This window comes from Bombina bombina, chromosome 5, assembly GCF_027579735.1.
Source record: "Bombina bombina isolate aBomBom1 chromosome 5, aBomBom1.pri, whole genome shotgun sequence".
NCBI classification, from domain to species: Eukaryota; Metazoa; Chordata; class Amphibia; order Anura; family Bombinatoridae; genus Bombina; species Bombina bombina.
The window spans coordinates 126,956,668-127,245,025 of record NC_069503.1 but is presented as its reverse complement, the minus strand read 5'-3'; the positions used below and the strand labels follow the sequence as shown (position 1 = coordinate 127,245,025).

At 39.6% G+C, this 288,358-nt stretch overlaps 1 protein-coding gene and 1 pseudogene across 1 annotated transcript; one reads left to right on the top strand and one right to left on the bottom strand.

Moving 5' to 3' along the window:
- Nucleotides 1–118,767: 118,767 nt before the first annotated feature.
- DHX30 (DExH-box helicase 30) lies at nt 118,768–259,336 on the bottom strand. The gene is made up of 19 exons (XM_053713686.1): nt 259,160–259,336; nt 245,024–245,154; nt 229,874–229,984; nt 217,491–217,735; nt 208,507–208,624; nt 208,211–208,360; nt 181,857–182,009; nt 180,746–181,582; nt 159,476–159,551; nt 149,698–149,802; nt 138,630–138,805; nt 137,393–137,599; nt 135,884–135,965; nt 133,663–133,856; nt 132,592–132,751; nt 130,935–131,092; nt 129,598–129,698; nt 119,742–119,881; nt 118,768–119,090 (listed from the first exon to the last, which is right to left on the bottom strand). Exons 1-19 carry the CDS (start codon nt 259,323–259,325, stop codon nt 118,831–118,833), a joined length of 3,570 nt encoding a protein of 1,189 aa, XP_053569661.1. The 5' UTR covers nt 259,326–259,336; the 3' UTR covers nt 118,768–118,830.
- A 10,326-nt stretch (nt 259,337–269,662) lies between these two features.
- On the top strand, nt 269,663–282,743 carry LOC128661386 (tetratricopeptide repeat protein 8-like; annotated as a pseudogene).
- Nucleotides 282,744–288,358: the final 5,615 nt, after the last annotated feature.

The following is a 288,358-nucleotide window of genomic DNA, read 5'->3' as shown; positions in this document are numbered from 1 at the left end:
CAATGTCACAATCGTGGCGTATGTCAATCATCAAGGTGGGACTCACAGTCCTCAGGCTATGAAAGAAGTATCTCGGATACTTGTATGGGCGGAATCCAGCTCCTGTCTAATCTCTGCGGTTCACATCCCAGGTGTAGACAATTGGGAAGCGGATTATCTCATTAGCCAGACGTTACATAAGGGCGAATGGTCTCTTCACCCAGAGGTATTTCTTCAGATTGTTCAAATCTGGGGACTTCCAGAAATAGATCTGATGGCCTCTCATCTAAACAAGAAACTTCCCAGGTATCTGTCCAGATCCAGGGATCCTCAGGCGGAAGCAGTGGACGCGTTGTCGCTTCCTTGGAGTTATCAACCTGCTTATATCTTTCCGCCTCTAGTTCTTCTTCCAAAAGTGATTTCCAAAATTATAATGGAACGTTCGTTTGTATTGCTGCTGGCTCCAGCATGGCCTCACAGGTTTTGGTATGCGGATCTCGTTCGGATGGCAAGTTGCCAACTTTGGACACTTCCGTTAAGGCCAGACCTTCTATCTCAAGGCCCATTTTTCCATCAGGATCTCAAATCATTACATTTGAAGGTATGGAGATTGAACGCTTGATTCTTAGTCATAGAGGTTTGTCTGACTCAGTGATTAATACTATGATACAGGCTTGTAAGTCTGTGTCTAGAAAGATTTATTACCGAGTCTGGAAGACTTACATTTCTTGGTGTTCTTCTCATAAATTCTCTTGGCATTCTTTTATAATTCCTAGGATTTTACAGTTTCTTCAGGATGGTTTGGATAAGGGTTTGTCTGCAAGCTCTTTGAAAGGTCAAATCTCTGCTCTTTCTGTTCTTTTTCACAGAAAGATTGCTAATCATCCTGATACTCATTGTTTTGTACAGGCTTTGGTTCGTATCAAGTTCGTATCAAGCCTGTCATTAAATTTTTACCTAAGGTTGTGAATTCTAACAACATTAGTAGAGAAATTGTTGTCCCTTCATTGTGTCCTAATCCTAAGAATCCTATGGAGAGATCTTTACATTCTTTGGATGTAGTAAGAGCTTTGAAATATTATGTTGAAGCTACTAAAGATTTCAGAAAGACTTCTAGTCTATTTGTTATCTTTTCTGGTTCCAGGAAAGGACAGAAGGCTTCTGCCATTTCCTTGGCATCTTGGTTAAAGTCTTTGATTCATCATGCTTATGTAGAGTCGGGTAAGTCCCCGCCTCAAAGGATAACGGCTCATTCTACTAGGTCAGTTTCTACTTCCTAGGCTTTTAGGAATGAAGCTTCTGTTGATCAGATTTGCAAAGCAGCAATTTGGTCTTCTTTGCATACTTTTACTAAATTCTACAATTTTGATGTTTTTTCTTCTTCTGAAGCAGTTTTTGGTAGAAAAGTACTTCAGGCAGCTGTTTCAGTTTGATTCTTCTGCTTATAATTTCAGTTTTTTTCATTATAAGATTAAAACTTTTTGATTTGGGTTGTGGATTATTTTTTCAGCGGAATTGGCTGTCTTTATTTTATCCCTCCCTCTCTAGTGACTCTTGCGTGGAAGTTCCACATCTTGGGTATCTGCTATCCCATACGTCACTAGCTCATGGACTCTTGCTAATTACATGAAAGAAAACATAATTTATGTAAGAACTTACCTGATAAATTCATTTCTTTCATATTAGCAAGAGTCCATGAGGCCCACCCTTTTTTTGGTGGTTATGATTTTTTTGCATAAAGCACAATTATTCCAATTCCTTATTTTTGATGCTTTCGCTCCTTTCTTATCACCCCACTTCTTGGCTATTCGTTAAACTGAATTGTGGGTGTGGTGAGGGGTATATTTATAGGCATTTTGAGGTTTGGGAAACTTTGCCCCTCCTGGTAGGAATGTATATCCCATACGTCACTAGTTCATGGACTCTTACTAATATGAAATAAATGAATTTATCAGGTAAGTTCTTACATAAATTATGTTTTTTTTTTCAAATTGACTTTTTTTTTTATTTTGTGGGCAAAATTAGGCTTGCAAGGGCGCAAAGTGCTGTTATTTATTGCGTCATTCTTGGCGCGAAGGTACGTTTTTGATGATGCAAGTTTGTAATTTCCCGCATCTTAGTTGACGCCAGGGTTCCTAGCACAAGGTTGCGTCTGTGATGATGCAAGTTGCGATGTTTCCGGATGTTGTTGGCGCAAAAAAAAAATTAAACTTCCTTTTGCGTCGTTCGTCATACTTGGCGCCAAAAAATTTAGTTTATTTTTCACCCCACTTCCTATATGCCTCTTGCCTTCTATATGCTCAGAGGGCTATGCTGTTTGCATTTTTTTCCCATTCCTGAAACTGTCATATAAGGAAATTGTAAATTTTGCTTTAATGTTGTTTTTTCTTTTACATTTTGCAAGATGTCTCAATCTGATCCTGTCTCAGAAGCAACTGTTGGAACCCTGCTGCCTGATCACAGTTCTACCAAAGCTAAGTGTATCTGTTGTAAATTAGCTGAGATTATATTGTCAGCTGTAGTATGTATCAGTTGTCATGATAAGCTTTTACACACAGAAAACATTTCCATCAGTACTAGTACAGTTTCTGTTGTTCCTTCAACATCTAATGATATCCCTGTTGATATGAAAAACTATATTGCTGATGCGATACAGAAGGCTTTGTCTGCTATCCTGCCTTCTAATAAACGTAAAAAGGTCTTTTAAAACTTCTCATAAAATTGATGACATTTCTAATGACCGACAACATACTGAATTATCGTCCTCTGATGAGGATCTCTCTGATTCAGAAGATCCTACCTCAGACTTTGACACTGACAAATCTACTTATCCTTTTAAGATTGAGTATATTTGTTCCTTGTTAAAAGAAGTGTTGGTTACTTTGGATATTGAGGAGTCTAGTCCTCTTGATATCAAAACTAGTAAACGTCTAAATTCTGTTTATAAACCTCCTGTGGTTACTCCTGAGGTTTTTCCAGTTCCTGTTGCTATTTCTGATGTGATTGCTAAGGAATGGGTTAAGCCTGGTACTTCTTTCATTCATTCTTCTAGGTTTAAAAGGTTGTACCCTTTGCCAGCGGCTAGATTAGAGTTTTGGGAAAAAAATCCCCACAGTTGATGGGGCTGTTTCTACTTTTGCCAAATGTACTACTATTCCTATGGAAGACCATACTTCTTTTAAACATCCTTTAGATAGGTAACTTTAATCTTATCTAAGGAAAGCTTATTTATATTCTGGCTATCTTCTCAGGCCTGCCATTGCTATGGCTGATGTTGCGGCTGCCTCAACCTTTTGGTTGGATAGCTTAGCGCAACAGGAAACAGATCCTGATTTGTCTAGCATTGTTCGTTTGCTTCAACATGCTAATCATTTTATCTGTGATGCTATTTTTGATATCATCAAAATTGATGTTAAATCTATGTATTTAGTTATTTTAGCTAGAAAAGCTTTATGGCTCAAATCTTGGAATTCTGACATGGTATCTAAGTCTAGATTACTAGCTCGTTCTTTCCAAGGTAATAATTTATTTAATTCTCAGTTGGATTTAATTATTTCAACTATCACTGGGGGGGAAGGGAGTTTTTTTTGCCTCAGGATAAAAGATCTAAGGGTAAATCTAAAGCTTCTAATCATTTTCGTTCTTTTCGACAGAATAAGGAACAGAAAACCAATCCTTCCCCTAAAGACTCTGGTTCCAATTGGAAACCTTCAAGTTGGAATAAATCCAAGCCTTTTAATAAACCAAAGCCAGCCCCCAAGTCTGCATGAAGGTGCGGCCCTCAATCCAGTTCATCTGGTGGGGGGCAGATTGAAATTATTCCAAGTCATTTGGGCAGATTCTGTTCAAAATCAGTGGATTCAGAGTATTGTCTCTCAAGGATATCAAATAGGATTCAGAGTAAGACCTCCTGTGAGAAGATTCTTTCTCTCTAACGTTCCAGCAAATCCGGTGAAGGCTCAGGCTTTTCTGAGGTGTGTTTGAGATCTAGAGCTTTCAGGGGTAATAATGCCAGTTCCATTTCAGGAACAGGGTCTGGGGTTTTATTCAAATCTATTCATTGTCCCAAAGAAAGAAAATTAATTCAGGCCAGTTCTGGATCTGAATTATTTGAATCGTTTTGCAAGAGACCCAACTTTCAAGATGGTGACTATAAGGACTATTTTGCCTTTTGTTCAGCAAGGTCATTATATAGTTCCTACCAGTAGAATAGTCTGGGCATAGAGTGCTAATACAGCATTTCTTTTTGTGGAACTTTGTTCTAATAGTTTTTTGAATGTTGAAATAATGCTAGCACCACTCATCCCCACATAAGATTTAACAGAGGGTAAAACCAATACCCATAATTATCCAAAAGATAGGAGGAGCATTCCTATATAGTGCCCTTGTCTTATTTGTGTGTAGAGATTAGTAAGCAATACCTGTGTCAAACAGGCTTCCAGACGTAGGAGCACACAGGCTATTTCAATAGCAACCATGAGTCATTCATGGGATCAAGATAGAAAAAAAAAAAAACAGACTAATAAAGTCTACTGCAGACCTTCAAAGGGACAGTACTCTGTAAAACTGTTTTTCCATAAATGTATTTTAAATGACTTGTTATACCAACTGCAGAGTATAAAATATTTGAGAAATTGCATTTTCAGGTTTATTTGTGTATCTAAAGTAGCTGGTTTTGTGATTTGAAACCACAGCCTATTACAATGGGTTGAGCTTCAGGTAATATCAGATCTCATTATGTTATCACTTTTATGTACACAGACTTGCTTCCTTACCTTATATTTGTCTGGAACATCAAATCTCAATACATAGAGAGAACAATGGAAAATTATCATTTTATTACTTAACTATCATGCCCCCCACTGAGGGTGTAATCTCTTCTGCTGGCTGTGTTTACTTAGGCTTGGCAATAGCGTATACGCCAGTATCAAAACTTTCAGTATAGGTTGGGAAACCACAAGCTAAATCAGCTATTTCAAATGCTGAAATATGAGTAAAGGAGCTACTTGCAACCAATTTAATACACTCTAGCAGGTAAAAAGGATCATTGGGAATAATTTAAAGGGGAGAACGTTTTTGGGTGAACTGTGTCTTTGAAGGAAATAATACCACCACTAGTGGCAACACTGGAGGAGGTATACTAGAGGGAACATTAAAAGAAGTACACAAGTCCATCTACAAACAGGACAAGGCATGGTGGAACAAACACTTTTTTGAAAAATATATTGAAATTCCATGGGGGCTTCGAATTCAATTGTTACCAGCATTCCAATTTAAAGATAGTGCATTAACATCAGAGTGGGAAGAAGCACTTAGTGAGTGTTCAAAAAAATTGATGAGGATCTTAATGAAACATGGCTAAGCGGAATACAATAGATTGGAGAATATAATGAATGAATATGACACCCTATAAAGGTTTGAAAGACATTCAGAATTTGAGAGGCTGTATAAAACCTACCAAAATGAACTAGATAAGTATGAAGAAGAATTGAAGAACACCAAAATAGGGAAATTACATAGACATATTCAAGACTTCTCCAATCAACGAGTATATAAATGTAGAAAAAGAGGATTCTACAGTAACCCCAACCAACAGGTTAAAGTGAATATAGTCCAAAGTGACATCTCGGATACAGATGGGGAAGAAGGAGAATCGATTAATGAAGAAACTCCTAGCACTTGCGCTTCCACATCAACAAACAGCACAAGAATGAACACCAGAAACAAGAGAAAGCAGCATTTTTTTAGAACAAGGAGAGGGGGGAGGACAACCAGACGAGGTGGGTGGCACAAGCAAAAAAAGGTCACAAATCACAAACCAACAGGTCATCAGAACTGGAGAGAAACCAGGAGACCCCCGAGCCCCTTCTCCAATCTGAGGATGAAACAATGAGGGTTTTTAACTTATCTACAATATTTTTTACTGAAGAGCATATCTCTGTTATCCAAAGGTCTGTCCTTTTGTCCATCCCAAGATACAAATAAATTTGAATTAATAAAAGACATACAACTATAATTGAGAAAAATTGCATTGAAGAAGCACTTTCATAATGAACCTCCAGTATTAGGATGGAGTGAAGAAGAAATCAACAATTTAAAAGACTTAGAAAAACTATTAAGTGAAAATGAGGAGTCTGGTCAAAACAAATGGATACATAAGATCACAAATAACTCCACCTTTGTACCAAAGAGTGTGTATACATCTTGAATAGATGTTTCTTTCATGTAATTAGCAAGAGTCCATGAGCTAGTGACGTATGGGATATACAGTCCTACCAGGAGGGGCAAAGTTTCCCAAACCTCAAAATGCCTACAAATACACCCCTCACCACACCCACAATTCAGTTTTTACAAACTTTGCCTCCTATGGAGGTGGTGAAGTAAGTTTGTGCTAGATTCTACGTTGATATGCGCTCCGCAGCAAGTTGGAGCCCGGTTTTCCTCTCAGCGTGCAGTGAATGTCAGAGGGATGTGAGGAGAGTATTGCCTATTTGAATGCAGTGATCTCCTTCTACGGGGTCTATTTCATAGGTTCTCTGTTATCGGTCGTAGAGATTCATCTCTTACCTCCCTTTTCAGATCGACGATATACTCTTATTTATATACCATTCCCTCTGCTGATTTTCGTTTCAGTACTGGTTTGGCTTTCTACAAACATGTAGATGAGTGTCCTGGGGTAAGTAAATCTTATTTTCTGTGACACTCTAAGCTATGGTTGGGCACTTTATTTATAAAGTTCTAAATATATGTACTCAAACATTTATTTGCCTTGACTCAGAATGTTCAACATTCCTTATTTTCAGACAGTCAGTTTCATATTTGGGATAATGCATTTGAATCAATCATTTTTTCTTACCTTAAAAATTTGACTTTTTTCCCTGTGGGCTGTTAGGCTCGCGGGGGCTGAAAATGCTTCATTTTATTGCGTCATTCTTGGCGCAGACTTTTTTGGCGCAAAAAATCTTTTCTGTTTCCGGCGTCATACGTGTCGCCGGAAGTTGCGTCATTTTTTGACGTCCTTTTGCGCCAAAAATGTCGGCGTTCCGGATGTGGCGTCATTTTTGGCGCCAAAAAGCATTTAGGCACCAAACAATGTGGGCGTATTATTTGGCGCCAAAAAATATGGGCGTCGCTTTTGTCTCCCCATTATTTCAGTCTCATTTTTTCTTTGCTTCTGGTTACTAGAGGCTTGTTTATTGGCATTTTTTCCCATTCCTTAAACTGTCATTTAAGGAATTTGATCAATTTTGCTTTATATGTTGTTTTTTCTCTTACATATTGCAAGATGTCTCACGTTGCATCTGAGCCAGAAGATACTTCAGGAAAATCGGTGTCTAGTGCTGGAACTACCAAAGCTAAGTGTATCTGCTGTAAACTTTTGGTAGCTATTCCTCCGGCTGTTGTTTGTATTAATTGTCATGACAAACTTGTTAAGGCAGATAATATTTCCTTTAGTAATGTACCATTGCCTGTTGCAGTTCCCTCAACATCTAAGGTGCAGAATGTTCCTGATAACATAAGAGATTTTGTTTCTGAATCCATCAAGAAGGCTATGTCTGTTATTTCTCCTTCTAGTAAACATAAAAAATCTTTTAAAACTTCTCTCTCTACAGATGAATTTTTAAATGAACATCATCATTCTGATTCTGATGACTCTTCTGGTTCAGAGGATTCTGTCTCAGAGATTGATGCTGATAAATCTTCATATTTATTTAAAATGGAATTTATTCGTTCTTTACTTAAAGAAGTACTAATTGCTTTAGAAATAGAGGATTCTGGTCCTCTTGATACTAATTCTAAACGTTTAGATAAGGTATTTAAATCTCCTGTGGTTATTCCAGAAGTTTTTCCTGTTCCTAATGCTATTTCTGAAGTAATTTCCAGAGAATGGGATAAATTGGGTAATTCATTTACTCCTTCTAAACGTTTTAAGCAATTATATCCTGTGCCGTTTGACAGATTAGAATTTTGGGACAAAATCCCTAAAGTCGATGGGGCTATTTCTACCCTTGCTAAACGTACTACTATTCCTACGTCAGATGGTACTTCGTTTAAAGATCCTTTAGATAGGAAAATTGAATCCTTTCTAAGAAAAGCTTATCTGTGTTCAGGTAATCTTCTTAGACCTGCTATATCTTTGGCTGATGTTGCTGCAGCTTCAACTTTTTGGTTGGAGACTTTAGCACAACAAGTAACAGATCATGATTCTCATAATATTATTATTCTTCTTCAGCATGCTAATAATTTTATCTGTGATGCCATTTTTGATATTATCAGAGTTGATGTCAGGTTTATGTCTCTAGCTATTTTAGCTAGAAGAGCTTTATGGCTTAAAACTTGGAATGCTGATATGGCTTCTAAATCAACTCTACTTTCCATTTCTTTCCAGGGTAACAAATTATTTGGTTCTCAGTTGGATTCCATTATCTCAACTGTTACTGGTGGGAAAGGAACTTTTTTACCACAGGATAAAAAATCTAAGGGTAAAAACAGGGCTAATAATCGTTTTCGTTCCTTTCGTTTCAACAAAGAACAAAAGCCTGATCCTTCATCCTCAGGAGCAGTTTCAGTTTGGAAACCATCTCCAGTCTGGAATAAATCCAAGCCTTCTAGAAAGGCAAAGCCTGCTTCTAAGTCCACATGAAGGTGCGGCCCTCATTCCAGCTCAGCTGGTAGGGGGCAGGTTACATTTTTTCAAAGAAATTTGGATCAATTCTGTTCACAATCTTTGGATTCAGAACATTGTTTCAGAAGGGTACAGAATTGGTTTCAAGATGAGACCTCCTGCAAAGAGATTTTTTCTTTCCCGTGTCCCAGTAAATCCAGTGAAAGCTCAAGCATTTCTGAATTGTGTTTCAGATCTAGAGGTGGCTGGAGTAATTATGCCAGTTCCAGTTCTGGAACAGGGGATGGGGTTTTATTCAAATCTCTTCATTGTACCAAAGAAGGAGAATTCCTTCAGACCAGTTCTGGATCTAAAAATATTGAATCGTTATGTAAGGATACCAACGTTCAAAATGGTAACTGTAAGGACTATCTTGCCTTTTGTTCAGCAAGGGCATTTTATGTCCACAATAGATTTACAGGATGCATATCTGCATATTCCGATTCATCCAGATCATTATCAGTTCCTGAGATTCTCTTTTCTGGACAAGCATTACCAGTTTGTGGCTCTGCCTTTTGGCCTAGCTACAGCTCCAAGAATTTTTACAAAGGTTCTCGGTGCCCTTCTGTCTGTAATCAGAGAACAGGGTATTGTGGTATTTCCTTATTTGGACGATATCTTGGTACTTGCTCAGCCTTTACATTTAGCAGAATCTCATACGAATCGACTTGTGTTGTTTCTTCAAGATCATGGTTGGAGGATCAATTCACCAAAAAGTTCATTGATTCCTCAGACAAGGGTAACCTTTCTGGGTTTCCAGATAGATTCAGTGTCCATGACTCTGTCTTTAACAGACAAGAGACGTCTAAAATTGATTTCAGCTTGTCGAAACCTTCAGTCACAATCATTCCCTTCGGTAGCCTTATGCATGGAAATTCTAGGTCTTATGACTGCTGCATCGGACGCGATCCCCTTTGCTCGTTTTCACATGCGACCTCTTCAGCTCTGTATGCTGAATCAGTGGTGCAAGGATTACACAAAGATATCTCAATTAATATCTTTAAAACCGATTGTACGACACTCTCTAACGTGGTGGACAGATCACCATCGTTTAATTCAGGGGGCTTCTTTTGTGCTTCCGACCTGGACTGTAATTTCAACAGATGCAAGTCTCACAGGTTGGGGAGCTGTGTGGGGATCTCTGACAGCACAAGGAGTTTGGGAATCTCAGGAGGTGAGATTACCGATCAATATTTTGGAACTCCGTGCAATTTTCAGAGCTCTTCAGTCTTGGCCTCTTCTGAAGAGAGAATCGTTCATTTGTTTTCAGACAGACAATGTCACTACTGTGGCATACATCAATCATCAAGGAGGGACTCACAGTCCTCTGGCTATGAAAGAAGTATCTTGAATTCTGGTTTGGGCGGAATCCAGCTCCTGTCTAATCTCTGCGGTTCATATCCCAGGTATAGACAATTGGGAAGCGGATTATCTCAGTCGCCAAACGTTGCATCCGGGCGAATGGTCTCTTCACCCAGAGGTATTTCTTCAGATTGTTCAAATGTGGGAGCTTCCAGAAATAGATCTGATGGCGTCTCATCTAAACAAGAAACTTCCCAGGTATCTGTCCAGATCCCGGGATCCTCAGGCGGAAGCAGTGGATGCATTATCACTTCCTTGGAAGTATCATCCTGCTTATATCTTTCCGCCTCTAGTTCTTCTTCCAAGAGTAATCTCCAAGATTCTGAAGGAATGCTCGTTTGTTCTGCTGGTAGCTCCGGCATGGCCTCACAGGTTTTGGTATGCGGATCTTGTCCGGATGGCCTCTTGCCATCCGTGGACTCTTCCGCTACGACCAGACCTTCTGTCGCAAGGTCCTTTTTTCCATCAGGATCTCAAATCCTTAAATTTAAAGGTATGGAGATTGAACGCTTGATTCTTGGTCAAAGAGGTTTCTCTGACTCTGTGATTAATACTATGTTACAGGCTCGTAAATCTGTATCCAGAGAGATATATTATAGAGTCTGGAAGACTTATATTTCTTGGTGTCTTTCTCATCATTTTTCTTGGCATTCTTTTAGAATTCCGAGAATTTTACAGTTTCTTCAGGATGGTTTAGATAAAGGTTTATCCGCAAGTTCTTTGAAAGGACAAATCTCTGCTCTTTCTGTTCTTTTTCACAGAAAGATTGCTAATCTTCCTGATATTCTTTGTTTTGTACAAGCTTTGGTTCGTATAAAACCTGTCATTAAGTCAATTTCTCCTCCTTGGAGTTTGAATTTGGTTCTGGGGGCTCTTCAAGCTCCTCCGTTTGAACCTATGCATTCATTGGACATTAAATTACTTTCTTGGAAAGTTTTGTTCCTTTTGGCAATCTCTTCTGCCAGAAGAGTTTCTGAATTATCTGCTCTTTCTTGTGAGTCTCCTTTTCTGATTTTTCATCAGGATAAGGCAGTGTTGCGAACTTCTTTTGAATTTTTACCTAAAGTTGTGAATTCTAACAACATTAGTAGGGAAATTGTGGTTCCTTCATTATGTCCTAATCCTAAGAATTCTAAGGAGAAATCATTGCATTCTTTGGATGTTGTTAGAGCTTTGAAATATTATGTTGAAGCTACTAAGTCTTTCCGAAAGACTTCTAGTTTATTTGTTATCTTTTCTGGTTCTAGAAAAGGCCAGAAAGCTTCTGCCATTTCTTTGGCATCTTGGTTGAAATCTTTAATTCATCTTGCCTATGTTGAGTCGGGTAAATCTCCGCCTCAAAGGATTACAGCTCATTCTACTAGGTCAGTTTCTACTTCCTGGGCGTTTAGGAATGAAGCTTCGATTGATCAGCTTTGCAAAGCAGCAACTTGGTCCTCTTTGCATACTTTTACTAAATTCTACCATTTTGATGTATTTTCTTCTTCTGAAGCAGTTTTTGGTAGAAAAGTACTTCAGGCAGCGGTTTCAGTTTGAATCTTCTGCTTATGTTTTTCATTAAACTTTATTTTGGGTGTGGATTATTTTCAGCAGGAATTGGCTGTCTTTATTTTATCCCTCCCTCTCTAGTGACTCTTGCGTGGAAAGATCCACATCTTGGGTAATCATTATCCCATACGTCACTAGCTCATGGACTCTTGCTAATTACATGAAAGAAAACATAATTTATGTAAGAACTTACCTGATAAATTCATTTCTTTCATATTAGCAAGAGTCCATGAGGCCCGCCCTTTTTTTGGGGTGGTTATGATTTTTGTATAAAGCACAATTATTCCAATTCCTTATTTTATATGCTTTCGCACTTTTTTATCACCCCACTTCTTGGCTATTCGTTAACCTGAATTGTGGGTGTGGTGAGGGGTGTATTTGTAGGCATTTTGAGGTTTGGGAAACTTTGCCCCTCCTGGTAGGAATGTATATCCCATACGTCACTAGCTCATGGACTCTTGCTAATATGAAAGAAATGAATTTATCAGGTAAGTTCTTACATAAATTATGTTTTTTAACAACTTAGTATGTAAAGAAATTACAGATCTGAAACTTCAACCAAAAATAAAGAACCTAACGTACATAGAACAAAAGGTTTTGAAAGAAATACAAACTTGGGAGGAAATATTGTAGTCTGGCCCTTAGAAATGTGTCTATGGGAAATAAACTGAATGATAAAAATTGCTATACAAGATTTCTCTTTAACCCAGTAAATGGATATCAACCGATATATAACCAAATGATTGACAAAGCACAGAGAAATTAAATCATTACAGCAAAAGAAAAAACATTTCCAACAGTATCTAACCCGAAAGTGGAAACCCTCTACCTCATCCCCAAAATTCATAAAAATCAGCTGAACCCCCAAGAAGACCAATACTATCAGGAATGGGATGTTTTACAGAAAGAGCTAGCCAATATGTTGATTTCCAACTAAGATCTTTTGTACATGAATTACAATCTTACATACAAGATACTATGGAACTGTTACAAAACTTAGATAATATCTACATTGATAATACATGGTTGGTCAACACAGATGTGGAGGCCCTATACACTTCAATTGAACATGACAAAGGAATTAAAGCAGTACAATACTTTCTAGATCAACATTCTGAGGAAAGTGAATTACATAATGAATTTATCAACCTATTAAAATTCATATTGCAATATAACTTTTTTACTTTCAATAATCAATTCTTCATGCAAACACGAGGAACGGCGATGGGGACAGCATGCGCCCCCACATACGCGAACCTATTTTTAGGGTGGTGGGTATGTATTCACGGAAACAAATACAAAATATACAGACAAAATACCCCTTTGGCTGAGGTTCATAGACAACATCTTTATCTGGGAAGGAAGCCAGGAAAAATTACTTGAATTTCTAAGTAAACTAAATCACAATAATTTAAATATTCGTCTAACATCAGAACACAGCCAAAAAGAAATAGCCTTCCTAGACTTAAAAATATGCAAAGAACTAGATGGAAGAATTTCAACAGATTTACATCGTAAAAAACAGCAACGAACAGTTTATTACACCACTCGAGTGCACATGTACCTAGTACCCTAAAAAGTCTCCCTACAGGAGAATTTCTGAGATTATGACGCAACTATACGGATGTGAAAACCTTCAATAAAAGAGCTGGTGAATTAAAAGAAAGATTACTGAAAAGAGGTTATAGCAAAACTAGTATTAAAAAGGCTAAATCAAGAGCACTCAGAACTAACAGAATTGAATTACTAACCAAAAAACCTAAAAAAAAGTGATAATAAAACTAGGTTGATCTTAACATATAATTCACAGTTTCATGATTTAGTTAAGTTTGCAGCACAAGATCTACCCCAGAGTTTAGGTATGCAGCCAGTATAGCAGAAAATATTGGTTGAAAGAGCACACAGATTAGGACCACCTAGGAAAAATACAGATGGCACAGTTAAAGCAAGACCGATAATGGTCAAATACTTAAAGGGACAGTAAACACCAGAATTGTTGTTGTTTAAAAAGGTAGATAATCCCTGTATTACCCATTCCTCAATTTTGCATAACCAACACAGTTATAATAATATACTTTTTACCTCTGTGATTACCTTGTATCTAAGCCTCTGCAAACTGCCACTTTATTTCAGTTCTTTTGACAGACTTGCAATTTTAGCCAATCATTGCTGACTCCTAGGAGCTTCACGTGCCTGAGCTCAATGTTATCTATATGAAACACATGAACTAATGCCCTCTAGTGGTGAAAAACTGTCAAAATGCTTTCCGATTAGAGGCAGTCTTCAAGGTCTAAGAAATTAGCACATGAACCTCCTAGATTTAGCTTTCAACTAAGAATACCAAGAGAACGAAGAAAAATTGGCTTATCTACCCAGCAAAAATCCGGTTTATGTATAAGGATGTGTTGGTCTTATTAACTAATGTACAGGAAGCCAAAACATGTTTTGCAGAGAACCAACTTGATTCGTCACAATGCTTTTGTAGTATAATGTGTTACACCAGCGGTTTATTATGGTTATGTCCAAGATAGGTTATGTATGGATGATTTTTAACTTGTGTTTTTATTACTCTCCCTTTCCCCCCACCCCTACGCCCTCCATAGATGGGATACAGGTAAAAACTTGTATTCTATGGTGTTATGGCTGAAAAGTTGAATATAATTTCCTGGAATGTTGGGAGAATAACCTCCCCAGCCAAAAGGAACCTTATACTGCGACAACTTAAGAAACATAGTCCAGATGTGGTACTCCTTCAAGAGACCCATCTGAATAATATTGTACATGCAAAGCTCAAATGCAAATGTGTGGGAGTTATTGCTACCCCAAGTATCCAGCGCAAGAGGGGCTTGGCTTTTCCCCGAAGCATTGGCTTATATAATAGTATCAAAAATTTTCGATCCCAAAGGAAGGTTTATAATTATTGAGCTACAATATAATGGGAGTTTATATGTTATTTGTAACGTGTATGGTCCTAATGAGCTGGATCTACGATTTTGGGATAGATTATATATTAAACTTTTACCTTTCATAGACAAGAATTTGATTGTTGCAGGCGACTTTAACATGACCCTTTGTTCTCAGATCGACAGGATTAGAAATGGTAATAAACGTATCAAGAAAACTCGAGAGGAAAGGGTATTTAGGGCCTTCTGCAATAGACTAAATCTTCGGGATATCTGGCGAGTTTACGTGCTAGTCCAAATCCCACAAAACAGTCACATATAGATTTATTTCTTGTCTCTGACTACATGTTGCACCTAGAACTGTTCCCCAGAATTAATGATATAGTAATCTCTGACCACACAGTTATTGGATTAAAAATAGTGACAGATAAAATTCAAGTACCTACAATGAATACCGTATTCTTCCCTAAATTTCTCCTAAACGATAGTAATTTTAATAGGTTTTTAGTAAGGAAATGGAGAGAATACTATGTTAATAATGTAGCATACTTTCCAAAAATTTTGATTTTCTGGGAAGTGGTGAAGGCGGTACTGCACGGCGAAATAAAAGCATATCTAGTTAAGGAAGAAAAAAGTAAGATCTAGGGATCTGCAGCTAACGAACCAAGTAAAGAATAGCTATGTTGCTTATATTGATAACCCTAATTCGAAGACATGGGGGAAATATAAAGATGTGAAGGCAGAAAGGTACACATTTTTGAAGCAGAAAGGGTTCAGGGAGGCTACAAGGACACATTTTTGAAGCAGAAAGGGTTCAGGGAGGATACAAGGACACATTTTTGAAGCAGAAAGGGTTCAGGGAGGATACAAGGAATAAAGCTTTTTTTTTTTTCGGGTCACCAGGCCAGATCTGCTAAATACCTTGCTAAGGTAATTAAGTCAGGTTAAGGAGGGAGGAATATAGCGAGCATTAAGACAAGTGCAGGAAATCTCCAGTTGAGATTAGGAATGCTTTTTACAAATACCATCAGGGTATATATTCAGTGGATAAATTTGATGGCTCAGTGAAGGACTTATTCTGGAATAAGATTTCACTTCCTAAATTGACATCAGCAGATCTTACATAGTTAAATCAGCCAATTTATAGGGATGACATCTTAACTGCTATTGGTAAGGCAAAATTAAGTAAAGCTCCTGGGCCTGACCAGTTACCAGCTGAATTTTAGAGAATGCTCAAAGATGAGGTCATATATACACTTTTTAAGCAGTATTATTTAGAGAATAAGATGGAATCTAATTTGTTTACAGCCTAAGTAATTACACTGATTCCTAAGAAAGATAAAGATCCGGAACAGCTCAGCTCCTATCGCCCCATCTCCTTACTTAATAATGACTACAAATTACTTCTATTCTTGTAGAGAGACTGAAAAAATGTATCGGCAGCTTAATTCATTTTGATCAGGCAGGTTTCATGCCAGGTAGAAATTCTTCTAAGAACCTACGTAAGGTATTATTACTTTTATAATATTATTGGAACAGAATTATTAATACTAACAAACCCACTAAAATAGATATGGCGTTAGTGACCCTGGATGCGGAAAAAGCATTTGACTATAATATTGGATCACCTATATACAACACTTAAACAGTTCGGATTGACGGGTCAATTTCTTAATTTTACAAAACTGTTATACAATAATCCCTGTTCGCAGGTATTAATCAATGGGGGGCTGTCGCCCAAGATAATTATGGCTAAAGGTACTAGACAGGGATGCCTGCTTTCGCCGCTTCTATTCAATCTGTCGCTAGAACCTCTTGCTGTTCGGTTAAGACAAGATCTAGAGGGAATAAGGTTGGGGGATATCAATTGTGTGTTGTCACTTTATGCTGACTATTGGTATTCCTTTCTAATACAAATGTGAGTATTCTGTGTCTTGTAGATATTATCAAAGAATTTAGCCAATTTTCAGGATATAAAATCAATCAAAAGAAATCAGAATTGTTGTGGATTAACTATACCAAAAATAGTTGTTCAGATCCTCCATTCCAAATTGTTGATCAAATCAAATATTTAGGGATCTGGATAAGTAATAATCCCAATTTATGGTATAAGGCTACCTAAAAAAAATTCAGGAAAGTAGGCCTCTGGTCGAACACTGGTCAGCACTCCCTATTTCTCTCTCTGCTAAAACGACCTTCTTGAAATCCTTTTTGTTTCCACAAATTTTATATATAATGCAAAATTTACCAATAACCCTTAAGAATTATGATATTAGACAATTCAATAAATTGTGTTCACGATGCTTGGGGGGGAAGCCACGCATTTCTTTACGTATTCTGTCTCTTGAAAAGGAATTTGAGGGGTTCGGTCTTCCGAATATGAATTATTATAGTTGGGTAACTATGATTACAATTGCAACAGATTGGCTTACAGGGAAGAATTATTACACTTTAGTGGGTACAGAAGAAAGCCGATTAGACCTTATTCATCGAAAGCTATCCTCCATCTCCCTAGAAATAAACTACCTTTTGTTGTTTATGAATTAACTCTTATTTGAAACATAGTTATTGCCTGGCAGAAATTTTCTAGTGAATTACAAATTAATTGTAGTGTATCTCCCTATTGTTAGTAACCCTGAATTTCTGCCAGGACTAAATTATAGGGTGTTTCAGATCTGGAAAGGGAAGGGACTTGAATTCTTAATTCAATTGACAGAAATAGGCCTGCAGTTTTATGAATTGATTGGTCAAATTTAAAGTGAGTTTGATATTCCCAAACAACATTTTTTTGGATTCTTACAACTAAGACAATTTTTTACTCAAACTATAAGATTTTGGACCATCCTGGGATTTGGGCATAATTTAGAAAAATATTCAGGCTTATGAAGCAGGCGCCCACTCTATCTCCTCATGGTACAAAATGCTCATAAGAAAGCAAGGCCTTGCATATTTAGAAGAAATTACTGCTAAATGACAAATGTCCTTCCCACAATTGGAAATGTAGGACATCAAAAGTAGTTTCGTGAGGGTTGGATTTAGGACATCAAAAATTAACACACAAAAATTAACATTTCTCCCCCAAAATATGTTTTTCCTTCTCCCTACAAATCAGATTATTTTAGAACAACGCCAACTCATCGATACTACTATACTTATAGCAAGGCATTTAATATTGCAGCACTGGAAGTTGCGTAAGTGCCCTAATATAGAAGTATTTGTTCAGTCTATACACAGTTAATTATAGAGTAACTCGAGGTTGATGTTGCCAATTCCTTAAAATTTACCAGTTATTTTAAGAAATGGTTACAAGTAATTCTGTTACTCCCTTACCCAGTACAAATTCAAAGTATACACCCATTACGAAAGGCTGAAGTATTCCACACAGCAATACAGAGTGGTTTTCTCCCTGCCTATTGGCTGATGGAGTAGTGGAGCAGGGGTCTTCCCTTTCCTTTTTTTTTTCTTTTCTTCTTGTGTATTCTGTCTCTTGAAAAGGAATTTGGGGGGTTCGGTCTTCTGAATATTAAGTATTATAGCTGGGTAACTATGATAACAATTGCAGCAGATTGGCTTGCAGGGAAGAATTATTACTCTTTAGTGGGTACAGAAGAATAGCTGATTAGACTTTATTCATCTAAAGCTATCCTCCATCTCCCTAGAAATAAGCTACTTTTAGTTGTTTATGAATTAACTCTTATTAGAAACATAGTTATTGCCTGGCAGAAATTTTCTGGTGAATTACAAATTAATTGTAGAGTATTGCGCTACCTCCCTATTGTTAGTAACCCTGAATTTCTGCCAGGACTAGATTCTGGGGTATTTCAGATCTGGAAAGGGAAGGGACTTGAATTCTTAATTTAATTGGCAGAAACAGTCCTGCAGTCTTATAAATTGATTGGTCAAATTTAAAGTGAGTTTGATATTCCCAAACAACATTTTTTTTGGATTCTTACAGCGAAGACAATTTTTTACTCAAACTATAAGATTTTGGACCATCCTGGGATTTGGGCATAATTTAGAAAAATATTCAGGCTTATGAAGCAGGAGCCCACTCTATCTCCTCATGGTACAAAATGCTCATAAGAAAGCAAGGCCTTGCATATTTAGAAGAAATTACTGCTAAATGGCAAATGTCCTTCCCACAATTGGAAATGTAGGACATCAAAAGTAGTTTTGCGAGGGTTGGATTTAGGACATCGACTTGGAGAGAATCACACAGTAAACTCATTAATGTTTCATATATCACACCTCAAAGACTAACTAAGTGTAAAAAAGATGAGGGGGCGATGTTTTCACTGTTGTGCTGGCAGAGCAGATTTACTGCATTGTTTTTGGACATGGCCTAAGATTTGTCAATTTTGGAATAAAGTCAATTATTGGCTTAACAAATTGATATCACAAAAATTAACGTTTCTCCCCCAAAATATCTTTTTCCTTCTTCTCCCTACAAATCAGATTATTTTAGAACAACGCCAACTCATCTATACTACTATACTTATAGCAAGGAATTTAAAAATTCAGCACTGGAAGTCACGTAAGTGCCCTAGTATAGAAGTATTAGTTCAGACAGTCTATACACAATTAATTATAGAGCAACTTGAGGTTAATGTTGCCAATTCCTTAAAATTCTGTTACTCCCTTACCCAGTACAAATTCAAAGTATACGCCCATTACGAAAGGCTGAAGTATTCCACACAGCAATACAGAGTGGTTTTCTCCCTGCCTATTGGATGATGGGGTAGTGGAGTTGCGGGGCAGGGGTCTTCCCTTTTTTTTTTTCTTCTTTTTCTTTTCTCTTTTGTGTGTATGTATGGTTCTCTTAATATAGTTTGAAAAGGTCAATATACGAAGACAGAGGTAAGATCTGTCGGCCTTCTATTAATAACTGCAAATATAATAGAATTCTTGGTATTATAGACAGGCAGTAAGAATGTATACTTGTTTAAGTTAGCTGACACACGTCTCATAAAGTATTCTTAATTATATGACAAATTAGTCTTGTATTACTGTTATACTGTCTAATGTCTCTCTTTGGTTTTTGTGGTTTTTGTTCTTTAACCTTTTAACGCTGTTATGCCGTTCTATTCCGTCATAATTACACTGGGCTTTAGAGCCGTTATGATGGAATAGAACGTCATAGCCAACGGCTGTCCTGAAGCCTTCTGTGCTTCCTGGATTTGATCACGGGCTGAAGGGCATTCCAAGGGTTATTGGGATGCCCCGCAGACCCGATCCAATAATTGAAATCTCGCGATTGTGTGATTTCAATTTGTCTATAAATCGGAACAGTTGTTTCAATGTAGACACTTTAACCCCGGCAGGAAAGGGATAATACCAACCAGAGGTTATTTTTCTTTTCTGTGGTATGTATATTGCCGAATAGATATATAAAAATAAAAACATATTCACATACTCCTCAGATAAGAGAGATAATAAACATGTACTTGCATGTTCTAGTATCAGACTTGATCTTGAAAAATCAATTGTGGGATAAACCAGAAATTGGCTACAGACGCTCCAAAAACATCAAGGACATGATAACAAGAAGCCACTACAGTTGAAAGAAAACAAGTACATCCTTGTCACCAGGAACATTCAAATGTGGAACGTGTTCCACCTGCCAGTACATAAAAAAAAAAAACAAGAACAATAATAGACAGATTTGGTCGAACTCATTCCATTAACAAATACATAAGTTGTAATACAAAGGGAGTAATATATGTATTACAATGTTCATGACAGAAATACTATGTTGGCATGACAACCCGCCAACTCCGAGTTAGACTAATGGAACATCTGTGAAATATAAAAAATGTGAGAAAAGATACAGCAGATGGTAAAACCATAACTAGTGTGGCATTTCACTTTCTAAAAAATAAAAATTAGGGGAAAATGCAGCTAGGCATCAGTCCCATAAGGGGCACTTCCTAAATATATACCACTATATGTAAATATAAATAATAATTGCTATATAGTAAACAATGAATTAGTCAGAAAATAATAAAAAAAACAACCATATATCACAAAACAAATATTGACAACAACAAAAAATGTATATATATTGCAATAATAAAGTCTTAGAGTTCCAATGTTGTGGCCGCTCTCTGATACAGGATGGTCAATCCCTGGGATGCGAAATTCTGAAGAAGAAAAAAAAAAGAAAGACAGGCCCCAACATGGCCTAGTAACGTCAGGCAGAAGGATGTTACAATATATGAGATAGGGTACTCACAAACACAGCGCACCCAATAGTGCTAGTGGGGCAGACTGGAACTTTGTAGTGGTCCAGCTCACTGAGGAAGGTATACAGGGCACATAGACTGGGGCTTGATCAGCAATACGGCAACAGTGTCTGTAGGAGTCACAAAAAAAGAGCTACCATAGCCTAGTACAGTCCAATCAGGTGTAAAGATAATATAAAGTCACACTTACAAAAAGTACTGCACCTCCAGGTGCAGTAACAGCAAGCTGGGACTTCTCAGTCACCCAGTGGACCACTCTCTTGGCAAATAGAATCCTTGCCAAAAAAAAAAAACTCCAAAAACCAGCGTGAAAATATTCCAAACAGCAGCAAGTGTATCATAAAAACATATATCTTTATTTAAAAACAAAGCAACATGTTTCTCAGCCTCACAGGGGCTGTTTCCTCAGGCTATTCAGTGTGAAAATGACTGATACACTTGCTATTTAACAAAGCTGTCTTAATCAATGATAGGTTAATTAGTGACTATCAACAGCTGGGAATGAGGTGCCATTGCAAGGGCTGCCATGGTGACTAAAGTAAACTCCTATCTATGTGAACAGCAAACAATTGTTAAAAACAAAAGCCATCATGTCAACCCTGCACCAACAATAATGATAACAAAGCATATGCATATATATATATACAATAGAAAACACATACATTTATATTAAAACTTACACAATAAAAAAGTATACAAATCCTAAATCACAATTGATATGTTATCTGTGCCCGCATACAAACATAACTGCAAAATAGCAACAAATATATGAAAACAATAAATTATGCTAATACAAACAATACACACAATATATACAAGAGAAAAAAAAAACCTAGCCCCAAAAAAATAATCAAATCATGATAAAAATGTGTATTATTTGTTCTAATACCTATTGAGTCAAACACACACTAAAATCCCAATTATTAATCCAAAGATGGATACTGTGTGCTAGCTGAACTGACTACTGTGTGCTAGCTGAACTGAAATAAGCACAAATGTAAAGTGAGATAGATGATTAAAAAAATAGTGAAAAAACGTTTTGATCTAATGTGTATGGAGTGACTAATAGTGGTGAAAAAAGACAAATTTCCTAGCTTAATGTGTATAGTGTCATAATGTAATATAATTTTATAGAATTAAAAGTGACAAAATATAATGTGTATTGTCCCTTGGAAATGTGAAATGTGCTTCACCTCACTAATCATAAAATAAATCAAATACAGACTAAAGCCTTAAGCGTATATAAAGATAGTGGATGATAATAATAATGTGTGTGCAGTGAATAAGGTGTAAGTGTATATAAAAATGGAAATAGTGATATTAAAGTGTCTCTCTGGATATATATTAATCCCTAAACTAATATTATCACATCTAAAGTTATAATATATATGATATATAATAGAGATGGGGACTCAATAAGAATTCCTTGGATGAGCATCATCCTTTCAACTACTTGCTATTATTAGGTATAAGAAGAACAACCAAATATTTCTGTAGTTAATAGAGATCTATTTGTGATTTAAGAATTTTGATATTTTAGTATATATAATATAAAATATAGTAGATCTCCTGACAAATGCTGAGCCTTAAACTATTCGTAATATTTATATTAGTGGAGAAAAAATATATAACACATGTGAATATGAACGTATATCCAAGACGAATGCACTTGTGTACATATGCTCATAATATGAAGGTGTATACATTCACGCACATATAAAAAGTATCCATCTTTGGATTAATAATTGGAATTTTAGGGCGCGATCCGATATACTGCATAGTTTTCGGCGCAAGTGAGGGAACCCGCGCCGCCCGTAGTTTCACCTCGCACATCGGGGTATTACATATACCCCGCCGGCAGTTGCTAAAGTGCCGTAAGTCTGATAAACTAGCGATGTCCAGAAATAAGCGTAGTTGCAAATTTCTGCAGTTGCCAGTGACTTACGGCACTTTAGAAACTGCCTACGCCTAAAAAAACTAACTAAAATATTAAATCTCCTGTAACTGTCTAACACGCCTCCCAAAAATAAGCCCGACACGTATACCCCTATATCCACAATCCCCCCTCTCACTCCTAATAATAAATGTATTAACCCCTAAACCGACAACCCCCCACAACGCAATAAGCCTAATTATTAACCCCTAAACCGCCATAGCCCACACAGCAATAAACCTATCCTAGTATTAACCCCTAAACTGCCGCTTCCGGAGCCCACCGCCACCTACATTATATGTATTAACCCCTAAACCGCCGCTCCCGGACACCGCCGCACCTAAATAAAGTGTTTAACCCCAGAACCGCCGCTCCCGGACCCCGCCGCCACCTACATTAAATTTATTAACCCCTAATCTGACCCCCCTACACCACCGCCACCTACATTAAATATATTAACCTCTAATCTGACCTCCTACACCGCCGCCACCTACATTAAATATATTAACATCTAATCTGACCCCCCTACACCGCCGCCACCTACATTAAATGTATTACGCCCTAAAACTAAGTCTAACCCTAGCACCCCCCTAACTTAATTATTATTTAAATAAATCTAAATAATATTAATATTATTAACTAAATTATTCCTATTTAAAACTAAATACTTACCTATAAAATAAACCCTAAGATAGCTACAATATAATTAATAATTACATTGTAGCTATTTTAGGATTTATTTTTATTTTACAGGCAACTTTGTATTTATTTTAACTAGGTACAATAGATATTAAATAGTTAATAACTATTTAATAGCTACCTAGTTAAAATAATTAGAAAATTACCTGTAAAATAAATCCTAACCTAAGTTACAAATACACCTAACACTACACTATCAATAAATTAATTAAATAAATTAACTACAATTATCTAAAATAAAATACAATTAAATAAACTAAACTATAGTACAAAAAAAACACTGAATTACAAAAAATAAAAAAATATTAAGAGAAGTTTAAACTAATTACACCTAATCTAAGCCCCCTAATAAAATAAAAAAGCCCCCCAAAATAATAAAATTCCCTATCCTAAACTAAATTACAAATAGCCCTTAAAAGGGCCTTTTGCGGGTATTGCCCCAAAGTAATCAGCTCTTTTACCTGTAAAAAAAAGAACAATCCCCCCCAACATTACAACCCACCACCCACATACCCCTACTCTAAAATCCACCCGATCCACCCTTAAAAAAAACTAACACTACCTTATTGAAGATCACCCTACCTTGAGCCGTCTTCACCCAGCAGGGCCGAAGTCTTCATCCGATGGGCTAGAAGAGGACATCCAGACCGGCAGAAGTCTTCATCCTATCCGGCAGAAGAGGACATCCGGACCGGCAGATGTCTTCATCCAAGTGGCATCTTCTATCTTCATCCATCCGACGAGGAACGGCTCCATCTTGAAGACCTCCGGCACAGAACATCCTTCTAGGCCGACGGACTAATGCCGAATGAATATTCCTTTAAATGACATCATCCAAGATGGCTTCCCTCGAATTCCGATTGGCTGATAGGATTCTATCAGCCAATCGGAATAAGGTAGGAAAAATCTGATTGGTTGATTTAATCAGCCAATCGGATTGAAGTTCAATCCGATTGGCTGATTGGATCAGCCAATAGAATTGACCTTGCATTCTATTGGCTGATCCAATCAGCCAATCGGATTGAACTTCAATCCAATTGGCTGATTAAATCAACCAATCAGATTTTTCCTACCTTAATTCCAATTGGCTGATAGAATCCTATCAGCCAATCGGAATTCGAGGGACGCCATCTTGGATGACGTAATTTAAAGGAATATTCATTCATCATTAGTCCGTCGGCCTAGAACGATGTTCCGCGCCGGAGGTCTTCAAGATGGAGCCGTTCCTCGTCGGATGGATGAAGATAGAAGATGCCGCTTGAATTAAGACATCTGCCGGTCCGGATATCCTCTTCTGCCCAGATAGGATGAAGACTTCTGCCAGTCTGGATGTCCTCTTCTGGCCCATCGGATGAAGACTTTGGCCTGGCTGGGTGAAGATGGATCAAGGTAGGGTGATCTTCAATGGGGTAGTGTTAGTTTTTTTTAAGGGGGGATCGGGTGGGTTTTAGAGTAGGGGTGTGTGGGTGGTGGGTTGTAATGTGTGGGTGGTGGGTTGTAATGTTGGGGGGGATTGCTCTTTTTTTACAGGTAAAAGAGGTGATTAATTTGGGGCATTGCCCCGCAAAAGGCCCTTTTAAGGGCTATTTGTAATTTAGTTTAGGATAGGGAATTTTATTATTTTGGGGGGCTTTTTATTTTATTAGGGGGCTTAGATTAGGTGTAATTAGTTTAAACTTCTCGTAATTTTTTTTATTTTTTGTAATTTAGTGGGGGTTTTTTGTACTATAGTTCAGTTTATTTAATTGTATTTTATTTTAGATAATTGTAGTTAATTTATTTAATTAATTTATTGATAGTGTAGTGTTAGGTGTATTTGTAACTTAGGTTAGGATTTATTTTACAGGTAATTTTGTAATTATTTTAACTAGGTAGCTATTAAATAGTTATTAACTATTTAATAGCTATTGTACCTAGTTAAAATAAATACAAAGTTGCCTGTAAAATAAATATAAACCCTGAAATAGCTACAATGTAATTATTAATTATATTGTAGCTATCTTATGGTTTATTTTATAGGTAAGTATTTAGTTTTAAATAGGAATAATTTAGTTAATAATATTAATATTATTTAGATTGATTTAAATAATAATTAAGTTAGGGGGGTGTTAGGGTTAGACTTAGGTTTAGGGGGTAATACATTTAATGTAGGTGTAATGCAGCTGAACTGAAGTAATTAGATTCCTTTAACTGAAGAGTAAAAATGTTTTGGATCACAACTGCAGTTTCCCTATTGAATGTATTCTAAATAGTAAATTGTGTTAAATGTCCCTTTAAGGGGGATCTTGTTTGTTGGTTACAGAAGAGAATAAGATGTCCTGTAATTCTTTAGAATGTGTTTTCAGTAGCTTTAGATAGAGGAGATTAACTGTAGTTAATTAGGTACTTTGGCTATATGTACATAGGCTGAAATGAGATATCAGAACTGTCCCTTTAAATCTGGTTTACATGGTGACCGATTGTAATATAATAAAGTCAGGCAATAACCAGAAGAGAAGATAAGGATTTATCCGTTACTCACGATTGAGAGGTGTGCCCGCTTGTTCCAATTAGATGGCTAGTGAAACTCAGCGTGTTTGGTGAAGTTGCAGCGTCTCAGAGGCCTCTTTCAGTTCAGCCGTGATGTCACGCTGGGGGTGTGAGACCGATGCCCAATCAGGAGCTTGGAAAAACGGCAGCTTCAATAGTAATGAAAATCGAGGCTTATTATGTTTGTTTGTTGGCGGTTATAACCGCAATCAGCAGGGAATGTCTTTGAAAATTAAATCCGAGTTGGATGGTCTGATTCCAGGACTCAGTTGCAACTGAAGGCTTGTAAGGTATGGTGAACCGCTTGATAAGCTATGAGATTACTGTCTCTGAAGTAGAGCAAAGAGTGAGTCTTTTAGATAACTGCAGCAAGCAGTTTAAGTATGAAAGTCCTCTATTTGAATATATCCCAGTTGAAATGGAATGGAGTTAATGAGAGGTAGTTATAATTCATGTAGTCAAGCTTCTTAGTCTCTGCACAAACACAGAATAATTGACAGAGTGCTCTATGAATTGTGGGAATTTATAGAGCAAGTCTTAAAGGGACATACCACACTAGAGTAGATCTTAAAGGGACATACCACACTAGAATATGTGTTACAGGACCCCCCGTCAAAGGGGCTGCACCGCAGCACCAGGACCTGGTCTATCCAGGTTAGCACGATGAAAAGCAGAAACCAATCTTGAAGCGAAGATGTTATCAGCAGGTTCCCAAGAATCATCATCGGAATGATACCCTTTCCATCGGATTAGATATTGGAGTTTTCCTTTAAGTAATCTGGAGTCTTGAATCGAGCTAATCTCATAGACTTCTTCTTCAATGACTGTCGGTGGAAGTAATGAATTAGTTGATTGAAGTCTGGTTTCAATATATGGTTTTAATAGAGAGACATGGAATGTCGGATGAAACTTATATTCAGGAGGAAGATCCAAAGTAACAGCATTTTCATTCACCACCTTGAAGATAGGAAATGGACCAATGAATAGTTGAGTGAATTTTCTACAGGGCGTATTCAATTTTAGATTTTTAGTAGAAAGCCATACCTTATCTCCTACAGAATAAGCTGGGGGTCTTCTTCTTCTAGTGTCGTAATACCTTTTCTGTCTCATCTGTGCTTCTTTAATGTTGTCCTTGAGGAACTCAAACGATTCAACTAGGCTGTTACTTGTTTCATCAACCTTTGGAGAAGTGGTGTTCATATGAGGGAACAGATGGAAAGTTGGATGATATCCATAGTTGGAATAGAACAGAGTCATTTTCGTAGATACGTTCAAAGTATTGTTGTATGCGTATTCTACTGTGGAGATCTTGTCATACCATTGGTCTTGGTGAAAAGAACAGTAGCATCTGATGTACTGTTCCAACCATTGGTTTACCCTTTCTGTTTGCCCATTTGTTTGTGGATGGAATGCTGTACTGTATCTCTGATCGATTTGAAGGACATTACATATTGCCTTCCAGAACTTGGAGGTGAACTGAGATCCTCTGTCAGTTATGATGATGGAAGGTAGTCCATGTAACCTTACTACATTATGTAAAAATAACTGAGCAGTCTCTGATGAGGTTGGTAATTTTCGGTAGGGAATGAAGTGTGCCATCTTGGTTAACAGATCTACTACCACTAAAATGGTGTTACAATTGTTGGATAGTGGGAGATCGACAATATAATCCATTCCGATGGTCTGTCAGATATATGAAGTGATTTTAGAAATCCATAAGGCTGGGCCTTTTCTGGTTTAAGAGTGGCACAAACCTCACAGGTTTTAACATAGTCCTCCACGGATTTGTCAATGTTTGGCCACCAGTAGTTCCTCTTCAATAATTCTAAAGTCTTACTGATCCCTGGATGACCTACAAGAGGAGAATCGTGATGAGTGTTAAGGATCTCTGTTCGAAGAGGAGGTGGTATAAAAATTTTGTCCTGATGATAGTAGAGATGATCATCTTTTTGTTGTAATTTCTCCCTAGGGCAGTGTTTTTCAACCAGTGTGCCGTGGCACACTAGTGTGCCGTGAGAGATCCTCAGGTGTGCCGCGGCAGACTGACAACAGTGTGACATATTTTTTAAACTTTGCTTGCTTTTTACTCCCAGTGCAGGGGTAGTTTTTAGGAGGCATGGCATAACAGCACCATACATACAATATGTGTGTGTATGTGTGTAATATATATATATATATATATATATATATATATATATATATATATATATATATATATATATATATATTTATTAGGCTACAATGTGTGATTTTTTTTCAAATTTTGGGATGGTGGTGTGCCACAGGATTGTTTAATGTAAAAAAGTGTGCCACGGCAAAAAAAGGTTAAAAATCACTGCCCTAGGGTATGTAATATCTTCCCTTTGAGTTTTATGTAAGAATTCGTAGGGTGTTACTAAGGCACAAAAATGTTCGGGTGTAAGTATAGAATGTGGTGGAGATTGAGATAAAGAATGGCTGTCTTTTCTGGATAAGGCGTCAGCTTTCCCATTCTTTGAACCTGGACGATATGTGATATGGAAATTGAAACGGGTGAAAAAGAGACTCTATCAAAGTTGGCGAGCAGGGAGAGTTTTACTGGATTGTAAATATTCCAAATTCTTATGGTCTGTATAAATAAGTATTGGTATCTTGGTACCTTCAAGTAAATGACGCCAGTGTTCAAAGGCTTTTCTAATAACCAGAAGCTCTTTGTCACCAATAGAATAATTTAATTCTGGAGATGTCATCAATTTTGAAAAGAAAGCAACAGGATGTATAGGATCCAAAGCGGTCTTCCTTTGCGAGAGGATGGCTCCCATAGCATAGTTGGAGGCATCAACCTCTAAAATATACTGTAAATCGGGATTTGGGAATTGTAGAATTGGTGTGGTGGTAAAGGATTTTTTAAATGTATTAAATGCTTCCTCTGCCTGGGAATTCCATTTGAAAGGTGTATGAGAACCAGTAAGTATAGTAAGAGGTTTTACTATGGTGGCGAATCCCTTAATAAATTTCTGGTAGAAGTTGGCAAAGCCCAGGAAACGTTGAACTTCCTTAGTATTAGTTGGAACGGGCCATGTTTGTATTGCCTCTACTTTACCGTCATCCATCTTCAGACCAGCAGAAGATATATGATACCCAAGAAAAGATATCTGTTTTACATGGAAAAGATATTTCTCGGGCTTTGCGTATAATTGGTGTGTCCTTAACCGTCCTAAAACCCAGCGAACATGCTTTATATGATCTTCTTCGTTGTCTGAGTAGATAAGAATATCGTCTAAATACACGACCATGCACACGTCCAACAAATCTCTAAAGATGTCGTTTATGAAGTGTTGGAACGTGGCTGGGGCATTGCAAAGCCCAAATAGCCATTCATCTCCGTCGCGAATCCTTACCAAATTATAAGCTCCTCTCAAACCCAACTTTGAATAAATCTTTGCATCGCAGAGCCTTTCCACCAGTTTAGGTATTAGAGGGAGAGGATAATGGTTCTTCACCGTGCGTTTATTAAGTTCCCGGTAATCAGTAATTGGGCTCAGGGAAAGATCTTTGTTCCTGACAAAAAAAATACCGGCACCAGCAGGAGAAGTAGATGGCCTGATGAATCCTTTCTTCAGGTTCTCCTGCAGATATGTTTTGAGATGTTGTAGTTCTGGTTCGGATAATGGGTAAATGTGCCCATATGGTATGGTGGCTCCTGGAAGTAGTTCAATAGGGCAGTCATAGATTTGGTGAGCGGGTAAACTTTCTGCCTCCTTTTTACTAAAAACATCAGAGAAATCCTCATATTGATCTGGTAGATGGAATTCAGAAACCTGTAATATATGCTGGTGGGGGAAACATGTTTTTTGACAATATGATGAATCAAAATTTATCTGTAAGGTTCCCCAGTTAATGTTTGGTTTATGTAGTTGTAGCCAAGAGAGACCTAACACTACAGGAAATAAAGGAGAGGGTATGATGTCAACGGTGATATATTCTGTGTGTCCTGTTTCAGTAAGTGTTTTTAGAGGAATGGTATGATGTGTGATTGGCCCGGTGTTTACATATGACCCATCAATGACTCTTATAGACACAGGTTTTGTTTTTGCACACAAAGGTATTTTATTCTTCATTGCTAAATCATAATCCAAGAAATTAGAGTAGGCTCCTGAATCCACGATGGCCTCAGTACGAATTGTTAATAGATCCCACTGCAATGACAGAGGTAAGGTACAGTAAGCTGAATTTAAAACTTTGGTAGTAAAACAATGATATATGATATAGAAACTTACTGCTCTTCTGTCTTTGAAGAATGGGACATTCTTTTACGGTATGTACTGGAGAAGCGCAGTACATACAAAGGTTCGTCCTTTTTCTTCTAAGCCTTTCTTCTGGCTGTAGGGGTCCCTTCATGATACCTAGATCCATGGGAACTGGGGTGTCCTTTTGGTTAGAAGGTTTATTTATTGAAGGGTAGTATTTCTGTGGACTATCAGAGTGTGTTTTTTCTGCACGTCTTTCTCTTAAGTGTCTATCCAATTGTATAGTGAGATCTATTAACCCTTCTAGTGTCCTGGGTAACTCAGTACGTGCTAATTCATCCTTAACAGAATCATTTAATCCCAATCTATATTGATTCCGAAGAGATACATCACTCCATTCAGAGTCCTTAGCATACAACTTAAATTCTGTTAAATACTCTTCTACAGGACGGCGGCCCTGTTTAAGTGATCGCATATTTGTTTCAGCAGAAAATTGTTTATGATCATCTTCGTATATAGTTCCCATTTGTAAAAAAAAAATCTGATAGTGATCCCAGAATGGGATCATCATTCTCAAAAAAAACATCTGCCCATTTGCGGGGTTCCCCCCATAGGAATGATATAACTGTCATTACTTTAATCCTCTCTGAGAAATATGTCTTAGGTCTCATTTGAAAAAGTAACAAACAAGCATTGCGGAACTGTCTAAAGGTTGCCCTGTCTCCAGTAAAGAGATCTGGGAGGGATACTTGTGGTTCAGGTGTATTATCCCTAACCATTACCTTGAGAGTATCGTTTTGAACTTTTAATTCACGTAGACCTTGAGTTAGCTGATCCACACGCTGGGACAAACTGTATACAACATTAGGTAGATCTGCTGGATCCATTGTACTTATGGTCAATTATTATGTAAAGCAGCTGAACTGAAGTAATTAGATTCCTTTAACTGAAGAGTAAAAATGTTTTGGATCACAACTGCAGTTTCCCTATTGAATGTATTTTGAATAGTAAATTGTGTTAAATGTCCCTTTAAGGGGGATCTTGTTTGTTGGTTACAGGAGAGAATAAGATGTCCTGTAATTCTTTAGAATGTGTTTTCAGTAGCTTTAGATAGAGGAGATTAACTGTAGTTAATTAGGTACTTTGGCTATATGTACATAGGCTGAAATGAGATATCAGAACTGTCCCTTTAAATCTTGTTTACACAGTGACCGATTGTAATATAATAAAGTCAGGCAATAACTAGAAGAGAAGATAAGGATTTATCCGTTACTCACGATTGAGAGGTGTGCCCGCTTGTTCCAATTAGATGGCTAGTGAAACTCAGCGTGTTTGGTGAAGCTGCAGCGTCTCAGAGGCCTCTTTCGGTTCAGCCGTGACGTCACACTGGGGGTGTGAGACCGATGCCCAATCAGGAGCTTGGAAAAATGGCAGCTTCGATAGTAATGAAAATCGAGGCTTGTTATGTTTGTTTGTTGGCGGTTATAACCGCAATCAGCAGGGAATGTCTTTGAAAATTAAATCCGAGTTGGATGGCCTGATTCCAGGACTCAGTTGCAACTGAAGGCTTGTAAGGTATGGTGAACCGCTTGATAAGCTATGAGATTACTGTCTCTGAAGTAGAGCAAAGAAGTGAGTCTTTTGGATAACTGCAGCAAGCAGTTTAAGTATGAAAGTCCTCTATTTGAATATATCCCAGTTGAAATGGAATGGAGTTAATGAGAGGTAGTTATAATTCATGTAGCCAAGCTTCTTAGTCTCTGCACAAACACAGAATAATTGACAGAGTGCTCTATGAGTTGTGAGAATTTATAGAGCAAGTCTTAAAGGGACATACCACACTAGAGCAGATCTTAAAGGGACATACCACACTAGAATATGTGTTACAGTAGGTGGCGGCGGTGTAGGGGGGTCAGATTAGAGGTTAATATATTTAATGTAGGTGGCGGCGGTGTAGGGGGGTCAGATTAGGGGTTAATAAATTTAATGTAGGTGGCGGTGGGGTCCGGCAGCGGCGATTTAGGGGTTAAACACTTTATTTAGGTGCGGTGGGGTCCGGGAGCGGCGGTTTAGGGGTTAATACATATAATGTAGGTGGCGGTGGGCTCCGGGAGCAGCGGTTTATGGGTTAATACATTTTATTAGGTATTGCGGTGGGGGATTGCAGTTGACAGGTAGATAGACATTGCGCATGCGTTAGGGGTTTGTTTGCAGGCATTTTAGGGAGTTACGGTGCTCCCATACTAAGCGCAAGGCCTGCTACAGCTGCATTTTATAGCGAGGTGAAAATGGAGTAAGATTTCTCCATTTTTGCCACGTAAGGCCTTGTGCTGGATATTGGATACCAAATTACGCGGGTTTTATATGTTAGTCTATGGGTAAAAAAACTACGTCCGACGGGTGAAATATATGTGCCGCATTTATATGCGGTGCTGTATATAGGATACAAAACCCGCGCAAAAACCGGCATCGCCGGCTTTTTGCGGGCGACGCTGCATATCGGATGGGGCCCCAAGTGTTCGTTTGACTCAATAGGTATTAGAACAAATAATACACATTTTTATCATGATTTGATGATTTTTTGGGGTTAGGTTTTTTTTTTGTTTTTTTTCTCTTGTATATATTGTGTGTATTGTTTGTATTAGCATAATTTATTGTTTTCATATATTTGCTGCTATTTTGCAGTTATGTTTGTATGCTGGCACAGAGAACATATCAATTGTTATTTAGGATTTGTATACTTTTTATTGTGTAAATTTTAATATAAATGTATGTGTTTTCTATTGTATATATATATATGCATATGCTTTGTTATCATTATTGTTGATGCAGGGTTGACATGATGGCTTTTGTTTTTAACAATAGTTTGCTGTATACATAGATAGGAGTTAACTTTAGTCACCATGGCAACCCTTGCAATGGCACCTCATTCCCAGCTGTTGATAGTCACTAATTAACCTATCATTAAGACAGCTTTGTTAAATAGCAAGTGTATCAGTCATTTTCACACTGAATAGCCTGAGGAAACAGCCCCTGTGAGGCTGAGAAACATGTTGCTTTGTTTTTAAATAAAGATATATGTTTTTATGATACATTTTCTGCTGTTTGGAATATTTTCACGCTGGTTTTTGGAGTTTTTTATTTTTTTTTGGCGAGGATTCTGTTTGCCAAGAGATTGGTCCACTGGGTGACTGAGAAGTCCCAGCTTGCTGTTACTGCACCTGGAGGTGCAGTGCTTTTCGTAAGTGTGACTTTATATTATATTTACACCTGATTGGACTGTACTAGGCTATGGTAGCTCTTTTTTGTGACTCCCTACAGACACTGTTGCCGTATTGCTGATCAAGCCCCCATCTATGTGCCCTGTATACCATCCTCAGTGAGCTGGACCACTACAAAGTTCCAGTCTGCCCCACTAGCATTATTGGGTGTGCTGTGTTTGTGAGTACCCTATCTCATATATTTTAATATCCTTATGCCTGAAGGTACTAGGCCATGTTGGCGCCTCTGTCTCTCTTTTTTTCTACAACATTTCACTTTCTGTCAAAACACAACTCTAACACAAAAGGCTTTCAATGTTGGGGGATTGAACAGATATCATTGGGTATTAGAGGAGGAGATCTGGAGAAAGTCCTCCTCCAATTAGAAAGTAAATGGATATATCTACTTAATTCTGTACATCCAAATGGTATCAATGAGAATAACAACTATTATGTATTTTTATAAAATAAAAGACTATTATAAGCTTCTGTATATAAGAAATAGCTCATTTGCCAAATATGCAATATAAGAGAACATGACTATAAATGTTACAAAATTTAAAACATTAGACAATTTATAAAAATGTCTATAATCATCAGTTGAATATTAAGTATAAAATACATGTTTTTACTTAATTAAAGAAGTAGACAAAACAAAATATAAGATCAAAGTAATACAGGATATAATATCAACTAAATTACAAATACCAAAAGAAGCACTATATATATGGGAAAGAAAAGTTCAAAAGGTCACGATTAAATACAGTCAAGCCATCAGGATTTAATGTAACCAAACTAGGTTATAATCCAAACTGTGGTGTCACTAACCACATTAGTCATAAACTCAAAAACATACCCCATAAACCTCAATGTAAGTAATTCTAAATTAAATGTAATAGCCCATAATACACAGTATAAATTAACCACTTGGATATCATTAAACACAGTAGATAGAATACGTAACATTCACTTCATAATATGGAATCACTAATGTCACCTCTGCAATGAACTAATAGTAGCTCAAATACAGTAATCACACAATTGTTTTTTCAATAAATGTTTCACTAAGATCACTATCAATATGCACAGTTCCATAAATCAGAAGAATGAATTTATCACACACACAAACAGCACTATGTCTAACTCCCTAAATATTAGAGTAAGATTAACTTATTTATATTAACCTAATAATATTCACATCACTTAAGAGCCAGCACAACCCAATTATTATCACGATTCACAATTTTCACATTGTTTATATTTATTTACAATTTTTGACACCATCACGTTTTGCAAGTCACTATCATTCAAACCCCCCTCCCTCTCTGGTTCACATTTTTCCCTTTGTCACCCGAAGCAGAGGTAAATACTTAATAAACTATGAATCCAGTATTAATATAAATAATACAAATTAATCACATATACATAACCAATGTATAAAGGCATAACCTAAATTACACATACATAATTAATGTATAAAGACACAACCTGAATATTAAAAATAATAGAAATAATGTGTTCATTATAATACATGTTACACAATTTTGCAATAAATGTTCAAGATCCTAATAATAAGAAAAACCACATCTGACCAATGTGGATGAGACGGCATAGATAAAGATAAAAAAAAACAATACCCCATGGAAAGAGATCCCAAACCAATACCAATATTTTAACATCTTATTGGACAATAATATGCTTGCACATGTAGAATCAACAGTGAAAAATCCCCACCAAGGAAAATAGAATCAACTTACCTTAATTAATGTTCCGAACAACAGGATAGAAAGAAAGGTAATGAACAAGTCTAACCAGAGTATGAAATGTACGGAGCACATAAAGATGATGCTCAATGTGAGCGTATGGTAAGCGTCAATTCCTACTTAAAACACAGATTTACTACCACCTTTAATGGAATTGAGACAAAATAACGCATCCCAATTGGCTGTCTAAGCATAAACAGACAGCCACCAAGAACCAATGATAACCTCAAGAGAGGAGGGACTTAATTAAACAGAAGGAAATAAATATCCTGCACCACATCAGGGGGGTGTTGTGGGACGATGGGGTCCCAATTTCTGTAATTTTAAAAGTATCTGAAATTCTAAAGCTTGTTTAATGAGAATCGCCTCTATCAGCTAGTAACTACACCGACAGTTATAAGTGGCATCACACAAAACGCCAATATATGGGTTAAATTGGTAATCGATTATTTGTATTCACTCAGCAACATAGGTTGCAAAAAAACTTTATAGATTAAGCTGCGAAATAGAAATAAAGCGCAGTTACTAAAAGATGATTATTAATATTATAATCGCAACATATGTTGCCAAATACTTTAGAGCTTAAACCGGAAGTTATGAGATGACAAATATTACCAAATACCTTAAAGCGTCAACTGCAAGTTGTGATACAAACGCAAAGCGTCAGCTAGCAAGCCAACAATCCAGGCATTGATATCTAACCAAAAATACTTAACTAAAGATATTTAATTAAAAACATTTCGATGCATTAAATATTTTATAAAAAAAAACTATATTTATCAACCCACGATCTACAATAAACTATTTAAGGTAAATGAAAGACATATAGAGTGTGGTGAACTAATACATGAGGAAGCAGTAGAAACGGCAAAACTGCAAAATAAACAATATTTATATTTGAACTATAAGTCAAAATCCACAACACATGTTATAATTTCTCAATATTTAGCCAATGAGTTTATATAACACAGTAAAGACACAAAATTAAGCTATATACTGAATTGAGTGAATACACAAGTGTGGATATGTTTACGACAAAAATCAACTAGAAAGTATACTTGATTATTGTTTGTTTGGAAAAGCCAGTGTGAATATACACATTGAACATTATAATCAATATAACGATATAAAGCCCATATAAGAATAAGGACTCAATATTTGAAATTAACTAACCCGCTAGAACTATCAAGCATAACGATGATTGAAATCTGCTAATGCAACCATATAATAAATGACAGAATTTTACAAACATAATTTGAAGTATACCTCAACACTATAACTCAAATCTACTCAATCTGTCAGATCCATATTTATATAATAACTAGCAGAGTGGTGACCATTGCACACTTGTATATAAACAAGTAGTAGTCATAAGTAGAAACAGTGGCTGATACGCAATTATTACTACAAATACCAGAGGATTAACACCTTTTTATCGGAGCATACTTATAGGAGGCGATAGTAATATTGCAAGTATTCACACAAGAGGAAGGAATACAAATGAGCTATATATTTTCCAATATTGAGTCAATAATCCAACCCACTCAGGAAACCCATGTTGTGAACAAATTTTAAGGGGGCACCCATATAAAAGCCATTGGATTAGCTAATCACAACTCATATAGACAATCGAGAAATAGCCACCCAAACATCAACATACACAAATCAAGAAATAAGTAAGGTGGAGAGTAATCAGGAAGGCACTTAGTAAATATTCTATTTTTTTTTAAATATACACAATCAATATATCAATACTAGGATTATAGAAGTACCTCAAAATAATTGTACCTCTCAGCACTACATATATGCAAGTGAACATAATACACGTTTTACCTCTGTAATTATCTTGTATCTAAGCCTCTGCTGACTGCCCCCTTATTTCAGTTCTTTTGACAGACATGCAGTTTAGCCAATCAGTGCTCACTCCTAGGTCACTTTACGTGCATGAGCTCAATGTTATCTATATGAAACATATGAACTAATGCCCTCTAGTGGTCAAAATGTATTCAGATTAGAGGCAGTCTTCAAGGTCTAAGAAATTAGCATATGAACCTCCTAGGTTTAGCTTTCAACTAAGAATACCAAGAGAACAAAGCAAAATTGGTGATAAAAGTAAATTGGGACGTTGTTTAAAATTGCATGCCCTATTTAAATCATGAAAGTTTTTTTTGGACTTGACTGTCCCTTTAAATCAATAAGGCTGTTTTGCGGACTTCGTTTAAAGTTCTTCCTAAGGTTGTGAATTCTAACAACATTAGTAGGGAAATTGTTGTTCCATGTGTCCTAATCCCAAGAATTCTCTTGAAAGATCTTTGCATTCTTTGGATGTTGTAAGAGCTTTGAAATATTATGTTAAAACTACTAAAAATTTCAGGAAGACTTCTAGTCTATTTGTTGTCTTATCTGGTTCTAGGAAAGGGCAGAAAACTTCTGCCATTTCTTTGGCATCTTGGTTGAAGCTTTTGATTAATAAAGCTTATTTGGAGGCAGGACAGTCCCCACATCAGAGGATCACAGTTCATTCTACTAGATCAGTCTCCACTTCTTGGGCTTTTAAGAATGAAGCTTCAGTTGATCAGATTTGCAAAGCAGCAACTTGGTCTTCTTTGCATACTTTTACTAAATTTTACCATTTTGATGTATTTGCTTCTTCTGAAGCAGTCTTTGGTTGAAATGTTCTTCAGGTAGCTATTTCAGTTTAATTCTTCTGCTAATGTTTTAAGTATTTTTTCTTTCAATTTATGAGAAAAACATAATTTATGTAAGAACTTACCTGATAAATTCATTTATTTCATATTGGCAAGAGTCCATGAGCTAGTGACATATAGGATATACAATCCTACCAGGAGAGGGAAAGTTTCCCAAACCTCAAAATGCCTATAAATACAACCCTCACCACACCCACAATTTGGTTTAACGAATAGCCAAGTAGTGGGGTGATAGAAAAAGGAGTAGAAAACATCAAAAAAGGAACTGGAAATATAATTGTGCTTTATAAACAGGGTGGGTCTCTTGGACTCTTGCCAATATGAAAGAAATGAATTTATCTGGTAAGTTCTTACATAAATTATGTTTTCTTTCATGTAATTGGCAAGAGTCCATGAGCTAGTGACGTATGGGATATTAATACCCAAGATGTGGTACTCCACAGAAGAGGACACACACCTCACCTGCAGTGGTGATAAGCGGGACAAGCCTGTTTGGTGTGTGTCCCTCATGGCCCAAGCTGGTATCGGGTGTGCATCTGTCCTGTGCGGCAGTGGGAACACCTGGATCGCCAGCCCCTTGGATGGAGCCTGTTCTGTCTACCGGTGAGTGGATCCTGGAATTATTGCCCACAGCTTTGCTGTGCGAGCGTAGTCTCCCCGTGTGCATTTGGCCCTGGAACATGGCGGATACAAGCGGGCAGCTGCTTGCGCTCAGAAACCTATTGAGCACACTAAAGGCTCCACATGGCCCAGTTAGCCCTTGGCGATTGCTTGAGAGAGATTTCCCAGCTCTGCAGCCATTGAGGTGTGCCACCCTTTTGAGACTTAAGTTCTTTAAGGCAGGAGTGGGTTGACTCTATCCCATCAATTACCCCATCTCACGGTCACTTGGACTAAGAAACTGGGGCTAGACTAAAAGCACTGTTTTGTTTTATGTCTAGTCATCTGCATTTCTCAGTTTGAGATTGTACTTCACTATCTTTACTGCATTTAATATGGGGCAGGTATCTCCAACTCATTATACTATAGCTGAGAACTGATATATGTTTATTTTGTTTATTAACTACCTCTAAAGATAATATGTTCATCACTAACCTGAGAGGCCAGTAGTATGACAACTGTATGTTTGAGATTTTATTTGGCACCCTCTACTCACATATGTTTAGATGAAAATGTGTTTTGACAATCAGTTCTGTTGCTACTCAATCCACCTTTGCTATCTCCATGTTAAGTTCTCGCAGAGGTACTCTCTTTACAATTGCTTAATTTATATGTTAACTGTTTACTTTGTTACTAAAAGTTTATATCCAGTAGTTGAGGAGAGAACTTTGGGATATGCTCACAGTTTTGTCTTCTACTTTACATTATTATTAGTCCTTCCTATATGAGTACCCTAATGAGGTCTGTATAAGGTAATATTGGGTCCCTCACTATAGCTCTTCATTTACTTTACACGGACAACCATCCCACTTTAACGCTTCTTATATGCAAATCTGATTTTTGTTCTTAGTCATGTTTTACAAGTTAAACTAACCTTTATAATCAAAATGTCCATATAAGATTCCATAGATGTCTAATAGCAAAACATCTTAGTTTGCCTCATTTACAGTTATATATTTTGTGTTAAGGTCTTATCTTATTACAAGACTACAAGTGTGTGTTTCATAGTTTCCTTACAACACTACTTACACTGTACATATAGGGAAACTCCCCTATAGAATTTATTCTTTATACTTATGCCCCCTAGACCAGATTCTACACAGAGGGTAAATGATTAGTCTTAGGTCTTTGCGTCTTTTGTAGTTTAGACCTCCAGGTAAACTCCATTGTATTTTATATACAAAACACCTAATGCACAATTACGCTTTAAAATCACACTACGACTTACCCCACCTTTGGTTAGCTTAAGGGAAAAATATCAATCTTAATAGCCTAGGTATATGTTTATCGATCCAGTAAAAATGAACCATCTTAAGGTCTAATGCCGGGAACCTCATACACACTAATATAGTATACAAATTAATAATGTAATATGCTATTGCTATATGTATTTAATATGCAACTATATCTCTCAATGTTCTCTGTTTAGGACTAAAATTATAATTCCGTTATTATCCCTTACTCTTTAATGTTTACTCGCCTTCTCTGGGTCACTCATATACTGAACACTTCATGAACACCTTTTTATTTAGATACCCTACTAACCTACACTGGGCTTCTCTTTCACCAGATGAATGATTATGCTCCCAAAAGGTGTCCATTTGTATCTTTTCAAAGCCTCTATTATGCACAACCCACCTTAAGCTTGAAGTACTGTACTTATATCAGTTATTTATTTATAATGTATTTTAAGAGAGATACAAAACTTTGATGTCCCAGCTGTTTTGTAGCAATAGAAGCGTAACCATAAACTATGCTCTTAACTACTATGGTTCAGTGCTGTCTAAAGTATAGTCCCATGGAGGCTATTTCCTGACTAACATCTCCCCTATTATACCAGGTCTTATTTGATACGGTGGATACTAGCTTAAGTCCCATATAACCTCAATAATGTTTTGCCACGCTTCCCTATTTATATAAACATTATTTGTCCTACACCTGTCTGAGCATCCATACTATATATCAGTTTATCCCCCTATACCCAATTTCTTCAGGAAATTCTTCCCCACACTTTATACTTAATATTTCTAGAGATCCAAAAGCTCTTCCAGACTCTCACCCTAACAGACTCCACCTCCCCCCTCCTCCCCTCCCTCATTTAGAGCGGCTCCCTGCCCGCTGAATTTCCCTTCCCCCAAATAAAACCTACATACTAACCCCCATATTACTCCAATTCATTTTGAATAGATAAACTACTGTGTGATTTATACAGTGATATGAGGACCATCTTTATACTCATTAAGTCTAAGGTTATAAAAAGAGGTTTCTTTATTATATGTCCCAGTTACCCATCTCTTCCACACACAAACCCTTCCTATTACTCTCTACTCTATATACTTTGCATCTTATGATCTACACTCCAGACATACTCCTATAACCCTTGCTAGAAACTACACCCTTACTGGTGATCTTGTTATTCCCTTTGGTTAAAGCCTCTATTTATATATAGCTAGTAGACAGAGCACTTATTATTGTAATATCACAATCTTAATGCTTTAGACCAAACCTACTTTCTATAAGAGAATGGTAAAGATGTATTCTATAAGCTTGATATGTATCTAGACATGTATTCTGTTATGCTGTAATTTTCATTACCTCAATAAAAAATGTTATTAAAAAAATTAAAAAATTCCAAGCCTTCGTTAGTACCAAAGAGTTCATCAAAAAACTAACGTTAAAAAGGTATTATGCAAGATTTCCAATGGAAATAAATTTTATACCTTCCAGACCATAAAGGAAGTTCATTTGAAACGAATGTATGTCATGACATAAGAAACATTAGCAAGAGCAAATTGAGGAATGTCAAATATAATCTATCTAAATCCCAATTTGACACCATTAAGAAACTAGAAAACAACCGCAACTTAATTATAAAACCGGCTGACAAAGGAGGTATAGTGGTAATGAATAGAGAAGATTATGAAGGAGAATGCAATAGGATTTTAGACGATACTAAAACTTACCAGAGATTACTCAGCAATCCGGTGGAGAAATTCAAGACAGAATTGGAAGCTTTGGTCACAAAAGCAAGAAAACGGGGGATACTAAATGAAAGAGAATACAACTGTCTAATGGTGAAACATCCTATCACCCCAGTTTTCTACCAACCCCCAAAGATCCACAAGTCTCTGGTGAACCCGCCTGGAAGACCCATAATATCGGGTATACGATCCATTTCCTGTAATCTCTCGGAGTATGTAGATAAAAACCTTCAAAAACTCATCACAAGTCTACCATCTTACCTCAGAGATTCCACGCAAGTCCTGACAACCCTAGAGAATCTTGTATGGGAAGAAAATTTCATTATGGTTACATGCGATGTAGTTGTCGCTTTATACTAGTATCCTCCACCAAGAAGGTGTCGAAGCAGTGGACAACGCACTTTTATTCTTGATAGCATCAATTATATTTTAACTCACAATTATTTTAGCAACAACGAGAAGTATTACCAACAATTATGTGGGACGGCAATGGGGACCAGGTTCGCGCCAAGCTACGCAAATTTATATATGGGCAAGTGGGAGAATATTTTCTGGGACTCCTGCCCAGCTAATGCGGACCTGGTCCTATATGTAAGGTATATTGATGACATCTTTTTAATTTGGAGAGGCACGCTCGAGGATCTACAACATACAATTGATGTGATGAATTCGAACAGGATGAATTTAAAATTCACTTACGAATACAACAAAAAATCCATCCATTTCTTAGATCTCAAAATAGAGATTGTTGATGGGCATGTAGAGACATCGACCTTCTTTAAGGAGGTTGATTGTAACAATTATATTCACAGCCTAAGCTGTCATCATACTACGTGGAAAGATAATATTCCTAAGGGCCCATTACTAAGAGTAAAAAAGAATTGCTCAAACCCAAGAAAATGGGAGGAACAGGCTGATGTCTTAAAACAAAGATTTCTAGAAAGAGGAGGGTACAGAGAGGAACTATTGAATGAGAAGATTAAGAAAGTCAGAACTACTGACCGCAAAGATCTCCTAAAATACAAGAATAAGAAGACAAAACATCTTGAAACTGATATTATCAACGTCCCATTGATCACAGAATACTGTGCCAATAGACACATAATGGAGAAAATTTTCAGAAAACATTGGACACTATTAAAGGATGACGATTTAATTGGGGGAAAAACTGACCCCCCAGCCTACATATATATAGAAAAACAAATAATTTAAAGAATATGTTAGCTCCAAGTATCGTTAAAAAAAAAGGTCAAAGTACGCAGAATTGTCTGAATACAACCATTAAAGGATTTTACCCTTGTCCAAAATGCAAGGCATGCAAAAATGGGTGGAAAACCAACAACTTCTCTTCACATCAACAAAAAGAAAAACACATGATCAAAGATTTGATCAGATGTTGTGATAGAGGTGTGATATACCTAATTCAATGCTCTTGCAATCTGCAGTACATAGGACAGACTACTAGACTACTTAGGGACAGAATAAGAGAGCACATTCTTTGCATTGAAAAAAAGAACACTGATACTCCATTATATAGGCATTTTTCCACCACCCATAATGGAAATCTGAATGATTCCAAATATTGTGGGATACAAAAAAATAAGAAAAAACTGGAGAGGTGGTAATTATGGACATAAAATGCTTCTCAGTGAGTCTAAATGGATTTTCACATTAGATTGCCTATATCCAAAAGGCTTAAACAATAAAGAAGATTTAGCACACCTCTTCCCGTTGAACAGACGATAACATTTTCTTGTAATACTTAGCTAAGTAACACATCATCTTACCCGTTAGATCCCCTTATTTATTCTTAAGTGTTATTAGCTCTCCTGAAGTCTTATATGTATCTATTGGTGATAACTCTCTGAAGTAAACTTTTTTATTCTCCCCACATACGATCTTCACAACAGTATGTATATTTTTATTTAGTTTTTTAGTTAATTTCAGTATAATGACGTATCCTCATTTTTTTTTTTTTTTATTGAGGTTCAGAATGAGGCATACATATAATGTAATAAACAAAACGTCACAGTAAAAAAATAACAGGTAGATTATGACATCAGTTTGAAAAGAAACACAGTGCATACCTGAGACTATAATTTAAAATAATATTGAGAATGTACAATGCCTAGTAAGCTGTAGGCTCCCTAGATGGTAACAGAGGCCGCTCTTGGACCTCAGCCAGCAGTGTATGGTCATATATAGGGGGCTATTTCAAGTATAAAAGACCACTTTTGGATCTTCAAATGAGAACCTCTTTTTTTTTTTTTTTTGTAGGAATATAGTAGAATGCGATAACTGTTAACTAAAAAAAGGACACAATAAAGATGCTTGTTATGGACAGGGGGTATAATTATGGTCCTGGAGATCCCAAATTTGACACTGGAGAATAAGGAGCATCTAAATTCCAAGCATATGGGCTTCACATGTTAGATGGGATTTTGAAATTACTTAAAATTTCTGAGGGACTGAGTAACTACTAGTCCGTATAGTATGTTAGCGAATGTACAGGCTATTCCTGTGAAACTAACCCGCTGACCCTGGTCTCTATAAAAAAGATACAAGTACCTTAGTGTACTCCCCTAATTATATCTGACAACATATCGTAGACTGAACCTCCTACATTAACAGTAATAGTCATAACCCTAAAAGGTAAGATATACATATTACTCAAACCTGTTATAGGTAGTACAAAACCTCATATAGCTCAAAGGAGTGTAATAGTTGAAGGACCAGCCTTCACTGAAATGTTAAATTATTATGAGGTAACAGTTATAGTAGACCATATAAAAATCTAGAACTTCAGAGTACAAATCTCAGTATATGCAATGTCAGAACATAGAGAATTCAAAACTGCAATAGATTCATATGCAATGGTGATTAACAGATCAGTCCACCAGATACACAAACAGCTATATAAAGATGCAACCGGTTAATGGAATATAAATACCCAGGAGAGATACAGCATGTGCGATACTAAGTATAAACATAGTGTTCATAGGAAAAGTTTCAGAGGCTCTTATATGCGTGTGACAGGAGCGGTAAGTATAATTTGGAGTAGCGATATATTTGAAAGTCACCTTATCGCTGAGAGAAAAGCAATGTCTTCATTACGCCAAGTCGTCAGCAACTACCTTCCATAGCCAAGAGGTCTTAAAATCGCCCCTCCAGTATACCTGCAGAACGGAGGTCCCGGGTCCCAGGAGAGGCGAGATTGCGAGTATGGCCACAATATTACAGGTCTATGCGAAGCTGCATCACGGGGGAGCTCACCCTGACCCATTACCTCTTGGATAGAATGTACTGAATGCCGGGCAGGGGTCACATTGGCGCAGTTTAACTTGTGCCCTGAGAGTGATTGGCGAGAGTCCTCAGCTATCTTCAGCTCCTGCGGCACTTCAGACCGGAACTTTTGCAGCTTGCTAGCGTGGGGTAGACTAATAGGGGTCTGTAAAGTAAGCGTTGCTCCTAAGCCCGTCTCTACATCAGGGCATTCTGCTGCTCTCACAGTCCCCGGCTCCCCATCTGTCACTGAAGTACAAAGGGTAGGGTGTAAGCGCTGGGGCCCCAAAGCGCCCACATCCCCCCCTTCTGCTGTGTGGGTCACGGGTCGGGAGTCCTTGTGGACCAATTTATTGTTATTACAGTCGAATGCCATAGCGAGCTCAGCTTCTAAAGTAGCATGATGATTCCTAATTAAGTTGCACAGCTCCTCCATAAAACTCGGCGGGATCTCCATAGTGAATGGGTTGTAGTTTACAACAAATAAAGATACAACAAGCGATGCAGTTCTAGGTATATATTGTGTCTTGCGAGAGAAGAGATATGCAGTGTCTTGCGGTGGGTTAGCATGATGGTAGGCCGCAACCTCTAATACACTCCGGTTCGGTAAATACTATTACTGTCCCAAAGATATTTACATATCCTGAGAAAGCTTGCTTTACTGTATGTCCTCAACTCAAAATATATGTAGGATGGTATATTGGGAAGGAGATTTCACATAGATTCCTTTGTAGAGATGAAGGAGCTGATGATTAAGCGACCTGTCATGGCCGCCACCCGGAAGTTCCCCCCCGACGTATCCTCATTTTTAACTATCTTAACCACTGCTAATTCTGATTTTATCATCTGTTTTTTTATCATCTGGATCATAGGATCTAGCTTTGATTAGCCCAGATGTTATTTATTTACGATTTACCCCTATGACATTTTTATGATATGTTGTTTCTTATGTCTTTTAGATATGTTAAGCGGTATATTTTAGAACTTGATATTCTATAAGTAGATTTCTTAGATGCACTTTCACCGCAGTAGTTATAATGTTTTTACAATTTGTTCACATATTATCACGATGCTGATACGATTGATCCTTATGACACCTCTCTGTATTGTCTATTTTTTTATGGATAGCCAACTTGCATTATATTTTTTATATATTTGATATATTTTGTATATATTTTATATGTCTGCTAGTATTGATATCTTAGACTGCTATCTTATTTGTGTATAGACATTTGACTGATTTTTTTATTCGTTCATGTTGTTCCATTGCTCGCATTTTTGTCTGGTTATGAAATATGTAGAGCACCACTACCTTTGCCTGTTAAGCCTTGACATCTGTCTAAAACGAAACCGGAAACATTTAATCCGAATACGACGTTACTTACCTGAAACCGGAAGTAACCTCCCGGAAGTGACGTCACTGACAGTAATATCCGGAACTATTATACCTAAAGTTATCCAAACATAGATTTTATATAATCAACGTAATTGAACCTACACACTTAAAACAATACAGTACCTTAAAATTGATATAGAAATAAATGCCCCTCTCACTCTTTTATTTATTACCTCTGAATACCATAACATCCATCTAAAACCGAAACCGGAAATACATATTCCGGAAGTGACGTCATTTATTTATCCAAAACCAGAAGTCATATTCCGGAGGTAACGCCACTTACTTTTATAACACACTTAATACTTAATAACATGATGACACCTATAAGATCAATTCCAAGTATACTTTATATAAGTTATCTAAGTTACCAAATAAGATTAAGTTATAATATCAGCACTTGTGGACGATTTAAAGGAAGGGCTATTAGCAAGTATGCCCATACCCATAAGACACCTCACAGGATGTGGGCGGACCCAATTAACGGCGCCAAAATTGACACACATTGATTGGATAGAACACCATTAATATTTCACACACTTACTTTGGTTATTTAGTCTTGATAAAGGCCTATACAGAGGCCGAAACGCGTCGACTTAACCAAAGTTTTTATATTTATATTTTCGAACACATTTTTGGAGCCCCCCCACGGATTTTTATGGATTAAGAAGTCTATCACTACATTTATTTACAAGAGTCACAGCTTTTTTTACATTGGTTTTATTACTTCGTTATCACTTTATGGATGTTTTTTATTGATATTTTCATTTTCACATTTTTTTTATATCCCTTACTTGAAATTTTAGTAAAGTTTTCAAAGTTGTTTTTCTTACAGTTTTTTTTCTCACAGTATTTTTTAAATTGTGGATTCATCAATTGCATTTCATTTTTTGTCTCAAACTACCACAGATATTTAGGATATGACTTTACAGGACTGTATATTTGGACTTGCTCTTGAACGTTTTTGCTGTTATTACAACAGGACAGCAACTACTCCAAGACATTTGTACTATTTGTGTTTTTATTTGTTTTTATCTGATTTTATATATTTATTGTTACATGGATCCATAATTTACATTGTATTTTTCCTTGATATGTATTAAACCTTATATTTATATATACTACACACTAGTTTAATCATTTATATTTGTTTTAATCTATCACTCCGTCACCTCAGCCTTTGTGGCGATCGCCTCTCCACTATATTCACTATAAAAGCAGTTTCAATAGAAGTGTTAATTTATGTGCTGCTGTCTCAAAACCACATTGTAATTCAGCAGGTACATAGACAAGGAACTCTCTTTTACCAAGTTACTCAAAACTATATTATATCTGCTCTATATTCTGCTAGGTGTTTCCCTATATACATATACATCAAGCACTTGCATCAAAACTATTATATGCTCTCACTGCAGAATAGTTACTTAAAATCAATCAGCAACATTTTTTTTTTTTAATAATATCTTTTTATTGAGGTTCTAGAAAAGGCATACATGAGATAGACAGTAAAACAAAACACAATGTCACGATATACAAGAACAATATTGAGCAACACTGGACTTTTCTGAGAGTACAATGCAAAAGCTTAATATTCCAAGGTGATGCCTAACAGTCTACTAGCCTCCCAGATGACACAAGAGGCCACTCATGGGCCTCATCAATAAACATAAAACCCTAGACAGGAGGCTATATCTAGGAAAGAGTCAAAAGTTCCAGGAAGCGCTCAGACACTGCACTCGATGCGGCAAAAGGTTACCAGGAACCCTGCAGTGGCCTTCACGTAGAGAGTCACACCCCCTCCAATGCGTCGTAATGACGTCACAGCTTCACCCGACTGGTGCGAAGACAGGAACGTTCCACCTGCGCTCCAAATTCAATCAGTAATGTTAGTAGTCAGTGCACCCAGGTAGGTAAAGAAATACGTAGAGAAATGATATTTGATCCAACTCTTTTATTTGTAACAAGTCACATTACAAATGTTAAGGCATCAAAAATAATACGGCTGGCAGCTCAGGTCAGGTTAGGAAAAAACAAAAAGGTCAGACGCGTTTCTTAGTGCATTAAGCACATAATAAGCATTAGCTCCTTAGCTCCTCAGTGACCTCATTCTGACCTTTTTGTTTTTTCCTAACCTGACCTGAGCTGCCAGCCGTATTATTTTTGATGCCTTAACATTTGTAATGTGACTTGTTACAAATAAAAGAGTTGGATCAAATATCATTTCTCTACGTATTTCTTTACCTACCTGGGTGCGCTGACTACTAACATTACATATCTAGGAAAGAGACCACTTTTGGATCTCAACAAGAGAACCTCTCTTATATATGTTTAATAAAGACTCATATAGAAATACAGGGTGGCGTGTTATAAAACCAAAAAAGAAAGAAAGGTGGATTTTAAATACTGGTAAAACAGGGTGGTATAGAACATGGTTATATAATATAGCTAGAGTTCTGCCATTTGTGTTACACTAACAGGAGATTTACAGCAGATATAGTTTTAGAATGTAGAGCTGCGTTCAGGCCTTAAAACTATGATTATGAGAGATCACTATGAAACTGTGAGGCTTTATAGTTATCTCGTATAATATAACGCAGGGGGAGCCCTTACTATTGTAAGAAGGAGTATATTTGGCTTCTACTTGGGAACTTTTAAATAGAGTGTGGGAGGCTATTAACAGTAGATTAAATAGATATTTTAAGCTGTAACATAACCATTCATGAGGATAGATAGATAATAATATACATCTTTGAATAAAGTTTAGTCTAGATAAGAATTTCAACATTAGCAGTTGTGGGTGCTAAAATGATGAGGTGCAGTAGGCACAGGGATCTAAATTAAGAGGGAGTTGCTCTGCCATCTCGGCCGCCGACAGCAGAACACCATCCCACCTTGAGGAGCTAAAATAAATAAATAGGAATAGCCTAATAGTTTCGCTATATTTTAGGTTATGGTTGGGGGGATTATTATTTATATCTAAGGCCACGGAAGTGGGTAGGAAAGAGACATATATATGAGGAGCTATATGAAGCAATGGATTGATTGAATGTATGGCTGTGATCAGCAACATGGCCCCCTCACTTACATAGGTCAATGCAATTGAAAACCAACCATGTGTCCCATAAACTTTAGTTCTAGATTCCCGCAGGGCTCCACACTGGTCATGTAAAGAATATTGTTGAACCATATGCTAGTTTAAAAGAACAGAGTAGATATTTCACTACTAAAGATACGTTAAGCAACAAAAAACATCAGAGTTAAAATAACACACAAACATTCTCGGCACGAAGAGCATGCAATTGCTAGAGATAGTGACAAGAATAAAAAGGAACACAACAAATAACTAGTGATTAGGCCGTGTCCTATGCATTGTTCGACTGGGTGGGCACTGATACAGGACTGTCGCATTAGGACCTCATTGAAAGAAAAGAGTGATATATACATATATTGTTACAGTCCAAACATGAAAGTCCCACGTGAGATATTGAACGAACCAGTCATTAAACATATAATCCATAGATAAGGGATGTTGTGCCTCCCATACGTGGCTACATTCTTCAACAATTTCCATCAGTGAGAGGAAAAGAAAAAGAAAAATGTCAGTGTCCCGGCTTAGTGTTAACAAGCTTATGCAGTTGCCGGTTCTATAGCACCTTTACTCCGGCACATCAATCCCAAGTAGCAATCCGGTGCAGTCCGCCTGGGTCCCAGCTCCAGACCAGCTGAGTTGTTAGGGACCCCCTGGGGATACACTCTGTGAATAAGAGCGGCGAGAGAAAGGCTGGCCAGAATGCACTTGCCTCTGCTTCTGTCAACGGGTATACCTTTTGTGCCTGCATGGGTACAGCGCTTTGTCGAACTCCTCTAGATGATATCACCTGTGGGTCTCGTTGCAGGATATTCCTTGGCTGTGCCAGAGTTGGGGTAAGTCCCATGAGTGCAACCTCCGGAACCGGAGACAAAGCAGCGGAGGTCCCCATGCCACTCCCCAAGTGCTCTGCCACTTCTGTAGTCCCTGCATTCACGTTTCTCTGGAAAGTACCGGAGGCAAGTGGCGTGCGCTGGGGCCCCAAAGCGCCACTACCACCCCCCTCCACAAAGACAGGCTCAGGTTTAGGCAACTGTAGGTCCGGTCTGCTGTTGCAGCTGATTAACGAGCTATTCAGTGCATCTGCTAGAGCAGCGTGGTGATCCTCAAGCAATTTGCGCAGCTCCACCATAAAATGAAAGGGTATCTCCATAATAGATGTATAGTAGTGATCCTTTGGCAGGCAGATAAAACACGGTAGGTTTTAGACTTCCTTACAGTCAGCACTTTGTGCTACCTAACGACAAGGCCCTATGTGCCTCGCCGGGGGGCATTGAAAAAAGGCCTCAACCTTCTATTATGCTCCGGGCACTCAAAACTGCATATATCATGTTGATCTTAGGCTCATCAGATGCAGGTTCTCAGGCGAGTTGAAGATCTGTTTGGAGAGCTAATATATGAGCTATTTGGTGAATTTTTTCAGTCAAAAATAGACAAGATGCAGGAGCAGTGTAGAAATATGCAGCCTATCATGGCTGCCACCCGGAAGTTCCCCAATCAGCAACATTTAACTCAAATTGTTGCAGAGCACAATCCATATTTTCTCAATCAAATTTCACTAAAGGGATTCTGGGCTAATTCCTTATATTAGTTCAACTTCTAAAGTGATACATCCACTTAAAACGTTGCTCTAGGTTTGCAGTTGAGATCCTAGCATAATCCGTATCCTGACAGAATAACTAAGCCTTCAGAATGGATCCAGCAGACCTGCCTCAAATAGTTTATTCTCTTTCGCAACGAGTGGATCAACTAAGTCAAGGATTTAGGGAACTACAGGTCGAGAATGAGACCCTTAGAAAACTGATTAAAGACACAGTGACCGCAAAGACACCTACTTCCGATCATTCCCCTGAACCACTAATTTCTCCACCGGATTTGTTCTACGGAGATAGGAGTCAATACAGGCAGTTCAAAAATGCCTGCCTCCTAATGTTTCACTTGAAGCCCAGGACCTATCCTACTGATAACATTAAGGTCCTAACTATAATATCGTTCCTTAGAGCTGAACCCAGGGTATGGGCAGACACTGTCTATGAGACACACAATCCTGTCCTAGCTTTGCTTAATTCATTCCTCACTACTATGGACGAATTCTACTCAGACACTAACCTTCAACTCACCACTGAAGGGAAAATTAGAAGGCTAAAGCAAGGAAGCAGACCAGCAGAGATGTATATATCCAAATTCAAGCAGTATGCCACTGATTCGCTATGGAATGAAGTAGCTTTAAAGAACCAGTTCAGGCTTGGTCTCTCCGAAGCTATAAAGGATGAATTCGCCAGAACAGACCTACCTGACTCTTTAGAAGCTTTGATGAAATTAAGCATGCAGATAGATAGAAGACTGCGTGAGAAGAAAACCCGAACGCCATAGCATTGAAGTAGCCTATAAAAAACCTAGTCCACCCACTCAACATACATCTCAACTTAGTCCGTCCTCCACTGTTACTGATGCCATGGAAATAGGATTTATTTGAGGTCCCTTAACTACAGAAGAACGTCAGAGACGAAAAAATAAAGGGTTGTGCATGTACTGCGGCAAACCATCTCACACAGTCAGAGATTGCCCTGTCCTTGAAAAGAACAAAACTAGTAAATCCCCTTCTCACTTGACTTCTCTTATTGTTTATGATAAACCTATTCACTGCACCATATCTCTCTCATTACAGTGGGAACGAAATCGCCTGACGAAAGAAGCCATCGTTGATACAGGGGCACAAGGGAATCATATAGACAAGTCATTTGTATCCATTAACAAAATCCCACTGATTAAAAAAATTACTCCTGTTTGTATTCGTGTTGTAGATGGGTCTGAGATATCTTCAGGCCCTATCACTCACCTCACTATACCATTGCTAGTGACAACTCAAACTTCTCACCAAGAATACATTTCTTTTGACATGATTCTTTCCCCAGTTTTCCTGATTTTCCTGGGGTTACATTGGCTCCAATTACATAAGCCTACAGCAGATTGGAAAACCATACAATTCAAATTGGATTCCCCCTACTGTCATCAGACTTGTTACAGACATACTGCTTTGCTGCAGTTCTCCGATCTACAGCAGGAGCACCCTTCTATTCCACATGTGTACTCCAAATTCTCCGAAGTATTTAGCAAGAAAGAAGCAGAGAGTTTGCCTCCTCATCGTTCTTACGATTGTCCAATAGACCTCAAACCGGGTACATGACTATATCACCACCTTGTGGACACCTTTACCCTCTCTGCCAACTGGAATTGGACCATTTAAAAGAATATCTGGAAGAAAATCTGAGGAAAGGATTTATTCGTCCGTCTGTATCTTCGGCTGGAGCTGGAATATTTTTTGTCAAGAATAAGGACCAATCCCTTCAACCGATCATAGATTATAGGGAACTGAATAAAATAACTAAGAAGAACAGGTACCCACTCCCGCTGATCCCTAAATTGATCAAACAACTTCATCTTTCTAAGATATTTACTGAATTGGTTTTAAGGGGTGCCTACAAACCTGATTCGCATCAGAGAGGGAGATGAATGGCTCACCGCTTTTAGGACAAGGTATGGATTATACGAGTACCTAGTTATGCCTTTTGGATTAACCAATTCTCCCGCCACCTTTCAGTTTTTCATCAACAACATTTTCCGAGATTTGCTTGACACATGTGTAGTCGTTTATCTCGACGACATCTTAATTTACTTGACCAATTTAGAAGAACATATAAAGCATGTAAGTTGGGTTTTGTCCAGATTACAAGACCACCGCCTTTATGCAAAACCTGAAAAATTTAATTTTCATACAGAAGAGATCTCTTTCCTTGGATATTCCATCAGTCCTAGAGGGATACAGATGAAGAAAAATAAGGTAGAAGCTGTCACACTATGGCCTCAACCCACTACAAGAAAGCAGTTACAACGCTTCTTAGGATTCAGCAACTGCTATAGGAAATTTATAAAGAACTATTCTGCAATAGTTAAACCTCTCAAAAAACTCATCAGTTCTAGCATCCCATATCGGTGGAATAGTCAGGCCAGCAATGCTTTCCAATTCCTAAAGACAGCTTTCACGTCTGCACCCATCTTATGCTTTCCAGATCCCACACTCCAATATATCCTTGAAGTGGACTCTTCTGACTATGCTTTAGGAGCAGTGCTTTCCCAAAGAAAAAGTTTGAATAAACCTCTCCACCCGGTTGCGTTCTATTAAAAAACCATGTCCCCTTCTGAATTGAATTATCCCATTGGGTAGAAAGAACTCCTAGCCATCAAAAGGGCTTTCGAACATTGGAGGCATCTCTTAGAAGGGACCGAGCTATCCATTATCATTTATACTGACCACCGTAATCTAGAATTCCTACAAAAAAATAAAACCTTATCTGGCAGACAAGTCAGATGGAACCTCTACTTCAGTCGCTTCAATTACCAGATCATCTACCGCCCGGGTTCACGCAAACGAAAAGGCAGATGCCCTATCCCGAATAAAGGAAACACCTCCAAATGACCCCTCACCGACCTCAATCATACCTCCCCCGAAAGGTTCCTTGGGTTATTACCTGTCTCGACTGAAAATTTGCAAACAGCTTTAAGCACTGACAAAAACATTCCACAAAACCTTCTCAACTTAAAACAACAACTTATATTAATATGGAAATAAATTATACATTCCAGAAGCACTCAGACTCGACTTGATCAAAGAACACCATGACCCTCCTCTTTCAGGCCATCCAGGTATTCATAGAACACCCAAACTACTCAAAAGAGACTTCTGGTAGCTGAGGATGGAATATAGTATTAAGGAATACATCAGATCTTGCACTATATGCACAACTTCAAAGGCAGAAAAGAAACCACCATATGGTCTGCTAATGCCTATGCCGATTCCAGAGAAACCATGGACCCATTAAGGAATGGAATTCATAGTAGAACTACCAGTAAGCTCAGGGAAAAACACCATCTTAGTGGTAACTGATCTCCTAACTAAGATGGCACACTTCATCCCATTCCACAAATTACCCACCTCTGCTGAGACTGCTCAACTCTTCCTGGATTCTATAGTAAGAATCCACGGTCTTCCTTTTATCCTAACAACAGATAGGGGTAGCCAATTCACTTCCCGTTTCTGGAGACATCTCGCTGAAGTTCTACAAATCGACTATCGTTTAACCACCTCCTATCACCCCCAAACCAATGGTCAATCAAAAAGATTGAACCAGTGGCTTGAGCAATATTTAAGGTGTTATTGTGCATACCATCAGCATGACTGGATGAACCTTCTGTTTATGGCAGAATGCTCCTACAATAACTCACTGAATACATCCTCCAATATGACACATTTTTATGCTAACTACGCCTATTACCCAAGATTTACGTTCAGCTACACTGATCCCATAAACACTCCCTCTGTTGATGAACTTGCTCAAAAACTCGAAGAAAATTTCCAAGTGTTACGGAAGAATATACAACAGGCTCAAGCTACTCAAAAACTGTACTATGACCTCAGAAGAAGACCAGCACCTCAGTATTCAATTGGTGATAAGATCTGGCTATACACCAAATATCTGCGTTTGCAAGTACCTAGCAAAAAATTAGCTGGTCTCTTCATTGGCCCGTTTGCCATTATCCACATCATAAACGACAACGCAGTTGTACTTAATCTTCCACCATCGCTTAAAGTCCACCCTTCATTTCATGTTTCTCTACTGAAACCCGCTACTACTTCTGATCCTCAAGGAGTCATACTTCCCCCTACACCTGTACTTCTGGATGATGAGACATATGAAGTTCAAGACCTTATGGATTCCAGATTCCTAAAAGGAGAACTCCAATACCTGGTTCGCTGGAAGGGTTTCTCCCCTGAGGATGATGCCTGGGAACCTTACACTAACGATAATGCTCCGAGACTTGTTTCACGTTTCCACAGACGCTACCCTCATAGGCCTAAACACCAAGCCGAGGGTCAGCTTGCTTGAGGGGGGGGGTCTGTGAGGATTCCAGTCCACCTTTTACTTTTCAACTGGAAATTCTTGTTCAGCCCTGTCACTCCCCTATTTAAGTAATCAAAGCACCTTAAACAGGTGCTTAGTTATTGTGCATTCATGCTTGGAGCTTCGCCTGTTCTGTGTCTGTCTAGACGCAGTATGTGTCTTGGAAGATATTTTACTAAAAAACCTAGAAGATCTCCCTTACATCTTTTGTCTTTGCTACACCGGAGAACGACTGCTACAACCAGCTGTTTGCAAACCCTGTCTGCTTGAACTATCGAGTGTCAGTTTCCGCTGAACCCTCCGGTCTCCTCAGTGACAAGGGACTATCTAACGACTACCTACCTCATTGCAGCAAGATTGTTTGTACTAGGGGAAATCGAGAACATGGAAGACATGCAAGAAATATTGGAGGCAATGGTGTCAGTTTAGCGGTAGTACAGCAAAAAATTAACGTGCCCGGTTCTTAGAATGGTTGCTGTCTTTAAAGGAAAATGGGATGAAAAAAAGGGCAATTAGGCATGGTATTGGCTGGAGTATCATATTTTGCCAAATGAATGAACATGGAAGATTTAACAAAATCATTCGTAGTACGAAAAATAAGTAAGTCATGGCAAGTGGGTGAGGAAAGAAAAAAAGAATATAGGGACCCAATAACAGAAGAGAGATTAGAAAAAATTATAGAATGTTTGAGAGAGGTGTGTAAAGAGGAAGTAGATTTTTTTTTGTTTAAAATGGCGTTTACTATGGCTTACGGTGGAGCATTGAGCATAGGGGAATTGGTAGCAAGGAGTAAACAGGATACGACAAATCGTGTGGAGGCAAATGATGTAAGAATATACAATGACAATGTGATGGTATTAATAAGCAAATCAAAACCGGACAGGGAAGGTAAGGGAGCATTGGTGTCCACGAAAAGAACAGGGGGGGGTAGCATGTCCAGTGGCTTGTGCAAAGAAGTTGTAAGGAGTAAGGAGAAAAAGGGGTAGATTGTTTTTACGGCATAAAAATGGATCGAATTTGACAAAATACCAGTTTAGGAGAGTAATGCAAATGACAATAAGCAAATTAGGGTGGAAGCAGCATAGGTTTGCTCCTCATTCTTTTAGAATAGGGGCATCAACTAGTGCAGCAGAAAAAGGATATTCAGAGGAACAAATAAAGAATCTGGGGAGATGGAAATCCCCAGCATACAAGTTGTATATCAAACTAAAATATGATTAAAAGAAATGTAAAAAAACAGTGAGGAGTATGTGTGGCGATTTTCAAGAATTGTTTTTTTTGTACGTTTAATAGTTTGACATGCGTGATAACTGACAACTGTGTATTATTACTTTCTTTCCAGATGGAGCATTGAGAGTGTGGGTGGTGGGGCATGTGTACTGGGCTAGAGCAAGGGCAGCTGCGTCGCGAGAGGGAGTACATTTAGGTTTTACAAAATGGGACGAGTTGGTAGGAACAGTACAGCAGGTCAGAATGAGATGGGGGCGCCCGGACATATTGAACATCCATTTGGGGGGTAACGATATAGGGGCATGAACTAGAAGAAAAGATAAGGGAAGTGATAAGTTGGTTTAAGGTTGCATGGCCGCAAGTCAAGATCATATGGTCTAAAATAATATCCAGGTTATATTGGAGAAACACAGATACTCAGAGGGCGGGCTATAGGTTGCGTAGAAAGATTAACCAAGTGGCAGCGAAGGGGATAAGAGAAATAGGGGGTAGGGTGTTGGAACACCCTTTGATTGCGGCCATGAATGAGGAACTATTTCATGCAGATGGGGTCCACTTGAACGAGGTTGGGAACAATCTTTTTTTAGAGGACATAAGATTGATGGTGGCACAGTTAATTAAGGTAAGGAAAGGTCACGATAAGTAGGGTTGGCTGAAAGAGAGTTTTTTTGTGGCTGTGAAAATGGGGCTGGCACGCGGGCGGGGCATAGAGGGATCAGGAGGATCCGATCCCGCTGCATATTCGGCCTGGGGCTGTGATCCAGTGGTCTAGCTGCTGGACAGGCTATGCAGTGGGTTCTTTTGTATTTCCTTATGCCTCTCCACAGGGGTTTGTGGTCCCCCCTGATGCGTGGCCCCATGTTCTTGTAAATGCTGTTGCATTGTGGAATTTGGAAAATTGTTGTGGTTGAAATTGAATTATTGAAATTTGCTCTTATAAAGTATTTTGCTATGACTGCAAAATATAATTTCAAATTAAAAGTGACCTTTCCATTTTTATTGGCAAATAACTGTGTTGCGTGTTTATTTCAGGTGGGGAATAAAAGTGTAAATGGGGATAACAAACTGGTAATACGGTAAAAGGCTTTGCAATAAAAGTAAATTAGTTTAAGGTTTGAAGTATTGGAAAGGAAGAATGGAGCCTCTAAGCCTTAACATCAGATTGATATATCTCCTGATGTCGACCAAACTGACCATTGCGCGACTTTGGAGAGGATTGACATCCTTTCTCTTTCTCAGGTTATGACTACTATGAATTACATTAATCTGGACGCCTTAGAACTGTTCCCATGAATGTTCATATGGGTAGAGTGTACTGGGTCGTAATTGGGAAAATTATGGGGAGAAAATTACTTTTTTTCCCCCTTCTCTCCTATCTTTATACCTCGCTTCTTTCCCCCATTAGAACCCATTAAGACTGTGGCAAGATGATAATTTACGGTTGTTTTGACTCATAATATTTAGTGTTGGCTTTATATGTTTATATGCTATTTCTCCTTATAGATATTTTTTAGCTTAAAATGGAATATTATCCTTGGACATATCTTATGATATACTTAGTTGTTTAATGTTTAAACTAGTACGATAGTTAATTCTCTAATATTTGATACTTGAGACCTCTCATGACTCTTCTCCTTACATTGACTTATTTTTTCATTATGGCTAACGTTATTCGTGATCAAATAAGGAGCTTCATTTATAAAATTGAGGTCTCATTCCTCTGTGGATTATACGGACATGACATCCAAAGATATTTTTGTCCTCTACATCGATCATACTATCAGGCCCATTTATCAAAGGTCTTGCGGACCTGATCCGACACTGCGGATCAGGTCCGCAAGACCTCGCTAAATGCGGAGAGCAATACGCTCTCCGCATTTAACATTGCACCAGCAGCTCACAAGATGTCAGGGTATTCACTATTACAATCCTGTCCCTTTAATTCTGAATCCTCTTTTCCTATTTAAGGCCCCTCCTCTCTATGCTCCTCGCTTGGTAATTTGAATCAGTTACTTTATGTGACTCCTCTCTGAAGACACCTAGCCCTTTCCTCAATCTGTGGGGATTTCTTACTTGTTGCTTTGAAACTTTGCAGCCTACATTAATCCTTCATTGCTGTGTGCCGGTGTGCCTATTCTATTACTTGCAGTTTCTTAGGAACCAAAGGAGCTGCTTTCAATTCCCTAACTGTTACACCGGGTGGCTGTGACGTCACACCCGGCATCTCAGCGTGTCTGCAGCGCGTGTACCGCGCTGTGTCCTTTCTACAAACAAGCATTCAGGATACCGTAAGGTTTTCATCTGGCTCTGACTTAGCCTTCCAAATAACCATCAGGAATTGGTCTGTATATTTTATTACTCTATGTGGATATCATTATGTCTCTCAAGTAAGCAAACTACTTAAGCACTGTATTCAATGACTGTTACTATCACTAAAATGCAGGATTAACTTCAACTGCCTGTTACATTGCCTACTCTGTTTGAACTGCTGCTTGATTAACATCTTTTGCTGTGACCACCTTGAACCTAACTAAGTGACTTATCGTTTGTTACTATCCTATCATTGCATAATCTATATCTGATAACATAATCCAAAATATCATTCTAACTACATATGATATTCCCTGAAGTGCTGAATTCCTAACAAATACATTTTGGCCTAATTACAATATCTCTTTGAACTACATCTGTTTGTATTACATTCCATTTCACTTCCTGTCTTCTTTGTATATGTGTCAGCTATATCATTTAATCACTAAATAATTAGTTGATTAACTACCTACTCTATCTATAGATTCTCCTCCTATATGTTGAAATACAGGCATCCTGTAACCTGGTTGCGTGACAGCTCCGTTTTCACTCTGTACCCTGCAGTAGTGACCCTCAGTTCAATGAGCAAAACCGGATTCCTGTAAGTTAAATCTGTGTGAATCCAAGGTTTGGTGTGAGGCTGAGTGGTCCTACTATAGCGGATACTAGGTACCTAAACTTATTTACCACCTGTTCTACCACATATCTTTACAGAACATAACATATTACCAAGCCTAAAAAATAAAAGTACCTCTATCCACTATCATGGAGTTGAATGAGCTTTCCAATAGAGTGGGTTCTCTAGCACAAAGTATGGATAGTATGTTACAGGGTTTAAGAGAGATACAAATTGAGAACCAGAATATTAGAAAATTTATTAATGAGCATATGACAACTAAACCTTCTACTTCTGAGTTTACACCGGAGCCTGTTGTAAGTCCGCCAGAGAAATTCTCTGGGGACAGGTCCATGTTCAGAGACTTTAGAAATTCTTGCACTCTTATGTTCACTTTAAAACCTAGGTCTTATCCTACTGACAGAATTAAAGTTTTGACTGTGATTTCTTTTTTGCGTGGAGAAGCTAAATCTTGGGCCAACACTTTCTATGAGACTGATGATCCCATATTAAATTCTCTTGATTCTTTCTTTTCTGCGATGTCCCTTTTATATGAGGATCATAACAAGCAGAATACTGCTGAAACAGCTTTGAGATCCTTACGCCAAGGGAAAAGGATGGTAGAGGAATACATAACAGACTTTAAAAGATGGGCTCCTGACACTTTATGGAACAACCCAGCTCTGAAAAATCAATTTCGCATGGGCCTCAGTGACTCATTAAAAGATGAACTTGCTAGAGGTATCATTCCAGATGTTCTTGAGGATCTCATGACTTTATGTATTGGTATTGACCGGAGACTCAGGGAAAGGAAATATGAAAAATCCATAACTGACATCACTCCTAAGAAATACACTCCCTATCATATAAATCTTCCTACCCATGCTACCAAGAATGTTGATGAACCCATGGATGTTGCTGTGATTAGAGGCCCTCTAAAGCCTGAAGAGAAAGCCGGACGCAAACTGCTTAATTTGTGCCTCTATTGTGCCGAAAAGGATCATGGCGTAAGGGATTGCCCATCTCTCCTTCGTCAAAAGAAGGGTAAGAGAGTGAGATTTAAGCACAATGTTAACATGGTTAATAATAATTTGCTTCATTTATCAATCCCTCTCTCGTTGCAGTGGGATCAGCAGAAGATAGACGTACAGGCCGTAATTGACTCTGGAGCATCTGGGAATTTCATAGATTTAGTTTTTGTTGATAAGCACAAAATACCACTAATAAAAAAGAGTGTTGCACTAGCCATCCGTTTGGTTGATGGATCATTTTTTAGTTCTGGTCCTATTTCACACCATACAGTTCCACTTAAGGTTACTTCAGACTCAGGGCATACTGAGTTAATATCTTTTGATGTTTTACCAAGTTCTGTCTACCCTATGATACTCGGTATTCAGTGGTTGTCTATGCATAACCCCACTATTTCTTGGACAGACTCTACTGTAGTTTTTGATTCTCAGTACTGCAAGCAATTCTGCACTGATTCTCATACACTTTGTCATATTAATGTAGAGACATTACCAGATTGCTACAAAGAATATGCTGATGTTTTTGATAAGGTTGAGGCAGCTACACTTCCACCACATAGGAAGTATGACTGCCCTATTGATCTCATTCCTAACTGCACCATTCCATATGGTCATATATATCCTTTGTCCCAACCTGAACTAGCACACCTTAAGGAATATCTAGACGAAAACTTGAAAAAAGGGTTTATACGTCCATCCACTTCCTCTGCAGGTGCTGCTATGTTTTTTGTGAAAAATAAAGATGGCAGTTTACGCCCCATTATAGATTACAGACAACTGAATAAATGTACTAAGAAAAACAGATATCCCCTGCCTCTCATTCCTGAACTAATTGAGCGCCTTCAGGGTGCCACCATCTACACCAAGCTCGATCTTAGGGGTGCATACAATTTAATCAGGATGAGAGCAGGGGATGAGTGGTTAACGGCTTTCCGTACACGATACGGACTTTACGAATACACAGTAATGCCGTTTGGGCTTTGCAACGCCCCAGCCACTTTCCAGTGCTTCATAAATGATGTTTTTCACGACCTTCTGGATGTATGTATTGTTATCTATCTAGATGACATTCTTGTCTATTCAGACACTTTTGAAAATCATTTAAAACATGTAAAATTAGTTCTATCTCGTTTAAGACAACATCATCTCTACGCTAAACTAGAGAAATGTATATTTAATACTAACTCTATTTCATTTCTGGGTTACTGTATCTCTCCTACTGGGATTACTATGGAGACCAGTAAAGTAGAAGCTATACTCAATTGGCCATTACCCTCATGTAAAAAAGATGTCCAGAGGTTTCTTGGTTTTGCGAATTTTTATAGAAAATTCATTAAAGATTTTTCACATATTGTTAAACCATTAACAACTTTAACTAAGAAACATATCAGGTTTTCATGGGATAGTAAAGCTCAGGACTCTTTCACTACCCTCAAGAATAAATTTACTTCAGCCCCTATTTTGCAATTCCCAGATCCCAGTTGTCATTTTACGCTTGAGGTTGATGCTTCTGAATTTGCAATAGGGGCTGTTCTATCCCAGAGGGCCTCTCAAGAAAAGCCATTACATCCTGTTGCATTCTACTCTCGTGTCATGAGCTCAGCTGAGATAAACTATGGTATTGGTGATAAGGAATTGCTTGCCATCAAATCCGCATTGGAATTCTGGAGGCATATCTTGGAAGGTACAAAATTTCCAATTACTATTTACACAGACCATCGTAATTTAGAGTATTTAAAGTCAAACAAGACCCTGACTTCTCGTCAAGTCCGCTGGAGCCTTTTCTTTTCACGTTTTGATTATGTGATCACCTATCGTCCAGGTTCTAAGAATCTTAAGGCAGATACCCTCTCTCGTATACCTCCTAAGCCACAAGATCATTTGACACCTGCCTCAGTGATACCTGCGGACAGAATCATTTGTTTAACAAACGATTTCTTGGAGACCCTACAGCTGCAACAGAAGGAGGATTCATTAATAACACACCTCAATTTAAATAAACATTCTGATGAACTGTTCTATCATCATGATCAGCTATATGTACCCAAGGATCTCAGGAATCAACTTTTAGCAGCAGCTCATGATTCCTCTTTAGCAGGTCATCCTGGCGTACATAGGACTCTTCATATCCTCTCAAGGAATTATTGGTGGCCCAAAATGTCTGATACAATCAAGCAATACATCAAAACATGTTTTCTTTGCACTACTAAAAAACATCAACATGCACGTCCCTACGGATACCTTCTATCTCTTCCAGTACCTGAAAGACCTTGGGCAGATATTGCCATGGACTTTATTGTCGATCTGCCACCTTCTGCTAACTTCAACACTATCATGGTCATTGTTGATCTTTTTTCTAAAATGGCCCATTTCCTGCCACATAGAGGTCTACCCACAGCTCAAGAAACAGCTACTCTTTTCATAGATCATATTGTCAAATTACATGGTCTACCAAATTCCATTACTAGTGACAGAGGTTCTCAGTTTACCTCTAGATTTTGGGAACATCTTTGTAAATCCCTCAACATCTCTAGGAGGTTAAGTACAGCTTTTCATCCACAAACCAATGGGCAGACTGAGAGAACAAATCAAGCCCTGGAACAGTATCTCCGTTGTTACTGTTCTCTAGAACAAGATAACTGGCATTCTCTCCTTTCCACTGCTGAATTTGCTCATAATAACATGCTCAACTCCTCCACTAAAATGTCTCCATTTTTTCTTAACTACGGTTTTCATCCTTCTTATGACATTCAGACTCCAAAAAATTCTCCTATACCCGTTGTTAATGATAAAATCAATACCTTAGTGAAAGGTTTCGCCACTGTTAAACAACTACTACTCGATGCTCAAAAAGCTCAAAAACATTACTACGATCTACGACGTTCTAAACCTCCTGAATATAAGGTGGGAGATAAAGTTTGGTTAAGCACGAAGAATATAAGATTACAAGTTCCTTCCAAAAAGCTCGCTTCACTTTATTTGGGTCCCTTTGAAATTAAGAATGTTGTTAATGTGAATGCAGTCACTCTTCAATTACCTTCTTCCATGAGAATTCATCCAACATTTCATGTCTCACTCCTTAAACCCTATGCTTCTATCAGGGCTACATCTTCGATGGATACTTCTTTAACTCATGTGACAGATGAGAAGGAGTACGAGATTGATTCTATTCAAGATTCTCGATACTTTCGAAACCACCTTCAGTATTTGGTCAGTTGGAAGGGTTATGGACCTGAAGAAGACTCTTGGGAGCCTGCTACTAATGTTATGGCTCCACGCTTGGTTTCCTTGTTCCATAGGAGGAATCCTCACCGTCCAGGTCCTTGATCCGCTGAGCGGCTCCTTGAGGGGGGTGTCCTGTCAGGGTATTCACTATTACAATCCTGTCCCTTTAATTCTGAATCCTCTTTTCCTATTTAAGGCCCCTCCTCTCTATGCTCCTCGCTTGGTAATTTGAATCAGTTACTTTATGTGACTCCTCTCTGAAGACACCTAGCCCTTTCCTCAATCTGTGGGGATTTCTTACTTGTTGCTTTGAAACTTTGCAGCCTACATTAATCCTTCATTGCTGTGTGCCGGTGTGCCTATTCTATTACTTGCAGTTTCTTAGGAACCAAAGGAGCTGCTTTCAATTCCCTAACTGTTACACCGGGTGGCTGTGACGTCACACCCGGCATCTCAGCGTGTCTGCAGCGCGTGTACCGCGCTGTGTCCTTTCTACAAACAAGCATTCAGGATACCGTAAGGTTTTCATCTGGCTCTGACTTAGCCTTCCAAATAACCATCAGGAATTGGTCTGTATATTTTATTACTCTATGTGGATATCATTATGTCTCTCAAGTAAGCAAACTACTTAAGCACTGTATTCAATGACTGTTACTATCACTAAAATGCAGGATTAACTTCAACTGCCTGTTACATTGCCTACTCTGTTTGAACTGCTGCTTGATTAACATCTTTTGCTGTGACCACCTTGAACCTAACTAAGTGACTTATCGTTTGTTACTATCCTATCATTGCATAATCTATATCTGATAACATAATCCAAAATATCATTCTAACTACATATGATATTCCCTGAAGTGCTGAATTCCTAACAAATACATTTTGGCCTAATTACAATATCTCTTTGAACTACATCTGTTTGTATTACATTCCATTTCACTTCCTGTCTTCTTTGTATATGTGTCAGCTATATCATTTAATCACTAAGTAATTAGTTGATTAACTACCTACTCTATCTATAGATTCTCCTCCTATATGTTGAAATACAGGCATCCTGTAACCTGGTTGCGTGACAGCTCCGTTTTCACTCTGTACCCTGCAGTAGTGACCCTCAGTTCAATGAGCAAAACCGGATTCCTGTAAGTTAAATCTGTGTGAATCCAAGGTTTGGTGTGAGGCTGAGTGGTCCTACTATAGCGGATACTAGGTACCTAAACTTATTTACCACCTGTTCTACCACATATCTTTACAGAACATAACACAAGAGCTGCTGGTGCAACGCCGCCCCCTGCTGACTCGCGGCCACCAGCAGGGAGCTGTCAATCAACCCGATCGTATTCGATCGGGTTGATGTCTGGCGATTCCTGTCCGCCTGTTCAGAGCAGGCGGACAGGGTTATGGAGCAGCGGTCTTTTGACCACTGCTTCATAAGTTGTGTTTCTGGCGAGTCTGAAGACTCGCCAGAAACACGGCCAGAAACACTCGCCAGAAACACGGCCCTTCAAGCTCCATACGGAGCTTGATAAATGGGCCTGTATGTCTCTTCCAGATGTGCTCTTTCTGATTTTTTCTGTATATCTTGTTTTTACAAGCACCTTTTTCTGTATTGTATATTATTATGTCGCTAAAACCTCATTAAAGAAAAAAGAATGAAACACAAAAAAACAATAACAGAATCTCTGACAAATAAATTCTGGGACCATATGTGACTCCAGAACTGTCTGAGTGAGGTGCCTCTAGTACAGCAGGCAGCAAAATAACTGTCATTTGGAAGAATTGCCTTCAGCATTTTATTCATCTAAGCATCTAAAATCTGCAATATGGGACAGCTGTGTATATAACAAGGGATCTGTCCCCCTTTGCTGACTGCTGTATTGCCAGAAGCTATGACACTGCTACATCATCTATCACAGAGAATTAATAGGATGGAAATCATGTTAAAAATATAACAAGTATTGTCAGGAAAAGTCACTTAAGCAAAGGTAAAGTGTGTCAGTGGAATAGAGCTACTCTGTATATGCTGTAAGTTACACATATTGCTGATTCTATATGTGTAATATAAGTGCAGCATTAGATCAGTGCTACAGTGTATACAAACATACATCTCTTATACTACTATGTATATGTATTACACATATAAGTTACACTTGGCAGGGCTACCAATCATTCTTCCTCTATGCTGAGGCATTAGATGAGCAGCATACCGCTGACAATATAGTATCCTCTTAGGAGGACGGTGGTACAGTGGGTTGGAGAGCGTGCAGGGACCACGGTGGAAATGGGACTTGTTGTCCTCCCAATGGAGCACCCAATATGTCAAAGGCTCTTTGTGAGGGTGACACTATCGGTTTGCGTTGTTTGGCTCACATCCTCCAACTGGTGGTAAAGGCTGTTATCCCTGAAGGCAAAACTAGATTAGCAACTTCACTTGAGCAGAGCAGAAGGATTGCAGGCTACTTCCACCAGTGCTAAAGCCAGTCAGCTCCTTAGGCAGAAACAGCAGAAGGAACAGATTCCCCAGCACCCTCTTAAGCAAGACATAACTACTGGGTGGACATGACTTTGGATATGCTGGAATGTATCTTGGAGCTCCTCTATTGTCCCCCAATCACCATGTATAGTGAGCAAGTGTTTTCATTAACTGGCAATATACTGAACCCTCAAAAATGTCAGCACAACTCATGGAACAAATGGCATTTCTCAAATGTAACATTCCAGTACTAGATTACCCTGCCCTTAGCATTGACACAAATTGATTGTGAAATGTTTTCTACTCCTGCTCCTTCACTTCCTGCTTGTAGTGGCTGGTCATCATCTGTCAGTGCCAAATCCTCTGGAACTGCTAGTCGCTGTAGGCACATGTTGGCCTCCTCTTCCCCTGGAGGTGTATTTTTGAGGTTTATGTACTGTGTACCTAGATCAGTAACTGCCCTTCCTTCTCCATGGTAGTCATCATAAGTTAATTGCAAATCCTCATGGAACTGCAGGCACCTGTGTCCAAGGGGCTCTGGGCACCTGTTTGCTTTCTTCCTCCACTGGAGGTGTATTTTTGAGGTTTATGTACTGTATGGCCTAACTAGTTCAGTAATTCTGCTTCCTGTTGCTGCTGACACTCTTGCCTTTCCTGCTCTGTGGTGGTCATCATCCATCACTGCCAAATCCTATGGGAACTGCTGTCCACTGTGTCCCAGGGGCACGTGTTTGTCCTCCTCCTCCCTTAGAGGTGTATTTTTGAGGTTTATTTACTGATGCTTACTTAATCTAGTAACTCTGTTTTTTTCTGCTGCCACTCCTGCCCTTCTTGCTTGTTGGTGGTCATCATCATCAGTTAAAGTAAAAGAATTGTAGTGAACTGTTCCCCATTGTGCCCAAGGGGCTCTAGGCATACGTTTGTCCTCCTCCTCCCCTGGAGTGGTATTTTTGAGGTTTATGTATATGAGGCCTACCTAGTCCAGTAAGTCTGCTGCTGATGCCACTCCGGCTCTGTGGTAGTCATCATCCTTCAATCCCAAATCCTCAGGGAACTGCTATTCATTGTTCTACTTCCTGTATGTTCTCGTGTCAAAGTTTGCACTGAAGCTTTCACTTGTTGGCATTCATTAGAAGTGTAATTTTTTGCTAAATGGAATGTTTTGTTGGCTTCCCATAGGAACTAAAGCGATTAAACAAATTTAGTTTTAAACTAAATTCTTATTCTAATATTCGGCAGAACGGGGCAGCGAATTAAATTCTAACGACCAAAGTCGGTCAAAAATGTTTTACCCATGCACATGCCTAATGAAAACATGTTTGTTTTTTGTGTTTTTTAAATTACAGGTGGCCCTCGGTTTAAGCCGGTTCATTTTGCGCCTTTTCAGAATAACAACCTTTTTTCAGTCATGTGACTGCTATTGAAAAGCATTGAGAAGCATTGCATTGATTAAAATTGGTTGTTTTGTTGATTAAAATAGCCAGTAGGTGGAGCTATCTGCTTGTGTTACAGCAAAGATTTTCAAAGCCAAGCACACAAACAGGCTGTAATTAATTAGTCTAGCTAGACATGAGCTATCGAGCAGCTTTCATAGGAACAAGATCTTCCTGTCTATAAATCAGTCCAGATTGGAATGCATAGAAAGAACTGTTTGCAGAAAAATGCAAGTAAAGTCTGTGTTGTGTGATTATTTTATAAGGTTTAAAATGCTGTTTAGCAAATGTTTTTGTTCATTTAACTTAGTTTAATTATATATTCTGTGTTGTGTGATTATATGATACTATTTATAATGCTGTTTAGCAGTTAAAGTCTTCATTTCAAAGCTTTAAAACTAATGTATTAGGTGTTACTTATGACAATTTTGAGAGGGGCCTGGAACCTAACTCCCTCACTTACCATTAACTTACATTATAAACTGGGTTTCAATTTACAGCGGTTTCGATTTACAACCATTCCTTCTGGAACCCAACCCCGGGCTACCTGTATTTATTTAGCGCCAACAGTGGGAACAACATATCAGTCATACATTTAACGTCTCACAGAACGTCAAAATGGCAGAATAAACATAAATATATATGCTTTCAAATAAAAAATAGTAGCATCTCATGCACATAACTGACTGTATTAAGTTTCTTGTAACCCAGCTGTTGGAATTTTCTTTGGTAACTACACATTACCCTATATAATATTTCCTAATAAGGCACAAAAATCAACAAATCATATATATAAAAGACAACATACAGTACGAAAAAAAAAAAAGGAGGGGATGGGGGAAAGGGGGGGGGGAAGTGGACCGGGGTAGGGAGTATTAAATTAGTAAAATAGAGGTGTCAGAGTAGGGACATTAACAGGGAAGACTAGCTGAATACCAACCTACTGAATCAGACAGCATAATCAACCTGACAAATATTTAGACAAACAGTATATTTTCAAGAAGCAGGGTTTGCACAAGCACCCAAGAGCATACATTTCCTAATGTTTGTACAGTTGTCATTTGTGCGGTCATCATATTGGATATTATTTCCCCAGCAAAGCACAAGCAGCACAGAGTTGATTATTTGCTCCTATTCAATGAGAGAATCGTATAAACTGTCCTTGTCAGCAACTGGTATTCCATTCTAACCGAGCCGAAACTCGTAGATCTGACTCCTGCAAACTTGAAAAAAAACATTGGATTACAAACACCTTTACTATCTGGTAAAGCCTGAAAAGGAAATTACGATAAGCGGTTTTCGGGTTCCAGTAACCGGCTTTTAAATTTCAGTGCTCTCAGGAAGCTTGTAATCTGATAGGTTACCTTGGAGACCGAGGGTGAACGTGAAAGAACGTAAGGCATGTGAGGTCTGTATACAGCTAACGGACAATATCGTGCAGCTCCCTGAAGGTCGGTAACCCAGCATTCAGAAAGTAAGACCATTGCAATCTTAAGACATTATCATTTTGTGTGCACACTAATCAACAAGAAATCCAACACTGTGTTCAATATATTTGGGAACATTATATTGCAAACACCAACTTTTGAATATCAAGATTCTCACTATACAAACAAAAGAGGACATTGAACTGATACACTACTCTATGAACAGATACATTGTTCTATGTATCCTACACATTGCTCCTATTTGTTAACATCACTCATTTGAGTTGATATCATTTTAGGTTCCGAAAAATAGATATTTTTTGTGGTTTAGTTTTATAAAATTGTGATCTCAATTAATTTTATTAGTTTTGTTATATTTTATCATATGTATTAAATGTACTTGTAAATCAGTTGATAGCGTTTTTTACTGGATTTTTCTTTCTTAACCCCTGCTTACACCTTTAAGCGCCGCTCTCATCACCTTTAAGGCTACCACCCTTTAGGTAACATTTATATTTTTGTTAATTAACCGTTTTTGGAAGAATAACGAGATACCAGAGAGGAGGCTATTTTTTTGGTAATATTTAGCTCTAGGGTCGAGAGTCTTTTTAACCTTTTCTGAGTCATACATTTAACGTCTCACAAAACGTCAAAATGGCAGAATAAACATAAATATATATGCTTTCAAATAAAAAATAGTAGCATCTCATGCACATAACTGACTGTATTAAGTTTCTTGTAACCCAACTGTTGGAATTTTCTATGGTAACTACACATTACCCTATATAATATTTCCTAATAAGGCACAAAAATCAACAAATCATATATATAAAAGACAACATACAGTATGAAAAAAAAAAGGAGGGGATGGGGGAAAGGGGGGGGGGGAGTGGACCGGGGTAGGGAGTATTAAATTAGTAAGATAGAGGTGTCAGAGTAGGTACCCTAGGTAGGGGAGTCTAATCCTGTGAGCCTAGCCAACTGTTGGGTAGGTGTCCCGCATAAATATTCATTTGATGAAAACATGTTAATAGTAAAAGAAATGACGCTCGCTGCAGACCAAACCTAAAGTATAAACCAATCTGAAGCTCTCTGTCACACTAGCTTTATGCTCCCGCAGTGATCTGTGTCCTGTACACTATAAACTGCCCTTTGTGCTTCTATCCCAAACCAATAGCCATAGCTACATCTGCATGCACCTACCTGGTGGTCATTATAGCTAGACCTGCTTGTACCTACCTGGTGGTCATTATAGCTAGACCTGTATGTACCTAACTAATGGTCATTATAGCTAGACCTGTATGTACCTACCTAATGGTCATTATAGCTACACCTGCATGCACCTGCCTGATGGTCATTATAGCTAGACCTGTATGTACCTACCTGATGGTCATTATAGCTAGACCTGCATGTATCTGCCTGGTGGTCATTATAGCTACACCTGTATGTACCTACCTAATGGTCATTATAGCTACACCTGTATGTACCTACCTAATGGTCATTATAGCTACACCTGTATGTACCTACCTAATGGTCATTATAGCTACACCTGCATGCACCTGCCTGATGGTCATTATAGCTAGACCTGTATGTACCTACCTTATGGTCATTATAGCTACACCTGTATGTACCTACCTGGTGGTACTTATAGCTAGACCTGTATGTACCTACCTGTTGGTCCTTATAGCTAGACCTGCTTGCACCTGCCTGGTGGTCCTTATAGCTAGACCTGCATGCACCTGCCTGGTGGTCCTTATAGCTAGACCTGCATCTACCTACCTGATGGTCCTTATAGGTAGATCTGCATCTACCTACCTGGTGGTCATTATAGCTAGACCTGAATGTACCTACCTGATGGTCATTATAGCTAGACCTGCATGTACCTACCTGATGGTCATTATAGCTAGACCTGCACCTACCTGATGGTCACTATAGCTAGACCTGCATGTACCTACCTGATGGTCATTATGTGCTATAATTCACCTAGAATTGAGACTTGTGTGTACCTACCTGATGGTCATTATAGCTAGACCTGCATCTACCTACCTGATGGTCATTATAGCTAGACCTGCATGTACCTACCTGATGGTCATTATGTGCTATATATCACATAAAGCTAGACTTGAGACTTGTGTGTACCTACCTGGTGGTCATTATAGCTAGACTTGCACCTACCTGATGGTCACTATAGCTAGGCCTGCATGTACCTACCTAATTGTCTTTATAGCTAGACCTGCATGTACCTACCTGGTGGTCATTATAGCTAGACCTGCATCTATCTACCTGATCGTTACTATTGCTAGACCTGCATCTACCTACCTGATGGTCATTATAGCTAGACCTGCATCTACCTACCTGATAGTCATTATAGCTAGACCTGCATGTACCTACCTGTGGTCATTATAGCTAGACCTGTATCTATCTATCTACCTGATCTTTACTATAGCTAGACCTGCATGTACCTACCTGGTGGTCATTATGTGCTATATTTCCCCTAAAGCTAGACTTGAGACTTGTGTGTACTTACCTGGTGATCATTATAGCTAGACCTGCATCTACCTACCTGATCGTTACTATAGCTAGACCTGCATATACCTACCTGGTGGGCATTATGTGTTATATTTCACCTAAAGCTAGACTTGAGACTTGTGTGTACCTACCTGATGGTCATTATAGCTAGACCTGCATGTTCCTACATGATGGTCATTATAGCTAGACCTGCATCTACCTACTTGATGGTTATTAATAGTTAGACCTGCATGTACCTACCTGATCATATTATAGCGGACCTGCATGTACCTACCTGATAGTATTACAGCTAGAGCTGCATGTACCTACCTGATAGTCAATATGCAATATATTTCACTAATAGCTAGACTTGTGTGTACCTACCTGATGGTCATTATAACTAGACCTGCATGTATCTACCTGGTGGTCATTCTAGCTAGACCTGCATGTACCTACCTAATGGTCATTATAGCTAGACCTGCATGTATCTATCTGATGGTCATTATAGCTAGACCTGCATGTACCTACCTGATGGTCATTATAGCTAGACCTGCACCTACCTGATGGTCACTATAGCTAGACCTGCATGTACCTACCTGATGGTCATTATGTGCTATAATTCACCTAGAATTGAGACTTGTGTGTACCTACCTGATGGTCATTATAGCTAGACCTGCATCTACCTACCTGATGGTCATTATAGCTAGACCTGCATGTACCTACCTGATGGTCATTATGTGCTATATATCACTTAAAGCTAGACTTGAGACTTGTGTGTACCTACCTGGTGGTCACCTGGTGGTCATTATAGCTAGACCTGCACCTACCTGATGGTCACTATAGCTAGGCCTGCATGTACCTACCTAATTGTCTTTATAGCTAGACCTGCATGTACCTACCTGATGATCATTATAGCTAGACCTGCATGTATCTACCTGGTGGTCATTCTAGCTAGACCTGCATGTACCTACCTAATGGTCATTATAGCTAGACCTGCATGTATCTACCTGATGGTCATTATAGCTAGACCTGCATGTACCTACCTGATGGTCAATATAGCTAGACCTGCATGTACCTACCTGATGGTCATTATGTGCTATAATTCACCTAGAATTGAGACTTGTGTGTACCGACCTGATGGTCATTATAGCTAGACCTGCATCTACCTACCTGATGGTCATTATAGCTAGACCTGCATGTACCTACCTGATGGTCATTATGTGCTATATATCACTTAAAGCTAGACTTGAGACTTGTGTGTACCTACCTGGTGGTCATTATAGCTAGACCTGCACCTACCTGATGGTCACTATAGCTAGGCCTGCATGTACCTACCTAATTGTCTTTATAGCTAGACCTGCATGTACCTACCTGGTGGTCATTATAGCTAGACCTGCATCTATCTACCTGATCGTTACTATTGCTAGACCTGCATCTACCTACCTGATGGTCATTATAGCTAGACCTGCATCTACCTACCTGATGGTCATTATAGCTAGACCTGCACCTACCTGATGGGTCACTATAGCTAGGCCTGCATGTACCTACCTAATTGTCTTTATAGCTAGACCTGCATGTACCTACCTGGTGGTCATTATAGCTAGACCTGCATCTATCTACCTGATCGTTACTATTGCTAGACCTGCATCTACCTACCTGATGGTCATTATAGCTAGACCTGCATCTACATACCTGATGGTCATTATAGCTAGACCTGCATGTACCTATCTGGTGGTCATTATAGCTAGACCTGCACCTACCTGATGGTCACTATAGCTAGGCCTGCATGTACCTACCTAATTGTCTTTATAACTAGACCTGCATGTACCTACCTTATGGTCATTATAGCTAGACCTGCATGTATCTAACTGGTGGTCATTCTAGCTAGACCTTTATGTACCTACCTAATGGTCATTATAGCTAGACCTGCATGTATCTACCTGATGGTCATTATAGCTAGACCTGCATGTACCTACCTGATGGTCATTATAGCTAGACCTGCATGTACCTACCTGATGGTCATTATGTGCTATAATTCACCTAGAATTGAGACTTGTGTGTACCTACCTGATGGTCATTATAGCTAGACCTGCATCTACCTACCTGATGGTCTTTATAGCTAGACCTGCATGTACCTACCTGATGGTCATTATGTGCTATATATCACTTAAAGCTAGACTTGAGACTTGTGTGTACCTACCTGGTGGTCATTATAGCTAGACCTGCACCTACCTGATGGTCACTATAGCTAGGCCTGCATGTACCTACCTAATTGTCTTTATAGCTAGACCTGCATGTACCTACCTGGTGGTCATTATAGCTAGACCTGCATCTATCTACCTGATCGTTACTATTGCTAGACCTGCATCTACCTACCTGATGGTCATTATAGCTAGACCTGCATCTACCTACCTGATGGTCATTATAGCTAGACCTGCATGTACCTACCTGTGGTCATTATAGCTAGACCTCTATCTATCTACCTGATCGTTACTATAGCTAGACCTGCATGTACCTACCTGGTGGTCTTTATGTGCTATATTTCACCTAAAGCTAGACTTGAGACTTGTGTGTATCTACCTGGTGGTCATTATAGCTAGACCTGCACCTACCTGATGGTCACTATAGCTAGGCCTGCATGTACCTACCTTATTGTCTTTATAGCTAGACCTGCATGTACCTACCTGATCGTTACTATTGCTAGACCTGCATCTACCTACCTGATGGTCATTATAGCTAGACCTGCATCTACCTACCTGATCGTCATTATAGCTAGACCTGCATCTACCTACCTGATGGTCATTATAGCTAGACCTGCATCTACCTACCTAATGGTCATTATAGCTAGACCTGCATGTACCTACCTGGTGGTCATTATAGCTAGACCTCTATCTATCTACCTGATCGTTACTATAGCTAGACCTGCATGTACCTACCTGGTGGTCATTATGTGCTATATTTCACCTAAAGCTAGACTTGAGACTTGTGTGTACCTACCTGATGGTCATTATAGCTAGACCTGCATGTTCCTACATGATGGTCATTATAGCTAGACCTGCATCTACCTACTTGATGGTTATTAATAGTTAGACCTGCATGTACCTACCTGATGGTCATTATAGCTAGACCTGCATCTACCTACCTGATGGTCATTATAGCTAGACCTGCATGTACCTACCTGGTGGTCATTATAGCTAGACCTGCACCTACCTGATGGTCACTATAGCTAGGCCTGCATGTACCTACCTAATTGTCTTTATAACTAGACCTGCATGTACCTACCTTATGGTCATTATAGCTAGACCTGCATGTATCTAACTGGTGGTCATTCTAGCTAGATCTGCATGTACCTACCTAATGGTCATTATAGCTAGACCTGCATGTATCTACCTGATGGTCATTATAGCTAGACCTGCATGTACCTACCTGATGGTCATTATAGCTAGACCTGCATGTACCTACCTGATGGTCATTATGTGCTATAATTCACCTAGAATTGAGACTTGTGTGTACCTACCTGATGGTCATTATAGCTAGACCTGCATCTACCTACCTGATGGTCATTATAGCTAGACCTGCATGTACCTACCTGATGGTCATTATGTGCTATATATCACTTAAAGCTAGACTTGAGACTTGAGTGTACCTACCTGGTGGTCATTATAGCTAGACCTGCACCTACCTGATGGTCACTATAGCTAGGCCTGCATGTACCTACCTAATTGTCTTTATAGCTAGACCTGCATGTACCTACCTGGTGGTCATTATAGCTAGACCTGCATCTATCTACCTGATCGTTACTATTGCTAGACCTGCATCTACCTACCTGATGGTCATTATAGCTAGACCTGCATCTACCTACCTGATGGTCATTATAGCTAGACCTGCATGTACCTACCTGTGGTCATTATAGCTAGACCTCTATCTATCTACCTGATCGTTACTATAGCTAGACCTGCATGTACCTACCTGGTGGTCTTTATGTGCTATATTTCACCTAAAGCTAGACTTGAGACTTGTGTGTATCTACCTGGTGGTCATTATAGCTAGACCTGCACCTACCTGATGGTCACTATAGCTAGGCCTGCATGTACCTACCTAATTGTCTTTATAGCTAGACCTGCATGTACCTACCTGATCGTTACTATTGCTAGACCTGCATCTACCTACCTGATGGTCATTATAGCTAGTCCTGCATCTACCTACCTGATCGTCATTATAGCTAGACCTGCATCTACCTACCTGATGGTCATTATAGCTAGACCTGCATCTACCTACCTAATGGTCATTATAGCTAGACCTGCATGTACCTACCTGGTGGTCATTATAGCTAGACCTCTATCTATCTACCTGATCGTTACTATAGCTAGACCTGCATGTACCTACCTGGTGGTCATTATGTGCTATATTTCACCTAAAGCTAGACTTGAGACTTGTGTGTACCTACCTGATGGTCATTATAGCTAGACCTGCATGTTCCTACATGATGGTCATTATAGCTAGACCTGCATCTACCTACTTGATGGTTATTAATAGTTAGACCTGCATGTACCTACCTGATCATATTATAGCGGACCTGCATGTACCTACCTGATAGTATTACAGCTAGAGCTGCATGTACCTACCTGATAGTCAATATGCAATATATTTCACTAATAGCTAGACTTGTGTGTACCTACCTGATGGTCATTATACCTAGACCTGCATGTACCTACCTGATGATCATTATAGCTAGACCTGCATGTACTTACCTGATGGTCATTATAGCTAGACCTGCATGTATCAACCTGATGGTCACTATAGCTAGACCTGCATGTACCTACCTGATGGTCATTATGTGCCATATTTCACATAGAGCTAGACTTGAGACTTGTGTGTACCTACCTGGTCATTATAGCTAGACCTGCATGCACCTACCTGTTGGTTATTATAGCTAGACCTGCATGTATCTACCTGATAGTCATTATAGCTAGACCTGCATGTACCTACCTGGTGGTCATACTAGCTAGACCTGCATCTACCAACCCGATGGCCATTATGTGCCATATTTCCCCTAAAGCTAGAATTGAGACTTGTGTGTACCTACCTAATGGTCATTCTAGCTAGACCTGCATGTATCTACCTGATGGCCATTATGTGCCATATTTCCCCTAAAGCTAGAATTGAGACTTGTGTGTACCTACCTAATGGTCATTCTAGCTAGACCTGCATGTATCTACCTGATGGTCATTATAGCTAGACCTGCATGTATCTACCTGATGGTCATTATAGCTAGACCTGCATGTACCTACCTGATGGTCATTATAGCTAGATCTGCATCTACCTACCTGGTGGTCATTATAGCTAGACCTGCATCTACCTACCTGATAGTATTATAGCAAGACCTGCATGTACCTACCTGATGGTCAATATGAAATATATTTCACTAATAGCTAGACTTGTGTGTACCTACCTGATGGTCATTATAGCTAGACCTGCATCTACCTACCTGATGGTCAGTATAGCTAGACCTGCATGTACCTACCTGATGGTATTATAGCTAGATCTGCATGTACATAACTGATGGTCATTAAAGCTAAACCTGAATGTACCTACCTGATAGTATTATAGCTAGACCTGCATGTACCTACCCGATTGTCATTATAGCTAGACCTGCATTTACCTACCTGATGGTCATTTCAGCTAGACCTGCACGTACCTACCTGATGGTCATTCTAGATAGACCTGCATGTACCTACCTGATGGTCATTCTAGCTAGACCTGCATGTACCTACCTGGTGGTCACTCTAGCTAGATCTGCATGTACCTACCTGGTGGTCATTCTAGCTAGACCTGCATGTACATACCTGATGGTCATTATAGCTAGACCTGCATGTACCTACCTGATGGTCATTATAGCTAGACCTGCATGTACCTACCTGATGGTCATTATGTGCTATAATTCACCTAGAATTTAGACTTGTGTGTACCTACCTGATGGTCATTATAGCTAGACCTGCATCTACCTACCTGATGGTCATTATAGCTAGACCTGCATGTACCTACCTGATGGTCATTATGTGCTATAATTCACCTAGAATTGAGACTTGTGTGTACCTACCTGATGGTCATTATAGCTAGACCTGCATCTACCTACCTGATGGTCATTTCAGCTAGACCTGCACATACCTACCTGATGGTCATTCTAGATAGACCTGCATGTACCTACCTGATGGTCATTCTAGCTAGACCTGCATGTACCTACCTGGTGGTCACTCTAGCTAGATCTGCATGTACCTACCTGGTGGTCATTCTAGCTAGACCTGCATGTACATACCTGATGGTCATTATAGCTAGACCTGCATGTACCTACCTGATGGTCATTTCAGCTAGACCTGCACGTACCTACCTGATGGTCATTCTAGATAGACCTGCATGTACCTCCCTGGTGGTCACTCTAGCTAGATCTGCATGTACCTACCTGGTGGTCATTCTAGGTAGACCTGCATGTACATACCTGATGGTCATTATAGCTAGACCTGCATGTACCTACCTGGTGGTCATTCTAGCTAGACCTGCATGTACCTACTTGATGGTCATTATAGCTAGACCTGCATGTACCTACTTGGTGGTCATTCTAGCTAGACCTGCATGTACCTACCTGATTGTCATTATAGCTAGACCTGCATGTACCTACCTGATGGTCATTTCAGCTAGACCTGCACGTACCTACCTGATGGTCATTCTAGATAGACCTGCATGTACCTACCTGATGGTCATTCTAGCTAGACCTGCATGTACCTACCTGGTGGTCTGTCTAGCTAGATCTGCATGTACCTACCTGGTGGTCATTCTAGCTAGACCTGCATGTACATACCTGATGGTCATTATAGCTAGACCTGCATGTACCTACCTGGTGGTCATTCTAGCTGGACCTGCATGCACATACCTGATGGTCATTCTAGCTAGACCTGCATGTACCTACCTGGTGGTCATTCTAGCTAGACCTGCATGTACATACCTGATGGTCATTATAGCTAGACCTGCATGTACCTACCTGATGGTCATTATGTGCTATATTTCACCTAAAGCTAGACTTGAGACTTGTGTGTACCTACCTGATGGTCATTATAGCTAGACCTGCATCTACCTACCTGATGGTCATTATAGCTAGGCCTGCATGTACCTACCTAATGGTCATTATGTGCTATATTTCACCTAAAGCTAGACCTGTGTGTACCTACTTGGTGGTCATTATAGCTAGACCTGCACCTACATGATGATCATTATAGCTAGACCTGCATCTACCTACTTGGTGGTCATTATAGCTAGAGAGGCATCTACCTACCTGATGGTCAGTATAGCTAGACCAGCATGCACCTACCTGATTGTCAATATAGCTAGACCTGCATGTACCTAACTGATGGTCATTATAGCTAGACATACATCTATCTACCTGATGGTCATTATGTGCTATATTTCACCTAAAGCTAGACTTGTGTGTACCTACCTGATGGTCATTATAGCTAGACCTGCATCTACCTACCTGATGGTCAGTATAGCTAGACCTGCATGCACCTACCTGATGGTATTATAGCTAGATCTGCATGTACCTAACTGATGGTCATTATAGCTAGACATGCATCTACCTACCTGATGGTCATTATGTGCTATATTTCACCTAACGCTAGACTTGTGTGTACCTACCTGATGGTCATTATAGCTAGACCTGCATCTACCTACCTGATGGTCAGTATAGCTAGACCTGCATCTACCTACCTGATGGTCATTATAGCTAGACCTGCATCTACCTAATTGATGGTCATTATAGCTAGACCTGCATGAACCTACCTGATGGTCACTATAGCTAGACCTGCATGTACCTACCTGATGGTCATTATGTGCCATATTTCACATAGAGCTAGACTTGAGACTTGTGTGTACCTACCTGGTCATTATAGCTAGACCTGCATGCACCTACCTGTTGGTTATTATAGCTAGACCTGCATGTATCTACCTGATAGTCATTATAGCTAGACCTGCATGTACCTACCTGGTCCAACCGAATGGAAAGATGATATATAGGATACCAAGATTCCAAAAGTATGCACTTATAGCACTCTGGGCCCTAAACTAAAGGGCGGGTGGTCCCACCAGGATTTTATAAAAAATAACTTTTATTATAACCATTAAAAAACCAAATTGTTGGTTAAAGTACAAACACTATTAAAATACACTCCAGTACCAGATACTAGTAGTATCAACATTTATTGGATCACCAATTATTGGGATTAGGCCTGTATGTATTCACAGTCATGAGTGATCCAAAAAGTAACAAAGTAACGTCCGCTAAACACTGTTGCAATATAACTAAATCAAATAGTGATTACAAGTGTGAGTTGGGTACATATAATCAGAGATTGGGTGAAGCGTGCCCCCTCTATTTGATATTCCTTTATCGCTGGATTACTGAATTGTATTATTGAATTATGGTTTTTCCATGTCAAATATAGAGACAAGGAAAATGGTCCTCAGTGTCAGAGTGATTATCATTATATCGAGTAATCGTCTGCTACTCCCTCTGCTCAAGTATTTTAATCACGGTATCACTGGATCAGACACACCATGCTGCTATTCTGTCCATATTATAACTTCAGTACACTGCGGTAATAGCCTGCAGCTACTACCAGGTCATATGAATAATTATTCAGCCTAGCTATGTCTGTAAGGTGTCAGAGTTGGTAATCCTGTCAGGATAATCACGATGAGTTTAAGTGCTATTATTCCGGCATCCACTATGTGTGAAAGGCTATATATATCTGATATAACTAAGTCTGGCACAACCCAGACTGGGTAAGTTAGGTATTTGTAAATTAAAGAGCCTTTTTAGTGGATCGATCTGGATAATAATAACCTAGTTGGCAGATATTAGTTTACCATTATTCATTAATCATAGTATTTCTTCAGGCACACACCACTGCACATCATCTCACACAGTTCAGTATATAAATATGGCTAAGTCTGGCACAACCCAGGCTGAGAGTTTTTACTGTTATAATTATTGGAGCTGCAGTTGCTCCCCACGGTTACTGTTCATTCCAATCAGCTGTGCAACACTCATACAGCTAAGATTAAATTAATCACAGTCTGAGCAGGATATCATCTGTGAGTTTATATTATCTACTGTCCACTCTATTGATAGGCTATATATAAAGTTAAAATTTTTTATCTGGCACAACCCAGTTTCTATATTGTATGTTTATATTACAGAGCCTTGTAGTGGATAAGCCCGGTGCTTGCTGCCCGGTGCACTAATACAAACTTGTAAACTTAACTGATCATTCGGACATTCATTCAGTTCATGTCCCTTGATTAATTATCGAGGGCAAATAGTATTATTGTAATGCTGGGGTACTAGTCCGTACCATATCCCCAAATGCACCCAAGTCACTCACGAAGAAATATATTGTAAAAGTACAATTTTAGCGGTACATAGATAAATGGTACTGGGCAGTTAAAAAGACACAAAAAATCGAGTGTGAAGGAATCAACACTCTCCCCTGGCGCGTTTCGCCCGATAGGGCTTTATCAAAGGCAGCGAGCCGCCGAGTTTTTGGGGATTTAAACCCTGCAAAACCGGAAGTCCCGCCTTCGCTCCACTCTAATTGGATGAAAATCGTCTATAGGTTTGTTGATCGGCATTGCTGTAGACCAATCATCTATTCCAAATTACGTACTTGAAGTTTCTATTGAGTTTATGTTACCTATATGATTGACATTGCTGTAGACCAATCATCAATTCCAGATTGCGTACTTGAAGTTTATATTGAGTTTATAGGTTACACATCTTATTAAGACCTAATAATGGTCTTAGAATAATGGTTACATGAAATTCTGTCTATGAGAATTCTTTGTATGTTATTAATGTTCAACACTACGAGTCAGGTTTCCTCGGTTATTCTTTCTTATACTGTGTATTAATACCTTTGTATTCTTTATCAGTCTTTAGAGTCTGTCGTTATCAACCAAATTATTATATATTGCCAATAATTCCTGATAAATATCGTATTCATCTTATTCATGATAATTCTATACACCACTTATAAAGTCTAATATAATATAGGTATAACCACTCTGTCAGTCTTCGGGTTTAAATAATTATTATAATATTCTGTATGGTTGGATCCTCTCTGGTGGTCATACTAGCTAGACCTGCATCTACCAACCCGATGGCCATTATGTGCCATATTTCCCCTAAAGCTAGAATTGAGACTTGTGTGTACCTACCTAATGGTCATTCTAGCTAGACCTGCATGTATCTACCTGATGGTCATTATAGCTAGACCTGCATGTATCTACCTGATGGTCATTATAGCTAGACCTGCATGTACCTACCTGATGGTCATTATGTGCTATATTTCACCTAAAGCTAGACTTGAGACTTGTGTGTACCTACCTGATGGTAATTATAGCTAGACCTGCATCTACCTACCTGATGGTCATTCTAGCTAGACCTGCATGTACCTACCTGGTGGTCTCTCTAGCTAGATCTGCATGTACCTACCTGGTGGTCATTCTAGCTAGACATGGATGTACCTACCTTGTGGTCATTCTAGCTAGACCTGCATATACCTACCTGATGGTCATTATGTGCTATATTTCACCTAAAGCTAGACTTGAGACTTGTGTGTACCTACCTGATGGTCATTATAGCTAGACCTGCATCTACCTACCTGATGGTCATTATAGCTAGTCCTGCATGTACCTACCTAATGGTCATTATGTGCTATATTTCACCTAAAGCTAGACTTGTGTGTACCTACTTGGTGGTCATTATAGCTAGACCTGCACCTACCTGATGATCATTATAGCTAGACCTGCATCTACCTACTTGGTGGTCATTATAGCTAGAGCTGCATCTACCTACCTGATGGTCAGTATAGCTAGACCTGCATGCACCTACCTGATGGTATTATAGCTAGATCTGCATGTACCTAACTGATGGTCATTATAGCTAGACATGCATCTACCTACCTGATGGTCATTATGTGCTATATTTCACCTAATGCTAGACTTGTGTGTACCTACCTGATGGTCATTATAGCTAGACCTGCATCTACCTACCTGATGGTCAGTATAGCTAGACCTGCATCTACCTACCTGATGGTCATTATAGCTAGACCTGCATCTACCTAACTGATGGTCATTATAGCTAGACCTGCATGAACCTACCTGATGGTCACTTTAGCTAGACCTGCATGTATCAACCTGATGGTCACTATAGCTAGACCTGCATGTACCTACCTGATGGTCATTATGTGCCCTATTTCACATAGAGCTAGACTTGAGACTTGTGTGTACCTACCTGGTCATTATAGCTAGACCTGCATGCACCTACCTGTTGGTTATTATAGCTAGACCTGCATGTATCTACCTGATAGTCATTATAGCTAGACCTGCATGTACCTACCTGGTGGTCATACTAGCTAGACCTGCATCTACCAACCCGATGGCCATTATGTGCCATATTTCCCCTAAAGCTAGAATTGAGACTTGTGTGTACCTACCTAATGGTCATTCTAGCTAGACCTGCATGTATCTACCTGATGGTCATTATAGCTAGACCTGCATGTATCTACCTTGTGGTCATTCTAGCTAGACCTTCATGTACCTACCTGATGGTCATTATAGCTAGACCTGCATCTACCTACCTGATGGTCATTATGTGCTATATTTCACCTAATGCTAGACTTGAGACTTGTGTGTACCTACCTGATGGTCATTATAGCTAGACCTGCATCTACCTACCTGATGGTCATTATAGCTAGTCCTGCATGTACCTACCTAATGGTCATTATGTGCTATATTTCACCTAAAGCTAGACTTGTGTGTACCTACTTGGTGGTCATTATAGCTAGACCTGCACCTACCTGATGATCATTATAGCTAGACCTGCATCTACCTACTTGGTGGTCATTATAGCTAGAGCTGCATCTACCTACCTGATGGTCAGTATAGCTAGACCTGCATGCACCTACCTGATGGTATTATAGCTAGATCTGCATGTACCTAACTGATGGTCATTATAGCTAGACATGCATCTACCTACCTGATGGTCATTATGTGCTATATTTCACCTAATGCTAGACTTGTGTGTACCTACCTGATGGTCATTATAGCTAGACCTGCATCTACCTACCTGATGGTCAGTATAGCTAGACCTGCATCTACCTACCTGATGGTCATTATAGCTAGACCTGCATCTACCTAACTGATGGTCATTATAGCTAGACCTGCATGAACCTACCTGATGGTCACTTTAGCTAGACCTGCATGTATCAACCTGATGGTCACTATAGCTAGACCTGCATGTACCTACCTGATGGTCATTATGTGCCCTATTTCACATAGAGCTAGACTTGAGACTTGTGTGTACCTACCTGGTCATTATAGCTAGACCTGCATGCACCTACCTGTTGGTTATTATAGCTAGACCTGCATGTATCTACCTGATAGTCATTATAGCTAGACCTGCATGTACCTACCTGGTGGTCATGCTAGCTAGACCTGCATCTACCAACCCGATGGCCATTATGTGCCATATTTCCCCTAAAGCTAGAATTGAGACTTGTGTGTACCTACCTGATGGTCATTCTAGCTAGACCTGCATGTATCTACCTGATGGTCATTATAGCTAGACCTGCATGTATCTACCTTGTGGTCATTCTAGCTAGACCTTCATGTACCTACCTGATGGTCATTATAGCTAGACCTGCATCTACCTACCTGATGGTCATTATAGCTAGTCCTGCATGTACCTACCTAATGGTCATTATGTGCTATATTTCACCTAAAGCTAGACTTGTGTGTACCTACTTGGTGGTCATTATAGCTAGACCTGCACCTACCTGATGATCATTATAGCTAGACCTGCATCTACCTACTTGGTGGTCATTATAGCTAGAGCTGCATCTACCTACCTGATGGTCAGTATAGCTAGACCTGCATGCACCTACCTGATGGTATTATAGCTAGATCTGCATGTACCTAACTGATGGTCATTATAGCTAGACATGCATCTACCTACCTGATGGTCATTATGTGCTATATTTCACCTAATGCTAGACTTGTGTGTACCTACCTGATGGTCATTATAGCTAGACCTGCATCTACCTACCTGATGGTCAGTATAGCTAGACCTGCATCTACCTACCTGATGGTCATTATAGCTAGACCTGCATCTACCTAACTGATGGTCATTATAGCTAGACCTGCATGAACCTACCTGATGGTCACTTTAGCTAGACCTGCATGTATCAACCTGATGGTCACTATAGCTAGACCTGCATGTACCTACCTGATGGTCATTATGTGCCCTATTTCACATAGAGCTAGACTTGAGACTTGTGTGTACCTACCTGGTCATTATAGCTAGACCTGCATGCACCTACCTGTTGGTTATTGTAGCTAGACCTGCATGTATCTACCTGATAGTCATTATAGCTAGACCTGCATGTACCTACCTGGTGGTCATACTAGCTAGACCTGCATCTACCAACCCGATGGCCATTATGTGCCATATTTCCCCTAAAGCTAGAATTGAGACTTGTGTGTACCTACCTAATGGTCATTCTAGCTAGACCTGCATGTATCTACCTGATGGTCATTATAGCTAGACCTGCATGTATCTACCTTGTGGTCATTCTAGCTAGACCTTCATGTACCTACCTGATGGTCATTATAGCTAGACCTGCATCTACCTACCTGATGGTCATTATGTGCTATATTTCACCTAAAGCTAGACTTGAGACTTGTGTGTACCTACCTGATGGTCATTATAGCTAGACCTGCATCTACCTACCTGATGGTCATTCTAGCTAGACCTGCATGTACCTACCTGGTGGTCTCTCTAGCTAGATCTGCATGTACCTACCTGGTGGTCATTCTAGCTAGACATGGATGTACCTACCTTGTGGTCATTCTAGCTAGACCTGCATATACCTACCTGATGGGCATTATGTGCTATATTTCACCTAAAGCTAGACTTGAGACTTGTGTGTACCTACCTGATGGTCATTATAGCTAGACCTGCATCTACCTACCTGATGGTCATTATAGCTAGACCTGCATGTACCTACCTAATGGTCATTATGTGCTATATTTCACCTAAAGCTAGACTTGTGTGTACCTACTTGGTGGTCATTATAGCTAGACCTGCACCTACCTGATGATCATTATAGCTAGACCTGCATCTACCTACTTGGTGGTCATTATAGCTAGAGCTGCATCTACCTACCTGATGGTCAGTATAGCTACACCTGCATGCACCTACCTGATGGTATTATAGCTAGATCTGCATATACCTAACTGACGGTCATTATAGCTAGACATGCATCTACCTACCCGATGGTCATTATGTGCTATATTTCACCTAACGCTAGACTTGTGTGTACCTACCTGATGGTCATTATAGCTAGACCTGCATCTACCTTCCTGATGGTCAGTATAGCTAGACCTGCATCTACCTACCTGATGGTCAGTATAGCTAGACCTGCATGTACCTACCTGATGGTCATTATGTGCTATATTCCACCTAAAGCTAAACTTGAGACTTGTGTGTACCTACCTGATGGTCATTATAGCTAGAGCTGCATGTACCTACCTGATGGTCATTATAGCTAGACCTGCATCTACCTACCTGGTGGTCATTATAGCTAGACCTGCATCTACCTACCTGATGGTCATTATAGCTAGACCTGCATGTACATACCTGATAGTATTATAGCAAGACCTGCATGTACCTACCTGATGGTCAATATGAAATACATTTCACTAATAGCTAGACTTGTGTGTATCTACCTGATGGTCATTATAGCTAGACCTGCATCTACCTACCTGATGGTCAGTATAGCTAGACCTGCATGTACCTACATGATGGTATTATAGCTAGATCTGCATGTACGTAACTAATGGTCATTATAGCTAAACCTGCATGTACCTACCTGATAGTATTATAGCTAGACCTGCATGTACCTACCTGATTGTCATTATAGCTAGACCTGCACCTACCTGATGGTCACTATAGCTAGACTTGCATGTACCTACCTGATGGTCATTATAGCTAGACCTGCATGTACCTACCTAATGGTCATTATAGCTAGACCTGCATGTACCTACCTGATGGTTATTATAGCTAGACCTGCATGTATCTACCTGGTGGTCATTCTAGCTAGACCTGTATATACCTACCTGATGGTCATTATAGCTAGACCTGCATGTACCTACCTGATGGTCATTATGTGCTATATTTCACCTAAAGCTAGACTTGAGACTTGTGTGTACCTACCTGGTGGTCATTCTAGCTAGACCTGCATGTACCTACCTAATGTTCATTATAGCTAGACCTGCACCTACCTGTTGGTCACTATAGCTAGACCTGCATGTACCTACCTGATGGTCATTATGTGCTATATTTCACCTAAAGCTAGACTTGAGACTTGTGTGTACCTACCTGATGGTCATTATAGCTAGACCTGCATGTACCTACCTGATGGTCATTATAGCTAGACCTGCATGTACCTACCTGATGGTCATTATGTGCTATATTTCACCTAAAGCTAGACTTGAGACTTGTGTGTACCTACCTGGTGGTCATTATAGCTAGACCTGCACCTACCTGATGGTCACTATAGCTAGGCCTGCATGTACCTACCTAATTGTCTTTATAGCTAGACCTGCATGTACCTACCTGGTGGTCATTATAGCTAGACCTGCATCTATCTACCTGATGGTCATTATGTGCTATATTTCACTTAAAGCTAGACTTGAGACTTGTGTTACCTACCTGATGGTCATTATAGCTAGACCTGCATCTATCTACCTGATGGTCATTATGTGCTATATTTCACTTAAAGCTAGACTTGAGACTTGTGTTACCTACCTGATGGTCATTATGTGCTATATTTCACCTAAACCTAGACTTGAGACTTGTGTGTACGTACCTGGTGTTCATTATAGCTAGACCTGCACCTACCTGATGGTCACTATAGCTAGGCCTGCATGTACCTACCTAATTGTCTTTATAGCTAGACCTGCATGTACCTACCTGGTGGTCATTATAGCTAGACCTGCATCTATAAACCTGATCGTTACTATAGCTAGACCTGCATCTACCTACCTGATGGTCATTATAGCTAGACCTGCATGTACCTACCTGATGGTCATTACGTGCTATTTTTCACCTAAAGCTAGACTTGAGACTTGTGTTACTTACCTGATGGTCTTTATAGCTAGACCTGCATGTACCTACCTGATGGTCATTATGTGCTATATTTCACCTAAAGCTAGACTTGAGACTTGTGTGTACCTACCTGATGGTCATTATAGCTAGACCTGCATGTACCTACCTGATGGTCATTATAGCTAGACCTGCATCTACCTACCTGATCCTTACTATAGCTAGACTTGCATATACCTACCTGATGGTCATTATGTGCTATATTTCACCTAAAGCTAGACTTGAGACTTGTGTGTACCTACCTGATGGTCATTCTAGCTAGACCTGCATGTACCTACTTGATGGTTATTAATAGTTAGACCTGCATGTACCTACCTGATCATATTATAGCGGACCTGCATGTACCTACCTGATCGAATTATAGCTAGACCTGCATGTACCTACCTTATAGTATTATAGCTAGAGCTGCATGTACCTACCTGATGGTCATTATGTGCCATATTTCACATAAAGCTTTTCTTGAGACTTGTGTGTACCTACCTGGTCATTATAGCTAGACCTGCATGTATCTACCTGATAGTCATTATAGCTAGACCTGCATGTACCTACCTGGTGGTCATTCTAGCTAGACCTGCATGTACCTACCTGATGGTCATTCTAGCTAGACCTGCATGTACCTACCTGATGGTCATTCTAGCTAGACCTGCATGTACCTACCTGATGGTCATTCCAGCTAGACCTGCATGTACCTACCTGGTGGTCATTCTAGCTGGATCTGCATGTACCTACCTGATGGTCATCATAGCTAGACCTGCATGTACATACCTGATGGTCATTATAGCTAGACCTGCACCTACCTACCTGATGGTCATTATAGCTAGACCTGCATCTACCTACCTGATGGTCATTATGTGCTATATTTCACCTAAAGCTAGACTTGAGACTTGTGTGTATGTACCTGGTGGTCATTATAGCTAGGCCTGCATGTACCTACCTGATGGTCATTATATCTAGACCTGCATGTACCTACCTGATGGTCATTATAGCTAGACCTGCACCTACCTACCTGATGGTCATTATAGCTAGACCTGCATCTACCTACCTGATGGTCATTATGTGCTATATTTCACCTAAAGCTAGACTTGAGACTTGTGTGTACGTACCTGGTGGTCATTATAGCTAGGCCTGCATGTACCTACCTAATTGTCTTTATAGCTAGACCTGCATGTACCTACCTGGTGGTCATTATAGCTAGACCTGCATGTACCTACCTGATGGTCATTACGTGCTATTTTTCACCTAAAGCTAGACTTGAGACTTGTGTGTACGTACCTGGTGGTCATTATAGCTAGGCCTGCATGTACCTACCTAATTGTCTTTATAGCTAGACCTGCATGTACCTACCTGATGGTCATTATAGCTAGACCTGCATGTACCTACCTGATGGTCATTATAGCTAGACCTGCATGTACCTACCTGATGGTCATTCTAGCTAGACCTGCATCTACCAGCCCAATGGCCATTATGTGCCATATTTCACCTAAAGCTAGAATTGAGACTTGTGTGTACCTACCTGATGGTCATTCGAGCTAGACCTGCATCTACGTACCTGATGGTCATTATAGCTAGACCTGCATGTACCTACCTGATGGTCACTATAGCTAGACCTGCATGTACCTATCTGATCATATTATAGCGGACCTGCATGTACCTACCTGATCGTATTATAGCTAGACCTGCATGTACCTACCTTATAGTATTATAGCTAGAGCTGCATGTACCTACCTGATGGTCATTATGTGCCATATTTCACATAAAGCTAGACTTGAGACTTGTGTGTACCTACCTGATGGTCATTCTAGCTAGACCTGCATGTATCTACCTGATAGTCATTCTAGCTAGACCTGCATGTACCTACCTGATGGTCATTCTAGCTAGACCTGCATGTACCTACCTGATGGTCATTCTAGCTAGACCTGCATGTACCTACCTGATGGTCATTCCAGCTAAACCTGCATGTACCTACCTGATGGTCATTCTAGATAGAACTGCATGTACTTACCTGATGGTCATTCTAGCTAGACCTGCATGTACCTACCTGATGGTCATTCTAGCTAGACCTGCATGTACCTACCTGATGGTCATTCTAGCTAGACCTGCATGTACCTACCTGATGGTCATTCCAGCTAAACCTGCATGTACCTACCTGATGGTCATTCTAGATAGACCTGCATGTACCTACCTGGTGGTCACTCTAGCTAGACCTGCATGTACCTACCTGGTGGTCATTCTAGCTGGACCTGCATGTACCTACCTGATGGTCATCATAGCTAGACCTGCATCTACCTACCTGATAGTCATTATAGCTAGACCTGCACCTACCTACCTGATGGTCATTATAGCTAGACCTGCATCTACCTACCTGATGGTCATTATGTGCTATATTTCACCTAAAGCTAGACTTGAGACTTGTGTGTACGTACCTGGTGGTCATCTTGAGACTTGTGTGTACCTACCTGGTCATTATAGCTAGACCTGCATGCACCTACCTGTTGGTTATTATAGCTAGACCTGCATGTATCTACCTGATAGTCATTATAGCTAGACCTGCATGTACCTACCTGGTGGTCATTCTAGCTAGACCTGCATCTACCAACCCAATGGCCATTATGTGCCATATTTCACCTAAAGCTAGAATTGAGACTTGTGTGTACCTACCTGATGGTCATTATAGCTAGACCTGCATGTACCTACCTAATGGTCACTATAGCTAGACCTGCATGTATCTACCTGATAGTCATTCTAGCTAGACTTGCATGTACCTACCTGATGGTCATTCTAGCTAGACCTGCATGTACCTACCTGATGGTCATTCTAGCTAGATCTGCATGTACCTACCTGATGGTCATTCCAGCTAGACCTGCATGTACCTACCTGGTGGTCATTCTAGCTGGATCTGCATGTACCTACCTGATGGTCATCATAGCTAGACCTGCATGTACATACCTGATGGTCATTATAGCTAGACCTGCACCTACCTACCTGATGGTCATTATAGCTAGACCTTCATCTACCTACCTGATGGTCATTATGTGCTATATTTCAACTAAAGCTAGACTTGAGACTTGTGTGTATGTACCTGGTGGTCATTATAGCTAGGCCTGCATGTACCTACCTGATGGTCATTATATCTAGACCTGCATGTACCTACCTGATGGTCATTATAGCTAGACCTGCACCTACCTACCTGATGGTCATTATAGCTAGACCTGCATCTACCTACCTGATGGTCATTATGTGCTATATTTCACCTAAAGCTAGACTTGAGACTTGTGTGTACGTACCTGGTGGTCATTATAGCTAGGCCTGCATGTACCTACCTAATTGTCTTTATAGCTAGACCTGCATGTACCTACCTGGTGGTCATTATAGCTAGACCTGCATGTACCTACCTGATGGTCATTACGTGCTATTTTTAACCTAAAGCTAGACTTGAGACTTGTGTGTACGTACCTGGTGGTCATTATAGCTAGGCCTGCATGTACCTACCTAATTGTCTTTATAGCTAGACCTGCATGTACCTACCTGATGGTCATTATAGCTAGACCTGCATGTACCTACCTGATGGTCATTATAGCTAGACCTGCATGTACCTACCTGATGGTCATTCTAGCTAGACCTGCATCTACCAGCCCAATGGCCATTATGTGCCATATTTCACCTAAAGCTAGAATTGAGACTTGTGTGTACCTACCTGATGGTCATTCGAGCTAGACCTGCATCTACGTACCTGATGGTCATTATAGCTAGACCTGCATGTACCTACCTGATGGTCACTATAGCTAGACCTGCATGTACCTATCTGATCATATTATAGCGGACCTGAATGTACCTACCTGATCGTATTATAGCTAGACCTGCATGTACCTACCTGATGGTCATTATGTGCCATATTTCACATAAAGCTAGACTTGAGACTTGTGTGTACCTACCTGATGGTCATTCTAGCTAGACCTGCATGTATCTACCTGATAGTCATTCTAGCTAGACCTGCATGTACCTACCTGATGGTCATTCTAGCTAGACCTGCATGTACCTACCTGATGGTCATTCTAGCTAGACCTGCATGTACCTACCTGATGGTCATTCCAGCTAAACCTGCATGTACCTACCTGATGGTCATTCTAGATAGAACTGCATGTACTTACCTGATGGTCATTCTAGCTAGACCTGCATGTACCTACCTGATGGTCATTCCAGCTAAACCTGCATGTACCTACCTGATGGTCATTCTAGATAGACCTGCATGTACCTACCTGGTGGTCACTCTAGCTAGACCTGCATGTACCTACCTGGTGGTCATTCTAGCTGGACCTGCATGTACCTACCTGATGGTCATCATAGCTAGACCTGCATCTACCTACCTGATAGTCATTATAGCTAGACCTGCACCTACCTACCTGATGGTCATTATAGCTAGACCTGCATCTACCTACCTGATGGTCATTATGTGCTATATTTCACCTAAAGCTAGACTTGAGACTTGTGTGTACGTACCTGGTGGTCATCTTGAGACTTGTGTGTACCTACCTGGTCATTATAGCTAGACCTGCATGCACCTACCTGTTGGTTATTATAGCTAGACCTGCATGTATCTACCTGATAGTCATTATAGCTAGACCTGCATGTACCTACCTGGTGGTCATTCTAGCTAGACCTGCATCTACCAACCCAATGGCCATTATGTGCCATATTTCACCTAAAGCTAGAATTGAGACTTGTGTGTACCTACCTGATGGTCATTATAGCTAGAACTGCATGTACCTACCTAATGGTCACTATAGCTAGACCTGCATGTATCTACCTGATAGTCATTCTAGCTAGACCTGCATGTACCTACCTGATGGTCATTCTAGCTAGACCTGCATGTACCTACCTGATGGTCATTCTAGCTAGACCTGCATGTACCTACCTGATGGTCATTCCAGCTAGACCTGCATGTACCTACCTGGTGGTCATTCTAGCTGGATCTGCATGTACCTACCTGATGGTCATCATAGCTAGACCTGCATGTACATACCTGATGGTCATTATAGCTAGACTTGCACCTACCTACCTGATGGTCATTATAGCTAGACCTGCATCTACCTACCTGATGGTCATTATGTGCTATATTTCACCTAAAGCTAGACTTGAGACTTGTGTGTATGTACCTGGTGGTCATTATAGCTAGGCCTGCATGTACCTACCTGATGGTCATTATAGCTAGACCTGCATGTACCTACCTGATGGTCATTATAGCTAGACCTGCACCTACCTACCTGATGGTCATTATAGCTAGACCTGCATCTACCTACCTGATGGTCATTATGTGCTATATTTCACCTAAAGCTAGACTTGAGACTTGTGTGTACGTACCTGGTGGTCATTATAGCTAGGCCTGCATGTACCTACCTAATTGTCTTTATAGCTAGACCTGCATGTACCTACCTGGTGGTCATTATAGCTAGACCTGCATGTACCTACCTGATGGTCATTACGTGCTATTTTTCACCTAAAGCTAGACTTGAGACTTGTGTGTACGTACCTGGTGGTCATTATAGCTAGGCCTGCATGTACCTACCTAATTGTCTTTATAGCTAGACCTGCATGTACCTACCTGATGGTCATTATAGCTAGACCTGCATGTACCTACCTGGTGGTCATTATAGCTAGACCTGCATGTACCTACCTGATGGTCATTATAGCTAGGCCTGCATGTACCTACCTAATTGTCTTTATAGCTAGACCTGCATGTACCTACCTGATGGTCATTATAGCTAGACCTGCATGTACCTACATGATGGTCATTATAGCTAGACCTGCATGTACCTACCTGAGGGTCATTATAGTTAGACCTGCATGTACCTACCTGATGGTCATTATAGCTAGAGCTGTATGTACCTACCTGATGGTCATTATAGCTAGACCTGCATGTACCTACCTGATGGTTATTATAGCTAGACCTGTATGTACCTACCTGATGGTCATTATAGCTAGACCTGCATGTACCTACCTGATGGTCACTATAGCTAGACCTGCATGTACCTACCTGATGGTCACTATAACTAGACCTGCATGTACCTACCTGATGGTCATTATAGCTAGACCTGCATGTACCTACCTGATGGTCACTATAACTAGACCTGCATGTACCTACCTGGTGGTCATTATAGCTAGGCCTGCATGTACCTACCTAATTGTCTTTATAGCTAGACCTGCATGTACCTACCTGATGGTCATTATAGCTAGACCTGCATGTACCTACCTGATGGTCATAATAGCTAGACCTGCATGTACCTACCTGATGGTCATTATAGCTAGGCCTGCATGTACCTACCTAATTGTCTTTATAGCTAGACCTGCATGTACCTACCTGATGGTCATTATAGCTAGACCTGCATGTACCTACATGATGGTCATTATAGCTAGACCTGCATGTACCTACCTGAGGGTCATTATAGTTAGACCTGCATGTACCTACCTGATGGTCATTATAGCTAGAGCTGTATGTACCTACCTGATGGTCATTATAGCTAGACCTGCATGTACCTACCTGATGGTTATTATAGCTAGACCTGTATGTACCTACCTGATGGTCATTATAGCTAGACCTGCATGTACCTACCTGATGGTCACTATAGCTAGACCTGCATGTACCTACCTGATGGTCACTATAACTAGACCTGCATGTACCTACCTGATGGTCATTATAGCTAGACCTGCATGTACCTACCTGATGGTCACTATAGCTAGACCTGCATGTACCTACCTGATGGTCACTATAGCTAGACCTGCATGTACCTACCTGATGGTCACTATAACTAGACCTGCATGTACCTACCTGATGGTCATTATAGCTAGACCTGCATTTACCTACCTAATGGTCATTATAGCTAGACCTGTATGTACCAGCCTGGTGGTCATTATAGCTAGACCTGTATGTACCTACTTGATGGTCATTATAACTAGACCTGTATGTACCTACCTGATGGTCATTATAGCTAGACCTGCATCTACCTACCTGATGGTCAATATGCAATATATTTCACTTATAGCTAGACTTCTGTGTACCTACCTGATGGTCATTATAGCTAGACCTGCATCTACCTACCTGATGGTCATTATAGCTAGACCTGCATCTACCTACCTGATGGTCATTATAGCTAGACCTGCATATACCTACCTAATGGTCATTATAGCTAGACCTGCATGTACCTACCTGATGGTCATTATAGCTAGACCTGCATGTATCTACCTGGTGGTCATTCTAGCTAGACCTGCATGTACCTACCTAATGGTCATTATAGCTAGACCTGCATGTATCTACCTGATTGTCATTATAGCTAGACCTGCATGTACCTACCTGATGGTCAATATGCAATATATTTCACTTATAGCTAGACTTGTGTACCTACCTGATGGTTATTATAGCTAGACCTGCATGTACCTACCTGATGGTCATTATAGCTAGACCTGCATGTACCTACCTAATGGTCATTATAGCTAGACCTGCATGTACCTACCTGATGGTCAATATGCAATATATTTCACTTATAGCTAGACTTGTGTACCTACCTGATGGTCATTATAGCTAGACCTGCATGTACCTACCTAATGGTCATTATAGCTAGATCTGCATGTACCTACCTGATGGTATTATAGCTAGACCTACATCTACCTACCTGATGGTCATTATAGCTAGACCTGCATGTACATACCTGATAGTATTATAGCAAGAACTGCATGTACCTACCTGATGGTCAATATGAAATATATTTCACTAATAGCTAGACTTGTGTGTACCTACCTAATGGTATTATAGCTAGATCTGCATGTACGTAACTGATGGTCTTTATAGCTAAACCTGCATGTACCTACCTGATAGTATTATAGCTAGACCTGCATGTACCTACCTGATAGTATTATAGCTAGACCTGCATGTACCTACCTGATGGTATTATAGCTAGACCTGCATGTACCTACCTGATGGTATTATAGCTAGACCTGCATGTACCTAGCTGATGGACAATATGCAATATATTTCACTTATAGCTAGACTTGTGTACCTACCTGGTGGTCATTATAGCTAGCCCTGCATGTACCTACCTAATGGTCATTAAAGCTAGACCTGCATGTACCTACCTGATGGTATTATAGCTAGACCTGCATGTACCTACCTGATGGTATTACAGCTAGACCTGCATGTACCTACCTGATGGTCATTATGTGCCATATTTCACCTAAAGCTAGACTTGAGACTTGTGTGTACTTACCTGATGGTCATTCTAGCTAGACCTGCATGTACCTACCTGATGGTCATTATAGCTAGACCTGCATTTACCTACCTGATAGTATTATAGCTAGACCTGCATGTACCTACCTGATAGTATTATAGCTAGACCTGCATATACCTACCTGATGGTCATTATGTGCTATATTTCACCTAAAGCTAGACTTGAGACTTGTGTGTACCTACCTGATGGTCATTATAGCTAGACCTGCATCTACCTACCTGATGGTCATTATAGCTAGACCTGCATCTACCTACCTGATGGTCATTATAGCTAGACCTGCACCTACCTGATGGTCACTATAGCTAGACCTGCATGTACCTACCTGATGGTCATTATAGCTAGACCTGCATATACCTACCTAATGGTCATTATAGCTAGACCTGCATGTACCTACCTGATGGTCATTATAGCTAGACCTGCATGTATTTACCTGGTGGTCATTCTAGCTAGACCTGCATGTACCTACCTAATGGTCATTATAGCTAGATCTGCATGTATCTACCTGATGGTCATTATAGCTAGACCTGCATGTACCTACCTGATGGTCGTCATAGCTAGACCTGCATGTACCTACCTGATGGTCACTATAGCTAGACCTGCATGTACCTACCTGATGGTCATTATGTGCTATAATTCACCTAGAATTGAGACTTGTGTGTACCTACCTGATGGTCATTATAGCTAGACCTTCATGTACCTACCTGATGGTCATTATGTGCTATATATCACTTAAAGCTAGACTTGAGACTTGTGTGTACCTACCTGGTGGTCATTATAGCTAGACCTGCACCTACCTGATGGTCACTATAGCTAGGCCTGCATGTACTTACCTAATTGTTTTTATAGCTAGACCTGCATGTACCTACCTGATGGTCATTATAGCTAGACCTGCATGTATCTACCTAATGGTCCTTATAGCTAGACCTGTATGTACCAGCCTGGTGGTCATTATAGCTAGACCTGTATGTACCAGCCTGGTGGTCATTATAGCTAGACCTGCTTGTACCTGCCTGGTGGTCCTTATAGCTAGACCTGCATGTACCTACCTGATGGTCATTCTAGCTAGACCTGCATATACCTACCTGGTGGTCACTCTAGCTAGATCTGAATGTACCTACCTGGTGGTCATTCTAGCTAGACCTGCATGTACATACCTGATGGTCATTATAGCTAGACCTGCATGTATCTACCTGATGGTCATTATAGCTAGACCTGCATGTACCTACCTGATGGTCATTACGTGCTATTTCTTTCATGTAATTAGCAAGAGTCCATGAGCTAGTGACGTATGGGATATACATTCCTACCAGGAGGGGCAAAGTTTCCCAAACCTCAAAATGCCTATAAATACACCCCTCACCACACCCACAAATCAGTTTTTACAAACTTTGCCTCCTATGGAGGTGGTGAAGTAAGTTTGTGCTAGATTCTACGTTGATATGCGCTCCGCAGCAGGTTGGAGCCCGGTTTTCCTCTCAGCGTGCAGTGAATGTCAGAGGGATGTGAAGAGAGTATTGCCTATTTGATTTCAATGATCTCCTTCTACGGGGTCTATTTCATAGGTTCTCTTTTATCGGTCGTAGAGATTCATCTCTTACCTCCCTTTTCAGATCGACGATATACTCTTATATATACCATTACCTCTACTGATTCTCGTTTCAGTACTGGTTTGGCTTTCTACTACATGTAGATGAGTGTCCTGGGGTAAGTAAGTCTTATTTTCTGTGACACTCTAAGCTATGGTTGGGCACTTTTATATAAAGTTCTAAATATATGTGTTCAAACATTTATTTGCCTTGATTCAGGATGTTCAACGTTCCTTATTTCAGACAGTCAGTTTCATATTTGGGATAATGCATATGAATAAATCAATTTTTTTCTTACCTTAAAATTTGACTTTTTCCCTGTGGGCTGTTAGGCTCGCGGGGGCTGAAAATGCTTCATTTTATTGCGTCATTCTTGGCGCGGACTTTTTTGGCGCAAAAATGTTTTTCTTTGTTTCCGGCGTCATACGTGTCGCCGGAAGTTGCATCATTTTTTACGTTTTTTTGCGCCAAAAGTGTCGGCGTTCCGGATGTGGCGTCATTTTTGGCGCCAAAGCATTTAGGCGCCAAATAATGTGGGCGTCTTTTTTGGCGCTAAAAAATATGGGCGTCACTATTGTCTCCACATTATTTAAGTCTCTTTGTTTATTGCTTCTGGTTGCTAGAAGCTTGTTCACTGGCATTTTTTCCCATTCCTGAAACTGTCATTTAAGGAATTTGATCAATTTTGCTTTATATGTTGTTTTTTCTATTACATATTGCAAGATGTCCCAGATTGATCCTGAGTCAGAAGATACTTCTGGAAAATCGCTGCCTAGTACTGGATCTACCAAAGTTAAGTGTATTTGCTGTAAACTTGTGGTATCTGTTCCTCCAGCTGTTGTTTGTAATGAATGTCATGACAAACTTGTTAATGCAGATAATATTTCCTTTAGTAATGTTACATTACCTGTTGTTGTTCCATCAACATCTAATACTCAGAGTGTTCCTGTTAACATAAGAGATTTTGTTTCTAAATCCATTAAGAAGGCTATGTCTGTTATTCCTCCTTCTAGTAAACGTAAAAGGTCTTTTAAAACTTCTCATTTTTCAGATGAATTTTTAAATGAACATCATCATTCTGATAATGATTCCTCTGGTTCAGAGGATTCTGTTTCAGAGGTTGATGCTGATAAATCTTCATATTTATTCAAAATGGAATTTATTCGTTCTTTACTTAAAGAAGTCTTAATTGCATTAGAAATAGAGGATTCTGGTCCTCTTGATACTAAATCTAAACGTTTAAATACGGTTTTTAAATCTCCTGTAGTTATTCCAGACGTTTTTCCTGTCCCTGATGCTATTTCTGAAGTAATCTCCAGGGAATGGAATAATTTGGGTAATTCATTTACTCCTTCTAAACGTTTTAAGCAATTATATCCTGTGCCATCTGACAGATTAGAGTTTTGGGACAAAATCCCTAAGGTTGATGGGGCTATCTCTACTCTTGCTAAACGTACTACTATTCCTACGGCAGATAGTACTTCCTTTAAGGATCCTTTAGATAGGAAAATTGAATCATTTCTAAGAAAAGCTTACTAATGTTCAGGTAATCTTCTTAGACCTGCTATATCTTTAGCGGATGTTGCTGCAGCTTCAACTTTTTGGTTAGAAGCTTTAGCGCAACAAGTAACAGATCATAATTCTCATAGCATTGTTAATCTTCTTCAACATGCTAATAACTTTATTTGTGATGCCATCTTTGATATCATTAGGGTTGATGTCAGGTATATGTCTCTAGCCATTTTAGCTAGAAGAGCTTTATGGCTTAAAACTTGGAATGCTGATATGTCTTCTAAGTCAACTTTGCTTTCCCTTTCTTTCCAGGGTAATAAATTATTTGGTTCACAGTTGGATTCTATTATCTCAACTGTTACTGGAGGGAAAGGAACTTTTTTACCACAGGATAAAAAATCTAAAGGTAAATTTAGGTCTAATAATCGTTTTCGTTCCTTTCGTCACAATAAGGAACAAAAGCTGATCCTTCACCCACAGGAGCTGTATCAGTTTGGAAACCATCTCCAGTCTGGAATAAATCCAAGCCTTTTAGAAAACCAAAGCTAGCTCCAAAGTCCACATGAAGGTGCGGCCCTCATTCCAGCCCAGCTGGTAGGGGGCAGATTACGATTTTTCAAAGAAATTTGGATCAATTCAATTCACAATCTTTGGATTCAGAACATTGTTTCAGAAGGGTACAGAATTGGTTTCAAGATAAGGCCTACTGCAAAAAGATTTTTTCTTTCCCGTGTCCCAGTAAATCCAGCGAAGGCTCAAGCATTTCTGAAATGTGTTTCAGATCTAGAGTTGGCTGGAGTAATTATGCCAGTTCCAGTTCTGGAACAGGGACTGGGGTTTTATTCAAATCTCTTCATTGTACCAAAGAAGGAGAATTCCTTCAGACCAGTTCTGGATTTAAAGATATTGAATCGTTATGTAAGGATACCAACATTCAAAATGGTAACTATAAGGACTATCCTGCCTTTTGTTCAGCAAGGGCATTATATGTACACAATAGATTTACAGGATGCATATCTGCATATTCCGATTCATCCAGATCACTTTCAGTTTCTGAGATTCTCTTTCCTAGACAAGCATTACCAGTTTGTGGCTCTGCCGTTTGGCCTAGCAACAGCTCCAAGGATTTTTACAAAGGTTCTCGGTGCCCTTCTGTCTGTAATCAGAGAACAGGGTATTGTGGTATTTCCTTATTTGGACGATATCTTGGTACTTGCTCAGTCTTCACATTTAGCAGAATCTCATACGAATCGACTTGTATTGTTTCTTCAAGATCATGGTTGGAGGATCAATTTACCGAAAAGTTCATTGATTCCTCAGACAAGGGTAACCTTTTTAGGTTTCCAGATAGATTCAGTGTCCATGACTCTGTCACTAACGGACAAGAGACGTCTAAAATTGATTTCAGCTTGTCGAAACCTTCAGTCTCAATCATTCCCTTTGGTAGCCTTATGCATGGAAATTCTAGGTCTTATGACTGCTGCATCGGACGCGATCCCCTTTGCTCGTTTTCACATGCGACCTCTTCAGCTCTGTATGCTGAACCAGTGGTGCAGGGATTACACAAAGATATCTCAATTGATATCTTTAAAACCGATTGTACGACACTCTCTGACGTGGTGGACAGATCACCATCGTTTAGTTCAGGGGGCTTCTTTTGTTCTTCCGACCTGGACTGTGATTTCAACAGATGCAAGTCTGACAGGTTGGGGAGCTGTTTGGGGGTCTCTGACAGCACAAGGGGTTTGGGAATCTCAGGAGGTGAGATTACCAATCAATATTTTGGAACTCCGTGCAATTGTCAGAGCTCTTCAGTCATGGCCTCTTCTAAAGAGAGAATCGTTCATTTGTTTTCAGACAGACAATGTCACAACTGTGGCATATATCAATCATCAAGGAGGGACTCACAGTCCTCTGGCTATGAAAGAAGTATCTCGAATACTGGTATGGGCGGAATCCAGCTCCTGTCTAATTTCTGCGGTTCATATCCCAGGTATAGACAATTGGGAAGCGGATTATCTCAGTCGCCAAACGTTACATCCGGGCGAATGGTCTCTTCACCCAGAGGTATTTCTTCAGATTGTTCAAATGTGGGGACTTCCAGAAATAGATCTGATGGCTTCTCATCTAAACAAGAAACTTCCCAGGTATCTGTCCAGATCCAGGGATCCTCAGGCGGAAGCAGTGGATGCATTGTCACTTCCTTGGAAGTATCATCCTGCCTATATCTTTCCGCCTCTAGTTCTTCTTCCAAGAGTAATCTCCAAGATTCTGAAGGAATGCTCGTTTGTTCTGCTGGTGGCACCAGCATGGCCTCACAGGTTTTGGTATGCGGATCTTGTCCGGATGGCCTCTTGCCAACCGTGGACTCTTCCGTTAAGACCAGACCTTCTGTCACAAGGTCCTTTTTTCCATCAGGATCTCAAATCCTTAAATTTGAAGGTATGGAGATTGAACGCTTGATTCTTAGTCAAAGAGGTGACTCTGTGATTAATACTATGTTACAGGCTCGTAAATCTGTATCTAGGAAGATATATTATCGAGTCTGGAAGACTTACATTTCTTGGTGTCTTTCTCATCATTTTTCCTGGCATTCTTTTAGAATTCCGAGAATTTTACAGTTTCTTCAGGATGGTTTGGATAAAGGTTTGTCTGCAAGTTCCTTGAAAGGATCTCTGCTCTTTCTATTCTTTTTCACAGAAAGATTGCTAATCTTCCTGATATTCATTGTTTTGTACAAGCTTTGGTTCGTATAAAACCTGTTTTTAAGTCAATTTCTCCTCCTTGGAGTTTGAATTTGGTTCTGGGGGCTCTTCAAGCTCCTCCGTTTGAACCTATGCATTCACTGGACATTAAATTACTTTCTTGGAAAGTTTTGTTTCTTTTGGCCATCTCTTCTGCTAGAAGAGTTTCTGAATTATCTGCTCTTTCTTGTGAGTCTCCTTTTCTGATTTTTCATCAGGATAAGGCGGTGTTGCGAACTTCTTTTAAATTTTTACCTAAGGTTGTGAATTCTAACAACATTAGTAGAGAAATTGTGGTTCCTTCATTGTGTCCTAATCCTAAGAATTCTAAGGAGAGATCATTGCATTCTTTGGATGTAGTTAGAGCTTTGAAATATTATGTTGAAGCTACTAAGAATTTCCGAAAGACTTCTAGTCTATTTGTTATCTTTTTCCGGTTCTAGGAAAGGTCAGAAGGCCTCTGCCATTTCTTTGGCATCTTGGTTGAAATCTTTAATTCATCATGCTTATGTCGAGTCGGGTAAAACCCCGCCTCAAAGGATTACAGCTCATTCTACTAGGTCAGTTTCTACTTCCTGGACGTTTAGGAATGAAGCTTCGGTTGATCAGATTTGCAAAGCAGCAACTTGGTCTTCTTTGCATACTTTTACTAAATTCTACCATTTTGATGTGTTTTCTTCTTCTGAAGCAGTTTTTGGTAGAAAAGTACTTCAGGCAGCTGTTTCAGTTTGATTCTTCTGCTTATAATTTCAGTTTTTTTTCATTATAAGATTTAAACTTTATTTTGGGTGTGGATTATTTTCAGCGGAATTGGCTGTCTTTATTTTATCCCTCCCTCTCTAGTGACTTGCGTGGAAGATCCACATCTTGGGTAGTCATTATCCCATACGTCACTAGCTCATGGACTCTTGCTAATTACATGAAAGAAAACATAATTTATGTAAGAACTTACCTGATAAATTCATTTCTTTCATATTAGCAAGAGTCCATGAGGCCCACCCTTTTTGTGGTGGTTATGATTTTTTTGTATAAAGCACAATTATTCCAATTCCTTATTTTTTTATGCTTTCGCACTTTTGTCTTATCACCCCACTTCTTGACTATGCGTTAAACTGATTTGTGGGTGTGGTGAGGGGTGTATTTATAGGCATTTTGAGGTTTGGGAAACTTTGCCCCTCCTGGTAGGAATGTATATCCCATACGTCACTAGCTCATGGACTCTTGCTAATATGAAAGAAATGAATTTATCAGGTAAGTTCTTACATAAATTATGTTTTTTCCCCTAAAGCTAGACTTGAGACTTGTGTGCACCTACCTGATGGTCACTATAGCTAGGCCTGCATGTACCTACCTAATTGTCTTTATAGCTAGACCTGCATGTACCTACCTGGTGGTCATTATAGCTAGACCTGTATCTATCTACCTGATCGTTACTATAGCTAGACCTGCATGTACCTACCTGGTGGTCATTATGTGCTATATTTCCCATAAAGCTAGACTTGAGACTTGTGTGTACCTACCTGATGGTCATTATAGCTGGACCTGCATGTACCTACCTGATGGTATTATAGCTAGACCTGCATGTACCTACCTGATGGTCATTATGTGCCATATTTCACCTAAAGCAAGACTTGAGACTTGAGTGTACCTACCTGATGGTCATTATAGCTAGACCTGCATATACCTACCTGATGGTCATTATGTGCTATATTTCACCTAAAGCTAGACTTGAGACTTGTGTGTACCTACCTGATGGTCATTATAGCTAGACCTGCATGCACCTACCTGTTGGTTATTATAGCTAGACCTGCATGTACCTACCTGGTGGTCATTCTAGCTAGACCTGCATGTACCTACCTGATGGTCATTCTAGCTAGACCTGTATGTACCTACCTGATGGTCATTATAGCTAGACCTGCATGTACCTACCTGATGGTCATTCTAGCTAGACCTGCATCTACCTACCTGATGGTCATCATAGCTAGACCTGCATGTACCTACCTGGTGGTCATTCTAGCTAGACCTGCATGTACCTACCTGATGGTCATTCTAGCTAGACCTGTATGTACCTACCTGATGGTCATTATAGCTAGACCTGCATGTACCTACCTGATGGTCATTATAGCTAGACCTGCATCTACCTACCTGATGGTCATTATGTGCTATATTTCACCTAAAGCTAGACTTTTGTGTACCTACCTGATGGTCATTATAGCTAGACCTGCACCTACCTGATGGTCATTATAGCTAGACCTGCATGTACCTACCTGATGGTCATTATAGCTAGACCTACATCTACCTACCTGATGGTCATTATAGCTAGACCTGCATGTACCTACCTGATGGTCAATATGAAATATATTTCACTAATAGCTAGACTTGTGTGTACCTACCTGATGGTATTATAGCTAGATCTGCATGTACGTAACTGATGGTCATTATGTGCCATATTTCACCTAAAGCAAGACTTGAGACTTGAGTGTACCTACCTGATGGTCATTATAGCTAGACCTGCATATACCTACCTGATGGTCATTATAGCTAGACCTGCATGTACCTACCTGGTGGTCATTCTAGCTAGACCTGCATGTACCTACCTGATGGTCATTCTAGCTAGACCTGTATGTACCTACCTGATGGTCATTATAGCTAGACCTGCATGTACCTACCTGATGGTCATTCTAGCTAGACCTGCATCTACCTACCTGATAGTCATCATAGCTAGACCTGCATGTACCTACCTGGTGGTCATTCTAGCTAGACCTGCATGTACCTACCTGATGGTCATTCTAGCTAGACCTGTATGTACCTACCTGATGGTCATTATAGCTAGACCTGCATGTACCTACCTGATGGTCATTATAGCTAGACCTGCATCTACCTACCTGATGGTCATTATGTGCTATATTTCACCTAAAGCTAGACTTTTGTGTACCTACCTGATGGTCATTATAGCTAGACCTGCACCTACCTGATGGTCATTATAGCTAGACCTGCATGTACCTACCTGATGGTCATTATAGCTAGACCTACATCTACCTACCTGATGGTCATTATAGCTAGACCTGCATGTACCTACCTGATGGTCAATATGAAATATATTTCACTAATAGCTAGACTTGTGTGTACCTACCTGATGGTATTATAGCTAGATCTGCATGTACGTAACTGATGGTCTTTATAGCTAAACCTGCATGTACCTACCTGATAGTATTATAGCTAGACCTGCATGTACCTATCTGATAGTATTATAGCTAGACCTGCATGTACCTACCTGATGGTCAATATGCAATATATTTCACTTATAGCTAGACTTGTGTACCTACCTGATGGTCATTATAGCTAGACCTGCATGTACCTACCTGATGGTCATTATAGCTAGACCTGCATGTACCTACCTAATGGTCATTATAGCTAGATCTGCATGTACCTACCTGATGGTATTATAGCTAGACCTACATCTACCTACCTGATGGTCATTATAGCTAGACCTGCATGTACATACCTGATAGTATTATAGCAAGACCTGCATGTACCTACTTGATGGTCAATATGAAATATATTTCTCTAATAGATAGACTTGTGTGTACCTACCTGATGGTATTATAGCTAGATCTGCATGTACGTAACTGATGGTCTTTATAGCTAAACCTGCATGTACCTACCTGATAGTATTATAGCTAGACCTGCATGTACCTACCTGATAGTATTATAACTAGACCTGCATGTACCTACCTGATGGTATTATAGCTAGACCTGCATGTACCTACCTGATGGTATTATAGCTAGACCTGCATGTACCTACCTGATGGTCAATATGCAATATATTTCACTTATAGCTAGACTTGTGTACCTACCTGATGGTCATTATAGCTGGACCTGCATGTACCTACCTGATGGTATTATAGCTAGACCTGCATGTACCTACCTGATGGTATTATAGCTAGACCTGCATGTACCTACCTGATGGACATTATGTGCCATATTTCACCTAAAGCTAGACTTGAGACTTGTGTGTAACTACCTGATGGTCATTATAGCTAGACCTGCATATACCTACTTGATGGTCATTATGTGCTAAATTTCACCTAAAGCTAGACTTGAGACTTGTGTGTACCTACCTGATGGTCATTATAGCTAGACCTGCATGCACCTACCTGTTGGTTATTATAGCTAGACCTGCATGTACCTACCTGGTGGTCATTCTAGCTAGACCTGCATGTACCTACCTGATGGTCATTCTAGCTAGACCTGTATGTACCTACCTGATGGTCATTATAGCTAGACCTGCATGTACCTACCTGATGGTCATTATAGCTAGACCTGCATGTACCTACCTAATGGTCATTATAGCTAGACCTGCATGTACCTACCTAATGGTCATTCTAGCTAGACCTGCATGTACCTACCTAATGGTCAATATGCAATATATTTCACTTATAGCTAGACTTGTGTACCTAGCTTATGGTCATTATAGCTAGACCTGCATGTACCTACCTAATGGTCATTATAGCTAGATCTGCATGTACCTACCTGATGGTATTATAGCTAGACCTACATCTACCTACCTGATGGTCATTATAGCTAGACCTGCATGTACCTACCTGATGGTCAATATGAAATATATTTCACTAATAGCTAGACTTGTGTGTACCTACCCGATGGTATTATAGCTAGATCTGCATGTACGTAACTGATGGTCTTTATAGCTAAACCTGCATGTACCTACCTGATAGTATTATAGCTAGACCTGCATGTACCTACCTGATAGTATTATAGCTAGACCTGCATGTACCTACCTGATGGTATTATAGCTAGACCTGCATGTACCTACCTGATGGTATTATAGCTAGACCTGCATGTACCCACCTGATGGTCAATATGCAATATATTTCACTTATAGCTAGACTTGTGTACCTACCTAATGGTCATTAAAGCTAGACCTGCATGTACCTACCTGATTTTATTATAGCTAGACCTGCATGTACCTACCTGATGGTATTATAGCTAGACCTGCATGTACCTACCTGATGGTCATTATGTGCCATATTTCACCTAAAGCTAGACTTGAGACTTGTGTGTACCTACCTGATGGTCATTATAGCTAGACCTGCATGCACCTACCTGTTGGTTATTATAGCTAGACCTGCATGTACCTACCTGGTGGTCATTCTAGCTAGACCTGCATGTACCTACCTGATGGTCATTCTAGCTAGACCTGTATGTACCTACCTGATGGTCATTCTAGCTAGACCTGCATGTACCTACCTGATGGTCATTCTAGCTAGACCTGCATCTACCTACCTGATGGTCATCATAGCTAGACCTGCATGTACCTACCTGGTGGTCATTCTAGCTAGACCTGCATGTACCTACCTGATGGTCATTATAGCTAGACCTGCATGTACCTACCTGATGGTCATTATAGCTAGACCTGCATGTACCTACCTGATGGTCATTCTAGCTAGACCTGCATCTACCTACCTGATGGTCATCATAGCTAGACCTGCATGTACCTACCTGGTGGTCATTCTAGCTAGACCTGCATGTACCTACCTGATGGTCATTATAGCTAGACCTGCATGTACCTACCTGATGGTCATTATAGCTAGACCTGCATGTACCTACCTGATGGTCATTATGTGCTATATTTCACCTAAAGCTAGACTTGTGTGTACCTACCTGATGGTCATTATAGCTAGACCTGCACCTACCTGATGGTCATTCTAGCTAGACCTACATCTACCTACCTGATGGTCATTATAGCTAGACCTGCATGTACCTACCTGATGGTCAATATGAAATATATTTCACTAATAGCTAGACTTGTGTGTACCTACCTGATGGTATTATAGCTAGATCTGCATGTACGTAACTGATGGTCTTTATAGCTAAACCTGCATGTACCTACCTGATAGTATTATAGCTAGACCTGCATGTACCTACCTGATAGTATTATAGCTAGACCTGCATGTACCTACCTGATGGTCATTCTAGCTAGACCTGCATCTACCTACCTGATGGTCATCATAGCTAGACCTGCATGTACCTACCTGGTGGTCATTCTAGCTAGACCTGCATGTACCTACCTGATGGTCATTCTAGCTAGACCTGTATGTACCTACCTAATGGTCAATATGCAATATATTTCACTTATAGCTAGACTTGTGTACCTACCTGATGGTCATTATAGCTAGATCTGCATGTACCTACCTAATGGTCATTATAGCTAGATCTGCATGTACCTACCTGATGGTATTATAGCTAGACCTACATCTACCTACCTGATGGTCATTATAGCTAGACCTGCATGTACATACCTGATAGTATTATAGCAAGACCTGCATGTACCTACCTGATGGTCAATATGAAATATATTTCACTAATAGCTAGACTTGTGTGTACCTACCTGATGGTATTATAGCTAGATCTGCATGTACGTAACTGATGGTCTTTATAGCTAAACCTGCATGTACCTACCTGATAGTATTATAGCTAGACCTGCATGTACCTACCCTGCATGTACCTACCTGATGGTATTATAGCTAGACCTGCATGTACCTACCTGATGGTATTATAGCTAGACCTGCATGTACCTACCTGATGGTCAATATGCAATATATTTCACTTATAGCTAGACTTGTGTACCTACCTGATGGTCATTATAGCTAGCCCTGCATGTACCTACCTAATGGTCATTAAAGCTAGACCTGCATGTACCTACCTGATGGTATTATAGCTAGACCTGCATGTACCTACCTGATGGTATTACAGCTAGACCTGCATGTACCTACCTGATGGTCATTATGTGCCATATTTCACCTAAAGCTAGACTTGAGACTTGTGTGTACTTACCTGATGGTCATTCTAGCTAGACCTGCATGTACCTACCTGATGGTCATTATAGCTAGACCTGCATTTACATACCTGATAGTATTATAGCTAGACCTGCATGTACCTACCTGATAGTATTATAGCTAGACCTGCATGTACCTACCTGATGGTCATTATGTGCTATATTTCACCTAAAGCTAGACTTGAGACTTGTGTGTACCTACCTGATGGTCATTATAGCTAGACCTGCATCTACCTACCTGATGGTCAATATGCAATATATTTTACTTATAGCTAGACTTGTGTGTACCTACTTGATGGTCAATATGCAATATATTTCACTAATAGCTAGACTTGTGTGTACCTACCTGATGGTCATTCTAGCTAGACCTGCATGTACCTACCTGATGGTCATTCTAGCTAGACCTGCATTTACCTACCTGATAGTATTATAGCTAGACCTGCATGTACCTACCTGATGGTCAATATGCAATATTTCTCCTACATTCGTGTATCCGGTCCACGGCTTCATCCTTACTTGTGGGATATTCTCAATCCCTACAGGAAGTGGCAAAGAGAGCACACAGCAAAGCTGTCCATATAGCTCCCCTCAGGCTCCGCCCCCCCAGTCATTCTCTTTGCCGCTCTAACTAGTAGCATCTCCCCGGGGGTGGTAAAGAGTATGTGGTGTTAGTTGTAGTTTTTTATTTCTTCTATCAAGAGTTTGTTATTTTAAAATAGTGCCGGCTTGTACTATTTACTCTGCAGCAGAAAGTGAAGAAGATTTCTGCTAAGAGGACTATGATTTTAGCACCAGTAACTGTTGAAACCAGATAACATCAGTTGGGGGGAACAGTTTGCAGGCTTAACTGCTTCAGGTATGTTCAGTCATTTTTCTAACAAGACCCAGTAATGCTAGAAGACTGTCAGAAATTCCCTCTGGGATAGGTAAGCCATTGTTATTAGATTCAGCAATAAAAGGATGGCTTATTTTAAGGGCTTATGCTGGTTGACACTATTGTGGGCTAATCGATTGCTTTTTAGCAAGTTTTCAACTTAAATAGGTGTTTTTTTTATCAACTTAAAACTCTTTTGGGGATTAATTTGTGCCTGGCACTTAGTTGGACACCTAATCTAGTCAGAAAGGCCCCTCCACTCTGGTATGCAGAGGAAGGAAGCCTCATTTTTGCGCCTCAATTGTGCACTTGTTTTGACTAGCCAGTTCATGCAGCTTCACGTGGGGAGTCCGGAGGCATCAGGAAGGGCTCCAGGGAGGCTTATATTCTTACCAAAATAACCCTAAGGAAGGTAAAAGCCACAGGGCAAGCTGTGGCAGAGTACTGTAGTGTGTTAACCGGTTAACTGCTGTTATTAGCTCCGGTTTGGGCATTAAGGGGTTAATTGGTCTGAAAATTTGTGTGCAACCTTTTCAAAGCATTATGACACTGTGGTGAAAATTTCATAAAAATCGGATGTGTTTTTGATGTTTCAGTAATAAAGTGTGCACTTTTATTATTTAAAGAGACAGTAACGTTTTTTGGCAAAAATAAATTTTATTGCATTGAAGTTACTTTTAAGTCTGTTAAACATGTCTGAACCTTCAGATAGCCTATGTTCTCTATGTTCAAAGGCCAAGGTGGTTCCCCCATTAAATTTATGTGTGAAATGTGCTATAGCGTCCAAACAGCTTAAGGACCGTACAATTACACTTAAAGATATAGCCCAAGATGATTCTTTAGCTGAAGGGTGTGAAGATAGCTCGCTATCCTCCCCTTCTGTGTCAACACCAGCTATGCCCGCGCAAGCGATGCCCAGTACATCTAACGCACCAATTGCGGTTACTATGCAACAGTTAGCGGCAGTAATGGATAATTCTCTCTCAGCATTTTTATCCAAACTGCCAGCTTTTCCTAGGAAGCGTGATTGCTCAGTTTTAAACACAGAAAATGAGCAAGCTGACGCAGAGGATAATTTATCTGTAGTGCCCTCACATCAATCTGACTTGGCGGTGAGGGAGGGCCTGTCTGAGGGAGAAATTTCTGACTCAGGGAAAGTTTCTCAGCAGGCAGAGCCTGATGCCATAGCATTTAAATTTAAGCTAGAACACCTCCGCGCCCTACTTAAGGAGGTCCTAGCTAGACTTGATGATTGTGATCCTTTGGTGATCCCTGAAAAATTGTGTAAAATGGACAAATTCTTAGAAGTCCCAGTACACACTGATGCATTTCCGATACCTAAGAGGGTGGCGGATATCGTGACTAAGGAGTGGGAGAAGCCAGGTGTACCCTTTGTTCCCCCTCCTATATGTAAGAAAATGTTCCCAATTGTTGACCCTAGAAGGGACGCATGGCAGACGGTCCCTAAGGTAGAGGGGGCAGTTTCAACGCTAGCTAAGCGTACGACTATACCAATAGAAGACAGTTGCGCTTTCAAAGATCCTATGGATAAAAAATTAGGAAGGTTTACTTAAGAAAATCTTTGTTCAACAGGGTTTTCTTCATCAACCAATTTCTTGCATTATTCCTGTAACCACTGCAGCGGCTTTTTGGTTTGAGGAACTAGAAAACTCGCTCCAAAAGGAGACTTCTTATGATGAAGTCATGGATAGAATTCACGCCCTGAAGTTGGCTAATTCTTTCATTACAGACGCCGCTTTCCAGTTAGCTAAATTAGCGGCGAAAAATTCTGGTTTTGCAATTGTGGCGCGCAGAGCGCTTTGGTTAAAGTCTTGGTCGGCGGATGTGTCGTCCAAAACAAAATTACTTAATATTCCTTTAAAGGGTAAGACCCTATTTGGGCCAGAGTTGAAGGAAATTATTTCAGATATCACTGGGGGAAAGGGCCATGCCCTTCCACAGGATAGACCTTTCAAGGCTAAAAATAAGTCTAATTTTCGTTCCTTTCGCAATTTCAGGAACGGACCTGCTTCTACCTCTACAGCCACTAGGCAAGAGGGTAACGCATCCCAGCCCAAACCAGCATGGAAGCCATTGCAAGGCTGGAACAAGGGCAAACAGGCCAAGAAGCCTGCTGCTGCTACCAAGACAGCATGAAGGGGTAGCCCCCGATCCGGGACCGGATCTAGTAGGGGGCAGACTTTCTCTCTTTGCTAAGGCTTGGGCAAGAGATGTTCCGGACCCCTGGGCACTAGAAATTGTTTCTCAGGGGTATCTTCTAGAGTTCAAGGACCTTCCTCCAAGGGGAAGGTTCCACATGTCTCGCTTATCTTTAGACCAGATAAAGAGACAGGCATTCTTACGTTGCGTAGAAGACCTATTAAAGATGGGAGTGATACACCCAGTTCCAACAGCGGAACAAGGACTGGGTTTTTACTCAAACCTGTTTGTAGTTCCCAAAAAAGAAGGAACTTTCAGGCCAATTCTGGACTTAAAAATTCTAAACAAATTCCTCAGAGTTCCATCATTCAAAATGGAAACCATTCGGACAATTTTACCAACGATCCAGGAGGGTCAATACATGACTACCGTGGACTTAAAGGATGCGTACCTGCATATTCCTATCCACAAAGATCACCATCAGTTCCTGAGGATCGCCTTTCTGGACAGTTCGTGGCTCTTCCGTTCGGTTTAGCCACTGCTCCCAGAATTTTCACAAAGGTGCTAGGGTCCCTTCTAGCGGTGCTAAGGCCGAGGGGCATTGCAGTAGCACCTTACCTAGACGACATTCTAATACAAGCGTCGTCCCTTCCCAAAGCAAGGGCTCATACAGACATTGTTTTAGCCTTTCTCAGATCTCACGGGTGGAAGGTGAACATAGAAAAAAGTTCCCTGTCCCCGTCCACAAGGGTTCCCTTTCTGGGAACAATAATAGACTCCGTAGAAATGAAGATCTTTCTGACAGAGGTCAGGAAGTTAAAGCTTCTGAAAGCTTGTCGAGTTCTTCAATCCATTCCTCAGCCCTCCATAGCTCAGTGCATGGAGGTAATAGGACTAATGGTTGCGGCAATGGACGTGGTTCCTTTTGCTCAAATTCATTTAAGACCATTGCAACTGTGCATGCTCAAACAGTGGAATGGGGATTATGCAGACTTGTCTCCCCAAATTCAAATGGACCAGATAACCAGAGACTCACTCCTCTGGTGGCTGTCTCTAGATCACCTGTCTCAGGGAATGAGTTTCCGCAGGCCGGAGTGGATCATCGTCACGACCGACGCCAGTCTTTTGGGCTGGGGCGCGGTCTGGGAGTCCCTGAAGGCTCAGGGTCTATGGTCTCGGGAAGAATCTCTTCTCCCGATAAACATATTGGAATTGAGAGCGATATTCAATGCGCTCCAGGCATGGCCTCAACTAGCGGAGGCCAGATTCATCAGATTTCAGTCAGACAACATGACGACTGTAGCGTACATCAATCATCAGGGGGGAACGAAGAGTTCCCTGGCGATGAGAGGTATCCAAGATCATCAAATGGGCAGAGGATCGCCCCTGCCATCTATCAGCAATTCACATCCCAGGAGTGGACAACTGGGAAGCGGATTATCTGAGTCGTCAGACTTTCCATCCGGGGGAGTGGGAACTTTACCCGGAGGTTTTTGCCCAGTTAACTCAACTATGGGGCATTCCGGATCTGGATCTGATGGCGTCACGTCAGAACTCAAAAGTTCCATGTTACGGGTCCAGGGATCCCAAGGCGACACTGGTAGATGCCTTAGCAGCGCCTTGGTCGTTCAATCTAGCTTATGTCTTTTCACCGTTTCCTCTTCTCCCACGGCTAGTAGCCAGGATCAAACAGGAGAAGGCTTCGGTAATTCTGATAGCTCCTGCGTGGCCACGCAGGACCTGGTATGCAGACCTGGTGAATATGTCATCGGCTCCACCATGGAAGCTACCTTTGAGGCAGGACCTTCTAATTCAAGGTCCATTCGTACATCCAAACCTAGTCTCTCTGCAACTGACTGCTTGGAGATTGAACGCTTGATTCTAGCTAAGCGTGGGTTTTCGGATTCAGTTATAGATACCCTGATTCAGGCTAGAAAGCCTGTCACTAGGAAAATTTACCATAAGATATGGCAGAAATATCTTTGTTGGTGCGAATCCAAGGGTTACTCATGGAGTAAGATTAGGATTCCAAGGATTTTAGCTTTTCTTCAAGAAGGATTGGAGAAAGGTTTGTCAGCTAGTTCCTTAAAAGGACAGATATCAGCTCTGTCTGTTTTGTTACACAAACGTCTGGCAGCAATGCCAGATGTTCAGGAGTTTGTGCAGGCTTTAGTCAGAATCAAGCCTGTCTACAGACCTGTGGCTCCTCCATGGAGTCTAAATCTAGTTCTTTCAGTTCTTCAGGGGGTTCCGTTTGAACCTCTACATTCCATAGATATTAAGTTACTATCTTGGAAAGTTTTGTTTTTGGTTGCTATCTCTTCCGCTAGAAGAGTTTCTGAATTGTCTGCTTTGCAGTGTAATTCCCCCTATCTGGTGTTTCATACAGATAAGGTCGTTTTACGTACCAAACCTGGTTTTCTTCCAAAAGTGGTTTCCAATAAGAATATTAACCAGGAAATAGTTGTTCCTTCTCTGTGTCCTAACCCAGCTTCTAACAAGGAACGTCTGTTACACAATCTCGATGTGGTTCGTGCTTTGAAGTTTTACCTAAAAGCAACTAAAGATTTCAGACAAACTTCGTCCTTGTTTGTCGTCTATTCTGGTAAGAGGAGAGGTCAAAAGGCGACTGAGACCTCTCTGTCTTTCTGGCTGAAAAGCATCATCCGGTTGGCTTATGAGACTGCTGGAAGGCAGCCTCCTGAACGAATTACAGCTCACTCTACTAGAGCTGTGGCTTCCACTTGGGCTTTCAAGAATGAGGCTTCTGTTGAACAGATATGTAAGGCAGCGACTTGGTCTTCACTGCATACATTTGCCAAATTTTACAAATTCGATAATTTTGCTTCTTCAGAGGCTATTTTTGGGAGAAAGGTTTTGCAAGCAGTGGTGCCTTCCGTTTAGGTTACCTGACTTGTTCCCTCCCTTCATCCGTGTCCTAAAGCTTTGGTATTGGTTCCCACAAGTAAGGATGAAGCCGTGACCGGATACACCAATGTAGGAGAAAACAGAATTTACCTGATACCTGATAAATTTCTTTCTCCTACGGTGTATCCGGTCCACGGCCCACCCTGGCATTTTAGTCAGGTTTAAATTTATTTTTATAACTACAGTCACCACTGCACCCTATGGTTCTCCTAACCGTCGGTCGAATGACTGGGGGGGCGGAGCCTGAGGGGAGCTATATGGACAGCTTTGCGGTGTGCTCTCTTTGCCACTTCCTGTAGGGATTGAGAATATACCACAAGTAAGGATGAAGCCGTGGACCGGATACACCGTAGGAGAAAGAAATTTATCAGGTAAACATAAATTCTGTTATTTCACTTATAGCTAGACTTGTGTACCTACCTGATGGTCATTATAGCTAGACCTGCATGTACCTACCTGATGGTATTATAGCTAGACCTGCATGTACCTACCTGATGGTATTACAGCTAGACCTGCATGTACCTACCTGATGGTCATTATGTGCCATATTTCACCTAAAGCTAGACTTGAGACTTGTGTGTACTTACCTGATGGTCATTCTAGCTAGACCTGCATGTACCTACCTGATGGTCAGTATAGCTAGACCTGCATGTACATACCTGATAGTATTATAGCTAGACCTGCATGTACCTACCTGATGGTCAATATGAAATATATTTCACTAATAGCTAGACTTGTGTGTACCTACCTGATGGTATTATAGCTAGATCTGCATGTACGTAACTGATGGTCTTTATAGCTAAACCTGCATGTACCTACCTGATAGTATTATAGCTAGACCTGCATGTACCTACCCTGCATGTACCTACCTGATGGTATTATAGCTAGACCTGCATGTACCTACCTGATGGTCAATATGCAATATATTTCACTTATAGCTAGACTTGTGTACCTACCTGATGGTCATTATAACTAGACCTGCATGTACCTACCTGATGGTCATTATAGCTAGACCTGCATTTACCTACCTGATAGTATTATAGCTAGACCTGCATGTACCTACCGGATAGTATTATAGCTAGACCTGCATGTACCTACCTGATGGTCATTATGTGCTATATTTCACCTAAAGCTAGACTTGAGACTTGTGTGTACCTACCTGATGGTCATTATAGCTAGACCTGCATCTACCTACCTGATGGTCAATATGCAATATATTTCACTAATAGCTAGACTTGTGTGTACCTACTTGATAGTCAATATGCAATATATTTCACTAATAGCTAGACTTGTGTGTACCTACCTGATGGTCATTCTAGCTAGACCTGCATTTACCTACCTGATCGTATTATAGCTAGACCTGCATGTACCTACCTGATGGTATTATAGCTAGACCTGCATGTACCTACCTGATGGTCAATATGCAATATATTTCACTTATAGCTAGACTTGTGTACCTACCTGATGGTCATTATAGCTAGCCCTGCATGTACCTACCTAATGGTCATTAAAGCTAGACCTGCATGTACCTACCTGATGGTATTACAGCTAGACCTGCATGTGCCATATTTCACCTAAAGCTAGACTTGATACTTGTGTGTACTTACCTGATGGTCATTCTAGCTAGACCTGCATGTACCTACCTGATGGTCAGTATAGCTAGACCTGCATGTACATACCTGATAGTATTATAGCAAGACCTGCATGTACCTACCTGATGGTCAATATGAAATATATTTCACTAATAGCTAGACTTGTGTGTACCTACCTGATGGTATTATAGCTAGATCTGAATGTACATAACTGATGGTCTTTATAGCTAAACCTGCATGTACCTACCTGATAGTATTATAGCTAGACCTGCATGTACCTACCTGATTGTATTATAGCTAGACCTGCATGTACCTACCTGATTGTATTATAGCTAGACCTGCATGTACCTACCTGATGGTATTATAGCTAGACCTGCATGTACCTACCTGATGGTATTATAGCTAGACCTGCATGTACCTACCTGATGGTCAAAATGCAATATATTTCACGTATAGCTAGACTTGTGTACCTACCTGATGGTCATTATAGCTAGACCTGCATGTACCTACCTAATGGTCATTAAAGCTAGACCTGCATGTACCTACCTGATGGTCATTATGTGACATATTTCACCTAAAGCTAGACTTGAGACTTGTGTGTACCTACCTGATGGTCATTATAGCTAGACCTGCATCTACCTACCTGATGGTCAATATGCAATATATTTTACTTATAGCTAGACTTGTGTGTACCTACTTGATGGTCAATATGCAATATATTTCACTAATAGCTAGACTTGTGTGTACCTACCTGATGGTCATTCTAGCTAGACCTGCATGTACCTACCTGATGGTCATTCTAGCTAGACCTGCATGTACCTACCTGATGGTCACTATAGCTAGACCTGCATGTACCTACCTGATGGTCACTATAGCTAGACCTACATCTACCTACCTGATGGTCATTATAGCTAGACCTGCATGTACCTACCTGATGGTCAATATGAAATATATTTCACTAATAGCTAGACTTGTGTACCTACCTGATGGTCATTATAGCTAGACCTGCATGTACCTACCTAATGGTCATTAAAGCTAGACTTGCATGTACCTACCTGATGGTATTATAGCTAGACCTGCATGTACCTACCTGATGGTATTACAGCTAGACCTGCATGTACCTACCTGATGGTATTACAGCTAGACCTGCATGTACCTACCTGATGGTATTACAGCTAGACCTGCATGTACCTACCTGATGGTCATTATGTGCCATATTTCACCTAAAGCTAGACTTGAGACTTGTGTGTACTTACCTGATGGTCATTCTAGCTAGACCTGCATGTACCTACCTGATGGTCATTATAGCTAGACCTGCATTTACCTACCTGATAGTATTATAGCTAGACCTGCATGTACCTACCTGATAGTATTATAGCTAGACCTGCATGTACCTACCTGATGGTCATTATGTGCTATATTTCACCTAAAGCTAGACTTGTGTGTACCTACCTGATGGTCATTATAGCTAGACCTGCATCTACCTACCTGATGGTCAATATGCAATATATTTTACTTATAGCTAGACTTGTGTGTACCTACTTGATGGTCAATATGCAATATATTTCACTAATAGCTAGACTTGTGTGTACCTACCTGATGGTCATTCTAGCTAGACCTGCATGTACCTACCTGATGGTCAGTATAGCTAGAGCTGCATTTACCTACCTAATGGCCATTATAGCTATACCTGCATGTACCTACCTGATGGTTATTATAGCTAGACCTGCATGTACCTACCTGGTGGTCATTATAGCTAGACATCTACCTACCTGATGGTCATTATGTGCCATATTTCACCTAAAGCTAGACTTGTGTGTAGCTACCTGATGGTCATTCTAGCTAGACCTGCATGCACCTACCTGCTAGCTTTTATCTATATGTTATCACTAGTAATTGCTTGCTATATATCACCCATAACTAGGCATGTGTTTACCTGTCCACTAACAATAACTTGCTATAATTTACCTCTGGCTATACCTGTGTGCACATACCTGCTGTATAAATGACCTATTTATATTGACCACTAGCCATGACTTGCTATAGTTTACCTCTGGCTATACCTGTGTGCACCTACCTGATGTATAAATGAACTATTTATATTAAACACTAGCCATGACTTTCTATATTTTACCGTTAGTTACACCTTGGACCTGACCAACTCCATGTCATCATTTGCAAATGGATTTGGACTTAAATTCTTAGATCTGTTGCGTTGACTTACTAATCTTTCTGTTACTCCTGATTTTGTCTGACCTATTGCTGTGCACGCACGCACACACACACACACACACAAGCACGCTCGCACACACACAAGCACGCTCGCACACACACACTGGTATATAGTATAGGAAAGCTGTTTGACTTTAAATAAAAATATATCAGTTTTTAAAGCAGTTAAGCAGACATTTCCCCTCTTATTGTTGAAGAATGACAATCATTGATGTAACCCAGGGACCCTATAGCAATTCTATTCACACTGGGTGCAAACTGGTTAATGCCAGGAGAAGTAAAGTGGTGAGAACAGAAGACAATAAATATCTTTATTTATACACATAAGGTAAAGCTATATACACAGAGGGACAGTGCTCATCACTCCTCTTTCATACTTTCAGGTGTCTCCTGGAAGCTGTGAGATGTGCTATTCAGTAGATCCACCAGTAAGGCCAGAAGCTGTGTGTTCTCTTCCTGCACGTGGGGAGGCACCTCTGGGAATTCCTGGCGCAGGCAGCGCGTTACCATTCGGGACAGAGCATTACGCAAATCACTGAGCAGCATTATAGTGCGAGAGTCACTCTCCAACCTCAGTAGGTCCGAGTCTGAAAGGCTAATCACAATCTGCTCGCCATTTTCTGCAAATAACAATGTAAACATAAGACCCAGCTGCTAAACTCTTGTTAACAAATCTCTTGGGACTGGGAGGGGTTTGGGTTCTGATACAGATTTATTTAAGTTTTCCTGATACTCTCAGGCCCCGAACATTGTTTTTTTTTTTTTTTAAAGTGGTCTGTCAGTGCACTACTCAACATGTATTACAGCACATTCCCCCTCCACGAGTGCCCTGATACTGTGCAAATTACTTCTCTGGCCAGCAATGGTCTCTCTAGGCTGGGTAGGATTACATTATGCATCATACAACATGGTCATTAATTTCCTATGTCTGCGTGACATAATTTATACGCGTAGAGGGACAGTGTGCGCAGTGTTTAAAGGGAACATATGCCCCCAACCAGACAGAGCCATTTAACAAGTCGTTCCCCACACTAATATTACAAAAGAGACTCCCCCAATAGTGTATGTTGCAGTTTTTGCTTTGGAAGGAGGAGGAGGGTAAATAACTGTGCCTGGCAAAAAGGTTAATCATTGGCTTATATGTGACAAGCAAATGGGGTTAATCTTTTGCACTGTCTCATGGGAAATACTATATATAAATGGGTGTGACATGAAGAGTGTCTAGGTGACAAGTTTGTGTTATGCATCTCACAAGAGAAAAAAAAACTCACCCATCATATGAGCAGAGCTGTCAGTCATTAACAGAACAGCCAGCGGGTGAACCATGGAGCTGTCGCGCACAAAAACGCTGCCGTTCGACTTCATGGCTAGGAAGTAGGTGAGCCACGGGGACCGGAAATGCTTCTCATCCCTGGCAGAACAATACACAAGTGTGAATGAATCCAACCCTATGGCTGCCAGAGAGCCAGAACACGTTATTGCAAGTTACAGAAATATGACAGAATTTATTAAAGGGACATTAAACGGTAAATACACGCTAGAGCAAAACATAATTTATGTGAGAACTTACCTGATAAATTCATTTCTTTCATAGTGGCAAGAGTCCATGAGCTAGTGACGTATGGGATATACATTCCTACCAGGAGGGGGCAAAGTTTCCCAAACCTCAAAATGCCTATAAATACACCTCCCACCTCACATATACCTTAGTTTAACGTATAGCCAAGAAGTGAGGTGTATAAAAAGTATATAAAAAAAGAGGAACTGGAAAAAATTAAGTGCTTTATACAAAAAAAAAATCAATACCACAAAAAAATAGGGTGGATCTCATGGACTCTTGCCACTATGAAAAAAATTGAATTTATCAGGTAAGTTCTTACATAAATTATGTTTTCTTTCATGCAAGTGGCAAGAGTCCATGAGCTAGTGACGTATGGGATATAATACCCAAGATGTGGAAATCCACAAGTCACTAAAGAGGGAGGGATACAATAACAGCTAAATCCACTGAGAAATTAAAAAAAAAACTCAAATCAAATCAAAGGCACTAGAATCAAACAGGTTACTGCCTGAAGAACATTTCTACCAAAGGCTGCTTCTAAAGAAGTAGACACATCAAAATAGGAAAATTTAGTAAATGTATGCAAAGAAGACCAAGTTGCTGCTTTGCAAATTTGATCAACTGAAGCTTCATTCTTGAAAGCCCAAGAAGTGGCAACTGATCTAGTAGAATGAGCTGTAATTCTCTGAGGCGAAGACTGCCCCGCCTCCAAATAAGCTTTGTGAATCAAAAGTTTCAACCAAGATGCCAGAGAAATGGCAGAGGCTTTCAGACCTTTCCTGGAACCAGAAAAAATAACAAATAGACTAGAAGTCTCTGAAATCTTTAGTAGCCTCAACATAATATTTCAAAGCTTTTACCACATCCAAAGAATGTAAAGACCTTTCAAGAGTATTCTTAGGATTAAGACACAAGGAAGGAACAACAATTTCCCTATTGATGTTAGAATTCACAACTTTAGGCAAAAATTTAAACGAAGTCCGCAAAACAGCTTTATCTTGATGGAAAATCAGATAAGGAGACTCACAAGAGAGAGCAGACAATTCAGAAACTCTTCTAGCAGAAGAGATAGTCAAAAGAAATAACACTTTCCAAGAAAGTAATTTAATATCCAGAGAATGCATAGGCTCAATAGGAAGAGCCTGTAAAATCTTCAATACCAAATTGAGACTCCAAGGAGGAGAAATAGAATTAATAACAGGTTTGATACTAATCAAAGCCTGAACAAAACAGTGAATATAAGGAAGCTTAGCAATCTTTCTATGAAGTAAGACCGAAAGAGCAGAGATTTGTCCTTTTAAAGTATTTGCAGACAACCCTTTATCCAAACCATCCTGAAGAAACTGTAAAATCCTAGGAATTCTGAAAGAATGCCAAGAATAATCATGAGTGGAACACCATGAAATATAGGTTTTTCCAAACCCGATGATAAATCTTCCTTGAAACAGACTTACGAGCCTGTATCATAGTGCTAATCACTGAGTCAGAGAAACCTCTATGACTAAGCACTAAGCGTTCAATTTCCATGCCCTCAAATTTAGAGATTTGAGATCCTAATGGAAAAAACGGCCCTCGAGACAGAAGATCTAGCCTTAAAGAAAATGGCCAAGGCTGGCAACTGGACATCCAGACAAGATCTGCATACCAAAACCTTTGAGGCCATGCTGGTGCTATCAGAAACACATGAGTTATGATCACACTTGTAAGAAGAACCAGAGGCGGAAAAATATAAGCAGGTTGGTAAAACCAAGGAACTGCTAAGGCATCCACCATCTCCGCCTGAGGATCCATGGACCTGGAAAGGTATCTGGGAAGCTTCTTGTTTAGACGGGAGGCAATCAGATCTATTTATGGAAGACCCCACATCTGTACAAGATGAAAAAACACATCTGGATGGAGAGACCACTCTCCCGGATGTAACATCTGACGGCTGAGATAATCTGCTTCCCAATTGTCTACACCTGAGATATGAATCGCAGAAATTTGACAAGAGTTGGATTCTGCCCAAGAAAGTATCTGAAATACTTAAGTCATTGCTGAAGGACTGCGAGTCCCTCCTTGATGATTGACATATGTCACTGTTGTGATATTGTCTGTTTGAAAATGAATGTAAAGTTCTCTCTTCAATAGAGAACGCCTGAAGAGCTCTGAAAATAGCATGGAGTTCTAAAATATTGATTGGCAACCTCGCCTCTTGAGGATAACAAACCCTTTGTGCTGTCAGAGACCCCCAGACAGCTCCCCAAACTGTGAGACTTGAATCTGTTGTGATCACAGTCCAGGTGGAACAAACAAATGAGGCCCCATGAACAATAAGGTGCTGGTCTAACCACCAAGTCAGAGAGAGTTGAGTGTTGGGATTTAAGTATATCAGTTGTGATATCTGAGTATAATCCCTGCACCATTGGTGCAACATGCAAAGCTGTAGAGGCCTCGTATGAAAAGGAGCAAAAGGGATCGCGTGTGATGCTGCAGTCATGAGACCTAAAACTTCCATGCACATAGCCACTGAAGGTAATGCTAGAGTCTGAAGGTTTAGACAAGCTAAAACTAACTTAATTCTTCTCTTGTCTGTCAGAGAAAGTCATGGACACTGAATCTATCTGGAAACCTAAAAAGGTGACCATTGTATGAGGAATCAAGAAACTCTTTTGTAAATTTATCCTTCAACCATGTTCTTGAAGAAACCACACTAGTTGTTTTGTGTGAGATTCTGCTAAATGAAGAAAAGATTGAGATAGTACCAAGATATCATCCAAATAAGGAAACACTGCAATACCCAGCTCTCTGATTACAGAAAGAAGGGAACCGAGAATCTTCGAAACGATTCTTGGAGCTGTCGCTAGGCCAAACGGAAGAGCGAAAAAGTGGTAATGCTTGTCTAGAAATGAGAATCTCAGAAAACGATAGTGGTCTGGATGAATTGGAATGCGAAGATAAGCGTCCTTTAAGTCTATTATGGACATAAAATGCCCTTGCTGAACAAAAGGCAGAATAGTCCTTATAGTCACCATCTTGAAAGTTGGGACTCTTACAAAACAATTTAAAAATTTCAGATCCAGTATTGGTCTGAACGAATCTTCTTTCTTTGGGACAATGAATAGATTTGAATAAAAACCCAAACCCCGTTCCTGCAGAAGAACTGGAACAATCACCCATGAAAGCTCTAGGTCTGAAACACACTTTCAAAAAGCCTGAGCCTTCAAAGGGTTTGTTGGAACAAGAGAAAGAAAGAATTTTCCCATGGGAGGTCTTATTCTGAAACCTATTTGATACCCCTGAGAAACAACATTCTGAATCCAATGATTTTGAACAGATACTGTCCAAATGTGTTGAAATAATTTCAGTCTGCCCCCCACCAGTTGAACTGGTTTGAGGACCGCATCTTCATGCAGTCTTAGGGACTGGATTTGTTTTTTTATAAGGCTTGGATTTATTCCAATTCGGAGATGGTCTCCAATTAGAGCCAGAGGCCTTAGGGGAAGGAGAGGTCTTTTGTTCTCTATTCTGACAAAAGGAACGAAAACGATTGGGAGCTTTAAATTTACTCTTAGATTTCTTATCTTGGGGCAGAAAAACTCTCTTTCCCCCTGTGATAGTGGAAATAATAGAATCCAATTGAGAACCAAATAAATTACTACCCTGAAATGATAAAGATAGTAATCTAGATTTAGACACCATATCAGCATTCCAAGATTTAAGACATAAAGCTCTTCTAGTAAGAATAGCTAAATACATAGATTTAATATCAATCTTAATGACATCAAATATAGCATCACAAATGAAATGATTCGCATGTTGAAGTAAAAAAACAATGCAAGACAACTCAGGATCGGTTAACTGTTGAGCTAAACTGTCCAACCAAAAAGTTGAAGCAGCAGCAACATCAGCCATAGAAATAGCATGTCTAAGAATATAGCCAGTATGTAAATATGCTTTTCTAAGATAAGATTCAATCTTCCTATCTAAAGGATCCTTAAAGGAAGTACTATCTTCCATAGGAATAGTAGTACGTTTGGAAAGAGTAGAAATAGCCCCATCAACCTTAGGGACTTTCCCCCAAAACTCTAAATTAACTACAGATAAAGGATATAGCCTTTTAAACCTAGAAGAAGGGTTAAAATAAGCACCAAGTTTAGACCATTCCTTAATAAACATATGAGAGATAGCATATGGAATAGGAAAAACGTCAGGAGTAACCTCAGAAGTTTTAAAAACAGTTATCAAGAGGGCTAGATTCCTCAATACCCAAAGTAAACAATACTTCCTTTAATAAAGAACGAATATATTCAATCTTAAAAAGAAAGGTTGACTTATCAATTTCAGTCTCTGAAGTAGGATCCTCTGAGCCAGAGAAATCCTCATCAGCAGAAGATACTTCAGTATCCTGTCGATCAATACAAGCTTCATCAGATTTATGAGAAGTTAGGAGAGACCTTTTACGTTTATTTGAAGGCGGAATATCAGTCATATCTTTCTTTATGGCTGCAGTAATATAATATTTTATATCTACAGGAATATCATGTACATTAGACTGTGAAGGTTTAACAGTAGATGTATTTGTACTTATAGAAACATTATCAGCATGTAATAATTTTTCATAACAAGTGCCACATATTTGAGCTGAAGAAGATCAGCTAATTTACAACATACACACTTAGCTTTGATAGAATTGTGTTCAGGCAGCTTAGTTCCTACAGTCAGAGGCAGGATCAGTCAGACATCTTGCAAAATGTAACAAAAAAAGAAAAAATAACATTTAAACAAAATATCAAATTTCCTCAAAATAGTTTCAGGAATGGGAAAAAAATGCTTATGATAAAATTCTTTTAGACAAAAGTAAGATCAAAAACAAGCAACCTAGCCCTCTATGAATAAAAATGAGAGCAGAGAGCAAAAGAGGGAGAAACTTGGGGGCGGTGCCTACAGCCGATGCGGCAGGACATGTTTTTGAAGAGCTCCTGACTATATATCATATTTTCAATACTAAGCTATTATTTCCTTAGTAGCTTTATATCACAGAAAGTTTACAAGATTCAGGAAAGTATTCCTAAGCTTTGTACCTGACCTATGTTCTTCGGTTCAACTTCCTAGCCATCTAAAGAATTTGTAAGCAGCGTGGCCTGTAAGGCCTACTCTTTTGGAGAGAAACAGCGAAGTTGGGGCAGCCGTACAATACCCCCCCCAGACTCCTGGGTTACAAGCTCATAACGAAGCACAAATTTCATATCTGCTATACCGTAATAAGAAATCCTGAAATGGGATAATTCTCCTACACAGCTTTCAGACGTATCTGTTATACCGTAATACATCAGCCTACTGATAATGGAGGAACTCTGTCATGCCATTCTGGCTTTATTTGAGGACTTTGAATGCAAACTATGCACGACATTGGCGGACTTAACCTTGCCATCACAACTTGGAGATACACAGGCAGTTAGACCGCCATTGGGATGTGCTAATAGTGCAGCAGTCACAAGAATTAACAACAACATGTGGCGACCGACATCTCAGCTACCTACTTATCAGGCGCAAGATTCACTTGTGTCGGCGCTTCAAGAACCCTGCATGCGGTCAATGAATGCTCCTGCCCCCGCTCCGGGGACTGCGGCCGACCCCTGGAGACGAGACGTGGGTCATATACATGCTGCACAAGACCGCATGGAGGGAGCACTGCAGGTATTGGTCACGCATTCACATAACTTCCAAGACATGAGAGATACCGCACACGAGCAGCCTGGTACTCTCTATAGCTGGCCAGACGGACTAATTCAAGAGGAGAGTAGGACCCTCAGCGTTGAATTGGCGCTACAATTTCACAGGTCCTATCGAAGATTTTCCACGCGACAAGTCTTTATTCAAAGAGGTGACTATGTGTCGTTACTTTTTCAGCAGGCCACCTTTTCTGCAGATGCTGGAGTATATACTATTGCCAAGAGAGGTGTGGGTTAACTCTCTGTTAACATATGTGGACTGATATTTGGCTATTTGAATACACTGTTTTTCTCCTCTTATACCCCATATTTACTGGAGATGCCGATTACAATTTGGGACAAGTAACTCTTATCTATATTACTCAATTGCTGCTGTTATACAGTCTCACAGACCTCAGTAAAGGTTATAGAGGGCTTAATTTGTTTGCTTGGCTATAAAAACAACAGGGGAGGGTGTGCATTACTTATGTTCTTACTGTTTCCTATATGTAATAGTATTTTTAATATGTTCTGTCTTGAAGGGCATGGAACGTGTATATTTACAATATCTGGTGGTAACTTCCAATCACTGTGTACCTATCTCTTAAAAAGTACCCTAATTATACTGCTACTTTCTGTGTAGTTTATTTTTTGCATTACTACGGTTATATATGTGTTTAACCCATAAGAACCTACAGCTATGAGGGGTTGCATAGTTTCTTCAAAGTTAACGCCATGATTATATTTAATTAAGGCTGAGCAAATTATAGCAAATAAATGCCTATTTGACACCACATTTAGTCATATACTGGGAAATGTTACTGTATGCGACATTGATCTGTTCTGCACCCTAGTTTTGGAAATTTGTAAGCATAATCTAGACACTGATCTTTACTGGTTATCATACCTATACTTGGAATAGTTCTAGCTACTGTTAAGACTATTTGCCGTCTATTTTTTCTTGATCTAACTGTGTTTATTTTTTGCATTGCTGCTGCTGTATATGCTTGACCCATCAGAACCTATAGTCACGAGGGGTTTCATAATTTCTCCACTGGTAGCATTATGTTTATATTTAATAGAACCTACTTTATTTTTGTTATATTCCTCCACCATAGAGCTTTAGGGAAAACAGAGGGCTTAAGAGTAAACTTGATAGCCTAGTACAAATATGCAATAGATCACAATATAGTAGTTTCATTTTTATAACCTCACCTAGGCTTTACAGTTTTAGTTCTCTATTCAGCAAATCACTGTAATCAGAGAAGTGTGTCAGAGTCCTAGAGTTTTTTGTATTTTCTCAATATTAGATCTATGTAGATCCAATTACAATCTTCCCAATAGAGATAATATAAGTGATACACCCAATACTTTATATATATTCTGGGCTCAGTTTTTACAGTCGCATTTAAAAAGTGTGAAGGTCTAAAAGCGATCTAAATATTTGAAGTATAAGGTATAGAATTGATGACTATGTTATAATAGTCTGTAACAGGCCTATATGAGACCTGATATTAATACATCCCTCCTGTAAATTTCTTTTTTTCGTATAATAGCTGTATTGGAAGCCCAAAAGTGGCTCCACTTGTTTCACAGGGGGTAGAAACTTGAGGATTAGTTTTGGATAATTTTATGATTTATTTTACTATCCTATAATAGCTCTGATATATTGGCTGAGCTACTGTATTTTATTTTTCTGTCTATGTATACAATTATTCGCTCATATGCCTTCCCATTGACATGTAATGTATTACCTGTTGTTTTTTTTTGTTGTAATATTACATGTCAGACTTTCTGTATGTTTATCCTAATCCTCAATAAAAATACTTTAAAAAAAAAAAAAAAAAAAGAAGAGGGAGAAACTTAATTTAACAAATTTTAATAAGTGAAATAACATGACTCGTGTCATAACAGGCGTGACTTTGTGCCAAAAAAACTTGCGTAAAGTTGCAAGAAATTATGTGACTCACGTCACGGCAAACACGACTTTGCACCAAAAAAAATTTGCACCAAAAATGTTGCAATAAAAAGTAACATTCAGCGTCATCGCGAGCCTAAGCCTACGAAAATTTGAAAGAAAAAGACTCCAAGTTACAACTAACTGGAACCCCAGGTAAGCCTAAAAACTCCCATAAACATAATTTCCATGCTGAAACTGTTAGACTGCAAAAAGAAATACACAGACCTGACTCATGGCAAATATATACAATATACATTTAAAACTTTATTAGATAAAGTTCCAAACATAGCTGAGAGTGTCTTAAAAAATTATATATACTTACCAGAAGACACCCATCCACATATAGCAGACAGCCAAACCAGTACTGAAACATATCAGCAGAGGTAATGGTAGAGGAGTATAATATCGATCTGTAAAGGGAGGAAGCAGATGAATCCCTGTGATCGATTACAGAGAGCCTTAGAATAGATTTCCCATAGGTGAAAACATGGCGTCATCAGGCAATACTCCCTTCACATCCCTCAGACAAACACTGTACTTTGAGAGGAACTGGGCTTCAATATTCTTAGAAGCGCCTATCACAGAAGAAAATCAAGCACAACTTACTTCACCATCTTCATGAGAGTCAAGGTTTTTAAAAGTAAGGTATATATGTGAGGTGGGAGGTGTATTTATAGGCATTTTTAAGTTTGGGAAACTTTGCCCCCTCCTGGTAGGATTGTATATCCCATACGTCACTAGCTCATGGACTCTTGCCACTTACATGCAAGAAATGATGTATTCAAAGAAAAGATTAGCCTGAGAACACTGTTTAGCTGTAATTTACATTATTTTAGTTGCTTAAATATTGAAGATATAAAAGTGTAAAGGTTTAGTTTCATTAAAAAAATGCACCTCCATATTGAGACCTAGGTTTCCCCTTATCTATCTCTTCTGCTGAGGACCATTAGAGACACACATAAAATAGGTAACACAAGAGAGGTATATATCTAACAGGGAATGTTATATTACAATCTTATACTGTTTAATGTCGCTTTAAGACTAGATAGCACAGAGGCTATATTGTATTAGTTCAGCAAACCGCTCTTTAAAGGGAAATTAAACACTGTGAGACTCTAATATAAACTGTTCATGTGTCATAATAAATAATGTATGCTGCTGAAAGGTGTTTATGAGTCCCCTTTCCTGTCATTTAAAGGGACATTCCGGTCAAAATTTAAATGCACATAGATGAATTACATATTTGAATAGAAACATATTTACAATATACCGTACATCTATTGAAAAAAATGCTTCTGGTAAAACTTATCACTGTTTTAGTGTTAACATTTCTCTCTGCACGTGCATATGAAGCATAGCTAGATATTCTCAGTGCACCAACATTTTAAATACTGCAGCTGCTTAGAGCACTAGTGGGGCTTTTATGTCAGCAATTACCAAATTGAGTGATTACCAGATGATACAAGCACCATAGGCTCTATATTCAAGTGCTGTGTCTAAAAGGCTGGTGCACGGTGCATACTTACATACTCTTGCTACAGCTATAGCTTTTATTAGAAGCATTTTTTCTACTACGTGTATATTACAAAAATGCTTCTATTCAAAACTGAAATGCAACTAGCTAGCAGGAGTACTTTAGGTGTATTATTAATTAAGTGGCAGTCACAGTTAGAGCTATAAAACGTTTGGAATATCCCTTTAAGGCAGCTGCAGTACTTTTGTGATCACGATTGTCCTCGTCTCTCTTTACTGTTTTAGTCTAACTAATGGCGCACATGCTCTCGTTACTCCTGACTCACCAGAGAGAATAGCAACGCACCGGCGTACAATGTGTTGCATCTTTCTGTTACCCAAGGGGTTAAAGTCCCTCCCCGTAGCCCTGTGTGTTATTTCACAGATGACTCTGCACTCACCTGTTAACGGTGGTCTTGTGGAGCAGCACGGCCCCTCCTCGTATCTTGTACAGCAAACTGTTAGGCTTGAACCTCCCCTTGGTCACGTGACCACGTCTCACCTGAGGACAACAAGAGGTGACTTATTACACCTAAAGTGCCAACCTCCTGAATATCTGCCCTAGGCTCCTTTACTATCTGTACATTGCGGGGGTTGCTTGTAGTACAACATATCACAGTGTATTCTCCATTTGTAAAACAGCTGGTGATGGCAAGTGAAGGCTTTTTATTATTCCCACAATGCTGTGCACAGTCCTAACACTGGAAATGGAGCGCGAACAAAAGCAGATTTTACAACACACACAGTTCTGGTGACTTTTTTATCAGCTATAAAGGGATTACATATTCAGACTTGCTCAGCTGGTGAAAAAAAGGTTATTTTCCATCCTTATAATTGTCAGGGTCTCTAGTGAAAACAAACACTTTCTAAAGCAGCCTCTGGACCTTCTGATCAATGCTTTATCAGTATCAAATAACTGACTGAAAACAAAAACCAATACAGATGACCAATCATATAAGCTAATTGCCTGGAATGAAAACAGTTACTGCTCTGAATCGTTAGACTTTTGTTTTATAGTAACAGACAAGTTCCCCTGTGCTTCCCACCCTGCTAGAAGGTGATTCTGTTCCATCCCACAAACATAAGTAACAGAACAGGCATATAATAGACTATAATAGCAATAAGCATAGACTAACAATATCCAAGATGGAAGTACATGAGAGGTATTGTCTGGAACATGGAGATAAAAGAAGATGGAAGATTGTTTAATGCCCAGCAGGAAGGATTCACATAGCCCACCCATATGGCTCCTGTCAAACATAAGTATGAACTAAATATATCTCCTCCCTCTAACTTCCTGATCAACTCGCTCCCCTGTCACTTTTTGCTAAAGAGACACTCAAATAAAAATTACATTTTCATGATTCAGATAGAGCAGCGATTTTAAACAACTTTCCAATTTACTTCCATTAACAAAATGTGCACAGTTTTTTATATTTACATTTTTGAGCCACCAGCTGCTACTGAGCATGTGCAGGAATTCACAGAATATAGGTATATGCATTTGTGATTGGCAGATGGCTGTCACATAACACAGGAGTGGAAATAGATATAACTTTGAAATTTGTCAGTTCAGACGAAGTGCTTTTGCATTGTCTTTTTATCATGCACTTGTTGATTATGCAAATGTACTGGCACTTAAAAGACCCAACATATTAGAAATAAAAGTGATCACGAATAAAGCTATTTATTAGCCACGTTAAATAAAACGCAATCTCTCTGCTGGTGCACTTATTACCTGGATAAGGTTGGGGTACAGTCCCGCTAGAAGCACGCTCTTCACAAGCTCCTCCTCATGACTGAACTGGTTGCACAGCGAGTACCCATTAGTGCATTCAGCTTGGTCAGACACCAGGAACGCATCATAAACATTTGATGAAAACTGCGAGATTAGACCTGTAGGGGAAGAGACCGCTAATGAGAAGAGCCGTGTCTGAAGCTTCATATTGCAGTTACAGTGGGATATCCTTATATGATAATGTCCAGACAACATATTCTTCTGAAAAGGAACAGTTAACACCAGAATTTTTGTTGTTTATAAAGATAGATAATCCCTTTATTACCCATTCCCCAGTTTTGCATAACCAACACAGTTATAATATACTTATTACCTCTGTGATTATCTTGTATCTAAGCTTATGCTGACTGCCCCCTTATTTCAGTTCTTTTGACAGACTTGCGGTTTAGCCAATCAGTGCTCAGTCCTAGGTCACTTTAAGTGCATGAGCTCAATGTTATCTATATGAAACATGTGAACTAATGCCCTCTAGTGGTCAAAATGTATTCAGATTAGAGGCAGTCTTCAAGGTCTAAGAAATTAGCATATGAACCTCCTAGTTTTAGCTTTCAACTAAGAATACCAAGAGAACAAAGCAAAATTGGTGATAAAAGTAAATTGGGAAGTTGTTTAAAATTGCATTTCCTATTTAAAACATTTTGGACTTGACTATCCCTTTAACACATCGTGATACTTAAAGGGGCATTAAACGTCTTGATGTATTAATATAAAATGTTTAATTATAAGTAGTAAAAACAACTTTCCAATATACTTTCCTTATTTTGTGTCCTTTTCCTGTAATTTAATTCTGAATATTGTTTGGCCTCCCAAATTTCTGTTGAAAGTGCAGACACAGCTGTACAGTCATTGGTTGCACACTCTAGTCAGCCATTTATAACTGTCCCTAACTGGCCTTAGCAGAAAAAGAAACCTAAGTTACAATATGGCGGCGCTTATGGCTTTATGGACATTAAAATGTTACCCTTATTTTTTTCAATATTTAAACAAATAAAAGAATTTTTAAAACATATAGGTATATATTATTAAACAAATCATTGATAGGATGATGCTGAGAATGTTTACTGTCCCTTTAAAGACAGCTCAACAGCTGCTTTTTTATTTTTGTTCTCGCATCCTGTGCTCAGCACCGGGGGCCAAGAATCAATGCACAAAGTATTGCCTCAGAGCCCAAACATCACTTCTTTTAATAAGACATTGTATCGACAATATGGCTACATAGGCAGCAAGTAACAAGACGACGTACAATTTGGCAACACAACCTTCTGTTTAAAAATAAAATGCTTAGAAGATTTATTAAAGAAAGTGCTTTGGTGCCTTAAGCTGGTCATGTTGTGCTCTATTTTATATAATTATTCCTGTTTAATATAATTGGATTATTTATTTATAGGGTCCTGCTCTACATTATTCCAGACCCCATCAAGGAATAATTACAATTCTTTCTGACCAGCACCAGATAAGATTAAAGGCACGTTTAACCTATGACACACAAACAAGATGTCAGTTTGTCTGGCATTTGCAGTACGTGTCAGGCCGTAAGCTGCAGTTTCATATCACACAATAGCGGACTAAATCCAAGAGCGCCTTCTCTTTAGCTGACCTTGGATGAAGCGCAGGGCGGATCTGGACAGCATATTGGTCTCCAAGAAATGATCTCTGCTGACGCTGTTCCTTTGACTGAGAACATCTCCCCAGCCTTGCAAGGCTCTCACAAACGCCATGTGGTCACTGCAGGTCTCCCCGCTCAGGGCTGCTTTGGCCTAAAATACAAGTTTATATGAAGCTAAATGAGACTGCCCTGAACATTTTAACCTAAAATATATGTTATGTAAATAAAAATACATAGAAATAAAAAACACTATCAAAGCTACCTATGTAATTTTCAGCTTTTGCCAATTTCTCAAATAACAAGGAAACAAACAAAACAGCAAACAGTATAATAGAATGAGATCATCATTTGTGTGTTACATGTATGGAATTATTATATTTAAGAGATGGTAAATTCTAGCGTTTCAATGAGGTGACATTTCCATCTCTTAGCCAATAGCTGGGCTAGACAACAGTATAATGTCAAAGGGCAAGAACAACTATTGGCTAAGAGGTGGAAACCTCACCTCATTGAAAAACTGAGCTGTGCCGTGGGTGGCCAGGGGCTCTTAGGTTAGAGCTGAAGCAGCGGCAAAATAAACAAGTTTCTCACAGTTTTTTTAAACTGATTAATGAGGGTCACCTTTATTTTTAGCGATACCTTTTGAAACGCTGGAGTTTACCATCCCTTTAAAAGGGACACTAAACCCAAATTTTTTCTTTCATGATTAAGATAGAGCATGCCATTTTCAGTAACTTGCTAATTTACTCCTATTATCAATTTTTCTTAGTTCTCTTCCTATCTTTATTTCAAAAAGCAGGAATGTAAGCTTAAGAGCCGGCCCATTTTTGGATCAGCACCTGAGAAGCGCTTGCCGATTGGTGGCTAAATGTAGATTTCATCACGTAAGGCCTTTAATTCACTTAACAAGTGTAGTGTACAATATACAGCGCTTCAATAAGATCAGGGAATGTGTAAGTTTAAAATCAGTACTAAATACCACGCCGTTCCTTTTGTAAACACAAACTGCCTTTAACTGTGATATTCGGTTCTGTCACAAGTATTTCTGCCAACCTTGCTCACCTTGTTAACGTTAGCTCGGTTTAGCAGGCTGTTGTGGAATGGTTCCTTGGTAAGACAGGCCACAATTGTCAGTAGAGGATAGAGGCAGCGGTATATGGACGCAAGTACAATGGCTTTAGCCAAACTGGGGTCGGTAGCAATATTAGCGACTCGCTGTCCCAATAATGTCAGACACTCTTGGTCATCCAGTACTCCTAAAGAACACACAACATGATCAGTATTATTTACTTGATATTTTTGACCAAGGGTGCAAAAAAGAACAAAGCATCTGTGTATTAAGTGAGTATTACAGCAGCATGAACACTCTTCATAGGATCAGAAGGAAAACCAAAGTGGAGTGAAAGCAACTAGTGGCAATATTAATAAACTAAATGGGTCAATAAATGTATTTAATATTTAGACAGAGTGTCTGCACCTGTGGATACACAGAACAATAATCAAGTCAGTAGCCCTGGCCCAGGCAATCTGTTCAGCTCTGCATTACACAATCTGTAGGGTTTTGCAAATTTATATCAAACCCAGAATACTGAAGGACAGATACATTTTTTGCAACAGGCAAGGATCTTCCTATATAAAATATATGTGGAAAAACAATAAAAATTGGAAGCAGAGGTGCAATTCTAGTAGTTGTGGCTTCTTGAGGTTGTGAGTATATATCTTCTTTCCTGAAGAGAGGCACGAGCAGAATTTACTAACTGTTATGGTTTAAATTTACTAACTAAATGTTATGGTTTAAATTTACTAACTAAATGTTATGGTTTAAATTTACTAACTAAATGTTATGGTTTAAATTTACTAACTAAATGTTATGGTTTAAATTTACTAACTAAATGTTATGGTTTAAATTCTGCCCTTTTACGGTCTGTATCCAAAAAGGTGTAGGTTAAATGCGGGTGAACAAATGTCCATCATAATTACTGTATGTCGGCAAACATCTCTAAATACTGTACTCATAATACAACGCGTTTCTTCCTGCTGCTAAAGTTCTAACCATGATTACCTATAAAGGCATATTCTAGTCACATAAGTACATTTAGAATATTTTTATTAGAAGTATTTTGTATTACACTATTAGCAAAAAGGCTTTTTCATGGAAGCTATCACAGCTTTAGTGAGTTTACTGAGCATGAGAGAAGGTTCCGTACAGAACAATATAAACTAGGTAAACACACAGCCAAAGCAGTTTATCTGTTAATGCGGCACCATTTCAGTAAGACACTTACAGGACACAACTGCTGGTTATTCTTTAGCCAATGCTCAATCTGTTTGTCACTTTTCACCATTCAAAATTGCACCTACACTTGTACTCCCTACTTTCAGCCCTGCAAATACCCACAATGCCCTAATGATTACACACCTGCATCTTGCTAGTTTGTTCTGCCCTCTCACTCTGCTAATAATTCTATCACTGTATAATTCTGCTATGAAGTCTTCGTCACTTCAAATAATCCGCTCACTACAAGATGAACAACAAAATGTTTCATCTGCTACAACCAGGCCACATTGTTTATTCATGATTTTACTTTATGCCATATAGTTGTGAAGTTGATCAATTATTCCAAATGAAAAAGAAAATGCTTTATTTCTCCACCATTACAAAATGTGTTAGTAATAAATATAATACTTTTGAATGAAAACAAATTAAAAAAAAGCAAGTCAATGATAATTATCACATGCTACTGTTACATATACTTGTGTTTTTGTAAGTAATAAGGTTGTTTTTTGGCTAGTAAACACTTTAATGACAGCGATCTTTAGTGACACCTTGATGACAGCTTTGTGCTAATGGGGAACACTTCTATGGCAGTAATATCTGCTATATAAAAGATATAACTATTCCTTCCCCTGCCAAGTAGTAGTGAGGAAAAAATGATCTGAACCAATCTGCTGTAATGACTGTCTGGTAGGATGTAATATAAATTTCACTTATTTCATATTTTACATTGTTCATTTAATTTGACAGATACATTTGCTTTCTTTAACATCATACAATTATATTTATATACATTTATTTGCTTTCTCACACCTTCTTCTCTATATTATACTCATTTTCTTTACAATAAATGAGACAAGGGGAAGGTACGAACGGTTACAACAGCCCCCCTTACACTTGAATGCATAAATAGAGCGCTTCTCTTTCTGTATGCAAATAACTTATGTCTCCTACTGTAGTTCAGTGCCGGATATACATAGGAGGCTGATACTAATGTCAGATACTTACTTATCTCCTGCAAAATCCGCACTGCATCAACAACTGCTTGAGGTTCCGGGCTCTCTAGAGCTTGCGATAAAAACTCCACAGCCTGAAATATGAAAGAAGTGTCAGTGATTGTATGTGTGTGTGTATACTGTATGTGTTATGTATATGAGTGTATACAGTATGTGTGTGCATACTGTATGTGTAATGTATATGAGTGTATACAGTATGTGTGTGTATACTGTGTTATGTATATGAGTGTATACTGTATGTGTAATGTATATGAGTGTATACAGTATGTGTGTGTATACTGTATGTGTTATGTATACGAGTGTATACAGTATGTGTAATGTATACTGTATGTGTAATGTATACTGTATGTGTAATGTATACTGTATGTGTAATGTATACGAGTGTATACAGTATGTGTGTGTATACTGTATGTGTTATGTATACGAGTGTATACTGTATGTGTAATGTATACGAGTGTATACAGTATGTGTGTGTATACTGTATGTGTTATGTATACGAGTGTATACAGTATGTGTGTGTATACTGTATGTGTAATGTATACGAGTGTATACAGTATGTGTGTGTATACTGTGTGTGTTATGTATACGAGTGTATACAGTATGTGTGTGTATACTGTATGTGTTATGTATACGAGTGTATACTGTATGTGTGTGTACACTGTATGTGTTATGTATACGAGTGTATACAGTATGTGTGTGTACACTGTATGTGTTATGTATACGAGTGTATACTGTATGTATGTGTATACAGTATGTGTTTGTATACTGTATGTGTGTATACTGTATGTGTGTATACTGTATGTGTAATGCATATGAGTGTATACAGTATGTGTGTGTATATACTGTATGTGTAATGCATATGAGTGTATACAGTGTGTGTGTAATGTATGTCTGTATACTGTATGTGTAATTTATATGAGTGTATACAGTATGTGTGTGTATACTGTGTTATGTATATGAGTGTATAAAGTATGTGTGTGTGTATACTGTGTTATGTATATGAGTGTATACAGTATGTGTGTATGTATACTGTATGTGTAATGTATATGAGTGTATACAGTATGTGTGTGTATACTGTGTTATGTATATGAGTGTATAAAGTATGTGTGTGTATACTGTGTTATGTATATGAGTGTATACTGTATGTGTAATGTATATGAGTGTATACAGTATGTGTGTATACTGTATGTGTAATGTACAGTATATGAGTGTATACAGTAAATGTGTATACTGTATGTGTAATGTATAAGTGTAAACAGTATGTGTGTGTGCTGTATGCGTGTCTACTGTATGTATTCAAGTGTTATGTATGTATGTCTACTGTATGTATGTGTGTGTGTGTTTGTATACATACATTATATACATACATTCTCTCACACACACAATGTATGTATGCGTGTCTACTGTGTGTCTGTGTATACTGTGAGTGTAATTTCTAAATGTGAGTGTATACTGTTATGTCTAGTTATAATTATCCCAGTAGCAAATAAACAAGTCTTACTGTTATCTCTGGCATATGTAGCTTTGCCTGGACTACCAGGTTCTCCAGGGGTATGCGGAGGATCTCTGGCACCTGGAAGGTGGACATTTCTTCATATTGCTGGCGGGTGAAGAGGTGGTAGGAGAAGCCAGGCTGGCAGCGCCCCGCTCGCCCACGTCTCTGTATAACGTTGGATTTGGACACCCAAGTGGTCTCCAGGCAAGAAACCTTTGTGAAAAAAAAAAATGCACCTTCATCAGCTGCACAAAGAATCAAAATACTAAATAGTTTATTCAAAATACTTGCGGCAGTCTACAACACGAGGTGGTCTTGCAGTAAAATCCGACTCCTGTGGACAACTATAGAACTCCACTATAAACAGATTCTCTCTAACGACTTCACACTTACACCTAACATTGCTTTACTGAATGATTTACCAAAAATGCAGACTAAAATGACTTACACTACTTAATAGCGCAAGACTACTAATTGCACGTAACTGGAAAACCCCTATTACTCCCACCAAGACTATGTGGACAGATGAGGTTAATTAATTATTCTCCCTGGAGGAATATGGCTACCTTTGCCGTAACAAATTAGCTACCTTCTTAGATGCAAGATTTATTTGGGAAGAGTCATTGCTGAATCCCACCACACTATCAACAACACCCACACTACGAGTGCTACGTAATATATGGACAGATATATATGTCCACCACAACAGGCCCCCCTCGCAAGCAGTGCGTCAGCGTCATTATCAACAGCAGTGATATCATTAGTAGGTTACTACCAACCCGAAAGTCTATGAAAAACTTATAACATGAGCAAGATATATTTATACATTAATTGTTGTTACTGTTACATTTAAAGCATCATACATAATAACCTGTTATGCCTATGTAACATGTTCTTAGTGATGCAGAACTTAGTTTCTCACCCATTGTTTGTTAGTTCCTTATGGCGATAACCAAACCCTAAAAAACAACAGCCATACTACCAACAATAGGTCCAGGAGTGACCAACACTCCACAGGGGACAATAAAAAGAGGACTGAACTCCTTCTTCGAATACATCTTACTATGCTGAACATGATCTAACATTTGACATGATTGTATTCAAGTTCCATTGCACTTTTATATATTTCTCTTGTAATGTCCTCAACAACAAAAAATATTGAACACTCAAAAATCCTCTTCTACTCATCCTCTGTCTGCCATTATATATAATCCCCTGCGCCAACCACATCTAGCTTCCTCACCTTTGTCTTGACATCGTAGCTGTTCTGTTTGTGCATGCCGCTGTCCACCACGTGCACAATGTCATCGATCGTCACAGAGGTCTCTGCAATGTTGGTTGCCAGGACGATCTTGCGGACGCCAGGTGGGGCACGCTGGAATATGCTCTGCTGGTCCATCATTGGAATATTTGAATGAACTGTTATATGAAAGCAGAAAAGTGGAAGCTTAAACAATATCTAAACCAATGTGCTGTGATATTCATTCTTTATCTGTAAGGCTTCTGCTTAAAGACATTCTATGTACATTGAAAGGACAAGTTAGACCAACAATAAAATGCTCTCATTTGTTAAAATTGTAATTATTACACTGTCATGATACACTCATGAGGAGTAGTTAATACCACCTCTGCTGGGTAGCTAATCCAGGTATGTCTCAGCATTGCCAGGGTTACTCTGAACTGTTCTTTCTTTGTGTAACATCTGTGTGTGTTAAGAATACAGTGGTCTAAAGACCCCCCTCCTTCCCCCATTCACTTGGTACCTTGGTTTAGAGACTTGCATGGAATGTTTAATCAAATTATCACAAGGGCGGTGGTCTTGAAAAGAAAAAGGGAGGCCGAGTTATAATTGTATGTAACAGAAAACTTATTCCCAGTTTATTTTAAAGAACTGTATCTTTTTGTATGTCTTCTGTTTTTATAATTTGGCACTGTGTGACCTGTATTTTATTTTTTGTTATTAAACATATAGAAATGCTAATTCTGTTTTTGGGATCTAATATCTGAATTCACACTCTAAAGAGACAAGGTTAAAGGCATGTTATCTAATTTGGTAATTGTGTGAGTTATTGGGTTTTCAAGACACCCTTATTCAAAACTCTTGGTGGTGGCAGCAGTAGTAAGCTGGGTTGGTGTAGGCACAATTTGGGGGTTAATTTGGTGTCCCTTTAGGTCCTTTGTAGAGTTAAAGGTAAGGAAACCAGTAGCTTAGTGCTATTAACCCCTTAATGCCCACACCCTCCTCATAGTGCCGGCTGTGTGGATAGACTTAATCGTCACATACACTAGTGTACCTTGGTAAATATTAGTTTAATCCCGGTAAAATCTTTAAACAGAGCACAGCCTATGAGCCGTACACCGCCTCTTCTGATTGGTTCTCCAGCCATGCTCAGTACAGGAACAGTAACACATTACAGCGCCTCTTCTGATTGGTCCTCTAACCATGCGCAGTACAGAGCCTCTTCTGATTGGTTCTCCAGCCATGCGCAGTACAGGAACAGTAATGCAGTACAGCACCTCTTCTGGATTGTTCTCCAGCCATGCTCAGTACAGAAACAGTAACGCAGTACAGCGCCTCTTCTGATTGGTTCTCCAGTCATGCGCAGTACAGGAACAGTAACGCAATACAGCGCCTCTTCTGATTGGTTCTCCAGTCACGCGCAGTACAGGAACAGTAACGCAGTACAGCACCTCTGCTGATTGGTTATCCAGACATGCACAGTACAAGAACAATAATTTAGTACAGCGCCTCTTCTGCTTGGTTCTCCAGCCATGCGCAGTACAGGAACAGTAATGCGGTACAGCACCTCTTCTTGATTGTTCTCCAGCCATGCTCAGTACAGAAACAGTAACGCAGTACAGCGCCTCTTCTGATTGGTTCTCCAGTCGTGCGCAGTACAGGAACAGTAACGCAATAGAGCGCCTCTTCTGATTGGTTCTCCAGTCATGCGCAGTACAGGAACAGTAACGCAGTACAGCACTTCTGCCGATTGGTTATCCAGCCATGCACAGTACAAGAACAGTAATTTAGTACAGCGCCTCTTCTGATTGGTTCTCCAGCTATACGCAGTAGAGGGAGAGTAACACAGTATAGCGCCTCTTCTGCTTGGTTCTACAGCTGTGCGCAGTACAGGAACAGTAACTCAGTACAGCGCCTAACTGGGACTTCGTGGGGTAATTAATCCCTTTGTGTGTGTTAAGCACATACAGTAGCTTCCAAACTACATTAACAATAAAATGCTCTAATAAATTACAGTGATCCATATACATGTCCCATTGAACTCGTAACAAGTGTATTATCACCAACGCCAATATCTTTAAAAAAGCAGTTCTGGTACCGCTTACTCTCAGCGCTTAAGCAGACAAGATGCCAGGGGCTAGACGTTTCAAACACATGAGACATGAAAGCAAATACATTTGCATTAATACAGAAACACTTTTGATCAAACTGAGTTTGAAAGAAAATGTGTTAGTAATCACTTAACCCTTTGAGTGCTAAGTACTTTCCCACCTGGGTGCTAAGGTGACTGAAGGTTTTTTTTTTTAATTTTTTTTTTTAACTTTTATAAAAAAAAATTCAGATCCCCCAAGACTTACAACATTGAAAGGTTAGGCGATTGCCTTTCCAATGGTGGGTCTTGGGGGTCTATAGCTGCTTAGATGCCTGAGATACAGGTGTCTAAGCAGCATGCCCCCTTTCCCTATACTTTGTATTGTCAGTTTGTTAATAAAGTTGCGCGGTGACGTCACCACGTCATTGCGCGTGACGTCACTGCGCAAAAGGTGAAGCCCTGGCCTCACTGTCACTATGCAGGTCCGATTGCCGGGGTAGGAGCAGATGGGAGCCCCCAGATCTCCCTCAATGTGGGAGAGTGCTAGCGACGGCTCTGAGCCGTCGTTCGCACCAGAGTGGGAAACACTGTGACAACTCAGAGCCGTCGTTAGCACTCAAGGGGTTAAAGGGACATGTAGCCCAACAATTTCCATAATTCAGATAGAGCATGCAATTTTAAACAACTTTCCAATTTACTTTTATTATCTAATTTGCTTTGTTCTCTTGGTACCCATTGTTGATAAGCATACCTAGGTAGGCTCAGAAGCTGGTAGCTAGCTGCTGATTGATGGCTGCACATATACGCCTCGTCATTGGCTTACTGATGTTTTAACTAGCTCCCAGTAGTGCATTGCTGCTCCTTCAATAAAGGATACCAAAAAATAAAGTAAAAATGATAAAAGAAGAAGGTTATTTAAAATACTATGCTCTATTTAAACCATGAAATATTTTTTGTGGGGTTTCATGTCCCTTTAACTCCAAGGCCAATAGGTTAAACTCATAGTTCATCTCTCTTGCTGTTCTAAGCAGCACACAGCTAGTGACTGTTAGATTCATGTGCGTCCACAAGGGGGAGGGGATTTTCTTCCCATCTGGAGTACAAACTGCAGGAGGAAAAAAAAACAATTAAAAGTCCTTTTTTTTCCTTCTTTTATTCACCCTGAATGTAGCTCCGTTTTAGAGGAAGATGCACAGTATCCGACTACCATAATCCCCAAATCAAGGGATTACCAATAAAAGACAAGGATACAACTTACCTTTGTTGATGAATCCTGGGCGAGTTTTGCTTTTGTAATTACGTTATACATACATGACCACCGTTGGTTTAAGAACAAGCTACAACTTAAGGGTATGTATACATATAAAAGGAACTAACTCATTGAGGTTACACACCGTTAACAGTTAAGTCACATCTACTTTATTTTTACTTGCATCTGACTCCTTCCTCTATATTTTGCTAACCGTATAATGCAACAGATCAAATATGCAAAACACTAAACAAAATAATAAATAAAACTATATGCTAATTCTTTTTTCATTTATTAAGTTAGGAGTCTGGATAAAGACATTCATTTTATTACACACAAAAAAAACAGAATTTATGTTTACCTGATAAATTACTTTCTCCAACGGTGTGTCCGGTCCACGGCGTCATCCTTACTTGTGGGATATTCTCTTCCCCAACAGGAAATGGCAAAGAGCCCAGCAAAGCTGGTCACATGATCCCTCCTAGGCTCCGCCTTCCCCAGTCATTCGACCGACGTAAAGGAGGAATATTTGCATAGGAGAAATCATATGATACCGTGGTGACTGTAGTTAAAGAAAATAAATTATCAGACCTGATTAAAAAACCAGGGCGGGCCGTGGACCGGACACACCGTTGGAGAAAGTAATTTATCAGGTAAACATAAATTCTGTTTTCTCCAACATAGGTGTGTCCGGTCCACGGCGTCATCCTTACTTGTGGGAACCAATACCAAAGCTTTAGGACACGGATGAAGGGAGGGAGCAAATCAGGTCACCTAGATGGAAGGCACCACGGCTTGCAAAACCTTTCTCCCAAAAATAGCCTCAGAAGAAGCAAAAGTATCAAATTTGTAAAATTTAGTAAAAGTGTGCAGTGAAGACCAAGTCGCTGCCTTACATATCTGATCAACAGAAGCCTCGTTCTTGAAGGCCCATGTGGAAGCCACGGCCCTAGTGGAATGAGCTGTGATTCTTTCAGGAGGCTGCCGTCCGGCAGTCTCGTAAGTCAATCTGATGATGCTTTTAAGCCAAAAAGAGAGAGAGGTAGAAGTTGCTTTTTGACCTCTCCTTTTACCAGAATAAACAACAAACAAGGAAGATGTTTGTCTAAAATCCTTTGTAGCATCTAAATAGAATTTTAGAGCACGAACTACATCCAAATTGTGCAACAAACGTTCCTTCTTTGAAACTGGATTCGGACACAAAGAAGGCACGACTATCTCCTGGTTAATGTTTTTGTTAGAAACAACTTTCGGAAGAAAACCAGGTTTAGTACGCAAAACCACCTTATCTGCATGGAACACCAGATAAGGAGGAGAACACTGCAGAGCAGATAACTCTGAAACTCTTCTAGCAGAAGAGATTGCAACCAAAAACAAAACTTTCCAAGATAATAACTTAATATCAACGGAATGTAAGGGTTCAAACGGAACCCCCTGAAGAACTGAAAGAACTAAATTGAGACTCCAAGGAGGAGTCAAAGGTTTGTAAACAGGCTTGATTCTAACCAGAGCCTGAACAAAAGCTTGAACATCTGGCACAGCTGCCAGCTTTTTGTGAAGTAACACAGACAAAGCAGAAATCTGTCCCTTCAAAGAACTTGCAGATAATCCTTTCTCCAAACCTTCTTGAAGAAAGGATAGAATCTTAGGAATTTTTATCTTGTCCCAAGGGAATCCTTTAGATTCACACCAACAGATATATCTTTTCCATATTTTATGGTAGATTTTTCTAGTTACAGGCTTTCTGGCCTGAACAAGAGTATCAATGACAGAATCTGAAAACCCTCGCTTTGATAAAATCAAGCGTTCAATCTCCAAGCAGTCAGTTGGAGTGAGACCAGATTCGGATGTTCGAACGGACCTTGAACAAGAAGGTCCCGTCTCAAAGGTAGCTTCCATGGTGGAGCCGATGACATATTCACCAGGTCTGCATACCAAGTCCTGCGTGGCCACGCAGGAGCTATCAAGATCACTGATGCCCTCTCCTGATTGATCCTGGCTACCAGCCTGGGGATGAGAGGGAACGGTGGGAACACATATGCTAGTTTGAAGGTCCAAGGTGCTACTAGTGCATCTACTAGAGTCGCCTTGGGATCCCTGGATCTGGACCCGTAGCAAGGAACCTTGAAGTTCTGACGAGAGGCCATCAGATCCATGTCTGGAATGCCCCACAATTGAGTAATTTGGGCAAAGATTTCCGGATGGAGTTCCCACTCCCCCGGATGAAATGACTGACGACTCAGAAAATCCGCTTCCCAATTTTCCACTCCTGGGATGTGGATTGCAGACAAGTGGCAGGAGTGAGTCTCCGCCCATTGAATGATTTTGGTCACTTCTTCCATCGCCAGGGAACTCCTTGTTCCCCCCTGATGGTTGATGTACGCAACAGTCGTCATGTTGTCCGATTGAAACCGTATGAATTTGGCCTTTGCTAGCTGAGGCCAAGCCTTGAGAGCATTGAATATCGCTCTTAGTTCCAGAATATTTATCGGGAGAAGAGATTCTTCCCGAGACCAAAGACCCTGAGCTTTCAGGAGTCCCCAGACCGCGCCCCAGCCCACCAGACTGGCGTCGGTCGTGACAATGACCCACTCTGGTCTGCGGAAGCTCATCCCCTGTGACAGGTTGTCCAGGGACAGCCACCAACGGAGTGAATCTCTGGTCCTCTGATCTACTTGTATCGTCGGAGACAAGTCTGTATAATCCCCATTCCACTGACTGAGCATGCACAGTTGTAATGGTCTCAGATGAATTCGCGCAAAAGGAACTATGTCCATTGCCACAACCATCAAACCTATTACTTCCATGCACTGCGCTATGGAAGGAAGAGGAACAGAATGAAGTACTTGACAAGAGTTTAGAAGTTTTGATTTTCTGGCCTCTGTCAGAAAAATCCTCATTTCTAAGGAGTCTATTATTGTTCCCAAGAAGGGAACTCTTGTTGACGGAGATAGAGAACTTTTTTCTACGTTCACTTTCCACCCGTGAGATCTGAGAAAGGCCAGGACGATGTCCGTGTGAGCCTTTGCTTGTGGAAGGGACGACGCTTGAATCAGAATGTCGTCCAAGTAAGGTACTACTGCAATGCCCCTTGGTCTTAGCACCGCTAGAAGGGACCCCAGTACCTTTGTGAAAATTCTTGGAGCAGTGGCTAATCCGAACGGAAGTGCCACAAACTGGTAATGCTTGTCCAGAAAGGCGAACCTTAGGAACCGATGATGTTCCTTGTGGATAGGAATATGTAGATACGCATCCTTTAAATCCACCGTGGTCATGAATTGACCTTCCTGGATGGAAGGAAGAATTGTTCGAATGGTTTCCATTTTGAACGATGGAACCTTGAGAAACTTGTTTAGGATCTTGAGATCTAAGATTGGTCTGAATGTTCCCTCTTTTTTGGGAACTATGAACAGATTGGAGTAGAACCCCATCCCTTGTTCTCCTAATGGAACAGGATGAATCACTCCCATTTTTAACAGGTCTTCTACACAATGTAAGAATGCCTGTTTTTTTATGTGGTCTGAAGACAATTGAGACCTGTGGAACCTCCCCCTTGGGGGAAGCCCCTTGAATTCCATAAGATAACCTTGGGAGACTATTTCCAGCGCCCAAGGATCCAGAACATCTCTTGCCCAAGCCTGAGCGAAGAGAGAGAGTCTGCCCCCCACCAGATCCGGTCCCGGATCGGGGGCCAACATCTCATGCTGTCTTGGTAGCAGTGGCAGGTTTCTTGGCCTGCTTACCTTTGTTCCAGCCTTGCATTGGCCTCCAGGCTGGCTTGGCTTGAGAAGTATTACCCTCTTGCTTAGAGGATGTAGCACTTGGGGCTGGTCCGTTTCTGCGAAAGGGACGAAAATTTGGTTTATTTTTAGCCTTGAAAGACCTATCCTGAGGAAGGGCGTGGCCCTTACCCCCAGTGATATCAGAAATAATCTCTTTCAAGTCAGGGCCAAACAGCGTTTTCCTCTTGAAAGGAATGTTAAGCAATTTGTTCTTGGAAGACGCATCCGCTGACCAAGATTTTAGCCAAAGCGCTCTGCGCGCCACAATAGCAAACCCAGAATTTTTCGCCGCTAATCTAGCCAATTGCAAAGTGGCGTCTAAGGTGAAAGAGTTAGCCAATTTGAGAGCATGAATTCTGTCCAAAATCTCCTCATAAGAAGAATCTGTATTGAGCGCCTTTTCTAGTTCATCGAACCAGAAACACGCTGCTGTAGTGACAGGAACAATGCATGAAATTGGTTGTAGAAGGTAACCTTGCTGAACAAACATCTTTTTAAGCAAACCCTCTAATTTTTTATCCATAGGATCTTTGAAAGCACAACTATCTTCTATGGGTATAGTGGTGCGTTTGTTTAGAGTAGAAACCGCCCCCTCGACCTTGGGGACTGTCTGCCATAAGTCCTTTCTGGGGTCGACCATAGGAAACAATTTCTTAAATATAGGGGGAGGGACGAAAGGTATGCCGGGCCTTTCCCATTCTTTGTTTACAATATCCGCCACCCGCTTGGGTATAGGAAAAGCTTCGGGGGGCCCCGGGACCTCTAGGAACTTGTCCATCTTAAATAATTTCTCTGGAATGACCAAATTCTCACAATCATCCAGAGTAGATAACACCTCCTTAAGCAGAGCGCGGAGATGTTCCAATTTAAATTTGAATGTAATCACATCAGGTTCAGCTTGTTGAGAAATTTTCCCTGAATCTGAAATTTCTCCCTCAGACAAAACCTCCCTGGCCCCCTCAGACTGGTGTAGGGGCACTTCAGAACCAATATCATCAGCGTCCTCATGCTCTTCCGTATTTTCTAAAACAGAGCAGTCGCGCTTTCGCTGATAAGTGGGCATTTTGGCTAAAATGTTTTTGATAGAATTATCCATTACAGCCGTTAATTGTTGCATAGTAAGGAGTATTGGCGCACTAGATGTACTAGGGGCCTCCTGTGTGGGCAAGACTGGCGTAGACGAAGGAGGGGATGATGCAGTACCATGCTTACTCCCCTCACTTGAGGAATCATCTTGGGCATCATTTTCTCTAAATTTTGTGTCACATAAATCACATCTATTTAAATGAGAAGGAACCTTGGCTTCCCCACATACAGAACACAGTCTATCTGGTAGTTCAGACATGTTAAACAGGCATAAACTTGATAACAAAGTACAAAAAACGTTTTAAAATAAAACCGTTACTGTCACTTTAAATTTTAAACTGAACACACTTTATTACTGCAAATGTGAAAAAGTATGAAGGAATTGTTCACCAAAATTTCACCACAGTGTCTTAAAGCCTTAAAAGTATTGCACACCAAATTTGAAAGCTTTAACTCTTAAAATAACGGAACCGGAGCCGTTTTTATGTTTAACCCCTATACAGTCCCTGGTATCTGCTTTGCTGAGACCCAACCAAGCCCAAAGGGGAATACGATACCAAATGACGCCTTCAGAAAGCCTTTTCTATGTATCTGAGCTCCTCACACATGCATCTGCATGTCATGCTTCTCAAAAACAACTGCGCAATAGAGGCGCGAAAATGAGGCTCTGCCTATGATTAGGGAAAGCCCCTAGAGAACAAGGTGTCCAATACAGTGCCTGCCGGTTATTTTACATAATTCCCAAGAATAAAATAATTCCTCAAAGCTATGAAGTATTAAAAATGCTTATATATCAATCGTTTTAGCCCAGAAAATGTCTACCAGTCTTAAAAGCCCTTGTGAAGCCCTTTATTCTTATGTAATAAAAATGGCTTACCGGATCCCATAGGGAAAATGACAGCTTCCAGCATTACATAGTCTTGTTAGAAATGTGTCATACCTCAAGCAGCAAAAGTCTGCTCACTGTTTCCCCCAACTGAAGTTAATTCCTCTCAACAGTCCTGTGTGGAAACAGCCATCGATTTTAGTAACGGTTGCTAAAATCATTTTCCTCTTACAAACAGAAATCTTCATCACTTTTCTGTTTCAGAGTAAATAGTACATACCAGCACTATTTTAAAATAACAAACTCTTGATTGAAGAATAAAAACTACAGTTAAACACCAAAAAACTCTAAGCCATCTCCGTGGAGATGTTGCCTGTACAACGGCAAAGAGAATGACTGGGGAAGGCGGAGCCTAGGAGGGATCATGTGACCAGCTTTGCTGGGCTCTTTGCCATTTCCTGTTGGGGAAGAGAATATCCCACAAGTAAGGATGACGCCGTGGACCGGACACACCTATGTTGGAGAAAAGTATTATAAAAATGCTTTTTCCTGGGACTAGTAGCAATTTCAGGATACTTTTCAACCCCTGATCATATATATATATATATATATATATATATATATATATATATATATATATATATATATATATATATATATATATATATATATATATATATATATATATATATATATATATACACACACACACACACACACTTCAGGTTGTAACATACTAGCCAGGCCAAAACCTTACCACTCTACACCCACTACTCCCCCCCCCTCTTTGCATATGTTTTGCTATTGCGATACACATTATTGTGCAGTAATTTTTAATATTTTTATATTTTATACCTTAAATTAAATAATGGTACATACAGCAATCGATTAACAAAAATAAGTGAATAGCAGTTAGCAACATGAAATTGGTGGTTTTGTGGTTTTGAGTAAGACAATAGCTGAATAGAAATAGGAAGTTGTTCAAGTGAGAGAGTGGAGAGACTGCTGACAGTCATGGAAGGTTTTAGCAGACCTGGACATTTTCTTTTAATAATTATATCCCCCTTCTCTCTCTCTTAACTATCTTTCTCAGTCCCCCTCCTACTCTTAATAATCTCTTTTTACCCTGTCCCTTAGGCCATAGCTTTTGTTTCCACTCTTTCTTTCCCCTCTCCAATCTCTCTCTGCCCCTGTTAACCCCCTTCAGAAGAAACAGTCTAAGCACTAATGGTGTTCCTACAGCCCTAGAAGATTAACATATCCATGCCCTTTCTAGGATATGTAATATCCCTTTAGATAATATTTGTAGCACATAGCACAAAATGTGTGTTTGTCAATGCTGCAATAGGAGTGTATATTTTGCGAATGTGCCATTTTTGCTACTTACAACATGCTACCAAGCTTCGGACGGTGAGTGAATGTTGATTCAACATTCACTCACTAACTTTCACTCGCCAATAGCTAGTAAAGAGTGGAAATTTTGAGATATATAAATATAAATATATATATGATATTAAAGTCTCAAGGGATTAGCACTCTCACCACCTTCCAAGATCACTGCCAGGGTGTCAGGAACAAAAATCACAGAAAAGTTGTAGATTTGCACTCGCTGGACTTTTAAGTGAATATCTTTGTGAACAGTGAGGTTTTGGGGGATCAAACCGTCCCCTTTATACCTGTTCACAAATAAAGATAATCACTTAAAACTCCAGCGAGTGCAGATCTACAACTTATATATATATATAAAATTATTTATTTATTTTTAAATTGTATTATTTTTTGTTGTTGTCTTTACTAATTAGTTCACTGGCAATGAAACACAAAGCAATCATTTCTCCCTTTCAGCAAATTAGCTTCCAACCCCAACAACAGTATGCTCTTTATCCAACATCAGAGCATATCAACATCGGAAAATAGCATTTTGGATTTACCAATGGTTATTACAGTCAAAACCTTTGTACCTTTAAGGCCAGATTTTACCACATTATGACATATACAGTACCCAGTATTTACCACTACACCATGTGCTCACCCACCTGGCAAGATTAAGTGCTGTCCTCTTTGATTAGATAAGTATTCCTCTAGACGCTGCTGCACCCCACGAATTTCCTGCCATCCCGGAAGGAAGCAGAGAATTCCTCCTGAGAACAGAGATGCTATAAGTTATAATGGTGCTATGCAACAATATATTAATTTTTTCTCCTCTGAGGTTTACATCTCCTCGCTGTACACAGTATATACTAAAGTGGTAAACATTTCTGTAAGTAAGAGACAAGCCCAGTGCAATATAGCACTGCATGAGAGTTTTGTTACACCTACACTTTTGTTCTTTGTATTTTATGTTACTTTACACTTCAGACAGGGTCCTTAAAGTTTTATTCTGTTTAAGCTTTTAATTTTCTATTTTGTATTTTAATGCATTTAGATTCTATGCAAGGCAGTGATTTCACAAATTCTGATTATGCTTTGAAAGTTTCAGTTACTTAAAAAAAAACATAATTTATGCTTACCTGATAAATTTATTTCTCTTGTAGTGTATCCAGTCCACGGATCATCCATTACTTGTGGGATATTCTCCTTCCCAACAGGTAGTTGCAAGAGGATCACCCACAGCAGAGCTGCTATATAGCTCCTCCCCTCACTGCCATATCCAGACATTCGACCGAATGTAGACGAGAAAGGAGAAACCATAGGGTGCAGTGGTGACTGTAGTTTAATTAAAATTTAGACCTGCCTTAAAAGGACAGGGCGGGCCGTGGACTGGATACACTACAAGAAAAATACATTTATCAGGTAAGCATAAATTATGTTTTCTCTTGTTAAGTGTATCCAGTCCACGGATCATCCATTACTTGTGGGATACCAATAACAAAGCTAAAGTACACGGATGATGGGAGGGACAAGGCAGGAACTTAAACGTAAGTAACCACTGCCTGTAGAACCTTTCTCCCAAAAACAGCCTCCGAAGAAGCAAAAGTGTCAAATGTGTAAAATTTTGAAAAGGTGTGAAGCGAAGACCAAGTCGCAGCCTTGCAAATCTGCTCAACAGAGGCCTCATTTTTAAAGGCCCAGGTGGAAGCCACAGCTCTAGTAGAATGAGCTGTAATCCTTTCAGGGGGCTGCTGTCCAGCAGTCTCATAGGCTAAGCGTATTATGCTCCGAAGCCAAAAGGAGAGAGGGTTGCCGAAGCTTTTTGACCTCTCCTCTGTCCAGAGTAAACAACAAACAGGGCAGATGTTTGACGAAAATCTTTAGTAGCCTGTAAGTAAAACTTCAAGGCACGGACTACGTCCAGATTATGCAAAAGACGTTCCTTCTTTGAAGAAGGATTAGGACACAATGATGGAACAACAATCTCTTGATTGATATTCCTGTTAGAAACCACCTTAGGTAAAAACCCAGGTTTGGTACGCAGAACTACCTTGTCTGAATGAAAAATCAGATAAGGAGAATGACAATGTAAGGCAGATAACCCAGAGACTCTTCGAGCCGAGGAAATAGCCATCAAAAACAGAACTTTCCAAGATAAAAGTTTAATATCAATGGAATGAAGGGGTTCAAACGGAACTCCCTGAAGAACTAAGAACCAAGTTTAAGCTCCACGGGGGAGCAACAGTTTTAAACACAGGCTTAATCCTAACCAAAGCCTGACAAAATGCCTGGACGTCTGGAACTTCTGCCAGACGCTTGTGCAAAAGAATAGACAGAGCAGAGATCTGTCCTTTTAAAGAACTAGCTGATAAGCCTTTGTCCAAACCCTCTTGGAGAAAGGACAATATCCTAGGAATCCAAACCTTACTCCATGAGTAACTCTTGGATTCACACCAATAAAGATATTTACGCCATATCTTATGGTAGATTTTCCTGGTGACAGGCTTCCGAGCCTGTATTAAGGTATCAATGACGGACTCTGAGAAGCCACGCCTTGATAGAATCAAGCGTTCAATCTCCATGCAGTCAGTCTCAGAGAAATTAGATTTGGATGATTGAAAGGACCTTGTATTAGAAGTTCCTGCCTCAGAGGCAGAGTCCATGGTGGAAGAGATGACATGTCCACTAGGTCTGCATACCAGGTCCTGCGTGGCCACGCAGGCGCTATCAGAATCACCGATGCTCTCTCCTGTTTGATTTTGGCAATCAGTCGAGGGAGCAGAGGAAACGGTGGAAACACATAGGTCAGGTTGAAGAACCAAGGAGCTGCTAGAACATCTATCAGCGTTGCTCCCGGGTCCCTGGACCTGGATCCGTAACAGGGAAGCTTGGCGTTCTGGCGAGACGCCATGAGATCCAGTTCTGGTTTGCCCCAACGATGGACCAGTTGAGCAAAAACCTCCGGATGGAGTTCCCACTCCCCCGGATGAAAAGTCTGACGACTTAGAAAATCCGCCTCCCAGTTCTCTACGCCTGGGATGTGGATCGCTGACAGGTGGCAAGAGTGAGACTCTGCCCAGCGAATTATCTTTGAGACGTCTAACATCGCTGGGGAACTCCTGGTTCCCCCTTGATGGTTGATGTAAGCCACAGTCGTGATGTTGTCCGACTGAAATCTGATGAACCTCAGTGTTGCTAACTGAGGCCAAGCTAGAAGAGCCTTGAATATTGCTCTTAACTCCAGAATATTTATTGGGAGGAGTTTCTCCTCCTGAGTCCACGATCCCTGAGCCTTCAGGGAGTTCCAGACTGCGCCCCAACCTAGAAGGCTGGCATCTGTTGTTACAATCGTCCAATCTGGCCTGCGAAAGGTCATACCCTTGGACAGATGGACCCAAGAAAGCCACCAGAGAAGAGAATCTCTGGTCTCTTGATCCAGATTTAGTAGAGGGGACAAATCTGAGTAATCCCCATTCCACTGACTTAGCATGCATAATTGCAGCGGTCTGAGATGCAGGCGCGCAAATGGCACTATGTCCATTGCCGCTACCATTAAGCCAATTACTTCCATGCACTGAGCCACTGATGGGCGTGGAATGGAATGAAGGACACGGCAAGCATTTAGAAGTTTTGATAACCTGGACTCCGTCAGGTAAATTTTCATCTCTACAGAATCTATAAGAGTCCCTAGGAAGGAGACTCTTGTGAGTGGTGATAGAGAACTCTTTTCCAAGTTCACTTTCCACCCATGCGACCTTAGAAATGCCAGAACTATCTCTGTATGAGACTTGGCAATTTGAAAGCTTGACGCCTGTATCAGGATGTCGTCTAGATACGGAGCCACCGCTATGCCTCGCGGTCTTAGAACCGCCAGAAGTGAGCCCAGAACCTTTGTAAAAATTCTCGGGGCAGTGGCCAACCCGAAGGGAAGAGCTACAAATTGGTAATGCCTGTCTAGAAAGGCAAACCTTAGGAACCGATGATGATCTTTGTGAATCGGTTTGTGAAGGTAGGCATCCTTTAAGTCCACTGTGGTCATGTACTGACCCTCTTGGATCATGGGTAGGATGGTCCGAATAGTTTCCATTTTGAATGATGGAACTCTGAGGAATTTGTTTAAGATCTTTAGATCCAAGATTGGTCTGAAGGTTCCCTCTTTCTTGGGAACCACAAACAGATTTGAATAAAATCCCTGTCCTTGTTCCGTCCGCGGAACTGGATGGATCACTCCCATTACTAGGAGGTCTTGCATACAGCTTAGGAATGCCTCTTTCTTTATCTGGTTTGCTGATAACCTTGAAAGATGAAATCTCCCTTGTGGAGGAGAAGCTTTGAAGTCCAGAAGATACCCTGAGATATGATCTCCAACGCCCAGGGATCCTGAACATCTCTTGCCCACGCCTGGGCGAAGAGAGAAAGTCTGCCCCCCACTAGATCCGTTTCCAGATAGGGGGCCGTTCCTTCATGTTGTCTTGGGGGCAGCAGCAGGCTTTCTGGCCTGTTTGCCCTTGTTTCAGGACTGGTTAGGTTTCCAGGCCTGTCTGGAATGAGCAACAGTTCCCTCTTGTTTTGAAGCGGAGGAAGTTGATGCTGCTCCTGCCTTGAAATTTCGAAAGGCACGAAAATTAGACTGTTTGGCCTTTGATTTGGCCCTGTCCTGAGGAAGGGTATGACCCTTGCCTCCAGTAATGTCAGCAATAATTTCCTTCAAGCCAGGCCCGAATAAGGTCTGCCCCTTGAAAGGAAAAAATGATAGCAGAGTTTGTATAACGCTACCAAGTGGATGAAATACTTTTTAAGCGTCGGAATGGTGTATACCAGGATACATATAATAGAGCACAGGTGAGATTAGTGCAGTTTAGCAATATATGACAAACACTTGACACGGCGGTCTCGTCAAATACTTCACCCGCACACCCGCATTTACCTTAGCCCTTCTTTACCTTTCCGTGAAGGCGGAAGTCTTCTACTTCTCTCGGCTAGGCTCACCTCTGTGTAGACGAAAGGGTAGCCACGCTATAGAGCGCGACCATCACTCTTCACTCCAACTCCGGTTCAGCTGCAAGCGTGTGCGGGACTTACCGATCGGACGTGACGTCAGCAATTCCTCCACATTCTCACCGGTCTGTATCCAATCAATGCCTCTGAATAGGCCAATGCTCTTCTATGTGCCGATGTGGTCTGGGACTTAATGAAGAGAGTTCCTCTACTCCCCGAAAAAGTATCAAGAAAAAATGTGGCAAAGTCCCAGTTGTAGATAAAAACAGAATTTTATTAGAATAGGGTTAAAACATGAAAAAATGTTGTTGTAAAAGCATAGAAAGGTCTATTGAAAGGAATGTTGAGTAATTTAGACTTTGAAGTCACGTCAGCTGACCAGGATTTAAGCCATAGCGCCCTAATGGCGAATCCGGAATTCTTAGCCGTTAGTTTAGTCAAATGAACAATGGCATCAGAAACAAATGAGTTAGCTAGCTTAAGCGTTCTAAGCTTGTCAATTTCATTCAATGGAGCTGTCTGGATGGCCTCTTCCAGGGCCTCAAACCAGAATGCCGCCGCAGCAGTGACAGGCGCAATGCATGCAAGGGGCTGTAAAATAAAACCTTGTTGAATAAACATTTTCTTAAGGTAACCCTCCAATTTTTTATCCATTGGATCTGAAAAAGCACAACTGTCCTCAACCGGGATAGTGGTACGCTTTGCTAAAGTAGAAACTGCTCCCTCCACCTTAGGGACCGTCTGCCATAAGTCCCGTGTAGTGGCGTCTATTGGAAACATTTTTCTAAATATAGGAGGTGGGGAAAAGGGCACACACCGGGTCTATCCCACTCCTTGCTAATAATTTCTGTAAGCCTTTTAGGTATATGAAAAACGTCAGTACACACCGGCACCGCATAGTATCTATCCAGCCTACACAATTTCTCTGGAATTGCAACTGTGTTACAGTCATTCAGAGCAGCTAATACCTCCCCAAGCAATACACGGAGGTTCTCAAGCTTAAATTTAAAATTAGAAATCTCTGAATCAGGTTTCCCCGAGTCAGAGATGTCACCCACAGACTGAAGCTCTCCGTCCTCATGATCTGCATACTGTGACGCAGTATCAGACATGGCTCTAACAGCATTTGCGCGCTCTGTATCTCTCCTAACTCCAGAGCTATCGCACTTGCCTCTTAATTCAGGCAATCTAGATAATACCTCTGACAGGGTATTATTCATGATTGCAGCCATGTCCTGCAAGGTAATCGCTATGGGCGTCCCTGATGTAATTGGCGCCATATTAGCGTGCGTCCCCTGAGCGGGAGGCGAAGGGTCTGACACGTGGGGAGAGTTAGTCGGCATAACTTCCCCCTCGACAGAACCCTCTGGTGATAATTCTTTTATAGATAAAGACTGATCTTTACTGTTTAAGGTGAAATCAATACATTTAGTACACATTCTACTATGGGGCTCCACCATGGCTTTCAAACATAATGAACAAGTAGGTTCCTCTGTGTCAGACATGTTTAAACAGACTAGCAATGAGACTAGCAAGCTTGGAAAACACTTTAAAACAAGTTTACAAGCAATATGAAAAACGTTACTGCGCCTTTAAGAAACACAAATTTTCCCAAATTTTGAAATAACAGTGAAAAAATGCAGTTACACTAACGAAATTTTTACAGTGTATGTAATAAGTTAGCAGAGCATTGCACCCACTTGCAAATGGATGATTAACCCCTTAATACCAAAAACGGAATAACAAATGACAAAAACGTTTTTTAAACAGTCACAACAACTGCCACAGCTCTACTGTGGCTTTTTACCTCCCTCAATAAGACTTTTGAAGCCTTTTGAGCCCTTCAGAGAAGGGTCTGTAATTTTTGCTGTGCAAAAAAACCGCTAAAATAGGCCCCTCCCACTCATATTACAACAGTGGGAAGCCTCAGGGAACCGTTTCTAGGCAAAATTCAAGCCAGCCATGTGGAAAAAAATAGGCCCCAATAAGTTTTATCACCAAACATATGTAAAAACGATTAAACATGCCAGCAAACGTTTTATATTACTTTTATAAGAGTATGTATCTCTATTAATAAGCCTGATACCAGTCGCTATCACTGCATTTAAGGCTTTACTTACATTACTTCGGTATCAGCAGCATTTTCTAGCAAATTCCATCCCTAGAAAAATATTTTAACTGCACATACCTTATTACAGGAAAACCTGCACGCTATTCCCCCTCTGAAGTTACCTCACTCCTCAGAATATGTGAGAACAGCAAAGGATCTTAGTTACTTCTGCTAAGATCATAGAAAACGCAGGCAGATTCTTCTTCTAAATACTGCCTGAGATAAACAGTACACTCCGGTACCATTTAAAAATAACAAACTTTTGATTGAAGAAATAAACTAAGTATAAAACACCACAGTCCTCTTACGACCTCCATCTTAGTTGAGAGTTGCAAGAGAATGACTGGGTATGGCAGTGAGGGGAGGAGCTATATAGCAGCTCTGCTGTGGGTGATCCTCTTGCAACTTCCTGTTGGGAAGGAGAATATCCCACAAGTAATGGATGATCCGTGGACTGGATACACTTAACAAGAGAAATTAGGATCATACTTTGTATATTTCTGTGTATCTTTTGCAAATCAAATTGCACATTATATTTGCAATATTGTAAAATTAAAAACCTACAGCTTCAGAAAGTGGGAGGGACAGAGGAGTCTGTAGTTCTCTCAATTCTCATGATATGCTCTAAGAATTTTACACTAGCTGGTCTGACTAACTTATCTCACCATTTGCATGCAGGTGAAGTTCGCTCAAAATTCACAATACACTTTATTAACTGACGAAAAAGTAATATATACTTAGCTAGAGACAAAAGCAAGTTAAAGTATAGTGAAAACATTTCAGTTTAATTTGTATTTGCTGCAAACTGAGACTTTGTCAGTCCCAGGTGCTCTCCTGTTAAAGGTATAGTAAAGTCAAAATTAAACTTTCATGATTCAGATAGGACATGCAATTTTAGACAACTTTCCAATTTACTTTTATAATCAAATTTACTTTGTTCTCTTGGTATGTTTTGTCAAAGTTATGGAAAACTGGGGAATCAGTCACTCTTCCCCCGAGAAATTCTCTATCCCAGTGTTTTTCAACCAGTGTGCCGTGGCACACTAGTGTGCCGTGAGAGATCCTCAGGTGTGCCACGGCAGACTGACATCAGTGTGACATAATTTTTAAACTTTGCTTGTTTTTTACTCCCAGTGCAGGGGTAGTTTGTAGGAGGCATGGCATAACAGCACAATACATACAATATGTGTGTGTTTGTGTGTATGTGTACATATATATGCTGTATTAGGCTACAATGTGTGATTTTTTTTAAATTTTGGGATGGTGGTGTGCCACAGGATTTTTTAATGTAAAAAAGTGTGCCACAGCAAAAAAAAGGTTAAAAATCACTGCTCTATCCCATAGAGCCTTACTACTTTCTATGTAAGGCATCGTTCATGTTGTTCTTACAGAATTCAGTGAGGCCCAAACTAGAGAATCTTTGATCATCAGGCCCATAGAAAGTCATGAAGCTCTCTAGAAAACTGAAGCTGTCAGTTATATTTTAAAGGGACAGTCTACACCAGAATTTTTATTTTTTTAAAAGATAGATAATCCCTTTATTACCCATTTCCCAGTTTTGCATATCCAACACAGTTATATTAAAATACTTTTAACCTCTGTGATTATCTTGTATCTAAGCCTCTGCAAACTGCCCCTTTTTTCAGTTCTTTTGACAGACTTGCAGTCTAGCCAATCAGTGCCTGCTCCCAGATTACTTCACGTGCACAAGCACAGTGTTATCTATATGAAATATGTGAACTAACACCCTCTAGTGGTGAAAAACTGTTAAAATGCAATCTGAAAGAGGTGGGCTTCAAGGTCTAAGAAATTAGCATATGAACCTCCTAGGTTAAGCTTTCAACTAAGAATACCAAGAGAACAAAGCAAAATTAGTGATAAAAGTAAATTGGAAAATTGTTTAAAATTACATGCTCTATCTGAATCATGAAAGTTTATTTTGGCCTAGACTGTCCCTTTAACTAGAACAAATACAAAGTGCAATGTAATTTATACAATATACACATACAAATACAATTGAATGACTAATTTCTTAAATTACACAGAAACTGTCAAAGAATAATTAGTATTCGTAAAAACATAATCCTAAATACACTGCTGTACACAGAATCTCAAATACATTCAAATACAAAATAGAAAGTGCAAAGCTTAACTGTAATAAAAATTTAAAAGGACATAATCTGGGGTATAAAGTAATTTAAAATACAAAGCACAGTGAACAGGAACGCCCCTTGGAGGAGTATAGCAAGATCTGCCTTTCTAGAATCTTGTGAGGAATATTGCAGTCCTGGAAGATCATTTTATATCATGTCATCTGACAGTGCTGGAAGATCATTTTAGATCATGTCATCTGATAGTGCAGGAAGATCATTTTATATCATGTCATCTGATAGTGCAGGAAGATCATTTTATATCATGTCATCTGATAGTGCAGGAAGATCATTTTATATCATGTCATCTGACAGTGCTGGAAGATCATTTTATATCATGTCATCTGACAGTGCTGGAAGATCATTTTATATCATGTCATCTGACAGTGCAGGAAGATCATTTTATATCATGTCATCTGATAGTGCAGGAAGATCATTTTATATCATGTCATCTGATAGTGCAGGGAGATCATTTTATATCATGTCATCTGATAGTGCAGGAAGATCATTTTATATCATGTCATCTGATAGTGCAGGAAGATCATTTTATATCATGTCATCTGATAGTGCAGGAAGATCATTTTATATCATGTCATCTGATAGTGCAGGAAGATCATTTTATATCATGTCATCTGATAGTGCAGGAAGATCATTTTATATCATGTCATCTGATAGTGCAGGAAGATCATTTTATATCATGTCATCTGATAGTGCAGGAAGATCATTTTATAACATGTCATCTGAGTGGAGAGCTTTATATCATAAGGCATTAAGGGCTGATAATCTAAAGATATCTGCTCCGGCGAGATTATCTAAGAAGACACGTCACACTGAGGTACCTCAAATCATTTTATAAAAGACAAATTTGAATACTATTTGTAGCTATGCAGGTTTTGGATGTCAAGGAGGGACACCTACATTACAATATAACTAACAAAAAAGTTTGTCTGATTTCTCTCCAATCAGACAAGTTTCTGAGCATCAGGTCCTTAGTGCGAAACAGTAAATGTGTTTTTCTAAAACCTCACATTACTGATGAGATGTTTTAGGTAATCTCGCCAGACAACCAGAGAACTTTTGAGAATTGAGATCTTAGAGAAAGATTTTGAGCTGAATCACCATCAGCGGATTGTAATTTGTAGATGAACAACAAGTGCCACATTGTCTCGCATTCACGGTTCTTACCTTGCTTTCCGTTCTCATCAATATGTGAGATCACTTCTGTAATTAAATCTAAATCCGGTGCACATTCGTTAGCCGTCTGAAAAACAAACCGGGAAAGGTCGAGTTTTACAGAATTCTGAATTATAAGGTTTATCACAGACTAATTATAAAATGACCAGCCAAATAAATGGCACATGGATACGAACTGCTTGAACCTGTAAGTAACTACTGTATAAATAGGGTTGCCAAACTCTAGCGCCGTGTACAGCACAGCAAAGCAATGTTTTGCACTGTACACATTATGGGGCATATTTATCAAGCTCCGTACGGAGATTGATGCCCTGTGTTTCTGGAGAGCCTGAAGGCTCGCCGGAAACACAAGTTATGAAGCAGCGGTCTAAAGACTGTTGCTCCATAACCTGTCCGCCTGCTCTGAGGCGGCGGACAGAAATCAACCCGATTGAATACGATCGGGTTGATTGATACCCCCTGCTAGCAGCCGATTGGCCGCAAATCTGCAGGGGCGGTATTGCACCAGCAGTTCACCAGAACTGCTGGTGCGATGATAAATGCAGAGAGCGTACGCTCTCAGCATTTATCGATGTGCAGCGGACATGATCCGCAATATCAGATCATGTCCGCTCGCACAATGATAATTCGGCCCCTATGTATAAAGGCACAAACTAGCAAATCTATATATTCACACTATCTCACACACACAAAGACACTCACTCTTAGACACAATCTCACACAGTCACACTCTATTCTACTGTATAGGTCTCTCCTCACATCCATCATTAAAAGGACAGTCTACTCCAGATATCTCATTGTTTAAAAATAGATAATCCCTTTATTACCCATTCCCCAGTTTTGTATAACCAATAACTATATTTATATGATAAACCCCAAGGCAGAACATGATGTGATCTGAGATGTCATCGCAGAAAATGCAGCATGTCTGCAGAAACAATGGGACACATGGAAGATCTGTTAGCAATTACTTAGCAGTACTGCTCCACATTAGACAGTTCTCTTCAAACAGAGCTTTGCTCTGGCTGCACTGCGTAGGTTTTTCTTAACACAGTGCATCCAGAGTAAAGTGCTGTTTGAAGAGAACAGTGACTGGCTCTCTGGGATTTTGAACCCTGCACCTAGCCATTCCCAGTCTGCAAAGTTTTGACTTCTAAATGTAAGATGTTCTTGTGAGCAATGCACCTTTTTATTTCTACCTTGTGATGTTACAGCAAGAGAAAAGGAAAAAAAATGTATTCAAGAAACATTTTTTTAAAAATAACAAAATTTAAAATGAATGTTATTTCAAAATAACCTGCAGAAAATTTTTCACTAAAAAATTCTCATTGCAGAAAGTGAGGAAAAAATCTTGCTTCTGGGATGATAAAATATTCAGTAGAGAGTACTTTGGAAGACAGTGTTTTAATATATAAATTAAATATAATACAACATCCTACAAACTATCAGATATCAATTACTGAGTTTGAATCGTTATTTGTGAGAAATCAACGCTGATCCATGTGGTAAAACGTATCTTAAAGGGACACTCAAGTCAAAATAAAACTTTCATGATTCAGATAGAGCAGCAATTCTAAGCAATTTTCTCATTTGCTCCTATTATCAATTGTTCTTCCTTCTCTTGGTATCTTTATTTGAAAAAGTAGGAATGTAAGATTAAGAGCTGGCCCATTTTTGGTTCTGAACCTGGGTTGCACTTGCTTATTGGTGGCTAAACGTAGCCACCAATCAGCAAGTGCTATCCTGCATGCTGAACCAAAAATGGGCCCGGGCTCCTTGGATTAGCCCTATGTGTTAAACATTAGCAAGAGCACTAGATAGCAGCACTATTTCCCGTCATTTAGTGCTTCAGGCATGTGCACGCTACCTACCTAAGGCATCTCATCAACAAAGAATAACATTCGAACAAAGCTAATTTGATAATAGATGTAAATTTGAAACTTTTAAAAAAAATTATTCTCTATATGAATAATGAAAGAAGAAATGTGGGTTTCATGTCCCTTTAATTTGCTTTGTATAGATTCTGAAGACACCAGTGTGTAGTAAGTAGTATGTGTGTGATATTGTGCGCGTATCTGGATGTACCCCACAAAACTGTTAGGTGTTATCAGTCTCCACAAAATAACTGCACAATGAAGATCGCCACAGGATGGCAACTTGACACCACTTGTCTGTGCTGTTAATTAAAAAAATAAAAAACAGAACACAACCATGTAGTTATTTTGTTTCTATGTTCTTCTTCTACCCAAGGGAAACATTTTTCACTTTATATGATTTCCAATGAATGTCAGATAACAAAAGGAAATAACATAAAGCTCAACATAATTATAGAGGCAGAACAATCTGCAGCGCCGATCTAGCGCATACACCTGTAATTAGCGTGACACACAGAAAGAAAGCAAGGATTTTAAGTTCCAGGTAATAATTTACTGCAGAACTCTGACATTATTTGAGCCGTATAATTAATTTACATCAAGCACCGTCTAGCATTAATTACTGCACTACAAGAGAGGAAGGTTTCCATATAAAAGTTATAATAAATGTAGAATTAGAAGATAAAGAATACAAAATTATGATGTGTATAAGAACAGGCTGCTGTACGATAATGGTATAAATATATATATATATATTTACATACATATATACATATATATATATATATATATATATATATATATATATATATTTACATTTAAACAAAGTCCTTCAATGTATAGCATTGTTAAAAGCATTATTTAAAAAAAACTGCTGCCATATAGGGCTTCAGATATGTGCACGCTCCTGAGCTTACATAGGTATAACCTTCAACAAAGGATGTCAAGAGAATAAAGTAAATTTGATGTTCTGTGTTCTGTCAGTAACACAGACAGGGCAAATTATTTTTTTCTCTCCTTTTCTGCCAGTAACACAGACAGGGCAATGGGGTTTTTTGTCCCCTTTTCTGGCCGTAACAGTCAAGGCGATTGTTTTTCTCCCCTTTCCTGCTAGTAACACAGATAGGGCAATGATTTTTTTTCTCCCCTTTTCTGCCAGTAACACAGACAGGACAATGGGGTTTTTTGTCTCCTTTCCTGACCGTAACAGACAAGGCAATAATTGTTTTTCTCCCCTTTCCTGCCAGTAACAGATAGGGCAATGAGTTTTTTCTCTTCCCTTTCCTGCCAGTAACAGATAGGACAATTAGTTATTTCTCTCCCCTTTCCTGCCAGTAACACAAATAGGGCAATGAGTTTTTTATCTCCCCTTTTCTGCCAGTAATACAAGGAAACAATAGTTGCACCTACCTAACTGCCTGTAACACACAATATACAGTGACTGTACTGATACGACTGTCAATAACCCACAATGAACTGTTATTTTCCTGTTTCCACTCACTCAGATTCTATGAAACAAGAAGAACCTTAAGGAAACTCAGACTTCTAGCGATATGAGAACAAGCTACATGGCCACTTGTGGAATGTTAAATGCACGCTCGCCACAATGCCAGGCGGACAGGATCGGTGGAGCGTGACTTCTCTGCCCGGAGTTTGTTAGATGGGGGCCTAATTTCTCTCTTTGCTTTTCTGTTTCCCATTTCCTCCCTCTAACAATGACCAGCACTAGAACGTCTTGTCTAAAGTAATCTCCTTCCATTTAGTCATGACTGTGTATACACAATCTGTATTAACTGGACATACTACTGTAATAACTAAATGCTTTAATATTGTTTTCTCCCAAAAATAAAATATATATTATCTTGTGTCTAACTATACGGTATATCCTACAAAAGTGCTGCAACTCTGAAACAGGACACTGTTGGTGGGTGAATCAGGATGGGCGCACACACACAGTCACCAATCAGCTGAGTCCTGCTCAGGAGTTGTTATGCACACAAAAAACAAGACAGTTAACACCTTGTAATTGTAAGATCTTTCTACAATTTTGCAATAAATTAGCATACTAGGTGAGTGCGATAAAAATGAAAATGCATTAACACCTTGATTGCTGCAATAGATTTTCAACTGCCGAACTCCACCCACTACTTGTTTCATTTGGAGGCGCCAATAAAAACGTGTTACTAGCGTAGACATAGCCTGCTGCAGTAATGTTATTAATTCCCAAGCATTCTATCATCTCTGATGTGGCCAGTTAGAGACATATGTAGCAGGGTTTGGCTTGTGAAGGCTTCAGTGTGCACAATTCTCAGATTGGGAAAACAAAAATATTGCAAAATTTTTTTACTCCATATAATAATAATAATTTAATATTACACTCTCAGTGTTTAAGCCACTCCTCTACTAGTTAAAGGAACATTAACCATACAGATAGCAATAAGCTTCTGTGTAATAATTATACAGTCTCTTTAAGCTCATACATGTAAAAAAAAAAAAGTACTTAAAGGGACACTCAATCAAAATTAAACTTTCATTATTCAGATAGAACATGCCATTTTAAACAACTTTCCAAAACCGTAACTGCAATACGTCCAGCAGAGTAATCTGCACTACCGCTGGGGAAGTCCCTGCCTGATAGTACGTACACTAATATGAAACTTGTATCATGGAATGTTGTGGGGATTACTTCCCCGAGTAAGCGTAAACATATTTTTTTAAAATCTTAAACAGCAAAACCCTGACATAATTTTCCATCAAGAATTACATCTAAAAGCCCCTGAGAGTCCAAAATTAAAGGTAAACTGGATTGAGAAAATGTGGAATAGCCATACTTTTTAATGAAAAACTTTTATATAAAATAGTTAAACAAGAGTTAGATTCTTTGGGACGATTCATAATCATGCAGGTAGAAATTGAGATATAAAATATGATTATTCTGTAATGTATATGGTCCAAACAGATTGGACATCGATTTCTGGCAGAACCTTAGAAATAAACTAATTCTGTACTTAGAAGAGAATCTAATAGTAGCAGGAGATTTTAATTTAACAATGCACCCAGAAATGGATAGATTTCAACAAAAACTATCTCCTAGATATTTGAAAGAGGCAAAAAATGTAAAATAATTTTGTAAGGCTCTGAGATTGAAAGATGTTTGGCGGTCACAACATCCAGATACACATAGTTACTCTTGTGAATCAAAAGCATATAAAAACTTTTCAAGGATTGACATGTTTTTAATAGATAGCCTTTTTGCCTTAGATACTGAAACTCAAATAGCAGATATTATATTATCAGACCATGCCAGAATCAGTCTAAACATTAAATTCAATACAGATGCAGGGAAAAATGTAAAGTCTTTCCGCTTTCCAAGTTTTATGTGCAATAATACCCGGTTTTGCAACGGACCACGGAAAGATAGTATCTTTATTATAATTTTAACAATGAGTATCCACACAATAACATTAAGATTATTTTGGGAGGCTGTACTGAGAGGGGAAATTTAGGGCTGTACTGAGAGGGGAAATTTAGGATTATATGATAAAAATAAAAAAGTAGTCCAAATCTAGGGACAAACAATTAGCAAATCAGCTTAAGAACAGGTATAGGAAATACTTACCTTACCCAAACATATCAACATGGAATAAATATATTCAGGCTAAAATGGAAAGGGAACTGTTCCTCAAAACAAAATGGTCTTTTAAAGATCTGAAAGCTAGGGCCTTGTTCTAAGGATATCAAGGAATATCAGCTAAACATCTGGCAAAAGTTGTGAAATTCAGAAAAAAGAAAGTCATGATTTTCCTAATTAAGAATGGCGATAAAAAAAAACAAAAAAACAAATGAAATTAGGGAATCTTTTTTTAAAATATTATCAAAAATTATACACTAAAATCCCGGTCAATGAAATAGAAAGACAGATTCTGGCAAAATATAAGTCTCCCAAAGATCTCTAAGGAAGCTCTAGAGCAAATTAATAAAGTAATCTCATCAGAGGAAATAGTGGCAGCGATAGATAAAATGAAATCTGGTAAAGCTCCTGATACAGATGGGCTACCTGCCGAGTTTTATAAAACTATTAAAAGTGATATTCTAGACACATTGTGTAACTACTCAATTTATATTTTACGCATAATAATATGCAATCGCTTTATTTTACAGACTCGATAATCTCTCTCATACATAAAAAGGGGAAAGACCCAGAGGATATGGGTTCGTATAGGACCATATCTCTGTTGAATCTGGATTATAAAATACTTATGTCTATCATTGCAGAGAGGCTCAAAAAAGCTATGGGTGTTGTCATGATACAATCATGTGGAGTAGTTGATACCTGGATTGGCTACCCGGCAGAGGTGGTATTGTGTTCTCAGCCTGGAAAAGGTTAATGTGAAATCTGCTTTCAGAAAAGCTGTAAGCTGAGACCCCCCCTCCTTCCCCCTCCTTAGCCCATCACAGGTTTGAGGTGAAGTGTTCTTTGTGTAACTGGTAACTGTGTGTAGGAATGAAAAAAGCTCCTCCCCTACTGGAAGATAAGACTTGTTTGCATTGGCTGTACTCGTAAATTATAACCAGGGCGTTGTCTTTGACAAGACAAAAAAAGTTTGGTTTAAATATGTAACAGAAAGACTTGTGGGTAGAACTGCCCTGTGACTCAAGCCATTAACAACATGGTCAGCAGCTCTCCACATCTAAAGGAATTTGATAATAAGTAAGATATTGTATTTCTATTATTTTTATGTCCCCTATTCTTTTTAAAGAATTGTAACTTTGCAATTGTATGTTATTTTGAATGTCTTTATAATTTCGCACTGTGTAACCTGTGTTGATATTTTTGTTATTAAACACAGAAAATCTCATTCTGTCTTTTGGGCTCTAATATCCGAATTCACACTCCTGTTTAGACAAGGTTAAAGGCACGTTACTTAATTGTTAAATTGTGTGCGTTTTTGGGGGTTCCCAAAACGCCCCTTTAATTTAGAAGTTTTGGGTGGTGGCAGAAATTGTTAATTAGAGCAGTGTGGACAGGATTTGAGGGCTAATGAGGTGTCCCTTCTAAGGTTCTTTTGTAGAGTTGCAAGGTTAAGGGAACCAGAGCTGTGTGCCATTAACCCCTTCATGCCCACGCCCCTCTATTGTGACGTTGAGAAGGTTTGATTCGTCACAGGTGTTTTAATAAATGAAGACCAAACAGGGTTTATGGCAGGAAGAAATTCAGTCTGAAATATGCACAAATTATTAACGCTAGATTACTATTATAACAATAGAGATAAGATGGGAAAGCATAAATCAAATGATCTGGCGCTTGTAACTATCGATGCTGAAAAAGCATACGATTCCATTAGTTGGGATCACATGTCCACATCACTCATAAAATTTGGATTCTCTGGAAATATTGTTAATTTGATTAATTTAGTTTATGATCAATCCAGATCACAACTGTCAGTGAAAAATGAGCTGTCACAAAACATATTACAGAGGGGAACCCGTCAGGGGTGTCCCCTTTACTGTTTAATATCTTGTACGAACTCTTAGCTATATATCTAAGAAAATAAAGGGAATCAATCTGGGAGGAAAAAAACCTGGTAATCTTAATATACGTAGATGATATTCTATTTCTCAACGATACAAATGTAAATATTACAAAATGTTTAGAAATCATTGGCTGTTAAAGCAAATTTTAAGCCTATAAAATAAATCCTAGTAAATCAGAGATCCTATGGGTACATTAAAAAACCAAAGAGCTGTAATAAACATTGTTTTCAGGAATCAGCATATATTAAATATCTAGGAATTAAGCTGGGAAGAAGTCCACAGGAGTGGTATAATCTTAACTATATGGACATTTTTAAAAACTTAGACGAGTTGAATAAATGGAATGGGTTTTTTTGGTCTCTCTCTGCAAGGATCATGTTGAACAAGACCAGGGGTGTCCAAACTTTGCTCTCCAGAGGTTTTGGAACTACATTTCCGATGATGCTCAGCCAGCATTTTATCTAGCTGAGCATCATGGGAAATGTAGTTCCAAAACCTCTGGAGAGCAAAGTTTGGACACCCCTGAACAAGACAATATTTCCACGTATCTTATTGCTCTTACAAAATTTACCCATATTTGTATCAACTCAAGACATCATCAGGTATAACAGGGCATGTTTAAATTTCATTTCGGGCAAAAACAAGCCTCGTTTGGCTATGGACAGATTAAAAGAACATAGAAAATTTGGGGGATTGTTATTACCAAATATTAGATATTATAATTGGATAACTATGGTGAAATATACATTAGATTGGTTCACAGAAGCACAATATACTACATACACCAGGTCTTTATAATCCAGTTTTCAGAGAGTGGCATGGGAAGGGGCTAACTAGCTTCCAACAATTCATTAATGATGAAAAAACATCAATAAGAACTTATATAGAATTATCTAATAGATATTATCTCCACTCAAAAAACTTTTACGCATATCTGAAAGGGTGGGACTGGATATTGAAAGAAATAGAAGCAGGTATCAACATCCATAAAACAGGCATGTGCGCGATTGCATTTTGGCACAACATTTTACTGAAAAAACGTGGCCAAGAATATATAAACAAAATTGAAGGCGGAACTCCTACTATTTCAATTTAAAGAATTATTATCCCCATACCTCTTACGTTATTATAAGACCATAGATGAAAACGAGGACTTTTCCTCAGCCTCACTCCAAGCACATCTCAGTTATCCTTAAACCAAGTAAGCCCCCAGACCAAATAGCAAATTATCGACCGATCTCGCTTATTAATACCGATATAAAGATTTTTGCAAAAATAATATCTAATCGTATAAATCTGTTTCTCCCTGGCCTCATACACAACGACCAGGAGGGCTTTGTTCTGGGTCGTGAGGCAAGGGATAACAGTCCGAAATTTGCACCTAATCTGGCACATCACAAATAAAAATATCCCAGCTGTTCTGATTTCAACAGACACCGAAAAGGCTTTCGACCGCGTCAACTGGTCATTCTTGAGAGCATCATTGGAAGCCTTTGGCTTCGGCTCTACTACTTTAAATCGCATATTTGCTTTATATACATATCCCAATGCTCGAATATCAGTTAATGGCTCCCTTTCACCCTCCCTAGAAATTAAAAATGTCACACGTCAAGGATGTCCCCTTTCACCTTTACTCTTTTTATTGAAACCTTGGCTAACAAGATCAGGAATAATGTAGGAATAACAGGTGTAACAATGGGACAGGAGGTATACAAGATATCTTTGTTCGCAGATGATATCCTCTTTACCCTAACTAATCCCGAGAATTCAATTCCACCACTGTTAGAGGAGTTCTCCACCTTTCATAATTTAACAAACTTCTTAATATATCAGAATAAATCTGAGGTTATGGGCTTTAGCCTTCCGGAAGGCACTGTGGAATCAATCAGGAACAGCTGCCCATATAGGTGGTGTAAGGGAGCAATGAAATATCTAGGTATATACTTGCCTGACTCGTTTGACAAGATATTCCAGGCTAATTATCTCCCAATTAAAACAACAATTATGAGCGACCTCTCATCCTGGAGCTCTAAGAAACTATCCTGGTGGGGCCGTATAAATACTATAAAAATGAATATTTTCCCTAGACTTCTTTACATTATGGAAGAACTGCCAATTCTCCTGCCCCCTAAATATCTTGCCCAGATACAAAACTTATTTAGTTCTTTCGTGTGGCAAAAGAAACCATCAAGAATAAATGCACTTACCAAGACCGCAAGGCGGGCTTGGATTACCGAATCTAGATGTATAGAATGTCCATTTACCTGCAGAGAATATTAGACTGGAGGGTGGGTGTAACACAGAGGAGATGGGTCCGATTAGAAGATGATATGTCCCCCGACCTTTCATTAGCCAGTTTATGCTGGAGATCAGACTTTCATGGGATAACTAAATTGCTAACTAACCCTATCACTAGAGAAACGGCCTCTCAATCGGACTCGGCCATTAGACATTTCCCATGCCTTTCATCTAACCCGGGCCCCTTGACATCGATATGTTTTAACACTGACTTCTCTATATCTCCTCAAGTTCAATTAAATTTACTAGACCCGACGATGAAAGACATTTCCATATCTCATGTAACGGCCAATGAAACTATGTACACACAAGACCAACTAATAGAGAAGGGATATGACTGGGCGAGAAATTGGTACTCATACAGGAGATTGCATCACTACATACAAACCCATAAACAGAAATAACATGGTCCGCCCGCCCACTAACAGAGAAATTATATCTATCTAGCTCCACTTTCCACCATCTACAAAATCATTGCTCAACCTCCACCGGGCAACTTACCATACTCTATCGAAATGTGGGAAAGAGAGCTGGGAACTATTATCCTTCCACAAACAGCGTCCAATATATTTCTAAATACAAAAAGAGCCTCTTCCTCGGCTTCTATACTTGAAACCAATTATAAAATTTTGCATTGCTGGTATTTAACCCCCCGAAAACTACATCGGTTATACCCTAAAGTTAGTAACAAATGCTGGAGATGTGGCCATGTTGGGAGTGGGATGGGACATATGTGGCGGTGGTGTTCCCGGTTAAATCATTACTGGTACGACATAATGCAAGAAGTAGAACACATCTTACGGGTGGCCTTACCCCACACGACCCTCAGATTTGGTTATTAAATAAATCTACCCGTCTGCCCTCCAAGCACCTTATTCCACTATTCCGAATATTTACTAATAGTTGTAAGATGTTAATAGCTAAAATGTGGCAATCGAAGGATGTTCCCTCTTTGGCAATGTGGAGGGATAAGGTTACTGAGTTATTAGAACTTGAGGAATACTCTGCTTACAAGAAGGGTAATAAAGAATGTTTTATTATGTTACAGGCCATCTGGGACGAATATATTAAAAATAACACGTAACTAATTAATGTGTAGGGAAATACACCATGATTAGATTTATGGAGTAAATAGAAACATAGACCTCCTTGTCATTTATTTTATACCATAATGTCTTATATCTTGAGATTGAACAGATGATTCAAAATTTCTTAAATTTCTGCGTTGATTTTATTTATACCTTGTTTAACTTGTTTTATAAAAATCGTTGAGTCTAATACTGCTTAAGAAAAGTAACTTCTGATATTCTGTAATTATTGTTTGATGTATAGTTGTTGTACTCAAAATACAGATTCAATAAAAAATTGAAGGCGGGACTTATTAAATATTTTCCAGACATAAAGATTTAAGATAGTACAAAAAGTATAACCTTATCCGAAAACGCCACTGTAGTTGGAGAGAAGCACAACTGAAAGTGATAATTACTACCTTACCCCAGATAGAGTTAACAAATGGTCCGGGGATAATCAAAAAAGCAAATGTCATAAATCTAAAGAGAAGGCAGACATTATGCACTGCTTATGGGCCTGCTCGAAAATTAGACAGTACTAGGGCAAGATAATTTTTTGGTTGAATAATGTACTTCAAAATAACTTAACTTACTCGCTACTATGTGTTTTTTTTTGCTCTTTAACACTATAATTGCGGGAGAGCAGCAGCTGATAAACATGGCTATTTTGGCTGCACGAAATCTAATCTTTAGGGATTGGAGATCACCGGGTGCCCCTAGTATAGCAAAATTTGTCAATATCATGAAATTACAAATGACAGTAGGGTTACAACACAATAAATTACTTCAGGAAAAACAAATTATGCTTACCAAATAATTTCCTTTCCTTCTGTATGGGAAGAGTCCACAGCTGCATTCCTTACTTGTGGGAAATACTGAACCTGGCCACAAGGTGGAGGCAAATACACCCCAGCCAAAGGCTTAAATACCTGCCCACTTCCTCATAATCCCAGTCATTCTGCCGAGGGAACAAGAAACAGAAGGAGAAATATTGGGGTGAAAAAGGTGCCAGAAGAATAAATTTAAATTTAGGGCCGCCATCAGAGAACATGGGCAGGAGCTGTGGACTCTTCCCATACAGAAGGAAAGGAAATTATCTGGTAAGCATAATTTAGGTTTTCCTTCTTAATATGGGAAAAGTCCACCGCTGCATTCTTTACTTGTGGGAAACATATACCCAAGCTCTACAGTACACGGAATGCTAACGGGAGGGAAAAAAGAGAGATGGACCCTAATCTAAGGGCACCACAGCCTGCAAAACCTCTCTCCCGAAGACTGCTTCAGCAGAAGCAAAAACATCAAACTAGTAAAATCTGGAAAAAGTATGTAAGGACGAACAGGTAGCCACCTTACAGATCTGATCCTCATTTATGAAGGCCCAAGAGGAAACCACTGCTCTCGTAGAATGAGCCGTAATTCTCAGAGGAGGCTTATGTCCCGCTGGCTCTATGCTAAATGGATGACACTCCTCAGCCAAAAACATAAGGAAGTCGAAGAGGCCCTTTGACCCCTACGCTTCATGGAAAGGAGAACAAACAGAGAAAGAAGTTTGTCTAAATTCCTTTGTGGCCTGAAGATAGAACTTCAAGGCCCAAACCACATCCAGAATTATGTTGTAAATGTTCCTTCAACGAAGAAGGATTATGACCTAAGAAAGGAACCACAATCTCTTGATTGATGTTGCAAATTGACACAACCTTAGGAAGAAAACCTAACTTTTTTCGTAGAACAGCCTTAGCATGGAAAGCCAGATAAGGAGGGACTCATTGCAAGGCAGCAATCACAGATACTCTGCGCGCAGAAGCAGTAGAACAGGAACCTTCCAAGACAACAATTTAATGCCTACTTCATGCATAGGCTCCAACGGAGCCCGTTGCAAAACTTTGAGAACAAGATTTAAACTCCAAGAAGGAGCATTAGATCTAAACACAGGCCTGATCCTAGCAGAGCCTTAACAAATGACTGCACATCTGGAAGCTCAGCGAACCTCTTGTGCAGTAACACAGACATGGCCGAAATCTGTCCCTTCAGGGGACTTGCAGAAAAGCCCTTCTCCAGCTCATCCTGGAGAACAGAATAAGTAGGTTCTCCACACCTCATGATAGATGCGACGAGCAACCAGCTTACTAACTTGAATGAGAGTAAAAATAACTCTCTCAGAAAACCCTCTCATGGCTAGGACTAAGCGTTCAATCTCCACGCAGTCAGCCTCAGAGCATCTAGACATTGATGAACAAAGAGACCTTGGTCAGCAGATCCCTGCGTCAAGGTAACTTACACAGAGGCGATGATAACATCCCCACTAGATCCGCAAACCATATCCTTCACGGCCAAGACGGAGCAATCAGTATCACTGATGCCTGCTTGATTCGAGCCACTACACTAGGTAGTGGTGGTAACGGCCGGAAAAGATAAATTAGATTGAACCTCCAAGGCACCGCTAATGCATCTGTTAACTCCGCCTGAGGATCCCTGTACCTCGACCCATATCTGGGTAGCTTGGCATTGAGACGTCATTGCAAATCTCTGCAAACACTCGGAAATGGAGAGACCATTCCCCCGGATGAAAGGATTGTCTGCTGAGGAAATCCGCTTCCCAGTTGTCCACACCCGGAATGTGGATCACTGACAGCAAACAAATGTGGGTCTCCCCACTCCAGAATCCGAGATACTTCCCTCATAGCTAGGAAGCTTCTCGTTCCCCCCTGATGGATGATGTAAGCCACCGAGTTTATATTGTCTGATTGGAATCTGATAAACTGGGACAAACCCAGCAGAGGCCAAGCCTTCTGACCATTGTATATTGCCCAGAGAGCCAAAATGAGACCGGGAGGAAGCTTTCCTCCTGAGTCCATAGGCCCTGTGCCTTCCTGGCACCCCAAAATGCTCCCCATCCTGACAGACTTGCAATCGTAGTCACAATCACCCAGGATGGTCTTAAGACAGACGTCCCTCGGGACAAGTGATCCGGACAAAAACACAAAGAGAGCGATTCTCTCGAACGGTTGTTCAGAGAAATCTGTTGAGACAGATCCGAATGATCACCGTTACACTGCTTCAGCACGCGCAGTTGCAACAGTCTGAGGTGAAACCTGGCAAAGGAAATGATGTCCATGCTGGACACCTTATTGTCTCCATCTTTAACGAGGGGACATTTTTGTTTAAGCACTTTAAGTCCAGAATCGGACGGAAAGTTCCCTCCTTCTTTGGGACCACGAAAAGGTTTGAATAGTATCCCAAACCTCTGACTGCAATAGGCACCAGGACAATAACAGATCCCATACGCACCCCAGAAAGGCTTCCCTCCTTTCTGGTCAGGAAGACAGGAGAGAGGAGGAATCTGCCCTTGGGTGGCTGAGACTTGAAACCGATCTTGTAACCCTGAGCTATGATCTCCAGGACCCATGGATCCTGTACGTCCCTGAACCAAGCTACTGAAAGAGCGACAGTCTGCCATCTACACGATCCAGAAGAGGACCGGGGACCATCCATTCATGCCGGCTTCTTGCTCTGCTTGGATTTATTCCAGGACTGAGCCGGCTTCCAAGAGCTCTTGTTTTGCTCTGGCTTAGCGGAGGACTGCAGACATGGGGTTTATCAGAACGAAAAGAATGAAAATTTTCCCTTAGACTAGTTCATATTCTCTTGCGGTAGGAGGGCACCCTTGCCCCCTGTGACCATGGAGATAAATGAGTCCAGGCCTGGACCAAAAAAAATCATTCCCTTAAAGGGGAGAAGTCTAGACTTAGAAGTCATATACGCAGACCATGACCTCAGCCAGAGCCCGATGGGCCTGAACAGAAAAAGCTGAAGCCGTAGCATTCAGGCGAATAATCTGCTTATTAGCATCACAGATAAAAGAATTAGCAACCCTCAATCCCCGTCGATCAAATCCCATAAGGAGTCGCACCAGTAGGTAGCTGCTCCAGCAACCCGCGGCAACAGCTTCCGCCAGTTGAAACCATATGTTGAAACCCGAATGTTGAAACATCTTTCTTAACAGGGTTTCCATCTTTTATCCATGGGCTCTTTAAACGAAGAGCTATCCTCAAGCGGGATAGTAGTACGTTTAGCAAGGGTAAAGATAGCGCCATCCCCTTTAGGGACAGAACCTCACAACTCCATAGAGAGTCCAGGACAGGGAACAATTTGTTAAAGGGAGAAGAGGGGAAAAGGGAATCCAATCCTGTCCCATTCATTCTTAATAATGTTCGCCATCTAACAGGAGCAGGGAAGGATAAGGTACCACCCTGTCCTCAAACTCTATCCAATTTAGGAATCAAAAGGTTCATCGGGCAATTTGGCCTCTGAATTCCCCAAAAACTTCCTTTAGAAGAAAGCGCAAATTCCAAAACTAAAGTCTGGTTCCTCCGCAGCCAGGTTTAGAGGCAGCAGACTGACCCAGAATGTTCATACTCTGAAGTCTCAGAAAGAACTTCATCCTCTGATAACCCTATCAGTTAAATCCAATAAATTATCTGATGTACTCTGGGAAGGAGTGCAATATGTAACCTTTTGCTTGCGCTTAGCAGGGCGAGGTTAAGAATGTAGGGCACGCACCTCACTTGACGACAACTCTTCAGAGATGGACGGCTCAGTGGTATCACACATGTTTGATATTATCACATTATCAAGGCATATGGAACATAATTGAGAGGGTGGAACTAAGGCCTCCTCACAATATAAACAGGAATTACTCTTTAGGAATAGAGGGAGTACCCTCTAAATTAACAGAATCCTCCATCGCAAGTGCAATAACCTGAGAACTATAGAAATAAAACAATCTTATTTTATTCAAAAAAACGGCACCTTATACCCAAATGGCTGGGGCACTCACCACCTCCTATGACGCAGACAGTACAGAGATTTATGACACCTCACTGATAGACACCCGGTCAGGTGCACATGGTGCACAATGCAGGACCGTCCCTGCCAAGAGAAAAAGCATGCCAAGCTTGTAAATTGAACATCTCTCAAAGTGAAACCTGTATATTCCATAACCTATGAGCCCATAACATCTCTCAATAAAAGCAGCATAAAATCAAATAAACATAGTAACATAGCAGATAAGGTTGAAAAAAGACCGAAGTCCATCAAGTTCAACCTATACAAATTTAAAATACTTACAAAAAGCTCCAGTTAAGCTTAAGTAACCCCACTAAAAGGTGACCCATTTAATACTAGCAATCATATCCATGAATTTTGTTTATATACAGAAATGTATCCAGACTATTTTTTAACAATTTTTTCGGAATAAACAGAGCTTCTGCCATCTCTGTATATGGGCCTTGAATATATTTATATAAAGTAATCATGTCACCTTGCAAGCGCCTTTTTCTAAAGAAAACAGACCCAGTTTGACTAAACTCTCCTCATAGGTTTAATTCTCCAATCCCCTTATTAGCTTTGTGGCCCTTCTCTGAACCTTTTCTAGCTCTGCAATATCTTTTTTTGAGATCGGTCCCCAGAACTGCCCTCCATACTCAAGGTGAGGTCTTACCAGGGCTTTATATAGTGACAGAATTATGCTTTCCTCCCTTGAATCAATGCCTCTTAATACATGCTAGCATCTTATTAGCCTTTGAAGCCGCTGCCCTGCATTGTGTACCCATCTTTAGCTTGTTAACTATTACTACTCCCAAATCCCTTTCCTCCTCTGTTTGGCTAAGTCTTGTCCCATTTAAAAAATACATTGCCTGCTTATTTTTACTACCAAAATGTAGAACATTGCATTTTTCCGTATTAAATCTAATTTTCCATTTACTTGCCCATACTTCTAATTTTTGCAGATCCCTTTGTAATGAAAGTTCATCCTGTTCTGACTTAATGACCTTACTTAACTTAGTATCATCTGCAAAAATAGAGATGTCGCTATTTAATCCTTGCTCCAAGTCATTTATAAAAATATTAAAAAGAACAGGGCCCAGTACTGATCCCAGGGGGACTCCACTAATTACCTTTGTCCAATCTGAGTATGAAATATATAGATATGGTGTGTGGAAGCACACCTATCCTCAAGGGGGCGCTCTCAATCAAAACAAATGTAACCCAATGTAATAAAAACAATAATAATAATAATAATGTATACAACAACACTCTAAAAATAAACAGCAGAATACCAGAGGGAAAAAAAAAAAATATATATATATATATATAACCTTGTGAATGGAAACACAATAGATGTCCAATAACTAAATGATTTCCTGTAAGTCACAATAGCTCCAGATGATTGCAAAGGTCAGCTCTCTGTCGTAGGGGGGTCAGAATCCTGATGATAACAGATGGTCTGAAAAAAGAAACAGAGGCGCCCAATGGCCTAATACCACAATACCAAGGGACAAGCGAAATATGTAAGACTAATACTCACAAACGAAGAGCAACAAAAAGTGCAAGGAAGCAGACTGGAACCTCACAGTTGCCCAGCAAACTGAACAGACGCAGAGATAATTCTGTAGTACTTCTTCACCAGTGAGGTCCTCCTGGTTCTTAAAGGGGAGGATATAGAGCCAACATAGCCCAGTACAGTTTGTACAAATATATGTGTATCCAGGGAATATGCACACTTACATGTAGCAAAGCACCTCCAGGTGCAATATACACAGACTGGGACTTCTCAGCCGCCCAGCTGACTGTTTCGAAGGTTTCAGCAAATAAGATAGCTCCCAAAACTGATGCAGGAGTATAGATGGATTCCCAGATAAAATCCAGCAGCAAGTAGAATATTTTTATTTTAAAAGCAACATGTTTCTCAGCCTACAACTGGCTGTTTCCTCAGGCTATGATACATACAATTGAAATACACGTGCTATATAAAGGGTAACAAACATTTTCTGATAGGTCAAATAATTAATTAATTCCACCTGTATGTGTTCACAAATAATTGGTGGTCATAGAAACAAAGATAAACAATGACCTCACAGAAAGCATATGGTTTACAACATAGTTGACATGGCAACCAAAATAAACTATGGCTTAGCATATATAGATATCATCAAAATATACAAACTAACAGGATTAGAAAAGTATGCAATTAAAAATATAAACAAATATATACAAATATATATAAAAATATATAAAACATATAAAACCTAAAGCCACTCCCTCCCTCCCCTAGTATTTTATGAAGCATTACCTTCTGAGTATGATCCATTTACTACTATTCGTTGCTCCCTATCTTTTATCCAGTTATTTATCCATGAGCTAACATTTTCAGCTATTCCCAGTCCCTTAATTTTGTGCATTAATCTCTCATGTGGCACTGTATCAAATGCCTTTGCAAAATCTAAGTATATCACATCAACTGATTCCCCTTTATCTATATTTTTACTTACTTCCTTGTAGAATCTAATTAGATTAGTATGACATGATCCATTTCTCCTAAAAAACATGCTGATTAGAACTCATAATTTTGTTTACACGAATATGCTCATCAATATAATCCCTTATAATCCCTTCCCCACTATTGATGTCAGACTAACTGGTCTATAGCTTCCTGGATCATCCCTGCTTCCCTTTATTAAGAGTGGCACCACATCAGCTTTACGCCAATCCTGGGGTACCATGCCTGAGGATAATGAGTAGAGGTTTGTCTATAACAGTGCTAAGTTCCCTTAACACCCTTGGGTGTATTCCATCTGGGCCTGGAGTTTTATTTACCTTAATATTATCCAGTTTTTTCCTGATATCCTCTAAACCAGTGCTTGACAAATGTGTTTAAAAATTAGGAGCCAGTAAGAATATTTAGGAGCCAGGCATATTTGTAGGAGCCAGACCGTTGGAATTGTTTATAGATATATGGAGAATAACCCAAAAAGTTAGGAGCCAGGGGTAAAATTCTAGGAGCCAGTGGCTACCAGGCTCCTGGGTTTGTCAAGGCCTGCTCTAAACATAACCCAGTTAATGGTATGGACTGGCATGTTCTATTTTGTTCCAAAGTATCATCCAATGGTTCCTCTCTTGTGTATACTGAAGAAAAAAACTGGTTTAGCACCTCAGCCTTCTTCCTGACATTTATCATGCTACCCTCCACGCATTTTAAATGTACCTATATGGTCCTCCTTAGATTTTTTGCTATTTATGTACTTAAAATTAGACTTAGAATCCTTTGCAATTCATTTTTCAATTTTGGCTAATTTGATTTCTTTTATGCATGCATTGCTACATTCCTTATAAATATTGTATGTTGAGTCTGTACTATTTTCTTTGAATAATTTAAATGCCCTACGTTTTTCCTAATTTCTCTTAACACATTTTTATTTAGCCACAACGGCTTTGATTTTTTATTTTTATAACCATATGGTATTTGTTGATATGTATATTTATTTAACAAAGTTTTAAATATTATAAATGTATCCTCTGCATTTTTATTAGAGAATACATTGCCCCAAATTATATTATTTCATGATTTCCTTAAATTGTTGAATTTTGCTTTCTTGAAATTAAAAGTCTTAGTTAAACCTTTAAGAGACTGCATATGAAAAAAGATTTCAAATGTGACCATGTTATGATCACTGTTACCCAAATGTTCTTTGACTTCTATGTTTGATATTATATCTGTATTGTTTGATAGCACTAAATCCAATATAGCTTTACTCCTAGTTGGCTCCTCTTAATTGTGACAAGAAGTTATCCCTGAGAACATTTAAAAATCTATCCCCCTTGAAAAAGATTATTCCCCACTGTTCAATAATCCCCCTCAGGAGATATTAACCCTTGATTCTATACAGATAAAAGGAGTCACGAGGCTGTCTTCTTGCGTTATCATACATGTATAAAAAATGAAACGATCTTACCAGAATCTATGCCGAGGAAAAGTAACACGGTCCTTCAAGTTTGACAGATAGTAGCGTTGCTTCTGACATGGACTTGAGTGAAGAAAGCAGGCAGCGAAACTTGTCATCGCTGATTGCTTATGGAGCTGTTAATATGAGTCGGGATGGTTTCGCAGAAAGACTCTCCTTGCATCACCGGACTCTAACTTTTATCCATGCTCTCACTGAAAGGCTGACAGGACTACTTAAAACTCCAGTCCCATCTCGAAGAGTACTACCTTCCATAAGAGACTACTCCGAAATCTTCTAACACTTCTCTGCCTACCTCCTGTGACGAAAGGCAAAGAATGACTGGGGTTATGCGGAAGTGGGAAGGTATTTAGGCCTCCTGGTGGCCAGGTTCAGTATTTCCCACAAGTAAGGAATGCAGCTGTGGACTCTTCCCATATTAAGAAAGAAAACAGCTTACAGCTTATTTTGACAAATGGCTAAAAGTAATATTAACATGGCCTATCACAATCCAGCTTCAATTCATATCTCCGCTACAGAAAATAGCAGCATTTTTACTTTTGATAGAGGTGCTTCCACAACAATGGATTGATATGGGTGAGAAGGACAATGAAGGCTAAAGCTCTTAATTGGGGAGGCCCTCGACAGGGAGGGGGACCTTTTTTTTTTTTTTTTTTTTTTTTGTTGTAGGTTGTTCTATATAAATGAAAACTAACACTCTGGAGATGAGGTTCTCTAATTTTATACATACAGCAACCATATTAAGTTGTTCAAGTGAAGCAATGTTAATAGCAGTATGAAGCTTGGATAGGATTTTGGTTTTACATCTTTTGAAATATATATCAGATGTTTATTGGTACAACGCTGTCAGATTTAATGTATACATATACATTTATCCTGTAATATGTGCCTGATAAATAATGAATATTTGCCATCTTATTTTTGTATGTTATTACTAAGTGTTGATTAATAAATAAATATTTTTTAAAAAAAGTTCCTGTACTGAGAATAAAAAAAAAAAAAATGTATGCGTGAGGTGTTCCCCACCAGTAAAGAAGTAGGTGTTTTGCTTATCAGCCAATGAGTATTCAGTCCAATGAGTTGCTTAAAATTACATGCGCTATCTGAATCATCAAAGAAAAAAAATTGGGTTTTATATCCCTTTAAGGCACAACAGCACTTCATGTTCGCTTCAAAACCTAAACAGATTAAGCTTAACCTTTATTTCACATAATATTTTACAATGTTTAAATAGAGTTCATTCATATGCATGATAAAAATCCTGTATCTGACTTTAAAGCATCTCTGCAATGTCCCTAGGATGACCACAGTACAGTGAATAATATAATATATGCAGTTTAAATTAAGCTTACCATGTACTGTACATGCAGATTTCAGTCTTTTCCCCGGCCACATTTATGTTTTAAACACTAGGCTGGGGGTGAACTAGTCTGAGGGTCAGTCACTACTGCCAGTGTGAGCATAAGTAACCTTCAATTAAACTATGGATGAACGAAAACATTAATCATTTTACATGTTCCTGTTTACTGCTGTCCTCCTAGGGAAATGACACATTCAAGTTAATGCAATACTTAAATGTCCCTTTCATCTGCATAGACTTCTGATTTTGTGACCAACCGGATAATGTACCATACAAGTTTACCTATCTATGAATGCAGTACATGTGTATGTGGTTGATCTTACCGTATTAAGCTGTTGGGAGCGCCTCCCCAGTATGCCCATGACATCCTCCAGATAATGCTCCTTTACAGGATACATAAAGCCAGGCACTCTAACAATTGGACAGTTCCCAAAGTACCTAGAGATTCGCTCGTTGTCCCCAGTGGCACTCATCAAAACCACTTTAAGCTGTGGGTTTAGCTGCCGCACCCTCTTTAGCAGGATAAGAAGAAAGTCTGTGTTCACGTCCCTCTCGTGAACTTCATCCACTATAACGTGGCTTACTCCCTCCAGTGTAGGGTTGCTCTGCAGCTTCCTCAGTAGAACACCTACTGTACAAAACAAAAGAGCACCTCCACGGGGAGGCAGCATGCTCTCCAGCCGCACCTGGTAGCCTGCGTTCCTGCGCAGGTTTGGTCCTAGCTCCTGACCTACTCGGTGAGCCACTGACACAGCGCTGATCCGGCGGGGCTGTGTGATAAGAATGTTACAGTGAGATCCTTGTCCCCGAAGGATGTCATTCTCTAGAATAAACTGTGGGATGCGGGTGGTCTTTCCACACCCAGTATCACCTGCTATCACCACCACAGGATGTTTATCAATTGCAGAGACAATAGCCTGACGTTGGGAGTCTGCGGGAAGACACTGTAGGGCCTGCATTTCACACTCCCTCAACCTCCATAACTCTTCTAGCTTTCTGCTGATCTGCACTGCCTCCTCTGCAGATAGGGGAGTATAAGCTTGTCCAGTGATGGGGTCACTAACCATGCTGGAAGGTTCATCCCAATCACCTGCTGACTCTTCCTGGAAGGTTACTGGATCCTCTTCTGTGTATGACTTCTCAGTAGAATCTAAGGGGTACTAAAGCAGAATTTATTTTATTTAATAACACAACTTTATTAGGTAATTAAAACTGCTGGAACAGTGACAGTGTGAGCAGCAACATCACAACACTACATATAGGGATCCTAGACCAAATATGGGACATACAAAAATGTATCAGTCTTTCTTCTAATGAAACAAAGTTTGGTTTAGCTATGAAGAACCTGTCTCTAGATTACAGTACATAAGGCATGGGGCTGCTGAATACAATATCATTTTATAATGTTTCTGTGATTCCGGTGCTAGGACTCACCCGGTACAGATAATTCTCTATCTTCCGAAGGATATGTTCAGGGACTCGGAACATCTTGGGCTGCCGTTGCTGCTTTCTGATCTGCTGAATGTAGGGCTGGTTGTACATGGCGTGAGTGAGTGGCTTGTTGTTTTTATCCAACAGACCAAGCTCCTGGAGAAAAATAAAATGAACATGGCCAAGTCAGTTTCAGATTCTACACACCCAATTGTGTTCTATCATCTACTGGTGCAAAAGTAACATGAAACTGCAGGAACAAGCAATAACTTTGCTTAGTGGATATATTTCCAGGGGTTCTTGTTTAAAGCGTTGCTGACATATTTAGATAAAATTATTTTTATTAACCGCAAACCTCCTCCAGATACATCAAGAAAAATACATACATCTTACAAATTGACAACTAAGAACAGTTCCCTTAGAAAAATTTCCCAGAAAACCGCCCGCATTCTTCTTTATTTTTCTTCTCAAAGAGATGTCAACAGTCTGTCTGAACTACTAAAGTTGTGACAATCCATCTCTAGGCATGTGGAGGTTCCTCTCATTTTCAATACTTTTCCCTTAGTTTCTCCTTTCATATATCAGTAGATTGAACAATCTCTATTGGAGATACTTAGTCCTGGGGGGTAGTATTCTTGTAGCTTTAACAATATTAACCATTTAAATAAAACCAATTAAACAAAACTCAACAAATCAGGAATCACAAAATATAGAACTAACGGAATCACGGGTACCTACTGCCCTACTTTCTATCCATAGAGCTATTAGTAGCTCACTCATCAGTTTTCTTTCCCTTTATTGATTAGACCATCCCATCAGCTCACTGTCTCCCTCCCCTGAGGGTCTCCCCCATCCCCTTCTATCATGTTCTTGTGTAACCCTTAAGAATCCAGTAAAACCAGATCTTCTGGAACATAGGCTCTGTGTCTTGTACATATGCTGCTGTCTCGTACATTGAATACACCATCTGTATTCTATTTAAAACTTCTGTCCCCGTCAGTATCTCTCTTTTCCAGTATTTAGCTATGGCTATTCTTGTAATGGTACAGAGAATTCGGATAAAAGTATTTATATGTTTGTTTAGTCTTGGAACCGTCTCGTGCAATAATGCTTGAGCCGAGGTGAGCAAGATCTGTTCGTCTAATAATGTGCTCAGCAATAAGGATAGCTCTCGCCATATGTTTTGGACTTTAGGGCAATCCCACCACATGTGGAGGTAAGTTCCCCTGACCCAGCACCCTCTATAGCAAAGTTTAGAGCTACCTGGTACCATATGGGATGTTTTTACTGGTGTCAGATACCACCTAAAGGTAGTCTTCAACACGTTCTCTCTTAAGTCTGCGTTGCTGACATATTTAAAGGGACACTGAACCCAAATTTTTTCTTTAGTGATTCAGATAGAGCATGACATTTTAAGCAACTTTCTAATGTATTCCTATTATCAAAATGTATTCATTCTCTTGGTATCTTTATATGAAATGCAAGAATGTAAGTTTAGATGCCGGACCATTTTTGGTGAACAACCTGGGTTGTTCTTGCTGATTGGTGGATAAATTCATCCACCAATAAAAAAGTGCAGTCCAGAGATCTGAACCAAAAAAAAAAAAAAAAAAAAAAAAGCTTAGATGCTTTCTTTTTCAAATAAAGATAGCAAGTGAATGAAGAAAAATTGATAATAGGAGTAAATTAGAAAGTTGCTTAAAATTGCATGCTCTATTTGAATCGCGAAAGAAAAATTTGGGTTCAGTGTCCCTTTAATGAACCGTACAAATTCTCACTTATAGAGCGTGTATTGTAAGTTAAAGCCTGAGGAATCGGCCTACTAGACAGCTGAGAAACGCGTTGCCGGTTTTAACTTTTAGTATCTAAACTTGCGGATCACAGACCAGAGGGAAACAGCAGATTCTGGTTCATCACATTAGCAGGAGTCTACTGGGCGACTGTGAGGTCCGAGACACTGGATGCGGCACCTGGTGGTGCTCTACGTGGTTCAGACAGAGCACGCAGTTTAACAACTTTCTAATTTATATCTATTATCAAATTTTCTTTGTTCTCTTGATATCGTTTAGGTTATTTTCACAAACACTAGAGGGCAGCACTATTTCCTCCTATGTAGTGCTCTAGGCGCCTTAATAGGTATCTCTTCAACAAAGGATAACATGGGAATGAAGCAAATTTGATGATAGAAGGAAGTTTGAAAACGTTTTAAAAGTGTGTGCTCTGTCTGAATATCAAAAGAAAAATGTTTGGGTTTCACATCCTTTAAAATTTAAATATTTCTTTCAAATGTGAAATTAAAGTGCCCGACTGTAGACAGATGAAGCTCTTAATATAAATTTGCTGCAATGTTGTTTTTTGTATCAACAGAAAAGTGAACAAATATTGTATTTGTGAGTGCAACAAAATATGTTAAAAAGATTATAGTGCAAATATTACGTTCTAATTTATTATAGCTTACCCTGTAATGCTATGTGTTTAATCCCCTAAAAACCCATAGTTAAACAACTGCTCAGGAGCCACAGAGCACTGCAGGTTGCGAGTCAATACAGCCACTGAGCAAATTAGAAGTGACAATTGCAAGACCTAGTTTGGTGATTGTCTGCTAAAAAAAATAAAAAATGTCACAGCCCATATGCATTCAGGACAAGCAGTGCTCTGCAGCACCTGAGCAGTATTTTAACAATGTGTTTAAGCTCTTTGCAGGGGTTAAACACAGCACTGCAGGGTTGCTAGTGCTAGAATGATTTAGTGCCTGTGATTTTTGCCTTATAAGACCTCTTTACTAGGTACTATTCAGTACACATATAGACGTACCATGCTGCAGTCACACAAGTCACCAGTGTGAGAGATTTCTCTGCAGGCTCTGGAAGTATTGGCACTATTACTATGTACTGCACCTGTATTTAACCACATGAGAACTTCTGCTTAAACCACACAACACTGAGTAGTGAAATGTAACAGCACTGAGCTGTAATACAGTGTTTACAGATACAGCTAAGAGAAGCTGAGAAAAGGGATACACATTAGCACTCAAATCCCTCAAAAGTGATGATGGATGGTTACGTCAATTCAAAAATAAAAAAACAGAATTTATGTTTACCTGATAAATTACTTTCTCCAACGGTGTGTCCGGTCCACGGCGTCATCCTTACTTGTGGGATATTCTCTTCCCCAACAGAAAAACAGAATTTATGTTTACCTGATAAATTACTTTCTCCAACGGTGTGTCCGGTCCACGGCGTCATCCTTACTTGTGGGATATTCTCTTCCCCAACAGGAAATGGCAAAGAGCCCAGCAAAGCTGGTCACATGATCCCTCCTAGGCTCCGCCTTCCCCAGTCATTCGACCGACGTAAAGGAGGAATATTTGCATAGGAGAAATCATATGATACCGTGGTGACTGTAGTTAAAGAAAATAAATTATCAGACCTGATTAAAAAACCAGGGCGGGCCGTGGACCGGACACACCGTTGGAGAAAGTAATTTATCAGGTAAACATAAATTCTGTTTTCTCCAACATAGGTGTGTCCGGTCCACGGCGTCATCCTTACTTGTGGGAACCAATACCAAAGCTTTAGGACACGGATGAAGGGAGGGAGCAAATCAGGTCACCTAAATGGAAGGCACCACGGCTTGCAAAACCTTTCTCCCAAAAACAGCCTCAGAAGAAGCAAAAGTATCAAACTTGTAAAATTTGGTAAAAGTGTGCAGTGAAGACCAAGTCGCTGCCTTACATATCTGATCAACAGAAGCCTCGTTCTTGAAGGCCCATGTGGAAGCCACAGCCCTAGTGGAATGAGCTGTGATTCTTTCAGGAGGCTGCCGTCCGGCAGTCTCATAAGCCAATCTGATGATGCTTTTAATCCAAAAAGAGAGAGAGGTAGAAGTTGCTTTTTGACCTCTCCTTTTACCAGAATAAACAACAAACAAGGAAGATGTTTGTCTAAAATCCTTTGTAGCATCTAAATAGAATTTTAGAGCGCGAACAACATCCAAATTGTGCAACAAACGTTCCTTCTTTGAAACTGGATTCGGACACAAAGAAGGCACGACTATCTCCTGGTTAATGTTTTTGTTAGAAACAACTTTCGGAAGAAAACCAGGTTTAGTACGTAAAACCACCTTATCTGCATGGAACACCAGATAAGGAGGAGAACACTGCAGAGCAGATAATTCTGAAACTCTTCTAGCAGAAGAAATTGCAACCAAAAACAAAACTTTCCAAGATAATAACTTAATATCAACGGAATGTAAGGGTTCAAACGGAACCCCCTGAAGAACTGAAAGAACTAAATTGAGACTCCAGGGAGGAGTCAAAGGTTTGTAAACAGGCTTGATTCTAACCAGAGCCTGAACAAAGGCTTGAACATCTGGCACAGCTGCCAGCTTTTTGTGAAGTAACACAGACAAGGCAGAAATCTGTCCCTTCAAGGAACTTGCAGATAATCCTTTCTCCAATCCTTCTTGAAGAAAGGATAGAATCTTAGGAATTTTTACCTTGTCCCAAGGGAATCCTTTAGATTCACACCAACAGATATATTTTTTCCATATTTTGTGGTAAATTTTTCTAGTTACAGGCTTTCTGGCCTGAACAAGAGTATCAATAACCGAATCTGAGAACCCTCGCTTTGATAAGATCAAGCGTTCAATCTTCAAGCAGTCAGTTGGAGTGAGACCAGATTCGGATGTTCGAACGGACCTTGAACAAGAAGGTCTCGTCTCAAAGGTAGCTTCCATGGTGGAGCCGATGACATATTCACCAGGTCTGCATACCAAGTCCTGCGTGGCCACGCAGGAGCTATCAAGATCACCGATGCCCTCTCCTGATTGATCCTGGCTACCAGCCTGGGGATGAGAGGAAACGGCGGGAATACATAAGCTAGTTGAAGGTCCAAGGTGCTACTAGTGCATCTACTAGAGTCGCCTTGGGATCCCTGGATCTGGACCCGTAGCAAGGAACCTTGAAGTTCTGACGAGAGGCCATCAGATCCATGTCTGGAATGCCCCACAGTTGAGTAATGTGGGAAAAGATTTCCGGATGGAGTTCCCACTCCCCCGGATGTAATGTCTGACGACTCAGAAAATCCGCTTCCCAATTTTCCACTCCTGGGATGTGGATTGCAGACAAGTGGCAGGAGTGAGTCTCCGCCCATTGAATGATTTTGGTCACTTCTTCCATCGCCAGGGAACTCCTTGTTCCCCCCTGATGGTTGATGTACGCAACAGTCGTCATGTTGTCTGATTGAAACCGTATGAACTTGGCCTTTGCTAGCTGAGGCCAAGTCTTGAGAGCATTGAGTATCGCTCTCAGTTCCAGAATATTTATCGGTAGAAGAGATTCTTCCCGAGACCAAAGACCCTGAGCTTTCAGGAGTCCCCAGACCGCGCCCCAGCCCTTCAGACTGGCGTCGGTCGTGACAATGACCCACTCTGGTCTGCGGAAGCTCATCCCCTGTGACAGGTTGTCCAGGGACAGCCACCAACGGAGTGAATCTCTGGTCCTCTGATTTACTTGTATCGTAGGAGACAAGTCTGTATAGTCCCCATTCCACTGACTGAGCATGCACAGTTGTAATGGTCTTAGATGAATGCGCGCAAAAGGAACTATGTCCATTGCCGCTACCATCAAACCTATTACTTCCATGCACTGCGCTATGGAAGGAAGAGGAACGGAATGAAGTATTTGACAAGAGTTTAGAAGTTTTGTTTTTCTGGCCTCTGTCAGAAAAATCCTCATTCCTAAGGAGTCTATTATTGTTCCCAAGAAGGGAACCCTCGTTGACGGAGATAGAGAACTCTTTTCTACGTTCACTTTCCATCCGTGAGATCTGAGAAAGGCCAGGACAATGTCCGTGTGAGCCTTTGCTAGAGGAAGGGACGACGCTTGAATCAGAATGTCGTCCAAGTAAGGTACTACTGCAATGCCCCTTGGTCTTAGCACCGCTAGAAGGGACCCTAGTACCTTTGTGAAAATCCTTGGAGCAGTGGCTAATCCGAACGGAAGTGCCACGAACTGGTAATGCTTGTCCAGGAATGCGAACCTTAGGAACCGATGATGTTCCTTGTGGATAGGAATATGTAGATACGCATCCTTTAAATCCACCGTGGTCATGAATTGACCTTCCTGGATGGAAGGAAGAATTGTTCGAATGGTTTCCATTTTGAACGATGGAATGTGGTCTGAAGACAATTGAGACCTGTGGAACCTCCCCCTTGGGGGAAGCCCTTTGAATTCCAGAAGATAACCTTGGGAGACTATTTCTAGCGCCCAAGGATCCAGAACATCTCTTGCCCAAGCCTGAGCGAAGAGAGAGAGTCTGCCCCCCACCAGATCCGGTCCCGGATCGGGGGCCAACATCTCATGCTGTCTTGGTAGCAGTGGCAGGTTTCTTGGCCTGCTTTCCCTTGTTCCAGCCTTGCATTGGTCTCCAGGCTGGCTTGGCTTGAGAAGTATTACCCTCTTGCTTAGAGGACGTAGCACTTGGGGCTGGTCCGTTTCTACGAAAGGGACGAAAATTAGGTTTATTTTTGGCCTTGAAAGACCTATCCTGAGGAAGGGCGTGGCCCTTGCCCCCAGTGATATCAGAGATAATCTCTTTCAAGTCAGGGCCAAACAGCGTTTTCCCCTTGAAAGGAATGTTAAGCAATTTGTTCTTGGAAGACGCATCCGCTGACCAAGATTTTAACCAAAGCGCTCTGCGCGCCACAATAGCAAACCCAGAATTTTTCGCCGCTAACCTAGCCAATTGCAAAGTGGCGTCTAGGGTGAAAGAATTAGCCAATTTAAGAGCACGGATTCTGTCCATAATCTCCTCATAAGAAGGAGAATTACTAGTGATCGCCTTTTCTAGCTCATCGAACCAGAAACACGCGGCTGTAGTGACAGGGACAATGCATGAAATTGGTTGTAGAAGGTAACCTTGCTGAACAAACATCTTTTTAAGCAAACCTTCTAATTTTTTATCCATAGGATCTTTGAAAGCACAACTATCTTCTATGGGTATAGTGGTGCGTTTGTTTAGAGTAGAAACCGCCCCCTCGACCTTGGGGACTGTCTGCCATAAGTCCTTTCTGGGGTCGACCATAGGAAACAATTTTTTAAATATGGGGGGAGGGACGAAAGGTATACCGGGCCTTTCCCATTCTTTATTTACAATGTCCGCCACCCGCTTGGGTATAGGAAAAGCTTCGGGGGGCCCCGGGACCTCTAGGAACTTGTCCATTTTACATAGTTTCTCTGGGATGACCAAATTCTCACAATCATCCAGAGTGGATAACACCTCCTTAAGCAGAGCGCGGAGATGTTCCAACTTAAATTTAAATGTAATCACATCAGGTTCAGCTTGTTGAGAAATTTTCCCTGAATCTGAAATTTCTCCCTCAGACAAAACCTCCCTGGCCCCCTCAGACTGATGTAGGGGCCCTTCAGAAACAATATCATCAGCGTCCTCATGCTCTTCAGTATTTTCTAAAACAGAGCAGTCGCGCTTTCGCTGATAAGTGGGCATTTTGGCTAAAATGTTTTTGATAGAATTATCCATTACAGCCGTTAATTGTTGCATAGTAAGGAGTATTGGCGCGCTAGATGTACTAGGGGCCTCTAGTGTGGGCAAGACTGGTGTAGACGAAGGAGGGGATGATGCAGTACCATGCTTACTCCCCTCACTTGAGGAATCATCTCGGGCATCATTTTCTCTAAATTTTGTGTCACATAAATCACATCTATTTAAATGAGAAGGGACCTTGGCTTCCCCACATTCAGAACACAGTCTATCTGGCAGTTCAGACATGTTAAACAGGCATAAACTTGATAACAAAGTACAAAAAACGTTTTAAAATAAAACCGTTACTGTCACTTTAAATTTTAAACTGAACACACTTTATTACTGCAATTGCGAAAAAGTATGAAGGAATTGTTCAAAATTCACCAAAATTTCACCACAGTGTCTTAAAGCCTTAAAAGTATTGCACACCAAATTTGGAAGCTTTAACCCTTAAAATAACGGAACCGGAGCCGTTTTTATATTTAACCCCTTTACAGTCCCTGGTATCTGCTTTGCTGAGACCCAACCAAGCCCAAAGGGGAATACAATACCAAATGACGCCTTCAGAAAGTCTTTTCTATGTATCAGAGCTCCTCACACATGCATCTGCATGTCATGCTTCTCAAAAACAAGTGCGCAATACAGGCGCGAAAATGAGACTCTGCCTATGATTAGGGAAAGCCCCTAGAGAATAAGGTGTCCAATACAGTGCCTGCCGGTTATTTTACAAAATTCCCAAGATTAAAATAATTCCTCAAGGCTATGGAGTATAAAATATGTTTATATATAAATCGATTTAGCCCAGAAAAATGTCTACAGTCTTAAAAAGCCCTTGTGAAGCCCTTATTTACTGTCTGTAATAAAATGGCTTACCGGATCCCATAGGGAAAATGACAGCTTCCAGCATTACATCGTCTTGTTAGAATGTGTCATACCTCAAGCAGCAAAAGTCTGCTCACTGTTCCCCCAACTGAAGTTAATTCCTCTCAACAGTCCTGTGTGGAACAGCCATCGATTTTAGTAACGGTTGCTAAAATCATTTTCCTCTTACAAACAGAAATCTTCATCTCTTTTCTGCTTCAGAGTAAATAGTACATACCAGCACTATTTTAAAATAACAAACTCTTGATTGAATAATAAAAACTACAGTTAAACACTAAAAAACTCTAAGCCATCTCCGTGGAGATGTTGCCTGTACAACGGCAAAGAGAATGACTGGGGAAGGCGGAGCCTAGGAGGGATCATGTGACCAGCTTTGCTGGGCTCTTTGCCATTTCCTGTTGGGGAAGAGAATATCCCACAAGTAAGGATGACGCCGTGGACCGGACACACCTATGTTGGAGAAATGGCAAAGAGCCCAGCAAAGCTGGTCACATGATCCCTCCTAGGCTCCGCCTTCCCCAGTCATTCGACCGATGTAAAGGAGGAATATTTGCATAGGAGAAATCATATGATACCGTGGTGACTGTAGTTAGAGAAAATAAATCATCAGACCTGATTAAAAAAACCAGGGCGGGCCGTGGACCGGACACACCGTTGGAGAAAGTAATTTATCAGGTAAACATAAATTCTGTTTTCTCCAACATAGGTGTGTCCGGTCCACGGCGTCATCCTTACTTGTGGGAACCAATACCAAAGCTTTAGGACACGGATGAAGGGAGGGAGCAAATCAGGTCACCTAAATGGAAGGCACCACGGCTTGCAAAACCTTTCTCCCAAAAATAGCCTCAGAAGAAGCAAAAGTATCAAACTTGTAAAATTTGGTAAAAGTGTGCAGTGAAGACCAAGTCGCTGCCCTACATATCTGATCAACAGAAGCCTCGTTCTTGAAGGCCCATGTGGAAGCCACAGCCCTAGTGGAATGAGCTGTGATTCTTTCGGGAGGCTGCCGTCCGGCAGTCTCGTAAGCCAATCTGATGATGCTTTTAATCCAAAAAGAGAGAGAGGTAGAAGTTGCTTTTTGACCTCTCCTTTTACCGGAATAAACAACAAACAAGGAAGATGTTTGTCTAAAATCCTTTGTAGCATCTAAATAGAATTTTAGAGCGCGAACAACATCCAAATTGTGCAACAAACGTTCCTTCTTTGAAACTGGTTTCGGACACAGAGAAGGTACGATAATCTCCTGGTTAATGTTTTTGTTAGAAACAACTTTTGGAAGAAAACCAGGTTTAGTACGTAAAACCACCTTATCTGCATGGAACACCAGATAAGGAGGAGAACACTGCAGAGCAGATAATTCTGAAACTCTTCTAGCAGAAGAAATTGCAACTAAAAACAAAACTTTCCAAGATAATAACTTAATATCAACGGAATGCAAGGGTTCAAACGGAACCCCCTGAAGAACTGAAAGAACTAAATTGAGACTCCAAGGAGGAGTCAAAGGTTTGTAAACAGGCTTAATTCTAACCAGAGCCTGAACAAAGGCTTGAACATCTGGCACAGCGGCCAGCTTTTTGTGAAGTAACACAGACAAGGCAGAAATCTGTCCCTTCAGGGAACTATTTCTAGCGCCCAAGGATCCTGAACATCTCTTGCCCAAGCCTGAGCGAAGAGAGAGAGTCTGCCCCCCACCAGATCCGGTCCCGGATCGGGGGCCAGCATCTCATGCTGTCTTGGTAGCTGTAGCGGGCTTCTTGGCCTGCTTACCTTTATTCCAGCCTTGCATCGGTCTCCAGGCTGGCTTGGTTTGAGAAGAATTACCCTCTTGCTTAGAGGATGTAAAATTTGAGGATGGTCCGTTTCTGCGAAAGGGACGAAAATTTGTTTTATTTTTAGCCTTAAAAGACCTATCCTGAGGAAGGGCGTGGCCCTTTCCCCCAGTGATGTCTGAAATAATCTCTTTCAAGTCAGGGCCAAACAGCGTTTTCCCCTTGAAAGGGATGTTAAGCAATCTGTTCTTGGAGGACACATCCGCCGACCAAGACTTCAGCCAAAGCGCTCTGCGCGCCACAATAGCAAAACCTGAATTTTTCGCCGCTAATCTAGCTAACTGCAAAGTGGCGTCTAAGGTAAAAGAGTTAACCAACTTAAGTGCTTGAACTCTGTCCATAACCTCCTCATAAGAAGATGCTTGATTGAGCGACTTTTCTAGTTCCTCGAACCAGAAACACGCTGCTGTAGTGACAGGAACAATGCATGAAATTGGTTGTAGAAGGTAACCTTGCTGAACAAACATCTTTTTAAGCAAACCCTCTAATTTTTTATCCATAGGATCTTTGAAAGCACAACTATCTTCTATAAGGATAGTGGTGCGTTTGTTTAGAGTAGAAACCGCTCCCTCGACCTTGGGGACTGTCTGCCATAAGTCCTTCCTGGGGTCGACCATAGGAAATAATTTCTTAAATATAGGGGGAGGGACAAAAGGTATGCCGGGCCTTTCCCATTCTTTATTTACAATGTCCGCCACCCGCTTGGGTATAGGAAAAGCTTCGGGGGGCACCGGGACCTCTAGGAACCTGTCCATCTTACATAATTTCTCTGGAATGACCAAATTGTCACAATCATCCAGAGTAGATAACACCTCCTTAAGCAGAGCGCGGAGATGTTCCAATTTAAATTTAAATGTAATAACGTCAGGTTCAGCTTGTTGAGAAATTTTTCCTGAATCTGAAATTTCTCCCTCAGACAAAACCTCCCTAGCCCCTTCAGACTGGTGTAAGGGCATGTCAGAACCATTATCATCAGCGTCCTCATGCTCTTCAGTATCTAAAACAGAGCAGTCGCGCTTTCGCTGATAAGTGGGCATTTTGGCTAAAATGTTTTTAATAGAATTATCCATTACAGCCGTTAATTGTTGCATAGTAAGGAGGATTGGCGCACTAGATGCACTAGGGGCCTCCTGAGTGGGCAAGACTGGTGTAGACATAGAAGGAGATGATGCAGTACCATGCTTACTCCCCTCACTTAAGGAATCATTTTGGGCAACATTATTATCAGTGGCATCATTGTCCCTACTTTGTTTGTCACATTCATCACATATATTTAAATGGATAGGAACCTTGGCTTCCGAACATACAGAACATCGTCTATCTGATAGTTCAGACATGTTAATAGGCATAAACTTGATAACAAAGCACAAAAAACGTTTTAAAATAAAACCGTTACGGTCTCTTTAAATTTTAAACTGAACACACTTTTTTACTGAATATACGCAAAAGTATGAAGGAAATGTTCAAAATTCACCAAAATTTCACCACAGTGTCATAAAGCCTTAAAAGTATTGCACACCAAATTTGAAAGCTTTAACTCTTAAAATAACGGAACCGGAGCCGTTTTTACATTTAACCCCTATACAGTCCCTGGTATCTGCTTTGCTGAGACCCAACCAAGCCCAGAGGGGAATACGATACCAAATGACGCCTTCAATAAGCTTTTTCAGTGGATCTGAGCTCCTCACACATGCATCTGCATGCCTTGCTTCTCAAAAACAACTGCGCATTAGTGGCGCGAAAATGAGGCTCTGCCTATGACTAGAAAAGGCCCCCAGTGAAAAAGGTGTCCAATACAGTGCCTGCCGTTTTTTTAACAAAATTGCCAAGATTAAAATAACTCTCCAAAGTTATAAACCATTAAATATGCTTATATAGTAATCGTTTTGGCCCAGAAAAAACAGAATTTATGTTTACCTGATAAATTACTTTCTCCAACGGTGTGTCCGGTCCACGGCGTCATCCTTACTTGTGGGATATTCTCTTCCCCAACAGGAAATGGCAAAGAGCCCAGCAAAGCTGGTCACATGATCCCTCCTAGGCTCCGCCTACCCCAGTCATTCGACCGACGTTAAGGAGGAATATTTGCATAGGAGAAACCATATGGTACCGTGGTGACTGTAGTTAAAGAAAATAAATTATCAGACCTGATCAAAAAAACCAGGGCGGGCCGTGGACCGGACACACCGTTGGAGAAAGTAATTTATCAGGTAAACATAAATTCTGTTTTCTCCAACATAGGTGTGTCCGGTCCACGGCGTCATCCTTACTTGTGGGAACCAATACCAAAGCTTTAGGACACGGATGAAGGGAGGGAGCAAATCAGGTCACCTAAATGGAAGGCACCACGGCTTGCAAAACCTTTCTCCCAAAAATAGCCTCAGAAGAAGCAAAAGTATCAAACTTGTAAAATTTGGTAAAAGTGTGCAGTGAAGACCAAGTCGCTGCCCTACATATCTGATCAACAGAAGCCTCGTTCTTGAAGGCCCATGTGGAAGCCACAGCCCTAGTGGAATGAGCTGTGATTCTTTCGGGAGGCTGCCGTCCGGCAGTCTCGTAAGCCAATCTGATGATGCTTTTAATCCAAAAAGAGAGAGAGGTAGAAGTTGCTTTTTGACCTCTCCTTTTACCGGAATAAACAACAAACAAGGAAGATGTTTGTCTAAAATCCTTTGTAGCATCTAAATAGAATTTTAGAGCGCGAACAACATCCAAATTGTGCAACAAACGTTCCTTCTTTGAAACTGGTTTCGGACACAGAGAAGGTACGATAATCTCCTGGTTAATGTTTTTGTTAGAAACAACTTTTGGAAGAAAACCAGGTTTAGTACGTAAAACCACCTTATCTGCATGGAACACCAGATAAGGAGGAGAACACTGCAGAGCAGATAATTCTGAAACTCTTCTAGCAGAAGAAATTGCAACTAAAAACAAAACTTTCCAAGATAATAACTTAATATCAACGGAATGCAAGGGTTCAAACGGAACCCCCTGAAGAACTGAAAGAACTAAATTGAGACTCCAAGGAGGAGTCAAAGGTTTGTAAACAGGCTTAATTCTAACCAGAGCCTGAACAAAGGCTTGAACATCTGGCACAGCGGCCAGCTTTTTGTGAAGTAACACAGACAAGGCAGAAATCTGTCCCTTCAGGGAACTTGCAGATAATCCTTTTTCCAATCCTTCTTGAAGGAAGGATAGAATCCTAGGAATCTTAACCTTGTCCCAAGGGAATCCTTTAGATTCACACCAACAGATATATTTTTTCCAAATTTTGTGGTAAATCTTTCTAGTTACAGGCTTTCTGGCCTGAACAAGAGTATCGATAACAGAATCTGAGAATCCTCGCTTCGATAAGATCAAGCGTTCAATCTCCAAGCAGTCAGCTGGAGTGAAACCAGATTCGGATGTTCGAACGGACCCTGAACAAGAAGGTCTCGTCTCAAAGGTAGCTTCCAAGGAGGAGCCGATGACATATTCACCAGATCTGCGTACCAAGTCCTGCGTGGCCACGCAGGAGCTATCAAGATCACCGACGCCCTCTCCTGATTGATCCTGGCTACCAGCCTGGGGATGAGAGGAAACGGCGGGAACACATAAGCTAGTTTGAAGGTCCAAGGTGCTACTAGTGCATCCACTAGAGCCGCCTTGGGATCCCTGGATCTGGACCCGTAGCAAGGAACTTTGAAGTTCTGACGAGAGGCCATCAGATCCATGTCTGGAATGCCCCACAGCTGAGTGACTTGGGCAAAGATTTCCGGATGGAGTTCCCACTCCCCCGGATGCAATGTCTGACGACTCAGAAAATCCGCTTCCCAATTTTCCACTCCTGGGATGTGGATAGCAGACAGGTGGCAGGAGTGAGACTCCGCCCATAGAATGATTTTGGTCACTTCTTCCATCGCCAGGGAACTCCTTGTTCCCCCCTGATGGTTGATGTACGCAACAGTTGTCATGTTGTCTGATTGAAACCGTATGAACTTGGCCCTCGCTAGCTGAGGCCAAGCCTTGAGAGCATTGAATATCGCTCTCAGTTCCAGAATATTTATCGGTAGAAGAGATTCTTCCCGAGACCAAAGACCCTGAGCTTTCAGGGATCCCCAGACCGCGCCCCAGCCCATCAGACTGGCGTCGGTCGTGACAATGACCCACTCTGGTCTGCGGAATGTCATCCCTCGTGACAGGTTGTCCAGGGACAGCCACCAACGGAGTGAGTCTCTGGTCCTCTGATTTACTTGTATCTTCGGAGACAAGTCTGTATAGTCCCCATTCCACTGACTGAGCATGCACAGTTGTAATGGTCTTAGATGAATGCGTGCAAAAGGAACTATGTCCATTGCCGCTACCATCAACCCGATCACTTCCATGCACTGAGCTATGGAAGGAAGAGGAACGGAATGAAGTATCCGACAAGAGTCTAGAAGTTTTGTTTTTCTGGCCTCTGTCAGAAAAATCCTCATTTCTAAGGAGTCTATTATTGTTCCCAAGAAGGGAACCCTTGTTGACGGAGATAGAGAACTCTTTTCCACGTTCACTTTCCATCCGTGAGATCTGAGAAAGGCCAGGACAATGTCCGTGTGAGCCTTTGCTTGAGGAAGGGACGACGCTTGAATCAGAATGTCGTCCAAGTAAGGTACTACAGCAATGCCCCTTGGTCTTAGCACAGCTAGAAGGGACCCTAGTACCTTTGTGAAAATCCTTGGAGCAGTGGCTAATCCGAAAGGAAGCGCCACGAACTGGTAATGTTTGTCCAGGAATGCGAACCTCAGGAACCGATGATGTTCCTTGTGGATAGGAATATGTAGATACGCATCCTTTAAATCCACCGTGGTCATGAATTGACCTTCCTGGATGGAAGGAAGAATAGTTCGAATGGTTTCCATCTTGAACGATGGAACTTTGAGAAACTTGTTTAAGATCTTGAGATCTAAGATTGGTCTGAACGTTCCCTCTTTTTTGGGAACTATAAACAGATTGGAGTAGAACCCCATCCCTTGTTCTCTTAATGGAACGGGATGAATCACTCCCATTTTTAACAGGTCTTCTACACAATGTAAGAATGCCTGTCTTTTTATGTGGTCTGAAGACAACTGAGACCTGTGGAACCTCCCCCTTGGGGGAAGTCCCTTGAATTCCAGAAGATAACCTTGGGAGACTATTTCTAGCGCCCAAGGATCCAGAACATCTCTTGCCCAAGCCTGAGCGAAGAGAGAGAGTCTGCCCCCCACCAGATCCGGTCCCGGATCGGGGGCCAACATTTCATGCTGTCTTGGTAGCAGTGGCAGGTTTCTTGGCCTGCTTTCCCTTGTTCCAGCCTTGCATTGGTCTCCAAGCTGGCTTGGCTTGAGAAGTATTACCCTCTTGCTTAGAGGACGTAGCACTTTGGGCTGGTCCGTTTCTACGAAAGGGACGAAAATTAGGTTTATTTTTTGCCTTGAAAGGCCGATCCTGAGGAAGGGCGTGGCCCTTACCCCCAGTGATATCCGAGATAATCTCTTTCAAGTCAGGGCCAAACAGCGTTTTCCCCTTGAAAGGAATGTTAAGTAACTTGTTCTTGGAAGACGCATCAGCCGACCAAGATTTCAACCAAAGCGCTCTGCGCGCCACAATAGCAAACCCAGAATTCTTAGCCGCTAACCTAGCCAATTGCAAAGTGGCGTCTAGGGTGAAAGAATTAGCCAATTTGAGAGCATTGATTCTGTCCATAATCTCCTCATAAGGAGGAGAATCACTGTCGACCGCCTTTATCAGCTCATCGAACCAGAAACATGCGGCTGTAGCGACAGGGACAATGCATGAAATTGGTTGTAGAAGGTAACCCTGCTGAACAAACATCTTTTTAAGCAAACCTTCTAATTTTTTATCCATAGGATCTTTGAAAGCACAACTATCCTCTATGGGTATAGTGGTGCGTTTGTTTAAAGTGGAAACCGCTCCCTCGACCTTGGGGACTGTCTGCCATAAGTCCTTTCTGGGGTCGACCATAGGAAACAATTTTTTAAATATGGGGGGAGGGACGAAAGGAATACCGGGCCTTTCCCATTCTTTATTAACAATGTCCGCCACCCGCTTGGGTATAGGAAAAGCTTCTGGGAGCCCCGGCACCTCTAGGAACTTGTCCATTTTACATAGTTTCTCTGGGATGACCAACTTGTCACAATCATCCAGAGTGGATAATACCTCCTTAAGCAGAATGCGGAGATGTTCCAACGTAAATTTAAATGCAATCACATCAGGTTCAGCTTGTTGAGAAATGTTCCCTGAATCAGTAATTTCTCCCTCAGACAAAACCTCCCTGGCCCCATCAGACTGAGTTAGGGGCCCTTCAGAAATAGTAATATCAGCGTCGTCATGCTCTTCAGTATCTAAAACAGAGCAGTCGCGCTTACGCTGATAAGTGTTCATTTTGGCTAAAATGTTTTTGACAGAATTATCCATTACAGCCGTTAATTGTTGCATAGTAAGGAGTATTGGCGCGCTAGATGTACTAGGGGCCTCCTGAGTGGGCAAGACTCGTGTAGACGAAGGAGGGAATGATGCAGTACCATGCTAACATGCTTACTCCCCTCACTTGAGGAATCATCTTGGGCATCATTGTCATTGTCACATAAATCACATTTATTTAAATGAATAGGAATTCTGGCTTCCCCACATTCAGAACACAGTCTATCTGGTAGTTCAGACATGTTAAACAGGCATAAACTTGATAACAAGTACAAAAAACGTTTTAAAATAAAACCGTTACTGTCACTTTAAATTTTAAACTGAACACACTTTATTACTGCAAATGCGAAAAAACATGAAGGAATTGTTCAAAATTCACCAAATTTTCACCACAGTGTCTTAAAGCCTTAAAAGTATTGCACACCAAATTTGGAAGCTTTAACCCTTAAAATAACGGAACCGGAGCCGTTTTGAACTTTAACCCCTTACAGTCCCTGGTATCTGCTTTGCTGAGACCCAACCAAGCCCCAAGGGGAATACGATACCAAATGACGCCTTCAGAAAGTCTTTTCTAAGTATCAGAGCTCCTCTCACATGCGACTGCATGCCATGCCTCTCAAAAACAAGTGCGCAACACCGGCGCGAAAATGAGGCTCTGCCTATGCTTTGGGAAAGCCCCTAAAGAATAAGGTGTCTAAAACAGTGCCTGCCGATATTATTATATCAAAATACCCAGATAAAATGATTCCTCAAGGCTAAATATGTGTTAATAATCAATCGATTTAGCCCAAAAAAAGTCTACAGTCTTAATAAGCCCTTTTTGAAGCCCTTATTTACAATCGTAATAAACATGGCTTACCGGATCCCAGAGGGAAAATGACAGCTTCCAGCATTACATCGTCTTGTTAGAATGTGTCATACCTCAAGCAGCAAGAGACTGCTCACTGTTCCCCCAACTGAAGTTAATTGCTCTCAACAGTCCTGTGTGGAACAGCCATGGATTTTAGTGACGGTTGCTAAAATCATTTTCCTCATACAAACAGAAATCTTCATCTCTTTTCTGTTTCTGAGTAAATAGTACATACCAGCACTATTTCAAAATAACAAACTCTTGATTGAATAATAAAAACTACAGTTAAACACTAAAAAACTCTAAGCCATCTCCGTGGAGATGTTGCCTGTACAACGGCAAAGAGAATGACTGGGGTAGGCGGAGCCTAGGAGGGATCATGTGACCAGCTTTGCTGGGCTCTTTGCCATTTCCTGTTGGGGAAGAGAATATCCCACAAGTAAGGATGACGCCGTGGACCGGACACACCTATGTTGGAGAAATGTCTACCAGTCTTTAAAGCCCTTGTGAAGCCCTTTTATTCTTATATTGAAAATTAAGAAAATGGCTTACCGGATCCCATAGGGAAAATGACAGCTTCCAGCATTACCAAGTCTTGTTAGAAATGTGTCATACCTCAAGCAGCCAAAGTCTGCTCACTGTTTCCCCCAACTGAAGTTAATTCCTCTCAACAGTCCTGTGTGGAAACAGCCATCGATTTTAGTAACGGTTGCTAAAATCATTTTCCTCTTACAAACAGAAATCTTCATCTCTTTTCTGTTTCAGAGTAAATAGTACATACCAGCACTATTTTAAAATAAACTCTTGATAGAAGAATAAAAACTACATTTAAACACCAAAAAACTCTGAGCCATCTCCGTGGAGATGTTGCCTGTGCAACGGCAAAGAGAATGACTGGGGAAGGCGGAGCCTAGGAGGGATCATGTGACCAGCTTTGCTGGGCTCTTTGCCATTTCCTGTTGGGGAAGAGAATATCCCACAAGTAAGGATGACGCCGTGGACCGGACACACCTATGTTGGAGAAATAATACTTTATTGAAAAAGTTAAAAATGGACTAGACATGTGCGGGCTGTTAGATAAAGTTAAATCCTGGCTAAATGGGTCCAGGAAATAAAGTAAACAACACATTAACCTGGGTTAAGTATTATATGGTGTGAATACTGAATGGATATGTTAGTAGATTGATGAAACCACTAAGATGGAGTTGCCAATCTTTCAACAGGCAAAATCTAGCACACACTAAGGTGATAATATCATCTGGTAATTGATTAAACTGATGTATAGCAGGTATATAATAATAGTGCTTTGGTGCAAACTTAGAACACTTTAAATTATTCAGAAGTAACTGAAAAAGGGGGGCTAAATAGGCAATGACAAGGATAGAATAATATATGTGAATATTACAGGGTGCTGTAGTGTAAATTACTTGTGTGAAAACACACTTATGAGAATATATACGGCAGGGGATGTAACCACCCACTTTTGGTAACCACCAATGATAGACCTCTCAGATTGCCAATATATTGTGATAATGAGACTTAAAGATAGATATATATATATATATATATACACATACACACATACACACACACACTGTCATTGGTCTAGTTAATATCAACCTGTGGTTAGAGGTATAATCTCCCCCTGATATTGCTTGTCCCTATTGAACCATTAATTTGTATTGCTAGAGGTCACAACAATCTTAAATTAAAGGTATCCTATTGTTGCGTTGTTTCAGCTAATAACATGAATGTCAATTATAACTGCCTGCGGTTACAGATGTAATCGTCCACTTGTATTAGTCAATAGTATTGGCTGTAATATTGCAATACTAAGTTAAGATGTTATCGGATAAGTGTCATATTGATACAAAAATACTGGAGCCAAACTGTGGTTACTAATGTAATCGCCCACTTTAGATACTATTATTTAGCCAGGATAGTTCTCTGCTCAGTTGCATTGGAGAGATAATACTAAATAAGTATCATATTGATACATGAACACTGTGATGCAATTGGCAGAGTTTGAAAATAAATTGGCTCTTACAGCTGCTATGTTTAGATAGTCTTATTACAGAGCTTTGCTGATTTATTACTTTATATTGTAGAGGTATACAGCTATTTAGTTGTTAAATCTATTTGCTGGTAAATGTCTTTGTAATGGATGAGAGCGGTAACCTTATTTGAGAATAATCAATATTACCTATAATTTTGTAATTCTGCTTATCAATTTAAGTCATTACAATAATTTGTATTTTGCAGAACTACAGTATGAGGGTATAATAAATATCATCTTTGATTTACAAATAAATATAAAAATAATATAGAAAAATTGATAATATTAAACAATGATTGGGTGAGCTAACCTGGGATAAAATGTAATACTGTGCTCAATAGTAGTGATAAGGTGAATATCTGAAAGTTCTAATGGTCCTTTACCCAGGACCTGAACATATTGTGTGTTAAATATCAATCTTTAAAGTTGACAGAATTATTATGGATTTTATAATAAAATATAAATTGTGATTCTATCTGCAGACAATGAATTGTAAGCTGCAGAACATACTGCAGTGTGAGTCGAGTGTGAGAGACCAAAATTGTGTGTGAAATAAAATGAAATGATGGTGAATTCATTATTTAAATTATTAGATTGTGTGTTCTATAAATTATATAAAAAGGTAAGTATTTGAAGAAAACGAGTGAAATGTAAATTTTGATGAATTAAAGTGCCCTTGTTTTTAATAGGATTATTAAAAACATAATTTATGTAAGAACTTACCTGATAAATTCATTTCTTTCATATTAGCAAGAGTCCATGAGCTAGTGACATATGGGATATACATTCCTACAAGGAGGGGCAAAGTTTCCCAAACCTCAAAATGCCTACAAATACACCCCTCACCACACCCACAAATCAGTTTAACGAATAGCCAAGAAGTGGGGTGATAAGAAAAAAGTGCGAAAGCATAAAAAATAAGGAATTGGAATAATTGTGCTTTATACAAAAAAATCATAACCACCACAAAAAAGGGTGGGCCTCATGGACTCTTGCTAATATGAAAGAAATGAATTTATCAGGTAAGTTCTTACATAAATTATGTTTTCTTTCATGTAATTAGCAAGAGTCCATGAGCTAGTGACGTATGGGATAATGACTACCCAAGATGTGGATCTTTCCACGCAAGAGTCACTAGAGAGGGAGGGATAAAATAAAGACAGCCAATTCCGCTGAAAAATAATCCACACCCAAAATAAAGTTTAAATTTTATAATGAAAAAAACTGAAAACATAAGCAGAAGATTCAAACTGAAACAGCTGCCTGAAGTACTTTTCTACCAAAAACAGCTTCAGAAGAAGAAAACACATCAAAATGGTAGAATTTAGTAAAAGTATGCAAAGAAGACCAAGTTGCTGCTTTGCAAATCTGATCAACCGAAGCTTCATTCCTAAACGCCCAGGAAGTAGAAACTGACCTAGTAGAATGAGCTGTAATCCTTTGAGGTGCAGTTTTACCCGACTAGACATAAGCATGATGAATTAAAGATTTCAATCAAGATGCCAAAGAAATGGCAGAGGCCTTCTGACCTTTCCTAGAACCGGAAAAGATAACAAATAGACTAGAAGTCTTTCGGAAATTCTTAGTAGCTTCAACATAATATTTCAAAGCTCTAACTACATCCAAAGAATGCAATGATTTCTCCTTAGAATTCTTAGGATTAGGACATAATGAAGGAACCACAATTTCTCTACTAATGTTGTTGGAATTCACAACCTTAGGTAAAAATTCAAAAGAAGTTCGCAACACCGCCTTATCCTGATGAAAAATCAGAAAAGGAGACTCACAAGAAAGAGCAGATAATTCAGAAACTCTTCTGGCAGAAGAGATGACAAAAAGGAACAAAACTTTCCAAGAAAGTAATTTAATGTCCAATGAATGTATAGGTTCAAACGGAGGAGCTTGAAGAGCCCCCAGAACCAAATTCAAACTCCAAGGAGGAGAAATTGACTTAATGACAGGTTTTATACGAACCAAAGCTTGTACAAAACAATGAATATCAGGAAGATTAGCAATCTTTCTGTGAAAAAGAACAGAAAGAGCAGAGATTTGTCCTTTCAAGGAACTTGCAGACAAACCTTTCTCCAAACCATCCTGAAGAAACTGTAAAATTCTCGGAATTCTAAAAGAATGCCAGGAAAAATGATGAGAAAGACACCAAGAAATATAAGTCTTCCAGACTCTATAATATATCTCCCTAGATACAGATTTACGAGCCTGTAACATAGTATTAATCACAGAGTCAGAGAAACCTCTTTGACTAAGAATCAAGCGTTCAATCTCCATACCTTTAAATTTAAGGATTTGAGATCCTGATGGAAAAAAGGACCTTGCGACAGAAGGTCTGGTCTTAACGGAAGAGTCCACGGTTGGCAAGAGGCCATCAGGACAAGATCCGCATACCAAAACCTGTGAGGCCATGCTGGAGCTACCAGCAGAACAAACGAGCATTCCTTCAGAATCTTGGAGATCACTCTTGGAAGAAGAACTAGAGGCGGAAAGATATAAGCAGGATGATACTTCCAAGGAAGTGACAATGCATCCACTGCTTCCGCTTGAGGATCCCTGGATCTGGACAGATACCTGGGAAGTTTCTTGTTTAGATGAGAGGCCATCAGATCTATTTCTGGAAGTCCCCACATTTGAACAATCTGAAGAAATACCTCTGGGTGAAGAGACCATTCGCCCGGATGCAACGTTTGGCGACTGAGATAATCCGCTTCCCAATTGTCTATACCTGGGATATGAACCGCAGAAACTAGACAGGAGCTGGATTCCGCCCAAACCAGAATTTGAGATACTTCTTTCATAGCTAGAGGACTGTGAGTCCCTCCTTGATGATTGATGTAAGCCACAGATGTGACATTGTCTGTCTGAAAACAAATGAACGATTCTCTCTTTAGAAGAGGCCAAGACTGAAGAGCTCTGAAAATTGCACGGAGTTCCAAAATATTGATCGGTAATCTCACCTCCTGAGATTCCCAAACCCCTTGTGCCGTCAGAGACCCCCACACAGCTCCCCAACCTGTAAGACTTGCATCTGTTGAAATTACAGTCCAGGTCGGAAGAACAAAAGAAGCCCCCTGAACTAAACGATGGTGATCTGTCCACCATATCAGAGAGTGTCGTACAATCGGTTTTAAAGATATTAATTGAGATATCTTCGTGTAATCCCTGCACCATTGGTTCAGCATACAGAGCTGAAGAGGTCGCATGTGAAAACGAGCAAAGGGGATCGCGTCCGATGCAGCAGTCATAAGACCTAGAATTTCCATGCATAAGGCTACCGAAGGGAATGATTGTGACTGAAGGTTTCGACAAGCTGAAATCAATTTTAGACGTCTCTTGTCTGTCAAAGATAGAGTCATGGACACTGAATCTATCTGGAAACCCAAAAAGGTTACCCTTGTCTGAGGAATCAATGAACTTTTTAGTAAATTGATCCTCCAACCATGATCTTGCAGAAACAACACAAGTCGATTCGTATGAGATTCTGCTAAATGTGAAGACTGAGCAAGTACCAAGATATCACCAAATAAGGAAATACCACAATACCCTGTTCTCTGATTACAGACAGAAGGGCACCAAGAACCTTTGTAAAAATTCTTGGAGCTGTTGCTAGGCCAAACGGCAGAGCCACAAACTGGTAATGCTTGTCTAGGAAAGAGAATCTCAGAAACTGATAGTGATCTGGATTAATCGGAATATGCAGATATGCCTCCTGTAAATCTATTGTAGACATATAATGCCCTTGCTGAACAAAAGGCAGGACAGTCCTTACAGTTACCATTTTGAATGTTGGTATCCTTACACAACGATTCAATATTTTTAGATCCAGAACTGGTCTGAAGGAATTCTCCTTCTTTGGTACAATGAAGAGATTTGAATAAAACCCCAGCCCCTGTTCCAGAACTGGAACTGGCATAATTACTCCAGCCAACTCTAGATCTGAAACACATTTCAGAAATGCTTGAGCCTTCGCTGGATTTACTGGGACACGGGAAAGAAAAAATCTCTTTGCAGAAGGTCTTATCTTGAAACCAATTCTGTACCCTTCTGAAACAATGTTCTGAATCCAAAGATTGTGAACGGAATTGATCCAAATTTCTTTGAAAAAACGTAATCTGCCCCCTACCAGCTGAGCTGGAATGAGGGCCGCACCTTCATGTGGACTTAGGAGCTGGCTTTGATTTTCTAAAAGGCTTGGATTTATTCCAGACTGGAGATGGTTTCCAAAATGATACCGCTCCTGAGGATGAAGGATCAGGCTTTTGTTCCTTGTTGTGACGAAAGGAACGAAAACTATTATTTGACCTGAATTTACCTTTAGACTTTTTATCCTGAGGTAAAAAAGTTCCTTTCCCTCCAGTAACAGTTGAGATAATAGAATCCAACTGAGAACCAAATAATTTATTACCCTGGAAAGAAAGGGAAAGCAAAGTAGACTTAGAAGACATATCAGCATTCCAAGTTTTAAGCCATAAAGCTCTTCTAGCTAAAATAGCTAGAGACATATACCTGACATCAACTCTAATGATATCAAAGATGGCATCACAAATAAAATTATTAGCATGTTGAAGCAGAATAATAATGCTATGAGAATTATGATCTGTAACTTGTTGCGCTAAAGCTTCCAACCAAAAAGTTGAAGCTGCAGCAACATCCGCTAAAGATATAGCAGGTCTAAGAAGATTACCTGAACACAAATAAGCTTTTCTTAGAAAGGATTCAATTTTCCTATCTAAAGGATCCTTAAAGGAAGTACCATCTGCCGTAGGAATAGTAGTACGCTTAGCAAGAGTAGAGACAGCCCCATCAACCTTAGGGATTTTGTCCCAAAACTCTAATCTGTCAGATGGCACAGGATATAATTGCTTAAAACGTTTAGAAGGAGTAAATGAATTACCCAAATTATTCCATTCCCTGGAAATTACTTCAGAAATAGCACCAGGAACAGGAAAAACTTCTGGAATAACTACAGGAGATTTAAAAACGTTTAGATTTAGTATCAAGAGGACCAGAATCCTCAATTTCTAAGGCAATTAGGACTTCTTTAAGTAAAGAACGAATAAATTCCATTTTAAATAAATATGAAGATTTATCAGCATCAACCTCTGAGACAGAATCCTCTGAACCAGAAGAACCACTATCAGAATCAGAATGATGATGTTCATTTAAAAATTCATCTGAACAATGAGAAGTTTTAAAAGACTTTATGTTTACTAGAAGGAGGAATAACAGACATAGCCTTCATAATGGATTTAGAAACAAAATCTCTTATGTTATCAGGAACACTCTGAGTATTAGATGTTGACGGAACAGCAACAGGTAATGGAACTTTACTAAAGGAAATATTATCTGCATTAATAAGTTTGTCATGACATTCAATACAAACAACAGCTGGAGGAACAGCTACCAAAAGTTTACAGCAGATACACTTAGCTTTGGCAGCTCCAGCACCAGGCAGCGATTTTCCAGAAGTATCCTCTGACTCAGTTGCAACGTGGGACATCTTGCAATATGTAATAGAAAAAACAACATATAAAGCAAAATTAATCAAATTCCTTAAATGACAGTTTCAGGAATGGGAAAAAATGCCAGTGAACAAGCTTCTAGCAACCAGAAGCAATAAATAATGAGACTTAAATAATGTGGAGACGAAAGTGACGCCCATATTTTTTTAGCGCCAAATAAGACGCCCACATTATTTGGCGCCTAAATGCTTTTGGCACCAAAAATGACGCCACATCCGGAACGCCGACACTTTTGGCGCAAAAGAACGCCAAAAATGACGCAACTTCCGGCGACACGTATGACGCCGGAAACAGAAAAAAATTTTGCGCCAAAAAAGTCCGCGCCAAGAATGACGCAATAAAATGAAGCATTTTCAGCCCCCGCGAGCCTAACAGCCCACAGGGAAAAAGTAAAATTTTAAGGTAAGAAAAAAATGATTCAAATGCATTATCCCAAATATGAAACTGACTGTCTGAAAATAAGGAATGTTGAACATCCTGAGTCAAGGCAAATAAATGTTTGAATACATATATTTAGAACTTTATAAAAAAGTGCCCAACCATAGCTTAGAGTGTCACAGAAAATAAGACTTACTTACCCCAGGACACTCATCTACATGTTGTAGAAAGCCAAACCAGTACTGAAACGAAAATCAGTAGAGGTAATGGTATATATATAAGAGTATATCGTCGATCTGAAAAGGGAGGTAAGAGATGAATCTCTACGACCGATAACAGAGAACCTATGAAATAGACCCCGTAGAAGGAGATCATTGAATTCAAATAGGCAATACTCTCCTCACATCCCTCTGACATTCACTGCACGCCGAGAGGAAAACCGGGCTCCAACCTGCTGCGGAGCGCATATCAACGTAGAATCTAGCACACACTTACTTCACCACCTCCATAGGAGGCAAAGTTTGTAAAACTGATTTGTGGGTGTGGTGAGGGGTGTATTTGTAGGCATTTTGAGGTTTGGGAAACTTTGCCCCTCCTGGTAGGAATGTATATCCCATACGTCACTAGCTCATGGACTCTTGCTAATTACATGAAAGAAAACCAGGCATCGATTCATCTAAATTGACATTCACTTTAAGAATAATTTTTAGCCACTAGATGGCATCGTAACTAAAGTGGACAGACAGTGGATACTCATATACCCATGATACTTGCAAGGTGCAGATCCAACACAAAAAGGGCAAATAAAGAGAATCCTTAATGGTTAATTGGTAAATCTGATACCTTCAGCTTGAGACAGGCCAGTGCTGCGGCTTTATTTTCAGCCAGTATTTTGCGCAGGCCGCTTGCGACAAAGGTCAGAGGCTCCGGCCACTTCAGGGTCAGTCTGCAGGTCTTGATTTTGCCTCCATCGCACTGAAAACGAACAGTCTCCTGTTGTAGCATAAAGAAAGTGTCATAATCGCAAGACTCACTATAACAGTATGGTCACATGATTCTATCTATATTTACAGTGCCTACACCTGCTTTACAAGCCCTAGTCACTAAGAACCACATTACAAGGACAAAGCGTGACCTACCCGGAAAGAGGCAGAAGTGGCTCTCTGCACTACTGCTGACAGGACGGTTTTGGGATTGGAGAAGAGACTCAGAGCCCTCTCAGCAGTGGCATCTTCAGCCGCAGTAACATGTGGAGATCTGCAAGAGAGACAAGGAGCACAGCTTCAAACAGACTATCCTGTGTCACAAACAGCTAACACTGCTACCAAAAGCCCTAGGCGTGCGATAACCGTCCTTTCAAACCAAGATCCCAGACCGCACATCCAGGCAGAACTACGAGAAGCAACATGCTTATTAAAGGGACCCAAAATATTTGTTTTCTTTGTTGCATCGAAAAGTAGGTATTTTAAATCCTAGTACAGTTTTTTTTAATGTAAATTAGACTTTCCTATACTAAGTTTTTTGTTTGTTTGTTTGTAAGATGTGTCAATGAACACTAATAGTAAGGAAGATCGATATGTCAGTAATTGGCTGATGGCTGTCACATGATACAAAGGGCAAGGAAATGGAAGCAACATAAACCTACTTATAATTTGAAATTCAGAGTAAGTGCTATTGTATTGTCTTTTTATTGTGAGTTTGTGAATTAGGTAGTTTTACTGTATTTTTTTTTTTTTCCTTTTATATTCTTTTATTGGTAATCCAGTTCAGGGTACAGAAAAAAGAACGGGGTTTAGCACACTGTTTACAAAATAGGGGATGTGATACAAACCGAGCTTAGAAGAAGAAAAAAGAAAAGAGAGAAGGAACAAAGTAAAACACCATATTTAAGGCCATTTTGTATACTTATAAATGCTTCATAGTAAGCCCTCCCCTTAGATACTTGCTTCAAGTAAAAAGAAAATGTTTAGACCAGATTAGAATTATCACTAATACTGGCAAATGAGAACCTTATAGCTTAAAATATAACTTGCAACTCATCTTATTTACCCCTTACTGGGAACCTAATTTTTATTTTTTCTAGACAAACAGTTGTGATCATACAAAGTTCCTTAATAGAACAAAGTCGAGCACAACTACACAGAAAAAGACAAGAAATCATATCAAAACAAAAAACAAACACACGGACAAAGACAAAAACAAACAAAACCATAATAGAAAACAAAACAACACCGAGAGAAAAAAAAAGAAAAAAAGAAAAAAGGAAAGAAGGGAGAAGAAAAGTGGGCTACATCGATTTGCAGAGGAAAAAAAGAAATAAAAGATGTTTAGGATTTACCATATCCCTAGTAAAATAAGTTCACTATCTTTAAAAGGATAGATTATATACTCTAATACGTGATAAAATCACAGTGGAGGGGGCGCAGAATGGTATACAATTCAGATGGTAGTTATTGATAACCCTTAAAGACAATTTGAAACTTAAACAAACTAATGTTATCTTATGAGGTGAAAAATATATCAATATAAGGTTATATAAATCCCTTTTGGAGTAAACAGGAAAGAAAATGTCTCTTTTTACAAATAAGTTGATAGCTGAGCGGTGGCTGCCTCCTCTCAACCGGATGATCCAGGCAAGAACTAGGAGAAATAAAAAACAGAGGGGCGCCTCATGTGTGGTATAGTCTGATTGAAGACATAAGAAAAATCAACAGAATAGCCAAATGAGTACTCACATACTCCACGAGCACACTCATGTGCTGGTAGGGGCAGGCTGTAGATTTAGATGGGTGTGACAGCTCACCCGTTCAAGGATACTTCCAATACTGTAGTTCTGCAACAGGTGTAAAACAAATAGAGAGCACTATATGTGCAGACCATTAAGGATGATACATAGAAATGTGCTTTATAGTATAAAGTGGGTACTCACATACTCCCAAAGCACACCAATGTGCTGGTAGATACAGGCTGCAGATTCAGGCAGGTGTGGCAGCTCACCCAAACAAACGATCTTTTGGTATTGATGCAGTGAAAACAAAGGCAGGTTTAATGCTTCTCAGTAGCTGTGCACTTAATAGTGATTGCAGGCAGATGGTAGGAAATGAGATCCACTCCAAAAGTAAAAATTTGCAAATATTTATTAAAAACAAAAATTTAAAAACAACACCAGGGTTGTTATACAAAGTGGATTACAGGGTCACCCAGTTGGCCCCAATGATTGCAACGCGTTTCTCGGTTGGCAAACAGTTTCATCAGGCATATCATAATCATTCCTACCTCTGCCTTTTATACCCTACAAACAAACAATTGTGTCCATTCTAAGAGGTGTGTTCCTAATTGATTCTCACCTGTTTGAGCTATCAGGTGTCTCTGAGGCTAATTGGTTGTTCACTAGAAAAAATATACTTTGCAACTAAAAAATTGACTTTGCAAAATAAAAAATTGAAATGTTCACCCTTTTGTGTATACCAAATTGTGCATTAATGTGTTACATGTAGAAGAAAAGAAAGAAAGAAACAATGTGTAGTAAAATAATAAATATATTCCAGTTATGTTACCAATCAATAATATGGCAATCCCTTTTCTGCTAATGCACACTGAAAAATTGCAAAGGGCAGCTGCATAAAAGGCTGCTGTCTATGTGTGTTTTTTTGGCATTTTTATTTCAATAACAAACTGAATATAAACTTCTTAGTATGTTATAATATTCACCCTTTTGTGTATACCAAGTTGTGCATTCATGTGTTACATATAGAAGAAAAGAAAGAAAAAATGTGTAGTAAAATAATAAATATATTCCAGTTATGTTACCAATCAATAATATGGCAATCCCTTTTCAGCTAATGCACACAGAAAAATCGCAAAGGGCAGCTGCATAAAAGGCTGCTGTCTATATGTGTTTTTTTTTTTTTTTTTTTTTTTTTTTTGGCATTTTTATTTCAATAACAAACTGAATATAAACTGCTTAGTATGTTATAATATTTTTAGTAGGTTGGACAGCAAATGACCAATCTTGTCCTATTGTGGGATATAGAATGTGAGCAGTTTAGTCAGAAGTCTTTAAATAGTCACTTGTGCAGCAGTGTGAAAGGAAAAAAAAAAAAAAATATTAAAAAATGTGGAAGTGGAACTGTGATAATACTGTAAGTAGTGTCTTCTGTAGAGTCAGTGCCCTAAAAAGGTGACATTAATATTAATATATGACCATTGATATGGGCCTAAAAGAAAAAAAATAAAATAAATGGAAAGAAAAAAGAAATAAGAGCAAATCCTACGTGTGTGTGTGTGTGTATATATGTGCTTAACATAGCCAATTTTGCTCAGAACTGCAAAAAAACACAGTTCTACACTACACTACATTCTTTTGAAGATTATAGAATGTAGTGTAATGCAAGTTATGATTACAAAGGCCCTAATGGAGGGTCACTAATATATTAAGACTACTTGATGGATAGAGAATGGTGCTATTTGGATCTAAGGGTGGATAATGTTACGACCCATACTCTTAAGGATAAGATAAGGGGGGATGATATATGACCGGATAGCTGGATAATAGAAGATGGTGGTGCCTTCTAAAAGGCCGCCAAATCTAATACTTCGTTAAGGCCAGAGGGAAACAAAGACTGGAACTTGAAGATCCAGTATGTCTCCCTCTGGCGCAAACGAGTATATCTATTGGTTCCCATTTTGGAAGGGATGAATTCCAGTGGAGTGATGCAAAAAGTATGATGGTGTCCTTGATGCTGAACAGTGCTGTGGCGCGACTGCAAGTGCGGCCCAAATATTGCAGGCCACATCTGAGTATGTTATCTATGTCCTCACCTGCAGATGTGGCCTGCAATATTTGGGCCGCACTTGCAGGAGGATACGTACCAGATGGAGTGAGCATTTAAGAAACATCAAAAAACAATCACTTAAACATAGCATATCGCGCCACAGCACTGTTCAGCATCAAGGACACCATCATACTTTTTGCATCACTCCACTGGAATTCATCTCTTCCAAAATGGGAACCAATAGATATACTCGTTTGCGCCAGAGGGAGACATACTGGATCTTCAAGTTCCAGTCTTTGTTTCCCTCTGGCCTTAACGAAGTATTAGATTTGGCGGCCTTTTAGAAGGCACCACCATCTTCTATTATCCAGCTATCCGGTCATATATCATCCCCCCTTATCTTATCCTTAAGAGTATGGGTCGTAACATTATCCACCCTTAGATCCAAATAGCACCATTCTCTATCCATCAAGTAGTCTTAATATATTAGTGACCCTCCATTAGGGCCTTTGTAATCATAACTTACATTACACTACATTCTATAATCTTCAAAAGAATGTAGTGTAGTGTAGAACTGTGTTTTTTTGCAGTTCTGAGCAAAATTGGCTATGTTAAGCACATATATACACACACACACACGTAGGATTTGCTCTTATTTCTTTTTTCTTTCCATTTATTTTATTTTTTTTCTTTTAGGCCCATATCAATGGTCATATATTAATATTAATGTCACCTTTTTAGGGCACTGACTCTACAGAAGACACTACTTACAGTATTATCACAGTTCCACTTCCACATTTTTTAATATTTTTTTTTTTTTTCCTTTCACACTGCTGCACAAGTGACTATTTAAAGACTTCTGACTAAACTGCTCACATTCTATATCCCACAATAGGACAAGATTGGTCATTTGCTGTCCAACCTACTAAAAATATTATAACATACTAAGCAGTTTATATTCAGTTTGTTATTGAAATAAAAATTCCAAAAAAAAAAAAAAAAAAAAAAACACATATAGACAGCAGCCTTTTATGCAGCTGCCATTTGCGATTTTTCTGTGTGCTTTAGCAGAAAATGGACCGCCATATTATTGATTGGTAACATAACTGGAATATATTTATTATTTCACTACTCATTTTTTCTTTCTTTCTTTTCTTCTATATGTAACACATGAATGCACAACTTGGTATACACAAAAGGGTGAATATTATAACATACTAAGAAGTTTATATTCAGTTTGTTATTGAAATAAAAATGCCAAAAAAACACACATAGACAGCAGCCTTTTATGCAGCTGCCCTTTGCAATTTTTCAGTGTGCATTAGCAGAAAAGGGATTGCCATATTATTGATTGGTAACATAACTGGAATATATTTATTATTTTACTACACATTGTTTCTTTCTTTCTTTTCTTCTACATGTAACACATTAATGCACAAATTGGTATACACAAAAGGGTGAACATTTCAATTTTTTATTTTGCAAAGTCAATTTTTTAGTTGCAAAGTATATTTTTTCTAGTGAACAACCAATTAGCCTCAGAGACACCTGATAGCTCAAACAGGTGAGAATCAATTAGGAACACACCTCTTAGAATGGACACAATTGTTTGTTTGTAGGGTATAAAAGGCAGAGGTAGGAATGATTATGATATGCCTGATGAAACGGTTTGCCAACCGAGAAACGCGTTGCAATCATTGGGGCCAACTGGGTGACCCTGTAATCCACTTTGTATAACAACCCTGGTGTTGTTTTTAAATTTTTGTTTTTAATAAATATTTGCAAATTTTTACTTTTGGAGTGGATCTCATTTCCTACCATCTGCCTGCAATCACTATTAAGTGCACAGCTACTGAGAAGCATTAAACCTGCCTTTGTTTTCACTGCATCAATACCAAAAGATCGTTTGTTTGGGTGAGCTGCCACACCTGCCTGAATCTGCAGCCTGTATCTACCAGCACATTGGTGTGCTTTGGGAGTATGTGAGTACCCACTTTATACTATAAAGCACATTTCTATGTATCATCCTTAATGGTCTGCACATATAGTGCTCTCTATTTGTTTTACACCTGTTGCAGAACTACAGTATTGGAAGTATCCTTGAAAGGGTGAGCTGTCACACCCATCTAAATCTACAGCCTGCCCCTACCAGCACATGAGTGTGCTCGTGGAGTATGTGAGTACTCATTTGGCTATTCTGTTGATTTTTCTTATGTCTTCAATCAGACTATACCACACATGAGGCGCCCCTCTGTTTTTTATTTCTCCTAGATTATATACTCAATCTCACTAGGGGTAAGTGCTTTGATAAATTGTGACCACTTGGAAAAGAAGTTCTTTATGTCTTTATCATTTTGTAAATTAGTGTCAAGTTGTTCAATGATGCATTGCTTCTTTAGGCAGTTTTTTACTTCAGTTAAGCTCGGAGTGGCTTTTAATTTCCATTTCTTTAAGATCAAATATCTAACCGCTAAGATAGCCATGCCTATGATTTTACCGATGTGATGTGGTGAAGTGAGATTATCAGCAAAGAAAACTATCCTCCTGGGAGAAAATGTAAAAGAAGGAACCCTGACTATATTATTAAGCCAGAATTGGACTTTCAGCCAAAAGTTATGAATTTTTGGACAGTCCCAGATCATGTGCAGTAGGCCAGCGGCTGGAAATGAGCATTTAGGGCATTTATTGAACCCAGTATTCTTGCATTTAGAACCTTTTTCTGGGGTAAAATAAGTCATATAAAAGGAGCCTTATGTGTGACTCCCTCCAAGTAGCTGAGAGAGTGACTCGGAAGGTCTCCTGGATAGAAAAGGTAAGAAAGGCTGGGTCTAGGGAGTCCTGTCCAAGCATTAAGGACCATTTAGAGTGAAGTTTCTCCAAGGTATCAGAGCCTTTGGAAGCAATCAGAGTTTGATAAATAAAAGAGATTGATGTAAGCCCATTTTTGAATAATATCAACCACTTCTCTAACTCTCCAAGCGACCAGTCCCATCCGTGGTCGGCAATCTGCTTAAGAGCCAAATGTCTCACCTGCAGATAGGCAAAGAAATTTTTATTTGGGATGTGGAACTCCTGTCTAAGGGAATCAAAAGACCTGATGCATCTCCTCTCAAAATTTAAGAATTGTTCGAGTTTTACCAAGGCCAACGATGCCCATTTGGAGAATAAAGCTGACTGTATCCCTGCTGGGAACTGTGGATTATTCATTATTGGAACATATCCTGAAACCTCAGCTTTTATGTGAAGACCAAGACAGATCCTTCTCCAAATGGAGATTGGGTTATGAATGGAGCTCATCTTCTTTATTTCAATAGGAATTGTTTTACTATTGCAGTGGATCAGTGCTACCAATGAGTATGGGTGTACCATATTACTCTCTAGTTCCCCATTTGTAATATAATTACTATTGGTAAGCCAATCTGCTACGATTCGTGCCAGGGATACTTGGTTATAGGAACGAAGATCGGGGAGAGAAAGTCCTCCCTGATCTCTAGATAAAGATAATCTGACTAACGAAATTCTCGGTTTTCTCTTCTGCCAGATAAATGCTCGTAAGGCAGAGTTAAATGAAGTAACATCCTTTGTTCTGAGAAGCAAAGGAGTGTTCTGAAGAACATAAAGAATTCTGGGGAGAAGAGACATTTTGTATAAGGCTATGCGACCCGACATTGAGAGTGGGAGATTCTGCCAATTTTACTGTATTTAATGGTCCTTTACAATCTGTATTGTTCACAAATTGTGACCAGTTTGACATATTGAATTGCCAACTGTAATGTATGGGACTGCCTAGGAAGAATTAGTGCAAATAAATCATGCCATATACAGTGCTTTCAGCCAGGAATTCCAATGGATTAAGGCCTTCTGGCACAAACAGAAACAAAGAAATATTAAAATGCGTCAGGGATTTGCTGACACATAACTTATAGAAGACGACAAAAGCTTTAATAATTCACAAACAATCTGGAATGAGGATTTTAGGATAAAAACAAAGAGACCAATGAGAATTTAAGGGACACTAAACTTAAAATGAAACTTTAAATAGATTAGATAGAAAGGGCACTTTTCGATTACTTTCTAATTTACTTCTATTTTGAAATTTGCCTTGTTCTAGTGGTTCTTTCTGATGATGTGTAGGTCTAGGCAGGCTGATAGGTAGTGTGCATGTGTCTGTAGTAATCTATAGCAGCAGTGCACGTGTCTGTAGTAATCTATAGCAGCAGTGCACGTGTCTGTAGTAACCTATAGCAGCAGTGCACGTGTCTTTAGTAATCTATAGCAGCAGTGCACGTGTCTGTTGTAATCTAAAGCAGCAGTGCACAGGGCTTTAGTACCTATAGCAGCAGTGTTTCGCAACATTACTTGCAGGAATATTATGCATTGCTGCTAACACTGTTGCCACAGAGTGCTAAAGTCACGTGCACACACCGAGTCCCTATAAACCTACCTAGGTTTACTCTTCAACAAAAGGATAACAAAGCAAATCTGAAAAATCAGGGCCTGGCGTCCTGGTTTAGAGTCCCCAAGACACCCATAAGTGACCCACCTCCTCCACCGCACCTAAAACTAAGTTTAATTTGTTTTTACTGCGCCTCTAAGCTTACAGTAATAAACATCTCTTTACCTACATGGCTGACACCTGTCTCTAATATAATAGGGAGGTCAATTTGTACATTTGAATTTTCATACAGTAAAAACTTATGTCTTATGTTGTTTCATTCAGCGTATTAACCTCATGTGGTATCACATACAGATTTTATGTTTTATCTCCACAATCGATACTGAGTAACAACAACGGAAATCCGATGAGACTAAGAGATTGAGACCAAACCCAATGGGACCACTGCCACCCCATCAATCAAAAAATAAAATAAAACTAAACTAGTGTAAAAAATAAACAGCACATTTTCCCTGTATTTGATAACATCAGAATATACAATCTGGCAGGTTTCTTGCCGAGCTGGGAAGAGTTGCAGCCCCCGTTACTACAAATACACTTCTAGGTTCTAAAGCACAGAAAGCAAATTAATTGTATTAACACAGAGCCCCCTGCTCCTCACAGGACAAGCCCCCTGCTCCTCACAGGACGTGCACCGCTCCTCACAGGACGTGCACCGCTCCTCACAGGACGTGCACCGCTCCTCACAGGACGTGCACCGCTCCTCACAGGACAAGCCCCGTGCTCCTCACAGGACGTGCACCGCACCTCACAGGACAAGCCCGCTGCTCCTCACAGGACGTGCACCGCTCCTCACAGGATTTGCACCGCTCCTCACAGGACGTGCACTGCTCCTCATAGGACAAGCCCCCTGCTCCTCACAGGACATGCACCGCTCCTCAGTTTCAAATACCTTGGGTTCCTGGACCTTTTGTTTTGCTGCTGCACCTTGGGTGCAAACTGATCTATTTCTGTCATATCGTCCATCCAAAATGGAATATTCCTCTGTTTTGTGGTCAGGTGCCCTGCTGTGTCCTCTTCCGTTAAGTCACAGATGCCAGGCTGACTGTTACTGTCCAGGGAACTGCACGGATTTGCCATTCTGGTGTATTTATTGTGGTTCATTGGCTCATTATCAGGGCCCAGCAATCCCAGTTTCTGCAAAAGAGAAGTTTGTCATTGGTTTCCAGTGACAAATTATAAATGTATTGCTAAGTACAAGTACATAGTGAGTGTATAAATGTATTGCTAAGTACAAGTACATAGTGAGTGTATAAATGTATTGCTAAGTACAAGTACATAGTGAGTGTATAAATGTATTGCTAAGTACAAGTACATAGTGAGTGTATGCTAGTTACTGTATCACACACACAAGTACTTAGTGAGTGTATGCTAGTTACTGTATCACACACAAGTACTTAGTGAGTGTATGCTACTTACTGTATTACACACAAGTACTTAGTGAGTGTATGCTAGTTACTGTATCACACAAGTACTTTGTGAGTGCATGATAGTTACTGTATTACACACAAGTACTTAGTGAGTGTAAGTTAGTTACTGTATTATACACAAGTACTTAGTGAGTGTATGCTAGTTACTGTATCACACACAAGTACATAGTGAGTGCCTGATAGTTACTGTATCACACACAAGTACATAGTGAGTGTATGCTAGTTACTGTATCACAGACAATTACTTAGTGAGTGTATGCTAGTTGCTGTTTTATACACAAGTACTTAGTGAGTGTATGCTAGTTGCTGTTTTATACACAAGTACTTAGTGAGTGTATGCTAGTTACTGTAGTACACACAAGTACTTAGTGTATGCTAGTTACTGTACTATATAAAAGTACTTAGTGAATGTATGCTAGTTGCTGTATTATACACAAGTACTTAGTGAGTGCAGGATAGTGTATCACACACAAGTACATAGTGAGTGTAAGCTAGTTACTGTATCACACACAAGTACTTAGTGAGTGTAAGCTAGTTACTGTATCATACACAATTAGTGAGTGTATGCTAGTTACTGTATCATACACAATTAGTGAGTATATGCTAGTTGCTGTATTATGCACAAGTACTTAGTGAGTGTAAGCTAGTTACTGTAGCATACACAAGTACTTAGTGAGTGTATGCTAGTTGCTGTATTATACACAAGTACTTAGTGAGTGTATGCTAGTTGCTGTATTATACACAAGTACTTAGTGAGTGTATGCTAGTTGCTGTATTATACAAAAGTACTTAGTGAGTGTATGCTAGTTACTTTTATCACACACAAGTACTTAGTGAGTGTATGCTAGTTACTTTTATCACACACAAGTACTTAGTGAGTGTATGCTAGTTACTTTTATCACACACAAGTACTTAGTGAGTGTATGCTAGTTGCTGTATTATACACAAGTACTTAGTGAGAGTATGCTAGTTACTTTATCACACACAAGTACTTAGTGAGTGTATGCTAGTTGCTGTATTACACACAAGTACTTAATGAGTGTATGCTAGTTGCTGTATTACACACAAGTACTTAATGAGTGTATGCTAGTTGCTGTATTACACACAAGTACTTAGTGAGTGTATGCTAGTTGCTGTATTATGCACAAGTACTTAGTGGGTGTATGCTAGTTGCTGTATTATACACAAGTACTTAGTGAGTGTATGCTAGTTGCTGTATTATACACAAGTACTTAGTGAGTGTATGCTAGTTGCTGTATTATACACAAGTACTTAGTGAGTGTATGCTAGTTACTGTAGTACACACAAGGACTTAGTGTATGCTAGTTACTGTACTATATACAAGTACTTAGTGAGTGTATGCTAGTTACTATACACAAGTACTTAGATAGTGTATACTAGTTACTGTATCACACACACAAGTACTTTGTGAGTGCATGATAGTAACTGTATTACACACAAGTAGTTAGTGAGTGTATGCTAGTTGCTGTATTATACACAAGTACTTAGTGAGTGTATGCTAGTTGCTGTATTATACACAAGTACTTAGTGAGTGTATGCTAGTTGCTGTATTATACAAAAGTACTTAGTGAGTGTATGCTAGTTACTTTTATCACACACAAGTACTTAGTGAGTGTATGCTAGTTACTTTTATCACACACAAGTACTTAGTGAGTGTATGCTAGTTACTTTTATCACACACAAGTACTTAGTGAGTGTATGCTAGTTGCTGTATTATACACAAGTACTTAGTGAGAGTATGCTAGTTACTTTATCACACACAAGTACTTAGTGAGTGTATGCTAGTTGCTGTATTACACACAAGTACTTAATGAGTGTATGCTAGTTGCTGTATTACACACAAGTACTTAATGAGTGTATGCTAGTTGCTGTATTACACACAAGTACTTAGTGAGTGTATGCTAGTTGCTGTATTATGCACAAGTACTTAGTGGGTGTATGCTAGTTGCTGTATTATACACAAGTACTTAGTGAGTGTATGCTAGTTGCTGTATTATACACAAGTACTTAGTGAGTGTATGCTAGTTGCTGTATTATACACAAGTACTTAGTGAGTGTATGCTAGTTACTGTAGTACACACAAGGACTTAGTGTATGCTAGTTACTGTACTATATACAAGTACTTAGTGAGTGTATGCTAGTTACTATACACAAGTACTTAGATAGTGTATACTAGTTACTGTATCACACACACAAGTACTTTGTGAGTGCATGATAGTAACTGTATTACACACAAGTAGTTAGTGAGTGTATGCTAGTTGCTGTATTATACACAAGTACTTAGTGAGTGTATACTAGTTACTGTATCACACACAAGTACTTAGTGAGTGTATGCTAGTTGCTGTATTACACACAAGTACTTAGTGAGTGTATGCTAGTTGCTGTATTATACACAAGTACTTAGTGAGTGTATGCTAGTTGCTGTATTATACACAAGTACTTAGTGAGTGTATGCTAGTTGCTGTATTATACACAAGTACTTAGTGAGTGTATGCTAGTTACTGTATCACACACACAAGTACTTAGTGACTGCATGTTACTGTATTACACACAAGTACTTAGTGAGGGCATGCTAGTTACTGTATCATACACATGTACTTATTCTTCCCTAAACACTCTATTATACAGGTGTACTCACTCATTCTACCACAAAACAACCTATTATACAGGTGTACTCACTCATTCTACCACAAACATCATATTATACAGGTGTACTCACTCATTCTACCGCAAACACCTTATTATACAGGTGTACTCACTCATTCTACCACACGCACCCTATTATACAGGTGTACTCACTCATTCTACCACACGCACCCTATTATACAGGTGTTCTCACTCATTCTACCACACGCACCCTATTATACAGGTGTACTCACTCATTCTACCACACGCACCCTATTATACAGGTGTACTCACTCATTCTACCACACGCACCCTATTATACAGGTGTACTCACTCATTCTACAGCAAACACCCTATTATACAGGTGTACTCACTTATTCTACCACAAACACCTTATTATATACAGGTGTACTCACTCATTCTACCACACGCACCCTATTATACAGGTGTACTCACTCATTCTACTGCAAACACCCTATTATACAGGTGTACTCACTCATTCTACCACATGCACCCTATTATACAGGTGTACTCACTCATTCTACAGCAAACACCCTATTATACAGGTGTACTCACTCATTCTACCGCAAGCACCCCATTATACAGGTGTACTCACTCATACTACAAACACTATTATAGAGGTGTACTCACTCATACTGCAAACCGCAAACTCATTCTACCACAAACACCTTATTATACAGGGGTACTCACTCATTGTACCCCAAACACCCAATTATACAGGTGTACTCAGTCATTTTACCCCAAACACCCAATTATACAGGTGTACTCAGTCATTTTACCCCAAACACCCAATTATACAGGTGTACTCAGTCATTTTACCCCAAACACCCAATTATACAGGTGTACTCACTCATTCTACCGCAAACACCCTATTATACAGGTGTACTCACTCATTCTACCGCAAACACCCTATTATAAATAAAAAGAGGACGAACAATAGCATAATAGCTTGTTCTGTGGCTAGTTACCACCCAAGAAGCAGCCTCTTTTTGCTCAACATGTGCCTTTCACAGAGAAGAACTTTCCTGAAGCATATCAGTCTGATCCTGACTTCACAGTACAGTCCAGCCCCAAAATACCAGGCAATCTCTCTCTGAAGGAGAGAAACAGCAAAACCAAGACGTATGTTTTGGCCTATTGTGGGCCTTGTCAGCGAGGTGCAGCCATATCCCTCTAGGAATACTGAGCAACGGGTCCACGTCTGGATTCCCACATCACACTTAGGGAGACTTCCCTAAGTGTCATAATTTGCATAAATAAAAAGAGAGAAGCTCTCAACCTGGGAACGAATAATAGCATAATAGCTTGTTCTATGGCTAGTTACCACCCAAAAAGCAGCCTCTTTTTGCTCAACATGTGCCTTTCACAGAGAAGAACTTTCCTGAAGCATATCAGTCTAATCCTGACTTAACAGTACAGTCCAGCCCCGAAATACTAGGCAATCCCTCTCTGAACGAGAGAAACAGCAAAACCCCGGACGTACGTTTCGGCCTATTGTGGGCCTTGTCAGTGAGGTGCAGCCATATCCCTCTGGGCACACTGAGCAACGGGTCCATGCCTGGATTCCCGCATCACACTTAGGGTGACTTCCCTAAGTGTCATAATTTGCATAAATAAAAAGAGAGAAGCGCTCAACCTGGGAACGAACAATAGCATAATAGCTTGTTCTGTGGCTAGTTACCACCCAAGAACACCCTATTATACAGGTGTACTCACTCATACTGCAAACACCCTATTATACAGGTGTACTCACTCATTCTACCCCAAACACCCTAATATACAGGTGTAGTCACTCATTCTACCGCAAATACCCTATTATACAGGTGTACTCACTCATTCTACCGCAAACACCTTATTATACAGGTGTACTCACTCATACTGCAAACACCCTATTATACAGGTGTACTCACTCATTCTACCCCAAACACCCTAATATACAGGTGTAGTCACTCATTCTACCGCAAATACCCTATTATACAGGTGTACTCACTCATTCTACCGCAAACACCTTATTATACAGGTGTACTCACTCATACTGCAAACACCCTATTATACAGGTGTACTAACTCATTCTACCCAAACACCCTATTATACAGGTGTACTCACTCATTCTACCGCAAACACCCTATTATACAGGTGTACTCACTCATTCTACCGCAAACACCTTATTATACAGGTGTACTCACTCATACTGCAAACACCCTATTATACAGGTGTACTAACTCATTCTACCAAAACACCCTATTATACAGGTGTACTCACTCATTCTACCGCAAACACCCTATTATACAGGTGTACTCACTCATTCTACCGCAAACACCTTATTATACAGGTGTACTCACTCATACTGCAAACACCCTATTATACAGGTGTACTAACTCATTCTACCCAAACACCCTATTATACAGGTGTACTCACTCATTCTACCGCAAACACCATATTATACAGGTGTACTCACTCATTCTACCGCAAACACCCTATTATACAGGTGTACTCACTCATTCTACCGCAAACACCCTATTATACAGGTGTACTCAGAATGAGTGAGCACACCTGTATAATAGGGTGCTTGTGGTAGAATGACTGAGTAAACCTGCATAATAGGGTTCTTTTGGTAGAATGAGTGAGTACGCCTGTATAATAGGGTGCTTGCGGTAGAATGAGTGAGTACACCTGTTTAATAGGGTGTTTGCTGCAGAATGACTGACTACACCTGTATAATAGGGTGTTTGCGGTAGAATGAGTGAGTACACCTGTATAATAGGGTGTTTGCGGTAGAATGAGTCAGTACACCTGTGTAATAGGGTGCTTGTGGTAGAATGACTACCACAAACAACCTATTATACAGGTGTAGTCAGTCATTCTACAGCAAACACCCTATTATACAGGTGTACTCACACATTCTACCGCAAATACCCTATTATACAGGTGTACTCACTCATTCTACCACAAGCACCCCATTATACAGGTGTACTCACTCATTCTACTGCAAACACCCTATTATACAGGTGTACTTACTCATTCTACCACAAATACCATATTATACAGGTGTACTCAGTCATTCTACCGCAAACACCTTATTATACAGGGGTACTCACTCATTTTACCCCAAACACCCAATTATACAGGTGTACTCAGTCATTCTACCGCAAACACCCTATTATACAGGTGTACTCACTCATTCTACCACAAACACCCCATTATACAGGTGTACTGACTCATTCTACCGCAAACACCCTATTATACAGGTGTACTGACTCATTCTACCGCTAACACCCTATTATACAGGTGTACTGACTCATTCTACCACAAACACCCCATTATACAGGTGTACTCACTCATTCTACCACAAACACCCTATTATACAGGTGTACTGACTCATTCTACCGCAAACACCCTATTATACAGGTGTACTGACTCATTCTACCGCAAACACCCTATTATACAGGTGTACTCACTCATTCTACCGCAAACACCTTATTATACAGGTGTACTCAGTCATTCTACCGCAAACACCCTATTATACAGGTGTACTGACTCATTCTACCGCAAACACCCTATTATACAGGTGTACTCACTCATTCTACCACAAACACCCTATTATACAGGTGTACTGACTCATTCTACCGCTAACACCCTATTATACAGGTGTACTGACTCATTCTACCACAAACACCCCATTATACAGGTGTACTCACTCATTCTACCACAAACACCCTATTATACAGGTGTACTGACTCATTCTACCGCAAACACCCTATTATACAGGTGTACTCACTCATTCTACCGCAAACACCTTATTATACAGGTGTACTCAGTCATTCTACCGCAAACACCCTATTATACAGGTGTACTCACTCATTCTACCGCAAACACCCTATTATACAAGTGTACTCACTCATTCTACCGCAAACACCCTATTATACAGGTGTACTCACTCATTCTACCGCAAACACCCTATTATACAGGTGTACTCACTCATTCTACCGCAAACACCCTATTATAAATAAAAAGAGGACGAACAATAGCATAATAGCTTGTTCTCTGCCTAGTTACCACCCAAGAAGCAGCCTCTTTTTGTTCAACATGTGCTTTTCACAGAGAAGAACTTTCCTGAAGCATATCAGTCTGATCCTGACTTCACAGTAAAGTCCAGCCCCGAAATACCAGGCAATCTCTCTCTGAACGAGAGAAACAGCAAAACCCAGACGTATGTTTTGGCCTATTGTGGGCCTCGTCAGCGAGGTGCAGCCATATCCCTCTAGGAACACTGAGCAACGGGTCCACGTCTGGATTCCCACATCACACTTAGGGAGACTTCCCTAAGTGTCATAATTTGCATAAATAAAAAGAGAGATGCGCTCAACCTGTGAACGAACAATAGCATAATAGCTTGTTCTATGGCTAGTTACCACCCAAGAAGCAGCCTCTTTTTGCTCAACATGTGCCTTTCACAGAGAAGAACTTTCCTGAAGCATATCAGTCTGATCCTGACTTAACAGTACAGTCCAGCCCCGAAATACCAGGCAATCTCTCTCTGAACGAGAGAAACAGCAAAACCCAGACGTATGTTTTGGCCTATTGTGGGCCTCGTCAGCGAGGTGCAGCCATATCCCTCTAGGAACACTGAGCAACGGGTCCACGTCTGGATTCCCACATCACACTTAGGGAGACTTCCCTAAGTGTCATAATTTGCATAAATAAAAAGAGAGATGCGCTCAACCTGTGAACGAACAATAGCATAATAGCTTGTTCTATGGCTAGTTACCACCCAAGAAGCAGCCTCTTTTTGCTCAACATGTGCCTTTCACAGAGAAGAACTTTCCTGAAGCATATCAGTCTGATCCTGACTTCACAGTACAGTCCAGCCCCAAAATACCAGGCAATCTCTCTCTGAAGGAGAGAAACAGCAAAACCAAGACGTATGTTTTGGCCTATTGTGGGCCTTGTCAGCGAGGTGCAGCCATATCCCTCTAGGAATACTGAGCAACGGGTCCACGTCTGGATTCCCACATCACACTTAGGGAGACTTCCCTAAGTGTCATAATTTGCATAAATAAAAAGAGAGAAGCTCTCAACCTGGGAACGAATAATAGCATAATAGCTTGTTCTATGGCTAGTTACCACCCAAAAAGCAGCCTCTTTTTGCTCAACATGTGCCTTTCACAGAGAAGAACTTTCCTGAAGCATATCAGTCTAATCCTGACTTAACAGTACAGTCCAGCCCCGAAATACTAGGCAATCCCTCTCTGAACGAGAGAAACAGCAAAACCCCGGACGTACGTTTCGGCCTATTGTGGGCCTTGTCAGTGAGGTGCAGCCATATCCCTCTGGGCACACTGAGCAACGGGTCCATGCCTGGATTCCCGCATCACACTTAGGGTGACTTCCCTAAGTGTCATAATTTGCATAAATAAAAAGAGAGAAGCGCTCAACCTGGGAACGAACAATAGCATAATAGCTTGTTCTGTGGCTAGTTACCACCCAAGAACACCCTATTATACAGGTGTACTCACTCATACTGCAAACACCCTATTATACAGGTGTACTCACTCATTCTACCCCAAACACCCTAATATACAGGTGTAGTCACTCATTCTACCGCAAATACCCTATTATACAGGTGTACTCACTCATTCTACCGCAAACACCTTATTATACAGGTGTACTCACTCATACTGCAAACACCCTATTATACAGGTGTACTCACTCATTCTACCCCAAACACCCTAATATACAGGTGTAGTCACTCATTCTACCGCAAATACCCTATTATACAGGTGTACTCACTCATTCTACCGCAAACACCTTATTATACAGGTGTACTCACTCATACTGCAAACACCCTATTATACAGGTGTACTAACTCATTCTACCCAAACACCCTATTATACAGGTGTACTCACTCATTCTACCGCAAACACCCTATTATACAGGTGTACTCACTCATTCTACCGCAAACACCTTATTATACAGGTGTACTCACTCATACTGCAAACACCCTATTATACAGGTGTACTAACTCATTCTACCAAAACACCCTATTATACAGGTGTACTCACTCATTCTACCGCAAACACCCTATTATACAGGTGTACTCACTCATTCTACCGCAAACACCTTATTATACAGGTGTACTCACTCATACTGCAAACACCCTATTATACAGGTGTACTAACTCATTCTACCCAAACACCCTATTATACAGGTGTACTCACTCATTCTACCGCAAACACCATATTATACAGGTGTACTCACTCATTCTACCGCAAACACCCTATTATACAGGTGTACTCACTCATTCTACCGCAAACACCCTATTATACAGGTGTACTCAGAATGAGTGAGCACACCTGTATAATAGGGTGCTTGTGGTAGAATGACTGAGTAAACCTGCATAATAGGGTTCTTTTGGTAGAATGAGTGAGTACGCCTGTATAATAGGGTGCTTGCGGTAGAATGAGTGAGTACACCTGTTTAATAGGGTGTTTGCTGCAGAATGACTGACTACACCTGTATAATAGGGTGTTTGCGGTAGAATGAGTGAGTACACCTGTATAATAGGGTGTTTGCGGTAGAATGAGTCAGTACACCTGTGTAATAGGGTGCTTGTGGTAGAATGACTACCACAAACAACCTATTATACAGGTGTAGTCAGTCATTCTACAGCAAACACCCTATTATACAGGTGTACTCACACATTCTACCGCAAATACCCTATTATACAGGTGTACTCACTCATTCTACCACAAGCACCCCATTATACAGGTGTACTCACTCATTCTACTGCAAACACCCTATTATACAGGTGTACTTACTCATTCTACCACAAATACCATATTATACAGGTGTACTCAGTCATTCTACCGCAAACACCTTATTATACAGGGGTACTCACTCATTTTACCCCAAACACCCAATTATACAGGTGTACTCAGTCATTCTACCGCAAACACCCTATTATACAGGTGTACTCACTCATTCTACCACAAACACCCCATTATACAGGTGTACTGACTCATTCTACCGCAAACACCCTATTATACAGGTGTACTGACTCATTCTACCGCTAACACCCTATTATACAGGTGTACTGACTCATTCTACCACAAACACCCCATTATACAGGTGTACTCACTCATTCTACCACAAACACCCTATTATACAGGTGTACTGACTCATTCTACCGCAAACACCCTATTATACAGGTGTACTGACTCATTCTACCGCAAACACCCTATTATACAGGTGTACTCACTCATTCTACCGCAAACACCTTATTATACAGGTGTACTCAGTCATTCTACCGCAAACACCCTATTATACAGGTGTACTGACTCATTCTACCGCAAACACCCTATTATACAGGTGTACTCACTCATTCTACCACAAACACCCTATTATACAGGTGTACTGACTCATTCTACCGCTAACACCCTATTATACAGGTGTACTGACTCATTCTACCACAAACACCCCATTATACAGGTGTACTCACTCATTCTACCACAAACACCCTATTATACAGGTGTACTGACTCATTCTACCGCAAACACCCTATTATACAGGTGTACTCACTCATTCTACCGCAAACACCTTATTATACAGGTGTACTCAGTCATTCTACCGCAAACACCCTATTATACAGGTGTACTCACTCATTCTACCGCAAACACCCTATTATACAAGTGTACTCACTCATTCTACCGCAAACACCCTATTATACAGGTGTACTCACTCATTCTACCGCAAACACCCTATTATACAGGTGTACTCACTCATTCTACCGCAAACACCCTATTATAAATAAAAAGAGGACGAACAATAGCATAATAGCTTGTTCTCTGCCTAGTTACCACCCAAGAAGCAGCCTCTTTTTGTTCAACATGTGCTTTTCACAGAGAAGAACTTTCCTGAAGCATATCAGTCTGATCCTGACTTCACAGTAAAGTCCAGCCCCGAAATACCAGGCAATCTCTCTCTGAACGAGAGAAACAGCAAAACCCAGACGTATGTTTTGGCCTATTGTGGGCCTCGTCAGCGAGGTGCAGCCATATCCCTCTAGGAACACTGAGCAACGGGTCCACGTCTGGATTCCCACATCACACTTAGGGAGACTTCCCTAAGTGTCATAATTTGCATAAATAAAAAGAGAGATGCGCTCAACCTGTGAACGAACAATAGCATAATAGCTTGTTCTATGGCTAGTTACCACCCAAGAAGCAGCCTCTTTTTGCTCAACATGTGCCTTTCACAGAGAAGAACTTTCCTGAAGCATATCAGTCTGATCCTGACTTAACAGTACAGTCCAGCCCCGAAATACCAGGCAATCTCTCTCTGAACGAGAGAAACAGCAAAACCCAGACGTATGTTTTGGCCTATTGTGGGCCTTGTCAGTGAGGTGCAGCCATATCCCTCTGGGCACATTGAGCAACGGGTCCACGTCTGGATTCCCGCATCACACTTAGGGAGACTTCCCTAAGTGTCATAATTTGCATAAATAAAAAGAGAGAAGCGCTCAACCTGGGAACGAACAATAGCATAATAGCTTGTTCTGTGGCTAGTTACCACCCAAGAACACCCTATTATACAGGTGTACTCACTCATACTGCAAACACCCTATTATACAGGTGTACTCACTCATTCTACCCCAAACACCCTAATATACAGGTGTAGTCACTCATTCTACCGCAAATACCCTATTATTCAGATGTAGTCAGTCATTCTACCACAAACACCCTATTGTACAGGTGTACTCACTCATTCTACCACAAACACCCTATTATACAGGTATACTCACGCATTCTACCGCAAATACCCTATTATACAGGTGTAGTCAATCATTATACCACAAATATCATATTAGGCAGGTGTACTCAGTGATTATACCACAAACCACCTACTATACAGTGTAGTTAGTCATTATACCACAAACACCTTTTAGGCAGGTACACTTAACATAAGAACAGTATGGCTGTACAAGAGGTAACACTATAAGACAAGTGGGAAACAGAAGCCGGGATAGGTAGGACAAGTTAAATAAGCGATCCTGAAACATTATATGTGGTTGTCTAACCTGCACTATAGAAGATGTATTAATAAAACATGGATAATTATGGTGATGCGGAAATTGTATGTGTTACAGTAATTGCTGTGAACTAGCTTTCCCCCTGGATACCTGGAATATCTTGCATGCTGCAGCTGCTGCGTGACGTTCTGCGTCAATTTTCTTTTGTCCGTAGCCCTCAACCTCTATGGGCTCTGGCCATTTTATGCGTAGGATCACTTTCTGTAATAGGAAGAAAATGCATAATGCAGGTCAACCTGAAAATCTCATAAAGAGGTGTCACCTGTCATGAATTTAAATGAGCAAAATAAATAAATCTATAGAATAGCATTTTATTACTTATAAAAAAAAAAAAACTGAAAGGAACAAAGTAAAAATTTATCTTTAATGGTTTAGACAGAATGCAATTATATTTTTTTCCCTAATTATCTCTTGGTATCCTGTGTTGAAGAGTAAACCTAGGTAGGCTATAGGACCTCAGAGGTGTGCACGTGTCTAACACTCTATGGAAGCAGAGTTTGTAACAGTATAACATTACTACAATTCTACAATCTGTTGCCATAGAGTGCTAAAGACACGTGCACGCTCCTGAGGACCTATGAACCTACCTAGGTTTACTGTTCAAAGAATCCCAAGAGAAAAAACAAAAACAAATTATGCTTACCAGATAATTTCCTTTCCTTCTGTATGAGGAGAGTCCACTGCTTCATTCCTTACTTGTGGGAAATACAGAACCTGGCCACCAAAAGGAGGCAAAGACACCCCAGCCAAAGGCTTAAATACCTCCCCCATTCTGCCGAGGGAACAAGGAACAGTAGGAGTAATATCAGGGTATAAATGGTGCTAGAAAACCAAAACTACATTTAAGTCTGCCCAACTGAGAATTCAGGCGGGGGCAGTGGACTCTCCTCATACAGAAGGAAAGGAAATTTTCTTGTAAGCATTATTTATGTTTTCCTTCTTAATATGAAGAGAGTCCACGGCTTCATTCCTTACTTGTGGGCAACATATACCCAAGCTCTAGAGGACACTGAATGAAAAATGGGAGGGTAAAAAGAGAGGCGGAGCCTGTTCTGAGGGCACCACAGCCTGCAAAACCCTATCTACCGAAAGCTGCTTCTGCAGAAGCAAAAACGTCAAATATGTAAACTCTTGAAAAACTATGTAAGGAAGACCAGGTAGCCTCCCTACAAACTAATCCATAGAGGCCTCATTCTCAAACGACCCAAGAGGAAACCACAGCTCTAGTTGAATGAGCCTTCTTCCTTTGAGGAGGCTTGTGTCCCGCCGACTCAAACTAAGCGAGTAATGCTCCTCAACCAGAAAAACAAAGCAGCGGACGAGGCATCCTGCCCCTTACGCTTCCCAGAAAAGACACAAACACCCTTGTAATCTGAAGATAGAACTTCAAGGCCCGAACCACATCCAAGTTATGAAATAACCGCTCCTTGGAAGAGAAGGATTAGAACACAAGGAAGGAACCACAATCTCCCGATTGATGTTGCAATCTGAAACAACCATAGAAAGAAAACTTAACCCAGTGCGAAGAACAGCCTTAGCCGCATAAAAAAACTAGGTAAGGAAAACCACAATGCAAGGCAATCTTCTCAGAACTCTGCGCACGCCGAAGCAATAGTGCAGTAGAAAAAGAACCTTCCAGACAGAAAATCTTGATGTCAACACCATGCATAAGCCCAAACAGAGCCTACTGCAAAACTTAGAACAAGATGTAAACTACCAAGAGGAGACTAGATCTAAACACAGGCCTGATCTAGTCAAGCCTGAACCAAAGACTGGACATCTGAAAGCTCTATGAGTCTCTCGAGCAGAAAAACTGATAGGGCCGAAATCTGTCCCCTAAGGGAGCCACAGAAAAAGCTCTTCTCCAGAGCATCTTGGAGAAAAGAAGGACCTAGAAAACCTCGCCTAATGCCAGGGGAATCCCTGCTCTTCATACCAGAAAAAGTAGGTCATGCAATATGAAGAGTACATAGCCACAGCTGGATTTGAACTTTAGACTTACAGCTTTCAAAGCAGCAACGTTCACCACTAAGCCATCGTAGGACACCATTACCTGAAAAGTAGGTCCTGCACCCCTTTTGATAGATGCAATGATACACCGGCTTATGAGCTAAAACGAGAGTATCAACAATCCTTTGAAAAAAAACTCTCATGGCTAAGACTAAGCGTTCAATTCCACGCAGTCAGCCTCAGAGTATCCAGATTGTGATGAACACTAAGACCCCCTCCAGCAAATCCCTGTAACAAGGTCCATGAAGGCGAAGCCCCTAAACTGTGATCTCACAGACGCCTGCTCCTGCTAGGATCGAACCATCCACAACAAAGCTTGACATGGTCGAAAGAGAAAAAGAAACCTCTAAAGAATGCTAGATGCCTAGCATATTCTGGATGAAAAGGTCGGAACCGGTGGAGCCAACACTGACGCCTTGAAATCTTGATCCGCTTCCCCATTAGATACAAACATTTGAGCAGGGAATGATGGTATAGGACATCCGATCCTGAGAACGCTCATAGAGAGGGTCACTGGCAATGAGCCGAAGTGGGCCTCCGCCCACCATCAAACACGAGACACCCCCCCCTCTCCCACTGAGAGGTCCCATCTGGTATGAACCCAGAAGACCAAATCCTCCAAGCAGAATGATTGCTCAGGAAACAAAGGAAGAATTGGAAGAAAACTCCCAACCCACGAACCTCCCTAGGACACACTCTCCCCACGGACAAGGAAGCCACAAAGGCAAAATCGCCCCGGAACAGCTTAAGAGAAAAAAAAACAGGGAGATCTGAACGGAACACTGGGATTGATTTCCTCAGCCGCTAAACCATGTAAGTCTGTTAAGACAGATTTACCAACTTTATGCCGAAGTCTCGGCCTCAGCTGTGTATATCACTCTCCACCCCCGCGTCAACGATGACCAGAAGGGGAACTGGAAAGCATGACCCGCAGGGAAAATTTCGCAAGATCTCAGGAAAAATTCCTGTCGATAAGACAAAAACAGCATCCAAAGTCCACCCTGGTGTCTACACCAGCAACTCCGGTATAGATCCAACTCTGAGGATTGAAAAGACACGAGAAAACCCAAAAGGTCTATCACCAGGTGAAGGTGAGAAACCCATAAAAGCAGAGACCCGGGAACTACAGTAAACTCTGTAAGCAAGATACTGCCACCTTAACCCCCAGATCCCAAGAAGGAAACCTAGGATCAGAACGAGGTTTACTGTAAGATACGGTTCCTAATAACCGGATTTGCTCAAAAAGGGATGAACCAGGAAAGACATCCTTCTTCCTAACCAAAGGAAGAGAGAACCTTACATTCTCCAACGAAAAGAAGAACTAATAAGCTCTGCTTAAAAATCAAAGAACCCAATTGGACGGGAAGACCATACCCCTATTAGGGCATGCACCAACAGAGGAGAATATTCCCACAGTGCAATAGATACCAGGACAATGACTCCAAAGGTCACTTGACAAACTTCCCTTTCTCTGAGAAGACAATTGCCCAGAAAGAAGTCTAGTTCCAGCCTCTAGGACCCCTCGATCCTTATAATCCAGTATCAAGCACCCATCCCAGATAATACCTAAACAGGTCCAGCCTGTTAACTAGGATAGATGGGCCTGCTATACCTGAACCGGAAATCAAGAAAAAAAAACCTCCTCTTGTATATAAAGAAGGAGCAAAACCAACTAGTATCCATAATAGGTCCTGTCTGTTATCTAGGATACAACATATCTGCCAGAACAATCCAAGGCGAAAACGAAACTCTTAAGTTCCAGCAAAGCTAGAACAACTGAATAATCAAATTAAAGAAATTAAGCTACGAGGCTTACAATTTTTACTCTGAATCATTGGGGGAACTATCACCCGAACAGAAATCTAAGCTTCTACCGGAAGTTTCCAACAATATCGACCATCAAAGTCGATAGTACCAAAAATCCAATGTGACGAAACGTCTATAAGAAGAGTTTATATAACAACCCAGAGCTCTAAAAACAAAAAACTATCTGAAACGGAATAGTAAAGTAAAAGAAAACAGGCAAACGCCCTGAAAAAGGAGTGTGCAAACAAAAAACAGGTCCTGCCTGTCATACGGCACAATCCCCCATAGAGCTCGGATGACGAAAGGCAAAGAATGACTGGGGGATGAGGGAAGTATTTAAGCCTTTGGCTGGAGTGTCTTTGCCTCCTCCTGGTGGCCAGATTCTGTATTTCCCACAAGTAAGGAATGAAGCCAAGGACTCTCCTCATATTAAGAAGGAAAAGCATACATGATAATAGAGTTGAAACGTTGTATAAAACTGCATAATCTCTCTGAAGCGCTGCTTTGTATGAACTTTAGATTTCTCTACTGTTTGTTGATTTGCCAGTGGTACCATTTTCTTTAAGATATTTAAAGGAAAACATAAAAATAATTCACAGAAACATACAGAGACCTGGATTTTAAAGGGACATTGTACTCTAACATTCTCTGTGATCCATATCTATGGCGCCCAAATGTCTTTGAAAGGAGGACCAGTCGATAATAACTCATTTATACTAAAAGTAATGCATCAAAATAACAGATTATAATTAGTATTTAGTTAAACATTATAGTTATGAGGTTAAGAGCAGATAGCGAGAAGAAAACATTTGCATTTCTGTTGAAGGGGGAAATGTGGGACAAAATAGTAATTGCTCCACAAAGAATTGGGAGGATTTTGGTTATGAGAACCGCGTCTCGACACAGGATAATGTACTTTCCAAGAGGGGTGTTAATTGCAGGTTGAAGAGTTTTCCTTCCCCCCCTTCACTGTCCTATGACTGACGCCTTCTTCTATATGTTTCTATATACAAGGCCTTTATTTTATTTTTTAAAACAACTCATTAATGGGTGATAATTCTAGAAGCTATATGGGTTAGAGCAGTGATGGCGAACCTATGGCACACAGCGGCCTATCTGTTGGCACGCGAGCCATATGTTCACCACATCGCGGGTACTGCTGCGTTACTGCTTGTGGCTGTAGGAAAGTCTGCAGCAATCATCCGGCTTGTGACTGACAGCTTCCGCCAGATGTGACTACAGGCGGAAGGGAAGGCGCAAATGAAGTCAAGAAGGAAGGCAGGAGAAAATAGCGTGTGTCCTACTTTTTACATATTTGGCTGCTGTCTACTGCAGATCCATTAGAAAGGATGTGGTAGCTTTCCAATTACACAAACCATATTACATCTTAAATTGGTGTTTTTATTGAGCTTTGCTAGACTAATAGCTTATATTTATGCGTAGTATGCTGATCTACCCATGTATTATATTTAAAGAGTCATTTTTATGTTACAATTCCCTTACCAATTCATCTTAGTTTTTTCAATAAAAAATATGAAACTTTTTTCTAAAAAAACATTAAAAAAAAAACACCACCACCAACAAAAAACACTCACTATTCAGGTTTAATTGCAGTGTTGGCACTTTGAGATAATTAAGTTGCTTTCGTGTTGCTGTGTATTTGCACCACATATTGAGCAGTATATACAAATAACTCCTCTTCATATATATGGTTCACCATCACTAGGTTAGAGTCTATATTGAGAATCGTTTGGTAACCAAAGACCTGTATTTACCTCCTGATGTACTGAATTTTATTCTTTTGATATATGAAGAGGAGTTATTTGTATATACTGCTCAATATGTGGTGCAAATACACACACACTTAAAGGGACATGAAACCTAAAAAATGTCTTCATGAATTAAAAAACTTTCCTATTTACTTATGTTATTTAATTTGCTTCTTTCTTTTGGTAGCCTTTCATGAAAAGCACACTTATGTAGGCTCTTGTCATAGGCTCACCTGATGTGTTTAGCTAGTTCCCAGTAGTGCATTGCTGCTCCTTCAACAAAGTATACCAAGAAAATATTGTTTAAAATGATATGCTCTATCTGAAGCATGAAAAAAAAAATTGGATTGCATTAACTTTTAATTACCAAATGAGAAGTGTGGAACAGCTTTTCAATAAAAACACATAATTTATGTAAGAACTTACCTGATAAATTCATTTCTTTCATATTGGCAAGAGTCCATGAGCTAGTGACGCATGGGATATACATTCCTACCAGGAGGGGACAAAGTTTCCCAAACCTCAAAATGCCTATAAATACACCCCTCACCACACTCACAATTCAGTTTAACTAATAGCCAAGCAGTGGGGTGAAAGGAGTAAAAATCATCAACAAAGGAATTTGGAAATAATTGTGCTTTATACAAAAAAATCATAACCACCATAAAAAGGGGGTGGGCCTCATGGACTCTTGCCAATATGAAAGAAATGAATTTATCAGGTAAGTTCTTACATAAATTATGTTTTCTTTCATGTAATTGGCAAGAGTCCATGAGCTAGTGACATATGGGATAGCAATACCCAAGATGTGGAACTCCACGCAAGAGTCACTAGAGAGGGAGGGATAAAAATAAAAACAGCCATTTTCCGCTGAAACCCAAAATATAAGTTAATTCTCATAAATGTGAGGAAAAAAACAAATGAAAAGCAGAAAAATCAAACTGAAACAGCTGCCTGAAGAACTTTTCTACCAAAAACAAGCAAATACATAAAAATGGTAGAATTTAGTAAATGTATGCAAAGAAGACCAAGTAGCAGCTTTGCAAATCTGATCAACTGAAGCTTCATTCTTAAAAGCCCAGGAAGTGGAGACTGATCTAGTAGAATGAGCTGTAATTCTCTGAGGTGGAGCTTGAGCAGACTCAAAATAGGCTTGATGAATCAAAAGTTTTAACCACGAGGCCAAGGAAACGGCAGAAGCCTTCTGACCTTTCCTGGAACCAGAAAAGATAACAAAAAGACTAGAAGTCTTCCTGAAATCCTTAGTAGCTTCAACATAATATTTCAGAGCTCTCACCACATCCAACGAATGTAAAGATCTCTCCAAAGAATTCTTAGGATTAGTACACAAGGAAGGAACAACAATTTCTCTATTAATGTTGTTAGAATTCACAACTTTGGGTAAGAATTTAAATGAAGTCCGCAAAACTGTCTTATCCTGATGAAAAATCAGAAAAGGAGAATAACAAGAGAGAGTGGATAATTCAGAAACTCTTCTAGCAGAAGAGATGGCCAAAAGAAACAACACTTTCCAAGAAAGTAGTTTAATGTCCAAAGAATGCATAGGCTCAAACGGAGGAGCCTGTAAAGCCTTCAAAACCAAAATAAGACTCCAAGGAGGAGAGATTGATTTAATGACAGGCTTGATACGAACCAAAGCCTGCACAAAACAATGAATATCAGGAAGTATAGCAATCTTTCTGTGAAATAAAACAGAAAGAGCAGAGATTTGTCCTTTCAAGGAACTTGCAGACAAGCCTTTATCCAAACCGTCCTGAAGAAACTGTAAAATTCTAGGAATTCTAAAAGAATGCCAAGAGAATTTATGCGAAGAACACCATGAAATGTAAGTCTTCCAAACTCGATAATAAATCTTTCTAGAAACAGATTTATGAGCCTGCAACATAGTATTAATCACCGAGTCAGAGAAACCTCTATGACTAAGCACTAAGCGTTCAATTTCCATACCTTCAAATTTAATGATTTGAGATCCTGATGGAAAAACGGACCTTGAGATAAAAGGTCTGGCCTTAATGGAAGTGGCCAAGGTTGGCAACTGGACATCCGAACAAGATCCGCATACCAAAACCTGTAAGGCCATGCTGGAGCCACCAACAGCACAAACGATTGTTCCATTTTGGAGATCACTCTTGGAAGAAGAACTAGAGGTGGGAAAATATAAGCAGGTTGATAACACTAAGGAAGTGTGAACGCATCCGCTGCTTCCGCCTGAGGATCCCTGGACCTGGACAGGTACCTGGGAAGTTTTTATTTTTTGTTTAGATGAGATGCCATCAGATCTATTTCTTGAAGCCTCCACATCTGAACAACTAGAGAAAACACATCTGGGTGGAGACCATTCTCCCGGAAGTAAAGTCTGGCGACTGAGGTAATCCGCTTCCAAAATTGTCTATACCTGGGATATGAACCGCAGAAATTAGACAGGAGCTGGATTCCACCCAAACAAGTATCCAAGATACTTCTTTCACAGCTTTAAGACTGTGAGTCCCACCCTGATGATTGACATATGCCACAGTTGTGATATTGTCTATCTGAAAACAAATGAATGGTTCTCTCTTCAACAGAGGCCAAAACTGAAGAGCCCTGAGAACTGCAGGGAGTTCCAAAATATTGATTGGTAAACTCGCCTCTTGAGATTTCCAAACCCCTTGTGCCGTCAGAGATCCCCAAACAGCTCCCAAACCTGAAAGACTCGCATCTGTTGTGATCACAGTCCAGGTTGGACGAACGAAAGAGGCCCCTAGAATTATACGATGGTAATCTAACCACCAAGTCAGAGAAAGTCGAACATTGGGATTTAAGGATATTAGTTGTGATATCCTTGTATAATCCCTGCACCATTGGTTCAGCATACAAAGCTGGAGAGGTCTCATATGAAAACAAGCAAAGGAGATTGCGTCCGATGCTGCAGTCATGAGACCTAAAACTTCCATGCACATAGCTACTGAAGGGAATGACAGACTGAGGGTTCCGACAGGCTGCAACCAATTTCAAACGTCTCTTGTCTGTTAGAGACAAAGTCATGGACACTGAATCTATCTAGAAACCTAAAAAGGTTACCTTTGTCTGAGGAATCAAAGAACTTTTTGGTAAATTGATCCTCCAACCATATCTTCGAAGAAACAACACTAGTTAATTTGTGTGAGAATCTGCAGAACGTAAAGACTGAGCGTGTACAAAGATATCGTCCAAATAAGGAAATACTGCAATACGCCCTCTCTGATTACAGAGAGTAGGGCACCGAGAACCTTTGAAAAGATTCTTGGAGCTGTCGCTAGGCCAAAAGGAAGAGCAACAAATTGGTAATGATGGTCTAGAAAAGAGAATCTCAGGAACTGATAGTGATCTGGATGAATCGGAATATGAAGATATGCATCCTGTAAGTCTATTGTGGACATATAATGCCCTTGCTGAACAGAAGGCAGAATAGTCCTTATAGTAACCATTTTGAAAGTTGGTACTCTTATATATCGATTCAAAATCTTTAGATCCAAAACTGGTCTGAATGAATTTTCTTTCTTTGGGACAATGAATAGATTTGAATAAAAACCCCAGACCCTGTTCCTGAAATGGAACTGGCATGATTACCTCTGATAACTCCAGGTCTGAAACACACTTCAGGAAAGCCTGAGCCTTTACTGGGTTTGCTGGAATGTGTGAGAGAAAAAATCTTCTCACAGGCGGTCTTACTCTGAATTCTATTCTGTACCCCTGAGAGACAATACTCTGAATCCAATGATTTTGGACCGAATTGATCCAAACATCTTTGAAAAATTTTAATCTGCCCCCTACCAGCTGAGCTGGAATGAGGGCCGCACCTTCATGCGGACTTGGGGGCTGGCTTTAATCTCTTAAATGGCTTGGATTTATTCCAATTTGAAGAAGGCTTCCAATTGGAAACAGATTCCTTGGGGGAAGTATTACGTTTCTGTTCCTTATTTTGTCGAAAGGAACGAAAACGGTTAGAAGCTTTAGATTTACCATTAGGTCTTTTATCCTGAGGCAAAAAAATCCCTTTCCCCCAGTGACAGTTGAAATTATTGAATCCAACTGAGAACCAAGTAATTTATTACCTTGAAAAGAAAGATAGCAAACTGGACTTAGAAGTCATATCAGCATTCCAAGATTTGAGCCACAAAGCTCTTCTAGCTAAAATAGCTAAAGACATAGATTTAACATCAATTTTGATGATATCTAAAATGGCATCACAAATAAAATTATTAGCATGTTGAATCAACTTAACAATGCTAGACAAATCATGATCCGATACTTGTTGTGCTAAAGTTTCCAACCAAAAAGTTGAAGCAGCTGCAACATCAGCCAAAGAAATTGCAGGCCTAAGAAGATGACCTGAATATAAATAAGCTTTCCTTAGATAAGATTCAAGTTTCCTATCTAAAGGATCTTTAAAAGAAGTACTATATTCCGTAGGAATAGTAGTACGTTTAGCAAGAGTAGAGATAGCCCCATCAACTTTGGGGATCTTTACCCAAAACTCCAATCTAACTGCTGGCAAAGGATACAATTTTTTAAACCTTGAAGAAGGAATAAAAGTAGTACCAGGCCTATTCCATTCCTTAGAAATCATATCAGAAATAGCATCAGTAACTGGAAAAACCTCTGGAATAACCACAGGAGGTTTATAAACAGAATTTAAACGTTTACTAGTTTTAATATCAAGAGGACTAGTTTCCTCCATATCCAATGTAATCAACACTTCTTTTAACAAAGAACGAATATACTCCATTTTAAATAAGATTTGTCAGTGTCAATATCTGAGGCAGGATCTTCTGAATCAGAAAAATCCTCATCAGAGAAGGATAATTCAGTATGTTGCCGGTCATTTGAAATTTCATCAACTTTATGGGAAGTTTTAAAAAACCTTTTACGTTTATTAGAAGGCGGAATGGCAGACAAAGCCTTCTGAATAGAATCAGAAATAAATTCTTTTAAATTTACAGGTTTATCTTGTGCATTAGATGTTGAGGGAACAGCAACAGGTAATGAACTACTACTGATAGATACTTTCTCTGCATGTAAAAGTTTATCATGACAACTATTACATATAACCTCCACAAGTTTACAACAAATGCACTTAGCTTTGGTAGAACTGTTATAAGGCAGCAGGGTTCCAACAGTGGTTTCTGAGACAGGATCAGATTGAGACATCTTGCAAATGTAAGAGAAAAAAACAACATATAAAGCAAAATTATCAATTTCCTTATATGGCAGTTTCAGGAATGGGAAAAAAAGCAAACAGCATAGCCTTCTGAAATAGAAAAAAGGCAAGAGGCAAATAGGAATGGGGTCTTAAATAATTAAAATATTTGGCGCCAAGTATGACGCACAACAAACAGAAAAGTATTTTTTGGCGCCAAAAACGTCCGGAAATGACACACTCGCGTCATAGATGACACAACTTTGTGAAAGACTCAGCGTCAACTAAGATGCCGGAAATGATGAATTTGCGTCAACGAACGTAACTTCACGCCAAAAAATCTTGCGCCAAGAATGACGCAATAAACTTTGACATTTTGCGCCCTCGCGAGCCTAATTCTGCCCATGAATTTAAGACAGTCAATTTAAAAAGAGACTATACCACAAGTAAGAAATAAAATTTCATAAAAAGCATTGCCCAGATATGAAACGGACAGTCTGCAAAAGGAAATATACTGAAAACCTGAATCATGGCAAATATAAGTACAATACATATATTTAGAACTTTATATAAATACATAAAGTGCAAAACCATAGCTGAGAGTGTCTTAAGAAATGAAAACATACTTACCGAAAAAGACACCCATCCACTATATAGCAGATAGCCAAACCAGTACTGAAACGGTCAGTAGAGGTAATGGTATATATAAGAGTATATCGTCGATCTGAAAAGGGAGGTAAGAGATGAATCTCTAAGACTGATAACAGAGAACCTATGAAATAGACCCCCGTGAGGAAAACCATTGCATTCAATAGGTGATAGTCCCTTCACATCCCTCTGACATTCACTGTACTCTGAGAGGAATCGGGCTTCAAAATGCTGAGAAGCGCATATCAACGTAGAAATCTTAGCACAAACTTACTTCACCAACTCCATAGGAGGCAAAGTTTGTAAAACTGATTTGTGGGTGTGGTGAGGGGTGTATTTATAGGCATTTTGAGGTTTGGGAAACTTTGCCCCTCCTGGTAGGAATGTATATCCCATATGTCACTAGCTCATGGACTCTTGCTAATTACATGAAAGAAATGTCTGTTTTCTGCTTAAAGGACCATTAAACTTTTACTTGACATTTCAACAACGCATAAAATGTTTCATTATTGCAAGTAAAGCATTATTTCAATATACATTCATTATTTATTTTGCAGCCTTTTGTTGTAAAATACATCTAAAAAATGTGTTTGTTTCACTTTCTCCCGTTTTGGTTAAGGTTACTTTAAGGCAATTTATGTGAGCTTTTCTTTACTTTTCCCTCCCTCCCTAAGCTTCTATGGTGTCACATGATTTTAAAAAGGTGGCTCAGTTTTGCATCAACAATCATTATAGACAAATCATTCCTTTGCAAAAGTAATAAAGTTGAATCAGTGCTAAACCACCTTAAAGGAATGCAAGGACTGCAGGCTTTGTGCTACATCTGAATATCAGTTTGTGATTGGTTAGCAGGGGTTATTTGCTCTGGAGAGGGCAGGGAAATCAGTGAAAAGAACATAAACAATATACTCAATTGACAAAATTGTGTTTAGTGTCCTTTTAATGGTTCTAAGGGTCACAAAAAAAAAAACTGTACCCATGCGCTATATAAAAACCAACATTTAAACTTGTTAAAGAAACACTATACAGTAAAATTGTTTTTCTCTTAAAGGGACAGTCAACACCAGAATTTTTGTTTTAAAAGATAATCACCTTATTATCAATTCCCCAGTTTTGCATAACCAACAGTTAATTATACACGTTTTACCTCTGTAATTACCTTGTATCTAAGCCTCAGCAGACTGCCCCCTTATTTCAGTTCTTTTGACAGACTTGCATTTTAGCCAATCAGAGCTGACTCCATGGTAAATTCACGTGCATGAGCTCAATGTTATCTATATGAAACACATGAACTAATGCCCTCTAGTGGCGAAAAACTACCAAATGCATTTAGATTAGAGGCGGCCTTCAAGGTCTAAGAAATTAGCATATGAACCTCCTAGCTTTAGCTTTCAACTAAGAATACCAAGAGAACAAAGCAAAATTGGTGATAAAAGTAAATTGGAAAGTTGTTTAAAATGACATGCCCTATTTGAATCATGAAAGTTTTTTTTGGAACTCACTGTCCCTTTAATGTATTTCCAATGACTACCGTTATACAAGCTGCAAAGTATAAAATCTATGTGAAATCTACTTTTAAACAATTCAATACACTCCAGAAGGTAAAATAAATCATTTGGAACTAATTAAAAGGAGAGAAAATTTTTGGGTAAACTGTCCCTTTAATTTTCCTTTCCTGACAAAATGTGAATGAAAGCTGTCAAAATAAAATTTGAAACAAATATCAGTTGTGTACATCCTACTTACACTCACTGGTTACTACTAATGCATCGGCTTATAGGTAAAGTTAGCATTTTCATCTATCGGTCAACAAACATTAAATAGCAAGACATCTACTGGCCAACGTGCATTAGCAGCAAGATATCTACTGGCCAACGTGCATTAGCAGCAAGATATCTACTGGCCAACGTGCATTAGCAGCAAGATATCTACTGGCCAACGTGCATTAGCAGCAAGATATCTACTGGCCAACGTGCATTAGCAGCAAGATATCTACTGGCCAACGTGCATTAGCAGCAAGATATCTACTGGCCAACGTGCATTAGCAGCAAGATATCTACTGGCCAACGTGCATTAGCAGCAAGATATCTACTGGCCAACGTGCATTAGCAGCAAGATATCTACTGGCCAACGCGCATTAGCAGCAAGATATCTACTGGCCAACGCGCATTAGCAGCAAGATATCTACTGGCCAACGCGCATTAGCAGCAAGATATCTACTGGCCAACGCGCATTAGCAGCAAGATATCTACTGGCCAACGCGCATTAGCAGCAAGATATCTACTGGCCAACGCGCATTAGCAGCAAGATATCTACTGGCCAACGCGCATTAGCAGCAAGATATCTACTGGCCAACGCGCATTAGCAGCAAGATATCTACTGGCCAACGCGCATTAGCAGCAAGATATCTACTGGCCAACGCGCATTAGCAGCAAGATATCTACTGGCCAACGTGCATTAGCAGCAAGATATCTACTGGCCAACGCGCATTAGCAGCAAGATATCTACTGGCCAACGTGCATTAGCAGCAAGATATCTACTGGCCAACGTGCATTAGCAGCAAGATATCTACTGGCCAACGTGCATTAGCAGCAAGATATCTACTGGCCAACGTGCATTAGCAGCAAGATATCTACTGGCCAACGTGCATTAGCAGCAAGATATCTACTGGCCAACGTGCATTAGCAGCAAGATATCTACTGGCCAACGTGCATTAGCAGCAAGATATCTACTGGCCAACGTGCATTAGCAGCAAGATATCTACTGGCCAACGTGCATTAGCAGCAAGATATCTACTGGCCAACGTGCATTAGCAGCAAGATATCTACTGGCCAACGTGCATTAGCAGCAAGATATCTACTGGCCAACGTGCATTAGCAGCAAGATATCTACTGGCCAACGTGCATTAGCAGCAAGATATCTACTGGCCAACGTGCATTAGCAGCAAGATATCTACTGGCCAACGTGCATTAGCAGCAAGATATCTACTGGCCAACGTGCATTAGCAGCAAGATATCTACTGGCCAACGTGCATTAGCAGCAAGATATCTACTGGCCAACGTGCATTAGCAGCAAGATATCTACTGGCCAACGAGCATTAGCAGCAAGATATCTACTGGCCAACGTGCATTAGCAGCAAGATATCTACTGGCCAACGTGCATTAGCAGCAAGATATCTACTGGCCAACGTGCATTAGCAGCAAGATATCTACTGGCCAACGTGCATTAGCAGCAAGATATCTACTGGCCAACGTGCATTAGCAGCAAGATATCTACTGGCCAACGTGCATTAGCAGCAAGATATCTACTGGCCAACGTGCATTAGCAGCAAGATATCTACTGGCCAACGTGCATTAGCAGCAAGATATCTACTGGCCAACGTGCATTAGCAGCAAGATATCTACTGGCCAACGTGCATTAGCAGCAAGATATCTACTGGCCAACGTGCATTAGCAGCAAGATATCTACTGGCCAACGTGCATTAGCAGCAAGATATCTACTGGCCAACAAGCATTAGCAGCAAGGAATCTTTTGGCCAACAAGCATTAGCAGCAAGATATCTACTGGCCAACTAGCATTAGCAGCAAGATATCTACTGGCCAACTAGCATTAGCAGCAATCTATCTACTGGCCAATGAGCATTACCAAACAAGATGCTTTGGACAACACTACTGTGTGTCTCTCTTCTTCACTGGCTTTTTACCAACTGCCAACTCCCTCACTGGCTTACGGACAACTCGCCCCAAACCTTACCACTCTTGTAATTCTGGGAACCCCACAAACACCACATGAGGAGACCACTGTATCGTCCCAGGACAAGATACTCACATTTTCCCTGGCGTTGCTAGTGTGGATGTACGTAAGTTTGTCGCTAATCTCGGAGACCTTCAGTGCTCTGCAAATCGTATTGTTCAGTAAATGCTTCGGCTCTGGGAACTCCTTTAGCAGGTGATTTGTATCTGGTGAACAAGCAACAGGTGAGTACAGATTCTGCTATAGGAGGAAGCAGGACAATAAGGTTCTAGGCTTTATATAAAATGATATAGCTCTGGTGCTTTATGATTCAGGTGTGTAGCTCCCCCCGGATTGCACAACTAAACCCTCCTTAAAATCTCTCATGATGTCACCATGGGCAAAGCATGGCTGCAGTAATGGTCGCTTGTGCATCAATTTTACTAGAGACACTGATGCTGCCAGGTGCTCCAATGCTGGTTAACCCCTCATATGCCAGAGGGAGTTGCAATGTATTGATTTTGGCATCCAATGGTTTAACCCTAGATCTGACCAGGGTAGATAAAAATCAATGATTTATTTTTTTGAATGTTTTTATTCAAGTCAGATTTTTTTTTATTTAAATAGGATTTTTTTTAAATAAAATTTCACAACGTCATGTTCTCCCAGAGGTTTCTGTCAGATTATTTTGGACAATGTTTCTATCTTGAAGATATTATCACATTTTTTTGCAGGTTTCAAAACTGTGAATTTGTGTCTGCAGAAATAACATGCCCCTTCTTTACAGCAAAAATGTTATAAAATTAACATACAGAGTTAATACAACCTTAAAGGGACATAATCACAAAAGATAACTTTTGGGTTTCAGATAGAGAAAACCATTTTTAGATTTACTTCTATTATCAAATTTTCTTCATTCTCTTGGTATCCTTTGTTCAAGAAGACCAATGCTCTACTGGAGCCTAGCTGAAAACATTAGGTGAGACAGTGACAATCAGCTAGCTCACAGCAGTGCATTGCTTCTGAGCCTACCTAGGTATGCTTTTCAACAATGGATACTAAAAGAACAAAGCAAATTAGAGAAGTAAATTGAAAAAATGCATGTTCTTTCTGAATCATTACTTTAATTTTGACTTTACTGTCCCTTTAATGCCATTGCTCCCCTGCAAATCTACGTACACAGAATCAACACATATTAAAGGTATAGTATAGTCAAAATTAAACTTTTATGATTCAGATAGAGGATGCAATTTTAAGCAATTTTCTAATTTACTCCTATTATCAATTTTTCTTCATTCTCTTGATATCTTTATTTTAAGAAGCTGGAATGTAAGCTTAGAAGCCAGCCCATTTTTGGTTCAGCACCTGGATAGCGCTTACTGATTAGTGTCTAAATGTAGCCATCCAATCAGCAAGCTCTACCCAGGTGCTGAACTAAAAATGGGCTGGCTCCTAGACTTACTTTCCAGCTTTTTAAAATAAAGATACCAAGAGAACAAAGAAAAAATGATAATAGGAGGAAATTAGAAAGTTGCTTAACATTGCATCCTCTGTCTGAATCATGGATGTTTATTTTTGACTAGACTATCCCTTTAACCCCTTAATGACAAGTGACGTACCAGGTACGTCCTGCAAAAACTTGCAGTTAGTGACAATGGACGTACCTGGTACGTCACTTGTCTAAGAGAGTGCTGGAAGCGATCGCAATCGCTTCCAGCAGCTCTCAGGGTATTGCAGTGATGCCTCGATATTGAGGCATCCTGCAATACCCTTTAGAAAGCATCCGATGCAGAGAGAGCCACTCTGTGGCCCTCTCTGCACCGGTAGCGATGCGGCCGGTTCGTTGGTGGGTGGGAGCGCAACAGGGAGGCGGGTGGGCGGCCCATCGCTACCCGGCATCCGGCTCCTGTTAGTGCAATGTGCACACCGGGTGCCGGGAGCGTGCGGGGGCGCGCATGCGCGTGCGCGCGCGGGGGGGGCGCGCGCGCGATTACCTACCCACACTGACACCAATGAGTGGGAAGAGGGGGGGGGAAAGTAATAATATAATAATAAATATATGAGGATCTGGGAGGGGGAGGGGGTTGGGGTATTGTGGGGGGCTGCTACACTACAGAAAAAATTAAAATGGAAATAAAAAAAAACACTTTTTTGGGGGGCAAATTGGGTACTGGTAGACAGCTGCCAGTACCCAAGATGGCGGCAATTAGGTAGGGGAGAGGGTTAGAGAGCTGGGGGGGGGATCATGGAGGTTGGGGCTAAGGCAGGAGTCCATCACAGCTAAAACATTTTATTTTTTTTTATTAAAAAAAAGAAAAACTCCTTTTATTTAGTACTGGCAGACTTTCTGCCAGTACTTAAGATGGCGGGGACAATTGTGGGGTGGGGGAGGGAAGAGAACTGTTTGGGAGGGATCAGGGGGTGGGATGTGTCAGGTGGGAGGCTGATCTCTACCCTAAAGCTAAAATTAACCCTGCAAGCTCCCTACAAGCTACCTAATTTAACCCCTTAACTGCTGGGCATAATTTACGTGTGGTGCGCAGCAGCATTTAGCGGCCTTCTACTTACCAAAAAGCAACCCCAAAGCCATATGTCTGCTATTTCTGAACAAAGGGGATCCCAAAGAAGCATTTACAACCATTTGTGCCTTAATTGCAGAAGCTGTTTGTAAATAATTTCAGTGGGAAACCTAAAGTTTGTGACAAAATTTGTGAAAAAGTGAACTTTTTTTTTTATTTGATGACATTTGGCGGTGAAATGGTGGCATGAAATATACCAAAATGGGCCTAGATCAATACTTTGGGTTGTCTTCTAAAAAAAAATATATACATGTCAAGGGATATTCAGGTATTCCTGACAGATATCAGGGTTCCAATGTAACTAGCGCTAATTTTGAAAAAAAGTTGTTTGGAAATAGCAAAGTGCTACTTGTATTTATGGCCCTATAACTTGCAAAAAAAGTAAAGAACATGTAAACATTGGGTATTTCTAAACTCAGGACAAAATTTAGAAACTATTTAGCATAGGTGTTTTTTGGTGATTGTAGATGTGTAACAGATTTTGGGGGTCAAAGTTAGAAAAAGTGTGTTTTTTTCAATTTTTTCCTCATATTTTATATTTTTTTTATAGGAAATTATAAGATATGATGAAAATAATGGTATCCTTAGAAAGTCCATTTAATGGCGAGAAAAACGGTATATAATATGTGTGGGTACAGTAAATGAGTAAGAGGGAAATTACAGCTAAACACAAACACTGCAGAAATGTAAAAATAGCCATTGTCATTAAGGGTAAGAAAATTGAAAAATGGTCCGGTCATTAAGGGGTTAAGTTTCAAGAAGCTCACTGAATAGAAGATTGTTTGGCGTTGAATTGATTGGCCTATCCCTAGTTTGAACTGTTCTCCAATCAGCGCTCTTCCCATTGGGTACCTTTTGTTGTAGCTAGAGCACTGATTGGACAACAATTCGAACTGTTAGCTCACAGAAAAATGTATGTTTCAAGTTGGCGGAGCACAGGTTTTGGAATTTCATATCTATATTAAAGATTAAGTTACAGCGCAATAGCGCAAAGTTCCGATGTAGACAAATTGAAATCCTGTGATCGTGCACGCGATCGCGAGATTTCAATTATGGGATTGGGTCAGGGGGGCGTCCCTATGACACTAGGCATGCACTCCAGACCATGATCACATCCAGGAAGTGCCGTTGGCTTCAGGACACCCAAACGGCTATGATGTATTTCGTCCTAACGGTGCTAAAGCCCAGCACCGTTTGGATGGAATACAACGCCATAATGGCGGTAAAAGGTTAATATCCTACAGTATGAGAATGGCGATATAGCATCTAATGTGTCGGAAAAACATCTAACAATGCAGGGACAATAATCACACACAGGGTGGATAAAAATAAAAAAAATAAAACAAAACAGAATCTACTGATAGGCAAATACCAGACTATCTTAAACCCCTTCCCCTTTATCACCAATAATTGGTAACCCGGAATTTCCTGGGGGACTTTCCCTCACACCACACATCACTACCAACCTCTATGACCTTCTACCCATACATTTGCTTTTAGACAATGTACGACTTTTACCTCAAGACAGAATGCGACCCTTTCTTGACGGCCACTTTACGGATTGGTTCGGACATGCACAATTAAACCACTTCTTTTATACCCACAAAGGCATAACATTAATGTTTATATCACAGACAACAAAAAATCTGCAATCTGGACTCCCCGACCAGACACAGCATATCTTTACTATACACAATTCTGACTACACTTAAACATTCAGACCTACCTACATATGTCAAGGGCTGGCAGAAAGAATTACCATTCTCCTTCTCAACTAATGAGTTGCACACTATATTTTCCACAATGGCTAAATCAGTGCACTCACAGTCCCTATTAGAGACTGATTACAAATTTCTGATGAGATGGTACCTTGCTCCTCAAAGACTGAAACATATCTTTAAAGATGCCCCGGACAGATGCCGCAGGGGCTGTAAGGGAGAAGGCTCACCTTACCATTTGTGGTGGGATTGTCCCAAACTCACTCATCACTGGCAAGATATATGTACCTATCTCAATGCTTAGCTGCAACCTCACAAGGAACCCTCCATCTTTCTATTTAATCTGATTCCTAAATTACATTCTAAAGTCCACAAGACACTCATGCAGATTGCACAACAAATAATTCCTAGACTGTGGGAGGGGGGAAAGACACTACACCTACACTAAACATGTGGCTAGATCTGTTCCAAACTAACCTTACTTTAGAAAGGTACCACTACTTCAGAATTGACAAACTCGACTAATATCACAATATGATGTTTTTTGGGGAATTATTATCTAAGACTGAACGGCCATAAGTAGTCAAAGATCTACTATAAACCCCCCTAGCAGAATTCACATTTTGGACATATACAACTGCCAACTTACACGATATACACCCCTGCTCATTGATAATACTTCAATAGGACATGACCCTCACACTTGAATAATTGTTCCTTTTATTACTAAGACTACAACAGTAAGTTTCGTTTGTTTATTGTTTACACTCGATAACACTGTATTTTCTGTACTAATAAGCTCTCGTTACTAAAGCATTCTGTATGAGACAAACAGCCCCTGTTGAACCTTTGTTATATGCCAGATGCCTTACATTATATGTTCGTATAAGCTTAATTTTTCCAATAAAGAAAATTATAAAAAAATAAAAAAAAATCTGATATTTTTATTTAAATAGGATTAATTTATTTTTAAAGGTAAAATGCTTTTTGATCAAAAATCCATCTAAACTGTTTCTATTTAAGATACATTATAATCTAAAGGTTATACATCCTGAAATATAGATTCATTTTTCATTATATAGCAATATGTTGTATATTCATGGCTGTAATGTTTATTTTTTTTTTGGTAAATTCTATTAATCCATTTTTTTCTTTCATGATTCAGATAGAGCATGCAATTTTAAGCAACTTTCTAATTTACTCCTATAATCATTTTTTTAATTATATTGCTATCTTTATTTAAAAAGCAGGAATGTAAAGTTTAAGAGCCAAACCATTTTTGGTTGAGAACCTGGGTTATGCTTGCTTATGGGTTTGCTAAATGTAGCCAGCAATAAGAAAGCGCTAGCTAGAGTGCTGAACCTAAAATGGGCTGGCTCCTAAGCTTCAAATTCCTGCTTTATAAATAAAGATAGCAAGAGAACAAAAAAACTTGCTAGTAGGACTAAATTAGAAAGTTGTTTAAAATTGCATGCTCTATCTGAATCATGAAAGAAAAAAATTGGGTTTAGTGTCCCTTTAATGTCATGCTCTTCCAGAGGTTTCTGTCAGATTATTTTGGGTAATTTTTCTATTTTGAAGATATTATCACATATTGGTTTTGTAGTTTTAAAAACCTCTTCTTCACAGCAAAAGGTAGAGTGTTAATAAATAGACCTTTATTCTTTTGGTATCCTTTGTTAAAGGAGAGCAATTCACTACTGTGGCCTTGCTGAACACATTGGGTGAAACAGTGACAATCAGCCAGCTCACAGTAGTGCATTGCTTCTGAGCATACCTAGGTATGCTTTTCTACAATGGACACCAAGAGAACAAAGCAAATTAGATAAGAGGTACATTTCAAAATTGTTACAAAAAGTACAAGTTCTTTCTGAATCATGGAAGTTTAATTTTGACTTTACTGTCCCTTTAATGCCATTGAAAATCTATGTAAATAAAAATTCTTCCATACTTAGTTTCAAGAAAGTCACTGAATAGAAGATTGCTTGGAGTGGAATAGATCTGCACAAGGAACTAAGTGTGAGGAGGGAGGGGCAAGCATTAAACATGAAATATAATGTTATTGCTTTAGGTAAATAAAACTATTTCAATTGTTAAGGTAATCATTTTTCATTGGTTAAATAAAACTATTTAAAAGTTGTTAATGTAATCCTTATTTTTCTCCTTCCAATAAAGTATACAGCTGAAAAGTTGATCAAATATGAATGATTAACCTAACAAACTGGAGATAGTTCACCTCCCAATAATTAAATTTATTCATTTAAATGATCTATTCATATCTGATATATAACCAAATCAGTAATTGTCTAAAATAACCGGAAAATAATCTGAAAAGTTATTCTAAAAATTAAAACCATTATTTAAATCAGTCTTACTGACAAGTACAAAAAAGTTGGTAGGAGGCGCCCTTGTTATAGCTAGAACAATAGTTTATAATTGTGAGCAATAGTTCAATAAGTTAAGTTTAACACTAAAATATGAAAGTTCTATGATGGTGGTGTTTCTGTAAACACAATAAGGATAGTACACCATATAACCTAGCTGGTGTTTGTTAGGGTATACAATATATCATAAAACAGTATAAGTAATATAAAATAGTATAAACACAACAAAAAGTCCTTAAAGGGACACTAAACCCAAATTTTTTCTTTCATGATTCAGATAGAGCATGCAATTTTAAGCAACTTTCTAATTTACGCCTATTATCAAATTTTCTTCATACTCTTGGTATCTTTATTTAAAATGCAAGAATGTAAGTTTAGATGCCGGCCTATTTTTGGTGAACATACTGTGTTGTTCTTGCTGATTGGTGGATAAATTCACCCACCAATAAACAAATGCTTACCATGGTCCTGAACCAAAAAAATAGCTTAGATGCCTTCTATTTCAAATAAAGCAAGAAAACAAAGAAAAATTGATAATAGGAGTAAATTAGAAAGTTGCTTAAATTTGCATGCTCTATCTGAATCATGAAAGAAAAAAATTGGGTTCAGTGTCCCTTTAATGACTAGATGTGATAAAGTCTTATTGGAAATGATGATGTCAGTATAGGTGATAAGTTGATTCGGTCGAGGCAGCTATCTGTGGTGGATCAAGGCCACGATCCAGGAACAATCTGCAGTAAATATAAAAGGACAGAAGCGCCACATGGCCCAATATTGTTGGATGTAATCGGATTAATATGTGTGACAATTGCACTCACATGTCGTAAAACACCCCTGATGGTGTAGAGGGAGCGGTCTGGGATAAAAAAAACAGTCACCCAGGAGACTGACCTCCAGTAGGTAATCAGTAATCTGTAGAGGATAATACAGACACAAGGGGTGCCTATATGAGCTAGTACTAGGAAATTTCAGCCGCAGAAAGTTTCGGCTGAAAATAGCATTTTTTGTTATTTCGGTTTTCGTTTTTTTTGCCTTTTATTTTCGGCAAAATTATTGTGTAGCATATTTTAAATTTGATGCCAGCCTAGAGCTGCTGTTTGAGTTCATTACTTGACTTACTGTTTTGCATATAATAATAATTTTCTAGGACTATACTTTATTTTGATAATTGGTAACAAAACAAAACAAAAAATACTAGCGATGCACCAAAATTTGGGCCGCCGAAAATGTGCAATTCCAATTTCGGCCCAAAGAGGACCAAAATGGCTAAAAATGTACAGCCCTCCCCTGTTCTTTGAGTTACATGTCTATCCTTAGCATAAGGTGAGCAGCACAGCACTGGCATGGTACACAGAGCACACACATAAGTACCATTACATGATGATATTTGAAACCAGCAGAGAAGGAAACCAAAGTTCTGAATAGTGAATACAAATATCAAAGGAGGATAAGTAACATGTTTATAAACACTTGATATTATCAGAAACAGCCCTAAGCACACACAGTGAATATCTTTAAGCCTTATATACAGTGCTCATACATCAGCCTCTTGTGCGTAGACATTCTATTTGCCTGAGGCAAATTTGCTGCACACTTTATAAGCATAAGCCCCAAGCTCGCACACAGTTGGTACAAATTAGCACCCACCAGACAGTGTATACAAAAAAGCACAGTAACTTTCTATAACCACCCTGCACGTAAGGTTGTAGCTAAGTCCAGCGGTCCTGGTGATAGGTGACAGGCAGACTCCATTTGGGGCTCCGGACATATAATCTGATGGGTCAGTGTGAGACCCGAACCAGGAACTAGGCGGAGATACGATGAGAGACGATCAGGTGCAGCCACGCTCATCACACGGATAACTACACCCAAAAACAAAACACATGTCCACCTAGTATTGTTGTCTGGCTATAACCAATCTCTCCCTTATAGAGCTCCAGTTTCACTGCAGATCACGCCCTACTGTACAAGTGACCATGTCCATTTGTTGGAGCTTTCCCGCCTACAAGCTCTCTCAGCTACACACACACACACACACTGTAGTTAAAAAAGAAAAAAACAATTTCGGTTTCGTTTCGGTTTTTGGCCAGGATCATCCTGAATTTTCGATATCGGTTTCGGTCCAGAATTTTCATGTTGGTGCATCCCTACCTAGTACTGTTGGTACAAGCAAGGTATGGTTTAATAAAAAATGCACTCACATTTAGTGGAGCACCTCCCTTGGTGCAATGGAAGCAAGGAGGGATCAATTCAGTCACCCAGTAGACTAAATCTCCCGTACTCAGGAACTCCAAGCTATCCAGTAGCAAGATAATGGTGTAGAGAAAGACTATAGTTCGGCAGCAAGTGGGAAGTGTAAAAAAAACTTACTTTATTAAAATATTAAAATAATTAGCAACGCGTTTCTCAGCCAACCACTGGCTGTTTCATCGGGCTTAATAAAATAAATAAAACACTTGCTATATATGCCTTACAAACACACCTAAATAATCAAAGCAATGGATTACACCTGAAATGGGTGTTACTTGGTACGAGCATCAAATTACTCATAACCAATCATATGAAACCACATTCTATGACATCACAATGTGAACACAGATACAATGTCAAAAACAGATGAAACAACAATAATATATGCAGTATATTAGCATAGTGTTATTGATACATATGAAACGTATACTAGTAAAGTGTGGTTGAATATGTACCCTGTCACACACTTATGTATATTCCTTCCCTGCAACTATTTTATCACTCGCCATCATGTATCCCTTTCTCACCACACTTTACACTTTACTAGTATAAGTCTCATATGTATCATTAATAACACTATGCTAATTAATGACTAGTTGATTATTAATAGTTGCCTTTTAACTACTAATACCACTAATAACAGCACCAACACTTCACACCATAACACTGTTGTTATACTCCGTCCACATAACAGATTTCTCCGTCCACATAACACTTTAACTACCAGTTGCCTAATAGGCTCACATACCAGTTTAGCCAACATCACACATCCCCTCATATTCTTATTTCCATAGTAACACCATTCACAATACCTAGTGTAGACAACCCCTATCCTGGTCCTGTAGTTAATAAGAAGTTGATTGGAATAAACTACTACTACCATTTTATGTATTATTCAGTACTGCTCAGATACATATACACATTCTCTGATTGAGCATTCACTTTGTTTTGCACATTAGCCACTGGCTTTGTTAATACCAGTAGTATTTAATAGTAGTACTATATATATATATATATATATATGACGGTACTAGCAATAGACAATTAATACATTTTTTGTGGTACTATATTTTACAAATAGGGCATCTATTTAACCATATTTATTAGATATTTAGTCACCCTCAACTCTGCAGAATAATCTTTATTGGGACCATAAATAAAGATATCTGTACCGGTCCAGTTAAGCTCCGCCTATTTCTCTGACGCCTTGACTGCTTAGGCCAATTGCATACCTGCTAAACAAAAGCTAGTGCAGGAAATTAGGAAAAAGGAAGCTGAGTCCTGAGGTCAGTAATGGAGTTTATTCAATGCAGGCTTACAACAAGTTTGGTGAGCTCCATCTTATCACCGTTTGCCACGCATCCATTGCGTCATATGACTCACACTCTCACATACAGGCGCAGAATATCTACCCTAATATGCCGACATGAACAGCAACAATAACAATATAATGCTCGATCACACATACCCAGTAAGTATTATTAGTGGCTCTAATGATCATCTACCAGACGGCCCTTTGAAAAAAACATCCTTGTGCGGTATAGTAGCGTTTATACATGAAGCCCGTTTGTTAGATATCCACAACTGACAAATTTCTGCCCTAAATAATTGTCATTGTGATCCGCTCAACTGAGCAGATATCACTTTGCATTACTGCACTTTTTGACATACAAAGGGCTGTCCGAATGGCTTTAGGGTGTTAGTTTATATTTAGGGCAATGGTTCTTAAATATATCTAACATTCATCTAAATAACATTTTCCTTGGGTCCTTTTTTTAATTATGATTTAGCTAACACTTCAATGTTATATTGCAATCCTTAAACATTAGTTTGTCCCAAACGAGTTGACAACTTGGGATGATGATCTCTCCTAATAACAAATATACTGCATATATTATTGTTCTGTTTTTGACATTGCACCTGTTTTTTGTTCACGTTGTGATGTCATAGAATGTGGTTTCATATGATTGGTTATGACTCATTTGACGCTCCTACCAAGTAACACCCATTTCAGGTGTAATCCATTGCTTTGATTATTTAGGTGTGTTTGTAAGGCATATATAGCAAGTGTTTTATTTATTTTATTAAGCCTGATGAAACAGCCAGTGGTTGGCTGAGAAACGCTTTGCTAATTATTTTAATAAAGTAAGTTTTACATTTACCACTTGCTGCCCAACTATATTCTTCTTCTCTACACCATTATCTTGCTACTGGATAGCTTGGAGTTCCTGAGTACTGGAGATTTAGTCTACTGGGTGAGTAAATTGATCCCACCTTGCTTCCCACCAAGGGAGGTGCTCCACTAAATGTGAGTGCATTTTTTATTATACCATACCTTGCTTGTACCAACAGTACTAGGTCATATAGGCACCCCTTGTGTCTGTATTATCCTCTACAGATTACTGATTACCTACTGGAGGTCAGTCTCCTGGGTGACTGTTTTTGATCCCAGACCGCTCCCTCTACACCATCAGGGGTGTCTTACGACATGTGAGTGCAATTGTCACACGTATTAATCTGATTGCATCCAACAATATTGGGCCATGTGGCGCTTCTGTCCTTTTATATTTACTGACAAGTAATTTAAATAGTTTTTTTTTTTTTTTTACATCAAACCCACCCTGATCACACAGAAGCATTTGTACTGATGTTGTGCTTTACAGTATGGTAAACTGAATGTACAGATCTTACTTACTGTCCGTATTCACAGGAGTGACTGGTATTGACCAGAAAAGAAGAAGAAATTATTTTGTTCTGTTACGATTTCATAAAACACACTATATTTATTGATTGGTATGTATATAGGGATCAGAAATATAACATGATATGAAATACATGCTAACGTGTGACCCTTCCTACACTGCAGGTTTTAAAGAAGTTGTAAAAACATGAGCTGGTGATTTTGTTTCCTCCTTGCTAACGTCATCCCTGTACATGCTGAGTGTCCAACCTGATTTCTCTACCTCATTAAAAAAAAATAAAAAAAAATATATATATATATATATATATATATATATATATATATATATATATATATATATATATAAAATCAACAAAAACAAGAAACAATTTAACCCTTTCGTGTCAGGGCTAAAGTGCCTACATCGGAACAACTGTTCTGATGTAGACAAATTGAAACAATGCAATCGCGTCTGGGGGGCGTCCCTACAACCCTAAGAACGCCCCCAAGACCGCGATCAAGTCCTGACAGCACAGAAGGCTTCAGGACAGCCGTTAGCTATGACGTTCTATTCCGTCATAACGGCTTTAAAAGGTTAAGGAATAAATTGCTCCTCCATCGAAATTTGCTACCTAACGTGTACATGATTGTAATTACATCATCACATTCCGCACAGGAGGTCAGCGACACCTCCAGGGGCAGGCAACAGGAGGTCAGCGACACCTCCAGGGGCAGGCAACAGGAGGTCAGCGACACCTCCAGGGGCAGGCAACAGGAGGTCAGCGACACCTCCAGGGGCAGGCAACAGGAGGTCAGCGACACCTCCAGGGGCAGGCAACAGGAGGTCAGCGACACCTCCAGGGGCAGGCAACAGGAGGTCAGCGACACCTCCAGGGGCAGGCAACAGGAGGTCAGCGACACCTCCAGGGGCAGGCAACAGGAGGTCAGCGACACCTCCAGGGGCAGGCAACAGGAGGTTAGCGACACCTCCAGGGGCAGGCAACAGGAGGTTAGCGACACCTCCAGGGGCAGGCAACAGGAGGTTAGCGACACCTCCAGGGGCAGGCAACAGGAGGTTAGCGACACCTCCAGGGGCAGGCAACAGGAGGTCAGTGACACCTCTAACACAAGGAATGAAGCAATTACTGTTCTTAGTTGTGAGAGCAGGAAGCACTGACTACAGATTATTAACAAATAAATAATGGCATCTATTGTGGGGTTTAAAATATCATTCAAAAAAACTTCATGTGAGAACTTCATGTAAACACACACACTTATCAGCTTACATCAATCATGTGCACTGACAGGGGTTAATGCAAAAAACGAAAATGTTATCAAGATAAATTAATTAGTTCCATACAGGTGAAGACTGATTATTAAAATGTTTTTTGTTTTTTTACAAATTAGTTTAACAATGAAGCACGTGAACTGTATCAGATCATATAAATCTGCTCAAATCTACAGAGTGACACCCACTCCCGCAATATTAGGAACCACAAGATCTGTATAAGAAGCAGGAGGCAGACACCGCTACCTGTCATTGTGCCAGTGAGATCCGTTCCGTATGTGCGGGGACCGACAATTAGCAACATAAAAATCTCTCCCACGCCACGTGACAGGAAGAACCGAATCCCGATGGGATTTTATTGTAAATTGCAAGTGCAACTACAGGAGGAATAGACACCTCTGGGCTCTAACAACACAAGTGATACCGCCAGAACTGGACAGTACATGAGCTATAACATGACATGACAGAAGCAATTACACTATAGGACCTAACATCCTGACCCCTATAGTACCTGACACATAGGAGTAATTACACGCAAGGACCTAAAAACACTGACATCCCGACTTCAAAGAGTAATTACACTCTAGCACCTGACAGCACTGACATTCTGACCCCTATAGCACCTGACTTACGGCAGTAATTACACTCTAGCACCTGACAGCACTGACATTCTGACCCCTATAGTACCTGACTTACGGCAGTAATTACACTCTAGCACCTGACAGCACTGACATTCTGACCCCTATAGCACCTGACTTACGGCAGTAATTACACTCTAGCACCTGACAGCACTGACATTCTGACCCCTATAGTACCTGACTTACGGCAGTAATTACACTCTAGCACCTGACAGCACTGACATTCTGACCCCTATAGCACCTGACTTACGGCAGTAATTACACTCTAGCACTGACATTCTGACCCCTATAGTACCTGACTTACGGCAGTAATTACACTCTAGCACCTGACAGCACTGACATTCTGACCCCTATAGCACCTGACTTACGGCAGTAATTACACTCTAGCACCTGACAGCACTGACATTCTGACCCCTATAGCAGCTGATTTATGGCAGTAATTACGCTCTAGCACCTGACAGCACTGACATTCTGACCCCTATAGCACCTGACTTACGGCAGTAATTACACTCTAGCACCTGACAGCACTGACATTCTGACCCCTATAGCAGCTGATTTATGGCAGTAATTACGCTCTAGCACCTGACAGCACTGACATTCTGACCCCTTTAGCACCTGATTTATGGGAGTAATTACACCTGTAGGACCTGACAATAGAATTGTAGGTGACAGTGACCCTGGCTTGACCCTCTGACCTCTCTTCATAATTTCCGCGGGCGCTGTCTCCAATCTTTGATCGTCCTCCTCACTTCCCACAGACTTGGTTCTGTGACTGCCCACGGTATACGCCCGAACATGCCGCAAGGACACCCGGCACATGATGCGCCCGAGCACCGGCATGACTATCCGGGGCGCCGCCATGTTTCTGAGGAACAGAGATTTGGGCCAGGGGACCAGAGCAGTGCTTGGAGTGACAGCGCCATCGGGAGGAAAAGCGGTCGCTCGAGAAATTTTATCTAAAGGGAGCGACGTACTGCACCATTATAGTAAACACACAATAGCGACAGGTCAAAGGAAGCGGGCAGGAGAGAGACTGCACCTTCAAATTAGTATGCAGACAGCGACACAGTGGTAGAGAGCGGAACTGCAACTCTAAAATTATGCGTGGACTGCGACGGAGCGGCTGAGAGACCCCGCTTCATAATAAAATGCAGCAGCGATATTGGGGTTCAGTGGCTAGAAGAGAAACTGCAACTTCACATAAATTAAAAGGGTTTGTGGTCCAATTTTTATTAAAAGGGACAATTCACTGTAAAATTGTTTTTCCCTGAATGTGTTCCCCATGACTTGTTACCTGCTGTAGCATATAAAATGTATGAGACATTGCTCATTCATGCTTTTTTTTTTTGCAAAAGAAATAGCTGGCTTTGCTCTTTGAAACCACACAGTCCATCAAAATAGACTAAGCTTGCAGATTATTAGATCTTATCACTCAAATACTTACCTTTCTTATTTCTGTCTCTGTACAATACTTAGAAAGAACTATTGAAAATTAACAATTTAGAGCACCTCCCACTGCGAGTGTAATTTCTTCTGCTGGCTGTGTTTACATAGTTACTCAATAGCATATACCTAGGTATAGAAACTCCAGTATTAGGTAGGGATACTGCAGGCTAAATCTGCTATCTGAAATGCCAATACAAAGGATAAGGAGCTATTTGTAAACAATTTAATAAATTCCAGCAGGTAAAATGGATAATTGGGAATGGGAACAAATTATAGGAAAACGTTTACATATGCTTAAATAAATTTGGACTTTTTCACATATAAACTGTATATATATATATATATATATATATATTATTAGATACTGTATGATACTCTCAGCAGTCATTTAAAGGGACAATCTACTTGAAAATTTTTAATGTTTAAAAAGATAGATAATCCCTTTATTACTTGTTCCCCAGTTTTGCATAACCAACACTGTTATATTAATATACTTTTTACCTCTGTGATTACCTTGTATCTAAGCCTCTGCAGACTGCCCCCTTATTTCAGTTCTTTTAAAAGACTTGCATTTTAGCTAATTAGTGTTGACTCATAAATAATTCCAGCAAGTGAGCACAATGTTATCTATAGGGCACATATGAACTAGCACTGTCTATCTGTGAAAAACCTAGCTTCATCATTCAACAAAGAATACCAAAAGAACAAAGCAGATTTGATGATAAAAGTAAATTGGAAAGTTGTTTACATTTATATATCCTATCTGAATCATGAAAGAAGCCTTTAAATGCCAGAGTGGGTGTGCTGCAGCCCTCTTTGTCATCCAAGAGCTTAAAATGAAGAAACAGAAACCTAAATGGAATGGGACCCTTATTAATTTAGTTGCTAACTCCTGTATTTGTCCTATTATTTCATGTCAAACTGACTGATGTGAAAAGGCCTATTACACCAGTTATTTTGCAAGACATGCTTGTGCATTACATACACATCTGGTATGAGTTTAATTCATTGGAAGCTTGCTAATAAGACCAACTTCACAATCACATCATAAAGAAATTTAAAGAACCGGGAGAGGTCAAGGACAAAAAAAGAACTAGACGGCCAAGAAAACTTTCAAAATCTGATAAGAAGTTTTTCAGAGTATCTTCTTTGAGAGAACGGAAGTCCAGTAAGGACCTTGCTCAGACTGACAGCTTCATCGGGATGTCAAGTTGACCCTTCTACATTCCAAAGAAGCTTGATCAGGAATGGTCTTTGTGGAAGGGTAGCAGCCAAGAAGCCACTTTTTCGAAAGGGGAACAGGGTTGAAGTAAATGTAAATTTAACGTTATTACCTAAAGTCAAACAATAGAAGTTAAAAAATGAATGAGAGATATTTTACTAGAAACGTTATACAAATAAGAGCTGAACCTCCGGTCGCCATATTCGGCTATTGATTGACAGATGACTCATCTGCAATCAACTAATCGTTGTTTCCCCCTGGGCAGTGACATTTGTGAAAAGGGGCTGAACGCCCTGGGGCAAACATCGATTAGTTGATTGCAGATGAGTCATCTGTCAATCAATTGCTGAATATGGCGACCGGAGGATCGGCCCTTATTCGTATAGCGTTTCAAGTGAAATATCTCTGAAGATAAGTATATACTAAAGATTTCATGAATGAAAGTCTCATTTGTTTTTTAACTTCTTTCGTTTGACTTTAGGTAATAATGTTATTTACATTCACTTTAAAAGGCTAATATATGCTAAAAATTATTGCGATTGGAATGAAGATCAGTGGAAAATAGTATTATGGAGCCAAGTTTGAAATATTTGGGTCCAATCGTCCACAATATGTGAGAAGAAGAGTTGGAGAGAGATGGAAGAATGAGTGTTGTGGCCTTCATCGAAACATGGTGGAGGGTCTGTCCTGGTTTGGGGCTGCATTTCTGCCAGTGGTGTTGGTGATATTGTCTGACTTTATGGGATCATGAATGCTGAAAAGTACAGACATGTTTTAATTCATCATGCCATTCCTTCTGGAAAACACCTGATTGGGAATGGTTTTATTTTTCATCATGATAACGATCCCAAGCACACTGCTAATGCAGTGAAATCATATTTGGAGAGAAAACAGCTGATAAAACACCGATAGTCATAGACTGACTGGCTTACACACATTTTTAAATTGAGGCTGTGATAGCAGAACTGTAAGCCATGACTACGGCACTATGCTGAAACGTGTAGGCTTTGTATGACACACTTTATATATGGACTTTTGAACTTGTTTCAAGTGCTGAAAGAAGCCTGGTATAATATACCAGAAGATTGCTTCAGAAAACTTTAGGAAAGTCTCCCCAAAAGACTGCAAGATGTGCTTAGTGTCAAGGGAGGTCACACTAAATATTGACTTTTGCCTAAAGAAGCCATTTAGTTCTGAAAATTGTGTGTGCGGGGACAGTAATATTTTGCGTACATATTTTCCTTTGTATTTTATTAAAGATACCAAAAAATAAATATGGATGGATATATATATATATATATATATATATATATATATATATATATATAACATTGGAATGTGAAATACAGTAAATACAAAGTTAAAAACTTTATTTAATATGATTATTGCATAAATATGCTTTTTCATGTTTTAATCTATTTGACTGCAAAGGGCTCCATTTCACTTATATATACCCTCACCGACCACTTTCAGTTGCTGCAGATTTGTCGGTTGCACTTCCATGATGCAAATCTCCTGTTTCACCACATCCCAAAGGTGCTCTATTGCATTGATATCTGGTGACTGTGGAGGCCATTGGAGTACAGTAAACTCATTTTCATGTTCAAGAAACCAGTTTGAGATGATTTGAGCTTTGTGACATGGCGCATTATCCTGCTGGAAGTAGCCATCAGAAGATGGGTACACTGTAGTCATAAAGGGATGGACATGGTCAGGAACAATACTTAGGTAGGCCTTGGCATTTAAACAATGCTCAATTGGTACTAAGGGGCCCAAAGTGTGCCAAGAAAATATCCCCTACACTATTACCACCACCAGCAGCCTGAGTCATTGATACAAGGCAGGATGGATCCATGCTTGTTTAAGCTAAATTCTGACCCTACCATCTAAATGTCGCAGCTGAAATCAAGACTCATCAGACCAAGCAACATTTTTCCAATCTTCTATTGTCCAATTTTGGTGACCCTGTGCGAATTGTAGCCTCAGTTTACTGTTCTTAGCTGACAGGGGGGGGGGGGGCACCCGGTGTGGTCTTCTGCTGCTGTACCCCATCTGCTTCAAGGTTCGACGTGTTGTGCATTCAGAGATGGTATTCTGCCTACCTTGGTTGTAACGAGTGGTTATTTGAGTTACTGTTGCCTTTCTATCATCTCAAACCAGTCTGCCCATTCTCCTCTGACATCAACAAGGCATTGTCGTCAACACTACTGCCGCTCACTCAATATTTTCTCTTTTTCAAACCATTCTCTGCAAACCCTAGAGATGGTTTCTGTGTGAAAATCCCAGTAGATCAGCAGTTTTTGAAATACTCAGACCAGCCTGTCTGGCTTCTACAACCATGCCACGTTAAAAGTCACTTAAATCCACTTTCTTCCCCATTCTGATGCTCTGTTTGAACTTCAACAAGTCGTCTTCACCTCTTCTAGATGCCTAAATGCATTGAGTTGCTGCAATGTAATTGGCTGATTAGCTATTTGTGTTACCAAGCAATTGAACAGGTGTACCTAATAAAGTGGCCGGTGAGTGTGTGTGTATATATATATATATATATATATATATATACTGTACTATTCATATGCATGCAACCTACACTAACCTTTCCCAACTCCATTGCCATATTGCTATCCCCTTGAACCCCTTAGCATGTAAGCCTAGAAGCCCAGCTGTTTGTAGATCACCCGCACATAAGCCGACTACAGTAGTGCAACTCTCATCAGGGCCCTCTACCAAGTTGATCCCTATAAATGTTTCTTTGTATACTGCCTATGTTTATATTGTCTTTCTCTCTTTGAGGTTAACTACAAGCAAGATGCATCTATTGGATACAAATTTCCTCTTACATTGAATCCTGTTGTAGCACAGCAGTAAGACTTGAATATGGTCAGTTTAATTTATTCTTAGGGTCTCTTTAGAATAAATTAAGTTTGGACAAAGGTAAAATTCTTTTATATTTTTATTATATACTACTCCCTCGGCAAGAGTCAAAACAAACTTAAAATTGTCAGACCCAAATTAAATTAAAAACAGCACAAGGTAAGGATGTCCATTATCACAGGTTTTGTTTGCGGCGTTGGTTAAAAGGTTAGCCTACAAAAATCTCAGGCTAGAGGGTTGGAACAACTGTATTTCATGGTTCAAATAGATCATACAATTTTAACAACTTTCCAATGTATTTCTTTTATCTAATTTGTTTAGTTCTCTTTGTATCCTTTGTTGAAAAGTATACCTAGGTAGGCCCAGACGCTGCTGATTGGTGGCTGCACCTATATGCCTCTTGTCATTGGCTTTTAGTTAGCTCCCAGTAGTGTACTACTGCTCTTTCAACAATGGATACCAAGAGAATTAAATAAATTAGATAAAAGTGGAACATTAGAAAGATGTTTAAAATAATATGATCTATCTGAATCAAGAAAGAAAAGTTTTGGGATTCATGTCCCTTTAAGCAGGCTATGTATGATAATGTAGATAATTTAATGACACTTAAAACACTGCTGCCTACTGTCTTAGGAAAATTTTACAATATATGGTCAAATATCTAATCTTCACTTAAACTTATTTACCTCAGAAATTTTACACATCATGGTTACACCCAACATAATTTCACAAACTATAAGCAGATGCTGGTCTAGGAATAAAACTAAATCCCAATACGCAGATCCTTTTAAATTCCAACTATGTAGAGCTTTAAAACAACTAGAAATTAACAAACAAATATAAGCAATTTCTATATCTTGGCTCATATCTCTGGGTAATGCTTACCAGTGAGAAGCCCTCTCCCAAAGGGACGTGGACAGAAAAGACCATTCCCCTAATTACCTATAAAGGTAATCTGGACCCATTCCCCTTATCCTCTTAGAGATGTCCAGCCTTCATAGGTGGAAAAGAAGAAAGGGAAACCTGGTAAGCATTACCCAGGGAAATGAACCAAGATATAGAAATTGCTTATATTTGTTTGTTAATTTCTAGTTATCTTGGCCCTCCCTGGTAATGCTTACCAGTGAGAAGAAAATAAAGCAATATGTGATGAATTCCGGCTACCCCGACTGGGTAGCTCCGCCAATAGATCCTCCCGATGCCTGGAACCTGCCGCTATGTAGCGGAGGAAGTTATTCTAGCAGAACCCACCCAAATAACTAGACAGACTAGCTTTTAGGTGAAAACATGAAATACACTTTATTGGTAAAAACACAAAATTTATACAAAAACTGATCTTGATAACAAGCCTTATCTGACCCTCAAATCTCCCGCCGCCCCTCCAGACAGACTGGCGCCTCCATTGTGTCCATTGATCCAGAGTGTCCAGCAGTACAAGTACGAAACCTCTGGGAGATTGTGGTTGCTCTGAGGAGCCCAAAACCACTGAGAAACAACAGGGGGGGGTAGAGGTAGGGGGAAGGAGTTTAACCCCTGCAGCCTGGTATCCGTGACACAATATAAATAGGTAAACATTGGGTGGGATAAAAAATAAGCCAAACAAAGACAAAATGCTGTATAAGAAGTTTATTAGGAAACCACAGATGATAAGACTTTTCTTCCAAATTTTGCTGTAGAAGACTGTCACACATCCAACTTGTAATATGATATGTGGAGAACTCCAGACTGCTGCTTGACATATCTCCATAGTTGAAGCATCTGTTTGCAAATCCCATGATGTTGACAATGCCCATGTAGAATGTGCCTTAAGCCCAACTGGAACTGGTTGATTCTTTTAAAAAATCTTAGTACTAGTCACAGCACCACTGACATATTCTAATAATAATGAAAGGAATCTAATGATTATATAAAGGGTGCAAGAGTATAGTATTGCCTCAAATCCTACCATAAAACTACTCTTGAAAAAACTCAGCACACCTTTTTGCAAAAAATAAGGCTTAACTTTATTCCATAGTGCCTAAAGACATATAATGAAATACACAAGAATCCAAAACTTTCAGTCCATCCACTCATGCAAAAAACATTCATACATAAAATAACCAAGAATCAACTCAGGCGTCCCTGGAAGAATCAACATCCTGAAATTTGAACAGTTCACTTCAATGTTGCAAAGGACAGTCCTTTATATGAACAAACTTTCAATACTGTATCCAATGTGTTATCTTTGATGTACTCTGTAAGACAAATATACCGTCAAAGTTTCACTTCTTTTTGTTACAAATATGTCCTCTTATACGTGAGACTTGTTTGACATTCAAAGGGCCATAGTAATTGGATTTCTCGTACATGTAAAACACCCTTTCAGACAAAGCAGCAGCACAATAATATGTTAGTGCATATTTAGCAAAGCAGAAGCCGTTAATTTATTCAGCATATGTATAGAAATTCATCTGTATTTTCACTCGACACACTCTAAGGCTTTTTAAGTTCACCGCTTTCAAACCACACTTGCGGTAGGGCAATATTCAGCCTGAGTTCAGCTACACACAGAGTATCACAGTTCATGTAGATCTAAACATATGCACAAGTTATATAGCACATCACAGCAGTAATATGTTAATATATTAGTGCGTCTCTAGCAAGGTAGAGGTCGTTAATTGGGTCAGCGTGTATATAGCAGTTCATCTGTATTTTCACTCGGCACACTCTGAGACTTTTAAATTACCCCCTTTCAAACCACACTTGCGGAAGGGCGATATTTAGCCTGAGTTAATAGAAAAACTGGCCAGTTATAACATGCATGTTAGTTAACTCTTATGATACTTGCGGTTCCGTGCTTTCTCGGTTAGATGCAGTACTCCCGGCTTTTATCCACTCATGCGGATGGGAGATGAGACACCACCTGCTTCGACAGTATTTCCTGATGTGACAACGGCTCTGTCTTCTGTTACTTGTCTTTAACATCAAAGACCTTGTATCGGGAAACAGCTTGATGAACAGCCCTTACACTCCGACCGGGTTTAAGATTATGATCAATGTTCCTTTCCATTACATCTCTAAAAGCACCAGCGTCATCTATAGGAAATAATAATTTCTTAGTTAATCTTGAAATTGCTGCATCAATTTTAGGTGAAGAAGAAAATTGTCAATGAAGTGGTTTTGGCAAAGGACATTTTTTTTAATATTTTTTCTGAAACATTAAACTGTTTTTAATTCTTTGAAAATTCCCCCAAATAAATTTTCTTTATAGATTGTTATAGGAAAAGTTTCAATAGAATCTGCTTTAGATTTAAAACAGTCTGAAGATACAGAAGGTTGTTCATCCTCAACACCTAAAGTCTCTTTGATGCATTTAATAAATTCACATAATGTAGTAGTATCAAAAACAGCAGAAGCAGGGTCATTTGAATGAACTGAAGAAGCCTTGCCCTCAGAATCAGTGTCAGCTAGTTGCCCTCAGAATCAGTGTCAGCTAGTTGCCCTCAGAATCAGTGTCAGCTAGTTGAACACCCTCAGAACAATGTTTACCAGAAAATGTGGCTGCATTAGCACTTCCACCAAAAAGTTAAAAAAGGCAATCTTTACATAATTTCTTGTTCTGCCAACAGGGTTTATCACATAATGCACAGGCTTGGGCTCAGGCTAAGGGCTAAAAATAAATAAATAATAAAAGCCCCATAAAAAAAAAATAACATTTGCAAACAGTGGCAAAAAAAAAACATACCTTTTTAAAGTAGCTGTTTTTCCTTGGGCAGTGTCAAGATCAATATTAGGCCCTTGCTCAATATTGGGACATTTGTAAAAGTAAGGCAAAACTATTAAAGAATAAAGAACTCTAAATTTACAAAGTTATATAAAAAAGTGCTCTTATACAACAGCACCACCGGCATATAGCCTAGGCACTCACGGTGGGAAGGTAGGCAACCTGGATCATCCAGCAACGTTTCTTGTACACCAAGGAAAGCAACTGATACCGCCAGGCCCACACCGAGATTAATTTGAACTATTGTTAAATAGTTGGAAAGACATATGAAAAAAAAGACTGAACCCCCGTGACGTCATTTCCGGTGACGTAACAGAACAGAGTGGCTCTAAGGAAGACCTATACAGCTGCTCCCACAAGCCAGGATCCATCCACTGCAGGGGAAACAACAATCAGTCCCCAGGTAAGTTCTAGCAGCCACCCACTGCCCAGGATCGAAGAGCGTCTCCTAGTCCTGTCCACCTTGAAGGCTAGATAGAACTAAGAGGATAAGGGGAATGGGTCCAGATTACCTTTATAGGTAATCAGGGGAGTCGTCTTTTCTGTCCACGCCCCTTTGGGAGAGGGCTTCTCACTGGTAAGCATTACCAGGGAGGGCCAATATATAAAAGAATATTGTGTTTGGTGAGAATTGGGGTGATACAATTAATATATTTCCCAAAATATTGTTCTTGCTACAGACAGTCCCAATCCTGCACCCACAAGATATCCTTCAGAAATGCCAGAGAGTAGCGGAAGATTATATATGGGTAGGAATAAAGCCATAGACAAATAAGAAAACAATATACATGCCATGCAAGTATAGCAGTATATATTTCTATAAGTGTATATAGACCAGTTGTACTGCTCCAGAGAATAACTGAATGTTATGCTAACTCAGAAAAGCAAGGCCTGGGAGAGATTGGACAAATCTATCCTACAGACAAAAAACACTGGCATAACTGCACAGCTTCCTGCAAGGTCACAACCAGAAAAAAATTGCGAATTATTTAAAGAATAGGAAAAGCTAATACAGACCACCATATATACAGTATTTCTACACCATATTTTCCAGTGATGCACTTCAGGGAAATCACTGAGCACCCCCAGAATTTATCACTAGGCTTAAGACAAATGACTTTTCGTTTGCAGCAAGAGTGTTTCTTTTACAGTATAATGGCACAAGGAAATTAACTATTTCAAGGTATACTCCAGATATGGAGTACGGATACATTTTCTTCATGGTTAACGGACGCACAACTATCTCACTGTATTCATATACATAAACAAAGACAGAAGCTGGCTTGTAACTTTTTGCCTTTTGAGAAGACCTGCCTAATGCAGAATCCAGCTACATATATTATTTGTATACAATACAAGATTGTGCTTGTGACAGATTAGGGCTACATTCATAGTTATGTATATCAATGGCACAGGGAATTAGGTGAGCAAATGACCAATAAGAAATGGAATAAGATTTTTAAACAAAAACAATGCCTCAATTAGGGGAAAATACAGGAAACAAAGGAAACAAATTTGAAGTTGATAAGCAGTAGTACTTGACACCCATTCTGCAAGATCCAAATAAATATGTAAAATATCAATAGAACATTGATTGTTAAATAGTTGGAAAGACATATGAAAAAAAGGAGACTGGACTGGGCCAAGGATTACAAAATAAAGATGTAAGATGAAAGGTCGTCATTCCAACACTGTCTTCAGACCATTGCCCAGTGACGTTTTTCTACAGTGAGAAAGATTATTCACAAGTGGAAAACATTCAAGATAGTCGCCAATCTTCCCAGGAGTGGACGTCCCAGCAAATTCGCCCTTAGGTCAGTCCGTGCAATGCTCAGAGAAATTGCAAAAAAAATTCCAAGAGTTACATCTTAGACTCTACAGGCCTCAGTTAGCATGTTAAAGGTTATGACTACATTTAGAAAAAGACTGAACAAGTATGGTTTGTATGGAAGGGTTGCCAAGAGAATGCCTCTTCTCTCTAAAAAGAACATGGCAGCACGATCTTAGGTTTTCAAAGTTGCATCTGAACAAACTACAAGACTTCTGGAACAATGTCCTTTGGACGAGACCAAAGTGGAGATGTTTGACCATAATGCACAGCGCCAAGTTTGTCGAAAACCAAACACAGCATATCAGCACAAACTACTCATGCCAACTGTCAAGCACGGTGGTGGAGGGGTGATGATTTGGGCTTGTTTTGTAGCCACAGGACCTGGGCACCTTGCAGTCATTGAGTCGAACATGAACTCCTCTGTATACCAAAGTATTCTAGAGTCAAATGTGAGGTTATTTGTCCGACAGATAAAGTTTGGCAAAAATTTAATCATGCAACAGGACAACGATCCCAAGCACACCAGCAAATCTACAACAGAATGGCTGAAAAATAAAAGAATCAATAGCCCAGTCAAAGTCCAGACCGCAACCCAATTGAAATGCTGTGACGGGACCTTAAGAGAGCTCTGCATAAACAAATGCTGCAAACCTTAATGAGCTGAAGCTGTAAAGAAGAGTGGGACAAAATTCCTCCACAGCAATGTGAGAGACTTAAAAATTCATTCAGAAAATTATTACTTCAAGTTATTGCTGCTAAAGGGGGTTCTACAAGCTGTTGAATCATAAGGTGTACTTAGTTTTTCACACACGGATTTTCCATTTTGGCTTTATTTTTGTTAAATAAATCATGACACGGTGTAATATGTCAGGTGTTGTTGCTCATCTGAGGTTGTATTTACCTCATTTTAAGAGCTGCTAAGGGGACGATGATTGTTATTATGTCCTGATATATAAAACCATACAATTCAAAGAGGGGGGACTTTCTTTTTCATATGACTGTATATGTCTTCTGTTTATTTTACCCCATTGTATACTTAATGTTACAGCGCTACGTAATATATTGGCATTTTATAAATAAACAATAATAATAATTATAACTAGTACAATCGCTTTGCATTATAGTTGTACAGGGAGTGCAGAATTATTAGGCAAGTTGTATTTTTGAGGATAAATTTTATTATTGAACAACAACCATGTTCTCAATGAACCCAAAAAACTCATTAATATCAAAGCTGAATAGTTTTGGAAGTAGTTTTTAGTTTGTTTTTAGTTATAGCTATTTTAGGGGGATATCTGTGTGTGCAGGTGACTATTACTGTGCATAATTATTAGGCAACTTGACAAAAAACAAATATATACCCATTTCAATTATTTATTTTTACCAGTGAAACCAATATAACATCTCAACATTCACAAATATACATTTCTGACATTCAAAAACAAATCAGTGACCAATATAGCCACCTTTCTTTGCAAGGACACTCAAAAGCCTGCCATCCATGGATTCTGTCAGTGTTTTGATCTGTTCACCATCAAGATTGCGTGCAGCAGCAACCACAGCCTCCCAGACACTGTTCAGAGAGGTGTACTGTTTTCCCTCCTTGTAAATCTCACATTTGATGATGGACCACAGGTTCTCAATGGGGTTCAGATCAGGTGAACAAGGAGGCCATGTCATTAGATTTTCTTCTTTTATACCCTTTCTTGCCAGCCACGCTGTGGAGTACTTGGACGCGTGTGATGGAGCATTGTCCTGCATGAAAATCATGTTTTTCTTGAAGGATGCAGACTTCTTCCTGTACCACTGCTTGAAGAAGGTGTCTTCCAGAAACTGGCAGTAGGACTGGAAGTTGAGCTTGACTCCATCCTCAACCCGAAAAGGCCCCACAAGCTCATCTTTGATGATACCAGCCCAAACCAGTACTCCACCTCCACCTTGCTGGCGTCTGAGTCGGACTGGAGCTCTCTGCCCTTTACCAATCCAGCCACGGGCCCATCCATCTGGCCCATCAAGACTCACTCTCATTTCATCAGTCCATAAAACCTTAGAAAAATCAGTCTTGAGATATTTCTTGGCCCAGTCTTGACGTTTCAGCTTGTGTGTCTTGTTCAGTGGTGGTCGTCTTTCAGCCTTTCTTACCTTGGCCATGTCTCTGAGTATTGCACACCTTGTGCTTTTGGGCACTCCAGTGATGTTGCAGCTCTGAAATATGGCCAAACTGGTGGCAAGTGGCATCTTGGCAGCTGCACGCTTGACTTTTCTCAGTTCATGGGCAGTTATTTTGCGCCTTGGTTTTTCCACACGCTTCTTGCGACCCTGTTGACTATTTTGAATGAAACGCTTGATTGTTCGATGATCACGCTTCAGAAGCTTTGCAATTTTAAGAGTGCTGCATCCCTCTGCAAGATATCTCACTATTTTTGACTTTTCTGAGCCTGTCAAGTCCTTCTTTTGACCCATTTTGCCAAAGGAAAGGAAGTTGCCTAATAATTATGCACACCTGATATAGGGTGTTGATGTCATTAGACCACACCCCTTCTCATTACAGAGATGCACATCACCTAATATGCTTAATTGGTAGTAGGCTTTCGAGCCTATACAGCTTGGAGTAAGACAACATGCATAAAGAGGATGATGTGGTCAAAATACTAATTTGCCTAATAATTCTGCACTCCCTGTATATTTCTATATACCTTTTATGTAATGTAAGTTGAAAATTGGGAATTTTCCAGTTCCAGGAACTCAAAATGCACATTCTCGCTTCACAAGCTTAAACCTATCACATATATATCCCTAGTTGGCATGTTTTGCTAACAAAATGACAGTGGCACTGGTTCAATCTTAAAAGTGCAAAATCTGAAGAGCACTGCACAGTGGGCTCCCAAGTATTCAAAACACTATACACGCAGAAATTGTATGTCCTTAAAGGGATACTGAACCCAACATTTTTCTTTCATTATTCAGATACAGCATACAATTTTAAGCAACTTTCTAATTTACTCCTATTATTAATTTTTCTACGTTCTCTTGTTATTTTTATTTGAAAAATCAGAAATGTAAGGTTCAGAGCCGGACCCTTTTTGGTTCAGCACCCTAAGTAGCGCTTGCTGATTGGTGGCTACATTTAGACACCAATCAGCAAGCGCTACCCAGGTGCTGAACCAAAGATGGGCCGGCTCAATAGCTTACATTACTGTTTTTCAAATAAGATACCAAGAGAATGAAGAAAAATTGATTATAGGGGTAAATTTGAATTTTGCTTAAAATTGTATGCTGTATCTGAATAATGAAAGAAAAAAAATTGGTTCAGTATCCCTTTAAGGACATGTGAGTCTGAAACGTTGTCTGTCTGTTTTTACCTTCCTTTAAAGTGAATGTAAACTTTCAAGAATGAGTGCCGTTTTTTAAAAATACTATTAAAAACAAGGGAACTTTCATTCATGAAAGTTTACATTTCACCCATTTTCTTTAAATACTTACCTTTTCTTCTTGAAACCGCTCCAGTGCTTCACCAGCCAGTCGCAAACCTCTTCATACGTCAGCAATGATGATTCCCGGCGTTCTCCAATCACGGCTTCCCCCCCAGGGGAATCATTGCCTGAGGCAATGCCGTGATTGGAGGAAGCCGTTTTCGTCATTGCTGGCTAAGTTAACTAGGAAGAAGCAAGCGGGGGCATCATATCAGAACTGCGATCTGCCGTTTCAGAAGAACAAGGTAAGTATTTTTAAAATTCGGTGCAATGTCAATTTTCATGAATGAAAGTGCCCCTGTTTTCAATAGTTTTTTTTTTAAAAAATGGGCACTTTCACATGAAAATTGACATTCCCTTTAATAAATGAAAAAATTCTCCAGAAGCAAGCCGAGATTGGCTCATCTAAATAAAGCAAGTAATGTCAGAGTTTGCAATCACAGCTAACAAGGTGTTAATCAATTCACCTAATATGTTAATTTATTACAGAAAAAGAATGTAATTACAAGATTCTTACTTTTCGAGATTTATTTATTCCACTTAGAAACTCAGTTTGGGGTCAGATAATCAATATGTAGCATTGATTTTAACCATTGCCATACTGTCAAAAATGATTACCGGCTTCAATACAGACATTCAAGTTGTTAGTTTATTAAATTGTCTGGTCAGTTTATCCATTAGAGTGTGTTTGCAAATAAATCATTTACCTTTATTTTGTCGTTTGAAATAACTGTATTGCCCTGTTGCAACCACCACCTATACTGAAAATACAAACACTGCTGTTTTCTCTTAAGAAAATCTATGTAAACATGATCAAGCAGTATAAATTAACCTGCCAGTGGGGGTGGGAGAGATTTTTGTAGTTTTGCTCATTTAATTCTCCAACCATAAATCATTGCAATACCTATTAGGTTTTGTGCATAAAAAGAAAGAATATGAACAGGTCTGATTTTCCTGCAGGCTAAGCGCATTTAAATGGGAATGTCCTTGAGAACAAAAGTATATAGTTTAAATGCACAAAAACAGCTCATTCAAATGCAAAAATAAATATGAAGAAAACTGTGCATACATTTAATACTCTTAAGCAGCTATAAGCCATTTGCAGCACATAGGGGTAACAAACTGTACTGTTCTGTGTCCTATTAATTTCTTGTAAAAAGAAATAAAGCCAAACACTGTAAACATATCTATGCTTCATTTCTAGATTTCAGATTGACTGTTTCCCATGTAAAACTCATTTTGTTTTAATATAAATAAGTAGAAAATATATGTTCATATCCCTGTATACATTAAATAATATTACCTTCTATTAAGCCACAGAAAGAGTTTAATATTGTTCCTTTAATAATAATAATAATTAATTACACCTTTCTTATAAAAATGTATGAGCCAGAAATCACCAATTCTGTTTGGCTGCATTATTTTACCCCATGATGACTGAAGAACAAAACAAAAAATCTGGAACAGAATATTAAACCTACTTGGATGTTTCTGTTTAAGATTCTTTACTATTATTTTTTTATGACATTTATTTCCTCTAGTACACCCATCAAAATCATCCAAGTCCTTTCAGCCTTTGGCATTTTTTTTTCTAGACTAGAAAATAAAATAGAGATGTTATTTAAAACCCTCCAGTTATTGTGAAAGTTCAGCCAGATCGGATAAAGTCTATAGAAAGGACACCAGATTCCTCTGTAACGTCTTTCCACTGTTAAGTGTATTTTCATTCCCCTTTTAATATAAATCTCCAGCAAGGAATTGCAACTCATTTCCTAACAGTAAGGAGGTTGCAGCAATTTCCTTTTTCATTTGGCAGTTTGAGAAAAACTATTTTTAGTTGATGCAAATTATTTTCAATTTTGTGAACTTTTGTATTTAGCTGGTAATTCTTTATCATGGTTTAAAGGATCATTAAATCTAGTAGATTTGCACAATCAACATGTAAATTAACAAGACAATACAAGAACACTCTGAATTTCAAATGAGCAATATTTTGTTTTCTGAGAAACTTAGACGTTTGCTTCAATTTTTGCTGCCTCCTGTATCATGTAACAGCCATAAGCCAATCACATATATGTATACACTACGTTCCCAGTAGGAGATAGTGCCTCAAAAAGTAATTTCTTTTATTTAAATGACATGCACTCTCTGAATAATAAAAGTTTCATTTTGACTTTAGTGCATATTTAAAGCATACAATTAAATACAAAATGAAAGAAGCATACAAAACAAATAAAATATAAAATTAAAAATAAAACATAGGACGTAGAGTGTCAGACTAAATCATTTCATGCAAAACTTCAGATTGTGGGCCAGATTACAAGTGGCGTGCTAAATATATTTTTTACTCACGTGCTAACATCGCTGAAAGTAAATTTGTAACGCTGGCTTTAGCATGCGTAATGCCTATTACAAGTTAAAAATGAAAAAGTTAGCACATGAGCAAAAACTCTTCAGGACTTTGGATATCACAACTATGCTAACTTCTCTTCATAGACTACAATGGAGCGCGCTGTTCAGAAAAAAACTAACACTTATCGCTAGCTCGCTAACCCGACACCGCGTAAGACTTACATCGCTAAAGCCGAAGGTAGTTATGAATATTTTACATTACAATGTTCTTCACATAGAAGTAAATGTTCTTTTTAATTCTGTATATATATTTCAATATTTATATATATATAAAATTATTGTTGTGTAAAATATATGTCTATACCTATATATCTATATGAATATATGCTGATATATATATATATATATATATAACATTGGAATGTAAAATAATTACATTAAATACATAGTAAAACACATAAGAACAAATTGATTCAAAATGATTTGTATATATGTGTATGTATGTATATAAAAACACATGTATATGCTGTAATAAAGTTTCACGTAAAAAAAAAAAGTAAAAAAATAGTTGATCATTGTGATAAAAATGTAACGATAATGATACTCTAATAAAGTTCCACTTAAAGGGTCATTATAGTGGAAAAATGACATGCTGTTTTGTTTTAGAACATGTCATTTTATCGCTAGAGACCCAGCAATGGGCTTAAGCCCATAGTTAAAGTAATGCTACATTTAAAAGTCCCATTGAGGAGAATTATTTATCCCCAGATAAGTTAAGTTAATTAATTTATAATTAATTCATTAATCAATTAATGTATTTACAATGCCCTAGCTAAATAATCCCAAATTTATTGCTATGTCTGAGTTTTGCAGTAATTATGAGACTACTGTATGTGCGAAAGTTTAAAATTTTATTTATAAAGTGAATAAATGTGAAATACTGGGACAATGCATAGTAACATGTGTTGGTTTTATGGCACTGTATACTAAATTATCCATTTGTGTCCTATTTTGTGTCATGGTGTGATCATTTAGGAAATAAATAATCTTGGGTATCAACAAATAAGGTGTGGACTTGGTTTTCTGGCTTAAATATATATTTGTAGTCTGAATAAGTGCTTTGTGAGCTATTGGAAAAAAAACAGCCAGTTAGCATCATCAGTGCTGAGTTCATGCTTTAGTCTGATTCTGTGGGACGAGAACATGACTGTGCTGCACATACTAGATGCACGCTCCCTTGCAAGACCCAGGACTAGTATCCTGATTTGCTGCTGAAAGTCCCTTTACAATGCAATGTGGCTACTGAAAAAAATATTTGTTTTTTAGATGTAATATTTTGATTTTCTAGTCAGCTTTTTACAGATATGCTGCTGTATCATTTACAAGTGCTTCAACATTTAGTTAACATGGTCTCACAAGAGAAAGCAGATATTTTCCTCTTTAATAATGGCATATAAGGGTCATATAACTGCCTGGTTATAATATGGTCAGTGTAATAGTGGCATATAAGGGCCATATAACTGCCTGGTTATAATATATATGGTCAGTGTAATAGTGGCATATAAGGGTCATATGATTGCCTGGTTATAATATGGTCAGTGTAATAGTGGCATATAAGGGTCATATAACTGCCTGGTTATAATATATATGGTCAGTGTAATAGTGGCATATAAGGGTCATATAACTGCCTGGTTATAATATGGTCAGTGTAATAGTGGCATATAAGGGCCATATAACTGCCTGGTTATAATATATATGGTCAGTGTAATAGTGGCATATAAGGGTCATATAACTGCCTGGTTATAATATGGTCAGTGTAATAGTGGCATATAAGGGCCATATAACTGCCTGATTATAATATATATGGTCAGTGTAATAGTGTCATATAAGGGTCATATGACTGCCTGGTTATAATATGGTCAATTTAATAGTTGGGTATAAGGGCCATATGACTGCCTGGTTATAATATGGTCAGTGTAATAGTGGCATATAAGGGTCATATAACTGCCTGGTTATAATATGGTCAGTGTAATAGTGGCATATAAGGGTCATATAACTGCCTGGTTATAATATGGTCAGTGTAATAGTTGGGTATAAGGGCCATATGACTGTCACTTAAAATATGAAAGCCTACTGTTTCAATTGAGGGGTTTTGTGACTGTATCATGAATATGTGGTCAATGCAAAATGACAAGTCCTTAAGTTATAGCAAATTAAAAGGATATTAAAGATACATTTTTTCTTTCATGATTCAGATACAGCAGCAATTTTAAGCAACTTTGTAATTTACTCCTATTATCATTTTTTCTTCGTTCTCTTGGTATTCCTTCTAGATCCTGCAGGAATCTTAGCTAAAGAGCTGGCCCATTTTTGGTTCAGCACCCAGGATAGCGCTTGCTGATTGGTGGGTACATTTATCCACCAATCAGCAAGCGCAACCCAGTTGCTGAATCAAAAATGATCTGGCTCCTTAGTTTAGATTCCTGCTTTTTCAAATAAAGATACCAAGAGAACAAAGAAAAGTGACAATAGGAGTAAATTACAAAGTTGCTTAAAATTGCTTCTCTAACTGAATCATGAAAGAAAACATTTGGGTTTAGTATACCGTTAAGAGTAAAAATAAGGAGCTTTGAAATTCTGCCTCTTTCAACCTCTATAACATATAATCTTGAACTCCTGATCTGAGAGAGAAGATAATTTATGCAAGTGGAGGTTTATATGACCTTGTAGATTATTACAGACATTACAGAGAAGTAGGAGGACACAAGAGGTTCTGTGTGTGTAGCGCTCGATTCACTACTCCCAACGTGATTGCTGCAGGGGGTGGAGAAACAAATCCTCCTGTCGGCTCAAAGGAGAGTGGGTGCAAATATGGAAAGTCCTGTTATGCGGCCCCAAGTTAAGTCTGCCAACTTAAAAGTAAATGCAAATAGATCCAGTAGAGAGGCGCACCACAGAGACAATCACTCCAGAGTAAAAGTAACTGTTAGTTTATTGCGGCACATCGTTAAAAGCATATAACAGGGCACACAGGCCCAGCAGGCTCACAGGTAAAAACACAACACAGGACTCTAAATAGTATACTTTTATTTCTAAATACTTATATGAAAATAATAAAATAAGGTTGTTCTTTCTATATGTACTATTATAAGTGAAACAAAGTCAATATAGTCTTAATGGAATATATAGTGCTTTCTAGTCATAAACTGCATATTGTTGCAAATATTACCTTTTTAACACTTGACAGTACTACTTAAACAATACGTATGATAGGTTTATATACTTTGAATTGTTTAAAATTGTTACAATACAGTAGCTGCAACTCTCAACGTTTACCATTTACATGGTTAAAGGATAGCTATAAGACAATATCTGATTTATTAATTTCTCTCTTCATATAAAGTATTTAGAAATAAAAGTATACTATTTAGAGTCCATTGTTAATTTGTACCACTTTAAAATCTATACTGTGTCTTTAAGTCTGTGGTATAAGTAATGGTGTGTCAGACTAGTCCCATATGCAGTGAACAAGTGAGCATGCTCACGAAACATGTCTGCTTGACTATCTGACACACCTGTGTTGTGTTTTTACCTGTGAGCCTGCTGGGCCTGTGTGCCCTGTTATATGTTTTTAACGATGTGCCGCAATAAACTAACAGTTACTTTTACTCTGGAGTGATTGTCTCTGTGGTGCGCCTCTCTACTGGATCTTATTGCAGAGAAGTAATCTGCTATTTTATGAATTTGGCCAGTTTAAATGAATTCATTATTATAATACTCTCTTGAACAACAATTTGCACATGTAAAACAGCTATCTATACCATAGTGTCACATGTTTAATGTCTGTACTGCTTGTGGTACAATGGTAAATCTTGTGATCTACTGGTCAACCCTTCCAGATCTTCTGGGATATTGTAATGCATTTGGGAAATCCTGTGCAAGATAATATGAGTTGAAATTAAAAATGTCAATTTCTTAACTCCCTGGACACTTACTTTAAAGGGACAGTCTACTTGAAAATGTTTATTGTTTAAAAAGATAGATAATCCCTTTATTACCCGTTCCCCAGTTTTGCACAACCAACGCTGTTATATTAATATACTTTTTACCTCTATAATTACCTTGTATTTGAGCCTCTGCAGACTGCCCCCTTATCTGAGTTCTTTTGATAGACTTGCATTTTAGCCAATCTGTGCTGACTCACAAATAACTCCACGGGAGTGAGCACAATGTTATCTATATGGCAAACATGAACTAGCACTGTCTAGTTGTGAAAAACTGTCAAAATGCACTGAGATAAGATGCGGCCTTCAAGGGCTTAGAAATTAGCATATGAGCCTACCTAGGGTTAACTTTCAACAAAGAATACCAAAAGAACAAAGCAAATTTGATGATAAAAGTAAATTGCAAAGTTGTTTAAAATGGCATGTCCTAAGTTTAATTAATGACGTTTAACAATTAGGTGAGGTTGTTGAAATGGTATCTCTTTCCCATAAAAAAGAAGAATGAAACCCTCATTGGAGCGTTAAAGGGACATTAAAATTCATTGTTTCATAATTCAGATAAAGACTGGGACAAATATGAAAAATTGTTACTCACTTTCAAAAGGTTGTCTCCAGTGGTCTCAATACTAATTAATAGTTTATATACCAAAGAGAAAGCACAGTGGTGAGAGGCACTCACATTAAAACTTAAAAGTAGGGATCTATGCTACAGAAAGGTTATCTTTTAATTTAAAGGGCCATAATAACCAAATGTTTAAACACTTGAAAGTGATGCAGTTTAGCTGTAAAAAGCTGACTAGAAAATATCACCTGAACATCTCTATGTAAAAAAGAAAGATATTTTACCTCAAAAGTTTCTCAGTAGCCACATCCCATTGTAAAGGATTTCTAAGCAGCATTTTAGTGTGTTTGTCCTGGGACATCTGAAGGGACTAGCATCGTGCACTCTCATATTATTTCACCAATCAGGTAAAGGAAGCTTACTATGAAATCTCATGAGAGTTAAGTCAAATCTCATGAGATCACAGTTAGAGTTCATGACCTCAGCACTGCTGATGCTGATTGGCTGCTGTTAATTTCTTCATTTTTTTTCATTTTTTTACCTGCAGCTGGGAGCAGCTGAGTATAACTTTTTACGCAGAACTTACTCTGCTGAGCTGAGGAGATTGTGAGGTAAAATATTTTCCTTTTTTACATAGAGATGCTCAGGTGATATTTTCCTGTCAGCTTTTTACAGTTATACTGCATCAGTTTCAAGTGATTTAGCATATGAGTATTATGTCCCTTTAAGTAAACATATACTTTTAAAACTACAAAAGATAAGTAGGGAAATTACAATGCGAACAAACACATCACATTAATCACTTGAAAGAGATTTTCAAATAAGGTATTGCCAAACCTTATAGCTATCAGGTGGTTGCTATGGAAACATTGATTATCTGATTGGTCCACTCAATAGCAAGTATATGTGGAAACTGATTTGGTCAAGGCAAACCAATTATTTAATTTGCCCATTAATCCCTTTCAAGCTTGCTTTGCCACTAGTTCTTTAAAATCAATCTGATTTATTTGACAAGTAGTGAAAACAAATATACAGTTAATAAGTGAGACACATATTACATATAATACATATTATTTTCTTATGCACTTTATAAAAAAAACAGTTATAAGTTATTATTAAACTTACATTTCTCAAAATGTTTAAATTGTTAGTACATTTATTTAAAACATCTATAGCTATCCCTCTAATGTGTAACCTTTTAACTCCGTTACGGCGTTGTATTCCGTCCGAATTTTGCTGGGCTTTAGTGCCGATGGACGGAATACAACGTCCTAACAGCTTGGCTTTCCTGAAGCCACTGGCACTTCCCTGATGGGATCGCAGTCTGGATCTGAAATCTCGTGATCACGTGCACGATCGCAAGAATTCAAATTATTTACATCAGAACAGTTGTTCCGATGTAGACATGTTAACCCCGGCATGAAAGGGTTAAATAATTTAATAGACAGCCTGTTTACTAAGCCTTGCCTGTTATTTACACTAAAATATTTAAAAGTTTATAAACATTTGAAGGGTGGTTGATAAACTACTTGTATCAATGTGCTAATTTGTAACATTGTGTACTATTCTTATTATTCTAATTGTTAGTAAATGTATTTACAATATATTACAATATAACCATCCCTCTAATCTTTATAAATGTTTAAATCATTTAGTAGACAACATGTTTACTAAACTAAGCATGTTATTTACACTAAATTATTTAAACATTTAAAAGCATTTGAGTCATGGTTATGGATAGATAATTTGGAGAACAATGTGCTAATTTGTAATGTTGTGTGCCACTTTTTTTTTTAATTTATAGTGGTGTGTGAACTTACTGTGGTATAGCAGTGGTAATTTAAAGGGACAGTGCACTTTAATTTATTCCCAATTATCCATTATATGTGTTGAAGTGTATTAAATGGTTTACAACTAGTTCCTTTAGGTCTATTATTGCACATGAAGTAGCTGATTTTGCATGTGGTATCCCCATCTATATTGTAAACTTTAATACTTAAGTACATCAGTAGAGGGTTGATATATTGCTCTGTCTTGGAAAATTATACATAAGGGTGGATCAACCATTGATAGTGTTTACTTTAGCTCTAACCCTTGTTTGTAAAGAGTAAGTCCTAAAGAAGTAAACACACTGTGTGCTGGGGCCCTAATATACAAGGAAATTAATAACATGATGTCTGCCACAGAATATTACAAAGAGGGTCTCAAACAGGATAATACTCATGAGGAAGCCATTATGTGTACACTACACTGACCAGCCAGATATAGAGCTGCAATTCTATAGACGGCTTCTGCAGATGGGAGTCAACAACTGCCAACTATTTAACAATCTGTGACTCTGTTTCTTTATGCTCAGCAGTATGATATGATTTAAACTTCATTTCAAAGGGCCCTTTCATTGGCTGAAAATGAGGAAGAAAAGAAGTTAGTTATAAGCTCAGATATGTGGCAGTGGGTATAGGATACCTGACTTTGTGTATCAGTGTTTCATGCTAACTTTGGACCATAATAATGACCATGTAGATGCTTACAACAATTTGGCAGTATTGAAGATGCGCAAAACCTATGTGGAACAGACCAGAGCCCTCTTACAGCCTCTTCACTCGCTTCTCATATGTCTGAAACAAATTGTAACTTTGCTTCTCTTTCTGACAAGGTCGGAGATCTTTAAAGCTGTTATTTGTCTGCTCAGAAGTCAGGAAATGCTTTTCCTGATCATGTTGGAAACACAGCAACTTTTTTTAAAAGTTGAAACATCCCTTTGCAATGTTTTGATCCAAAGTTCTGTAAAGAATTCATGTTAGAGTATACCAGCCAGATAGCCAATTACATGCCCTACATAAGCAATAAGATGGCTTGTATATATTTATCTGCCTGTGCATTAGTAACATGAATTTGTATATTTTTTTTATATGCATCATGTATGTATATGTAATAGCTAGGAACAGGACTAGTGGACATTTACAGATCTCTGTGTATGTCGGTATATATCTGTTTGTCTGTCTATATAGCTATCAATATAGATACTTTATGTAAATAATTAGCTATTTTTTTTTTTCAATTGACAGATAAGACAGATTAGAGAAAAGTATAAATATACTTTACAAAATTATATTTTTTTCTGTTCATGGGACGCAGGTTGCACGGTAGATATTGCAGATTTATTATCTAAGTGCCAGATTATGAGTGGAGCGCAAAATTGCACTTTCACAAGCACGATATGTGCGCTCCACTTCTAATACCAGAGCAGGCACATGTGCGCTGGTATTTGAAGTGAAGTGCAATGCGGGCGCTACCTCGTGTTTGCATTGCACTCACGAGAGGACGCTTTCATAGGCTCCAATGGAAGCCTCATTCTCATGCTGATATTCACGGGAGGAAACCTAGCACAGCAAAGGGGGTAAGTCGCACAGCGATAGGCAGCAAAGGGTATATGTATATATACATGTATATGTATGTGTTTATATGTATGTGTTTATATGTGTACCAACACTGGGAGATATTACAAGAAAGAATTTTGCGGGTAAACCCCTAACCAATACTAACTGGTTAAGTCCCAGACCTGACTGTTTTAAATGTGGGCATGTCCCCTGTAAAGGTTGTACCTGCATTACAGTGACTAACACCTTCTCTTCTAATATTACCAAACAATCTTTCTTTCATGTAATTAGCAAGAGTCCATGAGCTAGTGACGTATGGGATATACATTCCTACCAGGAGGGGCAAAGTTTCCCAAACCTCAAAATGCCTACAAATACACCCCTCACCACACCCACAAATCAGTTTTACAAACTTTGCCTCCTATGGAGGTGGTGAAGTAAGTTTGTGCTAGATTCTACGTTGATATGCGCTCCGCAGCAGGTTGGAGCCCGGTTTTCCTCTCAGAGTGCAGTGAATGTCAGAGGGATGTGAGGAGAGTATTGCCTATTGAATGCAGTGATCTCCTTCTACAGGGTCTATTTCATAGGTTCTCTGTTATCGGTCGTAGAGATTCATCTCTTACCTCCCTTTTCAGATCGACGATATACTCTTATATATACAATTTCCTCTACTGATTCTCGTTTCAGTATTGGTTTGGCTTTCTACAACATGTAGACGAGTGTCCTGGGGTAAGTAAGTCTTATTTTCTGTGACACTCTAAGCTATGATTGGGCACTTTTTATAAAGTTCTAAATATATGTATTCAAACATTTATTTGCCTTGACTCAGGATGTTCAACATTCCTTATTTCAGACAGTCAGTTTCATATTTGGGATAATGCATATGAATAATTCATTTTTTTTCTTACCTTAAAAATTTGACTTTCCCTGTGGGCTGTTAGGCTCGCGGGGGCTGAAAATGCTTCATTTTATTGCGTCATTCTTGGCGCTGACTTTTTTGGCGCAATAATTATTTTCTGTTTCCGGCGTCATACGTGTCGCCGGAAGTTGCGTCATTTTTGACGTTCTTTTGCGCCAAAAGTGTCGGCGTTCCGGATGTGGCGTCATTTTTGGCGAAAAAATATGGGCGTCACTTTTGTCTCCACATTATTTAAGTCTCATTGATTTTTTGCTTCTGGTTGCTAGAAGCTTATTCACTGGCATTTTTTTCCCATTCCTGAAACTGTCATTTAACGAATTTGATCAATTTTGCTTTATATGTTGTTTTTTCTATTACATATTGCAAGATGTCCCACGTTGAAGCTGAGTCAGAAGATACTTCTGGAATATCCCTGCCTGGGGCTGGAGCTACCAAAGCTAAGTGTATCTGCTGTAAACTTATGGTATCTGTTCCTCCAGCTGTTGTTTGTACTGTTTTGTCATGACAAACTGTTTATGCAGATAATATTTCCTTTAAGTATTGTTACATTACCTGTTGCTGTTCTGTCAACATCTAATACTCAGAGTGTTCCTGATAACATAAGAGATTTTGTTTTTAAATCCATTAAGAAGGCTATGTCTGTTATTCCTCCTTCTAGTAAATGTAAAAAGTCTTTTAAAACTTCTCATTTTTCAGATGAATTTTTAAATGAACATCATCATTCTGATTCTGATAATGGTTCTTCTGGTTCAGAGGATTCTGTCTCAGAGGTTGATGCTGATAAATCTTCATATTTATTTAAAATGAAATTTATTCGTTCTTTACTTAAAGAAGTCTTAATTGCATTAGAAATTGAGGATTCTGGTCCTCTTGATACTAAATCTAAACGTTTAGATAAGGTTTTTAAATCTCCTGTAGTTATTCCAGAAGTTTTTCCTGTCCCTAGTGCTATTTCTGAAGTAATTTCCAGGGAATGGAATAATTTGGGTAATTCATTTACTCCTTCTAAACGTTTTAAGCAATTATATCCTGTGCCATCTGACAGATTAGAGTTTTGGGACAAAATCCCTAAAGTTGATGGGGCTGTCTCTACTCTTGTTTAGCATACTATTCCTACGGCAGATGGTACTTCCTTAAGGATCCTTTAGATAGGAAAATCGAATCCTTTCTAAGAAAAGCTTACTTGTGTTCAGGTAATCTTCTTAGACCTGCTATATCTTTAGCGGATGTTGCTGCAGCTTCATCTTTTGGTTAGAAGCTTTAGCGCAACAAGTAACAGATCATAATTCTCATAGCATTTTTATTCTTCAACATGCTAATAATTTTATTTGTAATGCCATCTTTGATATCATTAGAGTTGATGTCAGGTATATGTCTCTAGCTATTTTAGCTAGAAGAGCTTTATGGCTTAAGACTTGGAATGCTGTTATGTCTTCTAAGTCTACTCTGCTTTCCCTTTCTTTCCAGGGTAATGATCGTTTTCATTCCTTTTGTCACAACAAGGAACAAAAACCTGATCCTTCATCCTCAGGAGCGGTATCAGTTTGGAAACCATCTCCAGTCTGGAATAAATCCAAGCCTTTTAGAAAATCAAAGCCAGCTCCTAAGTCCACATGAAGGTGCGGCCTCATTCCAGCTCAGCTGGTAGGGGGCAGATTACGTTTTTTCTAAGAAATTTGGATCAATTCCGTTCACAATCTTTGGATTCAGAACATTGTTTCAGAAGGGTACAGATTTGGCTTCAAGATAAGGCCTCCTGCAAAGAGATTTTTTCTTTCCCGTGTCCCAGTAAACCCAGCGAAGGCTCAAGCATTTCTGAAATGTGTTTCAGCTCTAGAGTTGACTGGAGTAATTTTGCCAGTTCCAGTTCTGGAACAGGGACTGGGGTTTTATTCAAATCTCTTCATTGTACCAAAGAAGGAAAATTCCTTCAGACCAGTTCTGGATCTAAAAATATTGAATCGTTATGTAAGGATACCAACATTCAAAATGGTAACTGTAAGGACTATCCTGCCTTTTGTTCAACAAGGGCATTATATGTCTACTATAGATTTACAGGATGCATATCTGCATATTCCGATTCATCCAGATCACTATCAGTTTCTGAGATTCTCTTTCCTAGACAAGCATTACCAGTTTGTGGCTCTGCCGTTTGGCCTAGCTACAGCTCCAAGAATTTTTTACGAAGGTTCTCGGTGCCCTTCTGTCTGTAATCAGAGAACAGGGTATTGTGGTATTCCTTATTTGGACGATATCTTGGTACTTGCTCAGCCTTCATATTTAGCAGAATCTCATTCGAATCGACTTGTGTTGTTTCTTCAACATCATGGTTGGAGGATCAATTTACCAAAAAGTTCATTGATTCCTCAGACTTAGGCAACCTTTTTAGGTTTTCAGATAGATTCAGTATCCATGACTCTATCTTTGATAGACATGAGACATCTAACGTTGATATCAGCTTGTCGAAACCTTCAGTCACAATCTTCCCTTCGGTAGCCTTATGCATGGAAATTCTAGGTCTTATGACTGCGGCATCGGACGCGATCCCCTTTGCTCGTTTTCACATGCGGCCTCTTCAGCTCTGTATGCTGAACCAGTGGTGCAGGGATTACACAAAGATATCTCAATTAATATCTTTAAAACCGATTGTACGACACTCTCTGACGTGGTGGACAGATCACCATCGTTTAGTTCAGGGGGCTTCTTTTTGTTCTTCCGACCTGGACTGTAATTTCAACAGATGCAAGTCTTACAGGTTGGGGAGCTGTGTGGGGGTCTCTGACAGCACAAGGGGTTTGGGAATCTCAGGAGGTGAGATTACCGATCAATATTTTGGAACTCCGTGCAATTTTCAGAGCTCTTCAGTCTTGGCCAATTCTGAAGAGAGAATCGTTCATTTGTTTTCAGACAGACAATGTCACAACTGTGGCATACATCAATCATCAAGGAGGGACTCACAGTCCTCTGGCTATGAAAGAAGTATCTCGAATTCTGGTTTGGGCGGAATCCAGCTCCTGTCTAATCTCTGCGATTCATATTCCAGGAATAGACAATTGGGAAGCGGATTATCTCAGTTTCCAAACGTTGCATCCGGGCGAATGGTCTCTTCACCCAGAGGTATTTCTTCAGATTGTTCAAATGTGGGAACTTCCAGAAATAGATCTGATGGCTTCTCATCTAAACAAGAAACTTCCCAGGTATCTGTCCAGATCCCGGGATCCTCAGGCGGAAGCAGTGGATGCATTATCACTTCCTTGGAAGTATCATCCTGCCTATATCTTTCCGCCTCTAGTTCTTCTTCCCAGAGTAATCTCCAAGATTCTGAAGGAATACTCGTTTGTTCTGCTGGTAGCTCCAGCATGGCCTCACAGGTTTTGGTATGCGGATCTTGTCCGGATGGCCTCTTGCCAACCGTGGACTCTTCCGTTAAGACCAGACCTTCTGTCGCAAGGTCCTTTTTTTCCTTCAGGATCTCAAATCCTTAAATTTAAAGGTATGGAGATTGAACGCTTGATTCTTGGTCAAAGAGGTTTCTCTGACTCTGTGATTAATACTATGTTACAGGCTCGTAAATCTGTATCTAGAGAGATATATTATAGAGTCTGGAAGACTTATATTTCTTGGTGTCTTTCTCATCATTTTTTCCTGGCATTCTTTTAGAATTCCGAGAATTTTACAGTTTTTTCAGGATGGTTTAGATAAAGGTTTGTCCGCAAGTTCCTTGAAAGGTCAAATCTATGCTCTTTCTGTTCTTTTTCACAGAAAGATTGCTAATCTTCCTGATATTCATTGTTTTGTACAAGCCTTGGTTGTATTAAACCTGTCATTAAGTCAATTTCTCCTCCTTGGAGTTTGAATTTGGTTCTGGGGGCTCTTCAAGCTTCTCCGTTTGAACCTATGCATTCATTGGACATTAAATTACTTTCTTGGAAAGTTTTGTTCCTTTTGGCCATCTCTTCTGCCAGAAGAGTCTCTGTATTGTCTGCTCTTTCTTGTGAGTCTCCTTTTCTGATTTTTCATCAGGATAAGGCAGTGTTGCGAACTTCTTTTGAATTTTTACCTAAGGTT

Excerpts from the sequence above, each read along its gene's own strand:
- DHX30 (XM_053713686.1), bottom strand. The coding sequence starts at position 259,325 with ATGGCGGCGCCCCGGATAGTCATGCCGGTGCTCGGGCGCATCATGTGC. Across the intron at positions 119,882-129,597 it reads CACAAGACCACCGTTAACAG|GGATGAGAAGCATTTCCGGT; the intron begins GTGAGTGCAGAG and ends TTGTTCTGCCAG. Across the intron at positions 119,091-119,741 it reads CAGCTCTGCTCATATGATGG|AAAATGGCGAGCAGATTGTG; the intron begins GTGAGTTTTTTT and ends TGTTATTTGCAG.